General features: G+C 38.1%; 1 protein-coding gene, 2 long non-coding RNA genes and 10 pseudogenes across 9 annotated transcripts; 8 read left to right on the top strand and 5 right to left on the bottom strand.

Moving 5' to 3' along the window:
* On the bottom strand, window positions 3,095-22,314 carry OFD1P7Y (OFD1 pseudogene 7 Y-linked; annotated as a pseudogene).
* On the top strand, window positions 31,163-37,474 carry USP9YP28 (USP9Y pseudogene 28; annotated as a pseudogene).
* On the top strand, window positions 34,078-67,936 carry LOC124905305 (uncharacterized). 2 transcript variants are annotated; one of them, XR_007068458.1, is made up of 8 exons: window positions 34,080-34,156; window positions 36,558-36,720; window positions 37,373-37,474; window positions 39,837-40,040; window positions 41,757-41,891; window positions 50,690-51,121; window positions 56,733-56,860; window positions 65,629-67,936. It is a non-coding gene; the product is annotated as an uncharacterized LOC124905305 (long non-coding RNA). The 2 variants fall into 2 exon arrangements; XR_007068459.1 differs by lacking the exon at window positions 56,733-56,860 and having other exon boundaries at window positions 34,078-34,156.
* On the top strand, window positions 36,586-36,747 carry RNU1-41P (RNA, U1 small nuclear 41, pseudogene; annotated as a pseudogene).
* On the bottom strand, window positions 40,988-44,369 carry USP9YP10 (USP9Y pseudogene 10; annotated as a pseudogene).
* Window positions 57,882-59,678, top strand: XKRYP2 (XK related, Y-linked pseudogene 2; annotated as a pseudogene).
* PRYP6 (PTPN13 like Y-linked pseudogene 6) lies at window positions 79,325-79,867 on the top strand (annotated as a pseudogene).
* Window positions 79,712-139,036, top strand: HSFY2 (heat shock transcription factor Y-linked 2). Of its 6 annotated transcripts, NR_003509.1 has the most exons (6): window positions 96,741-97,370; window positions 100,184-100,293; window positions 100,857-100,943; window positions 101,991-102,145; window positions 132,746-132,831; window positions 138,609-139,036. NR_003509.1 is itself a non-coding variant. In XM_017030030.3 (3 exons), exons 1-3 carry the CDS (start codon window positions 79,881-79,883, stop codon window positions 98,539-98,541), a joined length of 987 nt encoding a protein of 328 aa, XP_016885519.1. In that variant the 5' UTR covers window positions 79,712-79,880; the 3' UTR covers window positions 98,542-98,662. The 6 variants fall into 6 exon arrangements, 5 of the variants coding, with proteins under 5 accessions (XP_016885519.1, XP_016885520.1, NP_001001877.1 ...); XM_017030030.3 differs by lacking the exons at window positions 100,184-100,293; window positions 100,857-100,943; window positions 101,991-102,145; window positions 132,746-132,831; window positions 138,609-139,036 and adding exons at window positions 79,712-79,906; window positions 97,849-98,662 and having other exon boundaries at window positions 97,103-97,370; XM_017030031.3 differs by lacking the exons at window positions 101,991-102,145; window positions 132,746-132,831; window positions 138,609-139,036 and having other exon boundaries at window positions 100,857-100,968.
* ELOCP14 (elongin C pseudogene 14) lies at window positions 82,150-82,811 on the bottom strand (annotated as a pseudogene).
* USP9YP2 (USP9Y pseudogene 2) lies at window positions 90,963-94,301 on the top strand (annotated as a pseudogene).
* Window positions 128,298-128,833, top strand: GPM6BP2 (glycoprotein M6B pseudogene 2; annotated as a pseudogene).
* On the bottom strand, window positions 131,279-140,594 carry TTTY9A (testis expressed transcript, Y-linked 9A). The gene is made up of 5 exons (NR_001530.1): window positions 140,453-140,594; window positions 138,679-138,779; window positions 138,204-138,317; window positions 137,485-137,621; window positions 131,279-132,421 (listed from the first exon to the last, which is right to left on the bottom strand). It is a non-coding gene; the product is annotated as a testis expressed transcript, Y-linked 9A (long non-coding RNA).
* Window positions 132,036-196,749, bottom strand: OFD1P6Y (OFD1 pseudogene 6 Y-linked; annotated as a pseudogene).

The following is a 203,686-nucleotide window of genomic DNA, read 5'->3' as shown; positions in this document are numbered from 1 at the left end:
TTATTGCAGCACTATTCATAATAGCCAAGATACGGAATCCACCTAAGTGTCCATAAACGGATGAATTAATAAAGAAATTATGTTATGCATCTGCAATGGCATACTACTCAGCCCCAAAAAGAATGAAATCCGATTTTTGCAGCAACATAGATGGACCCAGAAAATATTATGTTAAGTCAAATAAGCCAGGCACACAAAGACAGATACTACATAATCTCATTTATACCTAGAAATAAAAGCAGTCAAACTTACAGAAGCATAGAGTAAAGGGGTGGTTAACAGTAAAGGTTCATTGGTTTCAAAGAACAACTTTATTTCTACCTTATTTCATTATTTACCCAGCAATGATTTACAGCCTGCTCCTAAATGTTCAGTTTCTATGTAGTTGTGCAGGTTTGTGTGAGTTTCTGAATCCTGGGTTCTCATTTCATTGCACTGTGGTCTGGGAGGCTCTTTGCTATAATTTCCATTCTTTTGCATTTGCTGAGGAGTGTTTTCCTTCCAATTATGTGGTCAGTTTTTGAATACATGTTATGTGGAACTCAGAAGAATGTATATTCTGTTGATTTGGGGGTGGATAGTTCTGTAGATGTCTATTAGGTTTACTTAGTCCACAGCTGAGTTCAAGTCCTGACTATCCTTGTTAATTTTCTGTCTCATTGATTGCTGGCTATTCTTTCTCTGAAGCTATATCCTCAAGGGGCATCTGTCAGATGCTAGCCAGTGCTCTCCAATACAAGGTGTCTGTCGGCCCCTGCCAGGAGGTGTCTCCCAGTCAGGATACACAGAGGTCAGGGATCCACTTGAGAAGGCACTCTGACCATTAGCAGAGCCAGTGCACTGTAATGGGAGGTGTGCTGCTCCTTCAGAGCCATCAGGCGGGGATGTTGAAGTTTGCTGAAGCTGCATCCATGGCTTCCTTTTCCCCCAGGTGCTCTGTCCCAGGGAGATGGGGTTTTTATTTGTAAGCCCCTGACTGGGGCTGCTATCATTTGTTTCGAAAATACCCTACCCGGAGAGAAGAAATCTGGCAGTCTGGCCACATCAGCCTTGCTGAGCTGCAGTTCAAACTTCTCTGAGGCTTTGTTTACACCATGAGGTAAAGCAGCCTACTCAAGCCTCAGCAACGGAAGATGCCCATCCCCCCACCAAGCTCCAGTGTCCCAGGTAGATCTCAGACTGCTGCTGTGCTGGCAGCGAGAATTTCAATCTGGTGAACCATAGTTGGATTGCCACCATCGGGGATGGCACCTGCTAAGCCAGATCACTTGGCTCCTTGGCCTCCGCACTCCTTTTCAGGGGAGTGAACAGTCCTGTCTCCTTAGCATTCCAGGCACCACTGGGGTAATAAAAACAACAACAACAACAACAACAAAACACTCCTACAATTAGTTCATTGTTTTTTCTAACAACCCCATTTTTGTGCTTGAAACCCACGGCCCTCATGGTGCAGTTACCAAACGCAATCTCCTGGTCTGCAGGTTTTCAAGACCATGGGAGAAGCACATTTTAGGCACAGGGTGCATGGTTCCTCAGGCTAACTCCCTCACAGCTTCTCCTGTGTAAATGAGAAAATTTCCCGACCCATTAGGCTTCCCGGGAGAGGTGATGACCTACCCTGCTTCAGCTCACACTCCATGGGCTGCAGCCACCATTCAACCAGTCCCTATCAGATGAACAGTGTACCTCAGGTGGAAATGCAGGAATCACTCACTTTCTTCATCAATCTCCCTGGGAGCTGCAGTCTGGAGCTCTTTTTCTTCAGACGTCTTGCCAGCAATTCCCCCTTTCCTGTTTTTTTCTTTTTTTTTTTTTAATGGTGAAGGAGCCATTAACTGGAAATGTAAAACTATGCAAATTCTAGAAGAAAGTACAGAAAGAAATTTATGTGACCTCAGGTTTGGTCATAAGTTTTAACAAATGACACCAAAGCTGATCAGTAATGGTAAAAATAATTAATAATATTAGTTTTCTTATATTAATAGTTTGTACTCTGAGTAAAATCTTATTCAGGAAATAGAAAGATAAGCAAAAGACTGAAAAGAAATATCTGCAAAATACAGATCTAAGCAAGAACTTGCACTGAAAATACACCGATCTTGAAACTCAAAATTAAGATATACTACCCAATTAACAATGAGTAAAGAGCTGAACACACCAATGAAAATACACCGACAGAAAGCAAACAAAAAGTTGCTCAAACTCATATATCTTTAAGGGACTGAAAATTACAACAATGAGATAGCATGGCCCATTTATATTTGTTGGAACGGCTAAACCATTTTTAAAACATGACAAATGATTTGCTGGAGGGAAAACAGGAATTCATTCATTGCTCGTGGAATGCACAATGGTGGAGAAAAAAAGAACTCACATTCTCAAATTAATCTGAAAACCTCTTTCTCACCTCTACCATGCACAGAAGGAGCTATCTGGTCTACCTTTTGATGACAGACACGAGATTCAATGTAATCTGTGCATTCGCCAGCAGCAGTTGGGATCCAGGCAGAAATTAGATGGGCCCCACAATCAAAGTCATCTAAGAACTTTTTAATAAAGAGTGACTTATTCAAGGTACTCACAATAGATGGCAGAGTTCCCGGGGATAGTAGCAGGATGACACTCTTAGCACTCCTTGGGAGTGAGATTTAAAGGAGGGAGAAATTCTCAGCAATGGAGAGAGGCGGATGGTGCAGAGAACTTGAAAGATGTCATCACAGGAACTATGACGTCACTTGGCCTTGAGACACAGCAGCAAGTCCAGTGCCACTGTATGCGTAGGCTGGTGTCCCCACTGGCCAAACCCAATCAGCAGGTAGAGGGCAAAAAATGTCTTGATACCACCTAGAGGCAGGTTAGCAGAGTTTAATCCAGAAATTTTAATTTTATAAATCTTCCCAATTTAAGCCTCCCCTTACAAGGACAAAGCATAGTTTTATAATACTGACCTAGTATGAATCACTAAAACATGCAAGCCGTGCACAGTGGATTGCGCCTGTAATCTCAGCAACTCATGAGGTGAGTCTGGTGGATCATTTTGGTCAAAAGATTGAGACCAGCCTGGCCAATGTGGTGAAACCCTGTCTCTATTAAATATTCAAAAATTTGCCGGGTGTGGGTGGTGCATTCCTGCAGTCTGAGCTACTTGGGAGGCAAAGGCAGGAGAATTGCTTGAACCTAGGGGGTGGACATATGGTTTAGGAGATGCATGTTTTCATTTTATTCTCTTCCAATTTTTCTTCTTTTAGTAGTAAATAGTCATCCATCTCTTAAACATTTTCATTCAGCATATGTTTGTTTTGTTATTGCCAAAGACTGTGCTTTGACAGACATTAAGTCAACCTGAAACTTAAAAAGGAAATTTTACAATTGAATGATGACTTCATAGTGAGCAAAAATAAAAGCTTGCAGGCTCCTTTAGGCATAGTGTCACAATTTAACTAAGGTCAGTAAACAGATGTCTGAATCTCTGCAAAAAAAGGCCAAACTACAGTAACAGAAATTGTCTTCTGCCCTACAACTGGGGCAGAGGAAGTTTTATGGACCACATCCCATGAAGCAAGTCCTTCTAAGATTATCACCCCATTTTTCAGAAGCAGCTAAGAACCTAACAACAATCACTCATAATAGAAATATAGCTTTGTTTTAAATATGAAAAGTTAAGGTAAAAATGTGCAGGCATGGTGTGTCCCGCCTGTAACTCCAGCACTTTGGGAAGCCAAGATGAGAGGATTGCTTGAACTCAGAAGTTACAGACGACCATGTACAACATGGAAAACTCCATCTCTACTAAAAATACAGCAGGGCACTGTGGCTCAAACATGTAATCCCAGCACACTGTAAGACCATGAAGGGTAGATCACTTGAGGTCAAACATTTGAGAGCAGCCTAGCCAACATGGTGAAACCCCATCTCTACTAAAACAACAAATATTAGCCGGGCATGGCAGTGGGTGTCTGTAATACCAGCTACCCAGGAGGTTGAAGCAGGACAATCATTTGAACCCCAAGGCAGTGGTTGCAGTGAGCCCAGTTCACATCATTACACTCAAGCCTGGGTAACAGACTGAGACTCCATCTTAAAAAATATAAAAGAAAGAAAGTAAAAAAAGAAATACATAATTTGCTTGGTGTGGTGGGGCATGGCTATAATCCCAGCTTTTCGGGAGGTGGAGACACAAGAATTGATTGTATCTGGGAGGTAATGATTGTAGTGAGCCGAGATCACACTAGTGCAGTCTAGGCTGAATGACAGCATGAGACTCAGTCTCAAAAAACAAACAAACAAACAAAAATAACATTTTGTGTAGTGCTTTTCTTTTCTTAGTATACTATATCTCATATTTGCATATGAAGGCCTACAAAGTTCTCACGTAAGTTAAACTTGCAAAATAAACTTTAGATTTAAAATGTTTTAAGTGCCTAAAGTTCCAGCTTCATCTTCAGACAGCAAGCACAAGAATAAACAGAAAACTAAGGAAGCAATGGCGTGTGATAAATGCAATACATTTTGTTTTAATCTGTGAGATAACGCTGTAACGACAGAAATTTTTAGCTGCTGCTGATGGAAAGAGAGACAAGGCTGATGTAGTAACAGAGCAGTAATAATATTGGCCACCTGCTATGAATTAGGCATATAAGTTAGCTCACTGAATTCCCTCTACAACCCTGTAGTGTGGAAAATATCCTACAGTTTACAGCTGAGGAATACGCAAAGGACCGCCCAAAGGCACACAAGAAATTAGACACACAGATAAGATGCAAGAAGCACTCTAAGAATCAAAGCACTATCTACATTTTCCTATATGGCGTTGACTGAAGTTAAGAACTATTGAATTAACTTTAGTCATCCCCTTCTTCGCCATAGAAATGGCAGTTTAAACATCAAGAGGAAGACTTTGGATAAATTACGTATAACTAAAATTTTATATATTGCTTAAAATCTATTTCAAAAAATATGCTGAACAATGACGTCAAGTTCTTACATAAAATTTACTGATTCATTGAGTTCCTCCTTTTTGAATTAGTAACTGTGTTCTCCTCTTGCAAGTAAACAGGTTTTCCTGAAAGAAGGAGCCCTTTAAACACCATAATGTTTTCCTGGTAAATACAAAAGCTATTTAATATTTATGGCCAGTATGTCAGACCTAATGACCATTATTTTGTAATAGAAATAGCCTGTGTAGGGGACAAAACTTTCACAGGCAAGTAAGAAATAAGCCCTGTTAGCTAACAGGTGATGTGAAGCTATAACTGTCATCTATGTGGTGAAATTCCACCATCTACACCTGCTAACCAGAGAGGTTTTAAGTTCCTTGAAGAAGAAGATCTGTCTGTTACTATATTGTAAAAGACAATATTGTTATTGTATTGTAGGTATTACTTTCTCATTTTCATTTTATTTAACTTGAATCTATGTAGATATAATATCAAGGCAAAATTTGTTACATAGATGATGGTAGTAATTTATAAAAGAAGGGTTAGTCTCCACAAGATAGTAGTAAAAGGGGAAACCACACACTGGGTGTCTGGACAACATCAAATAACTACTTTGGTATACTCCCAATAGTCTAACTGAAAATTCCAACAAAACGTCACCTCTCCTTACAGGCAATTTCCTAGGAATATATTGAAATATAAAATATATGAAGATTGAGAAAGTACTCACCTTCCAGTCTCAAGGGCAATATATACAAGATTCCAGGAGGTTATATATACAGTAAAAATATTATAAATAAAGAAATACATTAGAAGCCAACAAAATAAGAAGCTATGTCACAGGAGACAGAGAAGTTAAAATTTTCCTAAGTGAAAAAGAAGGTATCTCAAGGGTAAAAGTAATAGGTATCAGAGGCAATAAGTTGCTGTCGACTTCTTGATAATTATAGATTTATCAACATATATTCAAATAAAGTTTAATAAAATATACAGAAAAAAAACTGGCCTTTCTGATTATATAAAATATTAAGGATAATGGTTTCTCAAAAGTCAGTGAAAACCATTTTGTTAATTTTTACATAATTAAAATTACAAAAAAAAGTGAACTATAGACAAGACAATGAAGTGTGACGTATTTTTTTTTAAGAATATGAAACAGACCCAAATTGGGAAGCTGATAACCTGTATCACAACTGAAAACTATGGCTTCTTACCGCATCCAAACATCACTTTTATTCTTCCTTTCATCTTCAGTCGATTAATTCTAATGATGTAGTCATCTGTTAGTTCAAGTTGATACCTGAGAATCAGAACGACTAAATATAAGTTTCTGAGTTGTCTTTCCAGAAAGATGAATATCAATGTACGAGCTTATCTATGGTACAAGTGTACCTGAGGGCACTGAACACGACATTGTGTGAACATCAAAGTCCCTCAGTACTAAAGCCAGGCATATGAACGTCAAACATAAAATGTCCAGTAAAACTCTGCCTTGATGTTGTAAAGCACAATCATACAAAATGGAGGGTTGTGCTGCCATAAGGTTACTGAAAGCATCACTTCCCAGTTGGTCTCAACTGACCCAAAAAGCGAGGAAGAAAATTAAAGTTACACAGCACACAACAGACTCAATCCCAAATGATAATTAGACAGCCACTTTCAACCCACCTGTACTATCTGCCCACCTGTACTATCTGCCCAGCCCAAACAAACATAAAGAATTCTGTGCCGAGGGACCAATCACAGTCCAGGGAACCAGGTGCTAAGAGCATTATATCTGAAGTAGCAATACCCGAAGGCACATTTTCAGTTTTACTTTTCTTTTCCAGCTTTTATAAGCTGTCTTTTGTTTCCAAAAGGATAAAGAAACACTCCTGTGGTGAACAGTCCCCAAACTCCAACACTTGCCAAAGTCATACGGGAATTCCCAAAGCCAGAAAGACACCATGCAGGCCGTGGAAGCTGTCACAATGATACCAAATAGTTCACCAGCTCCATAACTATATAAAATTAACAAACATACTTTAATACATGTATTCCTAAAAATTCAGTAACTACAGAAACTTCATGTTAGCTATTTTAATATAGAAACTGACAAAAAATTGGGTAAAATACATCATTTTCATATGTAAAAAATAAAGTTTCTCATGGCTAAGAGTAATATGTACCAGAGGCAATAAGCTGTGGCCAACTTCTTGACAACTACAGATTTATCAAAATATATTGAGAATATATTGGGAATTCAGAATCTATGAAAGAAGTGTTCTATTTTTAAAAAACATAATTTTTTTAATAGAATAACCTCAAGAAACCTTTGCAAGCTCTGTGTAATGGAATATCCATGATAAATTATGAGGAAGGCAATAAAAAGAGGCCAATAAAATGCCCAGAACACCTGAGTTGAGTCATTTCCTCCTAACACATTAACAGCAAATATTAACTGAGCATTTTTTATGTGTAAGATGCTTTTGAATGCACTGAAAATTTACCACATGGACATAGTGTCTTAGCACTGAGGTGTTACTCACTGATACACAAGGTCAAAGTAAAGCCAAAGTAACCATACTTGTGCATGTTTTCCTTTCCCTATATCAATTACTTAGTTAATTTTAGCTCTTTTCTTTTGATTCTGGCTTTGCAGAATCATCAAGGAATACAAGGCACATGTTCACTGACAAACAATCAGACCACTAAGTATAATTTATACATTGTTAGATATCCCCATCATTGTGGCAGTATGAGTGGGGTAGAGGAAAAGCGATTATAATTCAAACTTTACAGCTTATCAACTATGCAACCTGAGCAAGTCACGATGTACCATGAAATTTAAAGCAAATCACAGCCCTCAATAAATGTTCAAGAAGCCATGAGTAAGAAGAACAGAGGAAGTGCTTTTCTATACCTTATCTTTTAAAAACAACCCTAACTCAAATGCAGGAAAGTATTGGCTATTGATAAACATATGTATTTTTTCAAACATTAAAGTTTGCATAAGATGTTCATCAGAGAATACTTCCATAGTTTTTGTTATGTTTCTACCAAAGTAATTTAAACGTATTACTTCTTCAAACGTGCCAAGCAATTACTTTAGAAGTTTGTTCTTCAGCTTTCAGTCATCGTTCTCCTCAAGACACTTTGTATTGTGCTCCCATCTCCTAAGTCCTCAGTCATGCTTTTATGTTTTTCTTCCTGGAGTTTCTGGGTTTTGAAATTAGTAAAAAAACATAAAGTAAATAAACTATAAAAGCTGAGTTAACAAATTTAGGAAGAATATCACGTGACATGTTTTTAGTTCAACCAACTAAAACTGCTACATGACAATTACTACTGAGAAGTAGAAGAAAAGAGCCAGAAATCCTCAGTGTATTTTATGAACTGACCTAGTTACAATGTGTTGAAACTAGCAGAAGCAGGGGCCTGTGACACATGACTGAGAAGAGTGGGAGGGTCTCTTACTGAGGGGAGTGGAAGAGTGTCAATGAAGAAGTGGTTTCTCATAGAAGACAATTAACACTTAACAATAGTTAAAGGTGATAAATGGTCCGAATCAATTCTGGGATGAAAGAATGATATTAGCTACAAAGTAATAAAAGCACACTTATGGCTGGGAGCTGTGGCTCATGCCTGTAATCCCAGCACTTTGGGAGGCCAAGGCAGGTGGATCACCTAATAATAGGAGTGTAAGAACAGCCTGGACAACATGGTGAAACCCCATTTTTACTAAAAGTACAACATTAGCCAGGCATGTTGTCACACACCTGTAATCCCAGCTACTCAAGAGGCTGAGGAAGGAGAATCGCTTGAACTCGGGAGGCAGAATTCACAGTGAGGTGAGATTGCACCATTGCACTCAGCAACAATACCAAATCTCCATCTCAAAAAAAAAGTGTACTTATGTATTTGAATCTTTTATAATGCTGTTTGTAAGTCTGGAATTTAATTAATAATCTCATGGATATTTAAGGTACAATTCTTTTTTCTTGCTTAATATTCTATCAGCTTTAGCCAAGTTTGGTGTATCCAGTTTTCAACTATAATCCTAGCTTTGCAGAATGCTGAGGCAAGAGAATCACTTGAGTCCAAGAGTATCAGACCAGCCTGGACAACATAGCAAGACCTTGTCTCTTAAAACCAAAACAGCACCACCACCACCAACTTACCAAAAAAAAAAAAAACAAAACAAAAAAAACTATTGATTGAATACTCATCTAGTTCCCAAAGAGAGGGCAAAAGATATGGGTCATTCAGGGCTTTCAAGTGCTTAAGAATACTCATCAAGTTCCCAAAGAGAGGGCAAAAGATATGGGTCATTCAGGGCTTTCAAGCGCTTAAGAATAAAATGATCTTCATAGTGAGACTTCAAATCACCAATTGTACCAATTCCCTAGCCAGGGAGGTGGATTCACAGGTGATGAGATCCAGCCATCCTAAGAAGTACTGCACAACACTGACTAGTCTAAGAACGGTTAAAGACTCCAGGTATTAGCTCCCTCTGCTGGTTATCTGGAAAGCCATGAAGAGGTAAACTACATTGAATTTAGTACATATGCTGAAAGAATGGAAAAGAAGTAGAGAAATTGAGGGTGAAAAAAGTGACACACTCTCTCCGCTTAAATGTTGTTTCTCTTTTTTTTTTTCTCTCTCTCTGGATTAATTTACCTTTTCATTATTGCCAAAATGAGAGTAAGGTACACAGCTAGCTGAAATAAAAAAAATCAAACCTATAGAAGTGAGAAAACAACATTAAATAAAATGGAGACAAATTCTTTAATGAGCAAAAATTCCTAAAGTATCTATGGGTGTCAATTAACGGCACATTCCCCATGGAAAAGACTTCTTGTGCAAACTATAGACAGGTGACCTTGCTGTCAATCCCAGGTAACATATGGATGAAACATCTGTGAGCACGTAGAAAAACTGAATAGCACTGAGAAACACTTTCATCCAGTACAAGTCAAGTCAAACCACAATACTTCCTTTTTTTGAGCACAGAACTGGTAAAAGCCACAGGCCTAGATATTTGAAATCCAGTTCCAATACATAAACACACAAAACTATCAAACCAGGAGGACTGAAGTTAACTTTAAAAACATATGACCTGTTCAAGTATTAACAGCTTCTCCAAATTTTCTGTTTGATGTTACTGTAGCCTGGTGATAGCATCTCATTCTGCCTTTCATCTTAATGTTCAATATTTCAAAAGCACAGCCCTAGTGTTTGTTTCTCTTAATGTGTAACTTCTAATGCTGTGTGATATCACCTTTATAAAAAACAACTCCACCTGGCAATAAACATTAGAACATTTAGATATATATTTAGTAATTCTTTTTAATCTCATCATTCTGAATGTCTAAAATAATCATGCATACAGGCAATCCAAAATCTTCAACTGTCTGCTTCAGCTCTGCTTTTCCTTCTCTTAGCAAATCTATATCTTTTAGTAAAAGAAGGCTTTGAGCATGAATTTTCTTGTTTCAATCTGTAAAAAGCATTAATTTTGGCTGGCTCTGGTGGCTCACGCTTGTAATCTCAGCATTTTGGGAGGCTGAGGCAGGTAGGTCATGACATCAGGAGTTTAAGATTAGCCTGGCCAAGATGGTAAAACTCCATCTCTACTAAAAATACAAAACTTAGCTGGGTGTTGTGGCAGATGCCTATAATCCCAGCTACTCAAGAGGTTGAGGAAGGGAATTGCTTGAACTTGACAGGCAGAATTTGCAGTGAGCCAAGATTATGCCACTGCATTCCACTGGGTGGCAGAGCAAGATCTGTCTCAAAAAAAAAAAAAAAAAGGCATTAAGTTTTAGGCAGCAAGTTAATGAAAACATAACAAATTTAAATAAATATAGTGCTTCCTAAATTCCAAAAACCAATATACAGAAATTGAGAATAACAAGTTTACCTTCAAATTATTCCAACTCAGCTGGGCACGGTGATTCACTCCTGTAATCCTAGCCCTTTGGGAGGCTAAAACAGGCCGATCACCTGAGGTCAAAACTTGAGACTAGCCTGGCCAATATCGTGAAACCACATTTCTACAAAAATTACAAAAATTAACTGGATACAGTGGTGGGCACCTCTAATCCTAGCTACTTGGGAGGCTGAAACAGGACAATCACTTGAAACTGGGAGGCAGATGTTGCAGTGGCCACGGTAGTGCCATTGCACTCCAGCCTGGGCAAAAGATTAAAACTGCATCTCAAAAAAAAAAGAAAAAAAATCCACTTCAATGTATTCCTCAACTATCTATTCCAGCTTCATAAATATTTAGTCTCTCAATTTCTGTTAAACTACATTTCCATATATTTTAACACCCCTTGTGTAATTTATGCTATTTAATTAACATATTTCAGTCCCTTGTGTAATTTTTTGGGGAGACTGGGTTCTGCTCTGTTGCCCAGGTTTGGATCCAGTGTTGTGATTTCGGATAACTGCAAACTCTGCCTCCCAGACTCAAGGGATCCTCCCATCTCAGCTTTCTAGGTAGCTGAGACTAAAAACACACACCACCAAGTTCAGCTAATTTTTTTGTAGTGATGGTGTTTTGCCATACTGCCCAGGCTGGTGGTGTACCGCTGGGCTCAAATGAGATCACCATCTCAGCCCCTCAAAGTGCTAAAACTACAGGTATGAGCCACCATACCTGGTCCCCTTAACTAAAATCTGGTAAGTTCTTCAGGGAAAAAAATAAATAAAATGTACATTTAGAAATAAAACTCCAAAATAATAAAATCCCCATCATTTTTTGTGATGGTGCTTTCTGAATGTTTTAGTTCATGAGTCATTGTGACTCAGAGTTAGCAAGCTCATATGAACCAGTAAATGAATAAGCCAACCTTCCACTTATGTCTTCACAGAGCAGAAATTTATTAACTATGTATCATATATCAAGCAGCATACTGGGAATGGATATAAAAATGTAGACAGATACAGTCCTCCTCTCTGAAGACCTCACAGTATAGTCAGGGAGAAACAATCAAACTAAGATAGGATAATTTTATAACTGAGGTAATAATGACTGCATGTAGGAATGAGCCATAAATGAGCTGCTCAGTGGGAGTCAGAGAAGGCATCACAACAGTGACATCCAAGCTGGGCCTTGAATGACACTATGGTTTTATCAAGGAGAGGAGGAGATTGACATTCCAGGTGAGGAAACACAGTCATGTTGGGTTTTATGAGAATGAGAATCTTCCTCAAAGGCTTCAGATACTCTAATTTGAATAAACAGAATTCTAGTCAGTCACCTATCTTGAAGATGAAGTTATTAGTCTAAATACAATGTAATCACCTCAAATATCTATGCATCCAATATTCAATTTTATAGCTGAAGAAAGCCTTATTCCCAGAAATGCTATAGAAAATTTTAGAGTGGGTGCCCTTAGCATTAAACAACTATGTCTCATTGAGAAGCTTCAAGCAAGTGTGGGCACTAGGGGGAATCTTTTCTACTTTTAACATCTAGCAGCAGCTGTTTTAGATGTATGTTTGAAATACTGCTGTAAATACCGTCACGTCTAAGACACACACTTGGAAAAGGAATAAGATATCTTAAAGGAGCAGCCAACATAAACTCCCTGCCACTCCTCATCATCTTAATCTCCTTTGCAGTTACTTTCCCAGTGATGAGATCAAATGGCCACATGGATGACCCTTGGGGCCCTGGTGACTCCCTCACCCCAGGGATCTTTACTCTTGCGCATTTTCATGTCTCCATCCAATGTCAGCCCACTGCCTTTGATTTCCAGTCTCCACCTGATACCTCACTCTGCAAATCTGCACTCCTGGATGATCTTTATTCTTCCACCTGCCAATCTCTCCAGATCTAGTTCTTGATCACTGAGACTGCCGCCCAAACCTCCCTTTTCCCCTAGGTTACCAGCCACTTGCCATCTTCTCTGCTTACCTTCACTACACAGGAGAACCACAGAATCTCCAATTAAATAGGCTGCATTTCTCAAGGAAAATGAAGTATGCTCTGCAAAGCTCCACTTCCCGCGTATCTCCATCTTTCCACCCTCACTGAAAGGGGCAGCAGAGAGAGACCCTTAAAATTCCTTCCCAGAGGTAGAACAGAAAACTCACCTACAAACATGTGGTTTTGTCTCTCTCAATTCCTGGTTACCCTAACCACAGCTGGGCCATCAGTACAGGTAATCGGTGCACTCTCCTTTAAAAAGCTGTTCTTACCTTATCCATAAGAGCTACTCTGCACCTCCAAGTTGCTCCTGAAACCCTTGATCTGTCTCCTTAATTTGCCTGAGAAGATGAAGCATCTTTATAGCTGAAGCAACCACTATTTCCAGAAATGCTATAGAAAATTTTAGAGTGAGCGGAATTATGTTTCTCATAATTCCAACTTGACTGGTCACCTCTTCAATTCTTGTCTCTCCACCAGCCTCAAAGGACACAAATTGGTGTAGCCTTCTCAAGGCCCATCATTCTTTTTTTTTGCACTCTTCGCCAATGTCCCTACTGCTCTTCAGGGGCCTTGTTCCATCATTTGAAACATCTCATTCCTGGATCTTGAGTCAATCCAGTAATAGCTGTAGAAAATAGCCATTCAGTAAATTTTTTTCTAAATACAACTTCTTGGTGCTTTTGATTTCTCTCAAGGATACTCTTTTCTCAAGGAATGAAGGCTTCAGATTCTGCTTGACAAGCTTTCTCAAAACTTCAGAACATAGCTAATTCTGTCTCATACTCTTATCACTTCCATGAAAAATTCAACTGCAAATTTATTACAAAAAAATAAAAGCTCCAATCGTTATACTATAAGAACAGTAACAGATTCTCTCTCTACAGCTAGGCTCTACATTAATGTTCTGTCCAAATACGTTATATTTATTTAATCTATAGTTTTATATCATTTACTGTATTTGTAGAATTCAATCCAAAGGCATAAACAAATCTCATCAGAAAAAATTGATTTGCACAACACTGAAGTACTCCATTTTTTAATAAAAGTTCCAAGTATTTTTTAATATACCTAAGATTAAGTCTTTAGATGACAAAAACATGACTCTTGTTAACTGCAACATGATACAGATTACCTTTTGACACATTTCTGCCAGAAGTTGCTTTTCTATTTCTCTCTTATATTCATTTAGCTTTGTTTCTAAAGACTCAAACTTTGTATTCTAAGGGTAAGCAACTGTCAGTTGATCATCAATAAGCTGAAGGTTGTCAGCTATTAAAAAGTAACACATAAAATTAGGACACAGAAGCATGATCAGGTGTGTAAGAGGTCAGATTTCTGGTTCAAAAGTAAAGAGTATAGTTAGGGGAAAGCATACGTGTCATCAATTTACTTTGAAATATAAAAAAAAAGTAAGATAGATGAATAGATGGACAGATAAAAATGATGAAGTATATATAATACAAATGTAATAGTGAAATTTAGGTGGTAGGTATGTAAGTGTTGACTAGAATTGTTTCAACTTTTCTATGTGTTGAAAATACTCAGGCATTTACCAACATCCACCACACGCAGATTATTTATTTATTTATTTATTCATTCATTTATTTTGTGGAGACAGGGTCTTCCTATGTTGCCTGCCTCAGCTGATCTCAAACTCATGGCTTCAAGTGATCCTCCTGCCTGGGCTGGGATCACAAGAATGAGCAGCTTTGTCTGGTAATAGCTTTTAAGAATAAATCTTCAAGAAGTCCTTCCCAAGCATGATACAAAACCTGGAAACAATAAGGAGAAATATTCATCAATCTCACTACATAAAATTTAAAAATTTACATGTGGCATAAAATAGAAAAACATACACTCAAAAATTAGTTGCAGTAATATGGAGGCATAAGCAGGACTAAAGTTACAACATTGTAATATCGTTAAAGAGCTCTTACAAATCAGTTAAAAGAAAAGAAAACAAAACTGAAAAATGTGAAAAAAATGGACAGATTGTAGAAAAAATAAAATGTCAAACAAAGATAACCAAGATTATCAGATGTTGAATAAACATGAACAAAATCATAAATGCAAATTAATAAAGCGAAGAAACCATTATTTTCCCTATAACACCATTAAGATTAAACTTTTGATAATGCTAATGTTGGGAATGGAGTGGAAGTATAGCTGTGCTCATTCACTTGGGAGAGGAATGTGTCAGTGCTTACATATATTCAAAATGCAGTAATCTATTCATTCCAATTCCATGAATTCACACAGCTGTACTTTTACAAGCACACAGAGCGTGCACACTGCATACTGGTTGCCTCTATTGGAAAAAAGCATACAATAAGACAACTCAATCTCCATTAATAGGGGGTTAAATATTTACTTTAAAAATAATGAGTCTCAATATACTGCTACAGATAGATATATTGGTTGATAGAAAAAGCAAATTGCCAAAAGGATCTATAATATAATTTTATTTGATTGTGTGTTTTAATTAGAAATACATAGAGTTTTAAACTCCATCAATTCTGCAAAAATAACCAAGAAACAAAATTATTAAAATTGTAGTTATCAGTTGAGAGTCAGATTAGAAAACATGGGCACAAATTGCTAGTTTGCTTTCACTTTATATCCTTCCAAATAATCTGAAACTTTGCTTTAAACGAGAAGCGTAAATTATTTTTGAAATTTTTAGTTTCTTGAAACTAAAAACATTAGTCGCTCAGCACCTCATCCCCATCCCCATCCTCTTCAGTGAGTGGATTACAGTTAGATTGTTTTGACACAGTCTGCATTCTATCCAGGGATCAGCAGACCAACATTTGCAAACACTAATGTTTATTCTTGGTGATGTAAAACTTTATGGGTTTGACAGTAGGTCTTTTCATTCTCTTAACAGTGTCTTCCACAGAGATGTTTTAATTTCAATTAAGTCTAACTCAATTTTTTTCTTTTATGTATCTTGCTTTTGGTGTTATATCACATCATGAAACTTAGGATCACATAGACTTTCTCTTGTTTTTATTTGGAAATTTTATAGTTTTGCAATTTACATTTAGATTTATGGTTCATTTCCATGCACATGAATATTCAATTATTTCAGAGCCACATATTCAAAAGACTATCTTTCCTCTATTGAATTGCCTTTGAACCATTGTTAAAAAAAATTAATTGACAATATTTGTGTGAATCTATTTCTGGATTCTCTATATCTGTTCCCATTGATGTATGTGTCTATTCTTTTGCCAATTATAGATAAGGATTTTAACTTTCAGAAAGCAAAGTGTCAGTGTCCAAATTTTCTTTCTTCATCCAAAATTTGTGCATATCATTGTCTGTGTATCTTTGGCTGTCAAACGAAATATTAAGAGGGGGAAGAACGGGTGACTAGAGTCTAGGAGGAAAGTACTGTTAGTATCTACAGCTTAGCATCTCCTGAGTGTAGATATACTAAAATAGGATAAGATCACAGGTCTCTGACTCAGGGGGCAGAAGACAGTTCAGTACAATATATCTTCCTATAAGTTTTCTGTTGTTTAATTAGAAGCCATTGCTTTTTAAAATGATTTTAATTTACCAGAAGTTATTTTATTGTTAGCTAAGGGTTCTATCCAAATTTTGCCACTAGGATGACTAGCACTACTCATCATTTTTCTGACTTCCAGAAATTTTACTGGGATGCTAGGTAAAGCTGGTAAGGGTTGTCACCCAGATATCTTTCTGAATGAGATGGATGTAAAGAGACTCTGTAAAGATAGAAAGACTATTTCTAAAGATAATGTAATATAGTAAATGTATAGATTCTTTCCTGTTAGGGGGCTCAGTCAGTCTGGGGGGAAAAATATTAAAGATAATTATAGTAATAGCCACAAACCATCTTGGAAGGCCAGAGACTTTGCATAACCTCAGTAATAGATACGGTTGAAGGTGACTTTCTTTACCTTTAGTTAAATAAATTAAAGTACTGACAAAGGAATGTGGGGAGGTTATGCAGCTAGCTTGTTTACTCATGTGGTCTGAAGACTAACCTTTGAGGTACCCTGGGTGCTTAAGTGCTTAGGGAAGTCCGCAATGTCAGTGTTGCCCCAGTGATGTTGACTCAAGTCTTTGTCAATTAATCTTTACTGATAAGTGTGAGTTTCACTTGCTGGTCAGGGCCACTGTTGCCACTGTTTACAAAACTCTACTGGAGTCTGTAAGTGGCTCAGACACTCAGCTTCAGCTGGACTGGCAAAGCAGAATATTTATGTTTCAGTGTACTTTATTCATCCGTTGCGGGTTCAGGGGTCTGCAAGGGACAGACCCCCAAAGTTGGTGCCACAGCATGAGAAGTGTGAGAAGTGTTACCACAGTTTCTCCTTCCTTCCTTCCTTCCTTCCTTCCTTCCTTCCTTCCTTCCTTCCTTCCTTCCTTCCTTCCTTCCTCCCTCCCTCCCTCCCTCTCTCTCTCTCTCTCTTTATTTCCTTGGTGGGGAGTAAAATGGCACCTAGCTAGGTCACCCAGGCTGGAGTGCAGTCACATGATCTCAGCTCACTGCAAATATCCCCTCCCAGGTTCAAGTGATTATCTTGCCTCAGCCTCTAGCATAGCTGGGATAAAAGGCACTTGCCACCACACCTCGCAAATTTTTGAATTTGTAGTAGAGATGGGGTTTCACTGTGTTGGCCATGCTGATTTCTAACTCCAGGCCTTCAGTGTTCCTCCTGCTTCAGCCTCCCAAAGTCCTGCATGAGGCACTTTTCCTGCCCCATAGATTGTTCTGTAATATCTCCTTTTCTTTTGAAGTAAAAATTAAGCAATAGCTACTAACTATATACCTTTGAATTATGCTGTTCATTGTGATAGTCAATAAGCACATGGAGCTAATTAAATATAAATTAAAAATTGAATTATTCAGTTACACTAGCTACTGTTCAATTGCTCAATAGTCGCATGAGACTAGCAGCTACCACATTAAACAGTATAGATAAAGACATTTCCGCCATCACAAAGAGTTACAGTGGATGGTGCTTATATATAACAGAAGTTATATTACACATTACTGAACACATATTTTCTTCTTTAATGACATATTAATACAGTTAATACTCTATCAATTGTACTTGAGAGGCATACCTAGTATACAAAGACACTTGGCCTAAAAGTCAGATTTTTGAAGTTTTTTTTGGTTTGTTTTTTGTTTTTTTTTAAGAAGTGTTCCCAATAGTGGATATTTTTACAAACAGTATCTTTCAGTGTGTCTGTAGGGCCCTTGATACCGTCTGAAGTTTTCTTATTTGACTATCTGAAAGTTATTACAAAAATGAAAACATGGGAATAATGACCTGCAGAACAGGTGAACTATTGTTTAAAAAGTAAGATATGGTCAGCAAGGAAAAACATGTAATTTAAATCTAATTAAATTTCTTACTCTTCTCCCTCAAAATTAGCTTTATTACTTTATAAGGAAAAGTACATAGAAAAACCTTGCTATAGTTTACAAATATGTAGGCTCCTATATTTTTGGTTTTCTTTATCAGATCCTGAGACCTGTTAAAAGGAAATAGTTTACCTTTATAAAGCTATTCAGTTATAATTAACAAACCGAAGTAGATTATATAAACTAAGTAATCTTACCAGTGATTTCTAGAAACTGGGAGTAGGGTGAATTTTATAGAGTGCAATCAATCCTGCATATTAAATACCTTAAGAAAATAAAATGTTACTAATTAGACACAGTTTTATAGCAATGTTTAAATGATACGTTATAATATATTTATGAATAAGAGATTAAGAAAATTCCTTCAGAAAAGATAAGATTACAACTATGCTAACAAAGCAAAATACAAGCTCTTTCTTACACTATTAGATAAATTACAAAAAGTTTGAGTTAAAATAATAAAATTTCTTTCTTGATCATGTAATTAATCTCTAAGTGTTTTACATCAAATGTTATTCAATTACAACTTTTTAAAAGTAGTATTTAAAAATGTAAATAAACTAAATTTTCACTGTCCTTACAATCATGACTAAAGTGCACTTAAAATTCTGTTAAACAGATATTTTGGGCAAGCATTTATACATATTTCTGCTACAGTATATATCAATAATTATGTCTACTCTAAGAACATGAATATGTTTTCAACTGGATTTCCTTTAAAGAAAATATTTTACATTGTTATTTTATGTTAGCAGAAACCATTTAGTTGTTTGAGTGGGATTAATTCCTGTTATAAGAATTTTACAATTGCTAAGTACACGATAAGTAGAAGTATATAATTATTAGAAAGTTAGAGAAAGATATATCAAAAAAGAATTCCAGACAAGGCACAGTGTCTCACAGTTGTAATTACAGCACTTGGGCAGCCTAAGAGGGGAGATGACATGAGCTCCGGATTGAAAACAACACTGCCCACCAAGAGTAACCCAGACTCTATCAAAAAAAAAAAAAATTAGCAGAATGTGGTGGTGTGTGCCAGTAATCCCAGCTGCTTGAAAGGTTGCAGTAGCATAATTGCTTGAACCCAGGAGGGGCAGATGTTTCAGTAAGCTGAGATTATGCCAATGCCCTCCAGACTTGGTGACAGAGAGAGACCCTACTTCTAAAAAATAAGTATGTAAATAAATACATTCATAAGGCTGATAAGTAAAATTTGGTTGTGTATGAAGAAACTCAGCACATTTAAAATTTGAATTCAAAAACTGTACTAAGGCTACGCATTGTGGCTCACATCTGTATTCCCAGCATTTTGGAGGCCAAGGCAAATGGATCACTTGAGATATGGAGTTGGAGACAAACCTGGCCAACACAGTGAAACCCCGCCTCTACTAGAAATACAAAAATTAGCCAGGTTCTTGGGCAAGCACCTGTCATGCCAGATACTTCGGAGGCTGAGGTGGGAGAATCGCTTGAACCCAGGAGGTGAAGTTGGCAGCCTTGGATCAGGCCACTGCACTCCAGCATGAGCAACAGGGTAATACTCCATGTCAAATAAAATAATTATCATACTAAGCTTCTCGTGTCCTTAAAACTTTGGAATATGAAACTCTTAGATAACTATACACAACCTAAAGAAAGTAAAAACATATACACACCACCAAGAGTGAAATTTAATGTAAACGATAGACTTTGGCAATAAAGACTTTTTGGGGAAGGTTTATCAATTGTAGCAAATGTACCACCTTGATGAAAGATGTTGACAGTGGGAAAGACTGTGCATGTGTAGGAGCAGTGGGTGTATAGGAATTCTTTGTACTTCTCCATCAACCTAGCTGTGAACTAAAACCTGCTCTAAAAAACAGTCTACACACACACACACACACACACACACACACACACACACACATTCACAGGGAAAGTTTGCTGCATCTTCCTTTAAAATAATAAACTGGGACAAATGTTTAACCATAATGGTGAAGAAATATCGTTAAAATAATTAGAAATGTATTAAAAAATAAAATGACAGTCACTTTATTATTTGGAAAATTTACAGATTTTTAAGGATTACATCACTTAAGTTACTTGATTCAACTCTTCACAGTCTGGTTCCTCATCTGTAACACACGAAACATCTGTCGTGTGTCTATCACAGTGTCAAATTCAGAGCAGACATTCAACAGATGGGCAGAGTCTTATTAAAAAACATGGAAAATAGATAAATCAATTTGAGCTCTTAAACATTTAGAGATTGTAGATCATAATTTTACAAAAGACTAAATGTGATACCAATAAATTAATTTCAAATTTAGTAATCACTTGTTATATAACAAATGCATTATGTGCAGGTACAATGGAAATTCAAAGAGGAATGAGAAGTGGACCTAGTTTAAAAGCAATTATCTATAATGCAGCATGTTACACTCAGCTGAAAAAAAAAAACTGTTAATAAAAAGTTCAAAAACAGAAAAGGAAATATGTTACCTTTTCTTTTGCTAAACCAATTTCTGGAAAGAAAACAGAAAGTGAAGACGCATAGCCATATCTTTGTTAGTGATCAGCCACTAAAGAGTTAGGGGTTCCTAGTAAGAGGGAGTTCCCTTGCAGTGAAATGGACAGAGGGTGCAACTCTCCATTCAATACAGGGTGCATCGACTCATGAATTGGGTGGTTTTGAATTTGTGTCTTGCAAGGGAGGAAGGAAGAAAGAAAGGAAAACAATTAAGGAAGGAAGGAAGGAATAAAGGGAGGGAGGGAGAAGGGGAGGAAAGGAGAAAGCAAGAAAGAAAGGAAGGAAGAAAGGAAAGAAGGAAGGAAGGAAGGAAGTCAAAAAAGGTAAAATAATTTCAGTAGGATTGTCTCAGTAGAGATACACAAAGATGTGTTACATTCATTGGAAAACTTCCTTTTCTTTCCATAATGTTTCTAGATCCATGGCCAGAAATTAGGAATCTTCCCCTACGCAAGCCGTACCCCATGAGACAAGAAGGTCAGTGTGTTCTACAAAAATGTTTCTTTCCTCAGCTTCCAAGTGAAACGGGTGGTTAGCCAGACCCATTTGCAGACTCTTCCTTCACTTCCCTAGAAGTCCATTTCAGCAGCTTATGCTTGGGATATGAAGTATAGGAAAAAATTCTGCTAGTTCATCCCACCTCTATGGACTGTTGCAAAATATAACCAAAATATTTAACAACAAGGGACTGCTATGTGTGTTACAAAAATATCCAAAGATAAGACTGTTGCCACTAAAAATGAGGATTTCAAGAAACTTTTAAGGAAACAGAGAAATGCTCACACCATATAACTTATATTTAAAAAGGATATATGCACAGTATATATCTACATATTTTAAATGTAAAATATGCTTATGGAATGCATATTGCAATGAAAACACGTTGAGCTAATCCTGTTCCTAGCTGTTAATCCAAATATAAAGTATACTAACAAATATTTGCTGCCCAAATGAAATATTCAGGCATATCAATATAGTTTAAAGATGAAAGTGTTCATTCTCCAGTTGAACTATTAGAACACTAGTTTTATCTATATGTTGCCAATGTCCCACATCCAAACGCATTACAAACCCACTTGTTAGTTTAGGAACCTGTAAACCAGATTTATAAAAGAGGCCTATTCTTACTAAAATGTGTTCATTATATAAATGCTTTCTGCTCCTGTCTTACTGGCAGCTCAATTAATTATTCGAACATTCTCCTTTAAGTCGACTCAAATGTAACATTTTCTCAATGGTTTCAAAGAGACCGTAATGTTTCAGGGTAGAGTTTTGAAACCCAATCATTGGATGAATTTAAATGTGAACTACCTATTACAGGTTAGACTTCTAAAAGTTATGGAACAGATAAATCTAAATCCGATACTTTGAGTGTGCCCAGTACACCCACATTCATCAACATTTCATCTAGCTTTTTGGGCAGCTCATCTTGACTCAACAGACATGGGGAGCTAGTTGGATTAGAAGACAAAATGGTTACAGGTTACTTGGGGGGTAGAGGGAAGGTGAACGACTGAAAAACAACGCGAGATTACAGCTGTCGCATTGCATCCTGCCCCTCTTGGGGACCTACTTAGTACAGTCTTCCTGGTCTGAAGATACATGGCACATGCATTTGGTGGCCTAGCACCGGCCAGAATCTCCACCCCTATCTCGAGGGAGCATATCCAGGGTATCCAAAAATCTGCCCCCGGGGCTCTCGGCTGAAGCAGCCGGGTGCCGGTCTTCACAGCGGGACTGAGATTGTCTTTCCCTCCTTGGCCTGTCGCTTCAGGTAGAGGATGGAGTGAGTCGAAACAGGCATTTTGAATCCCTGTGGGAGTTCACTGGCCCTGCCTGACGGTACAGGCTGGTGCTATATCTCCACCCCTCCCTCGGGTAGCCCTATCAGATCTGCCACGCCCTGGCCGGCTCATCCACTCACTGAGAACTTCCAGCTGCAAGTTTCTGCCCTCCTGGGGTCTTTGCTTTGGTGGTTAACAGCCAAATATTCAGCTGACCCAGGGTTTCTTAATGGAGCCACTGTTGCCTTTTGGAGCCGGCAGATTCTTTGTTTTGGGAGGCTGTCCTGTGCTTTGTAGATTCAGCTGTATCCTTGGTCTCTATTTTTTCAATAGTACCTTCTCTTCCAAGCGAGACAACCAAAAGTGTCCCCAGACATTGCCAGATGAACTCTTGGAAGCAAGATGGCTTAGGGTAGAGATCCACAAAGCTAAATGTTTTTGAGTAGCCACCATTGTGTATTGTGAGGAAAGGCGAGCCTGACCTCATAATGTTTACATGTAAATAAAAAGAAAAGCAACCGAACCTCTCAGAAGCAATAATGAACACGTTACAGCCAGATAATTGAGCAAGAGCTAAGAAATATATATATATATATATGAATATATATCTTACGTAAGATATATATATATATGAATATATATCTTACGTAAGATATATATATATAAATTGAGTAATGAGTTTAAAGGAGAGGTGGTTGAATATGGAAGGGATTCAGATCATCTCTTGGAAAAAGTGTAAACTCTTCAGGGTCTTGATGCGTAGGATTTGGGTGGTGGGTCAAAAGAATAGCATGGCAGGGATGGGGAAAAATGAATAAAGTAATAAAAACCAACCAACCAAACAAACAAACAAAAATCTAGGCCCTTCTGGGGGCAGTGAGGAATCTACCCTGAGTCCAGAGTTGTATGCTGGGAATATAAGCCTGAAAAAGTATCTAAGTCCTGTGAGGACCAAATTTGATCAGTTTCAGCTTTGTACACAGCATTGAAGAAGTGTACAGTGAATTTTGATCACTGGCTGTGAGAAACTTAAAGTCTTTGAGAGGCAGTATGAGTGACAGGACTTCTTAGGAAGTGGAGAACCTATAGGTTTTTGGTGGAAATAATTGAGGAGGAGAGACTTAGTTGGATTTTAAAAAATAGGTAGGAGTTGCAGGCAGAATCAGGGAGAACATTCCAGGCAGGACGAGAGAAATAATAGTAGCTCTGAAGTGGATACAGTCAAAGTGGATTTGGGGAAGAAGAAACAATAAACAACTAAACTCTAGTGGAGGTGGAACAATAGGGCTGAGAAAAGACATGACCAATGTGAGAGTCTGCTTTGAATACCAGTACATGATCCTGTAGTTGAGATGCATCCAGGCTTTTGAATGGGATAATGAAATGATGAAAGCAGTGTTCTAAAAGTAGGTTGATAGCTTGTAAATGTTGTTAGGTAGTATCACCAGTCCACTGTAGAAAAAGTAATAATAATCGGCTGGGCATGGTGGCTCACACCTGTAATCCCAGCACTTTGGGAGGTGGAGGCTCAAGGATGACTTGAGGTCAGGAGTTCCAGGCAAGCCTAGCTAACATGGTGAAACCCGGTTTCCACTAAAAATACAAAAAAATTAGCGAGGTGTGGTGGCATAACATCTGTAATCCAAGCTCTCTGGGAGTCGGAAGCAGAAGAATCACTTGATCCGAGGAAGTGCAGGTTGCAGTTAGTTGAGATCACACCATTGCACTCTAGCTTGGGCAACAACAGCAAACAAGCAAATAAAAAGATTGTGTCTGAAGATCCCCTCACTCCCGACCGCACTCCCACTTTTGATCACACAGTTGAATATATGAATACAATTAGATAAAATGCTCTTCAAAAACTAGCATAACTTCTCCCAAAGGTGGGATAATTGCTTATAATATTAACAGAAAATTGTCACATTAGACACCTATCAACAGTGTTCAAACTGCCCCTCCTTATTGCAACAGACATGTACCATGCTAGATCAGGGACCCCAGGTCTATGGGATGACTGAAAACACTGCTGTTGGCAGGAAAGAACAGTTTTTCCAGAAGCTCTTCTGTAGAGTCTCTACAGAGGCCAGCTACAAAAAGGGATGTGTTTGGAACGACAGTCCATGAGTTTTGTCGTGCATTGTCCTGCAAATTAAACTAAGAGCAGGGACTTCCAAGTTCATTAAGCATGCTCTTACTCTGCCACTGGTGGTCTTCTAGCCACCCATTAGATTGTAGTTTTCAGTGACTTCAACTGAGCAACCCTGGGCTTGACCTATGTAACGGTTTGGAATAAGTCTGTCAAGTTCAGCCTCAGGTAGGTACTGTATTTCTTGAAATCCATATGAGACAAGGATAAATGATCACAGCATTCTTTCCTACATTCTTTTCTACACAGCATTCTTCCCCTTTTCTTTCCACACTTAGTCTCAGAAAATTTCTCAACCCCAGTTCATGGCAGTCAATACCAGTTGATTAGATTTCACTCATGAGAAGAAACTCATTTGCCATTCCAAGCCAAATTCCTTTTCCATTAGGCAGCTTATTGTATTTAAAGATAGTACTATGCCATACCCCGCTCCCCTTCCACCCCAAAAAGGTCTTCTCAGCACCATTTAAACATCCTCAGTTCCTTCAATTGCTTTTGTCTTCTTTCCAGAGCTTTCCCCAGCATAAATCTTGCCCTCCCCTCACCTATAACACACACAGGTCAGAGTTATGGATTAATTTACGATAGATTTCCAGAAATGAGTTTCTTCCACAAAGATGATATGATTCCCAGAACTCACTTTCTTCCCCTAAGAGAGCATGAACATTCTCCCCGATCTTGCTCTTAATACCACCTAGAATTGCCTTAGCTTTTTGACCAAACTCTCAGACTTTTATATCTTATAGAGCTTGCAGTAAGTTAACACTTTTCTTGATGTAGGTGAACTGTTCTTAATCTAGGTTTCCCTTGTCCTATTGTTGTACAGTTGATTTCTAATCCAAAGCACAGGGCTTTCTTTACTATTTGCTTAACTTCTATCTTGTTAATTGCATTCCACTCTCTTAGCCACAGAGATCATTTTGAATCCTAATTTCTGCCTTCTAGTGAATTCTAATAAATAAACCCTTGGTGTTATTTTTAAATGTGATAAATTGTCTTCATTCAAGTTATTGATTTAAATGCTTAGCTAGACTAAGTTACGGTCAACCCCAAAGCCTGAGATAGATATATATATATATATATATATATATATATATATATATATATATATATATAGTGTGTGTGTGTGTGTGTGTGTGTGTGTGTGTCATACTTCCACTCACTGGAGGCCTTTTAGCCTTTTGATTCTATACTCACTGATGTCTGGTCCCATGCGTATGTTGATTACTAGTTAGTGTATGTAGACTCCTTAAAGTTAAGGTATTGGGAGATCTCCTCATATCACCAAGTTGATTTCTTTAGACTTCTCCCTGTCAAAGACCAGGTTGCCCACCTATCAGAGACAGCTGCTGTTTCCGTCGCAAATAAGGGTCCTGGCTCCCTCTCATCAGCCAGCAAGCCCAGTTTCTTGTTATGCAGGATTTCTTCATAGGTAACTTAAAAAACTTCAGTAACTTCTCACAAAGTTGCTGTCGACCACCTGAACATAAACTTCATCATGGAGCCTCTGAAACCCCTGAGACATCAGCATGAGAAGTTTCAGAAGGCTCTTTGCTCTGTTGAGTCTACTTAACACTGAAATCTTGCCATGTCTGTCATTCTTGCATTTCAGCACTGTCTATGCTGCAGGCTATGCCACTACCCTCCAGTACCATTCAGCCAGCATTGAACACTTGCTGTGTACCAATTTCTGTATTAGTGGTGGGGATACACAGTGGAGAGGAACCACCCCTTTCTCACACTCTCATTTCCATATTGCTGCAGATATCTTCACCTTGATGCCTCATTGCCTCTGTGCAACAACTTATCTACAGTGCTTTGAAACGCATTCCCCCGGCAGATGAACTCCCTTTGTCCCCAGTCTCTTAAGATAATGTGCCTTCTACTCATTTGCTGACACTTCCTTGAGTTTCCTTCCTTTTCTCTCATATCTACAGGTTTTTCTGGCTTTGGCCTATTTTAGTTTCCTACTGCCACTGTAACAAATTATTACAAATTTAGTGGCTTAGACAAGTGTATCATCTTACACTTCTGTGGCACAGGAGTGCAACACAGGTACTTGTTGGGCTACAATCTAAGTGTGCTCAGGACTGTGTCCCTCTTGGATGCTCTAGAGGAGAATTTGTTTCCTTGTACTTTCTAGCTTCTAGGGGCCTCCTGCATTCCTTAGCTATAGCCCCATCCTCTGTTTTCAAAGCCATCAATATCACATTGCTTTTCCATTCTTCTGTGACTTCCTCCTGACTTTCCTCTTTTGCTTCCATCTTCTACCTTTAAGGCCATTTTAATGGCATTGATCAAGGTGGATCATCCTGGGCAATCTTCCTATCTTAAGGTCAACTGATGAGCAACCGTAATTTGTCTTTGTCATGAGCCCTAACATACTCACAAGTTTTACAGATTGGGATCAGGGCATCTTAGAAGAGAGGCCACATTCTGTTTGTTCCCCTCAGCTAGACATTTGGAAACTATCCTAGGTTCTCTTCTTGTCCTCAATTTCCCAGTGTAATCTGTCATCTAATTCTGAGTAGCTACCTCCTCAGGGTCCCTGGGACAAGTGTTCCTTGGAGATTCTTCAAAGGCCCCTATTTTGGAATTCTAACATTTTGTGGGTGAAGGGAAGGTGGAGGATGTCACAGAAATTTTATAAAACAAGTTGAAATTGGGCTGGGCATGGTAGCTCATGACTCTAATCTCAGCACTTTGAGAGTCTGAGGTCTGCAGATCACTTGAGGCCAGGAGTCAAAGACCAGCTTTGGCAATATGGCGAAACTCTGTCTCTCCTAATATTACAAAACTTACCCCGGCATGATGGTACATGCCTTTAATGCCAGCTACTCAGGAGGCTGAAGCAGGAGAATCCCTTGAACCTGGGAGGAGGAGGTTGCAGTGAGCCGAGATCGCTCCCCTGCACTCCAGCTTGGGCGATAGAGCAAGACTCCATCTCAAACAAACTAACAAACAAAGTAGGTTTAGTCTTTTCAAATAGTCCCATATTTCTTGGAGACATTGTTTGTTCCTTTTTATTCCTTTTTCTCTATCCTTTTCTTCATGCTTCGTTGCATTAAATTGATCTTCAGTCTTTGATATCCTTTCTTCCACTTCATCGATTTGGCTATTGATACTTGTGTATGCTTCATGCAGTCTTTGTGCTGTGTTTTTCATCTCCATCATGTTATTTATGTTTTTCCTTTAACTCTTTATTCCAGTTAGCAATTCCCCTGACCTTTTTTTGAGGTTTTTAGCTTCCTGGCATTGGGTTAGAACTTTCTTTCTTGCTCGGAAGAGTTTGTTATTACCCACTTTCTGAAACCTACTTCCATCAATTCCTCAAACTCATTCTCTATTCAGTTCTGTTTTCTTGCTGGCGAGGAGTTGTGATCCTTTGGAAGAGAAGAGGTGTTCTCGTTTTTGGAATTTTCAGCCTTTTTGCGATTTCTTTTTTCATCTTTGTTCATTTATGTGCCTTCATTCTTTGATGTTGGTGACCTTTGAATATATATATATTCAATATATATATATAACATTATATATATATAAATTTATATATATAAAATAAAACTTGAATATGTAGTATATATGTGTATTCCTATATAGAGAGGAAATCCTTTTAGTAGATGTTGATACTATGCCTTTCTGTTGTTAGTTTTCCTTCTAACAATCAGGCCCTTCTGCTGCAGGTGTGCTGGACTTTGCTGGCAGTCCACTTCTGACCATTTTTGCCTGTGTATCACTATCAGAGGATGCAGAAAAGCAAAGATTGCTGCCTGTTCCTTCCTCTGAAAGCTTCATCCCAGAGGGCACCTGCCAGGTGCCAGCCAGAGCACTCCTCTATGATGTGCTTGTCAATCCCTGCTGGGAGGTGTCTCCTCATCAAGAGTCATGAGCTTCATGGACCCACTTGAGGAGGCAGTCTTTTGGAGATCTGCAGCTCTCTTCAGAGCCAGCAGGAAGGAAGGTTTAAGTCTGCTGAAGCTGTACCTACAGCCACCCTTTCCCCCAGGGGCTCTGTTTCAGGGAGTTGGAAATTTTGTCTATAAGCCCCTAACTGGGGCTGCTGCCATTCTTTCAGAGATGCTCTGACCAAAGAGGAGGAATCTAGGTAGGCAGTCTGGCTACAGCAGCTTTGCTGAGCTGCGGTGACTTCCCAGTGGCTTTGTTTATACTGTAAAGGGAAAAACCACCTACTCAAGCCTCAGTAATGGTGGACATCCCTGTCCCCACCAATCTCAAGCATTCCAGGTTGGCTTCAGACTACTGTGCTGGCAGCAAGAATTTCGAGGCAGTGGATTTTAGCTTGCTAGACTCCATAGGGGTGACATCCACTGAGCTAGACCACTTGGCTCCATGGCTTCACCCAATTCAAGGGAGTGAATGGTTCTTTCTTTCTGACATTTCAGGTGCCACTGGGGTATGAAAAAAAAAAAAAACTCTTCAAGCTAGCTCAGTGTCTCCCGAAACCTATTTTTACATTTTTAATCAAAATGTACATTTTTATGTCTTCTTACAATTTTTAACTTTTTACTGTTTTTATACACCTTGCATGAAAATTTATGTTTAGCACTTTCAGTTACATGTTATAATACTTTTATAATACATGTTATAATATACTTTTGGCAATTTTTACGTTAATGTAAAACCTGTTAAGTTTGTTTGTTTGTCTGTTTTTCTTGTAAATGTCAGTAATACTAAACCTTTCCTATGTGTACAACTGAATGATAAATTTGTACATTCACATACTTAACTATTAATGTTTGTTGGAAGCTGCATTTGCTATAAAGGTATTTTACGATAGCTCTGTTTTGTACTAGATGTCCCCAGACAATAGACAGAGACCCGGAATCCTCCTTCTGAAAGAGGACACTTATGCTGGGAAAGCACTTCATGTCCCCACGATTTCCTTGAGCTTATCCCATTGGTCCTTTGAGGAAGTGGACAGCAGTCTGGACTTTCTATGGTACCACGAGAAAGGCAGGAAAAGGCAGATCTTACCAGATGGCTGAATTAGTGTTGTCTTTTGGATATTCCAGTTGGAATTGGCAAAGGGACTGCCAGACTAGCGATATATGAGGAACAGAGAGTAAGAGAATGAGAGAGAGAGAGAGAGAGAGAGAGAGAGAGAAAGAGAGAGGAAAGAGGGAGCCAGTGTTAGGGGTGGATTCCTGAGACTTGAGGGATTTAGAGCCCTGGCCTGAGCCTTGCAGTTTCCTTCAGGTCAGTTGTCCTTCTCACACAAATCGCTTGAAGAGTAAAATGAGCAAAAAGATGGGGCAGGTGGCCAGAGACTCTCAGGATCCAGGAGTTTGCTTAGGATAAGCTGCCATTGCCCACAGCTTCCTGGGATGTAAGGGAGCCTCTGCCACCAATACCGGTCCTGGGTATCAGCAACCAATGTAAGGATTAAAGAAAGAGGAGAGAAACCTGAAGGGTAGCTTGACAGTCAACAGGGACAGGTTTATTTTTAATCAGTGTGAGAGGGGCGGCTGGCCAGGTTAAGTCAGAGCCACACTCTGTTAACAGACTAAGAGTATTCCGTGATTCAGTCTCACAGTGCTTATCAGAGGGTTGGACTGCCTCTGTGTCTCTTTGTTGTGGTTATCTGACAGAGAGTGTTGTGTGTCTGTTTTCATACAGCTTTCTAGAGTTGCAGGCATGTCCCCCATGTCTGCTTCTAGCTTCCGTATCTTAGTGCACCTGAAGGGAAAGGAATGTGCTTATTATTTGTAGTAAGAAGAGAAGTGATTTCCTTGAAATGCATGAGGCTAAAAAGAGAGCTGGAAGTTAATGTGGCAGTATTTGTTCAAGATGAAGGTGCTCCTGCTCTATCACTTTCTAGTCAGGTAATTGCACAGCTGTTAGTTTTGTTTTGTTTTGTTTTTTGGAGTAATTATATACTTAGATGTAAATTCTGTTGTCTGCAAATTCAAATCAGAAAATTTATATGATTCTATTTGATGTCTTTGCCATACACAAATGCATGCTTACATATATTATAACACCTGTGAGTTTTAAAAATTATTTTATGGTAATAAATAGTGATTTCTCAGCCCTCTGAAAAACAAGATTAAATTATTTTGTGTATTGAATATTCACAATTATTTAGGAAATCACTGAAGTTTATATTTTCTTAAATTTACTTTTCTACTGGTTAAATTGAAAGGTATTTTAGTAAGAAAACTGTAATAGAAAATTAAAATTACTGATAATATAAATCACTAAATGGTTTAAATTATTCTATTGAAGTTGTGGAAGTGTTGTTGTTGTTTTAATTATAGCAGCATAAAAATATACAATAAAATTTACCACAGCTCTTTATTTTCTCTCTCAAAGAGGAATTGTATTTAATCATTTTCTTTGTTAGATGTTTGCTCTTTATAAGAACGAGACTCTTTTTATTCAAATAGAAGCTGTTTTGTAATCTTGATTCTATTACACCAATGAATACTTCTTTTTCACAGAAATGCAACAACTTGAGCAAGAGTGATCAGTTACTAAGAGGAGTACCTAACGTCCTTAGAAGAAAAGATTCAGATCATAGGGATTTTATTTACAGAAATGTATTTACCTGTTTGTAATGTATGCCAGTTTAGGTAAGACATTTTCATGTTATATCAATGATGTTTTTATTTTTAAATATAAAATGAGAATCATTTTTTAATCAAGTTATTACATGTAATGTGTCCTAAAGTACAGGCAATATTCCATATACATATATACATATAGATACATATATATATATATATAAAAATGCATAGCAAATCTGTGTAACTTTAATGTATTTCATGTATTCTTAGGTTATTTATGCATTTGTTTTATTTTTCTGGTAATCTTTAAGATTAGATATTGTGCCCGATTGATGTTATCTTTCTCTCTCTTTTATTTATTTATTTATTTTGGAGATGGAGTCTAGCTCTGTGTCCAGGCTGGAGTGCAGGGACAAGATCTCGGCTCACTGCAACCTCCACCTCCTGTGTTCAAGTGATTCCACAGGCTTAGCCTCCCTAGAAGCTGGGACTACAGGTGTGCCACCACGCCTGGTTAAATATATATGTATATATATATATCTGTATTTTGTAGAGACGGGGTTTCACCATGTTGGCCAAGATGGTCTCAAACTCCTGATCTTGTAATCTGCACATGTCGGCCTCCCAAAGTGCTGTGATTACAGACTTGAGTCACTGTGCCCAGCCGATGTTATCTCTTAATGTTGCTTTTTGAAAAGTACTAACTTCCAGGTCATATCCCACACTATCTAAATCAGAATTTCTAGAACTTGGGAAAGGTATCCACATCCTTAGGGGATACCAATTAGTTGTTTTGCTTTTCAGGTTTAAAAATGACATCTATGAGAAACTTAGCGCATATGTATGCTTTTGTTAAAATAAAGAAAAAGAAATTTGGTGATAATGTAAATAAATAATTCACTTAAAATTTTTGTTGCTATTAGCATAAATTAAGAAATGCAGGTTTAAGTAAATGTCTCTTAGGGTAGTCTGATTTTCCTCACATCAGCCTATTGCACAGTAGTCCTAAAGGCATGGATAGATTGTCAGAAACGTACAACAAAAATATTTGTACTGTATTCAATGTTAGTGCAACATTTCAAAATTACTAATTTATGGATCTATTTAAAATTTAATTACTAGATAATATCTCAGTGATATTGATAAATATTAGGTCATATTTATATGAATGACTCAGACAATTAGCAGATCATTTTAAGTAATTTGTTTAAATTACAAATATTTTCCTATCAAAACTAATTTCTATGGTCACACATTCCTGTAATGAAAGTGTTATTTGTATTATTAATATTTACCTTCAAGAGGAAATACATTTTACCCTTTACTCTTCCTGCTCTAACGATCTCTGTGCTTTCTTTTCCTCAGCCTTGCCTGACTACCTCTGAGATGCTGGGATACTTTTAGTAGAGTAGGAGCATATATTATACAAACATAAACACAATAATTATTTTGAATGTAAAAGTATCATACTCAAGAACTCACAAAAATTTTGTCTTGCACAATTTAACTTGAGATTTTAGTTGCTTTTACAAAACCCATGATTGGTTTATAATATAACCTAAGTTTAATTTTAATTGAGGAAGTTCATTATACATTTATACATCTTAAGGCATTTAGGCAGTGTGTTTTAGGTATTAGGAATTTTTAAAATTTGAGAAAACTGAGTCAACACAGTTGCATCGCATCGTGTACCATTCCCTGTAAGGCCCCCAAAGTACCCAAGAATGAAACATACTAATGTTTCTATGACGAGAAATGAATATTCCCTTTATGGGTGAAGACTTAAATAGCTTCCCTCAATTAAGTCTTTATTACATCAGAAATTGAGTTACATAACAACCTTATTTTTAAAAGCCTTGCTTACTTGAGCTTTTCGAATTTCAGATAAAGTATTTTGAATCCCTCCTAATTATGATTTTGAAAATACAGTACTGAATAAACAGTCCAGGTGGGATAATATTAAAGGATTGTAATAAACAAACAAACAAACAAAATACAGAGGGCTCTGCTGCCTGTTGTAGGGAGTATGTGTCTTAAATTTGGAGAGTAAAAAGCACTTGCAGTAGAAAAGGGTTGCTTTGTTAATTTTTTTTTCTAAGTAGTTAGTGGGTACAGACTTAGTATTGACATAACTTGGCTTTTCTAGCATTTATGTGAGATATTCACTGTGACTTGATAAACCATTAGAGAATCACAAAAGGCATACATTTGTAACAACTCACAGGCTATAGCATAGAAAGTTTCACAATAGACCACAGTAAGGAAGTATTCAAAATTATCTGTATAAAAACTTTGTGGGTGCTCTATATTACAAAAACGGCAATGCAGAACATATGTGTGGACAGATTTATGAGCTCTTTATGAGTTAGTATAGTCAGGTGTCGGTAATTGGATATTTGAGGAAGTGGAGCAGGAAAGAGACAACACCTACGCCCCGGATGTGATTTGATAAGCTGAAGGAATAGTAATGCAATTTACTGACAGAAAAAGGAGAACCTCTTCGAGCGGATTGCATTTTAGAAACATATGGGAAACCAAATAAAAAATTGTAATGGGGAGTTGGATACATATGTCCAGAATTTGGAATCATCTAAAAGGATACATGTGTTACTATAGATGTAATAATGAAAAAAGTCATTGGAAGGAATGTCTTAGAATGGAAACTTTTTTTAAAAAAGTTAATGTTAACATGGTAGATAACATTAAGTTATCTAAAAGCAATCCGTAGCCTCTAAGTAGTTTAAATTAGTATGTAAGAAGAATAATTTCTTTCTTTTTCTTTTTCTTTTTCTTTTTTTCTTTTTCTTTTTTTTTTTTTTTTTTTTTTTTTTTTGGGAGAGAGTCTCGTTCTGTCACCCGGGCTGGAGTGCAGGAGGACAATCTCGGCTCGCTGAAACCTCTGCCGCCTGGGTTCAAGCAATTCTCTGGGTCAGCGTCCTGCGTAGCTGGGATTACAAGCGCCTGCCACCACAGTTGGCTAATGTTTAAAAGAGATGGGGTTTCACCGTCTTGACCAGCCTGGTTTTGAGAAAAATCATAATTTTAAAAAACTGTGCTTATGCTAAAAACAGATCCTTAGCATTCTTCCAGTATTCTTAGTTGTGTCATTTGCTTTAAAATAAGCCTAAGAATTGCACCAGAATTAGCTGCACAACTCCGCCAGGAAATGCAAAGTTTTATTGTTATAGGATTCTAGAAACAATCATATTATATATCTGGAAACTCTATACACACATGCCCACACACACAAAAACACACACAATTTTCACTGAATAGACATCATAATAAGCACACTGAAAACCTAATAAAGTTATTATAAAGCTGTAGAACACAATGATTAAAAGCAAATGATAATCTTAAATTTTAAAGAACTGAAAATATTAGAATTTAAGAATTAAAATGTTCTAATTGTTCTTTGGTCCACTATCATAGATTTCAAGCAGATTAATTAATGTAGTAGAATGACATTAATAGTTCCTATCAATGGGATTTAATTTATACCATTTTGAAAATAGTTTGTTGTCATATATTGTTTACTGTGTGACTTCTTGTATTTGCTCTAAAGTAAGGCTAAATCACATCTTAGCCTCATCTCATCCAAGGAAGTGATTACAGTAAAGGTATCCATGTTGGGTTAATGTGTAAAATAGTGGTTGTGGATTAATGTGGGTTTGATGTAGGAATTTATTATTCTCCTTATTAAGATTAGCTTGAAATGTACTGTGTGACGAATATTTAGTCTATTCAATAAGTGGTATTCAACAGATATATATCAACAAGTGCTATGTACCAACCACTGTTCAAGGTGGCAGATAAAAATATAGGCAAAGATAATATTAATCCAAATTGCACATGAAAACATTTGATACTATTGATAATGTGGCAGATGAAATGATTTTCACTTTATTATAATTTTTAAGAGAATGAGATAATTAAATGTGTACTGTAAGTGTTACAAGAAGCCTATCCATGTTATTCTTTACTGAAATAATTAGATTACAAAAATCACCTTTTTCAAAAGAAATTTATATTATAAATGCTCCCATGGCAAAAACAAAAAGCCTGGTCTTTGACTTGGAATATATTCTTATTATATAAAGTAAGATACATGGCAGAGAGAAGAAAAAACAATTTTATTCATCTGTCCTGGTAATGACAAAAAAGACAGAAGTCATATTTTTTTTGCAATTTTAGATTGGACTCCTAAGAATAGCAGACAGTTGGCAGTGTAAATATGTTGTAAATTAGCTAGCCCTGAAACAAAATGACTGATCATTAGCAAATCGGGCAACTTTTATTATTGCCATTGTAAGTTGCTTTACCTATCATGAGTGTGCTCTTATACTATTAGAATTGAAATCTATTCTGTACTGCCAATTTATATCCCTGTTTTATAATCTTGGGATTCTTGCTTTACATTCTAAAATGTTGTCTCTGAACAATTAGTGAATATCAAGTAAGTTTTTTATTTTTTTTAAAGGTAGTCTTAAAAGTCTAATGATCTTTAGTGAAAATAATGAGGAGATTTGGATATGGTGGTTCATTTCTGTAATCCCAAGTAGTTGGAAGGATGAGGCAGGAGTATATTACTTGAACCCTGGAGTGTGAGGACTGATTGAGCTATGTGCTATCATCATGCCACTGCAGTCCAGCCTGGGCCACAGAGCATAATCTGAATAAAAAATAGAACTATAAAAAGTAATATAGCATTGCTGTTTTTAATTCACTTGTAGTAATGCATAGATAGCATATTTAGCCAAAACGTTTTAAACTGGTAATATGCCAAGAGGTCAGATGTTTGAGTCAGATTGCTAGCTAGCTCCTCAACTGGCTAAATCTGTAGTATTTTGCAAAGTATTTCTCCTAAATGTAATTAGTTTTTTTATTTGTTAAATGGATTTACTAATGCTACCTGCTTAGGAAACTAACTCTGATATTAATTAGTTTACCTCAAAAACTTGTTCTGAATGACATATATTAGGCAATAAAATATTAGCTACTACTTGATATTACAAATTCTTTTCATCTGTTTACTTTTAAAGCTCATAGTGAGCACAATAAAATTCCAGAAGACCGATGATGGCTGTTAGATATAACAGAACGCTCTGAGAGTCACTATCAGAAATGAGCATATCAGTGCATAAAATGTATGGTAGCTTTATTTAGCAGCTGTTTCATTGTTTACCATAGCATTTTTTCTTACAATTTTGTAGAAGCCTGTGTCAGAATCAAGAAGTTTTTTTTAGAAGATGATAATCATGGATGATTGAAATCATACTGAAAATTATTCTAAATTCTATTATATTTATAGTTGTATTTTCTTTCAAAGGATAATGGAAGTCTTAAAAAGAAAATGGATACTTCTCTGCCAGGGGAGATACTGTGATCATGAAGGTGGCTTTCCCAGGGCAAGGCTGATCTATTGCATTCTGGATGTGCTGACTCCTACGATTTCCCCAAGTGTGGGAAACTCAACTGCATAATTTGTGGAAGTAATGACTGTGTTTGCACTTTCACGTGGAAAAAGAAAAGGAAAGGAAAGGAAAGGAAAGGAAAGGAAAGGAAAGGAAAGGAAAGGAAAGGAAAGAAAGAAAATTGACTCGTTTAGTGGATATAGAAACTTGAAAGAAGACCATATACTGGAAACAATTCCATGTGTCTAAAAAATGGTCTCCTCCAGTACACAAAAATAAAACATCAAATGTTTATTTCTTAGAAAGATCAAATAGTGCTAGGATGACACTTACAAAAGCTTTCAAACTTTGGATGAGTGGGCAGGGGGAAGCCCCAAAGGGCAGCAGATAAATCTGGGAAAAAGAGAAATAATTTTTAAATGTGTAAGCCAATGTTTATGTATTAATATTGCCCTTAAAAATATTTATTTTATTAAATGGTTAGCATTGGTTTGTTTGGTCTTAGAAAGTATTTCCTTTTGGAAATGACTTGTGTGAAATGGTCTAGAAATTATGTAGCTAAAATAATTCATATTTTTCCCTGTATTACAAATCATTTGCAGGCATTGCAAACATATTAAAGATGCCAGCTTTTTTGCACTTCTTAACGTTTATTCTAAATGAAGAAAATTAAATATAAGGTACAAAGTTACTTTTATAATCAAATAAATCAGTCTTTTTAAATATTTAGAATTTGAAGCCAGATGACAAAGATGCCTTAGATGAGCATAAGTCCTCTCCAACAGAATATGCTCCATTATATCCTCATCCAACAGGCTTTATGTATCAATAGGTAAATAAATAAAGTTTTTATTTTTCTTTTTTGAACTCATTTTCATCTTTACTTACGTGGTTTTCAATTATTATTTTCTTACATATTTTGTAACGTATCAGCTGTGACTGTAAATTAAGAAAAACATTATCTAGGGCAGCTTTGGCAAGATGATCAGAAGAAGAATGCTTCAAGTGGGGTCATGTTTTATTTTACCCTTTTGATATTTTGTTTGTAATTAGGTACTACCTTGTCCTAGTTCATAAAAATGTGTCATATTTCAATAAGATCATAAAGTAATTTATTTAATCTCTCTCAAAATCCAGTGACAGTAAAAATTAACAATTTTACGAGTTTTCATACAAAATTTACCAAAAAACAAATACTGACCAAAAATATAAATAAAAACCATTTCTGAGCACTTCTAAGTTAAAACAAATATTTTTATTAAAATATTATGGGAAGACTAGACACGACGTGAGTAATGCACTTTTCTCTTTCTTTCTGTCTTTCTTTGTTTCTTCCTTTCTTTCTCTCTTTCTTTCTTTCTTTTCCTTTCTTTCTTTCCTTCTTTTCCTTCCTTTCTTCTTTCTTTCTTTTCTTTTTCTTTTCTTTTCCTCATTCTCTCTCTCTTCTTTCTTTCTTTTCTTTCTTTCTTTCTTTCTTTCTTACTTTCTTTCTTCCTTTCTTCCTTTCCTTCTTTTTTTCTGATGCAGTTTCACTCTTGTTGCATGGGCTGTACTGCAATGTTTGCGATCTTGGCTCACTACAACTTCCACCCCATGAGTTCAAGCGGTTCTCCTGCCTCAGCCTCCCAAGTAGCTAGGATTACAGGCATGCACAACCACGTGTGGCTAATTTTGTATTTTTGGTAGAGACAGGGTTTCCCCTTGTCAGCCAGGGTGGTCTGGATCTCCTGACCTCGTGATCCACCTGCCTTGGACTCTCAAAGTGCTGGTATTACAGGTGGTGAGCCATGGCACCTGGCTAAGTTAATCATTTGAAAGGTTTTCTTGTGCTGTAACATTTAGCATGACTTCTCACCAAGTTCATGTAGCCAAGGGATGGAATCACCCAGAGTAACAGCTTTATTGCTCAGAAACCTTATTTTTTAAAACCAGAAAAATGTAAAAAACAAGCAGATTATAATTCTACACGTTCTTCACCTTTAATATAGTTTAATTTCTTGTTGAGATAAGGAATATTGCCATATGTTTAATAGAAATTCTAAAATATTAAAACCAACATGAACACTTTTCATATGTCACAATGTGTGGAGCATGGTAGACTGTATTTTTTTTTTTTTTTTTGGACTGGGGCACTTTTGTGATAGAATTTACTAAGTGATGCTTGTGATGCTTTTAAAACATGGCTTCATCTAATTCCAGTGAAGTGCATATTATCAGAATCCACAGTATTTTGAATTACCAGTGTGCCAAGATTTCTGACTGCTTTGCTACCCAGTCACAATTTTCCTTGAAAGCAGTAAGGCTCGTAGTTTATTTCTATGTTATTTTAAAGTGTTTGTTGTTAGAGGTAGGGTTTACTGAAGATATAAGCTCCTTCCGATTTTAAATAATTCATACAATTTTTTTCATTCAATATAATATCTCTATGCCCATTGTTGGAAACAATAGGATATGAAGTGTGTTGCACAGTGTGAGGAACAGCAATTCGTTTGTTTGAACTGGTTAGAATATACTATGTTTTTATCTTTTTATAGTATGTAAACATTAGCATTGAACATTATGAATGCCAAATGCAGTCTACATTAGTCAAGACCTATAAATACACTATCAGGGCTACTGATATTGGTACATTGTAATCCAACTATGTCATGGGCCTTCCTATTTGGCCTATTGTTATTTGCAGTCTACATTTCTCTCCAGGCCTAGACTTAGATTTGGGAATTTCTGTTCCTTAAAGAGTACAAAAGAAATAAGTGTAGATTAATTCTATTCCTGCTTTACTGCTGCACCTCTATAAGGTTGCCATCTCAAGTGAATACATCATGATGTCCTGGTTCTAATCACCTTCCAATCATCCTGGAGAGGATTCTTCAAATGGGAACCAACATGTCCTTTTTTAATGTACCCCTTAAATTTGTACTATTAAGAAGATGCCAGGATGTGACTCAGCCCATTGAAAGTCCATGTGTCACATACAGGCTTCTGTTTGAAAGTCCAGTTTTCTATTGTTCACATGGCCAGGACGTTGATTACTATTTACTACTCATGAATTCAAACAATTGCCTTTATAAATCATGGTTTAATGTTTTTAATCCTTTATTTAAAAAGAAAAAAAACAGCATGCAGTTCAATCATTGAGGTAATTTGCTCATTCCATCTTCAATTGGTCTTTTTATTTCTGGTCTCTGTGAAAGCCTGCCAACAGGACATTGTTCATCCACCTTGAAACGGCCATTCATCAACCAAGCAGGTTGTTGTTGTCAATAGGGAGCTCTTCAAAGGGCATTGCCCATGTGACAGTGGGATCCAGTAATTCCTGAGGTGGTTCCAGACTACATGCTAGAAAATTCCCTACTACCTGCTCTTGAACAGGATGAGCAACTCCTTGCACTTCCCTGGTAACGTTTTTCTCCTATAAAGCCATTTTTTATGTTATCTTGGAAGTGTTCTGAGCACTTCCTCATTAGACTGTTTCCTTACTTTGCCCAACACGTTATAGGTGTTGCAAGTTTTATAATTATTTTATGGTCTTCAGTCAAAGAAGCAGGCAAGGCAAGCTAGTAATTATCTTTCCAATGGCACGTATTATTTCATGGCATCCAGGAGTGCCCTGGACCACAATTTCCAGCTAATGCTGAAGAGGGGCATGTGTGGGTTTTCTCTCATCACCTTAGTCTGCCCAAGAACATGTGCCAGTACTTCTAAAATCAGAATTTGGATCACAAAGCCCCAACGTGTGGAGAGAAAGAGCTTTTTACAATTCAGAAGTGGACAGCTTTAGTGAAATTTCTTATTTAAATAGACCATTATTTATTGTTTCTTTAAATTGATGCATTATAATTTTACCTATTTACAAAGTAGAACTATTATTTTGATACATGCACACAATGAGCAATGAGCAAATTTTTAAATGGCTTATTGGTAATTGGTATATTAGTCATTTCAGACATATATGACATATTTGTTTCAAGAACTTTCCAAATCTAAACTTCTAGTTATTTTGAAATCTGTAATAAGTTATTCATACCTATAGTCTCCCTTCTATACAATCAAACTTTAGGACCTATTCCTTCTAACTTTATTTTTTACACATTAACTAGCTCACTTATTTGTTTGCTCAATGTCTTTCACAGCCTGTAATAATATGTCATGCTATTCTCTACCTCCATGAGATGAAATTTGTTATTTCTGAGATATGAATAAAAACATGCAATCCTTGTCCTTTATATTTTTTGGCTAGTTTCACTTAATACTTGTCCTTTAAATGAAGGCTTTTTTCTGACTAATGTTTAGTTAATGTATTGAGGTTTTTATACAACTGAAATAAGCACTCACCTAAAATTTCTCTTAACTGTTGCCAAAACTCTCTGGGTACATAGGATTGCAGTTTGAAAACGGCTAAATGAACAAAGATGTCTTGAAGGTGTCCTAGGACATTAATATTGTACGATTTTCTATCTCCTGTCTTACTTAACTCTGGTTTGTCTTCAAATTAATAAAAATATTCTAGTAAATTATCTTGGGGATCAACATTAAAGACCAAAAAAAAAAAAAAAAAATCAGTAATGCACTAGTTTAACTTTATAAATATAAGGAAAAAAGTTGAAACAAATACCAAAAGTTACTGAATAAAATGAAATACATTTTTATACTCTTAATTTTAAAAGCACTTTATTTACTTTTTATTTTTTACTATTATTGCTTATTTGAAACATGAACTGTTATAACTGGGTTCACGGAGAAGTTATCATAAAAGAGTAGCAAAGAAATAACATACACTGCAGGTAATATAAAATAGTAAAATTTTGTCAAGTATGCAGGAGTGAAGACAAATGAGTCCTCTTCTACTTTGGGGGAATACGTTACATAGGGTTTGTAAGATGGATTCAGTATCTTTTTTGAGAATAATGCATTTTCCAAATTACATAAGATTATTTACTTGAGGAGATCAGTATTATTAAGACTCAATAAATATGCCTATTAACCGTAGTTGTGGAAGGAATGAGAGCATAGACAGAAGCTCTAAAATCAAAACATGATTGTAGCCATAGAGCAAAATACAGTTGGTTTACAAGTGTCTGAGAGGTTTCTGTATGCTTTTCATTGTGTCTTAGGTTTGTGATGAAGAAATAAACAATGCCCAGTTCCTGCCCTGGAGAAGCTCATTGCATAGAAAAAGGAAAAAGGCAGATATACATGCCACAGTACAGTGCTGAGACAACATAAATCACAAGCAACCAAGTACAAAGGTAAGATATGTAATTTGAAATTTTATATTCTGTTTCTATTGCTTCTTGCTGTTGTGAGTAGCCATCTCTATATGTGTTAAATTCAACACCCTAGGGGTAACACGGACTATGGTACCAGAACTTACATTCCAATTTTTCTTCCAATAGTGGCTGTTAACCAAGTATTGGTGAATATCCTATATGAAGATTCTGCTAAAAGTAAAGCTACCCTGACTGCGATGCATGGATGATACAATTTACTGCGTCTAGGAAAGAGAAAGAAAGTGTGTGGGCCGGGCGCGGTGGCTCCCGCCTGTAATCCCAGCACTTTGGGAGGCCGAGGCGGGCGGATCACGAGGTCAGGAGATCGAGACCATCCCGGCTAAAACGGTGAAACCCCGTCTCTACTAAAAATACAAAAAATTAGCCGGGCGTAGTGGCGGGCGCCTGTAGTCCCAGCTACTTGGGAGGCTGAGGCAGGAGAATGGCGTGAACCCGGGAGGCGGAGCTTGCAGTGAGCCGAGATCCCGCCACTGCACTCCAGCCTGGGCGACAGAGCGAGACTCCGTCTCAAAAAAAAAAAGAAAGTGTGTGTTTTGTAATTTCCATAAATGATAAGTGTTGATACACTAGTAGCTGAAAGACAAACTATTTCTGCCCACTGAAAGGAAAAAATGAAGAATTATAGGAAAACCATTTACTACAGTTAAACTAGACTGATTTTTAAATTTACCTTCTGTCGATATCTATACAAAAAGTAAAATAATAATAATAAAGGGCTTGAGCATAAACATTACCAAAATTTATGTATTCCATGTTCACTTATTTGGAGGTATATCCTAAATAGGTGATCTGCTGACCTAACTTCTTTACGCTTTATTATAAAATGAATACTTTTCATAGGCAGTGTGATCATAATTCTTAACTAATATTTTTTACAAATTCACATAGCATAATATGAAGAACAAATTTGTTTCTTTAGCAGAAAAAGCTTTCATTTGGGAAAAATATAGAGAGAATTTTAAAAATAAGCACAGCTTCTGAAATGCAAATAATATAAATATGTCAGTTATAGTATCTCAGAGATTTTAGCTATATTATGAAAACATACTTCCTACATGATTATTTTAAAGCACAATAATTTCAGAGACAAAAGAGTAGCTGCTATCAGAATCTTCAAACACAGTAACAGAAATTAATAATTAGAATTTACCTCACCGTTCTGCTTCTCATCTTCAAAAAATCATTGTCTATATTTTTACCTATGCATTCAATTGCGAGAACACTGCTTCCAGTGGAATATATATATATATATATATATATATATATATATATATGTGTGTGTGTGTGTGTGTGTGTGTGTGTGTGTGTGTGTGTGTGTGTGTGTATAGCTGCTGGATCACAAAATTCATGTGATAGGTGGCACCAGCAGTTTGAGTCCCACAAATATTTCTGGTGGGTGAGATCTAACAGAGTGCAGATATTCCCCCTGAAAAAGTGCTTCACAACCTGAGATAACAAGAAAAAATAGTGCTTGTACTATGAAAATAATAACTCTGCCTACTCTTCTTTCCGTCAAGTGACAAATTAATATTAACAACAACTCATTTATCAACACTGCCGTTTTGAAAGAGTACTTTAGATTTTTATATTAACAACAAATCAAGTGACTATTATAGATTTTTAACTTCAGACCCTTTAGGTCCATATTTTAATGACATAACATCTGTTTGTTTAAAAAGGAAAGTATTTGTTTAAAAAAACCTCTTTTGAATATACATATAACTATGTCAATTCAATTGTTAAATAAATTAACATACAAAGTGTTTTTAAAAAGAAAACTCTTCTCTCTACATGGTTGCCACAAGACAAATAAAGATCTGATCTTTTAAGCAGTGAGTTTAGTACAAAACTCCTACAATGTGCTAGAAAATATGCTCACACAGAGAAAAACATAAATATAATTTCACATTTATCAATTAAAGTTATGTACAGAATGCTGTTGTTAATTGTATTCTAAAACCTCAGTTTTCTCTTGAAATAAACTAAATTTTGTTATCATTTGTTAATTTACTTATATTACCTCCCACCCTGAGTTTCAGTTCCATGTAAGATTTGAACATTGCTACTTACTTTGCTGTACTGACGTGGATATTTAGAAGTAATACAATGCACCCCAAAGTTCTCTTCTCGTATTATGAAAGTGGGTTTCATTGAATTACTTTCAAAGTAAACTATTATTAATGAAGAAAAACAGCTTTATAATTTAAAAACTCACTAGTTACTGCTTTGTCTATGTAATATATTGCATTCAATCAGTCTACTATCTTTCTGAGGTTCTTTCCACAGCCCATAGCTAGTGCCACAAGTAGATCAAAACCAGGATTGATGGCAATGGTAGAGCTACAGACTGGAAGAGCTGGCTCTGCTGGCAGTTCTTTACTTCTTAAATACTACAGTTAAACTTGATGCAGGGAAGAGAACAACATCAATTAATTCCTAGTAAGTTAGAAAAAGAAATCACATGTTATTAGTAGAAAACATATGTTAAGAAAAATATGTCTTTTCAAGAAAATACTTTTATGTTTATTTGACATAAACATCTCATTATATCTTGAAACAATTTTGGATTGTGTTCCAAAGAAAAATCATTTAAAAAAAACCGAGGACAATCAATAAATGTAATTCATTTCCAAAATTAGATTTTTGAAGAAATTTCTAAAACTTGAGAGTTTTACCCAAAAGAAAAATAACATTCTAAATTAACCTACTCTTTTAATTACACATTAATGGAAGTAAATTTATTTTCAAAAAAAGAAAATGCATTAAAATTACGTTATTTTTCTTGAATTATGAGACATATAAACAAAGTCATCAAAAAGATGATATAAAAATAAGTTTTTGCAAGATGGATGTTTTCTCAATTAGAAATTCAATCAAGGACAAGGCATGGTGACTCATACCTGTAATTTCAGCACTTTTGGAGGCGAAGGCAGGGAGCATACTTGAAGCCAAGAGCTTGAGACAGGCCTGGCCAATATGGTCAAATCCCATCAGGTGTGGTGGTGCTCACCTTTAATTTCAGCTAATCAAGAAGCTGAGGCAGAATAATCACTTGAAACTGGGAAGCAGGGGGTTGCAGTGTGCCAAGATTGCACTGCTATACTCCAGCCAAAGACACAATGTGAGATTCCTTTATAAAAATAAAAGAAAATAAATTAAATCAATTAAGAATTGAGATATACTGCTTATTTACTTTTCAATGCAGTTTGTGGCAACTCTGAACTGCAATTACAAAAATGTCTTAAATAAAGCGCAGCACACATTTCAAAGTTACTATAACCTCACCTCTGCAGAAAGAAAGCTTTTTATTTTTAAATGCTGCTCCTCTTCCTGTGTCTATGTGTCTTTAATGTTCAATGTGAACATTGTTGATTGTGAACATGTACTGCTTGTTTTTGTTTTTAATTTCTGTGTTAGTTTGCTGAGGATGATGGCTTCCAGCTTCACCCATCTCCCTTCAGAGAACATGATCTCCTTCTTTTATTGGCTGCATATTATTTCATGGTATATATGTGCCATGCTTTCTTTATCCAGTCTGTTACTGATGGGCATCTGAGTAATTCAATGCCTTTGCTACTGTAATTAGTGCTGTAACACACATACACATGCACCTATTATTAGAATAGAATGACTTTTTTTTGAAGGGGGGCTATATACCCAGTAATGAAATAGCTGAGTCATTTGGGTTTAAGCAATTGTCCTGCCTCAGCCTCCTGAGAAGCTGAGACTGCAAGTGCCCGCTACCATGCCCAGCTCCTTTATCTTTTTAATTATTGTCACATCAAATCTAGAACTAAGCATGTGAAAAGAAAACTAGGTATGAGGAAAATGAAAAGCAAACCACAATGAGAGATATAAATGTATATTAAATAGAATGGCCTGTAATCAGAAAGAAATGACAGATGTTTGTGAATATATGGAAACATTGGGAAGCACATCCAAATTGCTAGTGGGAATATAAAGTGAGGTTGCTTCTTTAGAAAACAGTCTGTTTCTTAAATAATTTGAGTACATTTGCATATTTTCCAAAAATCAAGGTGTATTTATGCTAATTTGTATAGGAATGTTTGTAGTAGCATTAGTCACGATATAAATGTTTCCATCAACTCCTAATGTGGAGGTAGACCTAGGCCGATGCTACCCTTGCCGTGCATTGGCATCATACGTTCACCTACCATATATCTGATATGATTGATGCAAATCCATATATTCTATAATGAAACCACCAAGATAAAGAATTTAGACAAAATACTGAAACTTTTTTGCCTCAGTATGCCTGGCTTAATAACAGGAAAGAATAGCAAGCCTGTTGCAGAAATCTCAAGCTTAGGAGACCCCAGCATTGTAAAGAAAGGAAACTCTGCCTTAGAAGGAGGCATTGTCTTTACCTTTCATGGGTGTTTCTTATACATAGCCCCTTGAGGATAATCTGCAACAGAAGGCTGTAAGTCACAAACAGCCTCATACTGTATGAATCCATTTATATGAAGTGTCTGTAATAGGCAAATCCATAGTGACAGAAAACGGCTTATTGGATACCAAGGGCTCTAGGAAACGGGGAAGCTGGGAGTTAATGGTAATGGGTGCAGAGGTGTTTTCATTTTTTTGATGATGGAAATCTTCTGTATTTAAAAAGTGGTGATGTTTGCACACCTTTGTGAATACCCTGAAAAAAAACAGAGTATGTACTTTAAAATGGCTAATGTGATAGTTTGTGAGTTATCTCTCAATTAAAAAACTGTTGAAAGCTTGGTCAAAGTTTTGAGCACTACGAGCCTTAGCAGGAATGTAGATGCAAGTTAAACACGAGACAAAAGTATTGAATGGGCCTCAGTCACATAAAGTGGCAGAGAAGTGAACAACTGAAAAAACAATGTGAGCTAAACTCAAAATTGGAATTGAATAAGAAAGAATGCTTTCTCCAGTCTACACAGCAAAACTGGGGGAAATGGCCATGTAGGTGGATGATGGTTTACTTATAAATAATGCCTAGAAATATGCCCCTAAATGTTAAACCATTTTATATAAGAAGGCGAAACTCAGAATCTAGAAAGAAGTTGGCAATATCCGTTTTAAATTATAAATTGTGGAGCATACACCTGAAGAATTTAATGTACCTTTTAATCCTTGTTATACATAAATAGAAGCAGACAGAATTATCTAGTTTGACAATAAAACCAGCAGGATAAATAATTTAGACAAATTATGTAACTTTTTATTGCTTCAGTCTCCACAGTTTAATAAGAAGACCAAATAATAAGTCGTGTTGCAGATATTATGTCTTTGAACCTTTTAGAATAAAGGTCATGCCAGGCATGATTACTCACACGTTCAATCAAAACAATTAAGTGTGGGGGGCCAAGGCGGGTGGACGACCTGAGGCCAGGAGTTTGACATCAGCCTGGCCAACATGGAGAAACCCCGTCTGCATTAAAAATGTCAAAAACAAACAAACAAACAAAAAAACTGCCAGTTGGTCTGGGAGGCCCCTGAGTTCCCAGCTACTCAGGAGGCTGACACAGCAGAATTGCTTGAACCCAAGAGGCAGAGGTGGCAGTGAACTGAGATCCTGTCACTCCAGCTTGAGCAACAGAGCAAGATTTAATCACACTCCACCCCCGGGCCATAAATAGATAGATAGATAGATAGATAGATAGATAGATAGATAGATAGATAGATAAATTTAAGTGCAAATATATCAAGTATTGTTTATGCCAGTTCACCTGACAAAAGACAAAAATCCATGTTCTGATGGAATTTACATTTTGGCTTTAGTGAAAAGTAGTGACAACAGCTAGTGATTTTATTTTTAAGTAATAAAGATAAGGTTGGTGGGTTCATTTATAAGCAGGTAAATAGTATAAGCTCAAAGGAGATCTGAGCAAACTTATTGAAACAACAAGGAGTGCAAAACCTCTGAAGTTGTAGCCTACACTGAGGCTCAGAACAAGAAAGAGGACGGTAGAAGAAGATAAGCAAAATATAAGAAGAAGAAAATAATATGCAGTGGTTTATTACATTATAAAGACCATGGTTTTATCTTAGGACAAAGGGAAGCTGGGATTGAATGCTAATAGGTAGATTTACTTTTTAAGGTAAGGACAAATAGTGATGGTTGCATAACGTTGAGAATATCGTGAAAATCACTGAATTTGTACTTTACAATGGCTAATTTTATAGTATCTGAGCTATAACTCACATAGTTGTAATAGTGTAATAGTTGTAATAGTGGAAGATAGGAGATCACTAAAGAGGCTGAGTTAATCAGATGGGAAATGTGGATGACCTGTATCTGGGTGACAGCAGGAGAAACAGGGAAAAGTGGTGAGATTCGGGACCCGTTTTAAAAGGAAAACATGCAGAATTTGGGGATTAATAGAAATGATGAGATGTAAAGAAAAGCATCACTGTTGACCTTACAGTTTTAGGCCTTTGCAGCGGGATGTAATTACTATCAGGTGAAATGGGAAACACCTGGGGAAAGTTTTTTGGCAGGAGCATCAGAATTCAGTGTGTAGCCTTGAGATCAAATTGTCTGTTAAACATGAGTATGTGCATTAGAGTCATCCATGATTTGGGCTTTAGTAAGAGACTGGCTGGAGATAACAATCTGGGACTCAGTACCATTTAGAAATCCATGGTACTGAAGAGATAACTGGGAGATTGAGAGTAAACTCACTAGGAATAGTTCAAAGAAGAGACAAACTAAGAAATAGTTGTTACATTTGGCCAGGACTGGTGGCTCACACCTCCAATGGCAGCACTTTGGGAGCCTGAGGCAGGCAGACGGCTTGATCCCAGGAATCAAGACCAGCCTGGGATACAAGGAGAGGCCGTGTTTCTACCAAAATTAGCTAGTCTGGGTGGCCTGTAGTCACAGTCACCCTGGAGGCTGCAGTGGAAAGATCGCTTGAGCCTGGGAGGTTGAGGCTGCAGTCAGTTCTTGATAAAGCACTGCACTCCAGCCTGGAGAACAGAGGCAGACCATGTCTCAATAAACACACAAACAACAAAGACAAGAAATTTAAAAAACAAACTATTATATTTGGCAAAAAGGGAAGCTAATTATTTTAAATATAGTACATTTGGTAGACTGTTGGGGATGAAAGCCTGACTGGTAAAGGTAAGTAGAATTTTCAAATGAGAGTGTAATATCAATGGTAAAAATATTCACCTGAAATTCAAGGTAAAATTTTAAATTTAGCAATTAGGGTGTCACTGATGACCTTTGAGAAAGGACTATGACTTCACTGTTGTGGGATAAAACTTGAGGCAGAATAAGAACTGATGGAAAGGAAATAGCTAATAGAAATTCTCTGTGCAAATTAAAGCAGAGAAAAAGGTCAGTACCAAAAGAGACAGTTTTTTTTTGTTGTGGATCATAAAATATGGAGTTTTTTATACATGTGTGATAAGGAAATCAGGGCAGTGAAGAAGAGAATAAAATTAATTATGCAAAAGAGGAAAATATCAATCATATTGATGAGTTGGGTCCAGGAGGATGTATTTTAAAATGTGATAAATGTTTTGTCTTTGAATAAATAAGTGCATATAGATAAAGGTGTGATTAGGATCAGAATAATGAACAACAGAAGTTGAGGAATTTAATACTCTGCAGCATAAAACTTAGCAAATTGGAGGAAAGCATATTTATGATAAGTTATGAGAATAAAAGCAATGCAAAGAAAGTTCAGGAAATAAACATCTTATCAAATAAAAATAAAATAGTAACTTCTTGATTCTTCCCTTCCACTTACTTAAACTACTGCTTCTATTTTTCCCATTGTTATATTTTAACAAAAGACCAATGTCTTCTGGGAAAATATTATGTTTTCTCTCTGGTAATTTGCATTAGATTCTTACACCTTTCATGCCTTTTTATTATATTAACAACCTTTTTAGTCAGAAAAAGGTTTCTGTTCCAATATTTACTTGAGTTAAAAGTCCTGTTGCCTTTTCTCTTCCTTCTTATTCATTTTTGTTTAATATTGCTTCCCACACATAATGACTAATTGACCTTGACAGTATATCAGTAATTTCTCTGGCAGTTTGTCTGCAAAGAACCTAATAAGAGCTATTTCACCCCACCCCTACCCCCCCCCAACAAAATAGAATTTGGATCTTCTATAACCATTCAAATCTGGATTTCATATCTATTTAAATTGAAACTTTTCTTGATTAATAACTTCATTAATAACTTGATTAATAACTTCATAACTTTACTTGATTAATAACTTCATAACTTCTGCATTAAATCAAGCCAAGAATCAGTATTTTAAATGAAAAATGGCCAACAACTAACAATAAGTGGTACTTAAAGGGCTCACTATTTTCTATTCCTCTCTCAATCAGAAATACCTGTTAGATACTTTTCTCAGTGTCATCATGGTTAGATTTGGCTTAGACATTGTGCCCTTTTGTTTTAGTTGATGTCAGCAGGAGACACTGGCTGAAGGTCACAAAAAGGAAACTTAGGAGAAATGTGCACCTTTTTTCTTACTACTTGAAGACAGGACTATCATCTTGGTATTAAGGGGTAGTCAATGCCTCATACAAGTTTTATTGTCTATTTCCTTTAAACAATATGTACTGAAGAAATAGTACGTCAAGTTACTGGACATATTGACTGAATTATGTCAAATGCTTTAATTGACTAAATTATGTCAAGTCATGGTTTAATATTTCTTAAACAAGACATAGATTTTTAAGTTGTGATTAGTGAGCCGTATTTACTTTTTTATATTTTCCATGAACAGTGAATTATACAGAATCTGGTTTTCTTCTGTTTGGATTTGATACTGAGCTATACTGGATTCACTGACAAGAAGAGTTTGAATTAGCAGCATGCTGAGAATGGACACAGTGTTTGAAGAGACTGATAAAGAAAGTACAGGAGGAGTTTTATTTTTGGAAGAAGAAATGGTCCTTGGGCACAGACCCCATATGAGTTTTCCTTTCAGCGTTCTCTGCTCAGCTGTTCTCTGCTGTGGTGAGGCGCCTATGCTTTGTATATGTCTGAAATTAATTGAAAAGCTAGTGACAGATTCTGATGTCATTTGCCATGAGCTTTATTATTGTGCAGGTAATTTTGGATCAAATCACCCTAACGTTTTTCAACAAAGACTTTAGAAGAAATAAAGCTGCATTACTTTTTCTTGGCGCATTCTTCCTTTAGGACCTATAGTGAGGTAAGTGACACAAATATCTCTCATTCTCTGTTTCCAAACAGTAAATAGAATATAAATAGTTCACGAACAAGATTAAGGAAGTGATAATCATCGTTCCTCTAACTGAAATGCACCCTCTGTTTAGATTTATTTACTTTTCACAATTTTGAAAATTTTCCCATGCAATTTTTATCAGTCATAAGGTAATGATAGTTTTTTAACAATGCAAATGGGATTAAGTCAGTCGTTTTTTCTGTTCCTTTTAATATTATTCTAATTCAGCCTCATGGGCATTCCAAATAGTTATGAGGGATAGAAATATAACATTAAATTAAGGGATGAGAGTAGAGTGAGAAGAGAGTATGGCTCAAAATTAATCTCATAAATTTTATTTGTCAACTGACGTGATTTAACACGTTAGTGGTAGATTTTCTAGATATCCCTAAATTTGTAGCTATGACTTGGAATATCAAAACATAGCTAGGCAGTTCATTTCCATCTGACTTCTCTCTGTTACTATGCTGATTTGCACGAGTACTGTAAATTTTGTAAGAACTAATTTCATTCAGATGTGCATTTAGAGTTCCAAGATAGTAAAATGTATAAAAATTATATACATTTTATATAATTAGGAGGCAATGGGGATAAGTGTTACCTTTCAATAAAAAGGTAAGTGCAGAAGTTTATAAACACATGCAAAAATGTGTAACCTCACGATTTAATCTTCTATGCAAATACAAATTAGTAATAGGAGGAGCAATTACTAACACTAGGAGCAATTAGTAAAAGCAAGAGCAATTAGTAACACTAGTAACACTAGCAATTAGTAACACTAGCACTAACAGATGTGCATGTAGAGTTCCAAGATAGTAAAATGTATAAAAATTATATACATTTTATATGATTAGGAGGCAATGGGGATAAGTCTTACCTTTCATCAAAAAGGTAAGTGCAGAAGTTTATAAACACATGCAAAAATATGTAACCTCACGATTTAATCTTCTATGCGAATACAAATTAGTAATAGCAGGAGCAATTAGTAACACTAGCAGGGCAATAAACATTCCTGCAAAGCCAAAGGCTTAATCTGAGTGACAATGCATGCAGTGATTCTGGACCATACTCTGGAGCTAATTTAAGTTTAATTGACTGAATCTCCTGAAAGAAAAGGACTTAGGCAGAAATAACAAAAAATGAACAACACAATAGCCAAAAAACTCAACAAATAAATAAAACTCCTGACAATATCAGAACCAATAAATCTCCATGTAGTAAAAACACACCTCATTTTGTTGCTATAGTTGTTGTTGTTTGGAGACAGAGTCTCGCTCTGTCACCCAGGCTGCAGTGCAGTGGTGTGATCTCACCCCCCTGCAGCTTCCAACTCCCAGGTTCAAGGGATTTTCCTGCCTCAGCCTCCCGAGTAGCTGGGACTACAGGTGCACACCACCACGCCTAGATAATTTTTGTGTTTTTAGTAGAGATGGGTTTTCACTATACTGGTCCGGCTGGTCTTAAGCTCCTGACCTCGTGATCCACCCACCTTGACCTCCGAAAGGGTTGGGATTACAGGTGTGTACCATCGTGCCTGGCCAACTTTTTCTTTTTTACAAGGTCAACTTATGAAATTTTATAAATTTCTTAAATTTCTTGCAATAGACCGAGCATGGTGGCTCACACCTCTAATCCCAGCACCTTGAAAGGCCGAGTCGGGTAGATCACCTGAGGTTGGCAGTTCCAGGCCAGCTTAGCTAACATAGTGAAACCCCATCTCTACTAAAAATACAAAACTAGCTGGGCGAGTGGCACGTGCCTCTAATTCCAGCTACTTCAGAGGCTGAGGCAGTGGAATCGCTTGAGCCTGGAAGGTAGAGTTTGCAATTCTGTGATCATGAGAAATGTTAAGATTACTATATGCATATATATGTGTGTGTGTATATACATATATATAGTAATCACCTACATATATATACACACAGCCACAGACATGCACACACCCACACACACACACGTGCACACACACACACACCCGTTAGCTCTGTGTATATATTCTTTTGAAAACAGAAGATACTTATTTTTAATTAGGTTATTATTTCCTTGTTCTTTTGAATCATTTTTAGTTCCTGGTATATTTTGATTAACTCCTTGTCTGATGTACAGTTTGCAAATATTTTCTCTCATTCTATCACTCTGGTGATTTATTTTATTTTATTTTCATTTTTGCTGTATGGAAGTTTTCTAGTATAATGTAACCTCATTTTTCTGCCTGTGTGTTTTTTGCTTGTGCTTTTGAAGTCTTATCCAAAAAACATTCCTGCCCAGACCAACGTCATTAAATGTGTTTTGTGATTTATTCAACTAGTTTGACAGTTTTGTGTTTTCATTACATCTTTATTTTTAAATGTTTTTTAAAATATATTCTTATAGGTGAGGTCTCACTATATTACCTAGTGTGGAGTACAGTGGCATAAGTGTTTCATGCTACAGCTTTCGACACCTAGGCTCAGGTGATCCTCGCATCTGAGACTCCTGAGTAGCTGAAACTACAGGGGCACACCACTGCAGTAGGCTTTTTAATCCGTGTGAGTTAATTTTTGTACGTGGTGAGAAATAGGGTTTTAATTATATTCTTTTGCATGTAGCTCTCTTGTTTTCCCAGCACCACTTATGGAAGAGATTGACATTTTCTCATTTTGTGTTCTTGGCACCTCTGAGGAATATCAGTTGGCTATACAGGTGTAAATTTATTTTTGTTCACTGTGTTCTATTGTATTGGTTTATAGCATTGTGACATCTCCAGTTCTGTGGGTTCACTCCCCAACCGCACTGCCATCTTCACGATTGCTTTGACTATTCAGGGTTTTTGTGTGTGTGTGTTTGTGGTTTTGTATTAATTTAGGATTTTTTCAATTTCTGTGAAAAATGCGATTGGTGTTTTGATAGAGATTGCATTCTATCTGTGCACTGCTTTGGCTCATATAAACATTTTAACCATATTACTTTTTCCAATCAACGAACATAGAAACATAGATATATTTTCATTTAGTTATGTCATTTTAACATTTTATTAATGTTTCATAGTTTTCAGAATGCAGATTTTTTTACCTCCTTGCTTAAATTTACTCCTTTTTATCCCCCATAGCTATTGTAAATGAGATTGTTTTCTGAAGTTTTTTTTTTAATACATACTTTGCTATTAGTGCATGGAAATGCTATGGAATTTTATATGTTGATTTCATAAACGGAAACGTTACTGACTTTCAGAATTAGTTCTAACTACTTTTTAGTGGTATGTTTAAGGATTCCCTTATATGTCATTAGCATATATGGACAATTTTACTTCTGCCTTTCCAACTTGGGTGACTTTTCTCACTTTCTCTTGACTAATTTATCTAGTTAATGACTTTCGGTTTTATGTTACTATAAGTAGTGAAAGTGAACATCCTGGTCTTCTTTCAGATCTTCACAGCAAAGCTTTCAATTTTAACTCTCACTGACTGTGATACTAGCTAAGGGTTCATCATATATAGTGTTATCTGGTTATTTGGGTCTATGTCATTTGTTGTGTTGAGTTACAGTTGTTCCACGCATGATTTATTAAGAGATTTTATTGTGAAAAATGTCGAATTTTGTCATTTTTTTCATATATCGAAATGAATGCATAGACTTTGTTCTTTATTTTGTTGATGTAATCTATGACATTTAATAATTCTCGTGTATTAAACCATTCCTGCATCCCTGTAATCTCGTTTGATCACGGTGAATGATTTTCCAAATGTGCATTATAAGTCATTTTCCCAGTATTGTGTTGAGGATTTTTGCATTATGTTTATTAGATATAGTGGCCCATAGTTTTCTCTTTTTTCTTGTATCCTTGTCTGGTTTAGTAATCAGCGTAATGCCGTCCCCATGGAATGAGTTGGAACGGTTCCCATATCTTCCTTTTTTCTTTTATGTTTTTGTTTTCACTAGGTTAAAAAAAAGTGGCAGTAGTTTCCTTTTTGTGGTAGGTAGAATGCAGCAGTGAACACATCAGGTCCTGGGCTTATCTTTAACAGGTGACTTTTTACAGCTGATTCGATTTCTTACCATTAATTTATTTCTTGGTGTCAGTTATGGTATCTCTTTTTTGGCTCTGATTTTCTTTATTAGGGGCTTTGTTTTTTTTTTACTTTTAAGTTTAGCTTTTTGTTTTTCTGATTCCTTGATTGAAACATCAAGTTGTGTATTTGATATCTTGTTTTACATGAAGGCATTTATTGCCATAACTTCCCTCTTAAAACTGCTTTGGTTGTTTCCCACAGGTTTTGCGGTGTTGTGTTTCTATTTTTGACTCAAGAAACACGGTGTTTTATCCTTATTGTCTTCATTGATTCACTGGTTGTTCAGGAGTATGTTGTTTAATTTTGATATACTTATGATTTAGTGATTTCGGAAGAGATACTTGATATGACTTTGATCTTTTCAAATTTGTTAAGATGTGACTTTTTTTGCCTAATGTATGACGTATCCTGGAAGATCTTCCATGTTTGCAGTGGAGAAGAATGTTTATTTTATAGCTCTTGGATGGATAGTTCAGTAGCTGTTTTTAGCATTTGCCCTACTCGGCATTTTAATCCAATGCTTACTTATTGAATTCAGTCTGCATTATCTATTCTTTGCAGAGAGTAAGGTGCTGAAGTTTTCTATTATTATCTTGCACTTTTTATCTGTCTTTGGATCTATTAACATTTGTATTATATATATGCATATATTACTTATATACTTGCATTCTTGAAATAATATTTTCTTTTCTTTCTCCTGCTTAATTCTGTATCCTCTCTTTGACTTTGATATTTGGTGGTTAGGTTATATTAAGTCATGCAGATATTTTTATTGATATTGAATATGATTGGAAGCCCTTGATATTCCTGTAGCAGAATATTTATATTTCTATGTAAGTTTGGAAAGGTTTCTCATTATTTCTCTAAATAAGCTTTCTACTCTTTTTTATACATTTTTTTGTTGAGATGGAGGTTTGCTCTTGTCTCAGGTTGGAGTGCAATGGTGTGATTGTGACTCACTGCAACTTCCAAGTCCTGGGTTCCAGAGATTCTCCTGAGTTCAAGTGATTCTCCAAACTCAGCCTTCTGAGTAGCTGGGGTTACAGATGTCCACCAATATAACTGGCTAATTTTGGTATTTTAATAGAGAAACAGTTTCACCATGTAGCCAGGCTGCTCTCAGGCTCTTGGCAACATGTGATCCTCCCACCTTGGCCTCCCAAAGTGCTGGGAATACAGGCATGAGCCATTGTGCCCAGCTCTACCACACTCTTGAATGCTAGTGTCTGATACCTTTGCTGTTTGGATGTTATCCCATTAATCTCATGAATCTTATTTATATTTGCTCCTCTGACTGTGTACTTTGAATTGACCTATCTTTGAGTTTTGCTGCTTGACCATTTCTGTTGGCATTGCTGTCAACTGCATTTTTTATTTTGTGGTGTTTTATTCTTCAAGATTTTTGTTTGTTTTTTTCTCCCATTATTTTAACCTCTCAGGTAAGTTTCTCTGATAAATTTCAGAATCCTTTGTGTTTTCCTGAAGTCCACTGCATTGTCTTAAAATAATTATTTTGAATTCCTTGTCAGGCAATGTGTCCATGCCCGTCTCTTGTGGGTCAGTCACCACTGACACCTTATTTTGACCACTCGATGCCATCATCTTTCTCTCATCGATCCTAATCCTTGGGACTACGCATCAATGTCTGCACAGTGATGTAGGTGCCTAATTCAATGTTCATGGTTTGGCTGTGTTTGGAAGCTTTCTTCCACGGTAAGCCTGTCCAGAGATTCAGGGCAAGGAGAAGAAGGAAATTAAGGTGTTTAAGTCTAAGATAGCTTCAGCCCTGGTAGCACTAGGGGAAACACTAATGAGCAGACTTTCATGGTTGGTGTAATTTGACCGGCAAAGCTGAGTCAATGCCAGGCTCCATCTGTAGCACACAGTTGAGCAATGGGTGCACTCAAGGTCTGTAGCTTCCATGGTCTGCCCTGTGTCGTTTATTTGGTGCCTGAAGTTACTGCAGTCAATCAACAGGAATATTGACAGGAACTGAAGTCCATTCTGCTGAGGTCATAGTTTCTGATCTGTTGCCGGGGTTGGTCTATAAGGTTAACCCTGAGTATCAGCCTCCTAAAGTGCTGGGGTCAGGGGAAAGGGATATAAAAGTCCCAAGGCAAAAAAGCTCTATGCCTACTACCTTTGCACAAGCAATCCTCCCACCTCTGCCTCCTGAATAGTTGAGATACAGGCATGTGCCTCCATGCCTCCCTAACATTTTTTTGTGTATTTCCTTGTTGTTACTGTTGTTCTTTGTTGTTGTTGTTGTTGTTGTTGTTGTTGTTGCTGTTGTTGTTGGGCTCAAGTGATCTACTCACCTCAGCCTCCTAAAGTGCTAGGATTACAGTATGAGTCACTATACCCAGCTAAAATTACTTTCTAAGACTTAATTTTTAGGTCATTTATTTTTATTCAGTCTTATTTCTCATAAATACAGTTCAGAATGTTATTGCTTTAGAGTTTCTCTTTGGGTATTCCTGAAGGAATAAATGGACTGTTGATATTCATTTTCTAAATGGTGTTATAAAATGAGTAATTACTTTAGGTAAGTGATGACTATTTGGCCTCTTTTTGTTTTCTAGCTTCATTTCATTGTGTATGAAGAGTGTATTTTTTTAACCCACCTGCATATGTGAAATGAAGTTTTACTCTTTCAACTGAATGTAGTACAGAATTGTTTAAACTGATTATTCAACTACTTCATAATTTTGGTTTTCTTTCTTGTGCATATTCGTCTAATTATTCGCAGAACAATGTCAAAATTAAATTAATTTGCTTATGAAAAATTTTTCTGATAAAATTACATACATACATGCAAACAAAAGCACATACACATGTAACACTTAATTTCTAAAACTTTTAGTTTTTCTTCTTCTCTAGTACCTGGTATTCCATCACTCAGCAAAATCTGTTCAGTTCTACTTCCAGGATTTACTTTAACTCCACAGCTTATTTCCTACTTTCTGTTATCACCATAATCTAAAACACAGTTTATATTACATTTGCCTCCTATTTTACTCTGTAATTTCTTACTTTACACTCTAACTTTCTATAAAAAAGAAGCTACATTTTCAAGGTCTAATTCAGGTAATTTGATTTTTTCTTTGTTGAGAAATCTTTCTATGTGCTGTCACACCTTATAGCATCAGATATGAATGTATCTATCTAATTTCATCTGTTCCAGCTATTTTCTTTGAGGGAATATGTATAGAAGTTTATAAATATGAATATATATGTATTCCCTTATTATTTGTTTTTCCCAGGAGTAATATATGTTTTGCATGCATAGATTTACTAAATCCCTGATAATGGAAAGTTAGCACTTTTTTTTTGTTTCTTTTAAGTCAATTATTTTCTGAAGGAGGTGGGTTGGGAGGCATATATGTTAACATGTCAAGTTTAAAAGAGAAAGTGGCCATTACTAATACAAATTATTCTCTAACATTTTCATATTTACCGTTAATAGCATCGCTGATTATATGTTCCCTCTTATCAGTTGTGTATGGGGCCATTCACCGCAACATACTAGCAATCCACACCTGCAACAACTTTGCTGCCATTAAGCTATGGGTAATAAAATTCATCTTTGTCATGATATGGCATTCCTTGGTGACTATCTCACGTGTAGTGACTCTGGCATTTTTCCCTGCATCTCTGAAACTGAGGACCCTACACTTTCTATTAATCATATATTTTGTATTATTTTTGGCATCATGGCCGGAGATTTGGAAAACTGGAGTTCATTTTCATAGCAACACAGAAAATAATTCCAGCATGGCGGGTACAGTATGGATGCTTATCTTAACCATGCTAGTATAAGCTGCCATCAACTTCTCTGCTGGTCATCAGTTAAGCTGCAGCTGTCAAATAAGAAAATAATTGACAAGAGACAGAGGTGGACCACACAATCCAACACTGCAGCTTTCCGGTTTTAGAAAATGTGATAATAATATTGGTATTTTGGTTCTTTGGAGGGAAAATTTTACTGAAGCCTTGCGACTCATTAATTGCCATGTAGCTCATCATAACCTACCTATTAGCCATTGGCTTTATGCTCCTCTTCTGTCAGTGTCTGCATCCAAGGTGATCAGACAAAGTATTGCCAGGACATACAGAAAATCATCCAGAAGCACTGTGATATTGTGTAAACATCTAGAGAAAACTCAAAAGAATAAAAATAAGCAGCTGAGGAATTACTGTCATTCATGGAGAAGGGTTGGATGTTATCAATAAAAAGTATGCAATATCCATAAAATATACATATATACTTTCACAGAACAAAGAGTAAAGAGGCTGGATATGACTTTATAAAGATACTCATAAAAATATAAACAGCAAAGTCTTGGAAGTAGTTTCTAATAAAATTGATTTTTCTCCTGTTACTATGCATTAGCAATTTTTATTTTCTTCAATATAATTGTACAAATTTTTAAACAAAACAAAACAAAATCAAAAATCCCTCTGGGTCCAAAATCTGGGCAGAAAAAAAACCCATAATGCATTTTTCACCTGGTACACTTTTGGAACATGTGCCTTTAATTTAACAAGTGTTTGTAATCTAGCATATACATTATCAGCGAATATTTTCTTTTCAGAAAGAGTACTTACCATAGTTTTCATTCTGTACTTAAGGAGAACCTGAAAGAGAAGTCTTATGAGCATGCTCCTACTTATATTAATTTAAGGTAACCAAAGTGTTTCTCATTAAACTGACTAACAGAAAACCACTCATATTAATGCATCTTAAAGCACAAAACCTGTTCTCTTAAAAATAAATCATCAGGTTAATAACGTAATATATTAATTTACATTCCTACCAATAGTGCACAAGCATTCTCTGTGCCCTACATTCTCAAAAACACTTGTCGTTTTTCATCTTGATAGTAATGGCCATTCCAACATGTGTGAAAGCAGGTCTCATTGTTGGTTTCAATTTGCATTTCCCTGATGGTGGTGTTGAGCATCTTTAAACATGCAGTTGTTCAGAAATTAGCCGGGTGAAGTAGCACACACCTATAATCCCAGCTACTAGGGAGGCTGAGGCAGAATTGCTGGAAACCAGTGGGTGGAGATTCAGTGAGCTGAGATCACATCACTGCACTCCAGCCTGGATGACAGAGTGAGAATCCATCTCAAATCAATCAATTAATCAATATTTAATTTAGAGTTGTTTGCTAGTTGTATGTCTTCTTTTGAGAAATGTAAATTCAGGTCCTCTGTCCATATTTCATAGGCTTAATTTTTGTTGTTGTTGTTGTTAAGTGGCTTGAGTTCCTTGTATGTATTTATTATTCACCTTTTATCATGTATGTGGTTTGCAGATATTTTCTCCAAGTGTTTTAGTTGTCTCTTCAATCTATTTGTTTCCCTTTTCCCTTTGCAGTGCAGAAACATTTCAGTTTGATGTAATATGATCCAATTGTTTTTTGTTGTGCTTTTGTAGCCTGTGCTTTTGGGGTCATAGAATTGAGGTTTCAAAAATAAAGTTAAATTAAACATAGAATTACCACATGATCCAGCTACTCTACTTCAAAATATGTGCTCAAAGCATATAAAATTAGCATGTCAAAGAGATAGCTGCAGTCCTATATTCATCTCAGCGTTATTCATAATAGCCAAGATACAGTAACAACCCAAGGGCTCATCAACAGATCGACAGATAAAGTGTGGCACATATATACAATGAGATATACTACACAGCCTTAAAAACAGGAGGAAGTCCTGTTACTTATTTGTGACCAAGTGAATGGAAATGGAAGATATTATGCTCAGTGTAATAAGAGAGGCACAGAAAGACAAGTATAGGGTGATCACAATTATATATAAAAAAGTTGAACTCATTCAAACAGTGAATATGTCAGATATGGTGGCTCATGCCTGTAACTCCAGCATCTTAGGAGGATGAGATGGTTGGATCACTTGGGGTCAGAAGTTTGAGGACCCAGTGAGCCATACTTGTGCCACTGTACTCCAGCCTTGGCAATGCAGCACGGCCCTGACTCTAAACAAACACGGAAAAAAAGAGTCCGAGATTGGAGTGAGGGGTGGTGATAGGAGTGGATAGAGAAAGGGGAGATGTTCATCAAAGGGTAAAATATTTCAGTGAGAAAGGAAGGAGTTCTGGAGATCCACTGCACAGAATGGTGACCACAGTTAATAAGTCAACTTCAAAGTTGCTTAATAAAGAAAAGGGCAGGCATGTTGGCTCATGTCTGAAATCCAGGCACTTTGAACGCCTATGGTGGGAGGATCACTAGAGGTCAGGAGTTCGAGACCATCCTGGCCAAAATGAGGAAACACTGTCTCTACTGAACATACAAGAATTAGCCAGGTTTGGTGGCATGCGTATGTCATCCCAGCTACTCGAGTAGCTGAGCAAGAGAAAAACTTCAACTCGGGAGACAGAGGTTGAATTCTATCTCAGACAAATAGGTTGTTTAAAAAGTAGTATTTATATATTCTTACCACAAGAAAGAAATGGTAAGTATGTGAGGTGATAGATATGGTAACTAGCCCAATTTAATTCTTTTGCAACATATACATGCATTATAAAATCAGTTTGTGTCCCATAAATATTTACATTTGTTAATTTAAAATAAAAATTGTAAAAGAATGAATTATAATTAAAATAAAATGGGCTTAATGTATATAGACAGTAATATATGCTAAAGGTTTCTTCTATTTTGACTATTTGGATTCTGTTATTTCTTGGGGAAACAATCACAGTGGGAAGGGATGAAGAACGCTAAAGCTTAATGTTATATAATTTACATTATTTTGTTGTTGTTTTCTCCTTTTTTTTTTTTGTTTTCTACCAACCAATGGAGACTACTTTCTTATTCACACTTTCTTTTGTGTTTCTTTCTCATGAGAAATCACCACCAACAATAAAGCTCCTGTAGATTTGTGTATTATTTTTCTGCTCCTATCTATGACTCTCTTCACCTGTCCTTTGGATTTCAGAACTTCTTAAAAGACTGATTTACTTATTATTTGTTATCTCTCTGTACCATTACTTCTTCACTCTACCTACAGGATCATTATCCTTACTCTTTTATTTTAGTTTAGTTTAATTTTTTTTGAAGACGGAGTCTCTGGCACAATCTCAGCTCACTGCAACCTTAGCCTCCCAGATTCAGGTGATTCTCCTGCCTCAGCCTCCTGAGTATCTGATGTTAGAGGCATGTACTGCCATGCTTGGCTAAATTTTGAATTTTTAATTGTGATGGGGTTTCACTGTGTTGCCAAGGCTGGTCTTGAACAAACCTCGAGTGACCCACCACCTCAGCTTCCCAAAGTGCTGGAAGTACAGGTGTGAGCCACCAAACCAGGCTTGATCATTTTCTTTACTAGATCTACATGCTGTTAGTCTTAGTCCTAGATACGGCACTCTCAACTCATTTGTTTATTTGCCGTGATAACAAGACTCATGGAAAGAGTTTGCCCTGACAAGGTTTAATTTTATTTCTCTTAACCCTCTTTTCTTCAGGCATTTACCCTGTTTTTTAGAATCATATCTTATACTTGTCACTAAATCCCATATTTCACTTGTCTGTTGCATATTACTCAAGCAGTCATGTGTATCTACAGAACTGATTCACACCCTCATTCCTGAAATACTATTTTGCTTTGGATTACATGACTCAACTTACCTCTGATTTCTCTATTTAACTTTACGTGCCCTGTCTTTCATTTTATCTCATAGATGTCTGTTCATGAGACCACTAAGGTAACTACACAGAATACCTCTTCCTCCTTCCCTTGCTCATTTCCCTTTTCCCTTCCTTTTTTCTTTTCTTTCCTTAAGAAAATGTTCACCCAGCCTGGAGTGCAGTAGTGAGACCTGGACTGACTACAGCCTCAAATTCCTGGGCTCAAGAAATCTTCCTGCATTTGTCTCCACAGTAGCTGAGACTACAGATGCACACCACCACACCTGGCTTTTTATTGATGTTGTTTTGAGACAAAAGCCTCTTCTGTTTTAAACTTGTAGTTCTAATGAATTCAACCAGTGTTATGACCTTTGGATTCCTATACATTATGCTTTTATTTTTTTACAAGCACCCCAAGATTAAGATAGCTAAATTGATAACTTCCCCTGAACTTCTTTACACTTTCTACATGCCTCTCTCTTCCATCACTATCTTGTCTAAAAATACATCATCTGTATAACATAAAAACTGAGGTATTCCAAATATATTATTTTCCCTCATATCTTTCATATTTTATCTACAATAACTTTTTTATTATATACCACTTACAAATTTTTTTTCTTGTTGCTGTTTATACATTCCAGTTGAGGTCATCATTCATTGTTCCCTAAATGATAGTATCAACATCTTAATTTATTTCCTACTTCAACTGATTTCTCACTGAGGGTCTAGAATTATTCTTCTTTTCAATGGATAAAACACATCTCTTTTCTTTTTCTTTCTATTCTTCTTCCTTTCTGCTTTACTATTAACTGTTATTGTATACAGTGAGGAGCTATTTCAGTGTTATTTACTATTATATCCACCATTTTAAGCTAAAATTCAGAGATATAATAACTTCTCTATAAGTGCTTAATATTATAGTAAAAAATGCAACTTTGTAATTTCAGTGTTAAATATTTGAATACCACGTCTATAGATTATTTATGAAACAAGATTTCAGTTGAGTTGCAGATAAGCTTATGTTAATTTTTTATTCACTCCTTCCATTTCTATCCATCCTAGCTATAAGACATTTAGAGGTGGGAACTTGGCATACTCTTCCCTATACTTGAGAGCCTGTTGAAGTCACATGAATAACGAAATGTACACTGACCATTTAATTCATATAACTAAATATAAATATTTTATATTTAAAATGTATTGAAAAGTTTTTATTGCTTAAATTTATTATGACAGCTATTATTTAGATTTTTCATTATTTAAAACTCAAACAATACAGGAAACAAACATGTAGGGAAATCTCAAGTAATTCATTATTTATTGTTCTTTTTATCACAGAAGACACAAGCCATCTCCTTACTGGTTAGGGCCATATTATCCAGAACCGTCAGAACATTTCACTTTTCATTTCCCATTGAAATCTGAGGAGTGTGTTTTGAACTCTATAGTGAAATGCCTACAACTACCCAGTGTAACTCTGTCTTCTTAGGAGGGTATGATTCTGCAAGATGAATATGATAATGTCCTAAAATATCACCCTTACATTTAATTATATAAAACACCACTAATGCAATAATAATACATGAGCTGAACGTTACATAGTCTAATTATAAAGTTAATTTTTACACTCAAATAGTTGAGTTAGAGACTGTGAGATTAAACTGGTGGAAGATGGAACTTAATTTTTTGTAACAACTACCATACCGTGGTGAAATGAATTAACTGAGCTCTTAATAATTTGGAAAATAATAAAGTTATATCTATTAAAATTACTAACAAAAACGTACATTTCTTAACTGTTTCTTATTATGTGAAAGACAGAATGGCTCTCGTGATAATGATGGAAGCAGCCTGAAATAAAATCTAACAAAACAGTCTGGACATGATGGCTCATGCCTGTAATCCCAGCACTTTGGGAGGCTGAGGCAGGTGGATGACTTCAGGTCAAGAGTTTGAGACTAGCCTGGCCAAAATGGTGAAACCCCCTTTCTACTAAAAATAAGAACATTAGCCAGGCGTGGGGGTGCATGCCTGTAATTCCAGCTACTCAGGAAGCTGAGATAAGAGAATCCCTTGAACCTGGAAGGCAGAGGCTGCTGGGAGCTGAGTTTGGACCACTGCACTCTAGCCTGTAGGACAGAAGGAGACTCCATCTCAGAAAACCTCTCTGAACATTAAAAAGCAAGGCAAATTTAATCAAGTTTCTATTTTATGCTGTCATTAGAGTTCATTGGGTTAAAAGTGCAGAGATATAAGGAAGAGAAAAAGACCTCAGACTTGACTTTTGGAGCTCTGGAATCTAATAACATAACTCAGGAGTGTGTTTAATGAAGAAAGACCTGACCTCTAAGTCTGGGCGAGACAGTATGTGTCATTTTAACTTCCCATCATCACCCACTCCATGGCTTCATGGCCACTGTGAAGAAGATTAAATTATAGATGCAGCTTTTGATGCATATGGGGAAAATAGAGAGCTTATCTCAAAGAATTATGGTTGTGTGATTTAAAATGTCTGAGGTTCCCTTGGAGATTATTAGCTCAGAGGCTTTTCTTTAGCCCACCTCAGAGCTTTCTTGTGGGCAGAAGTTGACTCCCAGGAGGCATTTATGGAAAGGAAATATACTAGTCAGAGCCACTTGCAGCAAGGAAAAAGAGTCAGGTCAAGCGGTACACAAACAAAAGGCCTGCAAGAAGAGTCTGGGAAGAAAATTGAGGCGGAAAATCAGCTTTGAAAAACTCTCACGGTTTATTGTTGTTTGTTTTGGATTAGGTTTTAAATAGAGACAGAACTTGCCCTGTGGCCCACGTTGGAGTCCGCTGGCATGATCGTGATCCACTGCAGCCTCAACTTCTTTGGGTTCAAATGAACTTCCCACCTTAGCCACCTGAGCATCTCGCCTATCTGGACTCCACCTATCCTCCCCTGTCAGCATCTCACAGCATAGGCATGGGCCACCAGAACCAGCTTATTTTTGTATTTTTTTAAGCAGAAGAGATCTTACCATGTTGTGAAGACTGGTCTCGTACTTCTGGCTGAAGTGATTTGTTCTCCTAAGCCTTCCAAATTGGTGGGATTACATATGTGAACCACCACACAAAGACTCCTACTGGTATATTTAGAAGGATATAAGTATGCCGGTTTTTGGATGCATGCATGGAGAAGACCCCAAAGCTTTTCACTTTTCCCTGAGTTTGGGCTAAACACTAGAGTTCCTCAAAGAGTCCATATCCAAAGTCTGGGCAGTTTTTCTTTTCTTTCTTTTCCTTTTTTTTTTTCTTGGATTGTTTTTAAAAAATATGTCGAGAATAGTAGACCATCAAAAAGGTGACAGAACACAGATTAAGTGGATATACAACACAAAGAATGCAGACCACAAAAATAGCTCTGGAGGGTTGCTACACAAGTAAACAACCCACAAACTAAGGAATTGTGGATGTTAAGAATTTGTTATCCAAATATGCTGAATACTATCCAATATTTCAATTCACTTCATTTTACTATTCTCAAAGACCTAAGGGAACCCAGGAGTACAGTGATTCAAAACTGAAAATACCAGTAAAGACATACAGATTATTTTAAAAATGAAATCAATAACCTTGAAGTTACTAGGAAGCTGTGTGATTGAAAGTCAGTCACTCAATCACATGATCCTGGGATTTTCCTCTACATGTGGGACTACCCATACCTTGCAGCATTGCTGTGAGTTCACCTGAGCAAGACACCTGCACATGGTGGTGCTCAGGAAATGTTAATTTCCCTTTATTGAAATGGAACAACCCATGGGTATTATGTCTTGAGGTCTGGATTACAGTTGAGCAAGATACAGAAGACGTTGTAAACCCTGAGGAGGCATCACTGATCACTGGGAGTCTGGAAAGGCAGCAGAGAAAAAGTGACCTGCAGCTGGAAATGGCCAATGGGTCTGTTACAGGAAGTTACACAGGCATGAGTGGGGCAGAAGAGAGTTCTCCCATCCACCTACCAGGAATGTCAGGCCATCGGGTAATGGTTGGACAGTTATCACATTGCTTTTCTAAAAATAATAATTTAGCAGCAGAGCCAGGGATAGACAAGTTCCTACTGATACACAGCTGGTAACATTAAAGTGTTAACTAAAGTCACACTCCCGGGAGGGGGAAAAAGGGCTTCTAGTAAAATTTTACATACTGGGTGAGTGAACTGAGACATGCACATTAAGAGACGAAATGGTACAGCATGACTTTCTGGGGTCACTCCACCAAAAAAAGGGAGGAAGCTTCAGATGGGCATGCATATAAATGCTCAAACACACTGCCTATGCTCACTTCTCAAGGGTAAGGAGGGCACTGTGCCTGCTGGCAGCCCACACTTAGGAAAGAATCATGGAAAAAGGTGCACCAGATGCTCAAGGTGGGCCAGCCTATAAAGTCCCAGAATGAAGAGAAATGGCCACACTTGTTCTTCAAGTCACCCACTTGGATCTCTTCCAAGTGCACTTTTCATTCTTTCCTGCTCTAAAGCTTTTTAATAAATGTCCACTCCTGCTGTGAAACTTGCCTCAGGATTTTTTTTCCTTCTTTATGCCCATCAGTTGAACTCTTTCACCTGAGGAGGCAAGAACTGACATTGCTAAAGACGCAGATGGATTTGCTGCCAGTAACTCCGATACTTTCCACCAGTAACAGATCTAGGAGCTGGTGGACATAGTTGCTGAAGCATGTGTCCAGAATGTTTCTGCCCAGGCCACAAGCAGTCCTGCACTGTAAAGGGACTTGAACCCCAAGCTCAGGGGACACCATGGAAAGAGACTTCAGCCCGCTGATGGAATACTGGAGATAGGAATTTTTTATTGAGGTATAATTCCCATAATATGTTAACTGTTTTTTAAGGTATAATTCAGTGACACAGGAATGTGCATGTTCTACCACTTCTTAATTCCAAATTATTTTCATCATCTCAAAAGGAAATCCCCTACCTATTAAGGAGCTACTACCCAATCTGTCCTCTTTCTGACTCCTGACAATTAACAATCTGTTTTCTTTCTCTGTGAAATTATTTATTTTGGATATGTTTATAAATAAAATCATACAATACGTGACTTTTGTGCTTAGCTTCTTTAAACACAATGGTTTTGCAGTATCTTCACATTGTAGTATGAATGTCTCAATCCTTTTTATGGCTAAATATTATGCCATTGTAAGGATATGCTACATTTTGTTTTCCTGTTATTTATTGATGGACATTTGTGTTTTTTCCATGTTTTAGTTATTGTGAATAATTCTGCTATCAATATATGTGTACACTTTTTTTTAATACCTACTTTACATTGTTTTGTGAATATACCTGGGAGTGGATTTGCTGGTTTCTATGATAATTCTATGTTTAGCTTTTTGCAGAAATATCAAGCTATTTTCCACAGAAGAGGAATTATTTTACCTTTGTGATTCTCCATTTCCATGTCAACACATTTTAGTTTATGGTTTTAAATAATAATAATTATAATGAGTGTGAAGTGGTGTCTTATTGTGGCTTTGATTTGCATTTCTCTGAGGTGAGTGATGTTGAGCTAATTTTTATGTGTTTTTTTGTGTATCTTTGGAGAAAAGTATTTTCAATTAATTAATTTATTTTTTTAATTGGATTGTTTGTCTTTTTGTTCTTGAGTTGTAAGAATTCTTTCTATATCCTGGATAGTAGACATTTATTCTTATATATGGCTTGCAAATATTTTGTCCTACACTGTTGGTTTTCTATTGACTATCCTGATAGTGTCCTTTGAAGCATGAAAGATTTTAGTTTTAAGGAAGTTCATTTTATCTATTTTTTTCTTTTGTTTTCTGTGCATTCTCTGTCCTACCCAGGAAACCATTGTCAAATTCAATGCCACTAAGCACATAAAAATATGTTCCACATCATTAGCCGTTAGGTAAACAAATATCTAAACCACAATGAGCTTACCACTTTATACCCACTAGAATGCCTTTATTTTTTATTTATTTATTTATTTATTTTGGAAAAAAGGAGAGTTGGAGAATATGTGGAGCAAATGGAACCCCTGTGCATTGCTGGTGAGAATGTGCAATGGTGGTGGTGGTTGCACGATAACATAAACATACTTAATGCCACTTACCTATACACCTACAAATGTTTAGATTGGTGAATTTTATTTTATGATTCTTTTACCCCATACAACAAAGGCTTCCTGAGAATTGGTCCTGAAATAGTTTAATGTGTAGTGAAAGAAGATCCTTCTCTTCTAGAGTGAGTAGGAGCCTTTTATTTTTCTTGAGACAGAGTCTTGCTCTGTCACCCAGCCTGGAGTGCAGTGGCGCAGTCTCCACTCACTGCAAATTCCACCTCATGGGTTCATGCCATTCTCCTGCCTCAGCCTCCTGAGTAACTGGGACTACAGGTGCCCACGACCATGCCTGGCTAATCTTTTTGTATTTTTTAGTAGAGGCAGGGCTCCATCGTGTTAACCAGGATGGTCTCTATCTCCTAACCTCGTGATCCACCCACCTCAGTCTCCCAAAGTGCTGGGATTACAGACATAAGCCACCACGCCAGGCAGAGTAGGAGCCTTTTTATTCACGCTGGTACTACACACTACTGGCTCTTCCAAACACATAGCATGATCTCACCAACCAGAGGGAGCTTAATTCTAACTGGCCCATTTGTACTTCTTTCCAACATCCTATTCCCCTATTCAACTCACTCCCTGCCCTCTACAAACCACTGTACATCAGAGGTCGGTTTACCTTCGCTGTAGACTTTTCATAATGTCATAGAAATGCGATCATACAGTACATGACATCTTCAGACTGGTGCTTTTTGTTATTATTGTTTTCTCATTATTCCATAATTGCTGCCAAAAGAAGCATGCATATGTTTTGCCACAGAAAACTGATCGTAGTCTGAGCTCTACTTAGTAAACATTAAAAAAAATATGCTAGTACCTATTGTGGCATTGATCCTGTTTTTTAATTGATGATTTCTACAATGAGATAGTAAGTTGTAGCTAATAAGACAATGTGCTGAATTAGTGTGATACTTCACTATGTAGAGATCTCATTCAACAAAGTGATTCCTTTACAGGTGTCTGCAGGGGTCTGTCCCACAGACCCTGACTCAATGGTGGGTGAATAAAGTACTCTGAAACGCAGATACTCTGCTTTGCCAGTCCAGCTGAGCATTTGGGCTGCTTACAGACTGCAGGCAGAGTGGTGTAAACATTTTTGACTGTGGCCCTGACCAACTACTAAGACTTGCATTTATTCAGTAACGACTAATTGACAAAGGCTTGAGTCAAAACCACTAAGGGGTAATTGACAGTGTGGACTTCTGATTAGAAAGAAATTAAGCACCTGTGGAAAGTCAAAGGATAGTCTTCAGACCTCACAAGTAAGCAAGCTAGTTACACAAACACCCCATATTCCTTTGTTTCTACTCTAACATATTTAAATAAAGGGAAAAGGCTGCCTTCATCCAAGTTTATTACTGGAGCTGATGCCAACCCCGCAGTCATTCCAGTAAGGTTTGCATCTGATAATTTTCCCCACCATCCTGACTGAACCCCCACAGATGTGAAAGCAGCAACAGGAATTGCTACAGTACAAACTAGTTTCTTTGGGAACTGAAAAAAACCATTGATTTCAATTTCAGTACATATTTTGCAACACTTAATATTTGATACAGAATAGAACTCTGGAGGTTTTCCTTCTTAAATCTGCTTTTTCAAAGTGAGCCAAAGTGTGAAATCACATGATTTTGGTCTGTTAGTTTTTCCTTCACCTTTCACAATGTGGCACTGATTTTGATTGACATTTGAAGACAGAGACTAATTTATTAAAATATTTCTCCCTGTTCTTTTTCTTTTTGCTTTTAAACATCACAAGTGAAACTTCTGGTAATTTCAAGAGTGTACACTTTAAATAAGAATAAAAGCCAGTGGGCATCTGGCAAGATGGTTGAAAAAGAAAAGCTTTTGTTGGCAGCTCCCACAGAGACCAACAAAAGACCGGTAATTTCTGCATTTCCACCTAAGGTACCCAGTTCATCTCGTTGGGACTGGTTAGACATTGAGTGCAGCCCACAAAAGGCAGCAGATACAGGTGAGTGTTGCCTCACCAAGGAAGTGTGAGGGGCTGGGGACTTCCTCCCTAGCCAAGGAAAGCCATCAGGGGCTGTGCTATGAAGTCCACATCCTGCACATTTCTCACAGGTTTTGCAACTCACAGACCAGGAGATTCCCTAGTATGCCTATGCAACCACAGCCTTGGGTTTCAAGCACAAAACTGGGTGCCTGCTTGGGCAGAGGCTGAGATAGCTGCAAAAAAATATTATGTACCCCAGTGGCACCTGGAACCCCAGTGACAAAGAACCATTCACACCTCTGCAAAGGGGGCTAAAGCCAGGGAGCCAAGTGGTCTCACTCATCAGGTCTCACTCCCATGCAGCACAGCAAGCAGAGATGCACTGGCTTCAAATTCTCACTATCCACCTAGAAGTCTGAAGTCAACTTGGAATGATTAAGCTTGGTGGGGAGATGGTTGATCACCATTACTGAGACTTGAGTATAAGGATTTCCCCTCACAGTGTTAAGAAAGCTGCCAAGAAGTTTGGACTGCATGGGACTCACACAAGCAAGCAAAGCAGATGTGGCCAGGTTGGCTCTCTAGATTCCTCCTCACTAAGTAGGGAATCTCTGAAAGAAAGGCAGCAGCCCCAGTCAGGGACTTATATGTAAAAGTCCCATCTCTCTGGGAAAGAAACTGTGAGAAAAGGGATGGCTGGGAGTGCAGCTTCAGCAGACTTAAACATTCTTGCCTGCCTGCTCTGAAGAGAGCAGTGTATCTCCCAGAAGTGTGCTCGAGCTCTGCTCAGGGACAGACTGCCTTTTCAAATGTGTCCCTGACTCATGTGTCTCCTGACTAGAAGACACCTCCCAGCAGGGCTCAACAGATACTTCTACAGGAGAGCTCTGGCTGGCACCAGTTAGGTACAACTCAGGATCAAATCTTCCAATTACTGTTGTTCTGCAACTTCAGATGGTGACACCCAGGCAGACAGCATCTAAAGTAGACTGCCAGCAAACTCTAGCAGATCTGCAGAAGAGATGCCTGACTGTTAGAAGAAAAACTAACAAACAGAAATCAGTCACATCAACATCAACAAAAAGGACACACACACAAAACCCAATCCAAAGACTATCGGCATCAAAGATCCCAGGTAGATAAATCCACAAAAAATGAGGAATATCCAGCATAAAAGTGCTAAAAATTCAAAAATACTAGAATGCCTCTTCTCCTCCAAATGATTCCAAGCACTCTGCAGCAAGGGCACAAAAGTGGATGGGGAATAAGGTTGATGAATTGACAGAAGTAAACTTGAGAAAGTCGGTAATAACAAAATTCTCTGAGCTAAAGGAGCATGTTCTAACCCAATTCAAGGAAGATAAGAACCTTGATAAGTCATTACAGGAACTGCTAACAAAAATAACCAGTTTAGAGGAGAACATATATGACCTCATGGAGATGAAAAACACAGCGCAAGAAACATTGTGAAGCAAAAACAGGTATCAATAGCTGAATTGATGAAGATGAAGAAAGGATATTAGAGAATGAAGATCAACTTAATGAAATAAAGGATGAAGACAAGACTAGAGAAAAACGAATAAAAAGGAACAAACTAGCCTCCAAGAAATATGGGACCATGTCAAAAGGCCAAACCTACAATTGATTGGTGTACCTATAAGTGATGGGGAAAATGGAACCAAGTTTGAAAACACACTTCAAGGCATTATCCAGTAGAACTTCCACAACCTAACAAGACAGGCCAACATTGAAATTCAGGTAATACAGATAACACCACTAAGATACTCCTTGAGAAGAGCAACATGAAGACCTATAACTGTCAGATTCTCCAAGGTTGAACAAAAATAAAAAATGTTAAGGACAGCCAGAGAGAAAGGTCAGGTTACCTACAAAGGGAAGCACATCAGAATAACATCGGCTCTCTCTGCAGAAACCCCACAAGCCAGAAGAGAGTAGGGGCCAATATTCAGCATCCTTAAAGAAAAAAAAAAATTCAACCTAGAATTTTATATTCAGGCAAACAAAGCTTCATAAATAAAACAAAAATAGAATTGTTACAGACAATCAAAGGTAGATGGTTTTTGTCATCACCATGCCTGCCTTAGACGAGCTCCTGCAGAAAACAGTAAATATGGAAAGAAAAAACCTGTACTCACCACTGAAAAAAATGTCAAAATATAAAGACCAACAACACTATGAAAAAAGTGGATCAACTAGTATGCAAAATGACCAGCTATTATTGCTATGCCAGGACCAAATTGACACATAACAATATTAACCTTCGATGTAAATGACCTAAGTTTGCCAATTAATGTACACAGACTGGCAAATTGGATGAAGAGTAAAGACCCTGTGTTATTCTACATTCAGGAGACCCATCTCATGAGTGAAGACACATGTAGGCTCAAAAGAAAGGGATGGAGGAATAGTTTCCAAGCAAATGGAAAGTTAAAAAAAAAAAAAGGATTGTAATCCTAGTCTCTCCTAAGACAAACTGTAAACCGACATAGATCAAAAAAGACAGAGTAGTTGCATAATGGTAAAGGGATCAATGAAACAAGAAGAGCTAATGATCCTAAATATATATGAACCTAATACAGTAGCACCCAGATTTATAAAGCAAGTTCTTAGAGACTTACACAGCCTAGACTCCCATACAATAATAGTGGGAGACTTTAACACCCCACTATCAATATTACACAGATAAATGAGACAGAATATCAACAAGAATACTCAAGACTTGAACTCAGCTCTTGACCAAGCAGAGCTAATAGATATCTACAGAAGTCTCCACCCCAAATCAACATAATGTACATTATTCTCAGCACCATATAGCACTTATTCTAAAATTGAGTACATAATTGGAAGTAAAACACTCCTCAACAAAAGCAAAAGAACAGAAATCAAAACAAACCGTCTCTCAGACCAGGGTGGACTAAAATTAGAACTCAGGATTAAGAAACTCATTCAGAACTGCACAACTACATGGAAACTGTAAAACCTGCTCCTGAATGACAACTGGGTAGATAACAACGTTAAGAAAGAAAGAAGTTGCTTGAAACCAGTGAGAACAAAGACACAACCTACCAGAATCTCTGGCACACAGCTAAAGCAGTGTTAAGAGGAAAATTAATAGCACTAAATGCCCACATCAGAAAGTGGGACAGATTTAAATCAACACTCTACAGTCAGAATGAAAAGAACTAGAGAGACGGGCATGGTGGCTCCTGCCTGTTATTTCAGCACTTCGGGAAGTTGAGCCAGGCAGTTAGCCTGAGTTCATGACTCCAAGACCAGCCTGGACAACCAACATGGTGAATCTCTGTCTCTACAAAAATGTAGCCGGGCAAAATGGTGCACAACTTTAATCCCAGATACTCAGGAGGGTGAAGTTGGGTAATCTCTTGAACCCAAAAGATAAAAGTCGCAGTAATCTGAGGTCGCACCACTCCACTCCAGTGTGGGTGACAGTATGAGACACCTTAAAAAAATGAAAGAAAGAAAGAAAGAAAGGAAAAGAACTAGAGAAGCAAGAACAAACAAATTCAAAACCTGACACAAAAAAGAAATAACTGAGTGCAGAGCGTAACTGAAGGTGATAGAAACAGGAAAATCCTTCCAAAAATCCATGAATCCAAGAACATTTTTGTTGTTGCTGTGAGGATTAACAAAATAGATAGACTGCTAGCCAGACTAATAAAGAAAAAAGAGAGAAGAACCAATTAGACACAGTAAAAAAAAGGACAATGGAGATGTAACCACTGATCCCTAGACACACAAACTACCATAAAAGAATACTGTAAACACCTCTATGCAAATAAACTAAAAAATCTGGAAGAAATAAATTAATTCCTGGACACATACACCATTCCAAGACTAAATCAGAAAAAAAGTAGAATCCCTGAAGAGACCAACAAATTCTAAAATTGAGGCAGTAATTAATAGCCTACCAAACAAAAAATTGCCAGACCAGAGAGATTCACAGCTGACTTCTACCAGATGTGCAAAGAAAAGCTGGTGCTATTTCCTTCTGAAACTATTCCAAACAATAGAGAAAGAGGGACTCCTCCTGAACTCATTTTATGAGGCCAGCATCATCTTACTACCAAAGCCTGTCAGAGACGCAACAAAAAGAGAAAATTTCAGGCCAATATCCCTGATGAAAATTGAAGTGAATATCCACAATAAAATAATGGCAAACTGAATCCAGCAACACATCAAAAAGCTTATCCATACGATCAAGTCAGCTCCGTCCTTAGATTGCTAGTCTAGTTTCAACATATGCAAATCAATAAACATAATCCAGCATATAAAGAGAACCAATGACAAAAACCACATAATTATCTCTATAGATGCAGAAAAGGCCTTTGGTAAAATTCAACATCACTTTTTGCTAAAAACACTCAATAAACTGGGTATTGATGGAATGTATCAGAAAGTAATGGGAGCTGTTTGTGACAAACCCATAGGCAATGTCATACTGAATGGGCAAAACCTGGAAACATTCCCTTTGACAACCTAAAACAAAAGGCACAAGACAAGCATGGCCTCTCTCACCACTCCTATTCAACATAATATTGAAGGTTCTGGCCAGGACAATCAGGCAAGAGAAAGAAATAAAGGGTATTCAAATAAAAATAAAGGAAATCAAATTGTCCCTGTTTGCAGATGACATAGCTGTATCTTTAGAGTACCCCATTTTCTCAGCTCTGTACTCCTTAACAATAGACAAGGAACTTGTCTATTGTATATGTTTCTTAAGCTTGTAAAGAACACCAGCAAGGTCAGGCTACAAAATCAATGTGCAAAAATCACAAGCATTTCTATAAACCAATAGTAGACATACGAGAGCCAAATCATGAGCGAACTCAAATTCACAATTGCTCCAAAGAAAATAAAATTACTAGGAATGCAGCTTACAAAGCATGTGAAGGACTTCTTTATGGAGAGCTACAAACCACTGCTCAAGGAAATAAGAGAGGACACAAAAATATGGAAAAAAAATTATGTTCATGGACAAGAAGAATCAATATCGTGAAAACGACCATAGTGCTTAAAGTAATTCACACATCTACAATGATCTGATCTTCGACAGGCCTAACAAAAGCAAGCAACGGGGGAAGGATTCCCTGGTACTGGGAAAACTGGATAGCCATATGCAGAAAGCTGAAACTGGATCCCTTTCTTATAGCTCATACAAAAATTAACTCAAGATGAATTCAAATCTTAAACGTTAAATCTAAAACCATAAAACCCTAGAAGAAAACCTAGACAATACCATTCAGGATATAGGCATGGACAAAGGCCTCATGACAAAAACACCAAAAACAATGGCAACGAAATCCAAAATTGACAAACGGGACCTACTTCAATCAAAGAGCTTCTCCACAGCAAAAGAAAATATTGTCAGAGTGAACAGGGGACATACAGGATGTGAGAACATTTTTTCAACCTATCCGTCTGACAAAGATCTAATATCCAAAATCTACAAGAAACTTAAAAAGATTTACAAGAAAATAAAAAACAGACAAACCCCATCAAAAAGTGGGCAAAGCAAATGAACAGACACTTCTCAAAAGAAGACATTTAATCAGCCAACAAACATACATAAAAAAAGCTCGGCGTCACTTGTCGTTAGAGAAATGCAAATCAAAACCACAATGAGCTATCATCTCACACCAGTCAGGATGGCGACCATTAAAAAGTCAGGAAACAACAGATGCTACTGAAGTTGTAAAGAAATAAGAATGCTGTATACTGCTGGTGGGAATGTAAATTAGTTCAATCATTTTGGAAGACAGTGTGGTGATTCCTCCAGGATCTATAACCAGAAATACCATTTGACCCAGGAATCACATTATGTGGTATACACCCAGAGGATTATAAATCATTCTGCTATAAGGAAACATGCACATGTATGTTTATTACAGCACTACTCACAGACAAGAAAGACATGGAACAAACCCAAAAGCCCATCAATGATAGACTGGATAAAGAAAATGTGGCACATATACACCATGGAATACTATGCAGCCACTAAAAAGAGTAAGTTCATGTCCTTTTTCAGGGACATGAATGATGCTGGAAACCATTATTCTCAGCAAGCTAACACGGGAACAGAAAAGCAAACACTACCTGTTCTCATTCATAAGTGGGAACTGAACAATGGGAACACAGGGAGGGAAATATCACACAATGGGGCCTGTCGGGGAGTAGGGGGCAAGTGGAAGGAGATCATTAGGACAGATACCTAATGCATTCAGGACTTAAAACTTAGATGATGGGTTGATGGGTGCAGCAAACCACCATGGCACATGTACAACTATGTAACAAATCTGCATGTTCTGCACATGTATCCTAGAACTTAAATTATAATTAATAAAAAAAGTCGGGATAAATAACAAATCAAATAGTATCCATGAATTTATGATGACTCCCTATTTGGTTTTTACTAAATACTTTTTCTGTGTTTTGTGTCTCCAAGAAAGCAAAATAACAATGCATTGTACCAAACATTTTAAAAGAACTTACTAAAAAGCAATTCGAGTCAATCAATTCTTTTATCTCTTAATGAAAACAAGTGTGGGTTAAAAACCAGCTCTCCTAATGCTTGTCAGTGCCTCAAGGTGCTTAGGATAAAAATAAAACTTCCAAACTAAGGACACTTGGCAGCCTCCAGAACTTTAAGAAAAGCTGAGATATAAAGTATCCAGCCTCTGGCTCTTTCTGGGACAGCATGTCCAGTACCTTGGGGGCCCCTGGGCCCTGAAGGAAGGGCGGAGGTCGGGTAGGTGAGGGTGGTCTTTGGAGCCACTGCGGCTACTCATGGGACAGGTTGGAGTCTCAGCCTTCAGCAGAAGCAGCAGGCTTTCAGCCAGCAGTGTTTGGGGTGCCTGCCTGTTTTCCATCTCTATGTGATGTATCTGCTCAGGTTTTTACCCTGGACTTGGGTTGCTTATCTTTGTCAGTTTTAGAGTTTCTGTGAACTTTGTGCATACAAGTCACTTTTCAGGTGAGTTTGCTACATTTTTCTATCTGTGGCTGGTTTTTTGGTTCTCTTAACCAGATTTTTTTTTTTTTTTTTTTTTTTGAGGCAGAGTTTCATTCTGTCGCCAAGGCTGGAGTGCAATGACCCAATCTAGGCTCACTGCAACACCTATCTCCCAAGTTCAAGGGATTCTCCTGGCTCAGACTCCTGAGCAGCTGGGATTATAAGTGCATGCCAGAAATTCCAGTTAATTTTTTGTATTTTTAGTAGAGATGGGTTTTCACCATGTTTACCATGCTGATCTGGATCTCCTGACCTCAGGTGACCCAGCCGCTTCGACTTCCAAAAGTGCTGAGATTACAGGCTTGAACTGCCATGCCCAACTGTAGAAGGGTATTTCACAGAGTAGACATTTCAGCTTTCAATAAAGCCACTATTATCCTTTTTTTTTTTTCATGGACTTGCTAATAACTCATTACCAAACCCAAACCCATGAGGACATTTTCCAATTACAACTTTGCATTGAAAAATTTTAATGTATGGCTATTTTTGACTATTTTTTTTAGCTATGAAATTTGTATATATGTCCATTTGTTTCCATATAGTTTCCAGCTGTTTTCTTGCCCCTTGTGGAATAGACTTACCGTTTCCAAATTTTTTACATTTTTTTGACATGTTTGTCACAATTTTGACAAATTTTTTTTACATTTTTGACAAAATCAGTTGACTTGGGCCTGTGTGGGGGCTGTCTATTCTGTCCACTTAACTACTTGTCTGTTAAATCATCAATGCCACACTCTTGTTTGCTAAGCTAGCTTTAGTGTAAGTATTCATATCCATATGTGTAAGTCCTTTAGCTTTTTTCTTCTTCAGTCTTATTTCATCTATTCTAGGTTTAGGAAGAGATTGTTGATATATTTGCCTGGAATTTGATTGGGATATGACTGAAATATTAATACATGTGTACTTCTCCAGAACAAGACACATCTCTTCCTTTATTTATTTATTGAGAAAGAGTCTTGCCGTGTCACCAAGATTGGAGTGTAGTGGCACGATCTCCGCTCACTGAGATTCTCCCACTTCAGCACCACAAGTAGCTGAGATCACAGGCATGCACCACCAAGCTCAGCTTAATTTTTGTATTTTTGGTAGAGATGGGGTTTCACCATGTTCCTCAGGCTGGTCTCTAACTCGTGGACTCAAGTGATCTGCCCACTGTAACCTCCCAAACTGGTGAGATTATAGGCATGTTCCACTGTGCCTGGCCTGTATGCATTTACTAATATTTCTTTTGATTTCTCTCAGTTGTGACTGATTGTTTTCTGAATGAACTTTGCCTATTTTGTTACATTTATACTTAATGGATTCAATTTTGTAGGAAGTATTGTAAATGGTGGTTAAGTATTTCAAATTCCAATGATTTCTATTCATTATTGCTGATATAGAGAAAATCAACTGAGTTTTGTCTATTGACGATCTTCTTTGCTTCTTTTTATATCCATTCAAGGTATGGGAAGGTTGGCTCTATTTCACTTCCACTTCCTGAGATGACCGCCTGGATTAACCCACCCTGAATTTCAAAGATTTCCCAGGGCTACTACCGGGGGAGGGGGCATGGGGCAGATGCACTGAGCTTGCAAACCAACTCTCTGAGGGGCAGGGTGTTCTCACAGTGACTTGGACAGAGATTCCTTCTCCTCAGGACACACCCAGAAGAGGCCGTTGTTTTAGGGTACCTGGGGAACCTATGGCCACGTTCATGGTGCAGACTAATGCTACTTCATTTCAGGACCCACCCAACAGTGGCCTCAGCTTGGGGACATCTGGAGTCGCATCCACCATGAGGACGAAGCCTCCTTCTCTTCTGGACCTGCCCAGGAGTGGCCGTTGCTACAAGACCTCTGTTGCTACGTCCAGGGTGAGAATAAAGACTTCTCCTCAGGACTCTCCCAGGAGAAGACATGGCATTGAGACATCTGGTGGCCAGGTGAGGAAAAGACACCCTGTCTGCAGCACCCAATACTGATGAGGGGCACTGTCCTGGGCCTTACTTCCCAGTCCTGGCCTCCACTTCTGACTTTACAAAAGTGTCCCTTGAGTGAGGCAGTGACCACGCATTTTAACGGCTACCAAAGTGTGGTTTGCAGATGATCTGGACTTGTTTCTGGGGGTAGAGTCTGTTACAGAGAAAGGAGAGGTGCTGAGTGGAGCCACCGTGACAGGCTCTATCAATACTTTTTTTCGTGCTTTAATGACTCATTTTTCTTAGAGAACTAAAGTATATAGTTGAAACAATATAGAAAAATTTTAAGTAGGCATATTAGAACTCGAATTATTATTTAAATTTAAATATATGATGTATGCCTGGTTAGCAACATTTTTTCTTTTCCTGAGACAGTCATAGTTTAACTGAGAATGCATTGGTAGTGATAATGAAAATGTCTGTTTTATAAGGATTGACATCCTACATTAGCTGAGATATACTAACAATATCAAACTTTGATATTATACCATAAAATTAATTGAATTCTGAGCCAAATATGAGTGACAAATGGTCCATGACACAGCCCTACTCTGGAGATCCTGAGAACATGTGCTCCAGGTTGTGTATTCACAGCCTACATTTATGCATTTTAGGGAGACATGAGACATCAATCAAACGCATGAAGATGTACATTGGTTTGGTCCAGAAAGGACGCACAACTTGAAAATAGCCATGGTGCAGGTCTGGGCTTTCAAGTTACAGGTAGATTTACATATATTTTACTTGGCAGTTGGCTGAAAGAGTTAAGTTATTATCTAAAAACATGGAATCAGTAGATGGGAATGACTGGGTTACAATAAATAATAAAGGCTGTAGAGACCAAGTTTTATCATGATGATGAATCCTCCATGTAGCATGCTTGAGAGAATAAGAGGTAAATATTTCTTATTAGACTTAAGGTATAGGTCGCTGTTAATGATGGTCAACTTTTTCTAAAGTTCAAAAGGGAGGAGCGTGTAATGAAGCATGTCGGTCCCTCTTTCCTGTCAGGACCTGAACCAATTTAGGAATGCCCCTGGTCAAAAGGAGGGCTCTATTCTGATGCCTGTGGTGGGGGCGGGGGAGGAGGGGCAGAAGAGTTATTTTTTTTTTTTACAAGTGTTTCACTTCTGTTTACAAAAGTATAACCTTCTAAATTGTTATAAATTATAATTAGTCTAAGACCTAAAAGGGATTTCTTTCATCAAAAAAAAAAAAAAAAAAATAGAACATTAAAAAACCTAAGCCACGACACCTTGCCAGATTATTTTTTTCTTTCTGTTTCTACAGTTGCCAAGGATGCTTTGCTTATAAGTCATATAGTTGACTCATTGACCATCTGGGTATAGTTCTGTTGCTTCTTCCAAAATTGTACCTAGTAACCTTCAAAAATTGTTATGAAAAAGTGTCTTAAATTGTAGAAATAAACAAAATGAAAAGACACTTTTAAACAATGCTGGGATTTATCAAATGACAGAAGAAATTTCTACTGTTTTTTTTTCTTTTTGAGACAGGGTCTCACTGTGTGGCCCAGCCTGGAGTGCAGAAGTGCCGTCATGGCTCACTGCAGCTTCTAACTGCCTAGCTCAATTAATCCTCTGTCTTAGCCTCAGTCACCATGTCTGGCTAACTTTTTGTATTTTTAGCAGAGACAAAGGTTTGCCATGTTGCCTGGGCATGTCTCAAACACCTGGAATCACAAGATTTGCCTGCATTGGCCTCCAAAAGTGCTGAGATTATAGGCATTGATAAGACATTTATGTTAGGGTTAGATAAAAATCAATATTTTGGCTAAGTTATGAAGATGCATATAATGCAATTATTAATTTATGCCTAATTTTCATCATTTTCTTTCCTTTTTTTTTTTTTGAGACGGAGTCTTGCTCTGTCACCCAGGCTGGAGTGCAGTGGCGTAATCTTGGCTCACTGCAGGCTCCGCCTCCCGGGTTCACGCCACTCTCCGGCCTCAGCCTCCTGAGTAGCTGGGACTACGGCCGGCTACTTTTTGTATTTTTAGTAGAGACGGGGTTTCACCATGTTGGCCAGGATGGACTCCATCTCTTGACCTCGTGATCCCCCCGCCTCAGCCTCCCAAAGTGCTGGGATTACAGGCATGAGCCACCATGCCCAGCCAATTTTCATCATTTTCAATGTCAACATTACTCATTTTAAAATCATACTCAAGGCATAAGGCAAAACCACTTATGAACTGGCATATTTGTTTATTTCTCTGTGAAAATGTCCTTAGTTTGTTCACAGTACAAAAAAAATTCAATTATGTTATGCAAAAAACAGAAGAGAATCTTCTTTGCAATTAATTTTATAGTTACCTTGATACAGGGAATGTACTATCTATAAAAAATAAATGTTAACTGAACTACAGTTAGTTAAACACTGAAAAAAATTAAGTTTATTATATTTTATTTTATCCTATCAATTAATTGTATTTATATACAATCTAGAAAGTTACAGCCATCAACAGTTCTAATGCAGTTTCAGGTGAAATGGGAATTTGGAAATCTCTGTGGAGCTTTAGGTGTAGTGAAATATTTAGGTAAAATATGTGCATGCTTTTGGCAGCACTTGTGAAGGGATGTCTCTCAAATTGACCTCAATACTTTCCTTCTCAGCAAAATGACCTGGGCCACTCAACATGGCTTTCATTGTTGTTGATGTTCGTGCATGTTCGCCTTTTACCATAAATTTTTGACTCTGAAGATATCCATTTGACATCGTGGCTTTAGGGCTTTCAAAACCACTGTAGGTTTTCTACTCTTCATCCACCACGTACTTACATAATTCTACTTTGATTCCCCAGGAACTTGACTACTTTCTGGTTAGCCCTATGGCCAGTGCAGCCCAGCTCCCAGTGTAGCAGCACTGACTCGACTCCAGGGCTATCCCCCACACCCAGCTTGTGGCTCCTATGGGTTCCAGGGAAGTTGGAAGACAGGCTGCTTGTTGTTTTCACAAATAAAATTGTTGTATTAATTTCATTTTCATATGGTTTATTACTAGTGTACAGAAGTAGATTTTATTATATTGATATTTTATAATGTATGTTTGTTTAGTTTGTTTACCAGATGTCATGATTTCTTGTTGGTTTCTTATGATTTCTTTATAGGAGATCATAAGACCCAAGGGTAGATAGTTTTACTTTTTTTATTTTTATTTTTCCACATATGAATGGCCAAAACAATTGGAAATATATACATATTTTGCTAGAATATCCATCCAAAACAATTGGAAAAATATATATTCACATATATATTTATATATAAATATCTATATGTAAAAATATATATAATAATATATGTGCATATAAATATTTGTATATGTATATATGTGTATATATAAATATTTATATGCACATATACTACATATATCATATATATATATATATTTCCAATTGTTTTGGATGGAAATTCTAGTACAGTGTAGAATACAGTGATGAAATTTAGCATCAATGCTTTGTTCCTCATCTTAAACTTTGATTCCCAACAATTCAGATGCTGATTGTTACAGGTTTTGCACAAAGACGTGTTATGTGAAAGAAATTTGAAGCACAGTTTATTGGATGTTGTTATCATTAAACACGTTGACTAACTTTAAGTATTTTCCATAACAGTTGAGATAAACATGTACTGTTTTCCCATGATTTAGTTTACATGGTATATTGAAAAGGGATGGCTTCAGAATGTTGAAAAACCCTCAATTTTCAAAACAAACAAACAAACAAACAAACAAACAGAAAAATCTTAATCATTGAGGTGCATAATGTCTTCCCCATGTAGCAAATTTCAGGTACTAGTTTTTGGTTAAACATTATAATGACTTTAATTGTCATATTTCTTAACATTTAGTGTTTTGTCCTAGTGATATCATCTGTTTAATTCAATTTTCAATTGGAATTAATGAGAGGTAAGGTTTAGTGTACTCTTAAGGGCATTAGGGGTTAGAGGATAGAGTCAAAGGTTATATATTTAAAATTATTTTGAAGGGTGATATGGTAATACTAAGGATGGGAGAGAAGTTTGGGATTAGGAATAGGGGTTTACAATTGCAGAAAAAAGGTTAGATTGAGGGTTAGGTCTGGGGTTGACTTAAAGGTTCGTGTGGTGGTAGGATTAGGGTTATGGTTAGGATTAGAATTTGGGACCGTTGTCGAGGTTAAGGTAACGTTTAGGGCTAGAGTTAGAATCAGGATTAGAAGTTAGGTTTGGGTCAGGTTATGCTTAGGCTTAGGGTAAGAGATAGGCTTACAGTTAGATGTTGGGGTTAGTGGAGGGTTAGGTTCTGGGTTAACTCCATGGTGAGGGTTATGGTTAGTGCTAAGGGTGAGAACTAAGGCGACAGTAAGGGTTAGGGTAAGAGGGTTAGTGTATTAGCGTTAGGGTTTGGTTTACTGTTGGTGTTAGGATAAGAATAAGGATTTGGTTTAGGGTTTAGAGTTCAGGTCCTGGTTAGGGTTTCAGGTTAGCATTAGGGTTAGTGTTTAGGGTTCAGTGTTAGTTTTAGGGTTATTGTTTAGCACTTAGGTTTAGGTTTAGGGTTGGTTGAGGGTTAGGATAAGGGGTTAGGGTTTGGCATAGTGTTAGAGTTTAGAACTCTAGGATAAGGGGTTAGGGTTAGGTTTAGGGTTGGGTTAGGTTAAGGGTTAGAGCTTAAGGTTAATGTTGGGACTGGATTTATTGTATAGGATCATAGTTTGGATTTAGATTTTAGTGTTAAAGCTAGGGTCAGATTACTGTTTGGGTTACGTGTTTGGGTTAGGGTTTATGATTAGGCTAAAATCAATGTTTAGTATTAGGTTTAATATCAGGGTTTAGGGTATGGCTAGGGTTAGTGTTCTAGGTTATTTGGGTTAGGATTAGTGTTAGGGCTTTTGGGAGTTAAGGTTAGTGTTAGGGGTTACATTTAGGTCTAGGATTAGGTTTACATTTTAGTGTTTGTGTTATGGTTATGATTAGTTGTGAAAATAGGGGTGGGTGTAATATTTTGGGTTAACTTTAGGTTTAGGATTAGGTTTACATCTTAGTGTTTGTGTTATGGTTATGATTAGTTGTGAAAATAGGGGTGGGTGTAATATTTTGGGTTAACTTTAGGTTTAGGTTTACTGGTAGAGGTTTTAGCTTAGGGTTAGTGTTAATTGTGAGGGCTAGGTTGAGGGTTTAGTGTGTATGCTTAGGTTTAATGTTAGGTTTTGTGTTAGCATTGATTCCTACTTTTAGTTTCAGGATTATGGTGATGTTTATGTTAAGATTATGGTTAGGTTTATTTTTTAAGCTGATGGCTTTGGTTAGGGATAGTGTTAGGTTTTGGGTTGAGTTGCGGTTGGAGTATGCATAGGGTTAGGGTTAGTGTTAGTGTTACAGGATAGGGCTATGGTTAGCGATTAGGTTTAGGGTTAATGGGTTAGGGTTATGGCATAGGTTTAATGTTAAACTTAGTGGTTAGGGTGAAGCTTAGTTTTAGGCTTTAATTAGCGTTAAGGTCAGCATCTGGGTTCAGCATTACATGTTAGAGTTTAGGTTAGGTTTTATTGTTATGGATTAGTCTTTAGGGTTGTTGTCAGCTTTAGGATTTTGGAATTAGTGGTTGTGTTTGTTTGCAGTTGGTGGTGTGTTTGCATTTAGGGTCAAGGTCAGAATTAGAGCTTAGGGTTAGGTTTAGCATTAGGCTTGCGTTAAGGATTAGGGTTACATGTTAGTATTTAAGATTAGGGTTTTGGTTGGGTGAGTGTTAGTGTTTGGTTTCAGTGTTTAGAGTTATGGCTGGCATTGCAGATGGTTTAGGGTTACAGTTAAGGTTTTAGGTTTGGGGTTAGGAATTGGGTTTCCATTAGGGTTATGGTTAAGGATTAGGTTTGTAGTTAGGGTTGGTGTAGCGTTGGTGTAGGTTATGTTTGGGATTATGGTTTATTACTAGGGTTTAGGTTTGTGTATCTGTGTTTGGGTTAAGTTTGGTGTTTTGGTTAGTTTTATAGTGCTAGGCTTAGAATTATAGGGCTAGTTTTTCAGTTAGGGTTTGGGTGAGGTAATGGTAGTGGTAGGGTTATAGTTTAGCATTAGAGTTAGGGTTTTTTGTGTTAGGGTTTGAGTTTTTTTTTGTTTTGGTTAAGGTCGGCTCAGCACTACTTTTGCATCAGTGTCAGTGTCATGTTTAGGGTTATGGGTTGGAATTGGGTTTAGTGTTATGGCTTAAGGTCTGGGTTGTTTTTGGCATTGGGGTTAAAGTTAGGGTTATGGTTGGGGTTGCGTTTGATGTTGTGGGTTAGAGTTAGGGTTAGTGTTAGTGTCAGTGTTTTAAGGATAGGGTTATGGTCAATGAATTGTTAGAATTAGGGTTAGGGGGTAGAAGTTTGGATTAGGGATATTGGTTAGATGTTGGACTTACATTTTTAAGGTTAGAGTTTTAGTTTTATGGTTACAATTAAGGTTGCTTTTAGGGTTAGTTTTGAAGGTAGCTTTTGGGGTTAGAGTTAGAGTTGGGATTAGTGTTCAGAGTTTACAGTTAGTGTTCGATTTAGGGTTTGGTTTAGTATTTAGGTTAGGGTTTTGGTGAGTGTTATGGTTTAGGGTAGATTCAGGGTTTTAGTAGGTTTAGGTTTAGTGGTAGGTGTATGTTTAGGGTTATAAGTAGGGGTAGAGTTACATTTAGGGTTAGGGATATGTTTTGTTAATGGTGCAGGTTGGGTTTATGTGAGGATTAGGATTAGGGCTTGAGGGTTATTGTTAGTGTTTCAGCATTAGTATTAGGGGTCATTTTTAGGTTTACACATCTTTTTCTTTTTCAGCCATCTCCACCCATGGACCAACCAGCCCATTCTCTCTGCCCATGTGCATTCTGAGGTCCATATATATTCCATACTTATTTAGGTTATTTATTTAATTACATATGTATTTATTTATATTTGTATTTATTTATTTTTACTTGTATTGATTTATTTTTATTTTGTTTTTTTTGGAGATGGAGTTTCGCTCTTGTTGCCGTGGCTGGAGTACTATGGTGTGACCTCGGCTCACTGCAACCTCTGCCTCCCAGGTTCAAGCGATTGTCTTGCCTCAGCTGCTGAGTAGCTGGGACTAAAGGCATGCACCATCACATCTGTCTAATTTTGTATATTTATTAGAGACAGGGTTTCTCCATGTTGGTCAGGCTGGTCTCGAACTTTCAACCTCAACCTGACTTAACGTAGATTTACCAAGTGTGTGCCACCTCTCCGCTGTGAGGTGTACACTTATTGGGATTGCATGGCTGCAAATAGATAGGTCTCCTCCAAACTTAAAGCTGCAGATGCATTTCAACAACATTCCTGCAGATAGAAGCTACCCACTCTGAAACTTCTCTCCACTGAGGACTTCAGAGATGTTTTAACAACCTACTTTTCCACTGAAGCTGGTCACTATTGGTTCTGTCTTCAGTGAGTGTTGCACAGATGCAGGTATGTCCTGTTTTTGAAATGGAGTTACCTGCTTTCTGTCTCCTGAGAGCTGTACTTTCACTCAATGAAGCATCTATTTACCTTGATTATTCTCCTGTTGTTCACATACCTCATTGTGCCTGGATATGTGTCAAGAACTCAGGACCCACTTAATGGTGAACCCGAAAGATTGCTAACAGAAACAGCGCCGAAACACACAAACCCACACTTACCACATTCTCGGTTACAGGGATAAAACAAAAAAGGATAGAAGAGGTTCAGGTAAATTATGGGTGATTTATCAGTTTAATTTTGATGAAATCATATGTACATTAAATTTTTAAAATATATCTTTAAAATACATAATTTATTTGATGGGCAATATTTAAACAATAGTAATATTTTAGCTGTCTTTCTCGGTCATTTTTATTATTATTATCCTAATAGGAAAAGGTTAAAATTGTCACAGCAGAGACAGGCACTATATTATTGATCTCTTAAGGTGTCATTAACTTCTTAATATAAGACAATTTATAATCTATATAATCAAAATATAAAAATGAAGTCATCTCTTTGATTTAAAAGTTCTCAGATGAAGCAATTGTCAAGTACATATTTTTATCTCTATGGATATTTTAAGGCAACTCTAAATATTTTTTAAAAATATGACCAGGGCACTGTTATCACACATAATACAAATTAGTTTACAAGCTTGGGAAAAGGGGCAGAACCCTGTCCTTACAAAAAAATACAAAAATTATTCAAGTGTCGTGATATCAGCCTTGTAGTATCAGCTACTTGGAAAGATAAAATACCATTTCATTTGTTAACTTTTGATATTTGTTTACACTTTCTTCATTACATTGTTCAAGTTAGAGTAGTTCATCAATGATGTCTTTTAGTTTGTAGAGCAACATTTATCTTTGAGATTTTGTATAATAGTCACCTCAAAAGTCAACATTTTCATCATCAAATAAACATTTTTATTATCAAATGAATATTTTAGTCACTGACAAAAAAGTACTGCTTCCTAGTCCTGCAAGAAAATATATTTATATGATATACTTATATGTAAATACATAATATATAACTCTATATAATATACATATATGTTTTGCAAGCCTGAATGTAATCATAATTTTTGAGCCTTTTACAAAAGTGACCAATAACACTTGGTCCGTTTTTAGATTTGAAAATGTTCAATTGGGCCAGGCTTAGTCATGCACACTGATAGCCTTAGCACTTTGGGAAGCCAAGGCAGGTAGATTACTTGATCTCAGGAGTTAAAAAAAAAAGCCTGAGGCACATGCTGATATCCCATCATTACTAAGATGCAGTAGAATGGCTGAATGTTATGGTCTGCACAAGTAATCTCATCTACCTTTGACACTGAGGTGAAAACATCCCCTGAGCTGTAATTGTTTTGCTACTCTGCAGACTGAGTAATGAAGAGAACACATGCCACACACACACACACAAAACTTACACACACAACCACACACACACACACACACACACAGAGAAAAAAATGGCTTAATAACATCTTAATTTTTTTTTCCTTTGTTTCACTCATTTTATCAAGGCCACATTTGTGGCATGTATGGTAATAAAACACTGTTGCACAACTTTTTATTATATGATGTAGTACATAGCTCTTTCTAGTTTATAGAAGAAGCTGCACCCCTTCATAAGAGTTTACTGTTCTTTCAAGAAGGTAGTTCTTAGATAGCTCAGAGACAGGAAGAAAAAGGGATCTTCTGATTTCTGGGCTGCCTTCTGTTTCACTCACAGCAGTTCCACTTCTATGTACTAGAATATCACTTAGATTTCTTTTAAAAGTCATTAGTGCACCAGTAATGCACTGACTTCCCATTATAACTTTCAGTATAAGTTTCTAAATTTCATAGCTAAACTGTAAGCCTACGTTATGAGTATGATTTGCATATATAATTCTAATTTACATATTTCAGTTCTTTATCCTCACATATCCCTCACTCTTGTTTTTTCTTGTGTCAACAATTTATTTTCTTTCTTTTTTTTTTTTTGCAATCCTTCTTTGAGAATTTATTTCATCTCTCTTCTTTTTTTTATTATTATTATACTTTAAGTTTTAGGGTACATGTGCACAATGTTCAGGTTAGTTACATATGTATACATGTGCCATGCTTGTGTGCTGCACCCATTAACTCGTCATTTAGCATTAGGTATATCTCCTAATGCTATCCCTCCCCCCCTCCCCCCCTCCCCCCACCCCACAACAGTCCCCAGAGTGTGATATTCCCCTTCCTGTGTCCATGCATTCCCACATTGTTCAATTCCCATCTGTGAGTGAGAACATGCGGTGTTTGGTTTTTTGTCCTTGCGATAGTTTACTGAGAATGATGATTTCCAATTTCATCCATGTCCCTACGAAGGACATGAACTCATCATATTTTATGGCTGCATAGTATTCCATGGTGTATATGTGCCACATTTTCTTAATCCAGTCTATCATTGTTGGACATTAGGGTTGGTTCCAAGTCTTTGCTATTGTGAATAGTGCCGCAATAAACATACGTGTGCATGTGTCTTTATAGCAGCATGACTTAGACATTTATGCAGCCAAAAGACACATGAAAAAATGCTCATCATCACTGGCCATCAAAGAAATGCAAATCAAAACCACAACGAGATACCATCTCACACCAGTTAGAATGGCAATCATTAAAAAGTCAGGAAACAACAGGTGCTGGAGAGGATGTGGAGAAATAGGGACACTTTTACACTGTTGGTGGGACTGTAAACTAGTTCAACCATTGTGGAAGTCAGTGTGGCGATTCCTCAGGGATCTAGAACTAGAAATACCATTTGACCCAGCCATCACATTACTGGGTAACAAGTTATTTTCATTAGTTTTCTCTATTCAAAACACTCCTTTTTCTGCAATCTAGTCAATGTTTCTGTTCTTGTTCTTTGAACTTATAATAATACTTTGAGCTTCTGTCTTCAAAACTTTCACTCAAAAATTTATGTGTGCGTACATCTACGTGTGATTATTTGCAACAGTTTGGCACCAGGGATGGGTTTTGTGAAGACAAGATTTTTCATGACCTGGCGTTGTGGAGACAGTTTTGGAAAGATTCAAGTGCCCCGCATTGTTTTTTTGCTTTATTACTGTTATTATTACATTATAATATTTAATGAAATAATTATACAATTCACCATAATGTAGAATCAGTGGGAGCCCTGAACTTATTTTCCTGCAGCTAGATTGTTTTCTCTGTGGGTGATGGGAGACAGTTACGGGTGATCAGTTTTTTGATTGTTATAAAGAGTGCAAAAGCTAAATTTCCTGCATGTGCAGTTAATAGTTGTGCTCTCACTTCTATAAAAATCTGATGCTGCCACTGAACTTACAGAAAGTGGATCTCAGGCAGTAATATGCACCATACATAGTGGTTTAAATAGAGATAAAGCTTCCGTACTTGTTCACCGCTCACCTGCTGATGTGTAGCCCAGTTCCTAAGAAGACACAGATGAATACTGGTTGAGGAAACCCCAACTGAAGCCAAAGAGTTTGAGACCATAGTGAACTGGAATTGTGCCGTGCATTTTAGCTTCAGTGACAAGGAAATAACCTGTCCTCACAGGAAAAAGAAGTAAAGAATATATTTTATAATTTGTATTTTAAATACTATCTTTTGATACAAACGTGAGAAATCTTTTACAACTTTAAATGGGGACATTAACAGTCATCAAAATGTTCTTGATTCTTGGGAATAGGATATCAAATGGAAGGTGCAAATGCACATCATTGTAAAATGTGATAAAAAGTACGTTTTTTTCAGCTTTGAAAAAAAAAATTATCTCTTTGAACACAACCAGAAGACATTAGAAGTGTTTGTGCTCATGCAAAAAATTAACTTCTGCTTTCTCTTTACTCTTTTAGTGGTATCAGAGAGGTAGTCAAGATGATAACTTGTTTAAAGGGAAATGCTATTGACAAAATAGAGTGACTGACTAGGGAAAAAAAGTGATTCTTACTAGGTTAATAATTTTGGATGTAAAATAATCTCCCAGATTGCTTTCATCCCTACTCTAAAATAAATTGCAATTTAATGATTGAATCTTGAAGAGTTGACAGAAGAAAGCATTTTTCTCTTTCTAGTATAGATACATCTATACTATAAGCAAAAACTTATAAGTCTAAAAGCGAAAAACTTCCTTAATTTTATGGGGTTACAACAAATTTTAACAACCACTTGTTTCACAAACAGATTTCTTTCTTTAGGCCTAACCAGCTAATTTTATTTCTCTGCAATTTGATTGGGAGATGTAATGGTAAAATATATTTGAAGATATTATATGTTAAATAACATGTATGTCTTTCTTGACCTTCATAACATCTGACCTCCAAGCTGCCTGCATTATTTCGCACTTACCTGCCATTTAAATTGTGGTTTATTTTTAACATCATACTGCTTGCTATTTACACCTCTGAGACTTGAAACAATTGCTTTTCACCCTACCTGCCACTCAATCCACACCTTTTAAATTAATTATATATAGGTTTTACCTTTTTATAAGACAGACAGAACAGCCTTGCCAACAGGGTGAAGCCCCATCTCTACTATAAATATGAAAATTAGCCAGGTATGGTGGCAGATGCCTGTAATACTAGCTACTGGAGAGGCTGAGACAGGTGAATCGCTTGAATCTGGGAGGTGTAGGTTGGATCTGGGAGGTGTAGGTTGCAGGGAGGCGAGATTCTGCCATTGCAATATAGCCTAGGTGAAGAGAGTGAAACTCTGTCACACAAAATGGACAGTGAGGATTAAATTTATTAATATGTGTGCGGCTTTTTAATGTATTACCTTGTCTTTAAGCACTATAAGTATTAGCTGCTATTATTATTGCTTACTATATATCTTTAGTTTATTCACACCAAATTCTGCTTAATCGCATACAAGAAAACATTAGAGAAGTAACACAGATAGTAGTGGCTATATGGAACCACATAGCCATCAGTGTCTGTGTCAGTAATGTTTTCTGGTGTGCAACAAATAAGAGACTTTTTACATACACACGTTCTTCAAACATAGATTTCTCTAAACATATATTAAAATGTTTGAAAACAAAAACAATACTACAGTAAAATGTAACAAATTTAAAAGCCATTAGATTATAACTGTCTACATAACATTTACATTTTACTAATGATTTATGCAAAGTTAAAGTAAACTACACAGGAGGATGTGGGTGCATTATATTTACATACTACACCATTGTAAATCAGAAGCTTGAGCAGACACAAATTATAGTATTTAAGAGGGTTCTGGAGCCAATCCCCTACAGATACCAAAGGATTGCTATATATAAATATTTTAAGCTTTGGTAAGAAAGTATTGCTTAAGTTAGTTATGGCATAATTACCCTAATGATGTTAATGATTATTTACTTTTCTTTTTAAAATAAATTTAAAAGATTATAAACTTTAAAATTATCATTAAATTGTTTTAATGTTTGTTCAGGAAATGAGAACATTTGTACCTGTTCTCTGTTTATGGTATGTTAACACAGTTAAGCACTTGCTATTTAAATAATTTTCTTTTGTTTCTGTGGCCAACACAAATGATTTGAGTACGACTAAAATAATGTGCAATTACATTCGGTGATTATTTTGAATTTCCTTGGGAGCTGGATATGGGACCTTACACAGCAGCATGCATTGCAAAGCTGGAACAGAATAATTTCAAGTCAGAAAATCAGTTGATTCAACAGAAAGAGTAACCTGAAAATAAAACTACAAAGATCACAAAATACAGACTTGCAGATGTGCCTGTACACAGTGGTCTAGCAAGCAGTGGGTATTATTATTCTTATATTATTCAAACAATGGTAGGATGATGACTGCGATTCCTGGTATAAATTTGATGATGAAGATTTAGCAGAATTTAAAATGGATGATGATCAAGAAATTTTAAAAATCAGTGTTTGGATGGAGAGTACATAAATATATTTGATCATACGCTGAAGTGCATGTCACATAGACGGTAAAAGAGCTGGTAAATTGCTTATATAATTTTCAAACAATAAACAAATGGACATGATAGATGAAGATGATGAGATGATAAGATATATATTATGGCTAACTCTTGTGAGACCTCATCACATTATTATGTCACCAGCCTTTGAGAAAAGTGTATACTAACAAAATGTGACACTTACGCAAAAGTGAAAGCAATAAAGTTGAGAGCATTTGCAGTTTGTGAAAGAACTGCTTATATATATTGGTGTTTATTGAAGTCCTGTTCATGATAAGCTTTTTGATTACCTTCTTAGTAATAAAAATAATGTATGCTTGGCTTGTATGATTCTTTACAAGGCATCAACATGTGTTTAATACTTTTCTTCAGTCTTCTTTTAGCTTTTTTCATGGCATCATTAGCCTTAATTTATGTGAATGTGTAGCCTTTCTATTTTAGTTATTTCAAAGTAAGAAAAAATTAAGATGTCTGTACCTTAAAATAGTGGACTTTATGTATGGAAATATGAAGCACTTTTATTTATTACACAAATTATTATTTTTTACTGAAGCATGAGCTTGAAATGCGGGTTAGTGAAGCGGCAGGATAATCACTGAAAATTGGTCTTACCTAGCAAAAATTTTATTAAGAAAGAGCTTGAAAATACAAATGTTTTTGACTGTATATATACTTTTTATTTAGAGCAGAATTATTTTTCTGCCTGCATCAAATTAAATGACTATCATTAGCATACAGTTTGCACCTATATTCCTCATTACCACTGGATTTTACATTAAAAAAATAGCTTGTGGTCCTGCCAGTGACTGGTATTTGGCTTTGGATTTTATTCACAGGGAACTTATAATTGGTTTGGTTGTCTATTATCCTGCTTTACATTTTCCTAACCATAAAAATATTATTTCAGATTTTAAATATGCATAAACTTTTTTTCAGTAATTGTGAGAGAATTCTTAGTACATTTAAAATTGTCTAATCTAAATGTGTGTTTATTATGTAAAAATTGGCTTCTACTCCAATACATTTATATTACACCTTTTTCCACTTTATCATTAAGTATGAAGTTTTACCTTTACTAGATAAAATATTAAGTGACAATTAAAAAGATACAACATATTTTAGATGACATTTTTTGCCTCACATTTGTAATTCCAATAATTTGGAAGGCCAAGGCAAAAAGAATGCTTGAGGCCAGGAATTTTGAACCTGGTTTGGCAAAATGTGAAACACTATCTCCACAAAAGCTTTTTAAGAAATAGGAAGATATCGTGGCTCACACTGGTGACCTTAGCAATTTGTAAGTCCAAGGTGGGTGGATCACTTCAAGCCTATAATTTCGGGCCAGCCTGAACAACATAGCAAGATTCTGTCTCTAAAAAAATTAAAATAATTCATTAAATTGAATAATTATCTGAGCCTACTAGGCGTTTCCTGCAGAACCAGCTAATTGGGAGGCTGAAGCGGCAAGAACATGGGTAGCACAGGCTGTCACTAAGAAGATCAGACAGACATCTTATTCTTTTTTATAGCTAAGTGGATACAGCCTACTGAACATTTATGTTTTTCATATAAAATTTCTTATTTTCTTGCTTTTTTATGACTAAAAGTAGGCTTCCAGTTTGGAGTCAGGGGACACCTTTAGCTGAGCCATCTCCCCCTGAACACACCAAGGCATTCTTCCTCCCTAAACTGTCACCTATCTTAGCTCCCCAAAATGCTCAGCCACAATTTGTCTTAGATTATCCTACATTTAATGTGATTTTGTCTTCTGATTCTCCTATTAACTCCCTCTTTCCTCCACACCCATGTCCTATCTTTTGCTGCTCTCAGTAATCATTCATCCTCTCGCATCACAAAAGAAGTCTGTACTCCCTTCAGCTAGAGCAACATGAAAATTCCTGAGAAGAACAAAAAAAAAAAAAATTTTAATTTTGCACTTTTTTAATTTTAAAAAACTGTCAAAATTGAGAAACCACATGCATCTGGTAGGGGCACCTGTTTCATCTTCACAGAGTTTACTGATTTGAACATTTTTGTTACATAATGTTAATACAGAAAATTCTGAATTAAACAGGCACACACACAAAAAAACAAAACCTAAACTATATTAAACCAAGGCAATTTTCTAACAATGACTCCTCTTTCCAGTATGAGAGAACTGCCTCCTACAGTATGAGAAATATCAATACTATATTTCTTTCTTCCACACATATTCAACACTTACCAATGCTAAGGAGTTCGAATTTTAATATACCAACTGTCAACCATGAACATATAAAAATTCTGACTGTAAATGATCCATGGTTATTTTACTCAATACTAAAATTATTTCACAAATTCAAGTCCTGTTTTATAATGATACCATTATTTGCATGGCACAAAGATTATTCCTTACAAAATCTATTCTTTAATAGAGATTTGGTTCTTGGAGCCAAATTAAAAAAAAAATATGCTGCTTAGACACACATACATATTTACTTTTCTTAAAACATTTTCTCAATATTTTTATTTTTATTATTTTTTTAATCTCCCACTCTTTGGGATCCCCTTACAAGTAAGTCACCCGCTTTTAAAATCTCTTTCATCTTTAACATTTGTCAGATATTTAGAGACATACCAAATTAAATCATTATATATTCTTCTGATATGACTGAAACATGTTTTGAAGAGATATGCATAAATATAACGTTTCATTCTGAAATATAATCAGTTAGTTTTATTCATCTTTGTCTTCACCTTAACTTTTGAAGGTAAGTTTCAAATAACATAAAATTACATTTGAGTGTATAATTGAATGGAATTAAATATGTTTATAATGTCATACGATCATCATCTATCAATAGTTCCTAAATATTTCTATTGCCCAACCAGAAACTCCATATCTATTATACAGTTCTTTTTATTGTCCAGCCCCTGACAACCCGTAACCTACCTTTTATCTCTATGGCCATGTCTTTTTACCACACAGGTTTAGCATTGCATCAGTTTTCAATCCAACATGCCAAACTAGTTTTAAAATCATTCATATTTCTTTTTCTTTCCTTTATTTTATTTTATTTTTTTGCATTTTGCAATTACTAGGCCTTGTGCTCCTCACACCAATCTAGTTATAATGAGTGTGTCAGGAAGAACATTGGATTTATTTCAGGGATTGAGGACATTATTTCCTTATTTATTTAAATAATGATGCAGGCAAGAGATTTTTGCAGCTTACATTGTGTAAGTGAGCAGTCTATATTTTATTTTCACTGGATACATTTCTCAGATTGGGAAGGAAACCCTTTGGGCTAGAATTTTGTTGGTTGCTAGGAGACCAAAGTCCCCTTGTGATGTCATTGTTACTCAGTTTGGGAACCATTGTGATGGTCTAGATAAGTGTACATGCTTAGGCCTTCTGAAGCAGCATTTGAAGCTGCAGTCCTGAAAACCATGCAGGCCGGAAGAGTAGATAAAGAAATATTTATTTGAGATGGCACATGTTTCTTCAGAAACTCAAGATGTTTCCCCCAAAGATGAATTAACTGCTTCAGAAGCCTCCACTAGGTCTCCATTGTGTGAACACACCTTCCCTGGGGACTCAGACTTACGGTCAATGATTGAAGAACATGCTTTTCAGGTTTTGTCACAAGGATCCTTGTTAGAAAGTCCAAGTTACACAGTTTGTGTCTCTGAGCCAGATAAAGATGATGATTTTCTTTCTCTGAACTTTCCCAGGAAACTTTGGAAAATAGTGGAAAGTGACCAATTCAAGTCTATTTCATGGGATGAGAATGGAACTTGCATAGTGATTAATGAAGAACTCTTCAAGAAAGAAATTTTGGAAACAAAGGCTCCTTACAGAATATTTCAAACTGATGCTATCAAAAGTTTTGTTCGACAGCTCAACCTTTATGGATTTAGTAAAATTCAACAGAATTTTCAAAGATCTGCCTTTCTAGCCACCTTTCTGTCAGAAGAGAAAGAATCGTCTGTCTTAAGCAAGGTATTTGACATATTTGAGTTACCACTTTATGTAAAGTATATATGTAATTTTACTTTGTACATCAGTAAATATGTTAATACATGCAGTAAGACCAGCTTTTGAAAATTATATAAAATATTAAGGTAGAAATTTTGTTTTGAAATTATTGTGTTCAGCTTGAGCGTTAACCTTTTAGTGTTTTAAGAAATTTTGCTAACAACTTTGAATCTTACCAGTGAATTCCAAATAAATGTACCAAAGCCACTTAATGAAATATTACTATTAATATATAACATGTTTTCACTTGAGGGCTTAACAACTTGAGTGGTTTTTCACAATAAGCACATTCTTAAAAATAGTAAACGATGTTTATGAGTTATTTGATGACATTAAATTTGTGTGATGAAAGAGAAATCTGATATTTGATGTGTTATGTTTGTTATTTTCACTTGTCTCTTGGCTTAAAATGGCACTGAATTATGTTTTTCTTTGGTTTTAGTTAAAGTTCTATTATAATCCAAATTTCAAGCGTGGCTATCCCCAACTTTTAGTAAGAGTGAAGAGAAGAATTGGTGTTAAAAATGCTTCACCTATATCTACTTTATTCAACGAAGATTTCAACAAGAAGCATTTTAGAGCAGGGGCTAACATGGAGAATCATAATTCTGCCTTAGCTGCTGAAGCTAGTGAAGAAAGTTTATTTTCAGCCTCTAAAAATTTAAATATGCCTCTAACAAGGGAATCTTCTGTCAGACAGATAATTGCAAATTCATCTGTCCCCATTAGAAGTGGTTTCCCTCCTCCTTCACCTTCAACCTCAGTTGGACCATCAGAACAAATTGCAACAGATCAACATGCTATTTTAAATCAGTTGACCACTATTCATATGCACTCTCATAGTACCTACATGCAAGCAAGGGGCCACATTGTGAATTTTATTACAACCACAACTTCTCAATACCACATCATATCTCCCTTACAAAATGGTTATTTTGGGCTGACAGTGGAACCATCTGCTGTTCCCACACGATATCCTCTGGTATCAGTCAATGAGGCTCCATATCGTAACATGCTACCAGCAGGCAACCCGTGGTTGCAAATGCCTACGATCGCTGATAGATCAGCTGCCCCTCATTCCAGGCTAGCTCTTCAACCATCACCACTGGACAAATATCACCCTAATTACAACTGATCTGCCATTAAAAGAGGACCAGATTATGAATGACAACAGAGACTAACATTTACATTGACAAAAAACCCTAAAAATTTCTGCAATTATCTTATTGAACAATAAAATTGCATGTTTACTTCTATGTTTGCTTTTCCTTTATTTCTAAAAGTATGGTTAAGAAAAAAATGACATTTTGTTTCAGTGGGAGGCTATTGTACTACTTTTTAGCAAAAATATATATGGGCTTTTTGATCCTTTGAAAGCAAATTTGACATGTGCCTTTGTAAGTTAAATAATTTATCTCTCTAAAGAGGAAGAAATAATAAAGTTTTGTGGTCCATTTTCTGCTGAAACAACACAATACCACTGCCTGGGTAATTTGTAAAGCAAACTTATTTTGCTCACTTTCCTGGAGGTGGGGAAGTCCAAGGGGTTGCATCTGGTGAGATCCTCTTTCTACGTTACAACATGGCAGGTCGGCCTCCTACGGTGAAGGGCATGAGATGAACAGAAAATCGGGGCCAAACTCATCCTTTGATCCAAAGGCCACTCACACAATAACTAACTTGTTCTCCATATAATACCATCAAGTCAGTCATGAGGTTGCACCCACATGGCTAATCAACTCTTAAAAGTCCTACCTCCCAACACTATCACAATGGACACAGAATTTCAATGTGAAATTTGGAGGTGACATACCAAACAATGACAGCAGGCAAGGGAGAAGAAGCAACCGGAGTTAGGAAAAAATAATAAGTGACTTCTCAAGTAGTCTGGCATAAATCAAATGAGGGTATAAATTTGAGTGGCACAAAGGGAATAAATGGACACATACACACAGACAAACACACACACACAGACAAAATTTAGAGAAGAGTTAACACATACTATACACTTCAGTATTTTCTCAATTACATTTCCCCAGTTATTTTAAACTTGGATTTTAGTTGGCAAAGATTGTCTTCATTGCAATTCATCCCTAGTGAACTCAGTGACCACGATCACAACTGTTTGTGTCATCACTTGAATAATAAAGTTTACATCATATTATGCTCATGGATTGCATCACTGTCAGAACATTGTGGAATTTTACAGCTGGCATTAACAGTACACCTTTTTGATCCTACATCAAAGCATTCCAACCTGTTTGTGCCTTTAATTACCTCCTGTTAGAGTCCACTTTTCATGTTTTCTAATGCACATTTCCTTCTGTTTTTTTTTTTTTTTTTCTCTGAGACAGTCTCTCTGTGTTACCCCCGCTGGAGAGCAGTGGCATTATTTGAGCTCACTGATACCTCAACCTCTAGGTTCAAGCAATTCTTGTACCTCCATCTTTTGAGTAAGTAAAATTATATTTGCCCAAGATGCTGGGCTAGTTTTTGTACTTTTAGTACAAATGGGGTTTCACCATGTTGGCCAGGATGGTCTTGAACTCCTGGCCTCAGGTAATCCACCCACCATGGTCCCCAAAAGCACTGGGATTACAAGCTTGAGCCACCAAAGACCACCTCTAATGCAGATTTTCAACACGTTGGTTCCATGCTCCATACAAAGTCAGATTTAATTGTTTTTGTCAGGATTTATTAACTTTTAGATTCTGAGTCCAGATCATGAGCATGGCTGAACAAATCCATTCCAGACCTGATATTTGTTTTCCTTTCAGCTTCATGTCTTTGTGTTTCACCACAGTCTATTTGGAGCAACATTCGGAGAACATCACTTTCAGCCATGCCCTTTACCATCTGGTAACAAGGCTCCCATTTCTACTTGGAGGTAAAAGGCTCTCTCCCTGTTTGCCTACTTAAGACTCATACAACACAGATATCACTCCTTCTAGGAGGTGCTTCTCATCTATCATATTAGTTTTCTTGTCTGTCTGTGTGCCTTGGACAACCAGCACTGATGTAATACAGTATCTGACACATATATGTATGTGAGTGTGTGTGTATATACACACACACACACACACACACACACACACACACACATGTATGTGAATTAGTTGATGTTGACTGCGGACTTACAATCATAAACTCTATTTTCGTTGTCAAAAACACATATTCTTGGTATTGAGGCATTATTTGTTATTCTTCGTTCCTCACCACAACTTATCATAAAAGCGTACCTCACAGTATCCTTCACTAGAGATGCAATATTTTGGACTTACTGAGGCTAGCGTCCCTGCTTATCCCTTTGACTATCATGCTTTCTTTTTACATCTAGTTATGATTTTCCCCTGCTTCTTCTAAAAATTCTTTTTCATCTTCTGCTTTGAGTAGCAGGTCCTTGTCTGAAAGAACTAGCTGTATCCTTACCACTCCTTCCTTTATTTGCAGTGGAGATTCCTGGTTGCTGTGATGAAATGGGATACACTGGGGATCCAGCTGCACAACTTTTCGGAAGCAGCATTCACTGTGGATTTGGTATATTATGCAGCTTTTGGTGTCACAGGCTAAGGTCTGACAAGATTCACCATGCAGTTTTCTGGGATAGCAGAAAATGAACATGGATTTGGACAGCCAGATTCCTCAGGATGGAAACCTAGTGGTGCCATCTAACCATATACGTATATTTCCAAGTTGTGCATAAGTAGAAAAAGTTTAGAATCCATCATCTAAAAAGGGAATCCTGATTTCCTTTCCTGGCAGACCATGACAGAAAGACAAAGGTCATTTCACCTATATCCACATGCTATTAACTTTTTAGTTCTCAAACTGGGTTTTCAGAAGGTAGTGTGATAGACATGGTTAAATGGTTAACAGGAAGAATGTTTAAAAAAAAAATTCCGGCTGGGGTGGTGGCTCAGGCCTGTAATCACAGCATTTTGGGAGGCCAAGCTGAGTCAGGAGAATCGCTTGAACCCAGGAGGCGGAGGTTGCAGTAAGCTGAGATCCTGCTTTTGCGCTCCAGCCTGGGTGACAGAGTAAGACTTCATCTTAAAGAAATCCACAACAATAAAAAGGCTAATGCCAGACACAATAAAAAATGAAAAGAATAACTTGGGTGAACAGCAAGGCAAGAAAGAAAAAAGGAAATGACAGTTTAGAAAGTGAGGATAAAGTAATGAAAGATGGAATGAGACAGGTTAACATGTGGAATACATTATTGTAAGTTTAAGGCCCGAATAAGACGAGTGTCAAACAACAAAAGCAACAGTAAAATAAGCACAGAGAGGAGGAGAGAGAGTGTGAAGGAGGAAAAAGAGTAAGCAAATGCAAAACATAAAGTGATCAGCATGATTAGAAAATCTGTCCATTCCCACCCTCGGAAAATTCTTTGTATTTTGAGGAACATCCTTACAAGATTTTAATGTAACCAATCACAGAGCAGTCTAACCCAGAAAATATCCTAGCTTCTTCTAGGATTCATACAAAGACATTGTACCTTCTTAAGTATTCTCTCTCTATCTAGGTTAAACTAGCTTAAACTGTTTCAATAACAAAAATTACTTTGAATTTTCTGCCCAAAAGGAACATCACGGACGTTCTTCATCTTGAGTCATCACTTGAGTAATAAAGTAGATGGAGAAGATGTACTTTCTCCCTCACATAAATGCAATTAATATCCGTGCGTGATATATATAAAGCAAACATAAGACTGAAGGATGGAGCAAGAAGATAAACTGGTGAGGAAATTTAAGATGCAACAAGTGATAAGATGGTTGAGTTCCCTGAATTCTTTTTGCCTGGTGTTATCACAGACTTGATCCTGAAGGAGCTGGTACCGACAAATATAAGTAGGTATAGACAGAATTGTCCCCCAAAAGCTCCAGCCTCTATAGACACAGGTCTAGGAAAGGGACACCTTATTAAGACAAAAATCTTTGTACAATAGCCATCCTACTTTCGTCAAACATTACAACACAAAACAAAACGACCCAAAAAAGCTAGCCAGGACAACAAAGTTTAAGTTGGAACATAGAGAGCACCAGGCATTAATGAAGCAACCCAACCCTCTGCCGGAGTGGAATCAGGGAAGGTAAAGTAGAGAGCTAGAGTTTTCAACCCTGCCGTGTGGTAACAAGATACCCTTCCACTTCTAGCCAGGAAGGTACAAGTAACACCTAGGTTGAAGCTGGAATCTGCATATTTATTTATCAGTAATGAGGAGCACTGCCTTGGGTGTCAAAGGAAGTGAAGACGGGAAGTTGGAATTGTGGCCCTACTTGACAAGTATACACTTCCCTCTGTTAGGGTGGTATCAGACAAAGCCAGCTACAGATGAACAAATAGGATGTCAAAATATGGTCCGGAGTCTCCTAACGGTCCCCCAAATGTTTAACTTTCAAGTAAAAATCTGAGACAGAAATTCTAGTGCTACTGTTATGGGATCACTGTGGTGTCAATTTTACTTGCCAGAAACCTCTGTGACCACGATGCCTTTCCTTGAGTTCTTGTCCTGTGTGCAGGGAGAATGAGATAGAGAGTCAAGTGAAGGGTAAAGAAGAAGAAGAGTTCTATTTAGTGTTAAAACAGTTCAAAGTATTGGTGTTCACTCAGGACGGTAGCAGAAATACTAAAGGGAAATATTAGGGAAAGATATAGGGAATAGTCACAAACCTTTTGGAAGGCTGAAAGGTTACATAGCTTGTAATAATTGAACAGGCTGAAGGCAGCCAGTTCTTACCTTAGAGCATTAGGTCATAGGATAAATACTAGGGACAATAGAGGCTTCCCCATTTAAGCTTGTTAACCTTACCTCCATTAACTAACCTTTAAGGCAGATTGCCCTCTTGGAGGAAGGTTGACCAAGGATATTGCCCTTTAATGGAATTTACTTTAGACCACGGTACCTGAGCTTTAATCATTCATAGAACTACTCTCTCAACCATGTTAATTATGTACAAGTGTGCTGACTCAGAGTTTCTGTTGTTAATCACATACTAACTAAGTGACTGGAGTGCAAGCTTCTAAGGGCCGGTCACAGTAAAAAACATTTCTTGATGTGCAGGCGCTTGGACACCCAGCTGTACTGGCAAAGCAGAATATTTGTCAGTTTATGCTTTATTCATCCATCTTTTGGGTCAGGGTCTGCAGGCAGACCCCTACAGCTAGTGCCCTCTTGTGAGGAGCAATACCTCACAAAGGAGTGGGTAGCTCTTCTCTATAGGCAGGTCTTCCCATGGTGTGTTCACTCTATAGAGAGGGAGGCTCCTCTCTGCAGGCAAGTCATTTACATGACTCTGCAGGTCTCTGCAGCTCTCTGCTGCAGCTGCTGCTCCCAGCGGAGAGGGTACTGCTCTCCTCCCATGGTCTGCAGGGATCAGCAGGAAGGGTACCCCTTTCTGCAGCAGACTGGCTTTTTAGTGTCTTCATAAGAACTTTCACAGAGCAATAGTTTTTAATTTTGATTTGATCCAGTTTATCGGTTTTCCTTTTATGGTTTATGCTTTTGGTATCAAATGTAATAACACTTTGCTACAACTAAGAGGCTTCAATTTTCTTATGATTCTTTTATTCTGAAAATGTTTTATAAAATGTCTTATAATTTTATATTACATTGAAGTTCATGAGCCATTTTGAGTTAATTTGTGTAGAGTAATGTTTATGTTAAGGCTTTATTTCTTAAATTTATGGATGTCCACATGCCATAGCACCATTTGTTGAAAGGCTGTTTTTCCTCCACTGATTTTTGCTTGCCAGATTTATGTCATATTACCTGGTCATATCCACACCAGTGTGGCTCTATTCCTGGGCTTTCTCTTCTGCTCCATTTTTTACACGAATCTGTCTCTATGCCAATACTAAACTGTCATGATCACTTTAGCTGTTTAATAAGTCTTTGAAATGTTGTTGATGGATTTCTCCCACTATATATTAAACACTAATAATTGTCTTAGCTATCCTAGTAAGTTTGCATTGTCTGCAAAAATTCTTGCTGAGATATTGATAGGAATTGCATCAAATATATAGATCAAGCTGGGGAAAATTAACATGATATATTATATCTTTACATCCATGAACACCGTGTATCTCTTATTATTTCTATTTGATTTATTTCACCAGTATTTTATATGCTTCAGCATACAGATCTCATACCTGTTTTCTTTTGTTTAAATGCATATCAAAACATTTGATGTTCTTTGGAGCAGCTGTAGATGATACAGTTTCTAATCTGGGGAAATGGCAGAGTGCTAACTAGTTTAGATTTACTTTGTCTGTTCAGTTCCTAGGAGGGTGGTTTGTGGTAGATGGTTAACTCCCCACTGAAGCCTTCTGACAGGATAGGTTAGAGGAGGGTAGTGGGGACAGCAGGCAAGACACACAGTGCAATCTGTCCTACTTAGCTCTGGCTCTTTAAAAACTGTGGTTGTTGGGTCGACCTGTATGCTCAGCTTGCTACCGGAGTCTGCTGACATAAGGGAATTAGAATGCTCTCCTCTGCTTTCTCCAGGAGGGTGATAGAATATTCTCTCTGGCCGGGCACAGTGGCTCATGCCTGTAATGCCAGCACTTTGGGACGCCAAGGTGGGTGGATCACCTGAGGTCAGGAGTTTGAGACCAGCCTGACCAACATGGAGAAACACCATCTCTACTAAAAATACAAAATCAGCCGGGTGTGGTGCCACATGCCTGTAATCCCAGCTACTTGAGAGGATGAGGCAGGAGAATCATTTGAACCAGGGAGGTAAAGCTTGCAGAGAGCTGAGATGCTGAGATTGTGTGTCATTGCACTTTAGCCTGGGCAACAAAAAGAAACTCCATCTCAAAAAAAAAAAAAAAAAAAAAAAAAAAAAAAAAAACACAACAACAAAAAAAGAACGAAAAGAAAAAAAAAAGTTGCTGACTAGTTTGACTTCATGGGGAATGAGAGCATCACTGACATGTTGAGAAGACTGTCTCTGTACATGGCTCCACAGAAATGGCAATACTAGTTAATTTTATTTTATTTTATTTATTAATTATTTTCTGGTAGTGTTTATCTGGAATAGTTTGGTTATTACCTTTAGAAGTGTTTCATGCTATTGTGTGTGGTTAGGTCATCCTCTCCTTGTCCTTTGGTTGAGAGAGAAGAGGATTTCCTTGAAGTCCTTTTCTTCTGTGCCTATTGGAGATTCTGGATTGGAAACTTCTACAGTCCATCATCTGCGATATACGGAAGACACTAGGAAAACCAAGTAAAGTGACCATGATACCACTCTGCAAGTCCTTATGTCCCCAGACAAACTGTCTTCCTTTTTCTATCTTTCAGATCCTGTCCTTGTTTTTTGTCTTTACATCTGTGGTGTTTCAGTTGTTCAGAGGAAACAATGGGGTGTTGCATTGTAACTAGAAATCCTAGGAAGTGAAAGTTTGAGAATGGCTTTTAAAGTACCATGCAAACCAAATCTCATAATGCAAAACATGGGAAGATATGGCATGACATAATTTACCCAAAATAAAGTGATTTTTATAAAATAAAGTCTTCACCAAATTTAAATAATCTCAAAGAAGTCTGCTGAGATCAGCTTGGTCATGGAGACCTTAACCCAGCTGTGCTAGAGGAATTAAAGACAGACACACAGAATTATGAAGTACAGAGTGGGAATCAGTGGGCTGACAGCCTTCAGAGCTGACAGCCATGAACAGAGTTTTACCCACATATTTGACAGTAAGCCAGTGATAAGCATTGTTTCTGTAGATTGTAGATTCAGTAAAAAGGAAGACAAAGAGTTGGGTTCTCACTAGTTATCTGAAGCAGGAGCAGGTCCTTGAGGCACAGATCGCTCATGATATTCTTTGTGGTTCAGGAATGCCTTAAGCGGTTTTCTGCCCTGGGTGGGCCAGGTGTTCCTCGCCCTCATTCCAGTAAACCCACAACCCTCAGTGTGAGTGTCATACCCATCATGAGCATGTCATAGTGCTTCAGAGATTTTGTTTATGGCCAGTTTGGGGGCCTGTCTATGGCCAGATTTGGGGGTCTGTTCTCTACATATTCCTCTTTTTGGTTTTTCCAATTCGATAAAAGCAAAGGTGGCTTTATCACGGTGAACTACGTCTCACAGGACTTGGGATCTGCATCTGCAGACTATACAAAGACAAACAACACAGATTTAAAGCACAATCATCTTTAAATCAGAGTCTCCAAGTGTTTTTGTCCTTTTTAATGGGTTAATAGCAGCTAATCCATCCACAGCTCTTTCAAGCACTCCTGTTCCTGGCATTAAGATCAAGCGTGCCTGGGATAATTCAAATATTTGCTCTTCTTAATTTTGCAATATCCAAAGACATATTTGTAGAATGTCCTTCTAGATGCGTTTTTATTCTTTCCCAAATTTTGATCAGATTGCCGTTCTAGATGCTTTTTTATTCTTTCCCAAATTTTGATCTTATTAAGAGCCAATAACAGTTTCCACAAATCCTAATGTTTAGCTCCTAGAGCGGGTTGTATCATTTGTTGTTGAGGTGCCATTTTACCTCCATGTTTCCAGAAGATCTCTTGCTGTATCTCTTACCATTTCTACCATCTGACCATTTTGGTCAGACAAGCTGAACATAGTGTGGCCTTGGCACACAGACCGAGAGGTGCGATTTAAGCTAAACTTCCCCTTAGGGGACAAATCAATAAATATTCCATAGGAATCGTTGCAGAGCACCTCTGCATGTTCTGCAATGCAATTTTCTAAAACAAGTACATTCATTTATTCTGGCCGTGTCTATTTCTGTTTACAATTAGATTCTTGAGGGCAGTATGCCTCAATTCTAGGAGCAGATTCATTATGATAAACACTGAGACCAGAAAGCATATGTAACTGTGTCAGCCCTGCAAAGGAATACTCATGGCAATGGTGATCACCAGTATCATAGCTATCATTATATGGGGGACTCATTGTCCTACTTTCCTCAGGTTTTCTTTTGCCATCTGTGGCAGCTTCTTGATCTGTCCCCAGGTAGGTGGCTGTGTTCAATGCGTGTTGCTCGTGATAGTTGGGGTACTCCTCAGCATCAACTTAGAGAATGCTGCCACCGCTGGATCTTTGAGATCCTCCTAACACCTCTTCCAGGGTATCTGGCTCATAAGCAGGGCTTTAGGCATCTCAGTAGCACCCACATTGGCAGTTGATCAGTCCTGGAGAAACACAAGCATAACCTCTACCCCATGTTATTATTTTACCTATTTCCTAATTTTCTGTTATTGGATCTCACCACCAAACCAGTTTTTCTGCTTCTGTCTTTGCAGCTGGTTTCTGCAGATGCTGATCAGCTGCTGATAGCATCTGGCCTCTAGACAGGCTCAAAAAATTTAGAGTCAATAATGCTACATTCAATTTCCTATGTGGTATCCCGTAGTCCTTGATTCCCCCTTTGGCTTTTGCAACTGCTCTTTCAGGGAGAGATTCATTCTTTCCGCTACGGCTTGTCCTTGAAAATTATATGAGATACAAGTTATGTGTCTAATATTCCATATAGAGAAAAATGTCGCTACAGCTTCATTAGGGTAGCCTAGGGCATTGTCCATTTTAATAGAAGCTGGACTGCCCATCAACACAAAACACTGCAAAAGTTGACATTTAACACAGGCAGAAGACTCTCCTAATTGGCACGTAGCCCAGACGAAGTGAGAAAAGGTGTTTACACATACATGTACGTAAGTTAGTCTCCCAAATGAGGAAACATGTGTGACATCCATTTGCCAAAGATCCTTAGGTTCCAATCCTCAAGGATTAACTCTTCCTGTAAAAGATGAGGAATGCAAGCTGGGTATTGCTGGATAATAGCTTTAGCTTCTTTCCAGGTAATGCTGGACCTGCATTTGAGACCAAAGGCATTAACATGGGTTAAATTGTGAAAGTGTTTGGCATTAGATATTGTAGCAGCAAATAGGTGGTCAGCCATTTGATTCCCTGCAGTCAAAGGTCCTGGAAGAGATGTATGAGCTCTAATATGAGTAATGTAAAAAGGGTGCATTCTACTCCTAGCTGCTCTTTGTAATTGGGTAAATTCATCAGTCACTCATCTGTGTGGAATCATGCTGAGCATTTTCAACCGACTGTGTAGAATGAACCACATATGAAGAATCAGAAATCACATTTATAGGCATATTACAAGCAGTCCATACCTCAATTACAGTTACAAGCTCCGACTTTTGAGCTGAAGTATAGGGCATTCAGAAAACTTTACCTTTCGAGCCAGAATAAAAAGCTTTGGTATTACTAGACTCCTCTGTGAAGATATTTTTAGCATTTTCAATAGGTTTAAATTTGGTTATTTTAGGGAGAATCCAATGAGTTAATTTCAAAAATTGAAATAATTTTGTTTTTGGAAAATGGTTATCAAGAATACAAAGTCAGATAAATGTGTTTGTCAAGTAAGGCTATTTGTAAAAGCCTGTTGTATTTGTGTCTTTGTAAGGGGGACAATAATTTTTCCAGGATGATATCCTTGTAATTTAATGATCTAAGTTCTTCCATTTCCTATCATAGTAGTGATTTGATCCAAATAAGGAGTCAAAGTCCATGAATTAGTACGTGGAAAAAAAATCCATTCTACAAGGTATTGCCCTTGAACAATAACACCAGTAGGTGAATGCTGAGTTGAAAAAAAAAAATCTGTAAATCTAGAACTGGAGCCCACACTTGTCCCATTGTAACCCTGATGCTTCCGAACTTCTCTACTTACTCACCATGGGGATTTCTTAAGAGTAGCCAGGTGTCCTTCAGTGTAGTTCCACATTCTCCCACCCTCACTTTGGTGACTCTTTGACCTGGGTTTGATTCCCCCGTATGGTCACGACTTGCCGAAGCCACATCAGTCATGGAGACCATAACCCAGTAGCGCTAGTGGCATTAAAGACACACACACAGAAATAGAGAGTGTGGAGTGGGAATCAGGGGGCTGACAGCTTTCAGAGCTGAGACCCATGAACAGAGTTGTACCCACATATTTATTGACAGCAAGCCAGTGATAAGCATTATTTCTATAGATTATAGATTAACTAAAATGGGAGACAAAGGATGGGCTCTGGCTACTTAACTGCAGCAATAATTTGTCCTTGAGGCAGTTTCAGGAATGCCTTAAGAAGTTTTCTGCCCTGGGTGTGCCAGCTGTTTCTTGCCCTCATTCTGGTAAACCAACAACCTTCAGCATGGGCATCATAGCAATCATGAGCATGGCCTGTTCCCAACAAATTTGTTATAATATATGTAAACTAGCCAATGATTTATAGCATATTAATAATATAGATCAATGAAGAAATGATAAAATACCTCTCCTACACTTGGAAATGAAATAAAGTTGGCAAGGCTTCCAGAAAATGTAATCAAAAATATGTACTTCCTCAACTGCAGAAGGGTTATAGTAAAAATACCTTTCTCAGAGGTTTTATTTGTTAAGTGGCAAATGATTTAATAGAAATCAAGCACTTATGTCTAGTTCACTGGAGCAAAGTTAAAAGTTGCAAAAGCAACTCTTATGAAAGCCAGAGATTATAACTGTATGACAAATTTTAAAAAATCACACTGACTATCAAGAAAAGAAACAGCTCTGAGGTTTGGACTTTAGCAATATTAGTTTGAGATTAAACTTGGTCGTTCATTGAAACAGTCAACAGAGCAGTAAATTTAGATATATTCCCAGGAAAGAGACCATTTCTGTGTTCAGCGGGGTTGGGCTCCCTGCCTAAATACTTGGTGAAAAAAAGTGTGGTTCAGACATTTAAGTAAAATATTTAAGTCAGTACAGAACATCATGTCCTGCAGATAGCAGGATCTAACACAGAATGCGGTTTTTTATTGAAATTGATGAGAAAAGATTTTTATCTCAACCTCTATCCTGTGGGATATGCAAGACTGAGGTTAGATTTTTCATGTTACCTACATAATATAACTACCCCCAAAGCAGAAACTGGTATAAAATACTAGATTGCACAATTAAGTTCCTAAAATCCTGAAAAGATTAACATAAAACTCCCCCCATAAGTATCACTTTACACTCAAGAACTAAAGATCGCTTTACCACTTCACAGACAACATTAACAATTCACTGATGGATGTTCCACGTCCTAGGAGGTAGCCAGGGAAGACACACTTAAGGGTCGTACCCAAGGATAAAAAGTTGAATAAAAAATGAGTAAGTTTAGGTGTTCTCTGAGATGAAGAAATGGAATCTAAAAGCAAAAACAGGTGGTAGGAGGACAAAAATAAATTTTTAAAATAGACAATTATACATTTTTGAAAAGTGAACCATATATGAAGGTTCATGAACCATATATTATAGGAACTCAATTTTTTTTTTGTTTGTTTCTTATGCAGTAGATTCCACACAAATATAGCAAGAATAAGTACTTTCCTAAGTAGATCTGTAAGTAAGTTTGCCAGGTGCAGGGTGATAATAATACATTTGAAATGTCACCTTTCAATTTAAATTTAATTACTTGTGGCTGGGCATGGAGGCTCACACCTGTAATCCCAGCGCTTTGTGAGGTGGAGGCAGGCAGATCAGGAGGTCAGGAGATCGAGACCATCCTGGCTAACACGGTGAAACCCCATCTCTACTAAAAATACAAAGAGTTAGCCGGGCGTGGTGGCAGTGGCCTGTAGTCCCATCTACTCGGAAGGCTGATGCAGGAGGTACTGGGTATTAGTGATGGTAATCTTTGTGTTTTTCATTATGAAATAATGTATGTAACTGTTGGGTACATCAGTGCTTTTAAATGGGCTGCTTAATTTAGGATTAACTATGTATATTCATGTTAAGAATTAACACGATTTGACTGTTTCCTGTATTTTATAGTATACATGTGCAGAAATATATTCAAAATTGAGGAAGGAAGCATACCTTTATCAGGGTGCTATTAAACTTGAACATCAAGTATCATATATCAGTTGAGGGTTTTTTTTTTTGATTACTCCATAAAAACGCCTATTTGGGGTGTTTTTTTTAAAATTGGGAGAAGCTGTCTTCTGTGTAGGACGGCTATTTCAAAATATTTCAGTGTTTTGTTTCCTGTTGCATGACAGATTTAACTTTTTTTTTTTTTTTCCAGCAGTCGTGGTACATCAGAGTCCAGTGTTCTAGAAGAGGCAGTGTCTCCACCCTAATTTTACTTTTCTAATTCTGGTAGCTACAGGAATTTTTGAAAGTTTTGTTTAAGTAGTCTGACATTTTTATGTAAAGAGCATGAAATCGTGCTATGTATAAATTTTCAACATCTAAAAGTGAATCAACATTTTCAATCCTTGAATCCCAGCATTTTTGGGAGGCTGAGGTGCATGGGTCATGAGGTCAGGAGATCGAGACCATCCTGGCGAACACGGTAAAACCCAGTTCCTACTAAAAAGTTAAAAAATGAGCCAGGCATGGTAGTGGGCCCCTATAGTCCCAGTTACTCCAAAGGTTGAGGCCAGAGAATGGGAGGAACCCAGGAGGCGGGCTTGCAATGAGCTGAGATCCCACCAATGCACTCCAGTCTGGGCAACAGAGTGAGACTCTGTCTAAAAAATAAATAAATAAATAAAATAAGAAAAAAAGAAAATATTTTCAATCAGTGCCAAGGGCTTCTTGAAGTTCCAATCAAGTGTTACAATAAATATTTGTAGATAATGGTCGATACTTATGCATACTTATTTTAAAGATATATTTAGGTGGGAATAGTTGTGGATGTATTAAGAGTAATGAAATAGAATGTTAGCTTCATTTACTTGTGTTTTTACCATATAATAAATCCTATCATTTTTTTTTTTTTTGTCCTCAGTATGGTGTCACATTTGAATAATGTGCATAACAAAGATTTCACATTGTTATAAAATCAAGTCTGTGAATGCTACTTGTTTTATTTCTGGCAAAAATCTCTTCAGCAATTTAAGAAAATATTATAATTCACTGGTGCAGTATTGGGCATAAAATTGCCACTAGCACTTTGTAGTTATCTGTATAAAGTTAAAAGTTTTCTGACCAGTTTTGTAGCAAATTAAATCCATCTACCTGTAAGATTAACAAGGCTGAAACTTGGGCAAAGTACAAAACAAGGGCCCCTGTGCAGTTGCTTATTTTTCAAATGGATGGTACAAAAGTTGATGGAAAGATTTACTCAGGAATATAAAGAAACCTAGTTCTAACAGTTACTCTCTAGAGTAGCAGAGCTAAATATGTTACTCAGGATTTTATTTAACCTGTTAAATTATTAAGGGAAAGACCACAGTTATGATAGAAAAAAATCAAAAATTTTGTTTCGGGTTTATTTGGTATCTTCATAATGTTCTCAGTTTCTTCCCTGGGGAGTTTCTGCCTTAGCTTACAGGTTTTATAGTCAGTAATTCTTAATGAATCAATAAATTCTTTAATGCAAATTTCTAATAGTTTCTCTTGGCTGACTAAAGGAACCATTCAGGGTTTGTGTATGGAACACGCTGTGTTGGGAAACCAGGTACATTTTGACTTTGTCACTAGATTGAAGCATGCCTGCAGGGAGAATTCTTGGACCATCCTTCTTGAGCACTGATTACATGGGGGAAAGGGAATGATTTTGAAATTAGGTATGCATTAATTTTATAAAATACATTGCCCTAAGAACCATTATTGGAACATATATGTAATTTAAAAGCCTAAAAACTGTGGTGACTTCTAAAAATAAAATTTAGCAAGTACATCAAAATAAACCATCAGGTATGCTTTTAACACCAGGATACTTCAGACTTACATAAAATATTAATGTCAGTACTCATGTACTTGTTATATGATGATAAGTCTTTTCTTTCTTACTCCTAAAATAGTAAGTCATCTCAACCTTTACAAACTTTGACAAATCAAAATCTCTTAAATATTTTATCTTAAGCAAAAAACTATAAATTTTTCTCAAAAGAGTGAAACATTTGAAAGACGCAAGGATCCATATAAACTTTGGATTTTTAATGCCTTTTTACCTTCTTGTCTTCAATGGGGAAGAAAGATACCCATTGCAAGCAGTTAAAATAAACCACAGAAGCCCTGGATGTCTTCCACCCACAGATTCCCCTGTCCATGGGCATTGGCAACTTATCTGTTGACTCCTGGTCTTGCTTCCACTGAATGATTTTTATGTATTTCTCTAAGGAATTTTCACAGTGAGCACATTTGTCTTTGGTTTCTTCATTACTCATTCTTAATTCATTTTTTAAATCTAATTCATTTTTTCAGTGTTCACTTATTCCTGAATCATCCTCTTTAAAACACATGGGCACCAAAGCAGGAAATACACAAATACATTTGTAAAATATTTTAAGTGTTTAAAAAGGCCGTAATATAATCGCAATTTTTAAATTACAGCATGTATGTCAGTGAACTGATTTTTAAAATTGAAGTCATTGCTATCATCAACAGAAGGCAAATAGGTCATCTCAATGAAGGAAGCGATTAATTTCCTTCAAGTGGCCTGTGCTTTAGATTTGAATTAACCAGGAGTCTTGGGAACATCATATGTTGGTGTAATTCAAGCAAGACTTAGAATGTGTGTTAACTGGACAGAGAAATGTATCTGCTAAGCCAGAATCAGAACACAGAAGGGAAGCAGAGGTGCAGAGGAAGGAGGGAGGCGGTGTATGTCCCTGTAAGCAACCTTGGAATGGAAGCCACCTCCACCCTTGGTTTCTTCTACTGCCTGCTATCTGACGTTGACAACCTCTTGTTTAAGCTCCGTTTTTTGTTTAATTGGCTTTTGTTTATGTTTTTTGTTTTTTGTTTTGTTTTGTTTTGTTTTGAAACGGAGTCCTGCAAGTGGACGGCGGCCCCTCCTAGGGTTTTAGCAATTACTCGGATGTGGACCCTTTCCATAACTTTTATTCTACTCCTGATCTCTATACATAGCCTCACATCCACATTTCTGATAGTTTCCCTCCAAACACATGCAGAAACTCCACAGCACCAGCTTCATCACAGGAGTGATTATCCCAGTTCTTCGCTCACGCTCTATCTTCCATCCACCCAGTAACCAGCGCTGGCACATTCCCACTCCCTGTCCTGTGGCTGCAAGAGGGGTCTTCCTCATCATCTGCCTGGAATACTGAAACAGCCCTGTCAAGGCTCTCTGTGAATTCAGTCTCTGCCTGCCAGATACCTGTGGTCATCTGCACTAGGCATTCCCTGAAGGGAAGATATGTATCTCATGTGCAGTGTCTCCGTTCTGGCAGAGTCCAATGCCTTGGTATTCTGGGCTCTGATAATCTGCCTTTTTCTTTCCAGATTGATTTCCCACAACACCACCAACGTTGTACTAGAAATGTTTCATCTGTACCAACCTGCTTGCTGGGGCTGGGCTATGGCTGTATCTTCCTTGCTTGGCATTTGCCTTCACTGTCTCCTCAACCTGTGGCACTCTCATTCTGTCATAAAGCCTGATATGCTGTTGGAGACCCAAATGAAATTTCATCTCCTCCTTATTTCTGAATTGAAAAGTAACCACTCCAGCACCTTACTTGCACAATATCTTGTACCTGCTTCTTGAAAATATACACATATTTGTTTCTCCTACTTCTATTTTTTCCAGGGAAGGCCCATATTTTAACAAATTGTCTTTTCCCTCTGCATCTTGGCATGGGTCCCTACATCTCAAATATTTAAATAGACCTCATTCTCAGAGACAACTATGCTGACCTTTCTCTTCTGGTTCTAGCCATAACCTATTTTTTTTTTTTTTGGTAAGTTAGCAATGCAAATAAGCAGAAAAATATATAGGTTCACCATAGGACTCTGAACTTTTTGCTCACCTTGTTCTAAAGTCATCAACAGGGACTGAGTTAGTTTCAAAAATAGGAGAAAAGCAACACAGTTTTTTCTCTATCTACTCTATCTACACCTGCCATCTCTTCTCAATCCTTCTCATAAAATTAAAATAACTGAAGAGACAGTTGATCATTTCCACAGGCAGAAATGTAACATCCTCTGTGCTAGAAGAACAAGAAGAAAAAAGTTACTCATAAATGAGGTTTCTTTCTTATATGGAATAGTAATTTCAAGATAGCAATGTTATTTAAGCACCTCTTTGTTAAGAAAGAAAGAGGAAGAAAAACTACTTCTTTGCTCTGGTGTATATTTTGTAACTACACAGTGGAATACTGAAGGATCTTTGGACACAACGGAAAGAAATGAAGTACGTCCATTGGGCACCTTATATCAGAAACAGTAAATTTCAGACTTTTCAATTTCCTTTGAGCCCAGATGAACAAGTGAAATGAGGAATATAAAAATTTCTCAATAACACCAATGCTACTCACTATGCTGTTTAATAAATTATTTTTATTATTCTTATTTTTTTTTAGATGGACTCTCACCAACTTGCCCAGGCTGGAGTACAGTTGAGTGGTCAGCTCAATGCAACCTCTGCCTCCTGGGTTCAAGTGATGCTTCTGCTTCAGCCTCCCAAGTAGCTGGCACTACAGGTGCATGCCACCACGCTTGGCTAATTTTTGTTTTTTTTTAGTGGAGATCTGGTTTCAACCATGTTAACCAGGATGGTCTTGATCTCCTGCCCTCATGATCCACTTGCCTCAGCATCCCAAAGTGCTGGGGTTACAGACGTGAGCCAACGAGCCCAGTCAATAATTTTTAAAGCCAATATTATAATCGACATTCCATCTCAGAGGCAGAACACCAAGTTATTCAGTTGAATTCCCTCATCTTATTGTGTTCTTTTTACTCCCTTTCCCAGGTCTGTGACAAATGGCTGCCTGTCAGAAACTCCCTCTTGTGGCCATGGCCCCTACTCACCTGCTTCAGCCCACCCCTGCTGCAGTACTGAGTAATAGCTTACTGATCATCTGCCTCAGTGGCTAGAAATTCAGGATGAAACGAGTTTGGTTTGATTCACTGTCATATGATCAGCCCCAAGGAAACTGCCCAGCAGAGACAGGCTCTAGATGAGGACTTACAGAGTGCTTTCCAGAGCACATTTACTCTTGAATCAGCAAAATCAAACTTCTCAAAACCCCTTGCCTCTTTAAGTAATTCTGTATGTTTCTGAAAGCCATGACTTTAACCAGAAAACTGCTAACCAGATGTTTGGAAATGTTTGTAAGATGATGTATTTCCAACATTTGGGAGGGATGAAGAGGTGGCCTTACTTGTGAAAACAGCTTTCATATTTGAAGAGTAACACTATGGTGCCAGAAGAAAAGGGCCTGGCTGTTTGCTCATCCCTAGAATAAAGGACAAATCTCCTACTGTTGTGGGAATTAAGGAACAGGAGAGACCAATGAGTGGAACAGGAGGATTTTATTGGATGTAGCTTGACTTAGTGGAATAGCATTTAAAGGCTGAGCCCTGAACAAAGACAGGGCTTGACTTTTAACACAAGCACCCAAAGAGGGTTGGCCAGCTAGTGGCATGAAATCTGCAGGATGGGCAAGCAAGCTTATAGAAGCAGAACAAAGACACTTTTTTAAAGAAAGTGACAGGTGTTGTAACTCACGCATGTCTCATGACCTTTGCAATAATACTTGGATAGAAAAACAACAGCAACTTTCAAAATGTTTGTAAACCTCCAGAAGTGGTTATAAAAATAGCTGTGAGAGCAGCACAAAGAATATTGGTGTGGCATGAGAGTTCTAAAGAGGGGAAATTGATAAGAAGAACTTGTTTTTCTCATTCCTGCTTCTCAAATCCATTCTTTCCAGGCCCTAGCTCTGCTAATAGTGCTATTAGAGCCCCAACAGGTTCTGGCTTATCACTGGGTGTTGGAGTGAGTCACCTCAGTACAGAGAAAATTTTTTGTGTGTGTGTGGTGTTGTTTTTTAGCATTCCCCAATTCATTTCCACCTTTGATGCTTTTCTTAAATGAGGTTTAATAGAGAATATAATCACCATTTAATTCTTCAAGGTGGGGCAGTTCCCTATTTGTCAGTGGTTGGTATTTAGTTAGAGCCATTAGTTGAGCGGTCGTGCATGGCCTCCATGGCTGCTTGAATGTTTCTAACAAGGAAGGTCAGAGACAAGAGAGAGCAAGGGAGAATCCTAGTATGGCTAGAACTATTTTTGCTAAGGTCTTAAATTCTTCAAGGGATGAAAACGAGACCCTGAATAGGAAAACTGGAGACTATCCTTTCCAGGTCTGGGCTGTAACATGGGCCAGTTTTGGGATTTTGGCAGTTATATTCTTGATGACCTTTAATTTGATATTAATTTCTAAGCAGCAATTTTTTAGACTGAACTTTCCACATGCCCCTCCTTCCTGGACTAGGAGGTAGTTTAAGGCCAGTCGATTTTGATGAGTAGCATTCTTCATTTTTGTGGCTTGTTGGGCCAGCAGATTTAGGGCATTTGCAGTATTATTAATAATAATTTTCAGCACCACCTGTAACCTTATGAGGTGGTAGAGCATGAAAATAGGGATGCACTATCACCACATTCCATTTTCTGCCTGGGTGGCTGGGCCATGGTATTCGATTTTTTTTTTTTGTAGGGGACCATTTATTGTTTTACCGATTTCTTATGGTTATGTCTTTTGAATTTTTGTTTGTTTTGTATTTGTTTTATCATAGACTGGGTATCCTAAAGATTCTCCCTGTTCCAAGGGGATTAGAAAGAAGACAGCCTAATTGTTCCTGGTACCCAGGCCCCTGACCATTTAGCCAGCAACGGCCAATATGCCTATGGCCCACAGATACTATAGAGGCCAGTGGGCACCTGCCAGGTATTGGGAGCTTTAAGTTGGTACAAACAATGGTTTAGAGAAGGGAATCAGGAAAATGGGCTTGGTTGGGGTGGTTTGGAATTATTTTTACTCCAACAGACAGTGTTTCTTAGTGTTTTAGTGTAATATTGTTCTAGGCAAGTTGACTTTCCTGCTGGGTCTGTAAATGTGTTTCTCCGACGAGCAATGCAGAATTTTCTGATAATGGAGGTCTTTAAGAACCAGATGCTCTTGCTTGTGAACACAGGTTCGGGGGAAGAGACAGTACGAGTGAAGTTATTTTGGGGCATTAGCTTTCTTGCCTCCCATGGCCATTGGTGCCCCGTCAAGCATAGCATGAGGAGTTATGTAGGCTGCCGGCTATGTTTTCAGCCAATTAAGCAAACGGGATTGTGGTTAAGGGAGAGGGCTCAAATATTTTCTGGTTGATATTTTTAAGGAATGACTTATAAACTTGGAGTTTTTGGGTGGAATGTATCCAAGATTTCTTGATAATATATCAATAGACTTCTGAGTCTGTTTTCTGGCCACTACCTTGTATTTCCAGCAGAGTCTTTAAACCTGCATTCCATATGGGCAGATCCGGTTTAAGATGGTGAGATTTACAAGATTGCAACAGCTTGTCTTACAATTTTTTGTTCAGGTATTTTGGTAAGTATGACTGGCCCCGGCGATTGCAGGTTAGAGGACTGAATTATGCAGTTCCAGCAAGTTGTCTGAGAAATTGGCAAAGCAAGCAAGGGGTGCACATATATTTTTGTGACAACTATTACGGTGCTCTTCAGAATTGGAGATTATGGGAAAGGTTGTGCCCATCAATGTTAACTGGCACATATTAAAAGATAAGGACATAACTCCCCTGTGGGAGGGTGAGGCCTTGGTTTGGTGTGGCAGGTTTCCTTCTTTTGACCCATAAACTTTAAAAGAGGTCCCAGGTAGGAATTTTGGGTTATAACATACATAACGCTGGCCGTTTCCTGGGTCACAGACTGAGTAAGTTGTCTGGTTGTGAGTACAAGTTCCTAGGTGGGTCCCTGTCTACTTTTGATAAATGTGGTATAACAGGGTTTTGGTTATGGTGCTCCCTGACTGAGTATTGTGAGTGTAGTGGGGGCACTCTTCTATGGTCTCCTTTTCTGACACAAATAAGGGGAGTATTACAGTTAGGAGGGAAAGAAGTGGGCTTAGTTATCCCTGTGCCTGGAGTAGGAACTAAGTAAAGAGTAACATGTTTATATCCAAGAGGAAAAGAAGAGGTTTTTACCCAGCGGAGGAGTTTGAAGAAAGTGACAGAACGATAGTAAAACAACGATTTGATTTAAGATTTTAATCATTATTTTATTATTATTTTACTCCAGCTTTGACCGTACGTAGACTAGTCAACTTCCAGGATGACTAGAGCAGGGCTGTTGACTCCTCAGATTTTAGCTGAGCAGAGACTGGTCAGCTTTTGGAGTGACCAGAGCAGGGCTGTCATCATTTCTCATGGCAACTTGGTCCTGTCACAGGATTAACTGGCTCCAGTGATCTGGGTCATGTTGGCTGCCAGTTTTAACTGACTGTGGAGGATCCAGCGCACAGTTTCTGCAACTTTAACTGCCGTGGAAGTGGACAAGGTTAGAGTATAGGGCCCATCCCATGTGGGTCCTAAAGTGGTTGGATTTTATTTCTTATGTGCACAGAAGCCCCAGGTCTAAAGGAGTATGCTGGTTTTGCTAGGCTTATGGGCAGTTTTTCCCATACTCAGCCATGGACCACTTGCATGGCTGTCTTTAAGGCCTGCATTTGCCTTCTTAAAGTTAATTTCCCTAGTTCACAAATGTCACCCCTAATTTGAGCTATGATTGGGGGTGGCCGGCAGAAGATTCCATAGGACAAATATCCAGTTTGTTTTGTGGGGGTATACCTGACTCAGAGGAGCACCATGGGCAGGACTTGATTCCATTCCAGATGGGTTTCTTGGCAATATTTTTTAGAAGCTGTTTGAGTGTCTAGTTCATGTATCCTACTTTTTCTGAGCTTTGTCACAGGTAGACTGTGTTTAGTTTCCATTTTATTTTTAACAGCCATGTTAGTCCCTGAATTATCTCAGCTGTAAATTCCAGCCCATTTTCTGACCTCAGAGTTAGAGGCAGTCTAAATCTGGGGATAATATCTCTTAACCGTACTTCAGTTACTTCTCCTGATTTCTCTGTTGGGGTGTGGAAAGCCTCAAACCATCCCAAAAAGGTACAGACAAGCCCCAGTAGGTACTGATAGTCCCCTGATTGGGGCAGTTTGGTGAAGTTTATAAGAAGTTTTTCACAGGGTGTGGCTCCCGTTTCCTGAATTCCCAGGGGCCTAGTGGGCCCTTGTCATAGCTTGTTCTGGGCACAAGTTAGACATTGTTTGCAGATGGATCAAGTGATGGCAGGCAGCCGCAGCACATAAACATGGTGTCCTAATAGTGTTTTCAGTGACGTTTTACCCATATGGGTTCCTTGATAGAATTGTCTTACAAATTTTAGAGCCACTGTTTCATGGTTGGCTAGCCTCCTGTTGGAGAATTTTCACCATAACATTTTATATATTTTCCAGACTCTTGGGCAAAGCAGGGCTTCTCATTTGGAGGTAACTTGAAACCTCCGAGAGGAGAGGCTTTGGAAGTAGAGGCATAGCTATGGCTTTCTTCTTAAACTGAAGGGTAGTCATTGCTGCCCCTCTTGCCTCTCTGTCTATCTTTTTGTTCTTTTTGGCCTCCAGTGTTCCTGCCTTTTGGTGCCCCCTGCAGTGCATAACAGCCATCTTCTTCGAAGCACATACAGCATCTAAGAGTTGCAGAATTTTTTCTTTGTACTTTATTTTTTTGCCTACAGCCATTAAGAGTCCTTTTTCTTTATATATAGCCCCATTGTCATGCAACGTGGCAAACGTATATTTGGAATCTGTATAAACATTGACCATTTCGCCTTTTGCTAGCAAAATGGTCTCCTTAGGGCTATTAGCTCTGCCTTTTGGGCTGACATTCTGGTGGGCAGTGGCTGAGCTTCTACCACTGAGTCTAATATCATCACAGCATACCCAGCTTGCTGGACACCTTTCAGTGTAAAGCTGCTTCTATATGTATAGCATTTAACATCTGGGTTCCAAAGGGGTTGTTCTGTAAGGTATCTCTGGATTCAGAGTACCGTGTCTACTGTTTCCATAGAGTCATGAAAGGGGACTCCAGGTTCAATCGGGAGCAGGAGATAGCCAGCTTAAGGGTGTTTATTATTTTGAAAGTTATGTGGGAATTTTTGCATAAGAGCACCTGGTACCGAGTCATTCTCGGACTTGATAACTAATGGTGCCCTGTCTAATCCATTAAAGTTAGAACTGAATGCGGTACCTGGATGGTCAGTTGTTGTCTTAGAGTCAGTTTTTTAGCTTCTTGTTCCAATAAGGAGGTGGCAGTTAGTGCCCTAAGCCAAGGAGGCTACCCTAGGGCCACAGAGTTCAATTGTGTCGATAAGTACACCCCTGGGTGATGTCATGATTTCATGACTTGACTCAGGACCCCTATAGCCAATCCCTTTTGTTCATGAAGAGAGGCTTGATTATATTTGGCAGTCCTATGGCTAGGGCCTTAGTTAAGGCTTGTTTGGGTTGTTTAAACACCTTCTTCTCCTGGACAACCTCCAAAAGGAGGGGTTCCCTTTCCCCCCTCTTTGTGCCCTTATGTAAGGGCTTGGCCATTAGTAACAAATCTGGGATCCATATACAGCAGAACCATGCTTTCCCCAAGAATTTTCTTATTTGGCACTGGGTGGCCTGAGTTGGGAGTGCATAAACACGTTGCTTTTGCTCACTGTTAAGCCAGTGTTCCCCTTGGCTTACTATGAATCCCAGATTTTTTATGCTTTCTTGGCAAAATTGGGCCTTCTTTCTGAATACCTTATAACCAGTTTTCTATAAACATGGTGGAGAAAGACTTGGGTTCCTTGGTAGCAGTCCCCTGGCGTTGGGTCTGCCAGGAGAAGGTTGTTAACATATTGTAGCAAGGCACAGTTGTCATTTGGTGGGGTGTGGGCCTTAAGGTCTGATTCCAGTGTGTTTCCAAAGACTGTGGGAGTCTAGCCCATGTGAGCTCCTCCCCCATGCCTGTGACTGAATCGTGCCATTGAAATGCCAAGATGGGCTGACTAACTGGTGCCAGGTGAAGACAGAAAAAAATATTCTTTAAGTCCAGGCTAGTAAATTAGGCAGCACTTGCCAGAATGAGTCCTATTAGTGTGTATGGGTTTGGTACCACCAGGTGGATGGTTACAGTAGCCTGGTTCACATCATGTAAGTTTTGCACTGGCTTATATTTACCAGACCCTGGATTTTGTATCGGTAGGAGTAGAGTGTTCCAGGTTGACTGGCGCCAGACGAAGTTTCTGTGTTTGAAAAGTCACTTTAAATGTTTGTGAATGCCCTGTGTGTCTTCTCAGGGAAATGGGTATTGGAGAACCTCAACTGTGGTTGCTCCCGGTTTTAGCTTTACTATTACTGGTGCCTGATTTAGAGCCAGCCCCAGTGGGTTATTCTTAGCCCATAGTCCAAAAATTTTACCAGGTAGCATAAATAACTTCTCCAGCCCAGGCTTTTGAGACAATTCCGGTGACTGTTATGTGTATATTCTTTATTCCTCAGCCTGTGTAATGATGAGGGTTAACACCATGACCTTTGGGTGAGTTAGGTTTAAAGTTATATCCTAGTGTGTCCCAAAAGCAATCTGTGCCTGCAGTTTCTGGAGCAGGTCCCTTCCAAGTAAGGGAACTCGGCAATTTGGGAGGTATAGGATTTCATGTTGGACTTCTTGTCCCCCTATGACACAACTCCTTGGCCAGAAAAATGGCCTCTTTTCTGGGACCTCTGTAGCCCCAATAATAGTTGCATCGTGTTTAGATAGTGGCTCTATGGGCTGTATCACTTCTGAGTGATTAGTGCTAGTGTTCACCATAAAGTCCATCTGTTGATCCCCTACTTCTGCTGTGATCACGGGCTCCTGGGGGCCTTAGGAGATGCAGCCCAGTCTTGCATTGTCTTCATATTTTTCAGTCTCTACCAGCCTCATCAAGTTGATGCCTGGCCCCCTTAGGGTGTGGTGGTCCTTGGCTGGCCATTTTATAGATTTATGTCCACTGTTATTTCTTTTACTGCCCTCTAAACACTTATTTTTCCAGTGTCCCCTCTTTTTGGATTGTGCACATTGATCCCTATCTAGTCTCAGCTGACTTTTGAGTCTCTGCCCTGTTTGGCCCCTTCCACATCTGCATCTGTATCTGCGTCTGCTTGTGACGATAGCTTCCCTTTCCATGAGGGCTGCCGCTAGCAGATTGGCCCGCTTCCTGAGTCTCCAATCAGCCTCCCTTTGTGCCTCCTGGTCACAGTTAATGTACACCTTGGTGGCCACTTCTAAAAGCTGGGTTGCCTTTATGCTTGCAAAACCATCTAGCTTCAGCAGTTTTTACCTGATATCCCCCTGGGCTTGTCCTACAAATGCTGTGCTTACCATCTGCCGATTCTTAGTATCCTCAGTGTCGAAAGGAGTGTAAAGCCAGAATGCCTCACAGAGTTTCTAATAAAATTGGCTAGGGCTCTCATCAGTTTCTGGAAGCACTTTAGAGATTTTTCATATACTGACTGCTTGTTTTCTGCCTTCCTTCAGACTTTGCAGGAGGGCTCCTCAGTACCTCTGCAGGTGCTGAAACTGGGTCAAAGCATGTGAGTCCCAGTGGGGGTCTTCCTCTGGGAACTGGAACTGAGCGTATGCCTGGAATGGCACATTGGCTTCTAGCCAGTGGAGGGTTGACTGAGCCATCCATCGGTGCTCTTTAGTGTTGAACAGCAGCAACAGAAGCTGTTTACTATCTGGCCAAGTTGGATTATGTGTCTGGAAAATAGACTACATCAGATCTAAGAGGGCCTGGGGCTTCTCCATGTAGGAGGGAATATGGTATTTCCAGTTTAGGGGATCAGTGATTAAAATAGGCTGGCAGATGGAGGTCCATTGCCCCCCATTGAATATGGCCATGTTCATCATAGTAGAGGGGTCCCCAAGTCTCCCTGAGAGGCATCTGCAGAACCGGGGCATGGCCAGACCAGAGGCAGCTCTCTTGATTATTCTGACAGTCCTCCTTGACCTCCTGGGACAGGGGCTCTGATTTCTCCCTTTGGGGTGAAACCTGGGGTGTGTCACCTTCTGAATTGACTCCTCAGAGGCCGTTGGCCTTGGTAAAGGGAGGCAGATAGGGGTATAGGGAGGAGGGATTTCTGTCTCCTCTTGTGGTTTCTGTAAAGCCAGTTTTTCTTGCCCTTTTTGTGGCTTTTCCTTTCTCTCCATAGCTGGTGGTGAAGCTAATTCCTCTTGTACTTTAAGCTCGGCTCAAGCCACAAGTGTTTTGCAACAAGCCATCAGGTAGGACTGTAGCCATCCTGCTCAAGTTTGGAGGATATTTAGCCATGAGTGAAGATAAGAAAATTAGTCTAGATGCCCTGGCTGTCCTCTGACCCCAGTCACCACTTGATGTACATGGCCAATTGTTCCCCTATCTGTTGTTCTTTCAGCTGGCCACGTGACACTAAAAGAGGGACACTCCATTTCACAAACGGTCTTTTATCTCTGGGGAGTCAACTTGATCCTATAATTCCCTTCTTAAACTTTTTAACATACATTATAATGCGGTGGGTTTTGACGACTTCCCTCCCATTTCCTCACAGTTATGGCACCATGCACTTACACTTTTACTTTTGTGCTTCACACTGATTAGACAGCCTCCCTTGCAGGAGTATTTCAGATGCTGCTTAGCTTTAATGGAGGGTTTGTATAAACCCTGAACCCAGACCACCACAATCACTAAATTGTGGGGTGCCTCACTAAGCCATATGTGCTAGTTCCAGAGGACGTTTGCCCGTAGTCCTGGTCAGTCCCACACTTCACTCAGGATGTACGGTCTACGCTAAGAGGCCTGCAGCCCCACACACATCACCCTACTCTTGCACACACATTCACCCACTTCCCTACCCTCAGTTCCTCTTCATAGGTTGGGGTGTAGGTTTCATTTGAATTAGCGAGCAAATCTTGCGTCCTGGGTCGGATAACTAGGTACACCCTGGGAGGTGATCCGGCTCCCATTCCATCTTTATGGGATGGGTCCTTCCTTGGGCCCCGAACCTTCCCATGGTTCAGCAGCACGCTGTCCGTGGAATTGTTCTGTAACCCCTTAGGTTCCATCGTGCTGGAATAGCTTCATTATTCCTTCTAGAAGTGTTTTGTGGATTTGTGTGTTGGGAAGGTCATGCTCTCCTGGTATTTTGACTGGGAGAGAAGAGGATTTCCTCGAAGCCCTTTTTATCTGTGCCTATTGGAGATTCTCAACTAAAAGCTCTTACAGTCCATCATCTGGGATATTGTATGGAAGACCTAAAAGAATCCAATAAAGGTATCATACTATCACTCTTCAAGTCGTGAAGTCCCTAGAGAAACTGTCTTCCTCTTTCTAGATTTCAGAGACTTTGTTTTCTAACATTATGTCAGAAACACTGGCGTGCTGCATTGTAACTGGAAATTCTAAAAAGTGAAAGTTATAGAAAGGCTTTTAAAGTACCATGGAAAGGAAATCTCGTAATGCAAATCATGGGATGATATTATTACACAGAATGACATGATGTGATTTACCTACAATAAAATGATTGTATAAAATAAAGTCTTCACCAAAATTAAATGATCTCAAAGTCTTCATAATATATGTGAAACTGATTGATAGCATATAAATAATATAGATCAAGGAAGAAAAGATAGAATACCTGCCATACACTTGGGAAGATAATATAGTTGGCAATGCTTCCAGAAAATATAAGCAAAAATATGTCTTGCCACAATTGCTGAAAGGATATAGTAATAACACCTTTCTAAGAGGTTTTATTTGTTATGTAATGAGTGAATTAAAAGAAATCAAGCACTTATTTCTAGCTCTCGGGAGCAAAGTGAAAATTTGCAAAAGGAACTCTTATGAAAGCAAGAGATTATAAGTGTAAGACAAAATTATTTTAAAAATAAACTCAATATCAAGAAAGAAATCGTTTCTGTGGTTTGGACTCCAATAATATTCATTTGAGATCAACATTGGTAGTTTGTTGAAATAGTCAATTGAGGAGTAATGTTGGATATATTCCCAGGAAAGAGACCATTTCTTTGTTCAGTGGGGCTGGACACCCTTCCTAAATAATTGTTGAAAGTAGGTGTTGTTCAGACATTCAGTGGGAACATTTCAGTCAATACCAAAAGCCATGCCCACAGATACTAGGATCTAACACAAAATGAGATTTTCATTCAAATCCATGAAAGAAAGATTTATAACTCAACCTCTATCCTGTGGTATATTCAAGACTGAGGAGAGGATTTTCACAGTACCTAAAATATATAACTTCCTCGAAATCAGACTGGTATAAACTACTAGATATGAACAATTAAGTTCTTAAAAATCTGGAAAGATTAACGTAAAACTGCCCCCCAACAAGAATAACTTTGCATTCAAGAACTTAAGATTGCTTTACCACTTCAAAGGCAACATTGCTAATTCAATGGTGGACATTCCATGCCCTACGGGCTAGTCCAGGAAGACACTTAGGCGTCACACTCAAAAACAAAAAGTTAAATCACGAGTCTTCATAATAATTAGGCTTAGGTATTGTTTGAGATGAAGAAATAGAATCTAAAGGCAAAAACAGGTGAGTAGCAGGACACAAATAAATATTTTAAATAGACAATTATTCATCATTGAAAAATGAAGCACATGCTAAAGGAAATCAAAGAATTTTTTGTTTGTTTCTTATACAGTAGATTCAGTATAAATATAGCAAGAATAAGTAGTTTCCTAAGTAGATCTCAAAGTAAGGTTGCCACATGTAGGGAGAAAATACAGGAATTTAAATGTCACATTTTAATTTGAAATTTGACAATTTGTTGACAAAAAACAAATAATTATTTTTAGTATAAGTCTGTCCATGCAATAATGAGAATATTACTAAGTTACAAGAATATTGACAATTATACTAAAATGCTTTTTGTTGTTTATTTAAAATGAAAAGGTAACCGAGAAGCCTTCATTTTATCTGGTGACCATCTATGAAAGAGAAGTTATGAAAGTCAAGCTCAGAGTAGGAAGCTTTCATCTACATTCATGAAAAACACCGTAAGACAAAAATGTGTAGAAAGGGCAGCAGGCAGAATACAAAAATAATCTCTACACAGAATATGATTCCACATACACTGTTGGTATTTAAAACAAAGTTTCAACTCACAAAGATTATGCAAATATCAAAGACTTATCAAAAGACCAAGGAAAAGAAGAATAAAAGTTTCCTTCTTTCTTTTTACAGAATGAAGGAAAGTAAACCTCTAAATGAAGGAGGTATTACAAGAATTTTTTTTTATGGGGCTAATAAATGTTTTACTTTGTTAGAAAAAAGTTAACTAACTGGGTCCTACTGACTAACTACAGAAAGGGTAGAAATATCGTGATTAATGTCAAAAGCAGGAAAAGAAATAAATATGAGTAAGACAATTAAATCAACACAGTTAGGGAAAACATGTGGTGGGTGGGGAGAGGAAGAGAAAAACTAAGGCAAATGGGAGGCAAAGGCAGAGACAAAGAAAATCCAGGGTAGAACAACTGTCTAATCGGATATCGGTTATGGAGATAACAGAGTAACCATATTAGATATAAACTGTTTAAATTTCTGTGTTAAAATATAAAATACTCATATTAGATTGAGAGAAAAAATTGCTTTTACCTTGAAATAATGACACTGAAATATTGAAAATGAAGGTTTAGAGAAAATTAACAAGTATTTGTCAAAAAAGTAAGGCCACTGATACTATATGAGGCAAAGGAGATTTTTAAGAAAAATGCAAGCAATAAAGAGGGATAATAATATATAACTTGTAAGGTGACAGACAAAATAAGAAATATCAACATATGAACAAACTTTTAAAGATAATATAACAGTCAGGAATTTAAATGCCTCAGTAGCATTGACTCAATATACACCGGAGGCAAATTTTATAAATGTCTATTTAGGTAGACAAATCCCAGTTGTAGTGAGAGGTGTTTATTATATTACTCACCGAGACTGATGAGTACACAGACATTTAAGAGTTAATAGAAAGACTTTGCAATGTTTGTGTACTTACTTTTCTTCAGTTTTTTAATGTGAAGCCAAGTAGTAGAGCACACTTTTAGGATTCTACTAGCTCTGCTAGCAGAGCAAGTATTAATACAGAATAACCCTCTTCCCCTTTAACATCAAGTACGTCTCATCTAACTAGCACTTTGTTTTGCCTTCTCACATGCTCACTAGACATCATGCTCAACCTTCTCTTCCAGATCCACTTTCTCATGATACTGTTTTCTAACTGGTCTTACTTGGATGCCAGCAAAATGCAGGCTTACCAGGATATCAAAGCAAAGAAAGAACAGGAACTACAATATATCCAGTTTCAGTAAAAGAAGTAACTCAATTCTTACACACGAATGTTTGCCGGGGGGCTTTCAGTCAATGCATTTACAGCCCTGACAAATTATGAGACAGCTGCTCTGCATTACACATGAGTATTCCACCAAACTAATGTAGACATTCAAACACCTCACTTTCTCTCTCAAGCTGCTGGGATGCAGCGCCTGGAATACCTTGCAGTGAGGAAATCTTTTTCTTTAGAGCAAATATTGGAAGTTTCATGTTAGCCATTTTAAAAGGCAACACTTTGACAAAATGACCTTTCACTCTTTGGAAACTGGGGGCACATTCACATTTACTGCTAGAACATTTCTCCCAAAACACTCAGTGTAATATGTGGTACTCTTTGATATGGACTGGTGACATGCCGGCATCAAAAGATGAGACCATACATTTACATGTACGTCATTTATTCTCAGTTAAGTGTTATCTACATAGGAAATAAACTGAAATTGTTGTGCAGTTTCAATTCTGACTGCTGACATTTATTAAACTTTGGCTCAAAGGTAGTGTGATTCGTCTCATGATTGACTTTTTGTACTAGCTTTCTCTCCCAAGTCCGTGTTCCATTAATTTCCTCAGCCAATAAGAAAATATTTTTCAATAATGCTAAAATTAGCTCCATTTGCTGACCCTACTACTAAAGAATCTGGATTCGGATTCATTGACAAGAATTCCAGAGGCACTTTTATCATAAGTTTTATTTCAACAAAATACTGATCCAGTTTTTATTATCCTCAAGAGTTAAATGTCAGCTCTGCCTTAAGGAGTATTTGGTATATACATTTTTCAGAATTTGTATCATAACCAGAGATGCAAATATCTTTAATAGAATTTTGTTCTGTATATTTTTTTTTAATTAAGAATTGTTACCTTACTCAAACGACCACCTTTTTAAACCATTTTTCAGTGGTCTGTGTAAACAGTTTCATATCAATTATCTGAAACCTAATTTAAAATTGGCCACAGACATCTAACCTCCTACTGTTAACAGACTTGAAGATGTAGATAATTTAAATTAGGGTTGGCATTTCATTTTTTCTTACCTATATCTTAATTTCTTGGAATAATAAAGTTTGATGTTCCACAAGAAAACTACTTAAGTCATTTTCAAAAGAAACTTGCCATCTGCATTACTGTGTTCCAGACATTAGGTGACTATAGGTACTGGGTGTTAGCAATGGTAAACTCCGTGCAGTTCTTTATGAAATGCTATATGTAACTGTTGGGTACATCAGTGCTTTCCAAATGGGTTGCTTAATATAGGATCCACTATGTATGTTTATGTTAAATGGTAACTTGTGATTTGGCTGTTTCCTGGGTTTTAGAACACCACAATGCAGAAATATATTCAAAATTAACAAAAGTAAACTTTTATCTGGATGCTATTAAATTTGAACATCAGGTATCATACATCAGCAGATCTTTTTTTTTTTTTTCTTTTTCTTTTTGTTACTCCATAAAAACACCTGTTTGGGATTTTTTCTTTTAACTGGGAGAAGCGCTCTTCTGTACAGAATGGCTATTCTAAAAATAGCTACGTGTTTTATTTTCCTCTTGCATGACAGATTTAACTATTCTTTCCAGCAATGGTGGTGCCTTCAGAGTCCAGTACTCCAGAAGAGTTAGTGTCTTGAGCCTAATTTTACATTTCTAATTCTGGTAGCTATTATCAGAAACTTTTGAAAGTTTTGTTTATGTAGCCTAGTATTTTTAATGTAAAGAGAATTAAATTTTGCTATGTATAAATTTTTGTAACCTAACAGTGAATCCATACTTTCAATCAGTGTCAAAGGCTTCCTATAGTTCTACTCAAGTGTTACAATAAATAATTGTAGATAATAGTCAATATTTGTGTATGCTTAAAGATCTATATTGGTGAAAATAGTAGCGGATGTAGTAAGAGAAATGAAATAAAAGTATAGCTTCATTCACTTGCCTTTTTACCATATGTACATCCAATCTTTCTTTGTCCTCAGTGTGGTGTCACTTTGGAATAATGTGCATAGTAAAGATTGCACATTGGTGTGGAAATCAAGTCCGTGAGCGCTACTTTGTTTATTTCTGGCAAAAATCTCTTCAGCAATTTAAGAAAATATTATAGCCTATTGGGCTGTATTGGGCATAAAAGTGCCCCTAGCACTTCTGTGGTTTTCTGTAGAAAGTAATAGCTTTTCTGATTAGTTTTGAAATAAATAAATGCCACCTACCTACGAGATTAACAAGGCTTGAACTTTTGCAAATTACAAACGATCAAGGCCTGTGTGTAGTTGTTTATTTTTCAAATCAAAGGTATAAAAATGGAAAGATTTACTCAGAAATATATAGAAAACCAGTTCTGTCACTCTCTAGAGTTGCAGAGCTAAATATGTTACTCAGAATTTTATTATATAATCTGTTTGAACTCCTTATCTGTCAACATAATTCTGAATTTGGATTCTCTGCATCTGACCTTCCTTAGTGAGGCCTAGGATTTGTCACTACTGACACATGGCCACTCCTAATTGAGGTGCTGACTCTGGATCATCACCCTTTATTCTGGCATGACAGAAAAACCGTCAGCAGTTCAATTAGTGTGCTATCTGTCACACTGCTTACTGCCTATTGTTTAAGTAGCGTTTTGTGCAATTATTTGTCACATGAATAGATAGAGGAAACTGTAAATAATACACAGATGAGATCACAAGCACCTATAAATTATCCATAGTGATTCTGCCACAAAATCTAGGACACTCTAGAGGTCTGAGTAGAGATTTTTTCCAGTTCTATGTTGTAAAAGCTAACTTTTAAAAAATAAAAATGAGATCAATTGTAAAGGAGGAGCCCTGTTTTTAAAAACTAACGAAATACTTGAAGCCCATTCATTAAGTATGAGGACCAAAATTTCCACAATAAATATGCCATCTCAGTATGTTCCTGATGCTATAACACAGTACCTTGGACTGGGTAACTTATGAAACTGGAAAGAAATAAATTTCTTACAGTTTTAGACACTGGGAAGTCCAAGATCAAGGCACTAATAGGTCCAATGTCTGGTGAAGGTGGGTCTCTTCTTCCAAGATGGCACCTTGTTGCTGTGTTCTCCAGAGAGGACAAATACAGTGTCCTCTAATGGTGGAAGGGCTAAAAAGCCTAGCTACTTCCATTGAGTTCTTTTATAAGGTCTCTAATTGCACTCTTAACCTCCTCCCAAAGTCCCCACTTTTTAATTCTATCACACAGGGGCATTTAAATTCCAACATATAAATTCTGGAGCGACACATATATTCCAGCCACAGGTGTCAAATGGAAAGACCACAGGCAATATTGTACTATTTCTAATGCCTAGAAAAATGTGTATCTTAATGTTTAGGTAGAAAACAGAAATATGCTGGGAAAAACGACGTCTCGTTGTAAAGATCACAGCCCAACTCTTCGGAGGAAAAAACACAGCTTACCCTTCTCAAATGTAAGCCTAGATTTGAGGAATATAGTAGGTTATACTTATCTAAAAATTTAGTAGAAAAATAAGAAGGCTTTTTTAAAAGAACAGCTCCTTTTAGTATAATGAATGAGACATTTTATGACTGGAAAAGGGGGTTTCACTTGACTCGATTATTCTCGGTTCATACACTATAGTACCAAATACATTAGGAAAAACCAGTACACTGGATTACCCACCGGTTTCTATTCAGAGTTTTGTCTGATGACAGAGAAACCTTTACAAAGGAGTAAATGTTATGTAACTTCTCATCATATTGAAATTAGAAGCTGGGGAGCAAACCTGGTTACCAAGAGTCATCTGGTTCGTCATGAGAAAAGCCTGTTAAATTAACAAAGGAAAGAGAAAAATTAAAGGGTAAAAATTTTGAAAATTTGTGTCGGACTTTTCTGGTATCTTTATAATGGTTTCAACTTATATCCTGGGGAGTTTCTGGCCTAGCTTATAAATTACATTAGGAACAATTTCACACGTTAAAAATATCAATCCATTCTTTTTATAGTCAGTAATTCTGACTGATTCAATAACTTCTTACGGGCAACCTCAAATTTCTATCCATTTCTTTAGCTGACACAATGAGCGATTAGCTGTTCACATATAAAACACAGTGTTGGGAAACCAAGTCCATTTCAACTTTTTCCGTAGATTGAAGCATGTCTATAGGGAGCCTTCCTGAACCACCTTTCTTGAGCTCTGATTATGTGGCAGAAAGGGAAGATTTTTGAAATTTGGTATGTATTAATTTTATGATATAAGTTTCTCTAAGAACCATTTTTGAAACATATATGTCATTTAAAAGCCTAAAAACGTTGTGACTGATAAATACAAAATTTAGCAAGCACATCAAAATAAACGATCAGGTATGCATTTAACACCATGATACTTCAGACTTATATAAAATATTAATGTCAGTACATATGTACTTGTTATATGATAATAGTTGTTTTCTTTCTTGTTCCTAAAAAACATGAAAAACCCTACCTTTACAAACATTGATAAACCAAAACCTATTAAATACTTTGTCTTAAGAAAAAAAATCCATAATTTTTTTCAAAACAGCATTACCTTTAAATGACTCAAGGTTCCATGTGAAATTTAGATTTTTTATGCTTTCCACCTTTTTGTCTTCAATGGAGGAGAAAGATTACTCAGATGTGGATTCCTGTTCCAAGGAGTTAAAATAAACCACAGAAGCCCTGTGTGTCCCCCACCCACAGCATGTATGCTAGTGAAGTAAGTTTTTGTAATGAAAGTCATTGCTGTCATCATTGGAAAACAAATAGATCATCTAAATGCTGGGAGCGATGAATTTCCCTCAAGCGTCCTATGCTTTAGATCTGAATTAACCAGGAATCCAGGGAACATCCATGTGTTATGGTAATTCAAGCAAGACTTAACAACTGTGTTAAGTGGACAGAGTAATCCATCTGATAGGACAAGAATGAGAACCCAGAAGGGAAGAGAACCTGCGGAAAAAGGGAGGCACCAAATGCCCCTGGAAGCAGCCTTGGACTGGCGGCCATGTCCGCCCTTGGGGTCTTCTGATGCCAGCTAGCTGACATTGACAGCCTCTTCTTTAAAGTCTGTTTTCAAAGCAACATTCTGAAGCAAAGCACAGTCTACATTTTTTACAGACTTATTTAAGGATCAAATAGAATGCACAAAAATTACCTTCAAAAACAGTCATATACTATGAAACTCCTAAGCTCCATATTCTGTGCAGCCTTTCTTACTGCTTGTAAGACAAGAAGAGAACAGGGGTGCCTTTCAGGGCACATGCCACTCTTCTGACTTTGGACACTAATTGACTCCCTTCCCTGACCTCAACGTACTTATGAAAGCTGTACAATGCTGGAACTTGTACAGAGAAGCAACTCATTACCCTTTTGTGATCTAGATTTTCTAGCTCCCTTTGTTCCCTTGCTAAAATGTAGGTTACTCTGCCGTTTTTCTTCTCTGCCTTTGTTCTTTCACTTGCTGTTGCCATATTTTTTCTTCTTGCTTTTGTTCCTCAATTGGTTTCTGAACTATACCTAACAGTTCAGAAAATAAAGAGTAGCTGCCCGTATCAGATTGTTCAAATGAATGTGAGACCAGTCTGCAGGAGTCCTTGCCAAGACCCGGGGAGACTCTGCTTGGCTTTTGTTTGACACGTGACCTACTTCAAGTCGCTGTTCCATGTTCATCGACTTCAAGCCCCCAATCCCGCTCCTTGCCACTGCATCCCACTTCACTTGGCTGAGATGAGTTGTACTCATCCCAGGGTGACTTGTAGTCACCCTCATCATGACCGACTCCAAGTGACATATCCTCCCTCCATGTCGCAAGTTCTTGTCCTTTACACGGATCTCCTTCCCCTTTTTCAAAGCAAAGCCTACATTTCTGCCTCTGCCTTTGATTATAATCCCTCTCCTAACTTTAGGATCCTGACTGAGCCACTGATCCCTATTTCTGTACAGAGCAGTTTTATAACTCTTACTCTCATAAAGGTGCTCAAGTCTGTTCTCCCCTGAAAAAACAGAACAGACATCACACACCTGCACTCCCCCAGACATTCTAGCCAACTCACTTTTCATTCCCCACTTCCACCAAATGGACGGCAGTCCTTCCTGGGTTTTTCACGATTACTCAGATATGGATCCTTTCCGTATCTTTTCTTCTACTGCTGGTCTCTCTACCTGCCCTCACATCCACAGTTCTGACAGTTTCCTGCCATATACATGTGAAATCCTCACAGCACCAGCTTTGTCCTGGGTGGGATCATCCCAGTTTTTTTGTTTGTTTGTTTGTTTGTTTTTCTCATGCTCTTTCTATCCTCCATCCATCTAGCAACCAGTGCTGGCATGTTCACATTCCCTGTCATTCAGCTGCACCAGGGGCCTTTCTCACCATCTCCCTGGAATACTTAAAGAGCCCACCCAGTCAAGACTCTCCGTGAAGTCAGTCTCTGCCTTCTAGTAACTTGTGGTCATTTGCACCAGGAATTTCCTGAGGGGAAGGTGTGTATCTTCTGTGCAGTGTCTCTGCTCTGTTAGAGTTCAACACCATGGTAGTCTGGGCTCCAAAAATCTGCCTTTATCTTTCCATATTGATTTCCTATAACACCACCAGCTTTGACCTAGAAATATTTCATCTGTCTCAACCCACTCACTGGGGCCTGGCCATGGTTATGTCTTCCTTGCTTGGTATTCACCTTTACTGTCTCCTCGGCCTGCGGCCCTCCCACACTGTCATAAAGCCTGTTATGCTATTCAAAACCCAACTGAAATGCCATATCCTCCTTATTTCTGAAGGGACAAGTAACCAAACCACTCCAGCAGCTTACTTACACCATATCTTGCACCTGCTTGTTGAAAACCTACACATACTTGTTTTGTCCACTTCTATTTTTTTCCAGTGAAGCCCCATATTTTAGTAAATTGTCTGTTCTCTCTGCATCTTGGCACAGATCCCTACATCTCAAATGTTTCATTAGACATCATTCTCAGAAACAATTATGCTGACCTTTCTCTTACAGTTCTGACACATAACCGATGTTTTTAAAGCTAGAAATGCTAATACGAAGAAAAATTCATAGGTTTACCAGAGGACTCTGAACCTTCTTGCTCTGCCTTGTTTTAAACTCATCCGCAGTGACTGAGTTAATTTCATGAATAAGAGAGAAGCAACACAGTTTTTCCTCTCTCTCCACCCCCCATCTCTTCTCAATCCTTCTCATGAAATTAAAATACAAAAGAGGCGTTTGATAATTTCTGCAGGCAGAAAGGCAACTTTCTCTTTGCTAGAACAAGAAGTGAAAGTTACTCTAAGATGAGATTGTTTTCTTTTATGGAATAGTAATCTCAAAATAGGGATGTTGTTTAAGCACCTCTATATTTAGAAACAAAGAGGAAGAACAAACTGCTTTTCTGCTCTGGTGTATGTTTTGCACCTGCACGGTGGAATACAGAAACCTCTGTGGACACAAAGGCAAAGGAATAAAGTATGTTCATTGGGCACCTCATATCAGAGACACCAAATTGCAGCCTTTTCCATTCCATCTGTGCCCAGATGAAGAGGTGAAATGATGAATATAAAAATTTCTCAATAACAACAATGCTACTCACTATGCTCCTTAATAATTTTAAAGCTAGTATGATAATGTACATTCTCTCTCAGAGGCAGAACACCTCACTACTCAGTTGATTTTCTTTATTCTATCACATTATTTTCATTCCCTTGCTCAGGCCTGGGACAAACGGCTGCCTGTCAGAAACTCCTTCTTGGGGCCACCTTCCCTAATGATCAGCTGCAGCCCATTTCTTCTGCACTCCTGGGTAATGTCTTCCTGGCAATCTGCCTCAGTGACTAGAAATTCAGGAAGACAAGGGCTTGGTTGGGTTCACTGTTGTGCATTCAGCCCCAAGGAAAGTGCCAAGGAGAGATAGGCTTTAGATAAAATCTCTCTGAATGCTCTCCAAAGCAGATTTACTCTTGAATCAGCAAAGTCCAACTTCTCAAAACCCCTTGCCTCTTTAAGTAATTCTGTATGTTCTCGAGTGCCATGACTATAAGCAAGAAACTGCTAACAAGAGGTTTTGGAAATGTTTTGAAGATGATGCATTTTCAATATTTGTGGGGAAGAAAGTGTGGTTTAACTTGAGAAATTTTCTTTCGTGTTTGAGAATTAAACACTTTGATCCCAAAACAAAAGAGCCTGGCTGTTTGCTTAGCCCTAGAGCAAAGTGCAAAGCTCCCACAGCTCTCTTCCAGTCTCCCTGCACCTCCAGCAAGGAAAGTGGGTAATCTGAAAGAAGACTGGATTGAGAAAGTGGGCCAGACAAGAGAAGTCTGATGGCCAGTTTTTCTCCAGTGCTAAGTTAACTCAGCGTAACAGCTTTTCCAAAAATTAAAATACAAATATTTTCCCTAATTTCTTAAGACACGAAGGAAGCATATAGGTGGAAAAAGAAATAATATTTAAATGTTTCAATCACATAAAGTTCTCTAATGGGAGTTAACTATTATTTCAGTGTTTCATCATGATCTCTCAAGATGATAAGGCCTTCATGAAATAGTTTTTGCCAAAGAGTTTTGGGGAAAAGTCTACCTAGTATGCTAGACACTGAATAGTTAATGAAAACACTTTCAAGAAACTCATCTCGGAAGCCAAAATGAGAAGTCCTTCATTGCAACGTGTGCTTTCCTCAGCATGGTCTTTACAAGATAACACAGAAGTTACTTCAGAAACGTCATTAACGACATAACGACACTATAAACCCCACACCAATACTTTGACTAGATTACACCTACAAAAAGACCTTCAGTGATACATGAAATAATTCACAGAGTACACATTACACAGATGTGACCCTGCAGACTGTTAGTTAAAATAAATAACTTACTTGGGTATTGATATGAGATGGGCACAGCAGCTGCAGCAGCACCCACAAGAGGCATATCTCCAGATATGCGTACACATGAGACATATCTCCAGAAGAGAACTCATCCATTTCAAGATGCCCGGGCACGTTTCCTGCATCTGCATGAGGCACAAATGGTTTTCCCATGAGTCGTTCCTTAGCAATAACCTCCTTCAGAAATAAGGAGGATATGGCATTTCAGTTGGGTTTTGAATAGCATATCAGGCTTTATGACAGTGTGGGAGGGCCACAGTGCCATGTGGGGGCAACTGGCTGGAGCATGGGAACTGCAGCCAAAGTAACTAGGTGGACTTTTTCCTGAGCGGATTTTGTGAATTTCCAAACATAACCACTTGCCAATGTATTAGCTTGTCAGAGTCTTCTTGTACTTAAAAGAATTAACTTTGTTTACAAAACTAGATTTCCCAACAAGAAAGTCAACCCAGTGACAGTGAAGAATCCATATGGCTTGTTGACAATAATCTGAATTCTTTTGAAATGTCAGTGATTTCACCCAAATACTTTAACAGATATTCACGAAATTTACGGAGCCCTCTCATTGACTTTTCAAAATATTATACTTCCAGATTTGAAGATGACTTTTACAAGACTAACCAATGGGTTACATACAAATATAAAGATTTCTCAAGCTGGAAAGAACCACAGAGATGATATGCTCTACATGCTTATTTTACACTTACAAAGTGACTACAAAGTGAGACAGTCTAAGGCAGGGCCACAGCCAGAACACCAGTTTCTGGACTCTTAATATTCTTTTATCTCCACTCTTTCACTAAAAATGAGGTTTTCTGGATCTGAGGAAATCAACAGAATCAGTTAATTTAAAGAAAAATAACATCCTTGTATTCCATATAAAGGAAGAAATACATATTTTAAAATCACTTATTTTAAATCTTATAAGTTAATGTATTTATGAGCTTAGCTCAAACTTTAAAATTAGTCATGCTGAAATACTTTAAAAGTAAACAGACACAATCACAAAAACTTCATGATAGAAAAATGAGCTGATATAGCTGTATTTGTAGTTTTGTCACAGAATAAAAATGATCCAATTTCTAACTGCTGTTTTGTTTTTATATCAATAGATACGCTTCACCAAAATGAAACTTTCCAGATCTTCAACTTATGAAAACAGGTATTTATGTTGCAACTTACATTTAAAAGATGAGTCGAATTACTCATAATCCTTAGAAGTTAGCTTGTCCGCATCTGAAAATTCACTTTTACCTTGAAGTTCAATCTGTCTCTGGGAAAGACTAGATTGGAAGAATAAAATTCAAGAATGTGATGTTTTAGTAATGGAAAAGCCAAGAGCGTCAGGTGGCAAAAGTCCTTCTGTTACTCAAGAAAATGCTCTGAAAAATTCCTTTTCTCTTTTTTTTTTGTAAAGATTAACTCCACCTCACCACCACAATGAGGTATTTTTCTCAGCAATTGACACCTGTTTACTCAGTTACTCCCTGTAACTATGTTATGCTGTGAAGTAGGCAATACAGTTGTTAAAGAAGAATAATGTTGGACTCTGAATGTTATTCCGAGGAGTTTCATTTTTCAATAGTAATAAAACATTTCTAAAAAAATTCTGCATATTACCAGCATGAACCAGCTGAGGTGGCAATAGCAAAAACTTGAGTGATTAGAGTGCCCTACTCAGCATATGTGTATGTTTTATCCTTCCTTTTGGCTTATCACAAGTACAAAAAAAGAAAAAAAAAAAAACACCTGGCCATGTGTGGTGGATCATGTCTGTAATCCTAGCACTTTGGGAAGCTGAGGCTGGAAGATCACAAGGTGAGGAGCCTGAGACCATCCCGGCCAATATGGTGAAAACCCATCTCTACTAAAAATACAAAAATTAGCAGAGCATGGTGGTGCGTGTCTGTAGTCCCAGTTACTCATAGGGTGAGGCAGGAGAATTGCTTGAACCCAAGAGGCAGAGGCTGCAGTAAGGTGAGACTACACTCAAGCCAGGGTGACAGGGCAAGACTCTGTCTCAAAAAAAGAAAAAGCTTTGGAAACATGACTGGTGTTGCTGGAAACAGCAGACTAGAGAGGTTGATGTGGGGAAACTGGGGGATTTATTTATGTGCACCAGCTCAGCGAACTTATAACCAAAAAGGCTGAGTATTGAATAAAGACTGAGCAGGGCTCTTTATAAGCAAACTTTCAGAAGCAGAAGTAAAGCAGTTGATTATACAATGAAAGGTTATGTAATTTATAGCATAACTTTTGACTTTGCATAACATCTTGCCTTGCATAGCTGGGTTTTGCAGCTGTGTTGAAAGAAAAATGAACCTACAAATTTTACTAAATACAAGCATTGGTAAACATAGTCATAATTAATGCTTCAGAAGAAGGAGAGACAGTAAAGTAATTTGCTTTTAATTTCAACTTTGCTCCAGTAAGGGGTATTTGCAACCCATTCACTTGGCCTCAACTTTTTAGACACTGTTATTTTATGACTGTCCTTGAAGTGAGCTAGATAGATGGAGAAAATACTTGTTTTTTTTTTTCTTTGTCATACGTGTCTTGTCACATTTTTCTATTTTTTTTTGATACCATTTATAGGAGAAATTTAATAGAAGGCATTCGTATTATTTTATTCTTTATGGGAAAGCATGTTTTCTTCTTTGGTCAAAGGTTGATATTTAGTTAGGGCTATTAACTCAGTAGCAGTATGCCTGGTCATATTGTTTTTGGACTATGTAGTATGTGTAGAAGTTGGGAATCCTTTTATGGGTACTTTTTTTTTTTATCAAGGTTAAGTGGGGAAATAACAGCAAAGCAATGAGTAGCATATTTATGTTTAGTGTGGTTAGAAGAGATTCATACTCAGGGGAGGAGGTTGAGTATAGTGACAGAATAACAGTAAAATAATTAGTATTACAGTGAAAATTAGATTTAAGATTTTTAATTATATTTAACTTGCCTGATGAGTTTTTAAGTTTTGGCTGTGCGTAGACTAGTTATCTTCTGGAGTGTGATTAGAGCTGGGCTTGTTGTCCTCTTCTTCATCTTTAGTCTTGTGTGGATTCGTCGGCTTTTGGAGGGACCAGAGCAGGGCTGTTGTTCTCAGTGACAACTCTGTCTTGTTGCATGATTAGCTGCCTGTTTCAGCAAACCATGATGGATCGATTAAGGCATGATTCCTGCAATTTTAACAGCAGTGGGAGTGGATAAGATTACAAAATGGGACCCATCCCTTATGGGTTCTAGAGAAGTTGGGTTTCATTTTTTAACCCAAAGAGAGTAGTTAGGTTTAAAGAAGCATGCTGGGCCTGTCGGGCTAATACGCATTTCTTAATGTACCTGACGCTGAATACTTCACATGGCTATTTTTAAAACCTGCATTTGCTTTTTGAAGATTAATTTCCTTAGTTTGCAGAGATTACTTTTAATTTGACCTAAGATTTGGTGTGGCTGATTGAAAAAAATTTTATAGGGTGAATACCTAGTTTGTTTAGTGGGGGTGCACCTGACTCGGATGAACACCATGGGCAGGATTTGATTTTATTATAGTTGATTTTTGTGATAATTTCTTTTGGTAAGTGCTTCAGTGATTTGTTTATGCATTTGGTTTTCTTTTTTTTTAACTTTGTTGTTGGTAGGCTGTGTGTAACTTTCATTTTATTTTATGCAACTTTGCTAGATTTTAAATTATTTCAACTATAATTGCTAAACTCTTGTTTGACTTCAAAGTTAGAGGCAGTTTAAACCTGGGGATAATGTTTTTAAACAGTATTTTAACTACTTTTTTGCCTTTTCAGTCCTCATTGGAAAACCTTAACCTATGTTGAAAAGGTGTAAATAAGTGCTAGTATAAAACAATAGCACCTGACATGGGACAGTTTTGTGAAGTTTACAAGTAAGTTTTTACAAGGCATAGCTTTTATTTTTTAGATCCCTGGGGGCTGGGTAGGCCCTTGCCCTGGGTTGTTTTGAGCATAAGTTTGTTTCGGGAATTCAGGGACCCTGAATGGAGGGACTGGCTGGAGCTGCGACAGAAGAACATAAATTGTGAAGATTTCATCGACATTTATCAGTTCCCTAATAGTACTCTTATAATTCCTTACAGCTGTCTTACTTTAGTCTCTTAATCCTGTTTTCTTCGTAAGCTGAGAATGCATGTCACCTCAGGACCACTACTGTATAAATTGATTGTAACATATGTGTTTGAAAACGATGAAATCAGTGCACCTTGAAAACGAACCAAATAACAGCAGTTTTAGAGAACAAGGGAAGACAACCATAAAGACTGACTGCCTGTGGGCTTGGGCAAAAAGAGCCATATTTTTCTTCTTGCAGAGAGCCTATAAATGGACTATAAATGTGCAGGTATGACAGATATCACTAAATTCTTTTACTAGCAAGGAATATTGATAATTGATCCTCTGGGAAAATAATTGCATTCCTGGGGGGAGGTCTATAAATGGCCACTCTGGGAGTGTCTGTCTCATGCGGTTGAGATGAGGACTGAAATACGCCCTGGTCTCCTGCAGCAACCTCAGGCTCACTAGGGTGGGGAAAAACCCCACCCTGGTGAATTTGAGGTCAGACCATTTCTCTGCTCTTAAACCCTGTTTTCTGTTGTTTAAGATGTTTATCAAGACAATAAGTGCACAGCTGAACATAGACCCTCATCAGTAATTCTAATTTTTCCTTTTGCCTTGTAATCTTGCTTTGCCCTTTGCCTTGTGGTCTTTATTGGCCTCAGAAGAATGTGATCTTTGTTCTCCTATTGCTTTTTGAAGAGTGTGATCTTTGGGACCTACTCTCTGTTTGTACACCCGCCTCCCCTTGTGAAGTCCTTAGAAAAACCTGCTGGTTTTGTGGCTCAGGTGGGCATCAGGGTCCTACCTGTATGTGATGTTATCCCCAGTGGGCCAGCTGTAAAATTCCTCTCTTTGTACTCTTTCTCTTTATTTCTCAGGCTGGCCAACACTTAGAAATATAAAAAGAACCTATGTTGAAATATTGGGGGCAGGGTCCCCAGATATAAGTTAAGTTTGTTCACAAACACCTTGAATGATGGCAGTGAGTTCTGGCATGCAGAAGTGGCATTTCAGTAAGTTTTTAGTGCCATTTTTCACATATGAGTTTTTTGTATAATTTGCTTGAAAAATTATTTCCGCAATGGCTAATTTACTGTTATACAACTTTTATCAATTTTTGTTAATATATTTTCTAGTTTTTTTGATAAACGAGGCCCTCTCATTTGGAGTGTAACTTGGGATATTTTGGAGTGGAGGTTCTGGGATGAGAGGCATATTTAAGGTTCTTTTAAAAATTATGGCATAATTATTTCTTCCTGTTTTGCCTTCCTGTTAACTTTCCTATTTCCTTTGGCTTTTGATGTCCCTGCATTTTGGTGCCCCCAATAATGCATTATTACTACTTTTTCTGGAGCCTATACAGCTGTTAAGAGCTGTAGAATTTTTTCTTAGTACTTTATTTTTTTGCCTCCAGCTGTTAAGAGATTTTCTTTTTATACACATTTCTATGAACATGTAGTGTTGTAAAAGTATATTTAGAGTCTGTATAAATATTCAGCTTTTTGTCTTTTGGTAGCAAAAGGGCACTTGGTAGGGCTATTGATTTTGCCTTTTGGGCTCATGTTCCAGTAGGCAGAGATTGAGCTTCTACCATTGAGTTTAATGTTACCACTGCATACCCTGCTTGTTGGATATTTTTCTAGCTGAAAACTACTTTAATTTATGAAGTATTAAACATCTGAGTTTTTGAGGGGTTGATCTGTAAGGTCTCCTTTTCCAGAAAATATTTCATCCACTTTTTAGACACAGTTATGGAGGGGAGCTTCAGGTTCAACTAGGAGCAGCGTGGTTGGGCTTAAGGGGTTTACTGCTTTTTAAGTAATGTAAGGGTTTTCGTACAGAAGCCCTTGGTACTGCATTATTCTCAGAATTGATAACCAGTGGGACCTTCTTTGGCTCATTGATGTTTCGACTGAGTGTGGCACCTGGACGGTTAGCTGCTGTCTCAAATTAAGTTTGTTAGCCTCTTGTGTTAGCAAGGCAGTGGTGGCTAATGCCTTAAGGCAAGGAGGCCATCCTAGTGCCACAGAGTCTAATTGTTTAGTTAAGTATGCCGCTGGACAATGCTATAATTTTATAATTTGGGTTAAGAACACTGAAGCCATTTCTTTTCACTTATGGATGTATAGAAAGAAAGGCTTAGTTATGTTTGGCAGTCCAAACGCTGGGGCCTGAGTTAAGGCTTTTTTTTTTTTTTTAATTTGTTTAAATGCTTTTTGCTGTATGATCCTTTTCCAGAGGAGGGTTTCTTTATTTTCCCCCTTCATAATTTTATATGATGGCTTAGCCATCAGTGAGAAATTTGGGATTTAGATATGGTGGAATTTTTCTGCTTCTAAGAATTTGTTTTCTTTAATGCCTAGTGGTTGGGGTTGGGAGTGTACAAATGGCCTGCTTCCACTTATGGCCAAGGTGGCATTCCACGTGGCTTACAATGAAACCTATATATTTGAAATTTTTATGAAAAATTGGGCCATTTGTTGAGATAATTTGTAACCTGTTTTTCATAGGAGATAGAGGAGGTCTTGGGTTTCTTGATAACAGCCCTCCTGGATTGGTGCTACTAAAGAAAGATCATCTACATACTGCAACAAGGCACAGTTATCCTTTGGCAGGTTGTAGGCTTTAAGGTCAGTGCTTCCCTAAAGATTGGGGGTGAGTCTTTGAACTTGTGAGAGCCTGGTCCAGGTGAGTTGCATAGCTTTTTTGTTTGATTGAAAGGCAAATATAGGTTGATTAACTTGGGCTAAGCAGATATAACAGAAAACATTCTTTAAGTTTAGGACTGTAAATCAGGTAGCAATGCTGGAATGAGATTTATTAAAATACATGCATTTGGTACCACTGGATGGATGGTCACTGTGGCCCGGTTTGTGGCACACAGGTCGTACACTGGTCTATACTTATTAGACCCTGGTCCTGACAATGGTTTTCATATTGGCCAAAGTGGAGTGTTCTAGGGCAATTGACATCAAACAAAGATTTCATGTTGGTAAAGTGGGTTTAAATGTTTACAGACACCTTGAATAGCCTCTCGGGGGACTGGGTACTGTCAAACATAAGTCAGAGTTTCTTTTGGTTTTAACAGGACTACCACCTGTGCATGATTTACAGCTAACCCAGGTGGGGTGTCTTTAGCCCATACTCCAGGAGTGGTATTAAGTAACTGAGAGAATGGTTTTTTCATTGCACCTGCATGTCTAATCTGCTGCTTGCACTTGCTTTGTATAAAGTTTCCATTTCTTAGCCTGCAGGATGATAAATGTTAACACCAGGGTTTTTGGGTGAGTCAGATTTAACGTTATACTTTTTGCACATGAAAAGCAATTTGTGCTTGCAGTTTTTGGAGTAAATTTTTTTCTTAGCAAAGGAACTGGACAATTCAGGAGGTATAGGAATTCATGTTGGATTTCTTGGCCTTTTATAACACACCTCCTTGACTGACAGAACAGCTTTTTCTCTGTGACTCCCATGGCTTTTATAATAATTTTATTGCTTTTGGATAACGGCCCTATGGGTTGAGTGACTATTGAATGTGTACCCCTGGTGATTACCATAAAGTCCGTCAGCTGGCCTTCAACTTTTAATGTAACCATGGGCTCGTGGAAGTGTAGTAAGAAGGAGCCTGGTCTCTCCTAGTTGCTATATCCTTTAGTGCAAGCCAGCCTATTTAGATTAGTATTTGGTTTTACCACATTGAGGCAGCCTTTAGCTGGTGACTTTTTTATACAACAGTCCTTATTATATTTTTTACTCCCTTCTGGACATTTATTCTTTCAATATTTTTCTTTCCCATCGCACATATTGTTCTCTCTTTAGCCTCAACTGGCTTTTTGGACTAACTTGACCTCTTTCACATGCACATGCAAGTCCATGTCCTTGTATATACCTGGTCACTTTTTTTTTTTTTTTTTTTTTTTTTTAATGAAAGTGCTGCTAAGAGATTGGCCTCTCTTTTTTAGCCTGTGATTTACATTTTTTTTTTTTTTTTTTTTTTTTTTTTTTTTACTTCCTGGTAATAGTTAACATATATTTTGACAGCCATTCCTATAAACTGGGATGTATTCATGCCTGCAAAACCCTGTAGCATTTGCAGCTTTTGCTGGATGTCACCCTTGGCCTGTCTTATAAATGCTGTGTTTACCATGTGCTAATTTTCAGTAGCCTCAGTGTCAAATGGGGTTTAAAACCAGATTGTTTTACAAAGCTGTTTAAATAAAACTGGCTTGGTTTTTTATCTTTCTGAAGCATTTTGAATTTTTTTATATTAATTTCTTTTTTTTCCACAAGCTTTTGTCTCTGGCAAATGTGCCTCCCAGTACCTCTGCAGGCACTGATGCTGGCTTGCGTTATCTGGGTCTTAGTTGAGGCCTGCTTCTGGAAACTGATCCTGAGTATATGCCTGAGCATTTTCTGTGTTTGCTCATGCATTGGCTTCTAGCCAATGAAGGGCTGCCTGAGTTATCCCCTGGCATTCCTTTGTATTAAACAACATTAAGAGAAGTTGCCTGCAATTTAGCCAGGTTGGATTGTGTGATAGAAAGATGGACTGCAATAGGTTTATGAGAGCTTTGGGCTTTTCCCTGTAGGAGGGAGTGTGATGGTTTAAATTTAGTAGATTGGTGGTTGAAAAGGGCTGAGAGAGGAAGGCTTCTTGCCCCCCACAACCTGGATGTGGCGCTGGTCATTATAGTAGATGAGTCCTCATATTTCCCTGAGAGGCAGTTGCATAGCTTGAGGATGACCAGATTTGAGACAGCCTGGTTGACTATTGTGACTTCCTTCCCTGGCCTCTCAAGTCTCCGATTCTTCTCTCTGTGGTGAAACTTGGGGAATGCTGGCAATGGAACCAGGCTCCTGGGGGACTGTTGGCTTCAGCAAAGGGAGGTAGGCTGTGATATATGCAGGAGAAATTTATTTTCCTCTTCTGGCTTTTGTAAAACTGGTTTTTCTTGCTGTCCTGAGGACTTTTCCTTTAACTGAGTGTTTGCTGATGAAGCTGCTTTTATTTCACTTTTGGTTCAGCTAGCGCTATAAGTGTTTATCAGTAGGCAGCTAAACAGGGCTCGGTACATGCTGTTCCTGTTTGTATTATATGTAATTATGAGTAAATATAAGAAAATTGGCCTGGGTGCCCTGGCTGTCCTTGGACCCCTGTCATTACCTCAAACTCATTTCCAGTTGTTTCTCTGGGTAGTCTTTTTGGGTCATCTATTTAACGCCAAAAGAGGGCTATTTTAGGTTACAGAAAGTTTTTCACTTTTGGGGGGTTAGCTTAATTTTATAGTTCCCCGTAAAACCTTTCTCATTTTTTTTTTTTAGCATATATTTGAATGGTATATGTTTTGATGACTCTCTTCCCATTTTCTCCCAGTTATGATGCAGTACACTCGTGCTCACTTTTTACTTTTGTTTTGCACCAGCTAGACCTAGTCCTATTATGGGGGTTTTTAGATATCACTTAGATTTGGAGAGTTTCTTAAGCCCACCACAAGTGCTGTAGTTGTGAGGTAGCTTCCGTTAGCCATATGCGGATCACAACTAGTCTTAGTCAGCCACACATTTGGCTTGGAGTACAGTCTTCACTAAGAGACTTGTGGTTCCTCACTTCGTGGCTGATGAGCCTAGTTAGGCCTCTCCATTCACACACTTCCCCACACCATCCTGCTACCAGTTCCCATGTTCCCAGTTGGGGTGGTGAGCCACTTTCCCTACGTCCAGTTTCCTTCTGAGCTGACTTAGCAGGCTACTCTCACATGCTCTGTTGGTTGGGTTGTAAGTTTCTTCTGAATTAGTGAGACACTCTCGTTGTCTGCAGCCCTTCTTGGTCGGATTACCAGTTATGCCCTAGGAGGTGATTAGGCTCCTTTTCTGTCCTTATGGGACAGGTCATCCCTTGGGTCCCAATACCTTACTGTGGTTTCTGAAGTGAGCTGTTCCTGCAATCATCCTGTAGCCCATTAGATACCATTGCATTGCTGGGTAGGGGCACTGGGTCACAAATGGGCTGATCTCCCAACCAGGCTGAATTTCTCCCGATGGTGCTGCTGGGTCTCAGGACTCCTGAGACCCAGGGCTTAAGCTCCTAGAGGCAAAGGAGACAGTAAACCTGTCATCTCCTCTCCTAGCTGGCTGGTCAATAATGTTGCAAGAAGCAGAGGACCAAAGAGACCTATATGGGGAAAAAGGAAGATTTAATTAGGTGCCCTGGCTCAGTGGACTGATATCCCAAAAGGCTGATCATTGAACAAAGACTGAGTGGGGTATTTATAAGCAAAATTACAAAAGCAGAAGTAAAGAAGCCACTTAAACAATGATAGGTTACATAATTTATAGCATAAGATTTGACTTACCGTAACTTGTAGCCTTGCATAGCTTGTGGCCTTGCAGCTGTTAAAAAACTAACAAAAAAACAAAAAACAAAAAAAGGAAAAACAAAAAAGAGTAACTTTTAATTGTACTAAATACAAGCATTCGGAAACATAGTCAAAATTAATGGTCCAGAGAAGGAGAGAGAGCATTGGTATCCATTTTTCTTTTCAACTTTGCTCTGGAGTTGGCTGTTTGCAACCCATTCCTTTGGCCTTCTCTTTTGAAACAGTGTTATCTTATAACTCTTTTGAAACAGTGTTGTCTTATAACCTTCCTTGGAATCAGCTGGCTAAGCAGAAGACATTTTTTTTTTCCTTTTCTATTTAACCCTCGTCTTGCCACACTGGCACTTTTGGAAGAGAAACATATTCAACATGCAGACACTGAAGCTCCAGCCTGCAAGTATACAGTCAGTTCTCTGTGCTGTAGGGCTCAGGTATGGTTAGAAGTCTTCTCATGACTCAAATCACAGCCTGGGTAACCCACTGGTCTAGTTCCTAAAAACATTCACTTCTATTGTTTCAATAATCATGCTCCAGATCCCACTGCCACGTTTGAATTTATTGCAATGATATGGAAGTGAGAACCTTACCCAGCCCAGGCACTGTGGCTCATACCTGTAATCTCAGCATTTTAGGAGGCAGAGGTGGGCAGATTAACTGAGGTCAGGAGTTTGAGACAAGCCTGGACAACACAGTGAAGCCCCATTTCAACTAAATATACCAAAATTCACTGAGTGTGGTGGCCCACACCAGTAATCCAGACTACTTGGGAGGCTGAGGCAGGGGAAACACTTGAACTTGAGAGGCAGAGGTTTCAGGGAGTGAAGGTCATTCCACTGCATTCCAGCCTGGGTGACAGAGTGAGACTCTGCCCTCACTCACCAAAAAACAAAAACAAAAAACTTATCTGCTTATATTTCAATGCCAAAATATTTTTAAATGACTGTTTCTTGATGTGTATAATTGTTCCAACTTCCAACTGGAGAAATAACCTCCATTTGTTTACTTTCACAGATTGTGTACATTTGTGTTTGATCTTAATGAGCTGAGTCTATTCACAGAACTATGAAGATGCTTATTAATACCGTATTGTATGTTCTATATGTCCAGTTTAGCAAATATGCCTTACCCACTTATTTGCTAAAAAAATCCTTTTTTTCTCCTCATAATTTAGATGATTCTCAAAGATGACACATCATTTTGCAATCTGATTCTAACTTCTATACTGCCAAATGGTCTGCAAAATTAATCTAAAAAAAAAAAAAAACGAACAAAATAAGTGAAGGCTGACAGAGTAAGTAACGTGATTCAGCTGAAGCTAGTCAATCAGGCAGTTGTGCTTACCACAACTTCTGGTCTGTAGGGATGGAGAGGTTGTGCCTTGATTCAGTGAGTGATTGCTGGGGCATTCTGTCAGAACAAGGCCTGGGGGAAGCACCATGTGATCTGCCCAGGCCTAAGGTTCAGAAGGAACCAAGGCAAGAATATTACCAATTGCATGAAGATACCAGCAGGTTTCTAAAGAGCTCTATTAGTTTGAAAATAAATTGTTATCCTTGCAGATAGCAAATAACGATGCATAAGATCCACAAAACTAATGATTCAAGCACCTAAGTTAATTGCAGTGGCAATAATAAAATGCGTGAAAGCAACAGGTAGCAAAGGAAAGGCAATTATTACTATTGAAACACCTCTGTGTGTTAAGAAAACACTGTATGTAGCCAGTCTATCCCGCTGACCCTCACAGCAACAATGTATCATGGGTAGGGGGAGGGGAGGGTAGCTATTCGTCTCCAGAGCAGCACACAAGGCTTTGTCCAGGTGGCTAAACTTCCAGATACATTTCTCTTTTAAGGTTTCTTTTTGCTTTTGGAAACGGTGTGGATTAGCGTTGTCTGGAGGAAGTGTGCCTGTGTAGCCTGGAGGCTGCACTACCTGTGAGTGCTTCCAAGGTGCCATTCCTTTATTCGTTAAGTGTTTGCACTTGAGGTTGCTCAGAGACAACTCTGTCCTCTGCAAATATATGTCTTTCTGGAGAACTGGAAGTAATGTTTTTGAAAGCTTTCAGCAAGTGCAGAGATGGTGAGCTCTTTGCTGGTAGTGGGCTTTTGGCAGTCATGTTAATGACTCTCTGATGGCAACTTCTGAAAGGCTCTTCCAAGTGTCTGGCCTCTTGCTTAAGCTCTTTGACTCTTGCTTAAGCTCTTTGACCCTTGCTTAGTATTAACTACAAACTCAAGGTCAGAACTGGAAGGACTACCTTCTACACCTCCATTTGGATAATTTGGGATCCTTGATGTAACCATACCTGCTAGAACTCTTTTCTGTCTAAAAGAATTGTTCAAGAAAGCCTGATGTATAACATCATTGCAGGGTACCATATTGCCACTTATTAATCCACTGACAGAATGATTGTTCAGAGACTGTTTTGGATTGGAGTATACTTTATTCTCTACGTCTGCAGAGTACAAAAAGGTAATTTCAGATGTCAGTGGACAAGGAAGAAAAGAAAATTCATATACTTGAGAATATCATTTTTTTTTTTTTTTTGAAAAATTGAAGAGAGCAATAATAAGGACAAACTTGCACATTAAACAGTTTCTGAAGCCATGGTAGTAACAACGACTAACACTTATTGAGGGCTTATTGTACCAACTACAGCTTCATATGTCTTTTGTAACCTGGTATAATTTCAGAATCCATTATGAACAATTGGCACATCACAAAAGCTCTGAAAACCAAAAATGTATTCATAACTCATGTGGTGGCAAAGCGTAGCCAGACTTGAACTCATTTGGTTGAAAAGTTTGACCTGGCCGGGCGTGATGGCTCATGCCTGTAATCCCAGCACTTTGGGAGGCCAAGGTGGATGGATCGCAAGGTCAGGAGGTCGAGACCATCCTGGCAAACACAGTGAAACCCTGTCTTCTACTAAAAATACAAAACATTAACCAGGCATGGTGGCAGGCACTTGTGGTCCCAGCTTCTTGGGAGGCTGAGGCAGGAGAATGGCATGAACCCAGGAGGCAGAGCTTTCAGTGAGCCAAGATAGCACCGTTGCACTCCAGCCTGGGTGAAAGAATGAGACTCCATCTCAAAAATCAAAAAAATAAAACAAAATGAAAAGTTTGACCTGAACTGATGTGAACCCATTTAGTATCCTTATTTATCCCAGCATGAATATTCATACAGTTGACTGGAAAATAATTAATGCATTTCACTACAGCAGGCGCTTCAGAACTTGCATGCTGTGGATTTCCTATGCTATGAAATCCACAGCATATGGAATGAGTTTCAGGCAAGGAGGTAAGAATCTGCCTCCACAACAACACTGTGTTCAGGGAACTCTCACAGCTCCCATTTCATAGATGGGATCTAAAGTTTACTGAGGCTGAGTTACACATTTAGCAGGTCCAATAGCTACTGGACTTCCCTAAGGCAAAGCCAGTACATGCATCTCACTCTCCTGCAATGCCTTCCTACGATGCTATTAGAAAGAAGCCTGCCCTCAGCAGTGCACATGCATGCAAACGTTGTATTCTCATTCAACTGCTTTTAACATGAGACTGTGGTTTCAGCTGTGAGAAGTTTCACAGACAGAACTGACAAAAAAATGAAGTACAGAAATGAGTAGAAATGAGTAAAGAGTTAAGAATCAGTCAAGCTCTTGCAGAAGAGAGCAAGGGACTTATGAGGAAAGATTGCAAATAGGAACAAGGAAGGCTCAGAATAAGTGTGAGAATACAGTTGAACTGGTAACACATACACACTTTCTTTGAGCTTGAAAGCAACTGAAGAAGAAAGCATCTAAGCTTCAACATCCTTCTTATGAAGTAGGAAGTGGCAGAGATGTATCCCCAGTGAAGACACAATAATAAAATCATAGCAAATCACCATTTATTGAGTATTTTCTTATGTCCCAGACACTGCATTGAAACCCACCTCATGTCATCATTTTCATTATGGCTCAATAGGCATAAATTTCCCCTTGCAAATGAGGAAACAGAGGCCCAAGGAAGTTAAGTTAACATGTCCAAGATCAAACAACTAACTTCAAAACTGGGGTCCAAAAGAAGAACAGTTCTCTGATTCTGAGGGCAACGTTCTCTTTGCTAAATAACCCTTCTCCTCCTATGAGTGCACATCTGTCTATGAAGGAATCTGTAAAACTACTGAACTGGTGTTAACATTGGGGTAACAAACAGAAAACAAAATTCTAAGATAAACTTGGAGACTTCTATATCACCACCACAGCTTTCCCATTAGGGACATGACGTTCTCCTGAGCCATGAGGCACCTATGAAACAAGTCACTTTTGTTGATGGTCCAGATGGTATTACCAAACTGGATAGGGAGTTTTACTTCTAAGATGACACATATTTCTGTGGCTTTTCCTCTAACAAAATAATTACTTAATGTTCAATAAATTGGGATCATTACATTTTCACAAGCATCAGAAGCTTTACAGAAAGAAAACATATTCATGGGTTTAAAATGTCTCTAACCCGTCTGAGTTTGCTTCAGTTGCAATTTTAAATCAGCCACATGAATAGTTAACTTTGTCATGGAAGCTTCGTAATCTAGTATCTGGGCCTTCAGCCAGGCAGAATGCACAATATGACAAGATTCAGAGTAGGAAAATAAATTATTTTAAAACAAATCACAGCTTGCTTCAAAAGGAAAAGTTTTCTCATCCTTTTGTAATCTTTATTTGGGAAGATTTATGCCAGTAAACAACAGGGTCCCTATTTTTAAAATGACAAACAGAACACAAATGAGGCGTGTTTCACAGGTTTCATCATCATTTTCGGTCATATCAAAAAATTCTAGAGCATGTGGACAGAAGACACAGTGAATGTTTGAAATCCTCAGGGTGAGAATCAAGGGAAAACAGTGGATACAATCAGGCACTCTGAAAATTTTACGTTTAGGTGTGTTTGCTTTCTTCTCCATGTTATTACTATTATGAATATAAGATCATATTATCACTAGAGAATTTTCTGAGATGACAAACAGTACCTTTGTTATATTTGGGGGAGTAATGTTTGATGTAAAAATAAATCTGATTTGCACAGGTGTGACTTGGGCCAAGTTTACATATTGATGAAGTGTACTGGTATCATAGTGGGACCGGCAAGGAGCAATACTCACTGCATGTTGCAGTTGTATTGCAGAGCTGGCCTGTGGTTCTTGAACTCCTCATGCTCAGCTATGATAGCATTTTCTGCTTTCTGCAGTTCTTTCTGAAATACCACAATTTCATGAGCCAGCTGATCTAGACCTAAGAAGTTCAAAAGAAATCCTAGTCATTATCTACCTTAAGTTTTCTTATTTCATTTAACAAAAACATTTAAAGGGGTTTTACATTGTTGTTTCTTTTCTTTGTACTCATGCAATAAATATAATATTAATTCTATTTAATGAGCTCAGCGTAATCCTGACACCCACATTTCAGAACAAAAGAATTTGGTGCATTTTAATGTAAACGTGATTACTCTTGGAGTCCTACTCCATGTAAAAGACCCTTTTCAAATCCTCAAATTAACCTAAAAGGTTGTTTCTCTCCTCTACCATGCACAGAAGGAGCTCTCTATCTGATCTCCCTGTTGATGACATCCCCAAGATTCAACATAATCTGTGCATCTGTCAGCAGCAGTTGGGATCCAGGCAGAAAGCAGATGGTTCCCACAGTCAAAGTCATCTAAGGATGCTTTAATAAAGGGTGACTTTTGCAGCATGCCCACAAATGATGGCAAAGCTCACTGAGATAGTAACAGGGCCACTGTATTAGCACTCCTTGTGCCTGGAGAATCAGAGGAGGGTGCAATTCTCAGCGCTGGAGGGAGAGAGGTGGTGCAGAACACTGGGAAGAGGTCATCACAGGCACCATGACCTCGCTTGGCTGTGAGGTACAATGGCCAGTCTTCGGCCAGTGTATGTGGAGTCTGTAGTCCTCACCGGCCAAACCCAATCAGCAAGCAGAGGGCAAGGGATACCTTGAAACCACCTACAGGCATGTTTGCAGAGTTTAATCCAAGGATCATAAATCCTTCAAATTTAACTTTCCCCTTACAAGTACAAAGCATAGTTTTATAATACTGCCTGAATATAAATTACTAAAACATGGAAATCAGGAAGAAAGATATATGGTTTAGGACATGCAAGTTTTCATTTCTACTCTCTTTTAAGTAGTGAATAATTACTCATCCTTTTAGCCTTTTCATTCAGCATAAGGTTTTGTTTTGTTATTGGCAAGACTGGGTTTTGACACACTCTAACTCAACCTGGAATTTAAAAAGGAATATTTACAATTGAATAATGACTTTACAGTGCTGCAAAATGAAAATCTGGTATGCTCCTTTAGGCATAGCGTCAAAATTTAATTAAGGTCACTAAAGAGATGTCTGAATGTCTGCAATAACTACGCTAACAAAAATTATCTTCTGCCCCAGAGTTGACACAGAGGAAACTTATAGAACATATCCCATGAATCAAGTCCTTCTAAGATTATCACCCCATTTTTCAGAGTCAACCAAGAAACCAGCAACAATCACACATTATAGCAATATATATTTTTTGAATATGAAAAGGTAAGGTAAAAATGGCCAGGCATGGTGGTCAACACCTGTAATCCAAGTGATTTCAGAGTCTGAGGTGGGAGAATTGGCTGAGCTCAGCAGTTTGAGATGAGCCTGGGCAACATGGCAAAGCCCCATCTCTACTGAAAAGATAGCCATGCCTGGTGGCTCGTGCCTGTAAATCCTGCACTTTGAGAGGCTGAGGCATGCAAATCACTTGAGGTCAGAAATTCGAGGGCATCTTGGACAACAACATGGTGAAATTCCATCTCTACTAAAAATACAAAAATTACCTGGGCATGGCCTCAGGCACCTGTGATCTCAGCTACTTGAGAGGCTGAATCAGGAGAATCACTTGAAACCAAAAGGCAGAGTTTGCAGTGAGCTGAGACCATGCCATTACACTCCAGCCTAGGTGACACAATGAAACTTCATCTCCAGGCAGGGTTGGGGGGAGTACAAAAATTACCTGGCGTCGTGACACACGACTGTAATCCAAGCTACTTGGGAGAATGAGACACAAGAATCGCTTGAAGCCAGGATGTGGAGGTTTCAGTGAGCTGAGATCATGCCAGTACACTCTAGCCTGGGTGACAGAATAACACTACCTTGTAAGAGAGAAAATAAAATAAAATCTGAACATGTGAAGTGCCTCCATTTTCTTAATATACTATAGCTCATATTTGAGTATGAAAGTCTACAAAGTTCTCACATATGTCAAAGTTGCAAAAATAAATTTTATATACAAAATATTTTGTAAGTACCTGATGTTCTAACTTCCAACAGCAAGCACACGATGAAGACAAAAGTAAAGAAGCAATGGCATGTGAAAAATGCCCCGTATTTTGTTTTAATCTGTAAGACAAAAATGTAATGACAGAATTTTTTCCTGTTGCTGATGGAAAGAGTGAACAGGCTGCGTGTAGAAAATAATAGTGTTGACCACCTGCTATGACCTAGGCATGTCAATTAGCTCACTACATTTCCTCAACAGCCCTAAAATTTGGAAAACTTCCTAGAGTTTACAGCTCAAGAATCTGAGTCACAGAATCTGCCCAAAAGCACACAAGCAACTAGACACACAAATAGGTTTGAAGCAGGACTTCAGGACCCAAGGCACTATCTGCATTTTTCTGTGTGACATTGATTGAAAATAAATATTACTTAATTTACTCCAGCCATCATCCTCTTAGCCATACAAATAGAAATCCAAGCGTCTCTAGCAGATGACCTAGGATAAATTATTTATCACTAAAATTTCATATATTGGTTAAATCTGTTTCAAAAAACAATAATTATTTCTTCCTTTCACCTTCAATTAGTCGATTAGTACTAATGATATAGTCATCCTTTAGCTCAAGTTGTCACCTGAGAATCCGAATGAGTTTCTCAGTTATCATTCTAGAAAGCCCACTATCAATGCAGGAGCTTATGCGTGGCACAGGTATATCTGAGAGCACTTAACCTGACACTGTGTAAACTTCAAAGTCCCTCATTACTAAAGCCATAGATAAAATGTCCACTAAAACCCCACCTCAATCCTATAAGACTCAAACACACAAAATAAAGGGTCGTGTTGTCACAAGGTTACTGAAGTAATCACTTTTCAGTTGGTCTCATCTGACACAAAAAGCAAAGAAAATTAAATTTACACGGCATACAATAGACTCAATTGTAAATGATAATTAGACAAACACTTCCAGTCCTCCTGTAATATCTGCACACCCTCAACCAATGTATGAATTTTTGTGCCAAGGGACTAAGAACAGTCCTGAGAGGCAAGTGTCAACAGCATCAAATCTGAATTAGCAACACCCAAAGACACACTTTTGCAGTTTCACTTCTCTTTCCCAGCTGTTACAATCTGCCCTTTTGGTTCCAAAAGGAAAAAGAAACATTCTTATGGGGATCAGCCTCCAAACTCTAACACTTGCCAAAATCATATGCAGATTCCTAAAGCCAGACAGACACCACACAGCCCGTGGAAGCTGTCACAATGCTACCAAATAGTTGACTAGCTCCATAACTACATAAAATTAACGCACATACTTTGGTTTATTTATTTCTAAATATGTGGTAACTACAGCAACTTCCACGTTATTTGTTCTAGCAGAGGAATTGACATAGAAGATGTGGGTAAAACGCCTCATTTAAAAATCGATTTTAAAAGCTGCTATATTTTTTAAAAATAGAATTTGTTTAAATAACAACCTCAAGAAACTTTTGCACCTACTATGTAATAAAATATCAATGTCAAATCATGAGGAAGGCAATAAAAACAGGCCAAATAAATGCCCCCAAAACCTTTGTTGCATCATTTCCTCGTGGCACATTTACAACAAATATTAACTGGGCACATTTTATGTGCCAGATCCTTTTCCACCCACTGAAACGTTACCACATGGGCACAATGTCTTACCCCTGTGATATTATCCACTGATACACAAAACTTAGTGCACAGAAAAGCCAAAGAATCTGTAACTGCTGTTATTCTCCTTTCCCTTTATCACATTTGCCTCACATAGTTAATTTTAGCCCTTTTATTTTCATTCCTGCTTTGCAGAATTGTGAAGGAATTAAAGGCACATGTTCACTGAAAAATACTGTGACCATTGATATAATTTCTATATTGTTAGATATCCATCTTTGTGGCAGTATGAGTGGAGTAGACAAAAAAAAAAGTCACTAAAAGTGATTATAAACCCAGTTTTACAGCTTATCGAGTAGGCAAGCTGAGCAAGTAACAAGGTACCCTGAAAATTATAGTAAATCACAGACCTCAATAAATGTTAGAGAAGCCATGAGTAAGAAAAGCAGAGGATTTGCTTCTTTGCACCTTATCTTTTAAAAGGTACCTTATCTCAAACACAGGTAATTATTGGGTATTGATGAAAATAAAATATGTATTTTTTTCAAACACTAAAGTTTGCATAGAATGTGATTCATAGACTACTTCCTCAGTTTTTGTTATGTTTACACTAACTTATTTTAAACATATTTCTTCTTCAAAACAGTCAAACATGTACTTCAGCAGTTTGGTCATAGGTCTCCTCAAGACTCCTTATATTCGCTCCTGCCTTCTAAGTGCCTCAGTCATGGTGTTATGTTTTTCTTCCTGGGGCTTCTGGGTTCTGAATATAGGAAAGGTATAAAAACTAAATAAGCTACAATAGCTGAGATAACAAATTTAGAAAAAAAATCCAGTGTTTTTGATTCAACAGACTAAAACTGCTACATGACTATTCCTGCTGGGAAGCAGAAGAAAGAGCTAGAAGTCCTCAGTGTATGAACTAATCTACTTACAGTGTATTGAAACTAGCAGAGCCACAGAGCTGTGGTATCTGACGGAGGGGAGTGTGATCTTCTCTAGTGGGAAGTGATTTCCTATAGAAGACAATTAAAACTTAAAACAATAGTTGTAGGTGAGTGATGGCCAAAATCAATTGTGGGATGAAAGAATAATCCTATTAGTTACAAAGGGACAAAAGTGGATTCACCTGCTTGATTTCTTATAATGTTCTTTCTAACTGTGGGCTTTAATTAATTATCGCATAGATATTTCAGTGAGAATATTTACTTTTGTCATTTAATAATCTATCAGAGGTAGCCAAGTGTGGTGGCCAGCACCTAAAATCCCAGCTTTTCAGAAGGCTGAGGCAGGAGGGTCACTTGAGCCCAAGAATTTGAGACTAACCTGGACAACATAGCAAAGCCCTGTCTCTTAAAATCAAACAAACAAACAACAAAAACCTAGAAAACAAAAACTGTTGATTAAACGTGGGAAAAGTACCCAAAGAGAGGGCAAAAGATAGATGAATCAATATGGGCTTCCAAATACTTAAGAGTAGAACGGTCTTTATAGCGAGACATGAGATTAACCATAGCACCAATTCCCAAGCCAGGGAGGTGGGTTCACAGTGGTTGAGATGCAGCCATTCTGAGAAGTCCTACAAAACACTGACTGGTCTAAGGAAAGTTAAAGGCTCTAGGTATTAGCTCCCTCTGCTGGTAATCTGGAAAGCTGTGGAAAGGTAAAAACGACATTTATTTTGTATATATCCTGAGAGAGAGAAAACAGGAGTGGAGAAAATTGAGGTAGGGAAGTGATAAACTCTCTCTGCCAAAATGTTGTTCCTTATTTTTCTCTCTCTCTCTCTCGATTAGTTTACCTTTTCATTATTGCCAAAAGGAGACTAAGGCAGGCAGAGGTTGTCATCCAACAAATCAAATCTATAGAAGTGCAAAAACAACATTAAAGAAGATGGAGGCATATTCTTTAATGAAGTAAGATTCCTGGAGTATCTATGGGTGCCAATTAAGAAAACATTCCCAGTGGAAAATAAGGCTTATTGCACAAACTATAGACAGATGCGCTTGCTGTCAATCCCAGGTAAGATCTGAAGAATGAAATATTTGTCAGCACTTAGAACAAGTGAATAACACAAGAGAAACAGGTTCACCCAGTGCAGGTAAAGTCAGACTACCATACTTTCTCTGTTGAGCACAGAGCTGGTAAAAGCTGCAGGTGTAGAAATGTGGAACTCAGTTGCTCTACATAAACACATAAAACTATCAGACCTGAAGGACTGAAGTTAACAGCAAAATGTATGATCTGTTCAAGTATTAATAGCCTCTCCAAATATTCTGTCTGGTCTTACTGTAAGCTTGTGATAGAATCTCATTCTCTTTTTCATTTTAATGTTTAATATTTCAAAAGCAAAAGCCTAGTGTTTGTTCTTCTTAATTTCTACTTTCTAATTCTAGGTGCTATGACCTTTATAAACAAGAACTCTACTTGGCAATAAACACTAGAATATTTTGACATATAGAGTAATTTTTGTACTCTCATAATTCTGAATTTGAAAATTAAACATGCATACTTAAAATTCAAAAGCTTCAACCCTCTGCTTCATCACTGCTTCTCTTCCTCTTAGTAAATCCATGGCTTTTACTTAAATTTGCCTGTGGCCATAAATTCTCTTTATTTCAATCTACATAGAAAATCATTAACTTTTAGCAAGAAAACTGATGAAAGCCAAATGGGTGTAAACAAATATACTGTTTCATAAATTCCACAAAGCAACAATTTCAATTTCAAGAGAATCCAACTTGGCTGGTTACTGTGGCTCACAACTGTAATCTTAGCACTTTGCGAGGCCAATGCAGTCAGATCACCTGAGGTCAGGAGTTCAAGGTCAGCCTGGCTAACACTGTAAAACCACATCGGTAACAAAATGCAAAAATTGGCCTGGCATCATGAAGGGCACCTGTACTTTCTGCTACTCAGGAGGCTGAGACAGGAGAATCACCTGAACCTGGGAGGCAAAGGTTCTGGTGCTCTGATGATTACCACTGCAGTCCAGCCTCGGTAACAGAAAAAAAAAAAAAAAAAAAAAAAAATCCAACCTCAGAGTTTGAATCTTTTCAATCTGTTGGAAAGCAAAGTTTCAAAATTTAGTCAACTAGATGTTCTAGCTGCATATAAATTGACTCTCCTACTTTCTGTTAAACTGTACTTTCATATGTTCTTAACATCCCTTATGTAATATATGCTACTTAATGCTTTAACAATTCTCAGGCCTTTATAAAAAAAAAAATTGACAGTACCCTGTCCTGCGGCCTAGCCTTTAGTGCATCTGTGTGGTCTTGACTCACTGCAACCACTGCCTCCTGGGCTCAAGGTACCCTCCTATCTCAGCCTCCCAAGTAGCTGGGACTACAAGCACACACCAAGAAGTCCAGCTAATTTTTTTGCAGAGATGGGATTTTGTCATGCTGCCCAGATGGCTCTGAAACTCTGGATTCAAATGATATGCCCACCTTGGCCTGTCAAGTGCTGGGACTACAGGCATAAGCCACCATACCTCGCCCCATTAACTAAAACTTTCTAAGTTATTCAGGAAGAACCATTGAACAAAATGTGCAATCAGCAATAAAGCTCAAAGAGAATATAATTGCATAGTTTTTAGTGGCGGTGCTGTCTGAATGTTTCAGTTCATGGGACATTCTGACTCAGAGTTAGCAAGCTTATGTGAAATCCTAAATGAATGCACTATCTTTCCATTTATGTTTTCACAGACCAAGAGTTTACTAACTACCTAACACATATCAAGCAGCATACAGGAAGATGGATATACAAATGTAGCCAGATACAGTCCCCATCTCTAAAGACCTCACAATTTAGTCAGGGAGAAACAATCACAATAAGACATGATTATTTCATAAGTGAGGTAAATAAACACTGCACGCAGGAATGAAATCCAAAAGATTCGCTCAGTGGGAGTCAGGGAAGGTATCAACGAAGTGACTGTCCAGCTGTGTCTTGAAAGACAGTATGCTTTCATCAATAAGAGAAAAGGATCGACATTCCAGGTGAGGAAATACAGCCATGGTGGTTTGTATGAGGATGACAATCTTCCTCAAAGCCTTCAGATACTCACAGTTAAATAAACAGGAATCTAGTCAGTCACCTATCTTGCAGATGAATTTATTAGTCTAAACACAATCCAAACATCTCAAAAAACTGTGCTTCCAAAACTCATTTTTATAGCTGGAGCAAGCCCAATTCCCAGGAATGTTATACAGATTTGTAGAGGGTGCGCCCTTGCATTAAATGACTAGGTCTCATTGAGAAGCCCCAAGCAAGACTTGATGCTAGGGTAAAGCCTTGCTACTTTTGACATCTGGGAGAAGCAGTTCACGATGTAGGCCAAAAATACTGCTGTAAATCCAGTGTGGTCTAAGACATACCCTCAGAAACAGAATATGCTTTCTTAAGAAAAAAAAGATTCACTCCCACTTGCCAACATAGAATCCCTGCCACTGCTCATCCTCACCTTCTCTTGTCCGTTTACTCCCGGGATGACCAGATCAAAAGGCCACATGGATGACAATTGCAGCCCTGATGACTCCTTTACCCCAGAGACCTTGAACTCTCCTCATTTCCATGGCTCCATCCAATGGCAGCACAGTGCATTTTGTTTCCAGTTTCCACCTGAAACCTAGTCCTGCAATTCTCTACTCTTGGACAATTGTTATAATTCCACCTGCCAGTCTCTTTGGATCTAGTTCTTGATCCCTGAGACAGCTACTTAACCCTCACTTTCTCCATGGTGTAGCAGTTACTTGCCCTCTCCTCTGCTTCCCTTCACCATGCAAGATAAGCCCAGAATCTGCAGTTAAATAGGCTGCCATTCTCACATCAAGTAAGTTAGGCTCTGCAAAGCTCCAGTCCTTCAACATCTCCATCTTTCCAGCCTCACTGAAAAGTGCAGAAGAGACAGATGCTTACAATTTCTCCCCAGACCTGCCAAAAAATAAAAATAAAAAATAAACTCACCTACAAGCACATGGTTTGGTCTCATTTAATTTCAGGCTCCCTCAACTACAGCTGGGCCCTCAATACAAGTGATCAGTCCTCTCTGTTTTAAAGAGCTGTTCTTCTGTTACTCCCATGAGCTACTCTGTACCTCTAAGCTGCTCCTAAAACCCATGATCTAATGCTCTAATCTGCCTGAGAAGATGGGAGCTTATTTAGGGTGTGTTTCTCTTAATCCCAACTTGACTGTTCACCTCTGACACTCTTCCTTTTCCACTTGTCCCAGAGGAAGCAAATCTGTGTACATATTTCAAGGGCCACCCTTCTTTTTCTTTGCACTCTTTACCACAATTCCTATTGCTTTTCTGGGACCTTGTTAGCTCAATTGTATCATCTCATTCCTGGATCTTGAACCAACCTACTAATAGCTGCAGGAAATAGTTACACAGTAAAATATTTGTAAATACCACCTCTTGGTGTTTTGAATTCTCTCAAGGATACTCTTTTCCCAAAAAATGATGGCTTCAGCCGCTGATTGACAAGCCTTCTCAAAATATTTCCTGAACACAGCTACATTCTTTCCATACTTTCTTTTTGCTCTATTTTAATTTTTGCTATCTCAGCAGCTTAACAAAAGTTTACCTGCAAATTGATCACAAAAATTTAAAAATTTTAACTATTACACTCCAATAAGTGTAACAAATACTCTCTTCACATCCAGGCTCAACATTAATGCTCTGTCCAAGTACATTACATTTACTTCATCTTTAGTTTTATCTCACTCACTGTATTTGTAGGACTCACTCAAAAGTCATAAACAAATGTCAACATAAATAAAAATAATGTGCAGAATGGTAGAGTATCCCATTATTAAAATTTCTAGGTTGTTTTTGATATACCAAAGATTAAGACTTTAGAAGACTGTTGGGGAAACCACCCCCACACCACCCAGCAGGTACCCTGAGTCTAGCGGCGACAAAGCTGATAGAAAGAGAGAGACCGAATAAGTGTTGAAAAGGCAGGTCCGGGGGACTGGAGTATTGGAGGCTTCCTCATGGCCCAGAAGTAGACGATAACATTGATAGTGTTTCTCCCTGGTAGGTATGACTTTAGACATATTTTTCCATCTACTTTTCTGTATTTTTCAAATGCTTTCCAATAAAGGACTCTCCAGCCACATGCAGCCATTGACACTGGAAAGGTGGTCAGTCTGAACTGAGATATGCCTTAAATGAAAAAAAACAAAGAGATTTCAAAACTAACTGAAAAAAAAAAAAAAAAAAAAAAGAAAGTGAATTATCTCATTCGTACTTTTTTTTATTAAACACATGTCGAAATCATATTTTAGATGTATGGGATTAAATATCTTAAAGCTAATTTTACCTACTTCTTTAAGTAAAGAAGGACTCTCCAGCCACATGCATCCATTGACAGTGGAAAGGTGACCAGTCTGAACTGAGATGTGCCTTAAATGAAAAAAAAAAAAAAAAAAAAACAAAGAGATTTCAAAACTAAGTGAAAAAAAAAAGGAAAGTGAATTATCTCATTCGTATTTTTTTTTTTTATTAAACACATGTTGAAATCATATTTTAGATGTATGGGATTAAATATCTTACAGCTAATTTTACCTAATTCTTTTTACTGTTTTCAGTGTGACTACTAGAAAACTGAACATTATATATATGGTTCAACTGTTGGACCGCACTGCTTCATAATTATCAGTAATATGTTTCTAATGGAATTAAACCCACACTTAATTTAAGGCCTAGTCATGTAATACAAATTTCAATTTATCTTCTAACATGTTACCATTACTATTTTAGAATAAGGAAGGTCAAACATTAATTAAGCACATCAGTTTAAACAACTTTCTCCCGTCTCTATTGAGCATGAAACCAAAAGGCAGGATGGTATTTTCGACCGGCCTTCTAGTACAAAAAGCTCTAGAGAATGGATGGTAGAAATTGGACTTCACTGGCTACTCTGAGGCAGACTGAATGTTTTCAATTTGCTCTCCCTCTGAGGACCTTGATTTCCTCAAGTAGAATATGAAGCAATGAGTCAATGACTTCTCTACTGCTCTGAAAAAAAATAGTCTATAATCTTGTACCTTGGTGGCTATAAAGTTAAAACAAGACATGAGGAAGGACCTTCCAGTTAAGAGAGGTAAAACTCAACAAACAGGGCCTTTGAATGGCTGCATGCTTTGGCCAATGTAGCCCTGGCATGCAAGAGGCCAGGAAATGACACTGGAGAGCACTTCCTGGCCTCCCAGGATGATTCCAGAAAAAGTAAATTCCCTTGTTGCTTGCAGGTTGCGTCCCCCTAGTTCAAGAAGGAACCACACAATTTGGTAAATCAGGTAACTTCCTTCATTCAAAATGAAAACAACAGAATTGAAATTAAGAAAGGAAGAGTATAATTACCTAGAGAATCTCTCATAAATGTCGAACTTGTCTGCATTTCCATGTTACAACTCTTCTTAGCTTGATGATAATCTGCCAATTTTTTACAACTATTTTTAACTTGATGATATTTTAGCTTGTTGATGATTTAGGTTTATAGAAACCTAAAAAAAAATGCATTCAGGTTTTTTTTTTCCTCAGAGCTTTCAGCCACTGTGCAGTCACTGTATACACAATCTTAGTTATATGAAAATATCATTTTATACATCATATATCGTTCCTTTTTGTAGAGACAGAATCTTGCTCTCTCACGAAGGCTGGAGTGCAGCGGTGTAATCATGGCTCATGAAAGCCTCAAACTGCTGAGCTCAAGCAATCCTCTCACTTCAGCCTTCCAAGTAGCTGGACTAGAGGCACCTACCACCACCCACCACATAAAGCTAATTTTAGTTTTTATAGAGACAGGGTCTTTCTATGTTGTGCAGGTTTGTCTCAAACGCATGACCTCAAGTGATGCTACTGCCTGGGCCTCACAAAATGCTGGGATCACAAGCATGAGCCACTGTGTCCAGTCATAGCTTCTAAGAATAAATCTGAGGAAAGGCCAGTCCAAATATGCTACAAAACATGACAGGAATAATCATAAGTATTTATCAATTTAACTATATAAAAGTTGAATATTTACATATGGTATAAAATTTAAAAATTCACTGCAATAATATGGAGTCATACGAGTTATTAAGAAATCATTTTAAGCAGATAGAGAAAACCTAGCATTCTTGGAACGTTTTTGTCTCATTTAAAGCAGCTCCAGAAAAGTTTCTTGTCTAGCAGCAAAGCCCTGGCTCTTGGAGTCTGGCAGGCAAAATTTGATATGCAATTGCCCGCCATTAGAAACTGGGTCCACCAAAACATGGCTTCCTACCCTCTTTCCTTGACTTACCCCCTCATGTGCCTGGCCACATGGCTGCCCCCACATATCCTCATGTATGCAGAACATCATGGCACCCTGCATCTTCATATTACAAATGTAATGTGGGAGGGCCAGTTTTTTAGGGGCTGTGTGAGTGACATTCCTGATCAAACCAATCCCCTGAGCCTATGCAAGTCAGGCACCACCTCCTCCAGTCTCCTCATGTAACTGGCTGGTTTCCTGCCTCACTTGGGGTTTCCTCTCTCAGCTGTATAGGGAAGCTTCTTCCTACTTTCTTCTTCCTTCTTTCTCGCCTATTAAACTCTCTGCTTCTTAAAACTATTCCAAGTGTGTCTGTGTTGTTTGACCCAATTAGCAGCATACAAAAGCCCTACTCTTTCTCCACTCATCAGAGCTGAATCATTTTGGTGCATTGGCCGGGAATCCAAGGTACAGTCTTTGTCCGGGTGGTGAGTATGCAAGCAAGATTAAAACCTGTTCTATCATTCTGAGGTTCTCTGAGCTTCTATATTAAAATAAATCCAATAAATCAATGGGAATCCATCAGCCTAGTACATACAGTTAGCGCTGACTGCCATAAAAAAAACTTGTATGTGAGACTTGCTGGAGAGAACATGCAGAAAAACTACATTACACATGGGCATTGAATTTCTGGCCAGGGCACACCCTGGCATAATTCAGAGGCCTATGGTCTGGATGCAGCCTCCAACAGCCCATTCAGGGTGTTTGCAGAGAATAATTAACTATCCTTTTGCAAAAGTCTTCTTCTCCATCTCCAGCCTCTCGCTCCTTCTCTGCATGAAATGGGCAGGGATTATTACAGCCTAGGAAAAGAGATTTCCCCTTTTCATCTGTGGTGAGATTACTTGCTACCACTTCTCTGGTGAGGACATAGCATTTCTAAGCCAACATTGCCACCTACTGAGAGTGGAAATCCTCTAAGAAGCACACTTTGTTCCTGTTTTTCCAATACATCTCCAAAGCTTTCTTTTACACTGTTAGCATTAAGTGCCCTCTTCTGAGATGGGCACTTTCTACCTTTAGCAATTAGGAGTAAGATGTTTTCTGAAGACCAATTTTAGTCTCTATAGTGTCCCACTGGCAGGAAAATAATCCTCAATTAGGTTTCTATATTCCTTTAAAGCATCTATTATCTCTCCTATTAAGATAGGATTTAATTAGTAAGAGGACTTTAAGTCCAGAAGTTAATGGGAACCATTTCACTATGGGTGAAAGCTTTAGTACTGGCCACAATAGCAGAATATAGAGTTCAATCTAGCAGACACATCTCTAAAGGGGTCTTGCCTAATTGCATGGTTTTTCCAGAAATCCATTTTTTAAGAAAGTCATACAGGCAACACCACTCTAAGAATTAAAAGGGAAATAAAAGACAGAGGAATACACTGCTGTGGACGGCATAAATAAGACATAAAATTTAGTTTCTCTGGTGCCATGGCTTAAAGTGTCATGACTGCAGTCATGGGTGTCACTTTTAAATGGGAGCTGAAATTCAGGAGCAAAGAAAGAAAAATAGTTACAGAATGCCCCCTACAATACTAGTCTCCATTCCGGATCATATACTGAAAAGAAGGAGACTAAAAGGATGTTTTTATCCTTATGTCTCTTTCTAGATTGCTAACAGATCATCTTTAGCATCCATTCCCTTGGAACATATATATATATATATATACATACACACACACACACACACACACACACACTTTTATATATGTATAAATGTGTATATATAGATGTATAAATACATATAAGTATAAATATACATATTTTGTGTGTGTGTGTGTGTGTGTGTGTGTGTGTGTGTGGCAGAATCTCACTGTTTCACCCATGCTGGAGTGCATTGGTGAGATCTCAACTCACTGGAAATTCCACCTATTGAGGTCAAGTGATTCTTCTGCCTCAGCCTCATGAGAAGCTGGAACTACTGGCGCACACCACCACACCTGGCTAGTTTTAGTATTTTTAGTAGAGATGCAGTTTCACCATGTTGCTCAGTCTAGTCTCAAACTCCTGACCTCAAAATCTGCCCACCACAGCCTCCCAAAGTGCTGGGATTACGGGCGTGAACCACTGTACCTGGCTGGGAGTATTTTAAAGCAACTGGACTCATTCAGCCCTGAAACTTTGAAGGAAAATTTCTTATTTACTTTTGCACAATGGAATGGCCTTCTTACTACACCTTTGTAAGTGTTGCAAAATAACCAAGTCCATTTAGCGATCATATCAGGCAAGCCCAAAGAGAAAAATTTCTCAAAATTAGAGAAGCAAGTTTCAGGGGAACCATCTGAGTATTCCCTTATTTGGGGCCCCTTCAAGTTTTCTTCTCATTGGAGGAAATTTGGAAAGTAAAGGGAGGCTTACGCCAAATTTCTGATGATCCTGATAGGCATATAGAAGCTTTCCAAAATTTAACTTAGGTATTTGACCTCTTATGAAGGAATGTTTTTATCCTCCTAAGCTAAACCTTAACTTCAGCTAAAAGAGGCAGCTGTGCAAGCAAAAGAAAATTGTGGAAATGAGCAATATGTCTTCTATAGTAGGTGAAAAGGGAAAAGAGCAACTAGGGTAGGCAAATAAATAGGGGAAGTACTATTCCAAATAGGAAAAGGGGCAATACCTCTTGAAAAGCTTAACTGGAACTCCTTTCTATAGTGTTTTTCATTTTTTGTGTGTGTGATTTAAAATGGCATCTGTCTCTTTCATAATGTTTGTCCAACTTGGGAAAAGTTAATTTTCCAAACCTTAAAATGCTTGGCTGACAGTTGAGCTAGAAGAAAGGAAACTTAGAAGCCTGATATGCTGGCAAAAGGGAAAAATTTCTTACCCATTTGGCTTTTGGCTTCTCTCTCACTGAGCAAACTGGTAACAAAGAAAAAAGAGTATTATTGTTTATATTCTAGGTAAATTTATAAATAACAAAAAAAGATTTGTGAGTTTGGTCTTAAGTTGTAGACAATTTGTGTGCTTTGCGTGTCCTTCTGTACGGTTCTATCAATAAAAGGGTATCTTAAGTGGGGTGAAGGCCCAGGACCCCATGAGCCTGCTGTTCAAGCCAGACCAACTTAATGGCCAGTAACAAACTGGGCTACAGTCCTACATCTTGTTCCATGTCCTCGGGAACATAACCTGTAACCATGTGGCAATACTTTGTTTTAGTCTCTGCCATTTTAGAAAGGTGGTTTTTTCTTCCCATAAGTCAGTTCATAGAAGAGGGCCACAAAATCTGATAAGCCAGTTTTTCAATCCGGGTGGTCCCAGCCGATCTGTCAAACACAGGGTTTACAAAATATCTCAAGCACTGATGTTGAAAGCAGTTTAGGGAAGGTCAAAATCTTGTAGCCTCTGCCTCCCTGACACCTAAGCCATGGTCCCTAACCTTGTGGCTAGCTTATTGTTCTGGTTTCCAGGCAAGAGGAAAGTATATCTTGGGAAGCAGCTGTTATCCTCTTTGTTTTAGACTACAGACGGTATACAAGGCTCCTCCTAAAGTTGGCTCAGCCTAACCCAAAGATGGGCAAAGACAGCTTGAGGGTGGGAAGTGAAATAGATTTGTTTAGGTCAACTCTCTTTCACTGTCTCCCTCACAGTTTTGCAATGAAAGATTCAAAAGCTATCATTCCTCTGAAAATACCTTGGACACTTGCGGTTAAGTCATAGCCTAGATTGGTTTTATCTGTGAGGTTACATTTTCTAAAGTTCGAAAACCAAAAATCTTAACTACTTGACATGGCTAAAGTTAAGTAATAAGAAATTTTTTAAGAATTTTCTTAAAAATGTTCAGCTTAATTAAAAGTAGATATTCAAGTTATTGATACATTTAAAATTTTTTTCTGAAAAAAATGGTCTTTTCTTCTCAGTAGACTGAATTATTTTTCCCCATTTTTTGTCTTCACCCTCTTAATGCACGCCTGAGAGGCCCTAACGTAACTTCTGATAGCACGGGACTCCTGGGGAAAAACAGAGTAGGTGCCAAATTCTCCATATGAGAAAACACACACGCAAACAAAACAAAACCAAACACACATGTTTTGCTCATGAAACCCCCCAAATTGAAAGCAGATGTTTCCCTCCCAATACCAAAGGCTCCGTACTGTTATGCATTGTGTTATTTACCTTTGTGAGTATTGAGGATATCAAGTTCCTTCACATTATGAGACCTCTTTGGTGTGTAATAACTAGGTAGAAAATGCCCTGTATGAAATGGCTAATAGTAGTTATAAATCAGAGAAGCATGCTCTTGTCTACCTAAAACATAGAGAAACATCCTCACCCCCGCTCCCTCCACTAAGAAACAAGACTCCCAAAGGGGATGGATTAATTGCCTTCTGCTGTGTCTGCTTATTACTCCCTAAAAACTGCAAATTAATGATCCTATTCCTCCAAGGGCTACAACCTGAAGCCAGTAATCCAGTTAAGAAACTGGCACATAAAAAAAATCTCTGAATTTTCCGTTTGTGTCGCTATATATGTGGTGTGTGTAATGCCTATAAAAGCAAACTCTAATTAATTGTCTTAAAGAGAAGTAAGCACTTGAATATGTTTTAGTTCACGTGAGTTTAAGTAATATAGTCTTGAGAATTACTGGTAAGATGCAAGTGTTGTCAAAATGAAAATAGGTCATTTAAATGATTCAATTTAGACACCAGATTTGCTAAATGTTCCAAGGTTGTTTCTCACCTGCTTTACAGGTTGGTAAAACCTGGGATACATGGAGTGAGAGGCTGAAACCTCACACTTTATCTGCACTTCTGTCTGAGTTCTAGGATCCACACCATGTATGTAAGTAAAATGGCCTATTAACCAGGGTGTTCATCAAAAATGAAAGTTGCTAAATGTTCACAGTGAACATTAACTAAACTCAAAAGGTTATTGTATGGTCTTTTTTATAACCTTAGCATTGAAATAAAGGAATACCAATGAGATCTTAAGAAACGAATCTGCCATTTAGTAAAAGAGTTTTGAAAGGTTTGTAAATATTTCACCTCATGGTCAAATTGGTTGAGGTTAAATGAAAGGATCTATAAGATTTAATTTAAGCAAATTGAGGTTAACATTAACAAACTGATGAAAGGGTAAAATTTGGCTTTGAGCAGGATGTCATACTCAAATGACAAGTCACATCATAATAAACACTAATAAATGATTTTTACCCTTTGAGCCATCATTTTGGCAAAACAAGTAATTTGTGGAAATCTGGATTCCTATATAAAACCGAGTGTACTAAACCTCTAACATTTAACAGGCATCCTAAAACCATAATTCAAGTTGCAAAATTGTCCTTCCTAATGCCTGGCTTTCTGGGTGGTGAGAGGACTTCTGAAACATTAAGAAAAGACATATACAGGGCTTGTTTAGTCACATGGTATTGCCAAAATGATGTCCAATTTCCTTTAAGTTAAATTTTAGTGAATAATAGTAACAGATGTTCCAAAATTGTGTTGGATTTCTAAAATTCTAACGTCTAAGTGTACACTATGCACCATAATTAAGGGTAAATTTGTCGTAAACTATGGAAACAAGAAATTTCTAATTTCTTCCCATACTTTCTTTTTGCTTTATGTTATTTTTATTTTTTACTATCTCAGGAGCTTTACAAAACTTTACCTGCAAATTGATCACAAAAACTTAAAAATTTTAACTATTACGCTATAAGAAGAGCAACAAATACTCTCTTCACATCCAGTACATCATTTTTACAGCTGGAGCAAGGCCAATTCCCAGGAATGTTATATAAATTTGCAGAGGGTGTGCCCTTAGCATTAAACAACTGGGTATCATTGAGAAGCCCCAAGCAAGACTTGACGCTAGGGTAAAGCCTTGCTACTTTTAACATCTGGCAGCTGCAGTTTGCGATGCAGGCCAAAAATACTGCTGTAAATCCAGTGTGGTCTAAGACATGCCCTCAGAAACAGAATATGCTTTCTTAAGAAAAAAGAGATTCACTCCCACTTGCCAACATAGAATCCCTGCCACTGCTCATCCTCACCCTCTCTTGTCCGTTTACTCCCGGGATGACCAGCTCAAAAGACCACATGGATGACATTTGCAGCCCTGATGACTCCTTTACCCCAGAGACCTTGAACTCTCCTCATTTCCATGGCTCCATCCAATGACAGCACAGTGCATTTTTGTTTCCAGTTTCCACCTGAAACCTAATCCTGCAATTCTCTACTCTTGGACAATTGTTATAATTCCACCTGCCAGTCTCTTTGGATCTAGTCTTTGATCCCTGAGACGGCTACTTAACACTCACATTCCTCCTGGTGTAGCAGTCACTTGCCCTCTCCTCTGCTTCCCTTCACTATGCAAGATAAGCCCAGAATCTGCAGTTAAATGGGCTGCCATTCTCACATCAAATAAGTTAGGCTCTGCAAAGCTCCAGTCCTTCAACATCTCCATCTTTTCAACCTCACGGAAAAGTGCAGAAGAGACCGATGCTTACAATTCCTCCCCAGACCTGCCAAAAAATAAAAATAAAAAATAAACTCACCTACAAGCACATGGTTTGGTCTCATTTAATTTCAGCCTCCCCCAACTACAGCTGGGCCCTCAATACAAGTGATCAGTCCTGTCTGCTTTAAACAGCTGTTCTTCTGTTACTCCCATGAGCTACTCTGCACCTCTAAGCTGCTCCTAAAACCCATGATCTAATGCTCTAATCTGCCTGAGAAGATGGGAGCTTATTTAGGGTGTGTTTCTCTTAATCCCAACTTGACTGTTCACCTCTGACACTCTTCCTTTTCCACTTGTCCCAGAGGAAGCAAATCTGTGTATATATTTCAAGGGCCACCCTTCTTTTTCTTTGCACTCTTTACCACAATTCCTATTGCTCTCCTGGGACCTTGTCATCCCAATTGTGTGATCTCTTTCCTGGATCTTGAACCAACCTGCTAATAGCTGCAGGAAATAGTTACACAGTAAAATATTTGTAAATACCACTTCTTGATGCTTTTGAATTCTCTCAAGGATACTCTTTTCCCAAAAAATGATGGCTTCAGGCTCCGACTGACAAGCCTTCTCAAAATCTTTCCTGAACACAGTTAATTTTTCCCATACTTTCCTTTTGCTTTATTTTAATTTTTGCTATCTCAGCAGCTTAACAGAAGTTTATCTGCAAATTGATCACAAAAAAATTAAAAATTTTAACTATTATACTCTAAGAAGAGTAACAAATATTGTCTTCACATCCAGGCTCAACATTAATGCTCTGTCCAAATATATTACATTTAGTTCATCTTTAGTTTTATCTCACTCACTATATTTGTAGGATTCACTCAAAAGGCATAAACAAATGTCAACAGAAATAAAAGTAATGTGCACAATAGTGGAGTATCCCATTCTTTATTAAAATTCCTAGTTTTTTTTTTTTTCTATACCTTAGATTAAGACTTTAGAAGGCTGTTGAGACAACCAGCCCCACACCACCTAGCACGTACCCTGAGTCTGGTGGAGACAAAGGGTTAGAAAGAGATAGAATCAGTATTTAAAAGGCTGTTCCAGAGGACCAAAGCATCGGAGGCTTGCTCACCGTTCAGAGTTCCTGGGCTCCACCCAATTTGTTGGTTTACAAGCATTTTGATCTTAGGACAGATGGGAGCAGAAGGAAGGGATGAGGAAAAGGATTAATCAGTGTAGAGGAACTCGTGAGTCTTTCAATAAGCTACATAGTAGTGGCAGTTTCTGTGAATTTCCTTGAGCCAAAGGCATGTGTCTAAACTACTTAAGATCTTTAACTTATCAGAACTGAAATGGGTGAGAGCAGCTTTCAGGAGGAGCCAAGATGTTTGATTATACTCCACCGCTTCAAGGGAGTGTTATCTCCCTGAGCAACCTGAGGAATGCCGCTGAGTGCTTATGCTCTGGGGGCATAAAGACATGGAGGCAATAAGGAGACTTTTCTCCTCAGCAGCCACCCATGGCTCCCCATGGATGTCTCACATAGGGGAGAACAACTCAACTGGCACCACAGAAACTCTCCTTTCCACATGTCTCTCTTTTTTGTCTTTATTAATTTTTTGATTAATAACTGCCATTGCTATCATGGCTGGTGTCTGGCCTCTCACCCAAGGGGCTGTCTGCATCTGTTGACTAAAAACAAATAGCATAAGCAGACACAAACCAAAATAAAATTTGCAATTGTTGATCCACCTATGGTTTTAATCTACTTTAAAGGAATGGTATTAGAAAAGCCATCAGTGGCTCCAGCAAGAATATCAGCTCCAGGCAACAGGATAAGATGAGCCTGAGATGACTCAAAAACTTGTTTTTTCAGTTTGGCAATATCTAGTGTTAAACTATGTTCTTTTCCTTGTGGGTGATGTCTAATCATCTCTCAATGATGTTCAGTGACATTATAGGGCTAGGAGAAACACAAAAATCCAAAGTATTCCAATCACATTGCATTTGACTTCTACACTCCAAGCCAGTAGTCCAATCCCCCATCCAAATTACTGTCTGACAGAGATCATTAATTTGATTTGCCAATTTTTGATCTACTTGGCTTTGGGAATTCCAAAGCTTAGAAGAATTTTTCTGCCAACTATCCACAAAGCCCGCAGTTTGAATAGAAGAGTGCAAAGCAGCAACAGTGCAGAAGCAGTAGCTGTGACAGCTATAAGGCCCATGACCACAGCTATTAAAGTAAATATGAATCTCTTTGATCTATTAAATATTCCTTTTAGTACTTCAGTGATAATATGTATGGAGGGAGAGTCCTCCCAAGGTCTATTGAGGGAAACAAGTATCTGAATTCCTTCTCAGGCCCTAACCAGTAAAAATGCTATTATCTTTATTAAAGGTAGAATTAATGCAGGTAAAAAGGTGACAGTTAAGGCAGGGTATGGTTTCGGAGTCAGGTAGGAAATTAATTTTCCCGGCTGCCAACATAAAAGGAGGTTTAACAAAACTCTGCAATGGGACCGTCTGATTAGAGGTCATGGCTACAGCAAATGAAAGTTTTTTACTATGAGTCTCTGTTTTATATTCTCCTATCCAAATCCAAACTGGGGTTTGAGCCATCATTAATTTCCACAGTTCTGGATGTTCTGGTCTCATAACTGGATCGATCATTTTTGGGCTTGGAGGAGCCATACCATTCTCCTCCCACTTAATAGGGTAATTTGTTTCAATTCTTCTACATAATTTTGGTGCATTATCTGGGTAGTCATTTGCAGGAGTCCCTCTACAATCTTTGCGCTGGCCAGTAAAATTTACTGCAAAGTGTCCCCTAGGGACCCAATCAATGGCGATGTTATAGGAATTATTTTACAGTAGCGCAGCACTGTTTGCAATACAATCTTCCCAAGTTAGCACCTCTAACTTTTCAGGCCATTTAGTGGCCTGCCTAGGGCAGGGATTCATATTAGGTTTAAATTCAGTAATCTGGCAACGTGTCATAACATAGCCGTGCTCAAGTATTTAATAGTGTCCAAAGATTAAAATGTTGCTTCATTGATTGCATGAATAGAGGCTTTTGATGCATTTTGTGTAGGGACATTTATGTCCCACTTTATCATAATTTAAACATCCTGCTGCCAGCCCCAGGCAGATGGGAGGAAAGCGATAATCAATGGAAACATTCACCAACATTCCCGCCTGCTCTAGATGAGTAGGACCTTGCTTATCTGTTGGTCCATCCACCAGGAGGGTCTAACCACGCAACAGGCCTAATCAGTAGTGGGAATGGAATGTAGACCCAGTAAGTGTAATTTTGATCTGCCTCTCCCTTACTAAGTCTAATTGCTGCCTGACATTCTGTATTAGCATTTTCATAAGCAAGCAGCTGAATAATCACTTTCCTGGCATGAGAATCTGAAACAGTCTTTTGAGCCGCGTCTTGGAAACAGGCGATAAAATCTGGATAAGTCTCCCTTGGACACTGTTGAAATGAGTTAAAAGAAGGATAAGTAGTACCAGGGTCATGAATGTTTTCCCAGGTTCTTAGGCATAGAGTTCTGAACTGACCAACAGCCTCATCACCCATTACCATGGGTTCATTTACAGTACCCCATGCCTGTCCGATTCCAAGCAATTGATCAGATGTGATATCAATGGCAGGTTGAGCTTGAGCATTTCTGTGTGCCGTATTTGTTGCTTCATCCATCCACCAGGGTTTAAATTGGAGAGATTCCATAGGTTAAATGCCAGTTATAAGCCACAGATTGTAACAAGGAATGAACATAAGGAAAATTTGGCCCCTATTTTCCAATTGCTTGCTTTAAGTCTTCTAATATTTTAAAAGTAAATGGCTCCCAGAGTGCCTCAGGATGTTCTCCAGGCTCCTCAGCAGGAAAAATAATTACTGGATACGGCCAAGCATCCAAATCCCCCATTTCTCGTGCCTGGCGAGTAGATGCCTTGATTGTCTCTGTGCCATAATTTGTATTTGGGCTGGATGAAAGCATTCCTTTACCACAATTAACAGGTGGACAAGCCTGGATCATTCCCTCACTGTAACTGGCTGTTGGGTTAGCCTGAAGCTTCCTTTTGCCATAGTTAATGGCTGGGTGTGCAACAATGGGAGCGGCAAGCCAAGTCACAGGCTCCTTTAACAACAATTCATAAGGCTAAGGCGGAGCTGGCCGTTCCAGACGTTCCCATAAAGGCGCAGTAGTTGGCACTGTTTCTGCTGTAGGTGGAACTCTTTCTTTCATAAGTTTTTTGGGGGTTAGCATATAGAGCTTCTGGTTTCTTCCCCTTATTTAAAACTAGACTGTGATGGTTCACTTTGCTGATCGTCAGACTCATGGTTATTAAACTTTTCTATGTCACCCTGAAACTCCTCCTCATCCTCTGGGTGGAAGGGCTCCAGTGCAGTTTTAATTGCTGACCACACAGACCAAGCAGAGAAGGGAATATCATGGCCCTCTTGCTGTGCTTGTTTTAAGTCTCATCCAACTTTATCCCAATCTTCTACATTCATGGTTCCATATTCCAGGAACCAAGGAGAAAACTTTTCTAGGTTATGGAACAAAGAAGTGAGATTTTGGGTACTCACAATTATCCCTCTGAGGCACAATAACTGCTGCAGCAGGCTAAATAATTGGCAAACTTACTTTCAGTCTGACCTATATTTTCTTGAGGTTACCCTGGAATTCTCTGAGTGCCCTACTTACCCACGGAGCTTGAAGTGAAAATGTACTCGGGCCTCCTTCATCAGGCGTCCTCCACTTTCCACTCTCTGTCATTTCTTTACCAGATTATTTGTAGAGATTACTTGGAGCACTGTGTTGTGTGCCACATGGGGAAACCATCCCCTCACCACCCAGTGGGTCCCCTGAGTCCCGTGCAGACAAAGGAGTTAGAAAGAGATAGAATCAGTGTTTAAAAGGTGGGTTAAGGGAACTGCAGTGTCAAAGGCTTGTTCATGGCCCAGAGTTCTTAGGCTCCACCCAATTTGTTGGTTTACAAGCTCTTTGTTCTTATGTCAGATGGGAGGGGGGAGGAAGGGATGAAGAAAAGGATTAATCAATGAAGGAGAAGTCATGAGTCATTCAATAAGATGTGTAGCAGTGGCAGTTTCTGTGAATTTTCTTGAGTAAAGGTGTGTGTTTAAACTACTTAAGATATTTAACATATTGGGACTGAAGCAGGTGGGAGCAGGTTTCAGGAGGAGCCAAGACGTTTGATTACACTCCACTCTTTCCAGGGAGTGTTATCTCCCCGAGGAACCTGTAGAATGCCACTGAGTGGATATGCTCTCTGAGTGGTTACGCTCTCAGGGCATAAAGACATGAAGGCAATAAGGAGACTTTTCTCCTCAGAGGCCACTCATGGCTCGCCATGGGTGTCTCACACAGGGGAGACAAACTCAACTGGCAACCCAGATACACTTTTTCTCACAGAAGACAAACAAAAATGTCACTCTTGTTAACAATAACAAGGTAAAGCTTACATTTTGACACATTTCTGCCTGAACTTGCTCTTTTATTTCTCTCTCATATTCATTTAGCTTTATTTCTAAAGACTCACCCTTGATATGCTGAGAGTAAGCATCTGCAAACTGATCATCAATAAGCTGAAACTTCCCAGGTATTAAAAAATAACATGTCAAAAGAGGACATAGAAGCATGGTCAGGTGTGTAAGAGGCCAGTTTTCTTTTTCAAAGGTAAAGAGTATACTTAGGGGAAAGCATGGGTGTCTGCGATTTACTTCAAAATACACAAAAAAAGAAAGATGGATGTGTGGATAAACAGATAAAAGTAATGAAGCATATATAATGCCAATGTAATAATGGAATTTAGGTGGGAGGTTTATAAGTGTTTGATAGAATTCTTTCTACTTTTCTATATGTTTCAAAATGTTCATCATAAAATGTTGGAGGAAATAGAAATTGAAGAGTACAGTTAAAGTCAGAAAATACTGCTGTCTCTTCCTATTAACTAAATGCTAAGGAAGAGAGCTCTTTATCGGACTTTTGTTAAAATTGACTTCAGATTCAAAACAATAACTGTAAAGGAATCAAAGGTCATGTTACTTCAATGCCTCCACTTTGCAGATAAAGAACACATACCAATATAGCTGAAAAAGTGATTAAATAACAGCATAGCCAGGACTAAAATGAGACCGACTGACTCTTTCTTCCATTAGTCAAGTGGGCCTCAAACCAACTATGGACTAAAATCAACCACACAGCAGAGTGCAAATCTGAACCCAGGGTACAATCTTGAGCATGTGTAACACACCAAAAAAGTATGCCCAGTGGGAAAAAGGCTGGCAGAAGTAGACGATAACATTGATAGTGTTTGTCCCTGGTAGGCATGACTTTAGACATGTTTTTTCATCTACTTTTCTGTATTTTTCAAATGCTGTCCTACACAAGACCCTCCAGCCACATACAGCCATTGACACTGGAAAGGCGACCAGTCTGAACTGAGATGTGCCTTAAATGTAAAAAACACATGAGATTTCAAAACTTAGTGCAAAAACAAAGCAAAAAGAAAGTGAAATATCTCATTCATATTTTTATATTGAACACATGTTGAAATCATATTTTGGATGTATTGGATTAAATATATTGTTAAAGCTAATTTTATCTATTTCTTTTTACTGTTTTCAATGTGGCTACTAGAAAACTGAACATTATGTATGTGGCTCACCTATTGGACAGCACTGCTTGATAATTATCAAGTAAAATGTTTCTAATGGAATTAAACCTACACTTAATTAAAGGCATAGTCAGATAATACAAATTTTGAATTTATCTTCTAACATGTTATTGTTACTATTTAAGAATAAGGAAGGCCCAAAAATCCATTAAGCACATCATTTTAAACAGCTGTCTCCCATCTCTACTGAGTGCAAAACTGAAGGGCAAGATGGTATTGTCGACCCGCTGCGTAGTACACAAAATCTAGATCATGGATGGGAGAATTCGGACATCACTAGCTGCTCTGAGGCAGATTGAACGTTTTCAATTTGCCCTCCCTCTGAGGACCTCGATTTCCTCCACTGTAAATTGAAGCGATGAGCCAATTACTTCTCTAGTTCTCTGCAAAACAAATAGTCCATAATCTTCTACCTTGGTTGCTGTAAACTTAAGACAAGACACGAGGAAGGACCTCCCAGTTAAGAGAGGTAAAACTCAACAAACAGGGAAGATTTTGGGCCTTTGAATCCTTGCATGCTTTGGCCAATGTAGCCCTGGCATGCATGAGGCCAGGAAATGACATTGGAGAGCACTTGCTGGGCCCCCAGGATGATTCCAGAAAAAGTAAATTCCCCTTTTCCCTGCAGGCTGCATCCCTCTTGTTCAAGAAGCAACCACACAACTTGGTAAATCAGGTAGCTTCCTTCATTCAAAATGGAAACAACAGAATTGAAATTAAGAAAGAAGACTGTAATTACCTAGAGAATCTCTGATAAATGGCAAAGTTGTCTGTGTTTCCATGTTACAACTCTTTTTAGCTTGATGATATTCTGCTAATTATTTTAATAAATGCATACAAAAACCTAAAAAAAAATGCATTCAGTTTTTTTTCCTCAGAGCTTTCAGCCACTGCTCAGACACTGTTTACACAATCTTCGTTTTATGACAGTATCATTTTATACATCGTGTATGTTTCTTTTTTGTAGAGACAGAATCTTGCTCTGTCACAAATGCTGGAGTGCAGCGGTGTAATCATGGCTCGCTACAGCCTCGAACTCCTGAGCTCAAGCAGTCCTCGCACTTTAGCCTCCCAAGTAACTGTGACTAGAGGCAACTACCACCACCTGCCACGTAAAGCTAATTTTAATTTTTTGTGCAGACAGGGTCTTCCTATGTTGCGCAGGCTGCTCTCAAACCCATGACCTCAAGCGATCCTACTGCCTGGGCCTCGTAAAGTGCTGAGATCACAAGCATGAGCCACTGTGCCCAGTCACAGCTTCTAAGAATAAATCTGAGGAAAGACCTTTCCAAGCATGCTACAAAATGTGGCATAAATAATGATAAATATTTATGAATTTAATGACTTAAAACTTGAAAAATTTACATATGATATAAAATAAACAAAGCACACTGCAATAATATGGAGTCATAAGTGTATAGGAGTTATTAAGAAATCATTTTAAGCAGATAGAGAAAACCTGGTGTCCTTGGAACGTTTTTGTCTCATTTAAAGCAGCTCCAGAAAAGTTTCCTGTCTAGCCGGAAAGGCCTGGCTCTTGGAGTCGGGCAGGCAAATTTTGATATGCAAATGTCCGCCGTCAGAAACTGAGTCCACCCAAACATGGCTTCCTGCTCTCTTCTCCTTGACCTTGCCCCCACAAATGCCTGGCCACATGGCCTCCCCCACATATCCCCAGGTATGCAGAACATCCTGGTACCCTGCATCTGCATTCTAAAAGTCTGGGCGGAGCGGGGGGAGGGCCAGTATTTTAGGGGCTACATGAGTGAGGAGACTGGTCAAACCAATCCCCTGAGCCTATAGAAATCAGGCACCACCTCCTCCAGCCTCCTTATGCAGCTGGCTGGTTTCTGCCTCACTTAGGCTTTCCTTTCTCGGGTTTGGAGCCCCTCCTTCCCTCTCTCTTTGTACAGAGAGGCTTCTTCCTTCTTTCTTCTTCCTTCTTTCTGCCTATTAAATGCTCTGCTCCTTAAAACCACTTCACGTGTGTCTGTGTTATTCTACCCAATTAGCAGGATACAAAAGCCCTAGTGTTTCTCCACTCGTCAGAGCTGAGTCATTTTGGTGCATTGCATGGGAATCCAAGGTACAGTCTTCCTCAGAGTGGTGAGTATGGAAGCAAGCTTAAAACCTGTTCTATCACTCTGAGGTGCAGTTAGCCTCTATATTAAAATAAATCCAATAAATCAATGGAAATCCATCAGCCTAGTACCTACTGTTAGCGTTAACTGCCGTAATAAAAACATGGATGTGAGGCTAGCTGGGGAGAACATGGAGAACACCACATTACAAATGGGTATTGAATTTCTGACCGGGGCACATGCTGGCATGATTCAGAGGCCAATGACCTGGACGCAGCCTCCGACAGCCCATTTAGGGTGTTTGCAGAGAATCCTTAACTATCCTTTTGCAAAACTCTTCTTCTCCATCTCCAGCCTCTTAATCCTTCTCTGCATGAAATGGGCAGGGATTGTTACAGTCTAGGAACAGAGTTTTCCCCTTTTCCTCTGTGGTGAGTTTACTTGTTGCCACTTCTCTGGTGAGCACATAGCATTTCTCAGCCAACACCACCACCTAGTGAAAATGGAAATCCTCTAAGAAGCACACTTTGTTCCTGTTTTTTTCAGTGCAAGTCCAAAGCTTTCTTTCACACTGTTAGAAATCAGGCTCTAGGCCTCTTCTGAGATCGACAGTTTCTGCCTTTAGCAATTAGGAGTAAGATGTTTTCTGTAGACAAATTTTAGCCTCCATAGTGTCCCACTGGCAGGAAAATAATCCTCCATTTGGTTCCTATGTTCCTTTAAAGCTTCTATTATCTCTCCTATTAAGACGGTATTTAATTAGTAAGAGGACTTTAAGTCCAGAAGTTAATGGGAACCATTTCACTATGGGTACATGCTTTACTACTGGCCACAATGGCAGAACATAGAGTTCAATCTAGCAGACACTTCTCTTAAAGGGGTCTTGCCTAATTGCATTGTTTTTCCTGAAATCCATTTTTTAAGAAAGGCATGCAGGCAACACAAGTCTAAGAAATAAAAGGAAAATAAAGGAAAGAGGAATAAGACTGCTTGTGGAAGGCAATACCATTACCCAAAAGTTTAGTTTCTCTGGTAACATGGCTTAAAATGTCATGACTGCAGTCATGGGTGTCACATTTAAATGGGAGCTGAATTTCAGGAGCAAAGAAAAACTACAGTTACAGAACACCCCCTAATGTACTAATCTCCTTTCGGAATCACATACTGAAAGGAAGGAGAGTAAAAAGGTGCTTTTATTCTTACCTCTCTTTCTAGATTGGTAACAGATAGTCTTTAACATCCATTCCCTTGGAATATATATATATATATATATATATACATATTCGTATATGCATATATGTATATATGTATATATACGTATACACACACACACACACCACACACACACACACACACACATATGTATATTTATTTATATGCCTGTGTGTGAGACAGAATCTTACTCTGTCACCCATGCTGGAGTGCATTGGTGAGGTCTTGGCTCACTGGAAACTCTGCCTCTTGGGGTCAAGGGATTCTTGTGCCTCAGCCTCATGAGCAGCTGGAACTACTGGCACGCACCAACACACCTGGCTAGTTTTAGTATTTTTAGTAGCGATGCGGTTTCACCATGTTGGTCAGCCTAGTCTCAAACTCCTGACCTCATAATCTGCACGCCACAGCCTCCCAGAGTGCTGGGATTACAGGCGTGAACCACCGCACCTGGCTGAGTGTATTTTAAAGTGCTTGGATTCCTTCAACCCTGAAACTTTGAAGAAATAGTTTATTTACTTTTGCACAATGGCATGGCCTTCTTACTACAGCTTTGTAAGTGTTGCAGAATAACCCAGCGCATTTAGCAATCCTATCAGGCAGTCCCAAAGAGAAAAATTACCCAAAATTAGAGAAGCAAGTTTCAGGGGAACCATCTGAGGATTCCCTTATTTGGGGCCCCTTCAAGTTCTCTCTTCTCATTGGAGGAACTTTGGAAAATAAAGGGAGGTCATGCCAAATTTCTGATGATCCTGATAGACACATAGGCGCTTTCCAAAATTTAACTTAGGTATTTCATCTCTTTTGAAGGAATGTTTTTCTGCTCCTAAGCCAAAGTCTAACTTCAGCTAAAAGAGGCAGCTCTGCAAGCAAAAGAAAATTGTGGAGATGAGCAACATGTCTTCTATAGTAGGCTAAAAGGGAAAAGAGAAACTTTCCCTAGGTAAAGAAATAGGGGAAATACCATTCCCTATAGGAAAAGGGGCAATACCTCTTGAAAATTTTAACTGGAACTTCTTTCTATAGTGTTTTTCATTTTTTTTTTTTTTGTGATTTAATATGGCTTCTATATCTTTCATACTGTTCATCCAATCTTGGAAAAGTTAATTTCCAAACCTTAAAATGCTTGGCTTAGAGTTGAGCTAGAAGAAAGGAAATGTAGAAGCCTGATATGCTGGCAAAAGGGTAAAAATTTCTTACCAGTTGGTCTTTGGCTTCTCTCTCCCTTAGTAAATGGGTAAAAAAGAAAATAAGGATTATTGTTTATATTCTAGGTAAATTTATAAATAACGAAAAAAGATTTATGAGGTTGATCTTAAGTTGTAGACTATTTGTGTGCTTTGCATGTCCTTCTGTATCTTTCTGTCAACAAAAGGGTATCTTAAGTCAGGGTGAAGGCCCAAGACCCCATAAGCCTTCTGTGCAAGCCAGAGCAACTAAATGGTCAGTAACAAACTGGGTTACAGTCCTACATCTTGTTCCATGTCCTTGGGAACATAACCTGTAACTATGTGGCAATAATTGGTTTTAGTCTCTGCCATTTTACAAAGGTGGCTTTCTTCTTCTGCTAAGTCAGTTCATGGGTGAGGGCCACAAAATCCGATAAGCCAGTTTTTCAATCTGGGTGGTCCCAGCTGATCCACCAAGGGCAGGGTTTATACAATATCTTAAGCACTGATCTTGAAAGCAGTTTAGGGAAGGTCAAAACCTTGTAGCCTCCACCTCCCTGACACCTAAGCCATGGCCCCTAACCTTGTGGTTAGCTTCTCATTCTGGGCTCCAGTCAAGAGGAAAGGATATCTTGGGAAGCAGCTGTTATCATCTTTGTTTTAGACTGTAGACTGTAAACCAGGCTCCTCCTAAAGTTGGCTCAGCCTAAGCCCAGGGATTGGCAAAGACAGCTTGAGGGCAACAAATGAAACAGATTTGTTTAGGTCAATGCTCTTTCACTGTCTCCATCAAAATTTTGCAATGAAAGATTCAAAAGCTGACTATTATTCCTCTGAAAATACCTTGGACACTAGCTTTTAAGTCATAACATGAGTTGGTTTTATCTATGAGATTATATTTTGTAAAGTTCAAAAGCCAAAATTCTTAACTGCTTGGCAGGGCTAAAGTCAAGTAATAAAAAATTTTTTAAAGAATTTTCTTAAAACGTGTTCAGGTTAATTAAAAGTAGGTGTTCTAGTTGTTGATATATTTAAAAAATTTTGGGGGGCCGGGCGCAGTGGCTCATGCCTGTAATCCCAGCACTTTGGGAGGCCGAGGTGGGCAAATCATGAGGTCAGGAGATCGAGACCATACTGGCTAACATGGTGAAATCCTGTCTCTACTAAAAATACAAAAAATTAGCTGGGCGTGGTGGCAGGTGCCTGTAGTCCCAGCTACTCAGGAGGTTGTGGCAGGAGAATGGTGTGAACCCAGGAGGCGGGGCTTGCAGTGGGTCGAGATATCACCACTGCACTCCAGCCTGGGCAAAACAGTGAGAATCTGTTTAAAAAAAAAAAAAAAAAAATTGAAAAAAAAGGCTCTTTTGTTCTCAGTCGACTGAATTATTTTTCTCCATCATTTTCTGTCTTACCACTCTTATTGCATGCCTGAAAGGTCCTAATAAGGTACCTTCTGATAGCATAAGACTCCTGGGGAAAAACAGAGTAGGTACCAAAATCCCCATATGGGGAAACACACACACACACACAGATAGCAAAACAAAACACCCATGTTTTCCTCATGAAACCCCCAAAATTGAAAGCAGATAGTTTCCTCTGAAAAGCAAAGCCTCTGTATTCTTATGTATTGTGTTATTTACCCTTTGTGGCTCTTGCTGATATCAAGTTACTTCACATTATGGGAGAGCTTTGGTGTGTAATAACTAGGTAGAAAATGCACTGTATGAAATGGCTAGTAGTAGTTATAAATTAGTGAAGCATGCTCTTGTCTGCCTAAAACATAGAGAAACATCCTGACCCCCCACTCCTCCACGAAGAAAAAGAGTACCAAGGGGGATGGGCTAATTGCCTTCAGCTGCATCTACTTACTAGACCCTAAAAATGTATGCTAATGACACTGTTTCTCCAAGGGCTACAACTTGAAACCAATAATCCAATTAAGAAACTGGCACACAAAATAACTCTGAATCTTCTGTTTGTGTTGTTATATATGTGGTGTGTGTAATATCTATAAAAACAAGCTCTAATTAATTGTCTTAAAGAGAAGTAAGCACTTAAATCAAATTTTTTTTTTAGTTCCTGTGAGTTTAAGAAATGTAGTCTTAAGGATTATTGGGAAAATGTAAGTGTTGTGAGAATGAAAATAGGTCATCTGAATCATACAATTTGGACACCAGGTTTGCTAAACATTCCAAGGTTTTTTTCCTGCCTGCTTTACAGGTTTGTAAAACCTTGGATACATGGAGATAGAAGCTGAAAACTCACACTTTATCTGCACTTCTGTCTGGGTGCTAGGATCCACACCTTGTATATAGTAAAGTTGCTTATTAACCAGGGTTTTCACTGAAAAAGAAAGTTGCTAAATGTCAACAGTGAACATTAAATTCAAAAAGTTACTGTATTTTTTAAATAACTTGAGTACTGAAATAAAAGCACACCAAGGAGTTCTTAAGAAACTAATCTGCCCTTTGGTAAAAGCGTTTTAAAAGGTTTGTAAATATTTCACGTCATGGTCAAATTGGTTGAGATTAAGTGAAATGATCCATAAGGTTTTATTTAATCAAATTGGGGTTGACATTAACAAATTAATACAAGGGTAAAATTTGGCTTTGAACAGGATCTCAGAGCCAAATGACGTGTCATGTAATAATAAAAACTAATAAAAATGGTTTTTGCCTTTTGAGCCATCCTTTCGGCAAAACAAGTAATTTATAGCAATCTGGATTGCTATTTCATAAAATCGAGTGTTCCAAACCTCTAAAATGTAACAGGCATCCTAAAAGCATAATTCAAGTTTCAAAATTGTCCTTCCTAATGCCTGGCTTTCTGAGTCGTTTAGAGGGCTTCCAAAACATTCAGAAAAGACATATACAGACACATTTAGTCACAAGAGATTGCCAAAATGATGTCCAATTTTCTTTAAGTTATAATTTGGTGAATAATACTAATAGATTTTCCAAAATTTTGTGGCATTTCTAAGTTCTAAGGTCTGAGTATATGCTCTCAATCATAATTAAGGGAAAAGTTCTTATAAACCATGGAGACAAATAAACTTCTCTCTCAGTCATAGTTTTAACTGTAACTATCCTGGAAATTTTGTCATTTGCAGACAATGGTCTTGTTTAGGGTTCCTTCTGAAAAGAGGGTTTTTAATCATGCTATATTAAAGACTTTAATAGGTGTTCTCAAATGCAGGTTTTTAATAGTTTTGATGACTGTAACGTTGGGATAAAGACAGAATGTACGACACTCATAAAGGTCTGACATGTTCACAAATATCAAGCGAAAGAAGAGTTAACTAACTGCACTGCGCTCAGAAAGTTAAAGCAGCATTTTTAACTTAGTTTGGAATATTAATGATCCTTGTTTTGATTTTCAGAGTCAAGAAAACTTACTTTGAAGTATTTGCAGCCCTTGCAAATTCAGTAAGACATTCTCCTGTCAACAAAATTTGGACCATGTTTGTTTTAAACTGTAAGTACTCTTAACTTATGGCAAGACTGTTGTCTCCATGAGTGCAATAAGAATCATTTACTTTTTTAAAGAACACAGTTGGAAAAACTGGTTAATTGACCAAGGCATTGACCGAAAGAATGTGTTTCCTTTTAAGGAATCAAGCTTGGCACTCAGAGCTGATAAAAGCCCATTAGGGAGAACTGGCCTCATACCTTGTCAAGCCAGTCCCTGCACAGTGTTCCTCACCTGTGGTCAGTAAAGAATTGCACTTTCTACAAGACCTTGGAGCTCCAAATTTATCTGGGACCTCAAGAACAGAGGATCACCCAACTTACCAAATTACAGGCATTTGAGAATAGGAACCATGGCTAGTCTCAGCTTTAAAAGTTTTATCTCAAATTCTTTCCAGAGCAGAGTTTCATCAAAGCTAATCCAATAGGCTGATATAAAAAATAACCATTCTAGCTGCACTTAATGCAATTATCAGTCCAAGTATAAGACTAAAGTTTATTCTACAAAAAAGACACAGGGTTCTATAATTTGCCTTTTTTTAAACAAAAAATGAGGCCTGAAGAAATTGTGCTCCAAAGCTTATCATACACTTGTCATTAAATCTTAGTCCACTTAATAGATTGTAAGCCTTTTGTCTACCTTTTAGACTAAGCGTGCTTAATCCTGAGAGTCAAGTGGTAATCTCCTACAGCTTGGGAGGAAAAAAAAAAAAAGGATAGGTAGTGTAAATATCTGGATCTATTTCTGGGACATTATCCTGCAAATTCTGCCAGGTAATAAAATTGAGTGCAATGCCCATAACTCAGAGCTTTCTTTGTTTGGGAAAATAAAAGTAAATAACTTCATAGATCCCAAAAGGGAGATTCTGTATCTTAGATAAACACCTCTACTCAAGCAGAGAAAAATCTACGGGCAATTAAAAATCAAATTAAAATTATTGACAAGCTCAGGAAAAATGCAACTTTCAGCCCCTGGTAGCTACAGTCCCTCTTTAATGAATTCCAGTATTCTTTATAAAATTGGCTAATCCCTGTAATAAGCCCTCTCTTGCTTATATGTCTTGTGCTAATATTTGAATTTTGTATACTCAAAACTGTAACTCAATTTTTTTTTCTCCTGTCGAAGCCATCAAACCTACATAGTGCTGCAAACTGAACCACACATGGACACACTGCTCTTCTGAGGACCCCTAGGTGAACCCCAGAAGGAACCCTCCCTGCTGTTCCCCATTTGCTGTGCCCTTTTAGCATGAAGCATCCAGAAAGAGTCATCGCCCCAAACCCTCTAACATCAGTTAAGGTGACTTCTGCAGACGGGGAGAGATGGAATGTTAAAGGAGTTATTAAGAAATTATTTTAAGCAGATAGAGAAGAAAAGAGGCCCTTGGAAATTTTTTCTCTTTTAAAGCAGCTCCAGAAATGTTTCTTGTTTCACAGGAAAGCCCCAGATCTTAGATCCAGAAAGCAAACTTTGATATGCAAATGCTGGCCAGAAGAAAATGGGCCCACCCAAGCGTCGCAATTCCTGCCTTCTTCTCTTTAACCTTGCCTTCACATGTCCCTGGCAGCATGGCCACCCTCATACATCCCCACATGTGTAGAATGGTGCCCTGCATTTTCATATTGAAAGGCTAGGGTGGGAGAGCCAGGTTTTTCAGAGGCTATGTGAGTGACATGCCTGGTCAAACCATTCCCCTGAGACTAGGCAAATCAGACATCGTCTCCTCCAGCCTTCTCCTATAACTGGTTGATTTCCCCAGCACTTGCAGTTTCCTCAGTCAGCTTTGGAGTCCCTCTCCCTTTGTCTCAGTACAAGGGAGCTTCTTCCTTCTTTATTGTCTATTATGCTCTCTTCCTTAAAACTCCACGTGTGTTCATGTCATTTTTTCCAATTCGCATGAGACAAAAGCCATGGTGTTCCTCCATTCTTCAGAGCCATATCATAATCAATACTAAAGTAAAGACATTTTCATAATTTCAACGAGCCCTTAAAAATCAGGTAAAAAAAGAAAAAATGGGAAAAAAATAGATAGTTTGCAGCAAAAAACAAAATGTCAAACAAAGATGAACAAAATGTTAAACAAAGATGAACAAAATTTTTATATGCTGAATAAACAAGAACAAAATTATAAATGCAAATTAATACAGCAGTGAAGCCATTCTTTCCCCTATAACACCACTAGATTAAAGCTTTGATAATGCTAATGTTGTCAAGGGAGTGGCTGTATGGGTACACTCATTTACTTTGGAAAGAAATTTGTCAATGCTTATATATATTCAACGTGCAGGTGCCCTTTAATGCGCTCATTCCACTTCTAGAAATTTACACAGCTGTACTTTCACAAGGTCACAAAGGGTGCACACTGCACGAAGGTTGCTTCTAATGGCCAAAAGCAAACAATGAAACACCTAACTCTCCATCAATAGGGGGTTAAATACGTTCTTTTAAAAATAATCATGAACTCCTTTCAGTGAGGGGATTACAGTTAGATTGTTCTATCACAGTCTGCATTTCCTCCTGGGATCACTTGACCTAAATTTGCAAACATTAACGTTCACTCTTGGTGATGTAAACTCTATGGGCTTTGACATTGGGTGTTTTCATTCTCTTAACAGTGTCTTCCACAGAAATGTTTTTAATTGCAATAAAGTCTAACTCATCTACTTTTTCATTTGATATGTCTCGCTTTTGGTGTTACAGCTCATCATGAAACCCAAGATCACATAGACTTTCTCCTGTTTTCATCTGGGTGTTTTATAGTTTTGCATTTCACATTTAGATCTAGAGTTCATTTCTGCGCACATGATTATCCAATTGTTCCAGCACCACTTGTTGAAAAGACTATCTTTCCTTTATTGAAATCCTTTTGCAACTTGGTAGAAAACAAGAAATCAATTGACCATATTTTTATTAATCAATTTCTGAACTTTCTAAGTCTGGCCCCATTGATGTATGTGCCTATTTGTTTGCAAAATGCAGATAAGAATATGAGCTTCCAAAAAGCAAAAGACCAATGTCCAAATTTTCTTCCCTAATTCAAGTTCTGTGTGCATCATTTTCTCAAGTATCCTTATCTCTAAAAGCAATTATTAGGAGTAGAAAAAATAGGTGACTAGAATCTAGGGGGAAATGTACCCTGGACATTCAACAACTTAGAAGCACCTGAGCATAGATATAGTCAGATACGATAAGAACATAGGTTTCTGAGTCAGGGTTACAGACAACAGTTAGGTACAACATAACTTCCTACAGATTCTCTGTTGGTTAATTGGAAGCCAACAATTTTTAAAATAATTTTATTTTGCCAGGAGCTATTTTATTGTGAGCTAAAGTTCTACCCAAATTTTGTCACTGTGCTATCTGCCATGCCCGCTACTCAATGTTCTCTCACTTCTAGAAACTTTATTGGGATGCTAGGTAAAGCTGGTAAGGGCTGCTGACCAGATTTCTTTCTGAAATGGCGGCATTTAAAAAAACTGTAAAGGTAATAAAAATATTTTAAAAAATAATCTATCTATTCCAATTACATAGTCCTCCTTTCTTTTTCTCTTTCTTTCTTTCTTTCTTTCTTTCTTTCTTTCTTTCTTTCTTTCTTTCTTTCTTTCCCTTCCTTCCTTCCTTCCTTCCTTTCTTTCTCTTTCCTCTTTCTCTTTCTTCTCTTTCTTTCTTTTTCTCTTTTTCTCTTTCTTTCTTTTTTACTTTCTTTCTCCTTCCTTCCTTCCTTTCTGAATTTCATTTCTTTTCTTTGTTGTTGTTTGGCATGGTGTCTAGCTCTGTCACCCATGCTGGATTGCAGTGCCATCATTTCAGTTCATGACACCCTTTACATTTCAGGTTCAAACAATTACCCTGCCTCAGCCTCCCAAGTAGCTGGGATTACATGCACTTGTCAACAGACCTGGCAAGTTTTTGTATTTTTAGTAAATAAAGGTTTTCATTATGTTGTCCAGGCTGATCTCAAACTCCTTATCTTAAGTGATATACCCACTTTAGCCTTCCAAATTGCTGGGATTACTGGCAAGGACCATCATGCGTGGCCCGTAGATTGTTTCTTAATATCCCTTCAAGCCAGAAATTTCCTTTGGTAGTAAGAGTTAAGCAACAGATACCAGCCATGTACCTTAGAATTATGCTACCCTGTATGGTAGTCATTATGCACATGTAGTTTATTAAGCATAGATTAAAAATTCAGTTATTCAGTCACACTAGCCAAATTTCAAGTGCTCAATAGCCACATGAGGCTAGTACCTACCACAGTCAACAACATAGATACAAACATTTCAATTTTCACAGCGAGTCATACTGGATGGTGCTTAACAGCACACAATGTAGGAACATTTACAATCCTGAAATTTTAGTGGGAATGATCTAGATTGCAGGCTGCCCAAAATGTCTTCTGATCCAAATTGTTTACCATATGCTAATGATCCTACCAAAAGCCTTCACAATTAACTTACAGATTTACTTAAATTCTGGCAAAAAGTAAGTACTCAAATGATTTAGTCCTGCATGAATTGATGTGTGAATGGATGAATGAATGAATTAATAAATGAATGTCCCTGTGGGTATGATAGCAACACAGGCAATGGACAAAACCCAAAGTTGTACCAAAACAAAAAAACATTAATAGTTCACAAATTATTTTGAAAGACCTAAAGAATAAGTATACATCAAAAACAAGTTGCCAGCTTATGTTTATGTTACAAAACCCATCATCACGTATAACCAATGATCTGCAACATTCAGTACTAATGAACTCTATGAAAGGTTATTACCAAGGCTAAAACTAAGGCAATTGATCAAGTCTGTATAAACATTTAAGAACAAAAGTTACACAACACATTGCTGAACCATATCGCATTCTTTAAGGACATATTAATACATTTAATATTCTATCAATTGTAGTTGAGTACTTCAGTCTAGTCTACTTGAGAGGGATATTTTGTATGCAAAGACACTTGGCCTTAAAATCAGACTTTTGAGATTTTTTTTATTTTTTTCAGAAATGTTCTGAACAGTGAATATTTTTAAGAATAGTATCTTTAGCATGTCTCTAGGGCCTTGATACTGTCTGCAGTTCTCTAATTTGAGTATCTAAAAATTATTACAAAAATGGAAATATGGAAAAAATAACCTGCAGAAGTAGTGAAATGTTGTTTAATAGGTAACGTGTGGTCAATGAGGAAAATCAAATAATTTAAAGCAAATTAAATTTCTTACTCTTCTCCTAAAAATTACCTTCATTTTTTTTCTTTGGACAGAGTCTTACTCTGTCACCCAGGCTAGAGTGCTGTGGCATGGTCTCAGCTCACTGCCAGCTCCACCTCCTGGGTTTATGCCATTCTCCTGCCTCAGCCTCCCAAGTAGCTGAGAATACACGTGCCCACCACCACACCTGGCTCATTTTTTTTGTATTTTTAGTAGAGATGTGGTTTCACAATGTTAGCCAGGATGTTCTCGATCTCCTGACCTCGTGATTCACCTGCCTCGGTCTCCCAAAGTGCTGGGATTACAGGCGTGAGCCACAGTGCCCAGCCAGCTTCATTCTTTTATAAGAAAAATTACATAGAAAAATCTGGCCATAATTTACAAAGATGTAGGCTCTTACCTTTTTGGTTTTCTTTATCAGATCCTGAAACCTGCTGTGAGAAAACATTTTGCCTTTATTCAGCTATTTAAATATAACTAACAAACCAAAACAGATTATAGAAACTAAGCAATCTAAACAGTGATTTGTAGAGACTGGAAGTAGAGTTGATTTTAATGAGGTGTAATACATGCTGCATAGCAAATTCCTTAAGGAAATAAAAGTTTACTAATTACACATAGTTTTACAGCAGTATTTGAATGACACATTATAACATGTTTCTGAATGTGAGATTAAGAAACATCCTTCAGAATAAATAAGATTATAGTTATGGTAAAAATGCAAACTAAGCCCTTTCTTACACTGTTAGATAAATTACAATGAAGATTATTAAAATGTTCATATGAATAAGATATCTTTCTTGATCATGTAATTAACCTCTAAGTACTTGAAATAAATAATAATATGTCTAACAGAAATGACAGGAATGTTTACTGCCTTACAAATGACACTAAAATATCTGACGAACCAATGAATACATGACAGAGTTACTGGGTCACTCAATTAATTTCCTGAGTATTCATTGTTAAAAATGTAAATAAACTAAATCTTTACTGTCTTTACAATCATGACTTTCGTGTACTTAAAATATTGTTAAAGAGACATTTTAGGTAGCTTTTAATATCTATTTCTACTACCATATATATCATTTATTATGTTTACCCTGGTAACACCAATATTTGTTTTCAACTGGATTTCCCTTAAATAAAATATTCTGCATGGGCACTTCATATTAGTAGAAAATGTTAAGGTGTATGAATGAGAAGAGATGAGTTTCTGCTATAATAATTATAAATATTACACAATATGCAAAGGTATAAAGTGGTTAAAAGTTTAGAGAAATATGTATCAAAAATGAATTCCAGGCCAAGCACAGTGGCTCACAGCTGTAATCCCAGTACTTTACGAGGCCGAGGTGGGCAGATATCCTGGGGTTAGGATTGGAGCCAAACCTGGCAAACACAGTGAAACCCTATCTCAACAAATAACAAAAATTAGCCAGGTTTGATGGTGTATGACTGTAATCACAGCTACTGCAGAGGCTGAAGCAGGATAATTGATTGAACCCCAAAGGCAGTGCTCGCAGTGAGCCAAGATCATGCCTTTGCACTGCAGTCAGGGTGACAGAGCCAGACCCTGTCCCTAAAAAATAAATTAGTAAATAAATACATTCCTAATGTTGATAAATAAAATTTGGTTGCTTATGAAGAAAGCCAGCATATCTAACACAAGATCAGGAAACCGAACTCTGCATTTTCTCACCCTAAGTTGTAGCTGAACAATAACCCAAGGAAACAGGGAAGGAAGCAGCACACACGGGGCTCTGTTGGGTGATGGAGAGCTACAGGAGGGATAGCGTTAGGTGAAATGCCTAATGTACATGAGGAGTTGATGGGTACAGCAAACCACAATGGCAGGTGTATACCTATGTAACAAACCTGCATATTCTGCCTATGTATCCCAGAACTGAAAGTATAAAACAAACAATGTTTTTATTCCAATATGGTTCTAAGGCTGGGTGCAGTGGCTCATGCCTGAAATCCCAGCACTTTGTGAGGCCAATGCGAATGAATCGCTTGAGGTCAGGAGTTTAAGACTAACCTGGCCAACATGGTGAAACACTGACTCCACTAAAATTACAAAAATTGTCTAGGTGTGGGGGTGGGTGCCTGTAATCCCAAACTACCAATAGGGGAAAGAGGCCAAAAACAGTTGTAGTAGGCAGCACTTTGAAAGTAGATATTAAGCTACCACAATCTTAAACAAACATGTTTAAGGAATCAAGGCCTGGTGTGGTGGCTCACACTTATGAACCTGCCAATTTAACAGATCGAGACAGGTGGATCCCCTGAGGTCAGGAGTTCAAGAGCATCCTGATCAACAGAGTAAAACCCCGTCTCTGCCAAAAATACAAAATGTTTGCCAGGCACTGGGGAGTTCACCTGTAGTCAAACTACTCCAGAGGCTGAGGCAGAGATTGTTTGAACCCAGGAGGCAGAGGTTGCAGTGAGCCGAGATTATGTCACTGCACTCAATGCTTGGGTGACAGAGAGAAACTCCATCTCAAAAGCAAAACAAAACAAAACAAAATACTGTGCTAAGCCTCTAGTGTCCTTAAAACTTTGAAACATAAAACCTTGGGATAGTTACAGACAAATTAAAGAAAATAAAAAACATATGAACAACACCAAAAGTGAAATCTAACATAATCTATGGAGTCTGAGTGATAATAACATGTCAGGGTAGGATTCTCAATGTAGAAAATATACCACTTTGATGCAAGATGCTGACTTTGGGGTGGGTTGTGCATGTGTAGAAACAGCAGGTGTATGGGAGTGCTCTGCATTTCTCACTCAACTTTGCTGTGAACTCATAACTGCTCTAAAAAATAAAGTCTACTAAACACACACACATACACATATTCACAGGGAATGTTTGCTGCATCTGGCTTTAAAATAATAAAGTAGGACTAATGTTCAACAGTAATACTGAAGAAATGAAAACAATTGAAATCTAAAAATTAAAGGAAAGTCTGAATATTTGAGAACTTTACAGAATTATTTAAAATTATGTATTTCTCACTTATATAATTACAAAGAAGAGAAACATCTGAAAACGCTAGGGCAGAAAAAAGAAGAGCACGTTTTAGAAAACTAGGTTTATTGCCCTGCATTGTCACTTAAAAGTTACTTGATTCACTGCTCCAGACTCTAGTTCCTGACTGACAGAGTCTTATTAGACAACATAAAGGATAGATAGATCAATTTTTGCTCTGAAACAGTTCGAGATTCTATATCACAATTTTACAAAAGACTAAATGAGAAGCCAAATTTTTTTTTTCAAATTTAGTACCCACTTGGTATATAACAAATATATTTAGTGCAGGTACAATATGAATTCAAAGAGGGAGAAACAGACCTAATCTATAAACACTTAACTATAATTCAGCATTTTACAGTCAGTGGAGGAAGAAACTCTTAATAAATAATCCAAAAAAAGATAAGAAAATACTTTACCCTTTCTTTGGCTCAGCTACTTTCTGGAAAAAAAGAAGTAAAAGTGGATAGTCATAGCCCTATCTCTGTGAGTGATCAGCCACTGAAGAGTTAGAGGTGCCTCGTAGGAGGTAGCTCCCTTCCACTGACATAAACTGAGGATGCAGTTCTCCATTCAATACAGGGTGCATCAACACATGAATTAGCTGGTTTTGAAGTTGTGTCTAACAAAGAAAGAAGAGAAAAGAAAGATACAAAGATAAGGGGATGAAATTTCAGCAGGATTTTCTGAGTAGAGATACAGACAGATATGCTACATTCATTGGAAACCTTCCTTTTATTTTCATAACTGTTGTAGATCCATGACCAGAAGTTAGAACACTTCTCCTGCACATGTCTCATCCCACGAGAGAAGCAGTCCAGTGGGTTCTGGCAAAAAGCTGGCTTTCCGCACAATCAAAGTGAAACTGGTGGTTAGTCAGACCGACTTGCAGAGTCTTAATTTCAATTCCCTAGAAGTCCATTTCAGCAGCTTACGATTGGGATATGAAGTATATAAAAAGTTCTACCAGTTTATCACAGGATTGTTGGAGAATGTAATCAAAATATTCAAAAACAAGGGACTGCCACGTATATTACAAAAATATCCAAACTTAAGCCTGTTGAAAGTGAAAATGAGGATTACAAGAAAGCTTTAAGGAAACAGGGTAATGCTCACTCAATATAACTCAAATTAAAAAATGATACATACACAGGATATATCTACATATTTTAAATGTAAAATATGCTTTTGAAATGCATATTGCAATAAAAAGAAGTTGAGCTAAACCTATATCTGGCTGTTAATTCACATACAAAGTATATTAGTAGATATTTGCTGCCCAAATTAAATATTCAGACATTTCAATATGGTTTAAGGATAAAATTGTTCATTCCCGAAACTATCATTAAATAGTACACTAGTATTTTCTATATGATGTTTAGGAACCTGTAAGCCAGAATTATAAAACAAGCCTAACCTTACTAAAATGGTACTTTAATTAATTATTTGAACATGCCCCTTTCAGTTGACTCAAACTCAACATTTTCTCAAGTATTTTCAAGAGACTGTAGTTTTTCAGGACAGAGTTATTCAGGAATATATAAATGTAATTCACAAACACAATCTACATATCATACTATTATTAAAACCCAAACTTTGGATGAATTTAAATGTGAATTACGTGTTACAGGTTGCACTTGTAAAAGTTATGACACAAATATGCCTAAATCCCATACCTTGAATGTGTCCAGTACACCCCGACTCTTCAAGGTCTTGTGTAGCTTTTTGCGTAGCTCACATTGACTGAACACGTCAGACAGAGGAAGCATGTTGGACTAGAAGACAAAATGGCTACAGGTTACCTGGGGGGCAGAGAGAACATGAATGACTGAAAACAGATCAGTGGCCTCCTGGGAAGCCCTAAGAGGCCTAACAGGAAAGGGGTTTGAGGGGACATCAACCAAACTTCATTTCTGCCTGTCCCCAAGGAGGGGCAGGTGTGTCTTCCTGAGCCACCATCAAGCCTGAGCTTCCTCCCGAGCTGCCTCGCTTGCCCCCCTGTGTCCCAAGTTGAGTGCCCAACCTGGGCTGCAGAACCAACATGAGGGCTCATTGCTGCTCTCAGAGCCCTGCCTCTGTTCTGAGGGATGAACAAGAGTGCTGAACGCTATCTGCCTTGCACTTTCAACTAGGTTTTCTACCAAACACGTGAGCTTGCTCTCTTCCAGCCACAGCTGAAAGGCTGCTGGAGGGCGAGGACGCGGAGACTAGAGATGGAAGTAGGCGAGGCAGGACTAGAAGTTGATTACCCTCACATCCCATCGTGCCCCTCCTGGAGACCTACTAAGTACAGCCTTCCAGATCTGCAGAGACAAGGCAAATGTACTTGGTTGCTGAGCACACGCCGGAAGCTCCACCCACATCTCGCAAGTGCACGTCTGCAGGGTATTGGGAGAACTGCGCGGGGGTGGGGGGGGGCAGGGTGGTGCGTCCTGGGGCGGGCATTAACGGTAAAGCTGCTGAGCTCAGTCTCTGCGGCGGGACTGATACGTTGTCAGCCTCTCGCTGCAGGTAGGGAATGGAAAGAGTCGGGAGCAGCTGTTTTGAGTCCCTGTGGGACTTTTCAGGCCCTATGTGAGGGAAGAGTTTGGTTCTGTATCTCCACCCCTCCCAGGGGTAGCCGGGTAACCTGCGAGGTCCTGACCGGCTCATTATGCAGCCAGCACTTCCACCTGCAAGTGTCTGCCCTCTGGGGGGCTTTGCTTTCATGGTTTACTGGGTCATTCCGCTAATCCGTGGTATTTTAACGGCGCCACTTTTGCCTTTTGGAGCCAGAAGATTCTTTAGGGAGGCTGTCGTGTGCATTGTAGATTTAGCTGTATCCTTGGTCGCTATTTTGTCGGTAGCATCTTCGACCCCAATGGTGACAACCAAAAATGTCTCCAAACATTGCCGTATGTTTTCTTGGAAGCAAGGTGGATCTGGATTGAGACCCACAGAAGTAAACGTTTTTGAGTACCACCCCTTGTGTGTTGTGAGGGAAGGTGAGCATTTCCTCATGATGCTTAAATATAATTAGAATGAAGAAAAACCAAATCTCTCAGAATCGATAATGAAAATATTACAGCCAGGGAATTGAGCAGGAATTAAAATAACATGGTAAACTAAGTAAGGAGTGTAAAGGGGAGGTGGTGGAAGATGGAAGTGATCTAGATCATCTCTTGGAATATATGTGACTCCATCAAGGCCTTGGGTAGGATTTGGGTGGTGGGCAAAAAGGAGACCATTGTTGGAAGGGGAAAATGAGCAAAGGAATAAAAAACAAACAAAAATTCAGAACCTTCTTGGGGGCAGTGAGGCATCTACCCTGAGTCCAGTGTTGTGTGCTGGGAAGTAAGCCTGATAAAGTATCTAAGTCCTGTGAGGACAGATTGGATCAGTGTCAGCTTTGTACACAGCATTGTAGAAGTGTACAATGAGTTTTAATCTGTGTCTGTGAAAAACTCTTTAAGAGGCAGTAAGAGTGATAGGGCTTCTTAGAAAGTGGAGAACCTACAGGTTTTTGTTGGAAATAGTTGAGAAGGAGGATAGACCTAGTTGGATTTTAAAGGATAAGGAGGTGTTGCAGGCAGAATCAGGGAGAACATTCCAGTAATGATGAGAAAAATAATAGTAGCTGTTGGAGAAACCAGCCCCACCTCACCCGGAGGCTATCCCGAGTTCAGCGGAGACAAAGGAATTAGAAAGAGACAAAATAAGAGTTTAAAAGGCAGGTCCAGGGGACCAGAGCCATTGGAGGCTTGCTCACAGCCCTGAGCTCTCGATCTCAACCTAATTTATTGGTTTGCAAGTTCTTTGTTCTTAGGGCAGATGGGAGGCATAGGAAGCATGAGGGAAAGTATTAATCAGTGAAGGAGAAGTTGTGAGTCATTCAATAATATGTATAGCAGTGGTGGATTCTGTGAATTTCCTTGAGCAAAGGCATGTGTCTAAACTACTTAAGATCTTTAACTTGTTGGGACTGAAATGGGTGGGAGTGGGTTTCAGGAGAAGCCAAGATCTCTGATTATACTCCACTGCTTCAAGGGAGTGTTATTTCCCCAAGCAACTTGTGGCATGCTGCTGAGCTGTTGTGCTCAGGGGGCATAAGGACATGAAGGCAATAAGGAGACTTTTCTCCTCAGAGGCTGTCCATGGCTCCCCATGGGTGTCTCACATAGGGGAGACCAGCTCATCTGGCATCCCAGAAACTCTCTTTCCCACATGTCCCCCTTTTGGTCTCTATTAATTTTTTTTTTATTAATAACCACCATTGCTATCATAGCTAGTTCACAGTGTCTGGCTTCTCTCCCAAGGTGCCATCTACATCTGTAAACTAAAAACAAACAGCATAAACAGACACAAACCAAAATAAAATTTGCAACTATTGATCCACCTATGATTTTAATCCACCTTAAGTGGTTGATATTAGAAAGGCCATCAACGTCTCCAGCAAGAATATCAGCTCCAGGCAACAGGCTGAGATGAGCCTGAGATGCCTCAAATAGTTTTTGGGTTTTTTTTTTTTCAGTTTAGCAATATCTAATGTTAAATTATCTTCTTTTCCTTGTAGGTGACATATAATCAAGTCCCAGTGGTGTTCGGTGGCATTATAAGAGCCAGGAGTAATAAAAAAAATCAGAAATATTCCATTCACATTGCATTTGAATTCTGTGCTCCAAACTCATAATCTGATGTCCCATCCAAATTACTGTTTGATGGAGATTATTAACTTAATTTGCCAATTTTTGATGTATTTGGCTTTGGGAATTCCAAAGCTAAGAAGTATTTTTCTGCCAGAAAGCCCGCAGGTGGAATAGAAGTCTGGGAGGCAACACCAGCAGCAACAGCAGCAGTAGCTGTGACAACTGTAAGGCCCATGAGCACAGCTATTAAAGTAAATATGAATCTGCTTGATCTATTAAGTATTCTTTTTAGTACTTCTACTAAATGGTGGTAATATGTATGGAGGGAGAGGCCTTCCAAGGTCTATTGAGGGAAACAAGTATCCAAACTCCTTCTTGGGCCCTAACCAGTAAAAATGCTGTTATCTTTATTAAAGGTAGAAATAATGCAGGTAAAAAGGTGACAGTTAAGGCATGATATGGTTTGAGAGTCAGGTAGGATATTAATTTTTCTCACTTCCAATATAAAAGATTTAACACAACTCTGCAGTGGGACCATCCGATTACAGGTCATGGCTGCAACAAATCAAAATTTTGTACTATGGGTCTGTTTTATATTATCCTTTCCAAACCCGAAATGGGGTTTGAGCCATCATTAATTTCCACAATTCTGGGTGTTCTGGACTTATAATTGGATCGATCATCTTTGTCAGCCTCAGGAGTCAGTTCTCATTTACTATTGAGAGCAGGGTCTCCTCTTAAAATAGAGAACAGATTAGACAGAGTATAGGTAGGGATTCCCAAAGTAGGTAGAATCCAATTGACATCCCCTAATACTTCTTGAAAATCATTTAAAGTTTCCAGAGAGTCTTTTCAAAATTGAACCTTTTGGGGTTTAATTGCCCTTTCCTGAACCTGCATTCCCAAATATTGGAAAGGAGTAGTCATTTGAATTTTATCTGGTGCTATGAGCAATCCAGCATTGGTTACCACCTCCTGTATATATCACCTCCTGTATATATAAATAACAATGGATAAGTCGGTCTCGATTTTCGGCCGCACACAGTATATCATCTGTACAATAAATGATATACGAACCTGGAAACTGATCTCTCACAGGCTGAATAGCCTCCCTCACAGAAATTTTACCAATAATAGGACTATTCAACATATCCTGTGACAGGACTTTCCAATGATATCTGGCCGCTGGTTCCTGTTGTTCATAGCATGAGTAGTAAAAGCAAATTTCTCAAAATCAGACTCCACTAGAGGAATATTTAAAAAGCAATCCTTCAAATCTGTAATTATTAACAGACACTCTAGGAATCATGGTTGGGGATGGAAGCCCTGGCTTCAGGACCCTCATTGGCTGGATGACTGCACTGACTGCTCATAAGTCGGTTAGCATGCGCCATCTGCCGGATTTTTTCTTTATTACAAACACTGGCAAATTACGTGGAGAAAATGTGGGCTCAATATTTCCTTTGTTTAATTGCTCTTTGACTAATTCCTGTATGGTCCCCATTTTATTCCTGAAAAAACAGGCGCTGTTTGACCCAAACAGGAATTTGGGCCTTCCATTTTAAGGGAATAGGGCTTGGAGGCTCAACAGTGACTGCCCCTAAAAATGGTAACCTAATCCTTTTCGGTCACTTTTTACAGTAACGTGTATGGATTCAGTAATGCCCTTCTCCTTTTCTAGGCCTTTTATGTGAACATAGCCCATGTTTGACATTATTTTTTGACTAGCTTGACCATACCGTTGAGGAGGGATTGAAATTTCTGTGCCCCATTGTTGAAGCAGACCTCTCCCCAATAAGTTAACAGGAGTGTGTATAATTAGAGGTTGTATTGTGCCTTCCTGTTCTTCTGGACCAAGACATGGTACCATAATAGTACTCTGGAAAACTTCTGAAGCAGTCCTGACCCCAACAAGATCCACTGGGGCCTTTTGTTTGAGCCAGTTTTCACCCATTGATAAAGAACTATTATCGACACATCTGCTCCTGTGTCAGCCAGACCCTCAAATTGTTTTCCTTGCATAGTGACCGTAAAAATAGGTCTGTTGTCAGAGACTTGATTTACCCAATAGGCAGCCTTGCCTGCTGTATTTGTGCTTCCAAATCCTCCTGTTCTTTTTTCTGAGCTTTCTCCTAGCTTAACATACAGTAAAAGCAACAGTTGAGCTATTCTGTCACCTGGATTAGCACTCCAGGGAACAGTGGGGGAGATAACTATTTGAATTTCTCCCTGGCAATCAGAGTCCACTACTTCAGTATGTACTTGAATTCCCTTTAGTTTTAAGCTGGACCTTCCCTGTATAAGTCCCACCGTGCCGTTTGGCAATGGACTGTAATCTCCCATTGGGACCTTCCTAGGAGGCTCCCCAGGAAGGAGGGATACAGCTTTTGTACAGCATAAATCTACTGCCCCACTTTTAGCTGTGGAGGGGGACAATTGCTATACATTTGTACAGGGATAGACTGGGCTGGGAACACTCCATTTGGAGTTGGGGATGTCCCATTCTAAATTGGGAATGCCCCATTTTGAATCAGGGCCTGGTACTGAGTTTTGTCTTATTTGGCTCTTTGTACACTCTCTTTTTGTATAGGCCTATCTGTCCAAAATTATACCAAGATCCAGGGAACATTTGTGTGTTTTTTGTTACTCTTAGCCCAGCAATTGTCTGGACAAGGAGGCTTGCCTTATGTAAGTGCCCCCCAATGCCATCACAGGCTTTAATGCATTCATTTGCAGATATTTCCTCATTTAGATCTGCCTTTCCCTTAATAGATCTAAGTGCTGCCTGACATTCTGTATTAGCATTTTCATAAGCAAGCAGCTGAACGAGCAGTTTCCTGCCATGAGAATCTGAAATACCCTTTTGAGCAGTATCTTGCAAATGGGAGATAATATCTGGATAAGACTGCCTTGGACCCTGTCAAACTGAGTTAAAAGAAGGATAAGTGGTACCAGGATCATGAATTTTTTTTCCAGGCTCTTAGGGATATAGTTCTGAGCTGATCAACAGCCTCATCGACCCATTACCATCTGTTGATTTATAGTTCCCCATGTCTCTCCAATTCCAAGCAATTGATCAGATGTGATATTAACGGGAGGTTGGTGTTGAGCATTTCTGCATGCCTGATTTGTTTCTTCACCAGTCCACCAAGTTTTAAATTGGAGAAATTCAGACAAGGACAGGGTGAACTGGGCTAATGATTCCCAATCCATAGGTATTAAACACCGGTTATAAGCCACAGATTTTAACAAGGAATGAACATGAGGAGAATCTGGCCCATATTGTCCAATTGCTTACTTTAAGTCTTTCAATATTTTAAAAGGAAATGGCTCTCAGCGTGCTTCAGCATGTTCTCTGGGCTCCTCAGCTGGCAAAATAATTACCGGAAACTGCCATGCATCCAAATCCTCCATTTCTCATGCCTGGCAAATGGATGCCTGGATCATCCCTATGCCATAATTTGTATTTGGGCTGGCAGGCAGCATTCCTCTACCATAATTAACAGACAGACCAACCTGGATCACTCCCTCACTGTAATTGGCTGTTGGGCGAGCCTGAATTTCCCTTCGCCATAGTTAATGGTGGGGCGTGCAACAATGGGAGTGGCAAGCCACGGCTCAGGGTCCTGTTCCAAACATTCAGAAGGCTGAGGTGGGCGTGGCCATTCCAAACTTACCCTAAAGGTGCAGTAGGTGTCCCTGTTTCTGCATTAGGTGGAACAGTTTCTTTCATAAGTTTTTGGAGGTTAGCATATATACCTTCCCTTTTATCCCCCTTTTTAAAACTGGACTGTGATGGTTCAACTTGCTGATCATCAGACTCCTGATTATTAAACTTTCCTATGTCATCCTGAAACTTCTCCTGCTCCTCAGTGTGGAAAGGCTCCAGTGCTGTTTTAATTGTTGACCACACAGATCAAGTGGGGAAGGGAATATCATGGCCCTCTAGTTGTGCTCAAGTCTGATCCAACCTTGTCTGAATCTTTTACATTCATGGTTCCATATTCTGGGAACCAAGGAGAACACTTTTCTATGAGATGGAACAAAGACATGAGATTTCGGGTACTCACAATTAACCCTCCATAGTGCAATAACTGCCGTACTGGGCTTAAGTAATTAGCAAACTTAGTCTCAGCCTGACCCACATTTTCCTGAGGTTACTCTGGATTTCTCTGGGCTCCCTCCTTACCTGTAGAGCTTGAAGTGAAAATGTACTCAGGCTTCCTTTGTCAGTCTCCTCCACTTTCCACATTCTGGCATTCCTTCACTGGATTATTTGTAGAGATTAGAGGGAGCCCCGTGTTAGGTGCCAGATGATAGGGAAACCATCCCCACACCATCTGGCAAATATCCTGAGTCTAGAGGAGACAAAGGAATTAGAAAGAGACAGAATCATAGCTTAAAAGGTGGATCGATGGGACTGGAGCCTGGGAGGCTTGCTCGTGACCTCAAGCTCTTGGCCTCCTCCCAACTTATTTGTTTACAAGTTCTTTGTTCTTAGGAAAGATGCGAGGGGTAGGAAGACATGAGGAAAAGGATTGATTGGTGAAGGAGAATGTGTGAGTCATCCAATAAGA

This window comes from Homo sapiens, chromosome Y, assembly GCF_000001405.40.
Source record: "Homo sapiens chromosome Y, GRCh38.p14 Primary Assembly".
Taxonomy (NCBI): Eukaryota; Metazoa; Chordata; class Mammalia; order Primates; family Hominidae; genus Homo; species Homo sapiens.
This window is presented reverse-complemented; position numbering and strand designations above follow the sequence as displayed.

Excerpts from the sequence above, each read along its gene's own strand:
- HSFY2 (NM_153716.2), top strand. The coding sequence starts at position 96,858 with ATGGCACATGTTTCTTCAGAAACTCAAGATGTTTCCCCCAAAGATGAA. Across the intron at positions 97,371-97,848 it reads AATCGTCTGTCTTAAGCAAG|TTAAAGTTCTATTATAATCC; the intron begins GTATTTGACATA and ends CTTTGGTTTTAG.